Here is a 246069-nt window from a genome sequence, read left to right as displayed (position 1 = left end):
CCGCACTTTCCTCACAGTTTTTGCCGAATATCTTAACCATACCGCATCCGACTCAAAAACGGCGTACCATTTATGAATCAGGGAACTCATTCCCGTAGATCTGCATCAAAGGATCCTTAAAATTCTCAAAATTCAATGTTGGCCCCATTTTTGGCCCAAATCATGATGGTACCCCTTGGAAAACCATTGGAAAAGTGCGATCCGCACTTTCCTCACAGTTTTTGCCGAATATCTTAACCATACCGCATCCGACTCAAAAACGGCGTATCATTTATGAATAAGGGAACTCATCCCCATAGATCTGCATCAAAGGATCCTTAAAATTCTCAAAATTCAATGTTGGCCCCATTTTTGGCCCAAATCATGATGGTGCCCCTTGGAAAACCCTTGGAAAAGTGCGATCCGCACTTTCCTCACAGTTTTTGCCGAATATCTTAACCATTCCGCATCCGATTCAAAAACGGCGTATCATTTATGAATCAGGGACCTCATCCCCGTAGATCTGCATCAAAGGATCCTTAATATTCTCAAAATTCAATGTTGGCCCCATTTTTGGCCCAAATCATGATGATACCCCTTGGAAAACCATTGGAAAAGTGCGATCAGCACTTTCCTCGCATTTTTTGCCGAATATCTTAACCATACCGCATCCGACTCAAAAACGGCGTATCATTTATGAATAAGGGAACTCATCCCCGTAGATCTGCATCAAAGGATCCTTAAAATTCTCAAAATTCAATTATGGCCCCATTTTTGGCCCAAATCATGATGGTGCCCCTTGGAAAACCCTTGGAAAAGTGCGATCCGCACTTTCCTCATAGTTTTTGCCGAATATCTTAACCATTCCGCATCCGATTCAAAAACGGCGTACCATTTATGAATCAGGGAACTCATCCCCGAAGATCTACATCAAATGATCCATAAAAATCTTAAAATTCAATTTGGTCTCATTTTTGGCCCAAATTATGATGGTTCCCCTTGGAAAACTCTTGGAAAAGTGCGATCAGCACTTTCCTCGCAGTTTTTGCCGAATATCTTAACCATATCGCATCCGATTCAAAAACGGCGTACCATTTATGAATCAGGGAACTCATCCCCGAAGATCTACATCAAATGATACTTAAAATTCTCAAAATTCAATTATGGCCCCATTTTTGGCCCAAATCATGATGGTTCCCCTTGGAAAACTCTTGGAAAAGTGCGATCAGCACTTTCCTCGCAGTTTTTGCCGAATATCTTAACCATATCGCATCCGATTCAAAAACGGCGTATCATTTATGAATCAGGGACCTCATCCCCGTAGATCTGCATCAAAGGATCCTTAATATTCTCAAAATTCAATTATGGCCCCATTTTTGGCCCAAATCATGATGGTACCCCTTGGAAAACCCTTGGAAAAGTGAGATCAGCACTTTCCTCGCAGTTCTTGCCGGATATCTTAACCATTTCCCATCCGATTCAAAAACGGCGTACCATTTATGAATCAGGGAACTTATCCCCGAAGATCTACATCAAATGATCCTTAAAATTCTCAAAATTCAATGTTGGCCCCATTTTTGGCCCAAATCATGATGGTTCCCCTTGGAAAACTCTTGGAAAAGTGCGATCAGCACTTTCCTCGCAGTTTTTGCCGAATATCTTAACCATATCGCATCCGATTCAAAAACGGCGTACCATTTATGAATCAGGGAACTCATCCACGAAGATCTACATCAAATGATCCATAAAAATCTTAAAATTCAATTTTGGCCCCATTTTTGGCCCAAATCATGATGGTTCCCCTTGGAAAAGTCTTGGAAAAGTGCGATCAGCACTTTCCTCGCAGTTCTTGCCGGATATCTTAACCATATCGCATCCGATTCAAAAACGGCGTACCATTTATGAATCAGGGAACTCATCCCCGAAGATCTACATCAAATGATCCATAAAAATCTTAAAATTCAATTTTGGCCCCATTTTTGGCCCAAATCATGATGGTTCCCCTTGGAAAACTCTTGGAAAAGTGCGATCAGCACTTTCCTCGCAGTTTTTGCCGAATATCTTAACCATATCGCATCCGATTTAAAAACGGCGTACCATTTATGAATCAGGGAACTCATCCACGAAGATCTACATCAGATGATCCATAAAAATCTTAAAATTCAATTTTGGCCCCATTTTTGGCCCAAATCATGATGGTTCCCCTTGGAAAACTCTTGGAAAAGTGCGATCAGCACTTTCCTCGCAGTTTTTGCCGAATATCTTAACCATATCGCATCCGATTCAAAAACGGCGTACCATTTATGAATCAGGGAACTCATCCCCGAAGATCTACATCAAAGGATCCTTAAAATTCTCAAAATTCAATGTTGGCCCCATATTTGGCCCAAACTATGATTGCACCCCTTGGAAAACCCTTGGAAAAGTACGATCCGCACTTTCCTCACAGTTTTTGCCGAATATCTTAACCATACCGCATCCGATTCAAAAACGGCGTACCATTTATGAATCAGGGAACACATCCCCGTAGATCTGCATCAAAGGATCCTTACTATTCTCAAAATTCAATTATGGCCCCATTTTTGGCCCAAATCATGATTGTACCCCTTGGAAAACCCTTTGAAAAGTGCGATCCGCACTTTCCTCACAGTTTTTGCCGAATATCTTAACCATTCCGCATCCGACTCAAAAACGGCGTACCATTTATGAATTAGGGAACTCATCCCCATAGATCTGCATCAAAGGATCCTTAAAATTCTCAAAATTCAATGTTGGCCCCATTTTTGGCCCAAATCATGATGGTACCCCTTGGAAAACTCTTGGAAAAGTGCGATCAGCACTTTCCTCGCAGTTTTTGCCGAATATCTTAACCATATCGCATCCGATTCAAAAACGGCGTACCATTTATGAATCAGGGAACTCATCCCCGAAGATCTACATCAAATGATCCATAAAAATCTTAAAATTCAATTTTGGCCCCATTTTTGGCCCAAATCATGATGGTTCCCCTTGGAAAACCCTTGGAAAAGTGCGATCAGCACTTTCCTCGCAGTTTTTGCCGAATATCTTAACCATATCGCATCCGATTCAAAAACGGCGTACCATTTATGAATCAGGGAACTCATCCCCGAAGATCTACATCAAATGATCCATAAAAATCTTAAAATTCAATTTGGTCTCATTTTTGGCCCAAATTATGATGGTTCCCCTTGGAAAACTCTTGGAAAAGTGCGATCAGCACTTTCCTCGCAGTTTTTGCCGAATATCTTAACCATTTCGCATCCGATTCAAAAACGGCGTACCATTTATAAATCAGGGAACTCATCCCCGCAGATCTGCGTCAAAGGATCCTTTAAATTCTCAAAATTCAATGTTGGCCCCATTTTTGGCCCAAATCATGATGGTACCCCTTGGAAAACCCTTGGAAAAGTGCGATCAGCACTTTCCTCACAGTTTTTGCCGAATATCTTAACCATATCGCATCCGATTCAAAAACGGCGTACCATTTATGAATCAGGGAACTCATCCCCGAAGATCTACATCAAATGATCCATAAAAATCTTAAAATTCAATTTGGTCTCATTTTTGGCCCAAATTATGATGGTTCCCCTTGGAAAACTCTTGGAAAAGTGCGATCAGCACTTTCCTCGCAGTTTTTGCCGAATATCTTAACCATTTCGCATCCGATTCAAAAACGGCGTACCATTTATGAATCAGGGAACTTATCCCCGAAGATCTACATCAAATGATCCTTAAAATTCTCAAAATTCAATGTTGGCCCCATGTTTGGCCCAAATCATGATGGTTCCCTTTGGAAAACTCTTGGAAAAGTGCCTTAAAATTCTCAAATTTCAATTTTGGCCCCATTTTTGGCCCAAATCATGATGGTACCCCTTGGAAAACCCTTGGAAAAGTGCGATCAGCACTTTCCACACAGTTTTTGACGCATATCGTAACCATTTCGCATCCGACTCAAAAACGGCGTACCATTTATGAATCAGGGAACTCATCCCTGTAGATCTGCATCAATTGATCCTTAAAACTCTCAAAATTCAATGTTGGCCCCATTTTTGGCCCAAATCATGATGGTACCCCTTGGAAAACCCTTGGAAAAGTGCGATCAGCACTTTCCTCACAGTTTTTGACGAATATCTTAAGCATTTCGCATCCGATTCAAAAACGGCGTACCATTTATGAATCAGGGAACTCATCCCCGTAGATATGCATCAAAGGATCCCTAAAATTCTCAAAATTCAATGTTGGCCCCATTTTTGGCCCAAATCATGATGGTACCCCTTGGAAAACCCTTGGAAAAGTGCGATCAGCACTTTCCTCACAGTTTTTGACGAATATCTTAAGCATTTCGCAACCGATTCAAAACCGGCGTACCGTTTATGAATCAGGGAACTCATCCCCGCGGATCTGCATCAAAGGATATTTAAAATTCTCAAAATTCAATGTTGGCCCCATTTTTGGCCCAAATCATGATGGTACACCTTGGAAAACCCTTGGAAAAGTGCGATCAGCACTTTCCTCACAGTTTTTGACGAATATCTTAAGCATTTCGCATCCGATTCAAAAACGGCGTACCATTTATGAATCAGGGAACTCATCCCCGTAGATCTGCATCAAAGGATCCTTAAAATTCTCAAAATTCAATTTTGGCCCCATTTTTGGCCCAAATCATGATGGTACCCCTTGGAAAACCCCTTGGAAAAGTGCGATCAGAACTTTCCTCGCAGTTTTTGCCGAATATCTTACCCTTTTCGCATCCGATTCAAAAACGGCGTACTATTTATGAATCAGGGAACTCATCCCCGTAGATCTGCATCAAAGGATCCTTAAAATTCTCAAAATTCAATGTTGGCCCCATTTTTGGCCCAAATCATGATGGTACCCCTTGGAAAACCCATGGAAAAGTGCGATCAGCACTTTCCTCGCAGTTTTTGCCGAATATCTTACCCATTTCGCATCCGATTCAAAAACGGCGTACCATTTATGAATCAGGGAACTCATCCCCGTAGATCTGCATCAAAGGATCCCTAAAATTCTCAAAATTCAATGTTGGCCCCATTTTTGGCCCAAATCATGATGGTACCCCTTGGAAAACCCTTGGAAAAATGCGATCAGCACTTTCCTCACAGTTTTTGACGAATATCTTAAGCATTTCGCAACCGATTCAAAACCGGCGTACCGTTTATGAATCAGGGAACTCATCCCCGCAGATCTGCATCAAAGGATATTTAAAATTCTCAAAATTCAATGTTGGCCCCATTTTTGGCCCAAATCATGATGGTACCCCTTGGAAAACCCTTGGAAAAGTGCGATCAGCACTTTCCTCACAGTTTTTGACGAATATCTTAAGCATTTCGCATCCGATTCAAAAACGGCGTACCATTTATGAATCAGGGAACTCATCCCTGTAGATCTGCATCAATTGATCCTTAAAATTCTCAAAATTCAATGTTGGCCCCATTTCTGGCCCAAATCATGATGGTACCCCTTGGAAAACCCTTGGAAAAGTGCGATCAGCACTTTCCTCACAGTTTTTAACGAATATTTTAAGCATTTCGCAACCGATTCAAAAACGGCGTACCGTTTATGAATCAGGAAACTCATCCCCGCAGATCTGCATCAAAGGATCCTTAAAATTCTCAAAATTCAATGTTGGCCCCATTTTTGGCCCAAATCATGATGGTACCCCTTCGAAAAACCCTTGGAAAAGTGCGATCAGCACCTTCCTCGCAGTTTTTGCCGAATATCTTACCCATTTTGCATCCGATTCAAAAACGGCGTACCATTTATGAATCAGGGAACTCATCTTCGTAGATCTGCATCAAGGGATCCTTAAAATTCTCAAAATTCTATGTTGGCCCCATTTTTGGCACAAATTATGATGGTACCCCTTGGAAAACCCTTGGAAAAGTGCGATCAGCACTTTCCTCACAGTTTTTGACGAATATCTTAAGCATTTCGCATCCGATTCAAAAACGGCGTACCATTTATGAATCAGGGAACTCATCCCCGTAGATCTGCATCAAAGGATCCTTAAAATTCTCAAAATTCAATGTTGGCCCCATTTTTGGCCCAAATCATGATGGTACCCCTTGGAAAACCCTTGGAAAAGTGCGATCAGCACTTTCCTCACAGTTTTTGACGAATATCTTAAGCATTTCGCAACCGATTCAAAAACGGCGTACCGTTTATGAATCAGGGAACTCATCCCCGCAGATCTGCATCAAAGAATCCTTAAAATTCTCAAAATTCAATGTTGGCCCCATTTTTGGCCCAAATCATGATGGTACCCCTTGGAAAACCCTTGGAAAAGTGCGATCAGCACTTTCCTCACAGTTTTTGACGAATATTTTAAGCATTTCGCAACCGATTCAAAAACGGCGTACCATTTATGAATCAGGAAACTCATCCCCGTAGATCTGCATCAAAGGATCCTTAAAATTCTCAAAATTCAATGTTGGCCCCATTTTTGGCCCAAATCATGATGGTACCCCTTGGAAAACCCTTGGAAAAGTGCGATCAGCACTTTCCTCACAGTTTTTGACGAATATCTTAAGCATTTCGCAACCGATTCAAAAACGGCGTACCGTTTATGAATCAGGGAACTCATCCCCGCAGATCTGCATCAAAGGATCCTTAAAATTCTCAAAATTCAATGTTGGCCCCAATTTTGGCCCAAATCATGATGGTACCCCTTGGAAAACCCTTGGAAAAGTGCGATCAGCACTTTCCTCACAGTTTTTGACGAATATCTTAAGCATTTCGCAACCGATTCAAAAACGGCGTACCGTTTATGAATCAGGGAACTCATCCCCGCAGATCTGCATCAAAGGATCCTTAAAATTCTCAAAATTCAATGTTGGCCCCATTTTTGGCCCAAATCATGATGGTACCCCTTGGAAAACCCTTGGAAAAGTGCGATCAGCACTTTCCTCACAGTTTTTGACGAATATCTTAAGCATTTCGCAACCGATTCAAAAACGGCGTACCGTTTATGAATCAGGGAACTCATCCCCGCAGATCTGCATCAAAGGATCCTTAAAATTCTCAAAATTCAATGTTGGCCCCATTTTTGGCCCAAATCATGATGGTACCCCTTGGAAAACCCTTGGAAAAGTGCGATCAGCACTTTCCTCACAGTTTTTGACGAATATCTTAAGCATTTCGCAACCGATTCAAAAACGGCGTACCGTTTATGAATCAGGGAACTCATCCCCGCAGATCTGCATCAAAGGATCCTTAAAATTCTCAAAATTCAATGTTGGCCCCATTTTTGGCCCAAATCATGATGGTACCCCTTGGAAAACCCTTGGAAAAGTGCGATCAGCACTTTCCTCACAGTTTTTGACGAATATCTTAAGCATTTCGCAACCGATTCAAAAACGGCGTACCGTTTATGAATCAGGGAACTCATCCCCGCAGATCTGCATCAAAGGATCCTTAAAATTCTCAAAATTCAATGTTGGCCCCATTTTTGGCCCAAATCATGATGGTACACCTTGGAAAACCCTTGGAAAAGTGCGATCAGCACTTTCCTCACAGTTTTTGACGAATATCTTAAGCATTTTGCATCCGATTCAAAAACGGCGTACCATTTATGAATCAGGGAACTCATCCCCGCAGATCTGCATCAAAGGATCCTTAAAATTCTCAAAATTCAATGTTGGCCCCATTTTTGGCCCAAATCATGATGGTACACCTTGGAAAACCCTTGGAAAAGTGCGATCAGCACTTTCCTCACAGTTTTTGACGAATATCTTAAGCATTTCGCATCCGATTCAAAAACGGCGTACCATTTATGAATCAGGGAACTCATCCCCGCAGATCTGCATCAAAGGATCCTTAAAATTCTCAAAATTCAATGTTGGCCCCATTTTTGGCCCAAATCATGATGGTACCCCTTGGAAAACCCTTGGAAAAGTGCGATCAGCACTTTCCTCACAGTTTTTGACGAATATTTTAAGCATTTCGCAACCGATTCAAAAACGGCGTACCATTTATGAATCAGGGAACTCATCCCCGTAGATCTGCATCAAAGGATCCTTAAAATTCTCAAAATTCAATGTTGGCCCCATTTTTGGCCCAAATCATGATGGTACCCCTTGGAAAACCCTTGGAAAAGTGCGATCAGCACTTTCCTCACAGTTTTTGACGAATATTTTAAGCATTTCGCAACCGATTCAAAAACGGCGTACCGTTTATGAATCAGGGAACTCATCCCCGCAGATCTGCATCAAAGGATCCTTAAAATTCTCAAAATTCAATGTTGGCCCCATTTTTGGCCCAAATCATGATGGTACCCCTTGGAAAACCCTTGGAAAAGTGCGATCAGCACTTTCCTCACAGTTTTTGACGAATATTTTAAGCATTTCGCAACCGATTCAAAAACGGCGTACCATTTATGAATCAGGGAACTCATCCCCGTAGATCTGCATCAAAGGATCCTTAAAATTCTCAAAATTCAATGTTGGCCCCATTTTTGGCCCAAATCATGATGGTACCCCTTGGAAAACCCTTGGAAAAGTGCGATCAGCACTTTCCTCACAGTTTTTGACGAATATTTTAAGCATTTCGCAACCGATTCAAAAACGGCGTACCGTTTATGAATCAGGGAACTCATCCCCGCAGATCTGCATCAAAGGATCCTTAAAATTCTCAAAATTCAATGTTGGCCCCATTTTTGGCCCAAATCATGATGGTACACCTTGGAAAACCCTTGGAAAAGTGCGATCAGCACTTTCCTCACAGTTTTTGACGAATATTTTAAGCATTTCGCAACCGATTCAAAAACGGCGTACCGTTTATGAATCAGGGAACTCATCCCCGCAGATCTGCATCAAAGGATCCTTAAAATTCTCAAAATTCAATGTTGGCCCCATTTTTGGCCCAAATCATGATGGTACACCTTGGAAAACCCTTGGAAAAGTGCGATCAGCACTTTCCTCACAGTTTTTGACGAATATCTTAAGCATTTTGCATCCGATTCAAAAACGGCGTACCATTTATGAATCAGGGAACTCATCCCCGCAGATCTGCATCAAAGGATCCTTAAAATTCTCAAAATTCAATGTTGGCCCCATTTTTGGCCCAAATCATGATGGTACCCCTTGGAAAACCCTTGGAAAAGTGCGATCAGCACTTTCCTCACAGTTTTTGACGAATATCTTAAGCATTTCGCAACCGATTCAAAAACGGCGTACCGTTTATGAATCAGGGAACTCATCCCCGCAGATCTGCATCAAAGGATCCTTAAAATTCTCAAAATTCAATGTTGGCCCAAATCATGATGGTACCCCTTGGAAAACCCTTGGAAAAGTGCGATCAGCACTTTCCTCACAGCTTTTGACGAATATCTTAAGCATTTCGCAACCGATTCAAAAACGGCGTACCGTTTATGAATCAGGGAACTCATCCCCGCAGATCTGCATCAAAGGATCCTTAAAATTCTCAAAATTCAATGTTGGCCCCATTTTTGGCCCAAATCATGATGGTACCCCTTGGAAAACCCTTGGAAAAGTGCGATCAGCACTTTCCTCACAGTTTTTGACGAATATCTTAAGCATTTCGCAACCGATTCAAAAACGGCGTACCGTTTATGAATCAGGGAACTCATCCCCGCAGATCTGCATCAAAGGATCCTTAAAATTCTCAAAATTCAATGTTGGCCCCATTTTTGGCCCAAATCATGATGGTACCCCTTGGAAAACCCTTGGAAAAGTGCGATCAGCACTTTCCTCACAGTTTTTGACGAATATCTTAAGCATTTCGCAACCGATTCAAAAACGGCGTACCGTTTATGAATCAGGGAACTCATCCCCGCAGATCTGCATCAAAGGATCCTTAAAATTCTCAAAATTCAATGTTGGCCCCATTTTTGGCCCAAATCATGATGGGCCAAACCCTTGGGAAAACCCTTGGAAAAGTGCGATCAGCACTTTCCTCACAGTTTTTGACGAATATCTTAAGCATTTCGCAACCGATTCAAAAACGGCGTACCATTTATGAATCAGGGAACTCATCCCCGCAGATCTGCATCAAAGGATCCTTAAAATTCTCAAAATTCAATGTTGGCCCCATTTTTGGCCCAAATCATGATGGTACCCCTTGGAAAACCCTTGGAAAAGTGCGATCAGCACTTTCCTCACAGTTTTTGACGAATATCTTAAGCATTTCGCAACCGATTCAAAAACGGCGTACCGTTTATGAATCAGGGAACTCATCCCCGCAGATCTGCATCAAAGGATCCTTAAAATTCTCAAAATTCAATGTTGGCCCCATTTTTGGCCCAAATCATGATGGTACACCTTGGAAAACCCTTGGAAAAGTGCGATCAGCACTTTCCTCACAGTTTTTGACGAATATCTTAAGCATTTTGCATCCGATTCAAAAACGGCGTACCATTTATGAATCAGGGAACTCATCCCCGCAGATCTGCATCAAAGGATCCTTAAAATTCTCTAAATTCAAAGTTGGCCCCATTTTTGGCCCAAATCATGATGGTACACCTTGGAAAACCCTTGGAAAAGTGCGATCAGCACTTTCCTCACAGTTTTTGACGAATATCTTAAGCATTTCGCATCCGATTCAAAAACGGCGTACCATTTATGAATCAGGGAACTCATCCCCGCAGATCTGCATCAAAGGATCCTTAAAATTCTCAAAATTCAATGTTGGCCCCATTTTTGGCCCAAATCATGATGGTACCCCTTGGAAAACCCTTGGAAAAGTGCGATCAGCACTTTCCTCACAGTTTTTGACGAATATTTTAAGCATTTCGCAACCGATTCAAAAACGGCGTACCATTTATGAATCAGGGAACTCATCCCCGTAGATCTGCATCAAAGGATCCTTAAAATTCTCAAAATTCAATGTTGGCCCCATTTTTGGCCCAAATCATGATGGTACCCCTTGGAAAACCCTTGGAAAAGTGCGATCAGCACTTTCCTCACAGTTTTTGACGAATATTTTAAGCATTTCGCAACCGATTCAAAAACGGCGTACCGTTTATGAATCAGGGAACTCATCCCCGCAGATCTGCATCAAAGGATCCTTAAAATTCTCAAAATTCAATGTTGGCCCCATTTTTGGCCCAAATCATGATGGTACCCCTTGGAAAACCCTTGGAAAAGTGCGATCAGCACTTTCCTCACAGTTTTTGACGAATATCTTAAGCATTTCGCAACCGATTCAAAAACGGCGTACCGTTTATGAATCAGGGAACTCATCCCCGCAGATCTGCATCAAAGGATCCTTAAAATTCTCAAAATTCAATGTTGGCCCCAATTTTGGCCCAAATCATGATGGTACCCCTTGGAAAACCCTTGGAAAAGTGCGATCAGCACTTTCCTCACAGTTTTTGACGAATATCTTAAGCATTTCGCAACCGATTCAAAAACGGCGTACCGTTTATGAATCAGGGAACTCATCCCCGCAGATCTGCATCAAAGGATCCTTAAAATTCTCAAAATTCAATGTTGGCCCCATTTTTGGCCCAAATCATGATGGTACACCTTGGAAAACCCTTGGAAAAGTGCGATCAGCACTTTCCTCACAGTTTTTGACGAATATCTTAAGCATTTCGCATCCGATTCAAAAACGGCGTACCATTTATGAATCAGGGAACTCATCCCCGCAGATCTGCATCAAAGGATCCTTAAAATTCTCAAAATTCAATGTTGGCCCCATTTTTGGCCCAAATCATGATGGTAGCCACCTTGGAAAACCCTTGGAAAAGTGCGATCAGCACTTTCCTCACAGTTTTTGACGAATATCTTAAGCATTTCGCAACCGATTCAAAAACGGCGTACCGTTTATGAATCAGGGAACTCATCCCCGCAGATCTGCATCAAAGGATCCTTAAAATTCTCAAAATTCAATGTTGGCCCCATTTTTGGCCCAAATCATGATGGTACCCCTTGGAAAACCCTTGGAAAAGTGCGATCAGCACTTTCCTCACAGTTTTTGACGAATATCTTAAGCATTTCGCAACCGATTCAAAAACGGCGTACCGTTTATGAATCAGGGAACTCATCCCCGCAGATCTGCATCAAAGGATCCTTAAAATTCTCAAAATTCAATGTTGGCCCCATTTTTGGCCCAAATCATGATGGTACCCCTTGGAAAACCCTTGGAAAAGTGCGATCAGCACTTTCCTCACAGTTTTTGACGAATATCTTAAGCATTTCGCAACCGATTCAAAAACGGCGTACCGTTTATGAATCAGGGAACTCATCCCCGCAGATCTGCATCAAAGGATCCTTAAAATTCTCAAAATTCAATGTTGGCCCCATTTTTGGCCCAAATCATGATGGTACCCCTTGGAAAACCCTTGGAAAAGTGCGATCAGCACTTTCCTCACAGTTTTTGACGAATATCTTAAGCATTTCGCAACCGATTCAAAAACGGCGTACCGTTTATGAATCAGGGAACTCATCCCCGCAGATCTGCATCAAAGGATCCTTAAAATTCTCAAAATTCAATGTTGGCCCCATTTTTGGCCCAAATCATGATGGTACCCCTTGGAAAACCCTTGGAAAAGTGCGATCAGCACTTTCCTCACAGTTTTTGACGAATATCTTAAGCATTTCGCAACCGATTCAAAAACGGCGTACCGTTTATGAATCAGGGAACTCATCCCCGCAGATCTGCATCAAAGGATCCTTAAAATTCTCAAAATTCAATGTTGGCCCCATTTTTGGCCCAAATCATGATGGTACACCCTTGGAAAACCCTTGGAAAAGTGCGATCAGCACTTTCCTCACAGTTTTTGACGAATATCTTAAGCATTTCGCAACCGATTCAAAAACGGCGTACCGTTTATGAATCAGGGAACTCATCCCCGCAGATCTGCATCAAAGGATCCTTAAAATTCTCAAAATTCAATGTTGGCCCCATTTTTGGCCCAAATCATGATGGTACCCCTTGGAAAACCCTTGGAAAAGTGCGATCAGCACTTTCCTCACAGTTTTTGACGAATATCTTAAGCATTTCGCAACCGATTCAAAAACGGCGTACCGTTTATGAATCAGGGAACTCATCCCCGCAGATCTGCATCAAAGGATCCTTAAAATTCTCAAAATTCAATGTTGGCCCCATTTTTGGCCCAAATCATGATGGTACACCTTGGAAAACCCTTGGAAAAGTGCGATCAGCACTTTCCTCACAGTTTTTGACGAATATCTTAAGCATTTCGCATCCGATTCAAAAACGGCGTACCGTTTATGAATCAGGGAACTCATCCCCGCAGATCTGCATCAAAGGATCCTTAAAATTCTCAAAATTCAATGTTGGCCCCATTTTTGGCCCAAATCATGATGGTACCCCTTGGAAAACCCTTGGAAAAGTGCGATCAGCACTTTCCTCACAGTTTTTGACGAATATCTTAAGCATTTCGCAACCGATTCAAAAACGGCGTACCGTTTATGAATCAGGGAACTCATCCCCGCAGATCTGCATCAAAGGATCCTTAAAATTCTCAAAATTCAATGTTGGCCCCATTTTTGGCCCAAATCATGATGGTACCCCTTGGAAAACCCTTGGAAAAGTGCGATCAGCACTTTCCTCACAGTTTTTGACGAATATCTTAAGCATTTCGCATCCGATTCAAAAACGGCGTACCGTTTATGAATCAGGGAACTCATCCCCGCAGATCTGCATCAAAGGATCCTTAAAATTCTCAAAATTCAATGTTGGCCCCATTTTTGGCCCAAATCATGATGGTACCCCTTGGAAAACCCTTGGAAAAGTGCGATCAGCACTTTCCTCACAGTTTTTGACGAATATCTTAAGCATTTCGCAACCGATTCAAAAACGGCGTACCGTTTATGAATCAGGGAACTCATCCCCGCAGATCTGCATCAAAGGATCCTTAAAATTCTCAAAATTCAATGTTGGCCCCATTTTTGGCCCAAATCATGATGGTACCCCTTGGAAAACCCTTGGAAAAGTGCGATCAGCACTTTCCTCACAGTTTTTGACGAATATCTTAAGCATTTCGCATCCGATTCAAAAACGGCGTACCGTTTATGAATCAGGGAACTCATCCCCGCAGATCTGCATCAAAGGATCCTTAAAATTCTCAAAATTCAATGTTGGCCCCATTTTTGGCCCAAATCATGATGGTACCCCTTGGAAAACCCTTGGAAAAGTGCGATCAGCACTTTCCTCACAGTTTTTGACGAATATCTTAAGCATTTCGCAACCGATTCAAAAACGGCGTACCGTTTATGAATCAGGGAACTCATCCCCGCAGATCTGCATCAAAGGATCCTTAAAATTCTCAAAATTCAATGTTGGCCCCATTTTTGGCCCAAATCATGATGGTACACCTTGGAAAACCCTTGGAAAAGTGCGATCAGCACTTTCCTCACAGTTTTTGACGAATATCTTAAGCATTTCGCATCCGATTCAAAAACGGCGTACCGTTTATGAATCAGGGAACTCATCCCCGCAGATCTGCATCAAAGGATCCTTAAAATTCTCAAAATTCAATGTTGGCCCCATTTTTGGCCCAAATCATGATGGTACACCATGGAAAACCCTTGGAAAAGTGCGATCAGCACTTTCCTCACAGTTTTTGACGAATATCTTAAGCATTTCGCATCCGATTCAAAAACGGCGTACCGTTTATGAATCAGGGAACTCATCCCCGCAGATCTGCATCAAAGGATCCTTAAAATTCTCAAAATTCAATGTTGGCCCCATTTTTGGCCCAAATCATGATGGTACCCCTTGGAAAACCCTTGGAAAAGTGCGATCAGCACTTTCCTCACAGTTTTTGACGAATATCTTAAGCATTTCGCAACCGATTCAAAAACGGCGTACCGTTTATGAATCAGGGAACTCATCCCCGCAGATCTGCATCAAAGGATCCTTAAAATTCTCAAAATTCAATGTTGGCCCCATTTTTGGCCCAAATCATGATGGTACCCCTTGGAAAACCCTTGGAAAAGTGCGATCAGCACTTTCCTCACAGTTTTTGACGAATATCTTAAGCATTTCGCATCCGATTCAAAAACGGCGTACCGTTTATGAATCAGGGAACTCATCCCCGCAGATCTGCATCAAAGGATCCTTAAAATTCTCAAAATTCAATGTTGGCCCCATTTTTGGCCCAAATCATGATGGTACCCCTTGGAAAACCCTTGGAAAAGTGCGATCAGCACTTTCCTCACAGTTTTTGACGAATATCTTAAGCATTTCGCATCCGATTCAAAAACGGCGTACCGTTTATGAATCAGGGAACTCATCCCCGCAGATCTGCATCAAAGGATCCTTAAAATTCTCAAAATTCAATGTTGGCCCCATTTTTGGCCCAAATCATGATGGTACACCATGGAAAACCCTTGGAAAAGTGCGATCAGCACTTTCCTCACAGTTTTTGACGAATATCTTAAGCATTTCGCATCCGATTCAAAAACGGCGTACCGTTTATGAATCAGGGAACTCATCCCCGCAGATCTGCATCAAAGGATCCTTAAAATTCTCAAAATTCAATGTTGGCCCCATTTTTGGCCCAAATCATGATGGTACACCATGGAAAACCCTTGGAAAAGTGCGATCAGCACTTTCCTCACAGTTTTTGACGAATATCTTAAGCATTTCGCATCCGATTCAAAAACGGCGTACCGTTTATGAATCAGGGAACTCATCCCCGCAGATCTGCATCAAAGGATCCTTAAAATTCTCAAAATTCAATGTTGGCCCCATTTTTGGCCCAAATCATGATGGTACACCATGGAAAACCCTTGGAAAAGTGCGATCAGCACTTTCCTCACAGTTTTTGACGAATATCTTAAGCATTTCGCATCCGATTCAAAAACGGCGTACCGTTTATGAATCAGGGAACTCATCCCCGCAGATCTGCATCAAAGGATCCTTAAAATTCTCAAAATTCAATGTTGGCCCCATTTTTGGCCCAAATCATGATGGTACACCATGGAAAACCCTTGGAAAAGTGCGATCAGCACTTTCCTCACAGTTTTTGACGAATATCTTAAGCATTTCGCAACCGATTCAAAAACGGCGTACCGTTTATGAATCAGGGAACTCATCCCCGCAGATCTGCATCAAAGGATCCTTAAAATTCTCAAAATTCAATGTTGGCCCCATTTTTGGCCCAAATCATGATGGTACCCCTTGGAAAACCCTTGGAAAAGTGCGATCAGCACTTTCCTCACAGTTTTTGACGAATATCTTAAGCATTTCGCAACCGATTCAAAAACGGCGTACCGTTTATGAATCAGGGAACTCATCCCCGCAGATCTGCATCAAAGGATCCTTAAAATTCTCAAAATTCAATGTTGGCCCCATTTTTGGCCCAAATCATGATGGTACACCTTGGAAAACCCTTGGAAAAGTGCGATCAGCACTTTCCTCACAGTTTTTGACGAATATCTTAAGCATTTCGCATCCGATTCAAAAACGGCGTACCGTTTATGAATCAGGGAACTCATCCCCGCAGATCTGCATCAAAGGATCCTTAAAATTCTCAAAATTCAATGTTGGCCCCATTTTTGGCCCAAATCATGATGGTACACCTTGGAAAACCCTTGGAAAAGTGCGATCAGCACTTTCCTCACAGTTTTTGACGAATATCTTAAGCATTTCGCATCCGATTCAAAAACGGCGTACCGTTTATGAATCAGGGAACTCATCCCCGCAGATCTGCATCAAAGGATCCTTAAAATTCTCAAAATTCAATGTTGGCCCCATTTTTGGCCCAAATCATGATGGTACCCCTTGGAAAACCCTTGGAAAAGTGCGATCAGCACTTTCCTCACAGTTTTTGACGAATATCTTAAGCATTTCGCAACCGATTCAAAAACGGCGTACCGTTTATGAATCAGGGAACTCATCCCCGCAGATCTGCATCAAAGGATCCTTAAAATTCTCAAAATTCAATGTTGGCCCCATTTTTGGCCCAAATCATGATGGTACCCCTTGGAAAACCCTTGGAAAAGTGCGATCAGCACTTTCCTCACAGTTTTTGACGAATATCTTAAGCATTTCGCATCCGATTCAAAAACGGCGTACCGTTTATGAATCAGGGAACTCATCCCCGCAGATCTGCATCAAAGGATCCTTAAAATTCTCAAAATTCAATGTTGGCCCCATTTTTGGCCCAAATCATGATGGTACCCCTTGGAAAACCCTTGGAAAAGTGCGATCAGCACTTTCCTCACAGTTTTTGACGAATATCTTAAGCATTTCGCATCCGATTCAAAAACGGCGTACCGTTTATGAATCAGGGAACTCATCCCCGCAGATCTGCATCAAAGGATCCTTAAAATTCTCAAAATTCAATGTTGGCCCCATTTTTGGCCCAAATCATGATGGTACACCATGGAAAACCCTTGGAAAAGTGCGATCAGCACTTTCCTCACAGTTTTTGACGAATATCTTAAGCATTTCGCATCCGATTCAAAAACGGCGTACCGTTTATGAATCAGGGAACTCATCCCCGCAGATCTGCATCAAAGGATCCTTAAAATTCTCAAAATTCAATGTTGGCCCCATTTTTGGCCCAAATCATGATGGTACACCATGGAAAACCCTTGGAAAAGTGCGATCAGCACTTTCCTCACAGTTTTTGACGAATATCTTAAGCATTTCGCATCCGATTCAAAAACGGCGTACCGTTTATGAATCAGGGAACTCATCCCCGCAGATCTGCATCAAAGGATCCTTAAAATTCTCAAAATTCAATGTTGGCCCCATTTTTGGCCCAAATCATGATGGTACACCTTGGAAAACCCTTGGAAAAGTGCGATCAGCACTTTCCTCACAGTTTTTGACGAATATCTTAAGCATTTCGCATCCGATTCAAAAACGGCGTACCGTTTATGAATCAGGGAACTCATCCCCGCAGATCTGCATCAAAGGATCCTTAAAATTCTCAAAATTCAATGTTGGCCCCATTTTTGGCCCAAATCATGATGGTACACCTTGGAAAACCCTTGGAAAAGTGCGATCAGCACTTTCCTCACAGTTTTTGACGAATATCTTAAGCATTTCGCAACCGATTCAAAAACGGCGTACCGTTTATGAATCAGGGAACTCATCCCCGCAGATCTGCATCAAAGGATCCTTAAAATTCTCAAAATTCAATGTTGGCCCCATTTTTGGCCCAAATCATGATGGTACCCCTTGGAAAACCCTTGGAAAAGTGCGATCAGCACTTTCCTCACAGTTTTTGACGAATATCTTAAGCATTTCGCAACCGATTCAAAAACGGCGTACCGTTTATGAATCAGGGAACTCATCCCCGCAGATCTGCATCAAAGGATCCTTAAAATTCTCAAAATTCAATGTTGGCCCCATTTTTGGCCCAAATCATGATGGTACCCCTTGGAAAACCCTTGGAAAAGTGCGATCAGCACTTTCCTCACAGTTTTTGACGAATATCTTAAGCATTTCGCATCCGATTCAAAAACGGCGTACCGTTTATGAATCAGGGAACTCATCCCCGCAGATCTGCATCAAAGGATCCTTAAAATTCTCAAAATTCAATGTTGGCCCCATTTTTGGCCCAAATCATGATGGTACACCTTGGAAAACCCTTGGAAAAGTGCGATCAGCACTTTCCTCACAGTTTTTGACGAATATCTTAAGCATTTCGCATCCGATTCAAAAACGGCGTACCGTTTATGAATCAGGGAACTCATCCCCGCAGATCTGCATCAAAGGATCCTTAAAATTCTCAAAATTCAATGTTGGCCCCATTTTTGGCCCAAATCATGATGGTACCCCTTGGAAAACCCTTGGAAAAGTGCGATCAGCACTTTCCTCACAGTTTTTGACGAATATCTTAAGCATTTCGCAACCGATTCAAAAACGGCGTACCGTTTATGAATCAGGGAACTCATCCCCGCAGATCTGCATCAAAGGATCCTTAAAATTCTCAAAATTCAATGTTGGCCCCATTTTTGGCCCAAATCATGATGGTACCCCTTGGAAAACCCTTGGAAAAGTGCGATCAGCACTTTCCTCACAGTTTTTGACGAATATCTTAAGCATTTCGCATCCGATTCAAAAACGGCGTACCGTTTATGAATCAGGGAACTCATCCCCGCAGATCTGCATCAAAGGATCCTTAAAATTCTCAAAATTCAATGTTGGCCCCATTTTTGGCCCAAATCATGATGGTACCCCTTGGAAAACCCTTGGAAAAGTGCGATCAGCACTTTCCTCACAGTTTTTGACGAATATCTTAAGCATTTCGCAACCGATTCAAAAACGGCGTACCGTTTATGAATCAGGGAACTCATCCCCGCAGATCTGCATCAAAGGATCCTTAAAATTCTCAAAATTCAATGTTGGCCCCATTTTTGGCCCAAATCATGATGGTACCCCTTGGAAAACCCTTGGAAAAGTGCGATCAGCACTTTCCTCACAGTTTTTGACGAATATCTTAAGCATTTCGCATCCGATTCAAAAACGGCGTACCGTTTATGAATCAGGGAACTCATCCCCGCAGATCTGCATCAAAGGATCCTTAAAATTCTCAAAATTCAATGTTGGCCCCATTTTTGGCCCAAATCATGATGGTACCCCTTGGAAAACCCTTGGAAAAGTGCGATCAGCACTTTCCTCACAGTTTTTGACGAATATCTTAAGCATTTCGCAACCGATTCAAAAACGGCGTACCGTTTATGAATCAGGGAACTCATCCCCGCAGATCTGCATCAAAGGATCCTTAAAATTCTCAAAATTCAATGTTGGCCCCATTTTTGGCCCAAATCATGATGGTACCCCTTGGAAAACCCTTGGAAAAGTGCGATCAGCACTTTCCTCACAGTTTTTGACGAATATCTTAAGCATTTCGCATCCGATTCAAAAACGGCGTACCGTTTATGAATCAGGGAACTCATCCCCGCAGATCTGCATCAAAGGATCCTTAAAATTCTCAAAATTCAATGTTGGCCCCATTTTTGGCCCAAATCATGATGGTACACCTTGGAAAACCCTTGGAAAAGTGCGATCAGCACTTTCCTCACAGTTTTTGACGAATATCTTAAGCATTTCGCATCCGATTCAAAAACGGCGTACCGTTTATGAATCAGGGAACTCATCCCCGCAGATCTGCATCAAAGGATCCTTAAAATTCTCAAAATTCAATGTTGGCCCCATTTTTGGCCCAAATCATGATGGTACCCCTTGGAAAACCCTTGGAAAAGTGCGATCAGCACTTTCCTCACAGTTTTTGACGAATATCTTAAGCATTTCGCATCCGATTCAAAAACGGCGTACCGTTTATGAATCAGGGAACTCATCCCCGCAGATCTGCATCAAAGGATCCTTAAAATTCTCAAAATTCAATGTTGGCCCCATTTTTGGCCCAAATCATGATGGTACCCCTTGGAAAACCCTTGGAAAAGTGCGATCAGCACTTTCCTCACAGTTTTTGACGAATATCTTAAGCATTTCGCAACCGATTCAAAAACGGCGTACCGTTTATGAATCAGGGAACTCATCCCCGCAGATCTGCATCAAAGGATCCTTAAAATTCTCAAAATTCAATGTTGGCCCCATTTTTGGCCCAAATCATGATGGTACCCCTTGGAAAACCCTTGGAAAAGTGCGATCAGCACTTTCCTCACAGTTTTTGACGAATATCTTAAGCATTTCGCAACCGATTCAAAAACGGCGTACCGTTTATGAATCAGGGAACTCATCCCCGCAGATCTGCATCAAAGGATCCTTAAAATTCTCAAAATTCAATGTTGGCCCCATTTTTGGCCCAAATCATGATGGTACCCCTTGGAAAACCCTTGGAAAAGTGCGATCAGCACTTTCCTCACAGTTTTTGACGAATATCTTAAGCATTTCGCATCCGATTCAAAAACGGCGTACCGTTTATGAATCAGGGAACTCATCCCCGCAGATCTGCATCAAAGGATCCTTAAAATTCTCAAAATTCAATGTTGGCCCCATTTTTGGCCCAAATCATGATGGTACACCTTGGAAAACCCTTGGAAAAGTGCGATCAGCACTTTCCTCACAGTTTTTGACGAATATCTTAAGCATTTCGCATCCGATTCAAAAACGGCGTACCGTTTATGAATCAGGGAACTCATCCCCGCAGATCTGCATCAAAGGATCCTTAAAATTCTCAAAATTCAATGTTGGCCCCATTTTTGGCCCAAATCATGATGGTACACCATGGAAAACCCTTGGAAAAGTGCGATCAGCACTTTCCTCACAGTTTTTGACGAATATCTTAAGCATTTCGCATCCGATTCAAAAACGGCGTACCGTTTATGAATCAGGGAACTCATCCCCGCAGATCTGCATCAAAGGATCCTTAAAATTCTCAAAATTCAATGTTGGCCCCATTTTTGGCCCAAATCATGATGGTACACCATGGAAAACCCTTGGAAAAGTGCGATCAGCACTTTCCTCACAGTTTTTGACGAATATCTTAAGCATTTCGCATCCGATTCAAAAACGGCGTACCGTTTATGAATCAGGGAACTCATCCCCGCAGATCTGCATCAAAGGATCCTTAAAATTCTCAAAATTCAATGTTGGCCCCATTTTTGGCCCAAATCATGATGGTACCCCTTGGAAAACCCTTGGAAAAGTGCGATCAGCACTTTCCTCACAGTTTTTGACGAATATCTTAAGCATTTCGCAACCGATTCAAAAACGGCGTACCGTTTATGAATCAGGGAACTCATCCCCGCAGATCTGCATCAAAGGATCCTTAAAATTCTCAAAATTCAATGTTGGCCCCATTTTTGGCCCAAATCATGATGGTACCCCTTGGAAAACCCTTGGAAAAGTGCGATCAGCACTTTCCTCACAGTTTTTGACGAATATCTTAAGCATTTCGCATCCGATTCAAAAACGGCGTACCATTTATGAATCAGGGAACTCATCCCGGTAGATCTGCATCAAAGGATCCTTAAAATTCTCAAAATTCAATGTTGGCCCCATTTTTGGCCCAAATCATGATGGTACCCCTTGGAAAACCCTTGGAAAAGTGCGATCAGCACTTTCCTCACAGTTTTTGACGAATATCTTAAGCATTTCGCAACCGATTCAAAAACGGCGTACCGTTTATGAATCAGGGAACTCATCCCCGCAGATCTGCATCAAAGGATCCTTAAAATTCTCAAAATTCAATGTTGGCCCCATTTTTGGCCCAAATCATGATGGTACACCTTGGAAAACCCTTGGAAAAGTGCGATCAGCACTTTCCTCACAGTTTTTGACGAATATCTTAAGCATTTCGCAACCGATTCAAAAACGGCGTACCGTTTATGAATCAGGGAACTCATCCCCGCAGATCTGCATCAAAGGATCCTTAAAATTCTCAAAATTCAATGTTGGCCCCATTTTTGGCCCAAATCATGATGGTACCCCTTGGAAAACCCTTGGAAAAGTGCGATCAGCACTTTCCTCACAGTTTTTGACGAATATCTTAAGCATTTCGCAACCGATTCAAAAACGGCGTACCGTTTATGAATCAGGGAACTCATCCCCGCAGATCTGCGTCAAAGGATCCTTAAAATTCTCAAAATTCAATGTTGGCCCCATTTTTGGCCCAAATCATGATGGTACCCCTTGGAAAACCCTTGGAAAAGTGCGATCAGCACTTTCCTCACAGTTTTTGACGAATATCTTAAGCATTTCGCAACCGATTCAAAAACGGCGTACCGTTTATGAATCAGGGAACTCATCCCCGCAGATCTGCATCAAAGGATCCTTAAAATTCTCAAAATTCAATGTTGGCCCCATTTTTGGCCCAAATCATGATGGTACACCTTGGAAAACCCTTGGAAAAGTGCGATCAGCACTTTCCTCACAGTTTTTGACGAATATCTTAAGCATTTCGCATCCGATTCAAAAACGGCGTACCGTTTATGAATCAGGGAACTCATCCCCGCAGATCTGCATCAAAGGATCCTTAAAATTCTCAAAATTCAATGTTGGCCCCATTTTTGGCCCAAATCATGATGGTACCCCTTGGAAAACCCTTGGAAAAGTGCGATCAGCACTTTCCTCACAGTTTTTGACGAATATCTTAAGCATTTCGCAACCGATTCAAAAACGGCGTACCGTTTATGAATCAGGGAACTCATCCCCGCAGATCTGCATCAAAGGATCCTTAAAATTCTCAAAATTCAATGTTGGCCCCATTTTTGGCCCAAATCATGATGGTACCCCTTGGAAAACCCTTGGAAAAGTGCGATCAGCACTTTCCTCACAGTTTTTGACGAATATCTTAAGCATTTCGCATCCGATTCAAAAACGGCGTACCGTTTATGAATCAGGGAACTCATCCCCGCAGATCTGCATCAAAGGATCCTTAAAATTCTCAAAATTCAATGTTGGCCCCATTTTTGGCCCAAATCATGATGGTACACCATGGAAAACCCTTGGAAAAGTGCGATCAGCACTTTCCTCACAGTTTTTGACGAATATCTTAAGCATTTCGCATCCGATTCAAAAACGGCGTACCGTTTATGAATCAGGGAACTCATCCCCGCAGATCTGCATCAAAGGATCCTTAAAATTCTCAAAATTCAATGTTGGCCCCATTTTTGGCCCAAATCATGATGGTACCCCTTGGAAAACCCTTGGAAAAGTGCGATCAGCACTTTCCTCACAGTTTTTGACGAATATCTTAAGCATTTCGCATCCGATTCAAAAACGGCGTACCATTTATGAATCAGGGAACTCATCCCCGTAGATCTGCATCAAAGGATCCTTAAAATTCTCAAAATTCAATGTTGGCCCCATTTTTGGCCCAAATCATGATGGTACCCCTTGGAAAACCCTTGGAAAAGTGCGATCAGCACTTTCCTCACAGTTTTTGACGAATATCTTAAGCATTTCGCAACCGATTCAAAAACGGCGTACCGTTTATGAATCAGGGAACTCATCCCCGCAGATCTGCATCAAAGGATCCTTAAAATTCTCAAAATTCAATGTTGGCCCCATTTTTGGCCCAAATCATGATGGTACCCCTTGGAAAACCCTTGGAAAAGTGCGATCAGCACTTTCCTCACAGTTTTTGACGAATATCTTAAGCATTTCGCATCCGATTCAAAAACGGCGTACCATTTATGAATCAGGGAACTCATCCCCGTAGATCTGCATCAAAGGATCCTTAAAATTCTCAAAATTCAATGTTGGCCCCATTTTTGGCCCAAATCATGATGGTACCCCTTGGAAAACCCTTGGAAAAGTGCGATCAGCACTTTCCTCACAGTTTTTGACGAATATCTTAAGCATTTCGCAACCGATTCAAAAACGGCGTACCGTTTATGAATCAGGGAACTCATCCCCGCAGATCTGCATCAAAGGATCCTTAAAATTCTCAAAATTCAATGTTGGCCCCATTTTTGGCCCAAATCATGATGGTACCCCTTGGAAAACCCTTGGAAAAGTGCGATCAGCACTTTCCTCACAGTTTTTGACGAATATCTTAAGCATTTCGCATCCGATTCAAAAACGGCGTACCGTTTATGAATCAGGGAACTCATCCCCGCAGATCTGCATCAAAGGATCCTTAAAATTCTCAAAATTCAATGTTGGCCCCATTTTTGGCCCAAATCATGATGGTACACCATGGAAAACCCTTGGAAAAGTGCGATCAGCACTTTCCTCACAGTTTTTGACGAATATCTTAAGCATTTCGCATCCGATTCAAAAACGGCGTACCGTTTATGAATCAGGGAACTCATCCCCGCAGATCTGCATCAAAGGATCCTTAAAATTCTCAAAATTCAATGTTGGCCCCATTTTTGGCCCAAATCATGATGGTACCCCTTGGAAAACCCTTGGAAAAGTGCGATCAGCACTTTCCTCACAGTTTTTGACGAATATCTTAAGCATTTCGCATCCGATTCAAAAACGGCGTACCATTTATGAATCAGGGAACTCATCCCCGTAGATCTGCATCAAAGGATCCTTAAAATTCTCAAAATTCAATGTTGGCCCCATTTTTGGCCCAAATCATGATGGTACCCCTTGGAAAACCCTTGGAAAAGTGCGATCAGCACTTTCCTCACAGTTTTTGACGAATATCTTAAGCATTTCGCAACCGATTCAAAAACGGCGTACCGTTTATGAATCAGGGAACTCATCCCCGCAGATCTGCATCAAAGGATCCTTAAAATTCTCAAAATTCAATGTTGGCCCCATTTTTGGCCCAAATCATGATGGTACCCCTTGGAAAACCCTTGGAAAAGTGCGATCAGCACTTTCCTCACAGTTTTTGACGAATATCTTAAGCATTTCGCAACCGATTCAAAAACGGCGTACCGTTTATGAATCTGGGAACTCATCCCCGCAGATCTGCGTCAAAGGATCCTTAAAATTCTCAAAATTCAATGTTGGCCCCATTTTTGGCCCAAATCATGATGGTACCCCTTGGAAAACCCTTGGAAAAGTGCGATCAGCACTTTCCTCACAGTTTTTGACGAATATCTTAAGCATTTCGCAACCGATTCAAAAACGGCGTACCGTTTATGAATCAGGGAACTCATCCCCGCAGATCTGCATCAAAGGATCCTTAAAATTCTCAAAATTCAATGTTGGCCCCATTTTTGGCCCAAATCATGATGGTACCCCTTGGAAAACCCTTGGAAAAGTGCGATCAGCACTTTCCTCACAGTTTTTGACGAATATCTTAAGCATTTCGCATCCGATTCAAAAACGGCGTACCATTTATGAATCAGGGAACTCATCCCCCTAGATCTGCATCAAAGGATCCTTAAAATTCTCAAAATTCAATGTTGGCCCCATTTTTGGCCCAAATCATGATGGTACCCCTTGGAAAACCCTTGGAAAAGTGCGATCAGCACTTTCCTCACAGTTTTTGACGAATATCTTAAGCATTTCGCAACCGATTCAAAAACGGCGTACCGTTTATGAATCAGGGAACTCATCCCCGCAGATCTGCATCAAAGGATCCTTAAAATTCTCAAAATTCAATGTTGGCCCCATTTTTGGCCCAAATCATGATGGTACCCCTTGGAAAACCCTTGGAAAAGTGCGATCAGCACTTTCCTCACAGTTTTTGACGAATATCTTAAGCATTTCGCATCCGATTCAAAAACGGCGTACCGTTTATGAATCAGGGAACTCATCCCCGCAGATCTGCATCAAAGGATCCTTAAAATTCTCAAAATTCAATGTTGGCCCCATTTTTGGCCCAAATCATGATGGTACACCATGGAAAACCCTTGGAAAAGTGCGATCAGCACTTTCCTCACAGTTTTTGACGAATATCTTAAGCATTTCGCATCCGATTCAAAAACGGCGTACCGTTTATGAATCAGGGAACTCATCCCCGCAGATCTGCATCAAAGGATCCTTAAAATTCTCAAAATTCAATGTTGGCCCCATTTTTGGCCCAAATCATGATGGTACCCCTTGGAAAACCCTTGGAAAAGTGCGATCAGCACTTTCCTCACAGTTTTTGACGAATATCTTAAGCATTTCGCATCCGATTCAAAAACGGCGTACCATTTATGAATCAGGGAACTCATCCCCGTAGATCTGCATCAAAGGATCCTTAAAATTCTCAAAATTCAATGTTGGCCCCATTTTTGGCCCAAATCATGATGGTACCCCTTGGAAAACCCTTGGAAAAGTGCGATCAGCACTTTCCTCACAGTTTTTGACGAATATCTTAAGCATTTCGCAACCGATTCAAAAACGGCGTACCGTTTATGAATCAGGGAACTCATCCCCGCAGATCTGCATCAAAGGATCCTTAAAATTCTCAAAATTCAATGTTGGCCCCATTTTTGGCCCAAATCATGATGGTACCCCTTGGAAAACCCTTGGAAAAGTGCGATCAGCACTTTCCTCACAGTTTTTGACGAATATCTTAAGCATTTCGCAACCGATTCAAAAACGGCGTACCGTTTATGAATCAGGGAACTCATCCCCGCAGATCTGCATCAAAGGATCCTTAAAATTCTCAAAATTCAATGTTGGCCCCATTTTTGGCCCAAATCATGATGGTACCCCTTGGAAAACCCTTGGAAAAGTGCGATCAGCACTTTCCTCACAGTTTTTGACGAATATCTTAAGCATTTCGCAACCGATTCAAAAACGGCGTACCGTTTATGAATCAGGGAACTCATCCCCGCAGATCTGCATCAAAGGATCCTTAAAATTCTCAAAATTCAATGTTGGCCCCATTTTTGGCCCAAATCATGATGGTACCCCTTGGAAAACCCTTGGAAAAGTGCGATCAGCACTTTCCTCACAGTTTTTGACGAATATCTTAAGCATTTCGCAACCGATTCAAAAACGGCGTACCGTTTATGAATCAGGGAACTCATCCCCGCAGATCTGCATCAAAGGATCCTTAAAATTCTCAAAATTCAATGTTGGCCCCATTTTTGGCCCAAATCATGATGGTACCCCTTGGAAAACCCTTGGAAAAGTGCGATCAGCACTTTCCTCACAGTTTTTGACGAATATTTTAAGCATTTCGCAACCGATTCAAAAACGGCGTACCGTTTATGAATCAGGGAACTCATCCCCGCAGATCTGCGTCAAAGGATCCTTAAAATTCTCAAAATTCAATGTTGGCCCAAATCATGATGGTACCCCTTGGAAAACCCTTGGAAAAGTGCGATCAGCACTTTCCTCACAGTTTTTGACGAATATCTTAAGCATTTCGCAACCGATTCAAAAACGGCGTACCGTTTATGAATCAGGGAACTCATCCCCGCAGATCTGCATCAAAGGATCCTTAAAATTCTCAAAATTCAATGTTGGCCCAAATCATGATGGTACCCCTTGGAAAACCCTTGGAAAAGTGCGATCAGCACTTTCCTCACAGTTTTTGAAGAATATCTTAAGCATTTCGCATCCGATTCAAAAACGGCGTACCATTTATGAATCAGGGAACTCATCCCCGCAGATCTGCATCAAAGGATTCTTAAAATTCTCAAAATTCAATGTTGGCCCCATTTTTGGCCCAAATCATGATGGTACCCCTTGGAAAACCCTTGGAAAAGTGCGATCAGCACTTTCCACACAGTTTTTGACGAATATCTTACCCATTTCGCATCCGATTCAAAAACGGCGTACCATTTATGAATCAGGGAACTCATCCCCGTAGATCTGCATCAAAGGATCCTTAAAATTCTCAAAATTCAATGTTGGCCCCATTTTTGGCCCAAATCATGATGGTACCCCTTGTAAAACCCTTGGAAAAGTGCGATCAGCACCTTCCTCACAGTTTTTGACGAATATTTTAAGCATTTCGCAACCGATTCAAAAACGGCGTACCATTTATGAATCAGGGAACTCATCCCCGTAGATCTGTATCAAAGGATCCTTAAAATTCTCAAAATTCAATGTTGGCCCCATTTTTGGCCCAAATCATGATGGTACCCCTTGGAAAACCCTTGGAAAAGTGCGATCAGCACTTTCCTCACAGTTTTTGACGAATATCTTAAGCATTTCGCAACCGATTCAAAAACGGCGTACCGTTTATGAATCAGGGAACTCATCCCCGCAGATCTGCATCAAAGGATCCTTAAAATTCTCAAAATTCAATGTTGGCCCCATTTTTGGCCCAAATCATGATGGTACCCCTTGGAAAACCCTTGGAAAAGTGCGATCAGCACTTTCCTCACAGTTTTTGACGAATATTTTAAGCATTTCGCAACCGATTCAAAAACGGCGTACCATTTATGAATCAGGGAACTCATCCCCGTAGATCTGCATCAAAGGATCCTTAAAATTCTCAAAATTCAATGTTGGCCCCATTTTTGGCCCAAATCATGATGGTACCCCTTGGAAAACCCTTGGAAAAGTGCGATCAGCACTTTCCTCACAGTTTTTGACGAATATCTTAAGCATTTCGCAACCGATTCAAAAACGGCGTACCGTTTATGAATCTGGGAACTCATCCCCGCAGATCTGCGTCAAAGGATCCTTAAAATTCTCAAAATTCAATGTTGGTCCAAATCATGATGGTACCCCTTGGAAAACCCTTGGAAAAGTGCGATCAGCACTTTCCTCACAGTTTTTGACGAATATCTTAAGCATTTCGCAACCGATTCAAAAACGGCGTACCGTTTATGAATCAGGGAACTCATCCCCGCAGATCTGCATCAAAGGATCCTTAAAATTCTCAAAATTCAATGTTGGCCCAAATCATGATGGTACCCCTTGGAAAACCCTTGGAAAAGTGCGATCAGCACTTTCCTCACAGTTTTTGACGAATATCTTAAGCATTTCGCAACCGATTCAAAAACAGCGTACCGTTTATGAATCAGGGAACTCATCCCCGCAGATCTGCATCAAAGGATCCTTAAAATTCTCAAAATTCAATGTTGGCCCCATTTTTGGCCCAAATCATGATGGTACCCCTTGGAAAACCCTTGGAAAAGTGCGATCAGCACTTTCCTCACAGTTTTTGACGAATATCTTAAGCATTTCGCATCCGATTCAAAAACGGCGTACCATTTATGAATCAGGGAACTCATCCCCGTAGATCTGCATCAAAGGATCCTTAAAATTCTCAAAATTCAATGTTGGCCCCATTTTTGGCCCAAATCATGATGGTACCCCTTGGAAAACCCTTGGAAAAGTGCGATCAGCACTTTCCTCACAGTTTTTGACGAATATCTTAAGCATTTCGCATCCGATTCAAAAACGGCGTACCGTTTATGAATCAGGGAACTCATCCCCGCAGATCTGCATCAAAGGATCCTTAAAATTCTCAAAATTCAATGTTGGCCCCATTTTTGGCCCAAATCATGATGGTACACCTTGGAAAACCCTTGGAAAAGTGCGATCAGCACTTTCCTCACAGTTTTTGACGAATATCTTAAGCATTTCGCATCCGATTCAAAAACGGCGTACCGTTTATGAATCAGGGAACTCATCCCCGCAGATCTGCATCAAAGGATCCTTAAAATTCTCAAAATTCAATGTTGGCCCCATTTTTGGCCCAAATCATGATGGTACACCATGGAAAACCCTTGGAAAAGTGCGATCAGCACTTTCCTCACAGTTTTTGACGAATATCTTAAGCATTTCGCATCCGATTCAAAAACGGCGTACCGTTTATGAATCAGGGAACTCATCCCCGCAGATCTGCATCAAAGGATCCTTAAAATTCTCAAAATTCAATGTTGGCCCCATTTTTGGCCCAAATCATGATGGTACCCCTTGGAAAACCCTTGGAAAAGTGCGATCAGCACTTTCCTCACAGTTTTTGACGAATATCTTAAGCATTTCGCATCCGATTCAAAAACGGCGTACCATTTATGAATCAGGGAACTCATCCCCGTAGATCTGCATCAAAGGATCCTTAAAATTCTCAAAATTCAATGTTGGCCCCATTTTTGGCCCAAATCATGATGGTACCCCTTGGAAAACCCTTGGAAAAGTGCGATCAGCACTTTCCTCACAGTTTTTGACGAATATCTTAAGCATTTCGCATCCGATTCAAAAACGGCGTACCGTTTATGAATCAGGGAACTCATCCCCGCAGATCTGCATCAAAGGATCCTTAAAATTCTCAAAATTCAATGTTGGCCCCATTTTTGGCCCAAATCATGATGGTACACCATGGAAAACCCTTGGAAAAGTGCGATCAGCACTTTCCTCACAGTTTTTGACGAATATCTTAAGCATTTCGCATCCGATTCAAAAACGGCGTACCGTTTATGAATCAGGGAACTCATCCCCGCAGATCTGCATCAAAGGATCCTTAAAATTCTCAAAATTCAATGTTGGCCCCATTTTTGGCCCAAATCATGATGGTACCCCTTGGAAAACCCTTGGAAAAGTGCGATCAGCACTTTCCTCACAGTTTTTGACGAATATCTTAAGCATTTCGCATCCGATTCAAAAACGGCGTACCATTTATGAATCAGGGAACTCATCCCCGTAGATCTGCATCAAAGGATCCTTAAAATTCTCAAAATTCAATGTTGGCCCCATTTTTGGCCCAAATCATGATGGTACCCCTTGGAAAACCCTTGGAAAAGTGCGATCAGCACTTTCCTCACAGTTTTTGACGAATATCTTAAGCATTTCGCATCCGATTCAAAAACGGCGTACCGTTTATGAATCAGGGAACTCATCCCCGCAGATCTGCATCAAAGGATCCTTAAAATTCTCAAAATTCAATGTTGGCCCCATTTTTGGCCCAAATCATGATGGTACACCTTGGAAAACCCTTGGAAAAGTGCGATCAGCACTTTCCTCACAGTTTTTGACGAATATCTTAAGCATTTCGCATCCGATTCAAAAACGGCGTACCATTTATGAATCAGGGAACTCATCCCCCTAGATCTGCATCAAAGGATCCTTAAAATTCTCAAAATTCAATGTTGGCCCCATTTTTGGCCCAAATCATGATGGTACCCCTTGGAAAACCCTTGGAAAAGTGCGATCAGCACTTTCCTCACAGTTTTTGACGAATATCTTAAGCATTTCGCAACCGATTCAAAAACGGCGTACCGTTTATGAATCAGGGAACTCATCCCCGCAGATCTGCATCAAAGGATCCTTAAAATTCTCAAAATTCAATGTTGGCCCCATTTTTGGCCCAAATCATGATGGTACCCCTTGGAAAACCCTTGGAAAAGTGCGATCAGCACTTTCCTCACAGTTTTTGACGAATATCTTAAGCATTTCGCATCCGATTCAAAAACGGCGTACCATTTATGAATCAGGGAACTCATCCCCGTAGATCTGCATCAAAGGATCCTTAAAATTCTCAAAATTCAATGTTGGCCCCATTTTTGGCCCAAATCATGATGGTACCCCTTGGAAAACCCTTGGAAAAGTGCGATCAGCACTTTCCTCACAGTTTTTGACGAATATCTTAAGCATTTCGCAACCGATTCAAAAACGGCGTACCGTTTATGAATCAGGGAACTCATCCCCGTAGATCTGCATCAAAGGATCCTTAAAATTCTCAAAATTCAATGTTGGCCCCATTTTTGGCCCAAATCATGATGGTACCCCTTGGAAAACCCTTGGAAAAGTGCGATCAGCACTTTCCTCACAGTTTTTGACGAATATTTTAAGCATTTCGCAACCGATTCAAAAACGGCGTACCGTTTATGAATCTGGGAACTCATCCCCGCAGATCTGCGTCAAAGGATCCTTAAAATTCTCAAAATTCAATGTTGGCCCAAATCATGATGGTACCCCTTGGAAAACCCTTGGAAAAGTGCGATCAGCACTTTCCTCACAGTTTTTGACGAATATCTTAAGCATTTCGCAACCGATTCAAAAACGGCGTACCGTTTATGAATCAGGGAACTCATCCCCGCAGATCTGCATCAAAGGATCCTTAAAATTCTCAAAATTCAATGTTGGCCCAAATCATGATGGTACCCCTTGGAAAACCCTTGGAAAAGTGCGATCAGCACTTTCCTCACAGTTTTTGACGAATATCTTAAGCATTTCGCAACCGATTCAAAAACAGCGTACCGTTTATGAATCAGGGAACTCATCCCCGCAGATCTGCATCAAAGGATCCTTAAAATTCTCAAAATTCAATGTTGGCCCCATTTTTGGCCCAAATCATGATGGTACCCCTTGGAAAACCCTTGGAAAAGTGCGATCAGCACTTTCCTCACAGTTTTTGACGAATATCTTAAGCATTTCGCAACCGATTCAAAAACGGCGTACCGTTTATGAATCAGGGAACTCATCCCCGCAGATCTGCATCAAAGGATCCTTAAAATTCTCAAAATTCAATGTTGGCCCAAATCATGATGGTACCCCTTGGAAAACCCTTGGAAAAGTGCGATCAGCACTTTCCTCACAGTTTTTGACGAATATCTTAAGCATTTCGCAACCGATTCAAAAACAGCGTACCGTTTATGAATCAGGGAACTCATCCCCGCAGATCTGCATCAAAGGATCCTTAAAATTCTCAAAATTCAATGTTGGCCCCATTTTTGGCCCAAATCATGATGGTACCCCTTGGAAAACCCTTGGAAAAGTGCGATCAGCACTTTCCTCACAGTTTTTGACGAATATTTTAAGCATTTCGCAACCGATTCAAAAACGGCGTACCGTTTATGAATCAGGGAACTCATCCCCGCAGATCTGCATCAAAGGATCCTTAAAATTCTCAAAATTCAATGTTGGCCCCATTTTTGGCCCAAATCATGATGGTACCCCTTGGAAAACCCTTGGAAAAGTGCGATCAGCACTTTCCTCACAGTTTTTGACGAATATTTTAAGCATTTCGCAACCGATTCAAAAACGGCGTACCGTTTATGAATCTGGGAACTCATCCCCGCAGATCTGCGTCAAAGGCTCCTTAAAATTCTCAAAATTCAATGTTGGCCCCATTTTTGGCCCAAATCATGATGGTACCCCTTGGAAAACCCTTGGAAAAGTGCGATCAGCACTTTCCTCGCAGTTTTTGCCGAATATCTTACCCATTTCGCATCCGATTCAAAAACGGCGTACCATTTATGAATCAGGGAACTCATCCCCGTAGATCTGCATCAAAGGATCCTTAAAATTCTCAAAATTCAATGTTGGCCCCATTTTTGGCCCAAATCATGATGGAAAAGTGCGATCAGCACTTTCCTCACAGTTTTTGACGAATATCTTAAGCATTTCGCATCCGTTTCAAAAACGGCGTACCGTTTATGAATCAGGGAACTCATCCCCGCAGATCTGCATCAAAGGATCCTTAAAATTCTCAAAATTCAATGTTGGCCCAAATCATGATGGTACCCCTTGGAAAACCCTTGGAAAAGTGCGATCAGCACTTTCCTCACAGTTTTTGACGAATATTTTAAGCATTTCGCAACCGATTCAAAAACGGCGTACCGTTTATGAATCAGGGAACTCATCCCCGTAGATCTGCATCAAAGGATCCTTAAAATTCTCAAAATTCAATGTTGGCCACATTTTTGGCCCAAATCATGATGGTACCCCTTGGAAAACCCTTGGAAAAGTGCGATCAGCACTTTCCTCACAGTTTTTGACGAATATTTTAAGCATTTCGCAACCGATTCAAAAACGGCGTACCGTTTATGAATCAGGGAACTCATCCCCGCAGATCTGCGTCAAAGGATCCTTAAAATTCTCAAAATTCAATGTTGGCCCCATTTTTGGCCCAAATCATGATGGTACCCCTTGGAAAACCCTTGGAAAAGTGCGATCAGCACTTTCCTCACAGTTTTTGACACATATTTTAAGCATTTCGCAAACGATTCAAAAACGGCGTACCGTTTATGAATCAGGGAACTCATCCCCGCAGATCTGCGTCAAAGGATCCTTAAAATTCTCAAAATTCAATGTTGGCCCCATTTTTGGCCCAAATCATGATGGTACCCCTTGGAAAGCCCTTGGAAAAGTGCGATCAGCACTTTCCACACAGTTTTTGACGAATATCTTACCCATTTCGCATCCGATTCAAAAACGGCGTACCATTTATGAATCAGGGAACTCATCCCCGTAGATCTGCATCAAAGGATCCTTAAAATTCTCAAAATTCAATGTTGGCCCCATTTTTGGCCCAAATCATGATGGTACACCTTGGAAAACTCTTGGAAAAGTGCGATCAGCACTTTCCTCACAGTTTTTGACGAATATCTTAAGCATTTCGCATCCGATTCAAAAACGGCGTACCGTTTATGAATCAGGGAACTCATCCCCGCAGATCTGCATCAAAGGATCCTTAAAATTCTCAAAATTCAATGTTGGCCCAAATCATGATGGTACCCCTTGGAAAACCCTTGGAAAAGTGCGATCAGCACTTTCCTCACAGTTTTTGACGAATATCTTAAGCATTTCGCAAACGATTCAAAAACGGCGTACCGTTTATGAATCAGGGAACTCATCCCCGCAGATCTGCATCAAAGGATCCTTAAAATTCTCAAAATTCAATGTTGGCCCAAATCATGATGGTACCCCTTGGAAAACCCTTGGAAAAGTGCGATCAGCACTTTCCTCACAGTTTTTGACGAATATCTTAAGCATTTCGCAACCGATTCAAAAACGGCGTACCGTTTATGAATCAGGGAACTCATCCCCGCAGATCTGCGTCAAAGGATCCTTAAAATTCTCAAAATTCAATGTTGGCCACATTTTTGGCCCAAATCATGATGGTACCCCTTGGAAAACCCTTGGAAAAGTGCGATCAGCACTTTCCTCACAGTTTTTGACACATATTTTAAGAATTTCGCAAACGATTCAAAAACGGCGTACCGTTTATGAATCAGGGAACTCATCCCCGCAGATCTGCGTCAAAGGATCCTTAAAATTCTCAAAATTCAATGTTGGCCCCATTTTTGGCCCAAATCATGATGGTACCCCTTGGAAAACCCTTGGAAAAGTGCGATCAGCACTTTCCTCACAGTTTTTGACACATATTTTAAGCATTTCGCAAACGATTCAAAAACGGCGTACCGTTTATGAATCAGGGAACTCATCCCCGCAGATCTGCGTCAAAGGATCCTTAAAATTCTCAAAATTCAATGTTGGCCCCATTTTTGGCCCAAATCATGATGGTACCCCTTGGAAAACCCTTGGAAAAGTGCGATCAGCACTTTCCACACAGTTTCTGACGAATATTTTTAGCATTTCGCAACCGATTCAAAAACGGCGTACCGTTTATGAATCAGGGAACTCATCCCCGCAGATCTGCGTCAAAGGATCCTTAAAATTCTCAAAATTCAATGTTGGCCCCATTTTTGGCCCAAATCATGATGGTACCCCTTGAAAAACCCTTGGAAAAGTGCGATCAGCACTTTTCTCGCAGTTTTTGCCGAAAATCTTAACAATTTCGCATCCGATTCAAAAACGGCGTACCGTTTATAAATCAGGGAACTCATCCCCGCAGATCTGCGTCAAAGGTTCCTTAAAATTCTCAAAATTCAATGTTGGCCCCATTTTTGGCCCAAATCATGATGGTACCCCTTGGAAAACCCTTGGAAAAGTGCGATCAGCACTTTCCTCGCAGTTTTTGCCGAATATATTACCCATTTCGCATCCGATTCAAAAACGGCGTACCATTTATGAATCAGGGAACTCATTCCCGTAGATCTGCATCAAAGGATCCTTAAAATTCTCAAAATTCTATGTTGGCCCCATTTTTGGCCCAAATCATGATGGTACCCCTTGGAAAAGTGCGATCAGCACTTTTCTCGCAGTTTTTGCCGAAAGAGTCTCCACCTGCCTGGCTAAAAAATATTGTTATTGGCCAAGTTAACACCGTGGGAAAAATGTTCTTTGCCAAAAGATTTATGGTTCATTAGCTTCTTAGCATATATCTCGGGCAATCCATAACCGATTTTGGAAAGGAATGCCATTTTGGAGTCAGGACTTTAAGGTCCTTCGAACTGCATCAAAAGATATTGCATCAAAGGACGTTTTATCCTAGAAATCAAACAAAATCAAATGTATTTAGTATTGAATATTGGGATAATTTTTGTTCCAGGATATCAAGGATATTTTGGTGGAGATTGGAGGTTATTAACGTCCTGATCCCAAAATGTTACCCCACTTCCAGATCGGTTGGGAAATAGCCGAGATATACACAATCAAAAAAAGAGGAACTTATAAAAATATTTGTTTTTGGCCAATTTTAACTTCCCCTCGGTGTTAACTTGGCTAATACCAGATTGTGTTTGCCACTCGATGCGCCTTATTTTTGCGCATTTTATGACCTATCACGATCCTGGATTGGAAGCGAAATGGCCGAGATATTCACAAAAAACATTTTCAAAAATCGATATCCACCTACTGGCCATTCCTGTTCGCCTAGTACTTCGGGCCTGGTAGCGCCCGAAAATTGCAAAATTTCCAGCCACTTTAGTCCGTGACGTCACGGATTGAACCTCTACAAGTGACGTCACACTGAGGGGGTGTCTTGGCTGAAGGATCCACATGTGTTCCACACAGGATCCACATTTCGATCTGTTACATTTGAATTCAAATTCAAAAATAGATCCCGCACGCGCCTACCCGGGCTTTTTTAAATTTTCAAATTCAAAAATAGTTGCCCGCACCCGCGAAATTTAAATATCAACCGGTAAACCGGTGACTTTAAGCGGTTAACCGGTTCAGCCAAGACACCACCAAGTGGTGACGTCACGGATCGCAGCCTAATCCGTGACGTCACTGACTCTTTTGGCTGAAAATTTTTCAATTTTGGGCCGCCACCAGGCTCGGAGTACTAGGCGAACAGAAATGGCCTGTAGGTGGATTCTATTTTCTGAAACAGTTTTTTGTGAATATCTCGGCCATTTCGCTTCCAATCCAGGATCGTGATAGGTCATAAAATGCGCAAAAATAAGGCGCATCGAGTGGCAAACACAATCTGGTATTAGCCAAGTTAACACCGAGGGGAAGTTAAAATTGGCCAAAAACAAATATTTTTATAAGTTCCTCTTTTTTTGATTGTGTATATCTCGGCTATTTCCCAACCGATCTGGAAGTGGGGTAACATTTTGGGATCAGGACGTTAATAACCTCCAATCTCCACCAAAATATCCTTGATATCCTGGAACAAAAAATGTCCCAATATTCAATACTAAATAGATTTTTTTTTTTTTATTTCAAGGATAAAACGTCCTTTGATGCAATATCTTTTGATGCAGTTCGAAGGACCTTAAAGTCCTGACTCCAATATGGCATTCCTTTCCAAAATCGGTTATTGATTGCCCGAGATATAAGCTGAGAAGCCAATCAAAAATACATTTTTTGGCCAAAAACATTTTTCCCACGGTGTTAACTTGGCCAATACCAATATTTTTTAGCCAGTCAGGTGGAGACTCTTTTTGCGAATTTTTCGCGCCATCCCAATCCGGGATTGGATGCGAAATGGCCGAGATATTCACAAAAAACATTTTCAAAAATCGATATCCACCTACTGGCCATTCCTGTTCGCCTAGTACTTCGGGCCTGGTAGCGCCCGAAAATTGCAAAATTTCCAGCCACTTTAGTCCGTGACGTCACGGATTGAACCTCTACAAGTGACGTCACACTGAGGGGTGTCTTGGCTGAAGGATCCACATGTGTTCCACACAGGATCCACATTTCGGTCTGTTACATTTGAATTCAAATTCAAAAATAGATCCCGCCCGCGCCTACCCGGGCTTTTTTAAATTTTCAAATTCAAAAATAGTTGCCCGCCCCCGCGAAATTTAAATATCAACCGGTAAACCGGTGACTTTAAGCGGTTAACCGGTTCAGCCAAGACACCACCAAGTGGTGACGTCACGGATCGCAGCCTAATCCGTGACGTCACTGACTCTTTTGGTTGAAAATTTTTCAATTTTGGGCCGCCACCAGGCTCGGAGTACTAGGCGAACAGGAATGGCCAGTAGGTGGATTCTATTTTCTGAAACAGTTTTTTGTGAATATCTCGGCCATTTCGCTTCCAATGCAGGATCGTGATAGGTCATAAAATGCGCAAAAATAAGGCGCATCGAGTGGCAAACACAATCTGGTATTAGCCAAGTTAACACCGAGGGGAAGTTAAAATTGGCCAAAAACAAATATTTTTATAAGTTCCTCTTTTTTTGATTGTGTATATCTCGGCTATTTCCCAACCCATCTGGAAGTGGGGTAACATTTTGGGATCAGGACGTTAATAACCTCCAATCTCCACCAAAATATCCTTGATATCCTGGAACAAAAAATGTCCCAATATTCAATACTAAATAGATTTTTTTTTTTTTATTTCAAGGATAAAACGTCCTTTGATGCAATATCTTTTGATGCAGTTCGAAGGACCTTAAAGTCCTGACTCCAATATGGCATTCCTTTCCAAAATCGGTTATTGATTGCCCGAGATATAAGCTGAGAAGCCAATCAAAAATACATTTTTTGGCCAAAAACATTTTTCCCACGGTGTTAACTTGGCCAATACCAATATTTTTTAGCCAGTCAGGTGGAGACACTTTTTGCGAATTTTTCGCGCCATCCCAATCCGGGATTGGATGCGAAATGGCCGAGATATTCACAAAAAACATTTTCAAAAATCGATATCCACCTACTGGCCATTCCTGTTCGCCTAGTACTTCGGGCCTGGTAGCGCCCGAAAATTGCAAAATTTCCAGCCACTTTAGTCCGTGACGTCACGGATTGAACCTCTACAAGTGACGTCACACTGAGGGGTGTCTTGGCTGAAGGATCCACATGTGTTCCACACAGGATCCACATTTCGGTCTGTTACATTTGAATTCAAATTCAAAAATAGATCCCGCCCGCGCCTACCCGGGCTTTTTTAAATTTTCAAATTCAAAAATAGTTGCCCGCCCCCGCGAAATTTAAATATCAACCGGTAAACCGGTGACTTTAAGCGGTTAACCGGTTCAGCCAAGACACCACCAAGTGGTGACGTCACGGATCGCAGCCTAATCCGTGACGTCACTGACTCTTTTGGTTGAAAATTTTTCAATTTTGGGCCGCCACCAGGCTCGGAGTACTAGGCGAACAGGAATGGCCAGTAGGTGGATTCTATTTTCTGAAACAGTTTTTTGTGAATATCTCGGCCATTTCGCTTCCAATGCAGGATCGTGATAGGTCATAAAATGCGCAAAAATAAGGCGCATCGAGTGGCAAACACAATCTGGTATTAGCCAAGTTAACACCGAGGGGAAGTTAAAATTGGCCAAAAACAAATATTTTTATAAGTTCCTCTTTTTTTGATTGTGTATATCTCGGCTATTTCCCAACCCATCTGGAAGTGGGGTAACATTTTGGGATCAGGACGTTAATAACCTCCAATCTCCACCAAAATATCCTTGATATCCTGGAACAAAAAATGTCCCAATATTCAATACTAAATAGATTTTTTTTTTTTTTATTTCAAGGATAAAACGTCCTTTGATGCAATATCTTTTGATGCAGTTCGAAGGACCTTAAAGTCCTGACTCCAATATGGCATTCCTTTCCAAAATCGGTTATTGATTGCCCGAGATATAAGCTGAGAAGCCAATCAAAAATACATTTTTTGGCCAAAAACATTTTTCCCACGGTGTTAACTTGGCCAATACCAATATTTTTTAGCCAGTCAGGTGGAGACACTTTTTGCGAATTTTTCGCGCCATCCCAATCCGGGATTGGATGCGAAATGGCCGAGATATTCACAAAAACATTTTCAAAAATCGATATCCACCTACTGGCCATTCCTGTTCGCCTAGTACTTCGGGCCTGGTAGCGCCCGAAAATTGCAAAATTTCCAGCCACTTTAGTCCGTGACGTCACGGATTGAACCTCTACAAAGTGACGTCACACTGAGGGGGTGTCTTGGCTGAAGGATCCACATGTGTTCCACACAGGATCCACATTTCGATCTGTTACATTTGAATTCAAATTCAAAAATAGATCCCGCACGCGCCTACCCGGGCTTTTTTAAATTTTCAAATTCAAAAATAGTTGCCCGCACCCGCGAAATTTAAATATCAATCGGTAAACCGGTGACTTTAAGCGGTTAACCGGTTCAGCCAAGACACCACCAAGTGGTGACGTCACGGATCGCAGCCTAATCCGTGACGTCACTGACTCTTTTGGTTGAAAATTTTTCAATTTTGGGCCGCCACCAGGCTCGGAGTACTAGGCGAACAGGAATGGCCAGTAGGTGGATTCTATTTTCTGAAACAGTTTTTTGTGAATATCTCGGCCATTTCGCTTCCAATGCAGGATCGTGATAGGTCATAAAATGCGCAAAAATAAGGCGCATCGAGTGGCAAACACAATCTGGTATTAGCCAAGTTAACACCGAGGGGAAGTTAAAATTGGCCAAAAACAAATATTTTTATAAGTTCCTCTTTTTTTGATTGTGTATATCTCGGCTATTTCCCAACCGATCTGGAAGTGGGGTAACATTTTGGGATCAGGACGTTAATAACCTCCAATCTCCACCAAAATATCCTTGATATCCTGGAACAAAAAATGTCCCAATATTCAATACTAAATAGATTTTTTTTTTTTTATTTCAAGGATAAAACGTCCTTTGATGCAATATCTTTTGATGCAGTTCGAAGGACCTTAAAGTCCTGACTCCAATATGGCATTCCTTTCCAAAATCGGTTATTGATTGCCCGAGATATAAGCTGAGAAGCCAATCAAAAATACATTTTTTGGCCAAAAACATTTTTCCCACGGTGTTAACTTGGCCAATACCAATATTTTTTAGCCAGTCAGGTGGAGACCCTTTTTGCGAATTTTTCGCGCCATCCCAATCCGGGATTGGATGCGAAATGGCCGAGATATTCACAAAAAACATTTTCAAAAATCGATATCCACCTACTGGCCATTGCTGTTCGCCTAGTACTTCGGGCCTGGTAGCGCCCGAAAATTGCAAAATTTCCAGCCACTTTAGTCCGTGACGTCACGGATTGAACCTCTACAAGTGACGTCACACTGAGGGGGTGTCTTGGCTGAAGGATCCACATGTGTTCCACACAGGATCCACATTTCGATCTGTTACATTTGAATTCAAATTCAAAAATAGATCCCGCACGCGCCTACCCGGGCTTTTTTAAATTTTCAAATTCAAAAATAGTTGCCCGCACCCGCGAAATTTAAATATCAACCGGTAAACCGGTGACTTTAAGCGGTTAACCGGTTCAGCCAAGACACCACCAAGTGGTGACGTCACGGATCGCAGCCTAATCCGTGACGTCACTGACTCTTTTGGCTGAAAATTTTTCAATTTTGGGCCGCCACCAGGCTCGGAGTACTAGGCGAACAGAAATGGCCTGTAGGTGGATTCTATTTTCTGAAACAGTTTTTTGTGAATATCTCGGCCATTTCGCTTCCAATCCAGGATCGTGATAGGTCATAAAATGCGCAAAAATAAGGCGCATCGAGTGGCAAACACAATCTGGTATTAGCCAAGTTAACACCGAGGGGAAGTTAAAATTGGCCAAAAACAAATATTTTTATAAGTTCCTCTTTTTTTGATTGTGTATATCTCGGCTATTTCCCAACCGATCTGGAAGTGGGGTAACATTTTGGGATCAGGACGTTAATAACCTCCAATCTCCACCAAAATATCCTTGATATCCTGGAACAAAAAATGTCCCAATATTCAATACTAAATAGATTTTTTTTTTTTTTATTTCAAGGATAAAACGTCCTTTGATGCAATATCTTTTGATGCAGTTCGAAGGACCTTAAAGTCCTGACTCCAATATGGCATTCCTTTCCAAAATCGGTTATTGATTGCCCGAGATATAAGCTGAGAAGCCAATCAAAAATACATTTTTTGGCCAAAAACATTTTTCCCACGGTGTTAACTTGGCCAATACCAATATTTTTTAGCCAGTCAGGTGGAGACTCTTTTTGCGAATTTTTCGCGCCATCCCAATCCGGGATTGGATGCGAAATGGCCGAGATATTCACAAAAAACATTTTCAAAAATCGATATCCACCTACTGGCCATTGCTGTTCGCCTAGTACTTCGGGCCTGGTAGCGCCCGAAAATTGCAAAATTTCCAGCCACTTTAGTCCGTGACGTCACGGATTGAACCTCTACAAGTGACGTCACACTGAGGGGTGTCTTGGCTGAAGGATCCACATGTGTTCCACACAGGATCCACATTTCGGTCTGTTACATTTGAATTCAAATTCAAAAATAGATCCCGCCCGCGCCTACCCGGGCTTTTTTAAATTTTCAAATTCAAAAATAGTTGCCCGCACCCGCGAAATTTAAATATCAACCGGTAAACCGGTGACTTTAAGCGGTTAACCGGTTCAGCCAAGACACCACCAAGTGGTGACGTCACGGATCGCAGCCTAATCCGTGACGTCACTGACTCTTTTGGCTGAAAATTTTTCAATTTTGGGCCGCCACCAGGCTCGGAGTACTAGGCGAACAGGAATGGCCAGTAGGTGGATTCTATTTTCTGAAACAGTTTTTTGTGAATATCTCGGCCATTTCGCTTCCAATCCAGGATCGTGATAGGTCATAAAATGCGCAAAAATAAGGCGCATCGAGTGGCAAACACAATCTGGTATTAGCCAAGTTAACACCGAGGGGAAGTTAAAATTGGCCAAAAACAAATATTTTTATAAGTTCCTCTTTTTTTGATTGTGTATATCTCGGCTATTTCCCAACCGATCTGGAAGTGGGGTAACATTTTGGGATCAGGACGTTAATAACCTCCAATCTCCACCAAAATATCCTTGATATCCTGGAACAAAAAATGTCCCAATATTCAATACTAAATAGATTTTTTTTTTTTTTATTTCAAGGATAAAACGTCCTTTGATGCAATATCTTTTGATGCAGTTCGAAGGACCTTAAAGTCCTGACTCCAATATGGCATTCCTTTCCAAAATCGGTTATTGATTGCCCGAGATATAAGCTGAGAAGCCAATCAAAAATACATTTTTTGGCCAAAAACATTTTTCCCACGGTGTTAACTTGGCCAATACCAATATTTTTTAGCCAGTCAGGTGGAGACTCTTTTTGCGAATTTTTCGCGCCATCCCAATCCGGGATTGGATGCGAAATGGCCGAGATATTCACAAAAAACATTTTCATAAATCGATATCCACCTACTGGCCATTCCTGTTCGCCTAGTACTTCGGGCCTGGTAGCGCCCGAAAATTGCAAAATTTCCAGCCACTTTAGTCCGTGACGTCACGGATTGAACCTCTACAAGTGACGTCACACTGAGGGGTGTCTTGGCTGAAGGATCCACATGTGTTCCACACAGGATCCACATTTCGGTCTGTTACATTTGAATTCAAATTCAAAAATAGATCCCGCCCGCGCCTACCCGGGCTTTTTTAAATTTTCAAATTCAAAAATAGTTGCCCGCACCCGCGAAATTTAAATATCAACCGGTAAACCGGTGACTTTAAGCGGTTAACCGGTTCAGCCAAGACACCACCAAGTGGTGACGTCACGGATCGCAGCCTAATCCGTGACGTCACTGACTCTTTTGGCTGAAAATTTTTCAATTTTGGGCCGCCACCAGGCTCGGAGTACTAGGCGAACAGGAATGGCCAGTAGGTGGATTCTATTTTCTGAAACAGTTTTTTGTGAATATCTCGGCCATTTCGCTTCCAATCCAGGATCGTGATAGGTCATAAAATGCGCAAAAATAAGGCGCATCGAGTGGCAAACACAATCTGGTATTAGCCAAGTTAACACCGAGGGGAAGTTAAAATTGGCCAAAAACAAATATTTTTATAAGTTCCTCTTTTTTTGATTGTGTATATCTCGGCTATTTCCCAACCGATCTGGAAGTGGGGTAACATTTTGGGATCAGGACGTTAATAACCTCCAATCTCCACCAAAATATCCTTGATATCCTGGAACAAAAAATGTCCCAATATTCAATACTAAATAGATTTTTTTTTTTTTTATTTCAAGGATAAAACGTCCTTTGATGCAATATCTTTTGATGCAGTTCGAAGGACCTTAAAGTCCTGACTCCAATATGGCATTCCTTTCCAAAATCGGTTATTGATTGCCCGAGATATAAGCTGAGAAGCCAATCAAAAATACATTTTTTGGCCAAAAACATTTTTCCCACGGTGTTAACTTGGCCAATACCAATATTTTTTAGCCAGTCAGGTGGAGACTCTTTTTGCGAATTTTTCGCGCCATCCCAATCCGGGATTGGATGCGAAATGGCCGAGATATTCACAAAAAACATTTTCATAAATCGATATCCACCTACTGGCCATTCCTGTTCGCCTAGTACTTCGGGCCTGGTAGCGCCCGAAAATTGCAAAATTTCCAGCCACTTTAGTCCGTGACGTCACGGATTGAACCTCTACAAGTGACGTCACACTGAGGGGGTGTCTTGGCTGAAGGATCCACATGTGTTCCACACAGGATCCACATTTCGATCTGTTACATTTGAATTCAAATTCAAAAATAGATCCCGCACGCGCCTACCCGGGCTTTTTTAAATTTTCAAATTCAAAAATAGTTGCCCGCACCCGCGAAATTTAAATATCAACCGGTAAACCGGTGACTTTAAGCGGTTAACCGGTTCAGCCAAGACACCACCAAGTGGTGACGTCACGGATCGCAGCCTAATCCGTGACGTCACTGACTCTTTTGGCTGAAAATTTTTCAATTTTGGGCCGCCACCAGGCTCGGAGTACTAGGCGAACAGAAATGGCCTGTAGGTGGATTCTATTTTCTGAAACAGTTTTTTGTGAATATCTCGGCCATTTCGCTTCCAATCCAGGATCGTGATAGGTCATAAAATGCGCAAAAATAAGGCGCATCGAGTGGCAAACACAATCTGGTATTAGCCAAGTTAACACCGAGGGGAAGTTAAAATTGGCCAAAAACAAATATTTTTATAAGTTCCTCTTTTTTTGATTGTGTATATCTCGGCTATTTCCCAACCGATCTGGAAGTGGGGTAACATTTTGGGATCAGGACGTTAATAACCTCCAATCTCCACCAAAATATCCTTGATATCCTGGAACAAAAAATGTCCCAATATTCAATACTAAATAGATTTTTTTTTTTTTTATTTCAAGGATAAAACGTCCTTTGATGCAATATCTTTTGATGCAGTTCGAAGGACCTTAAAGTCCTGACTCCAATATGGCATTCCTTTCCAAAATCGGTTATTGATTGCCCGAGATATAAGCTGAGAAGCCAATCAAAAATACATTTTTTGGCCAAAAACATTTTTCCCACGGTGTTAACTTGGCCAATACCAATATTTTTTAGCCAGTCAGGTGGAGACTCTTTTTGCGAATTTTTCGCGCCATCCCAATCCGGGATTGGATGCGAAATGGCCGAGATATTCACAAAAAACATTTTCAAAAATCGATATCCACCTACTGGCCATTCCTGTTCGCCTAGTACTTCGGGCCTGGTAGCGCCCGAAAATTGCAAAATTTCCAGCCACTTTAGTCCGTGACGTCACGGATTGAACCTCTACAAGTGACGTCACACTGAGGGGTGTCTTGGCTGAAGGATCCACATGTGTTCCACACAGGATCCACATTTCGGTCTGTTACATTTGAATTCAAATTCAAAAATAGATCCCGCCCGCGCCTACCCGGGCTTTTTTAAATTTTCAAATTCAAAAATAGTTGCCCGCACCCGCGAAATTTAAATATCAACCGGTAAACCGGTGACTTTAAGCGGTTAACCGGTTCAGCCAAGACACCACCAAGTGGTGACGTCACGGATCGCAGCCTAATCCGTGACGTCACTGACTCTTTTGGCTGAAAATTTTTCAATTTTGGACCGCCACCAGGCTCGGAGTACTAGGCGAACAGGAATGGCCAGTAGGTGGATTCTATTTTCTGAAACAGTTTTTTGTGAATATCTCGGCCATTTCGCTTCCAATCCAGGATCGTGATAGGTCATAAAATGCGCAAAAATAAGGCGCATCGAGTGGCAAACACAATCTGGTATTAGCCAAGTTAACACCGAGGGGAAGTTAAAATTGGCCAAAAACAAATATTTTTATAAGTTCCTCTTTTTTTGATTGTGTATATCTCGGCTATTTCCCAACCGATCTGGAAGTGGGGTAACATTTTGGGATCAGGACGTTAATAACCTCCAATCTCCACCAAAATATCCTTGATATCCTGGAACAAAAAATGTCCCAATATTCAATACTAAATAGATTTTTTTTTTTTTTATTTCAAGGATAAAACGTCCTTTGATGCAATATCTTTTGATGCAGTTCGAAGGACCTTAAAGTCCTGACTCCAATATGGCATTCCTTTCCAAAATCGGTTATTGATTGCCCGAGATATAAGCTGAGAAGCCAATCAAAAATACATTTTTTGGCCAAAAACATTTTTCCCACGGTGTTAACTTGGCCAATACCAATATTTTTTAGCCAGTCAGGTGGAGACTCTTTTTGCGAATTTTTCGCGCCATCCCAATCCGGGATTGGATGCGAAATGGCCGAGATATTCACAAAAAACATTTTCAAAAATCGATATCCACCTACTGGCCATTCCTGTTCGCCTAGTACTTCGGGCCTGGTAGCGCCCGAAAATTGCAAAATTTCCAGCCACTTTAGTCCGTGACGTCACGGATTGAACCTCTACAAGTGACGTCACACTGAGGGGGTGTCTTGGCTGAAGGATCCACATGTGTTCCACACAGGATCCACATTTCGATCTGTTACATTTGAATTCAAATTCAAAAATAGATCCCGCACGCGCCTACCCGGGCTTTTTTAAATTTTCAAATTCAAAAATAGTTGCCCGCACCCGCGAAATTTAAATATCAACCGGTAAACCGGTGACTTTAAGCGGTTAACCGGTTCAGCCAAGACACCACCAAGTGGTGACGTCACGGATCGCAGCCTAATCCGTGACGTCACTGACTCTTTTGGCTGAAAATTTTTCAATTTTGGGCCGCCACCAGGCTCGGAGTACTAGGCGAACAGAAATGGCCTGTAGGTGGATTCTATTTTCTGAAACAGTTTTTTGTGAATATCTCGGCCATTTCGCTTCCAATCCAGGATCGTGATAGGTCATAAAATGCGCAAAAATAAGGCGCATCGAGTGGCAAACACAATCTGGTATTAGCCAAGTTAACACCGAGGGGAAGTTAAAATTGGCCAAAAACAAATATTTTTATAAGTTCCTCTTTTTTTGATTGTGTATATCTCGGCTATTTCCCAACCGATCTGGAAGTGGGGTAACATTTTGGGATCAGGACGTTAATAACCTCCAATCTCCACCAAAATATCCTTGATATCCTGGAACAAAAAATGTCCCAATATTCAATACTAAATAGATTTTTTTTTTTTTTATTTCAAGGATAAAACGTCCTTTGATGCAATATCTTTTGATGCAGTTCGAAGGACCTTAAAGTCCTGACTCCAATATGGCATTCCTTTCCAAAATCGGTTATTGATTGCCCGAGATATAAGCTGAGAAGCCAATCAAAAATACATTTTTTGGCCAAAAACATTTTTCCCACGGTGTTAACTTGGCCAATACCAATATTTTTTAGCCAGTCAGGTGGAGACTCTTTTTGCGAATTTTTCGCGCCATCCCAATCCGGGATTGGATGCGAAATGGCCGAGATATTCACAAAAAACATTTTCAAAAATCGATATCCACCTACTGGCCATTCCTGTTCGCCTAGTACTTCGGGCCTGGTAGCGCCCGAAAATTGCAAAATTTCCAGCCACTTTAGTCCGTGACGTCACGGATTGAACCTCTACAAGTGACGTCACACTGAGGGGGTGTCTTGGCTGAAGGATCCACATGTGTTCCACACAGGATCCACATTTCGATCTGTTACATTTGAATTCAAATTCAAAAATAGATCCCGCACGCGCCTACCCGGGCTTTTTTAAATTTTCAAATTCAAAAATAGTTGCCCGCACCCGCGAAATTTAAATATCAACCGGTAAACCGGTGACTTTAAGCGGTTAACCGGTTCAGCCAAGACACCACCAAGTGGTGACGTCACGGATCGCAGCCTAATCCGTGACGTCACTGACTCTTTTGGCTGAAAATTTTTCAATTTTGGGCCGCCACCAGGCTCGGAGTACTAGGCGAACAGAAATGGCCTGTAGGTGGATTCTATTTTCTGAAACAGTTTTTTGTGAATATCTCGGCCATTTCGCTTCCAATCCAGGATCGTGATAGGTCATAAAATGCGCAAAAATAAGGCGCATCGAGTGGCAAACACAATCTGGTATTAGCCAAGTTAACACCGAGGGGAAGTTAAAATTGGCCAAAAACAAATATTTTTATAAGTTCCTCTTTTTTTGATTGTGTATATCTCGGCTATTTCCCAACCGATCTGGAAGTGGGGTAACATTTTGGGATCAGGACGTTAATAACCTCCAATCTCCACCAAAATATCCTTGATATCCTGGAACAAAAAATGTCCCAATATTCAATACTAAATAGATTTTTTTTTTTTTTATTTCAAGGATAAAACGTCCTTTGATGCAATATCTTTTGATGCAGTTCGAAGGACCTTAAAGTCCTGACTCCAATATGGCATTCCTTTCCAAAATCGGTTATTGATTGCCCGAGATATAAGCTGAGAAGCCAATCAAAAATACATTTTTTGGCCAAAAACATTTTTCCCACGGTGTTAACTTGGCCAATACCAATATTTTTTAGCCAGTCAGGTGGAGACTCTTTTTGCGAATTTTTCGCGCCATCCCAATCCGGGATTGGATGCGAAATGGCCGAGATATTCACAAAAAACATTTTCAAAAATCGATATCCACCTACTGGCCATTCCTGTTCGCCTAGTACTTCGGGCCTGGTAGCGCCCGAAAATTGCAAAATTTCCAGCCACTTTAGTCCGTGACGTCACGGATTGAACCTCTACAAGTGACGTCACACTGAGGGGGTGTCTTGGCTGAAGGATCCACATGTGTTCCACACAGGATCCACATTTCGATCTGTTACATTTGAATTCAAATTCAAAAATAGATCCCGCACGCGCCTACCCGGGCTTTTTTAAATTTTCAAATTCAAAAATAGTTGCCCGCACCCGCGAAATTTAAATATCAACCGGTAAACCGGTGACTTTAAGCGGTTAACCGGTTCAGCCAAGACACCACCAAGTGGTGACGTCACGGATCGCAGCCTAATCCGTGACGTCACTGACTCTTTTGGCTGAAAATTTTTCAATTTTGGGCCGCCACCAGGCTCGGAGTACTAGGCGAACAGAAATGGCCTGTAGGTGGATTCTATTTTCTGAAACAGTTTTTTGTGAATATCTCGGCCATTTCGCTTCCAATCCAGGATCGTGATAGGTCATAAAATGCGCAAAAATAAGGCGCATCGAGTGGCAAACACAATCTGGTATTAGCCAAGTTAACACCGAGGGGAAGTTAAAATTGGCCAAAAACAAATATTTTTATAAGTTCCTCTTTTTTTGATTGTGTATATCTCGGCTATTTCCCAACCGATCTGGAAGTGGGGTAACATTTTGGGATCAGGACGTTAATAACCTCCAATCTCCACCAAAATATCCTTGATATCCTGGAACAAAAAATGTCCCAATATTCAATACTAAATAGATTTTTTTTTTTTTTATTTCAAGGATAAAACGTCCTTTGATGCAATATCTTTTGATGCAGTTCGAAGGACCTTAAAGTCCTGACTCCAATATGGCATTCCTTTCCAAAATCGGTTATTGATTGCCCGAGATATAAGCTGAGAAGCCAATCAAAAATACATTTTTTGGCCAAAAACATTTTTCCCACGGTGTTAACTTGGCCAATACCAATATTTTTTAGCCAGTCAGGTGGAGACTCTTTTTGCGAATTTTTCGCGCCATCCCAATCCGGGATTGGATGCGAAATGGCCGAGATATTCACAAAAAACATTTTCAAAAATCGATATCCACCTACTGGCCATTCCTGTTCGCCTAGTACTTCGGGCCTGGTAGCGCCCGAAAATTGCAAAATTTCCAGCCACTTTAGTCCGTGACGTCACGGATTGAACCTCTACAAGTGACGTCACACTGAGGGGTGTCTTGGCTGAAGGATCCACATGTGTTCCACACAGGATCCACATTTCGGTCTGTTACATTTGAATTCAAATTCAAAAATAGATCCCGCCCGCGCCTACCCGGGCTTTTTTAAATTTTCAAATTCAAAAATAGTTGCCCGCACCCGCGAAATTTAAATATCAACCGGTAAACCGGTGACTTTAAGCGGTTAACCGGTTCAGCCAAGACACCACCAAGTGGTGACGTCACGGATCGCAGCCTAATCCGTGACGTCACTGACTCTTTTGGCTGAAAATTTTTCAATTTTGGACCGCCACCAGGCTCGGAGTACTAGGCGAACAGGAATGGCCAGTAGGTGGATTCTATTTTCTGAAACAGTTTTTTGTGAATATCTCGGCCATTTCGCTTCCAATCCAGGATCGTGATAGGTCATAAAATGCGCAAAAATAAGGCGCATCGAGTGGCAAACACAATCTGGTATTAGCCAAGTTAACACCGAGGGGAAGTTAAAATTGGCCAAAAACAAATATTTTTATAAGTTCCTCTTTTTTTGATTGTGTATATCTCGGCTATTTCCCAACCGATCTGGAAGTGGGGTAACATTTTGGGATCAGGACGTTAATAACCTCCAATCTCCACCAAAATATCCTTGATATCCTGGAACAAAAAATGTCCCAATATTCAATACTAAATAGATTTTTTTTTTTTTTATTTCAAGGATAAAACGTCCTTTGATGCAATATCTTTTGATGCAGTTCGAAGGACCTTAAAGTCCTGACTCCAATATGGCATTCCTTTCCAAAATCGGTTATTGATTGCCCGAGATATAAGCTGAGAAGCCAATCAAAAATACATTTTTTGGCCAAAAACATTTTTCCCACGGTGTTAACTTGGCCAATACCAATATTTTTTAGCCAGTCAGGTGGAGACTCTTTTTGCGAATTTTTCGCGCCATCCCAATCCGGGATTGGATGCGAAATGGCCGAGATATTCACAAAAAACATTTTCAAAAATCGATATCCACCTACTGGCCATTCCTGTTCGCCTAGTACTTCGGGCCTGGTAGCGCCCGAAAATTGCAAAATTTCCAGCCACTTTAGTCCGTGACGTCACGGATTGAACCTCTACAAGTGACGTCACACTGAGGGGGTGTCTTGGCTGAAGGATCCACATGTGTTCCACACAGGATCCACATTTCGATCTGTTACATTTGAATTCAAATTCAAAAATAGATCCCGCACGCGCCTACCCGGGCTTTTTTAAATTTTCAAATTCAAAAATAGTTGCCCGCACCCGCGAAATTTAAATATCAACCGGTAAACCGGTGACTTTAAGCGGTTAACCGGTTCAGCCAAGACACCACCAAGTGGTGACGTCACGGATCGCAGCCTAATCCGTGACGTCACTGACTCTTTTGGCTGAAAATTTTTCAATTTTGGGCCGCCACCAGGCTCGGAGTACTAGGCGAACAGAAATGGCCTGTAGGTGGATTCTATTTTCTGAAACAGTTTTTTGTGAATATCTCGGCCATTTCGCTTCCAATCCAGGATCGTGATAGGTCATAAAATGCGCAAAAATAAGGCGCATCGAGTGGCAAACACAATCTGGTATTAGCCAAGTTAACACCGAGGGGAAGTTAAAATTGGCCAAAAACAAATATTTTTATAAGTTCCTCTTTTTTTGATTGTGTATATCTCGGCTATTTCCCAACCGATCTGGAAGTGGGGTAACATTTTGGGATCAGGACGTTAATAACCTCCAATCTCCACCAAAATATCCTTGATATCCTGGAACAAAAAATGTCCCAATATTCAATACTAAATAGATTTTTTTTTTTTTTATTTCAAGGATAAAACGTCCTTTGATGCAATATCTTTTGATGCAGTTCGAAGGACCTTAAAGTCCTGACTCCAATATGGCATTCCTTTCCAAAATCGGTTATTGATTGCCCGAGATATAAGCTGAGAAGCCAATCAAAAATACATTTTTTGGCCAAAAACATTTTTCCCACGGTGTTAACTTGGCCAATACCAATATTTTTTAGCCAGTCAGGTGGAGACTCTTTTTGCGAATTTTTCGCGCCATCCCAATCCGGGATTGGATGCGAAATGGCCGAGATATTCACAAAAAACATTTTCAAAAATCGATATCCACCTACTGGCCATTCCTGTTCGCCTAGTACTTCGGGCCTGGTAGCGCCCGAAAATTGCAAAATTTCCAGCCACTTTAGTCCGTGACGTCACGGATTGAACCTCTACAAGTGACGTCACACTGAGGGGGTGTCTTGGCTGAAGGATCCACATGTGTTCCACACAGGATCCACATTTCGATCTGTTACATTTGAATTCAAATTCAAAAATAGATCCCGCACGCGCCTACCCGGGCTTTTTTAAATTTTCAAATTCAAAAATAGTTGCCCGCACCCGCGAAATTTAAATATCAACCGGTAAACCGGTGACTTTAAGCGGTTAACCGGTTCAGCCAAGACACCACCAAGTGGTGACGTCACGGATCGCAGCCTAATCCGTGACGTCACTGACTCTTTTGGCTGAAAATTTTTCAATTTTGGGCCGCCACCAGGCTCGGAGTACTAGGCGAACAGAAATGGCCTGTAGGTGGATTCTATTTTCTGAAACAGTTTTTTGTGAATATCTCGGCCATTTCGCTTCCAATCCAGGATCGTGATAGGTCATAAAATGCGCAAAAATAAGGCGCATCGAGTGGCAAACACAATCTGGTATTAGCCAAGTTAACACCGAGGGGAAGTTAAAATTGGCCAAAAACAAATATTTTTATAAGTTCCTCTTTTTTTGATTGTGTATATCTCGGCTATTTCCCAACCGATCTGGAAGTGGGGTAACATTTTGGGATCAGGACGTTAATAACCTCCAATCTCCACCAAAATATCCTTGATATCCTGGAACAAAAAATGTCCCAATATTCAATACTAAATAGATTTTTTTTTTTTTATTTCAAGGATAAAACGTCCTTTGATGCAATATCTTTTGATGCAGTTCGAAGGACCTTAAAGTCCTGACTCCAATATGGCATTCCTTTCCAAAATCGGTTATTGATTGCCCGAGATATAAGCTGAGAAGCCAATCAAAAATACATTTTTTGGCCAAAAACATTTTTCCCACGGTGTTAACTTGGCCAATACCAATATTTTTTAGCCAGTCAGGTGGAGACTCTTTTTGCGAATTTTTCGCGCCATCCCAATCCGGGATTGGATGCGAAATGGCCGAGATATTCACAAAAAACATTTTCAAAAATCGATATCCACCTACTGGCCATTCCTGTTCGCCTAGTACTTCGGGCCTGGTAGCGCCCGAAAATTGCAAAATTTCCAGCCACTTTAGTCCGTGACGTCACGGATTGAACCTCTACAAGTGACGTCACACTGAGGGGGTGTCTTGGCTGAAGGATCCACATGTGTTCCACACAGGATCCACATTTCGATCTGTTACATTTGAATTCAAATTCAAAAATAGATCCCGCACGCGCCTACCCGGGCTTTTTTAAATTTTCAAATTCAAAAATAGTTGCCCGCACCCGCGAAATTTAAATATCAACCGGTAAACCGGTGACTTTAAGCGGTTAACCGGTTCAGCCGAGACACCACCAAGTGGTGACGTCACGGATCGCAGCCTAATCCGTGACGTCACTGACTCTTTTGGCTGAAAATTTTTCAATTTTGGGCCGCCACCAGGCTCGGAGTACTAGGCGAACAGAAATGGCCAGTAGGATGATTCTATTTTCTGAAACAGTTTTTTGTGAATATCTCGGCCATTTCGCTTCCAATCCAGGATCGTGATAGGTCATAAAATGCGCAAAAATAAGGCGCATCGAGTGGCAAACCCAATCTGGTATTAGCCAAGTTAAGACCGAGGGGAAGTTAAAATTGGCCAAAAACAAATATTTTTATAAGTTCCTCTTTTTTTGATTGTGTATATCTCGGCTATTTCCCAACCGATCTGGAAGTGGGGTAACATTTTGGGATCAGGACGTTAATAACCTCCAATCTCCACCAAAATATCCTTGATATCCTGGAACAAAAAATGTCCCAATATTCAATACTAAATAGATTTTTTTTTTTTTTATTTCAAGGATAAAACGTCCTTTGATGCAATATCTTTTGATGCAGTTCGAAGGACCTTAAAGTCCTGACTCCAATATGGCATTCCTTTCCAAAATCGGTTATTGATTGCCCGAGATATAAGCTGAGAAGCCAATCAAAAATACATTTTTTGGCCAAAAACAATTTTTCCACGGTGTTAACTTGGCCAATACCAATATTTTTTAGCCAGTCAGGTGGAGACTCTTTTTGCGAATTTTTTTAGCCATCCCAATCCTGGTTAAGATATTCGGCAAAAACTGCGAGGAAAGTGCTGATCGCACTTTTCCAAGGGTTTTCCAAGAGGTACCATCATGATTTGGGCCAAAAATGGGGCCAAAATTGAATTTTGAGAATTTTAAGGATCCTCTGATGCAGATCTGCGGGGATGAGTTCCCTGATTCATAAATGGTACGCCGTTTTTGAATCGGATGCGAAATAGTTAAGATTTTCGGCAAAAACTGTGAGGAAAGTGCTGATCGCACTTTTCCAAGGGGTACCATCATTATTTGGGCCAAAAATGGGGCCAAAATTGAATTTTGAGAATTTTAAGGATCAATTGATGCAGATCTACAGGGATGAGTTCCCTGATTCATAAATGGTACGCCGTTTTTGAATCGGATGCGAAATGGTTACGATATTCGTCAAAAACTGTGTGGAAAGTGCTGATCGCACTTTTCCAAGGGTTTTCCAAGGGGTACCATCATGATTTGGGCCAAAAATGGGGCCAAAATTGAATTTAGAGAATTTTAAGGATCCTTTGACGCAGATCTGCGGGGATGAGTTCCCTGATTCATAAATGGTACGCCGTTTTTGAATCGGATGCGAAATGGGTATAATATTCGGCAAAAACTGCGAGGAAAGTGCTTATCGCACTTTTCCAAGGGTTTTCCAAGGGGTAACATTATCCTGGTTTTTATTGAAATACCTGGGAGTGCTATGACCGGAAATGTATAACTTTTCTGGATCTGACAAATATTGGCCAAGTTATGCATATTTTCCATGATGGAACTCAAAAAGATGGGATCAAAATTTTTTACGTTATTTTATGTGGCAACATATAAACTTTTGATTCACCTTTTAGTGAATATCAAATCTATAATATCTTATATCAAACCCAATTTCCCTCAATTTCTATACCAATACGATATTGGTAGCGGATTTTCGCTACCTACGATATTCGGGCCGTCAAAATGTCATTCCTCGTCGGAAATGGAAATGCTGTATAATTTTTTTTGTATAAAGACTTCAGTATCCCTAGATCTGCATTATTAGCTTATTAAAAATGGTGAATATTAATTTCAAATCAATTTTTTGAATCTATGACAATTTTTAATATCTCCGTTAATACGAAACCGATTTGGAAAAGGGATCGAAGGATAATGATGTCCTGGTTACAAAATGGCATCCCTTTCCAAAATCCCTTTAGAAATAGCCGAGATATGAGCTTGGAAAATCGCGCCTTGGCGGCCAAAAAGCGGCGCAAATTTCTCGAAATTCGTATGGCAGAAAATCTAAAGTACCAGGCGAACAGAAACCAGCAGAAGGTGGACGAAATCAAGCAGTGCAAGCAGTGCAGTGACGTCAGAGCAATAATTATTTTCTGATCATAAGGGGGAGCGGGCCAAACAGATCTGAATATATAACGGCCTAGCCTTGCCTCCCTTTTCACCTAATGCAATGGAGATCCAACTTAGACTTCATGGGGGGGAATGGGACAATGCACTAAGAGGGAGACAGGTAGACAAATGGGGCTCTCTTGGGGATGGCAGTACTGAGTGTCTTGGAGCCACGGTACTCACGACTTCTCGGCACGCAGTAACATCCCCCATACAAAACAATGAATTTTCGCTCACGATGGCCCCAAATCGTGACACGCGCAGAAAAACAACGTGTGTCGTTTTTACTTTGCCATCATTAAGTGAATATTACCGTTCTGGACTGGAAATTGCGATGCAGGGATTGGCGAACTGTCGGCCATCATGGATTTCAGTACCGTTTTTTTCGAATTTATGAGAGAATACTTAGATTAACCCTTCACCTGTCTTTAACATTGTTCAATCTTTATTTTAAGTTATGTATATGTACCTAGAAGAAAAAACAATCCATCAATGAAACAGATCGAGTTAAAAATGCTGAAATTATAAAAAGGAAGCATTAGTGTGCTTTTTGATTGCGGTATTAATAAGGCTTTGCTTGTGAAAATGTTGTAGAATGTTAAACCCATGGGGCCAGTGAAGGGATAATCGAGACAAATTTCTGGCGAAGTGAGGGTGAGGGGATGGTGGAAATCCACCTTCTGCTGATTTCTGTTCGCCTGGTACTGCAGATTTTCTGCCATACGAATTTCGTGCAATTGGCGCAACATTTTGGGCGGCGCAATATCGCCACTTTTTTAACTCATATTTTAGGCATTTCGCAATGGATTTAAATATTTAAAAAACTATAATTAAATAATATACTATTTATATTTTATAAAAACATGCATTCTTAAAATTCATATCCTCCCGATCATCCTTTTTTAGTCGTTTTTTTAATCCCTCCCTATCAAATTTGGGCCAGCGGCGCCAAAATTTTTCCTCGATTTCATTCAATTTTGCCCGTGGCCAGCTTTGAAGTACCAGGCGAACAGAAATCAGCAGAAGGTGTCCGAAACAAAGCAGTGCAAGCAGTTCGAATGACTTTTTCTGACTTGGCCAGGTGTGGGAAAGGGAAGAAGGCTGCTTAGGGTGGCACTCTACCCTCCCATGGTCCCTTATGGAATGGGGATTACTGCATCATACTCCATTGGGGGGAACGAGATGATGCGATCGAGCGGGACAGGTAGATAAATTAAGCTGATGTAGTGATGGGGGATCAGGTGTGATTTGGCACGACATTTGGCACGCCACCTCGGCACGATGCACCTTCCTCCATAGGATCCAATGCATTTTCACTCACGCGAGCCCCAATTCGTGACACGCGCAGAAAAACAACGTGTGCCATTTTGATTTTGCCATCATTAGGAGAAGTTTCCCGTTCAAGACTGGAAATTTGAATTCAGAGATTGGCCAAATGTCGGCCATAATGGATTTTAGTACCGTTTTATTCAATTTTAAGCAACTGTAAGTTGGAACATTTATCGCATTAGGGGAAAAGGGACGCAAAATACCGCCATAAACTAGCTTTATCTCCCTCTCGCAGTGCAGAAAAATCTGTGCACTGCTTGCTTTGACGTCACTCGGCAACCTTCTGCTGGTTTCTGTTGGCCTGGTGCTTCAGATTTTGTCCCATACGAATTCTAAGCATTTTGCGGCGGCTGCCGGACGCCGTTTGGGCATCTTGCCAAGCTCATATCTTGGCCATTTCCCAACCGATCTTGAAAAACAGTCATTTTGGAATCAGGATCTCAATGTCCTTCGTTTTGCATCTAAAGTTTTTCGAAATCGGACAATAAAATTTTTCCCCTTTTTCGCAAAATTTTGTGATGGTTACCCTTGCAAAAATTTCAAAAATCGGGTGAATTTTTTTTGTTTGATTTTCGAAATGTTGGGATGCAGTTGAAAGAATATTGAATCCTGATTCCAAATTGGTACTTGGATTCCCAATCGGCAAGGGAACTGCAGAGATATTTGCTAAAAGCTTCATAAAAAATGTACATTATTGCCAATTGAATTCCTCCGTCTGAGGATCAGTATTTCTGATCCTATTTCTGAGACTGTAATTTGGCAAAGCATCTTTGCCACTTCGAATCCTATTTTGGCTATTGACTGAAGTATTTCCGCAAATAAAACACGCATTATTTATTTGTATATATTTGTTTTCTATTTTACCTTTACCCTGCAGTTACCATTTCATGTTTTGCATTTAAGAACCGATCGTGGATTAATTGGAACTCCAGATACGTTCTTTTCACTCATGCTATTTTCCGCGGTATTCGTCCTTACACCCTAACGTACTGCAGCTATTTGTGGGAGGCCGCCTTTGTGTCCATTTTGTTCATGATACCCTGCAGAAGAATATTTCTCATATCCAGGAGACACCTTCCGTAATCCCGGTTATGTGGGGAAGTCAATATTATATTGGTTAAGTCTATGATTTATGGTTACTTATGATTGTCCTTCGCTAGAGGCGGGGAATTCAAATTCCGGTTCATTCATCGATATTTTTAGTTCGCCAAGATAGTGGTGAGAAATTCAAAATAATTTACTAGAGGTGAGAAATTTAAAAACAGGTTCAATCATCGATATTTTTAGATCGAAACTTAGAGGTGAGAAATTCAAATAAAATACTAGAGGTGAGATATTTAAAATGCGGTTCAATCATCGATAGTTTTAGATCTTGTTAGAGGTGGGAGATTCAAAATAATTTACTAGAGGAGAGAAGCTTCGGAACCATCCAGCTTATCGATATTTTTAGTTCCCTTCGTTAGAGGTGGGAAATTTGAAACCTTTCGCTAGCGGTGGATAATTCAAAATACGTCTATTTAATTGTTATTTAGAATTATCGTTTGCCTGTTGATGCTCAATCCGTTAGCTAGGTTTGCTACAAATATACTGTTTCTACTCTAAGTTCCAAGATCGGGAAGGTACAAAATTCCATGATCTGCCGAGTACTAGCATGATCTGCGAGTTATAGACACTTGCCTTTCAGAAACAAAAATTATTGAGACCCGGTTCTTTAAGTATTTTTATTTGTTCTAATTATGAACTTTTGATGAACGTTTTAGTGAATATTTTAACTGTTTCGCAATGGATTCAAATACTTCCGATTTTTTCCCATACGATTTTTAAGAAATTTGCGCCGCGTTTTGCCCGCTAAGGCTCAATTTTCAAAGTGCATATCTTGGCCATTTCTTGAAGGATTTGGAAAAGGGATATCATTTCGCAATCAGGACTTTGATATCCTTCGAACTGCATCCCAGGATTTTGAAAACCGCGCAAAAAAAATTCGACCCGATTTTCGCGATTTTGGCAAGGGGTACATCATCAGGATTTTTTACAAAAATCGTCGAAAATTTTATTGTTCGATTTTAAAAAACTTTTGATGCAGATCGAAGGATAATGATGTCCTGTTCACAAAATGCCATCCCTTTCCAAAAACCGTTAGGAAATAGCTGAGATATGAGCTTGGAAAATCGCGCCTTGGCGGCCAAAACTCGGCGCAAATTTCTCGAAATTCGTATGGCAGAAAATCTGAAGTACCAGGCGAACAGAAACCAGCAGAAGGTGGACGAAATCAAGCAGTGCAAGCAGTGCAGTGACGTCAGAGCAATTATTATTTTCTGATAATAAGGGGGGAGCGGGACAAACAGATCTGAATATATAACGGCCTAGCCATGCCTCCCTTTTCACCTAATGCAATGGAGATCCAACTTAGACTTCATGGGGGGGAATGGGACAATGCACTAAGAGGGAGACAGGTAGACAAATGGGGCTCTCTTGGGGATGGCAGTACTGAGTGTCTTGGAGCCACGGTACTCACGACTTCTCGGCACGCAGTAACATTCCCCATACTAAACAATGAATTTTCGCTCACGATGGCCCCAAATCGTGACACGCGCAGAAAAACAACGTGTGTCGTTTTTACTTTGCCATCATTAAGTGAATATTACCGTTCTGGACTGGAAATTGCAATGCAGGGATTGGCGAACTGTCGGCCATCATGGATTTCACCGTTTTTTTCGAATTTACGAGAGAATACTTAAATTAACCCTTCACCTGTCTTTAACATTGTTCAATCTTTATTTTAAGTTATGTACATGTACCTAGAGGAAAAAAAAAACCATCAATGAAACAGAACGAGTTAAAAATGCTACATTTATAAAAAGGAAACATTAGTGTGCTTTTTTATTGCCGTATTAAAAGGGCTTTCCTTGCGAAAATGTTGTTAGAATGTTAAACCCATGGGGCCAGTGAAGGGATAATCGAGACAAATTTGCAGATTTTCTGCCATACGAATTTCGTGCAATTGGCGCAACATTTTGGGCGGCGCAATATCGCCACTTTTTTAACTCATATTTTAGGCATTTCGCAATGGATTTAAATATTTAAAAAACTATAATTAAATAATATACTATTTATATTTTATAAAAACATGCATTCTTAAAATTCATATCCTCCCGATCATCCTTTTTTAGTCGTTTTTTTAATCCCTCCCTATCAAATTTGGGCCAGCGGCGCCAAAATTTTTCCTCGATTTCATTCAATTTTGCCCGTGACCAGCTTTGAAGTACCAGGCGAACAGAAATCAGCAGAAGGTGTCCGAAACAAAGCAGTGCAAGCAGTTCGAATGACTTTTTCTGACTTGGCCAGGTGTGGGAAAGGGAAGAAGGCTGCTTAGGGTGGCACTCTACCCTCCCATGGTCCCTTATGGAATGGGGATTACTGCATCATACTCCATTGGGGGGAACGAGATGATGCGATCGAGCGGGACAGGTAGATAAATTAAGCTGATGTAGTGATGGGGGATCAGGTGTGATTTGGCACGACATTTGGCACGCCACCTCGGCACGATGCACCTTCCTCCATAGGATCCAATGCATTTTCACTCACGCGAGTCCCAATTCGTGACACGCGCAGAAAAACAACGTGCGACATTTTGATTTTGCCATCATTAGGAGAAGTTTCCCGTTCTAGACTGGAAATTTGAATTCAGAGATTGGCCAAATGTCGGCCATTATGGATTTTAGTACCGTTTTATTCAATTTTAAGCAACTGTAAGTTGGAACATTTATCGCATTAGGGGAAAAGGGACGCAAAATACCGCCATAAACTAGCTTTATCTCCCTCTCGCAGTGCAGAAAAATCTGTGCACTGCTTGCTTTGACGTCACTCGGCAACCTTCTGCTGGTTTCTGTTGGCCTGGTGCTTCAGATTTTGTCCCATACGAATTCTAAGCATTTTGCGGCGGCTGCCGGACGCCGTTTGGGCATCTTGCCAAGCTCATATCTTGGCCATTTCCCAACCGATCTTGAAAAACAAAGTCATTTTGGAATCAGGATCTCAATGTCCTTCGTTTTGCATCTAAAGTTTTTCGAAATCGGACAATAAAATTTTTCCCCTTTTTCGCAAAATTTTGTGATGGTTACCCTTGCAAAAATTTCAAAAATCGGGTGAATTTTTTTTGTTTGATTTTCGAAATGTTGGGATGCAGTTGAAAGAATATTGAATCCTGATTCCAAATTGGTACTTGGATTCCCAATCGGCAAGGGAACTGCAGAGATATTTGCTAAAAGCTTCATAAAAAATGTACATTATTGCCAATTGAATTCCTCCGTCTGAGGATCAGTATTTCTGATCCTATTTCTGAGACTGTAATTTGGCAAAGCATCTTTGCCACTTCGAATCCTATTTTGGCTATTGACTGAAGTATTTCCGCAAATAAAACACGCATTATTTATTTGTATATATTTGTTTTCTATTTTACCTTTACCCTGCAGTTACCATTTCATGTTTTGTATTTAAGAACCGATCGTGGATTAATTGGAACTCCAGATACGTTCTTTTCACTCATGCTATTTTCCGCGGTATTCGTCCTTACACCCTAACGTACTGCAGCTATTTGTGGGAGGCCGCCTTTGTGTCCATTTTGTTCATGATACCCTGCAGAAGAATATTTCTCATATCCAGGAGACACCTTCCGTAATCCCGGTTATGTGGGGAAGTCAATATTATATTGGTTAAGTCTATGATTTATGGTTACTTATGATTGTCCTTCGCTAGAGGCGGGGAATTCAAATTCCGGTTCATTCATCGATATTTTTAGTTCGCCAAGATAGTGGTGAGAAATTCAAAATAATTTACTAGAGGTGAGAAATTTAAAAACAGGTTCAATCATCGATATTTTTAGATCGAAACTTAGAGGTGAGAAATTCAAATAAAATACTAGAGGTGAGATATTTAAAATGCGGTTCAATCATCGATAGTTTTAGATCTTGTTAGAGGTGGGAGATTCAAAATAATTTACTAGAGGAGAGAAGCTTCGGAACCATCCAGCTTATCGATATTTTTAGTTCCCTTCGTTAGAGGTGGGAAATTTGAAACCTTTCGCTAGCGGTGGATAATTCAAAATACGTCTATTTAATTGTTATTTAGAATTATCGTTTGCCTGTTGATGCTCAATCCGTTAGCTAGGTTTGCTACAAATATACTGTTTCTACTCTAAGTTCCAAGATCGGGAAGGTACAAAATTCCATGATCTGCCGAGTACTAGCATGATCTGCGAGTTATAGACACTTGCCTTTCAGAAACAAAAATTATTGAGACCCGGTTCTTTAAGTATTTTTATTTGTTCTAATTATGAACTTTTGATGAACGTTTTAGTGAATATTTTAACTGTTTCGCAATGGATTCAAATACTTCCGATTTTTTCCCATACGATTTTTAAGAAATTTGCGCCGCGTTTTGCCCGCTAAGGCTCAATTTTCAAAGTGCATATCTTGGCCATTTCTTGAAGGATTTGGAAAAGGGATATCATTTCGCAATCAGGACTTTGATATCCTTCGAACTGCATCCCAGGATTTTGAAAACCGCGCAAAAAAAATTCGACCCGATTTTCGCGATTTTGGCAAGGGGTCATCATCAGGATTTTTTACAAAAATCGTCGAAAATTTTATTGTTCGATTTTAAAAAACTTTTGATGCAGATCGAAGGATAATGATGTCCTGTTCACAAAATGCCATCCCTTTCCAAAAACCGTTAGGAAATAGCTGAGATATGAGCTTGGAAAATCGCGCCTTGGCGGCCAAAACTCGGCGCAAATTTCTCGAAATTCGTATGGCAGAAAATCTGAAGTACCAGGCGAACAGAAACCAGCAGAAGGTGGACGAAATCAAGCAGTGCAAGCAGTGCAGTGACGTCAGAGCAATTATTATTTTCTGATAATAAGGGGGGAGCGGGACAAACAGATCTGAATATATAACGGCCTAGCCATGCCTCCCTTTTCACCTAATGCAATGGAGATCCAACTTAGACTTCATGGGGGGGAATGGGACAATGCACTAAGAGGGAGACAGGTAGACAAATGGGGCTCTCTTGGGGATGGCAGTACTGAGTGTCTTGGAGCCACGGTACTCACGACTTCTCGGCACGCAGTAACATTCCCCATACTAAACAATGAATTTTCGCTCACGATGGCCCCAAATCGTGACACGCGCAGAAAAACAACGTGTGTCGTTTTTACTTTGCCATCATTAAGTGAATATTACCGTTCTGGACTGGAAATTGCAATGCAGGGATTGGCGAACTGTCGGCCATCATGGATTTCACCGTTTTTTTCGAATTTACGAGAGAATACTTAAATTAACCCTTCACCTGTCTTTAACATTGTTCAATCTTTATTTTAAGTTATGTACATGTACCTAGAGGAAAAAAAAAACCATCAATGAAACAGAACGAGTTAAAAATGCTACATTTATAAAAAGGAAACATTAGTGTGCTTTTTTATTGCCGTATTAAAAGGGCTTTCCTTGCGAAAATGTTGTTAGAATGTTAAACCCATGGGGCCAGTGAAGGGATAATCGAGACAAATTTGCAGATTTTCTGCCATACGAATTTCGTGCAATTGGCGCAACATTTTGGGCGGCGCAATATCGCCACTTTTTTAACTCATATTTTAGGCATTTCGCAATGGATTTAAATATTTAAAAAACTATAATTAAATAATATACTATTTATATTTTATAAAAACATGCATTCTTAAAATTCATATCCTCCCGATCATCCTTTTTTAGTCGTTTTTTTAATCCCTCCCTATCAAATTTGGGCCAGCGGCGCCAAAATTTTTCCTCGATTTCATTCAATTTTGCCCGTGGCCAGCTTTGAAGTACCAGGCGAACAGAAATCAGCAGAAGGTGTCCGAAACAAAGCAGTGCAAGCAGTTCGAATGACTTTTTCTGACTTGGCCAGGTGTGGGAAAGGGAAGAAGGCTGCTTAGGGTGGCACTCTACCCTCCCATGGTCCCTTATGGAATGGGGATTACTGCATCATACTCCATTGGGGGGAACGAGATGATGCGATCGAGCGGGACAGGTAGATAAATTAAGCTGATGTAGTGATGGGGGATCAGGTGTGATTTGGCACGACATTTGGCACGCCACCTCGGCACGATGCACCTTCCTCCATAGGATCCAATGCATTTTCACTCACGCGAGTCCCAATTCGTGACACGCGCAGAAAAACAACGTGCGCCATTTTGATTTTGCCATCATTAGGAGAAGTTTCCCGTTCTAGACTGGAAATTTGAATTCAGAGATTGGCCAAATGTCGGCCATTATGGATTTTAGTACCGTTTTATTCAATTTTAAGCAACTGTAAGTTGGAACATTTATCGCATTAGGGGAAAAGGGACGCAAAATACCGCCATAAACTAGCTTTATCTCCCTCTCGCAGTGCAGTAAAATCTGTGCACTGCTTGCTTTGACGTCACTCGGCCACCTTCTGCTGGTTTCTGTTGGCCTGGTGCTTCAGATTTTGTCCCATACGAATTCTAAGCATTTTGCGGCGGCTGCCGGACGCCGTTTGGGCATCTTGCCAAGCTCATATCTTGGCTATTTCCCAACCGATCTTGAAAAACAAAGTCATTTTGGAATCAGGATCTCAATGTCCTTCGTTTTGCATCAAAAGTTTTTCGAAATCGGACAATAAAATTTTTCCCCTTTTTCGCAAAATTTTGTGATGGTTACCCTTGCAAAAATTTCAAAAATCGGGTGAATTTTTTTTGTTTGATTTTCGAAATGTTGGGATGCAGTTGAAAGAATATTGAATCCTGATTCCAAATTGGTACTTGGATTCCCAATCGGCAAGGGAACTGCAGAGATATTTGCTAAAAGCTTCATAAAAAATGTACATTATTGCCAATTGAATTCCTCCGTCTGAGGATCAGTATTTCTGATCCTATTTCTGAGACTGTAATTTGGCAAAGCATCTTTGCCACTTCGAATCCTATTTTGGCTATTGACTGAAGTATTTCCGCAAATAAAACACGCATTATTTATTTGTATATATTTGTTTTCTATTTTACCTTTACCCTGCAGTTACCATTTCATGTTTTGTATTTAAGAACCGATCGTGGATTAATTGGAACTCCAGATACGTTCTTTTCACTCATGCTATTTTCCGCGGTATTCGTCCTTACACCCTAACGTACTGCAGCTATTTGTGGGAGGCCGCCTTTGTGTCCATTTTGTTCATGATACCCTGCAGAAGAATATTTCTCATATCCAGGAGACACCTTCCGTAATCCCGGTTATGTGGGGAAGTCAATATTATATTGGTTAAGTCTATGATTTATGGTTACTTATGATTGTCCTTCGCTAGAGGCGGGGAATTCAAATTCCGGTTCATTCATCGATATTTTTAGTTCGCCAAGATAGTGGTGAGAAATTCAAAATAATTTACTAGAGGTGAGAAATTTAAAAACAGGTTCAATCATCGATATTTTTAGATCGAAACTTAGAGGTGAGAAATTCAAATAAAATACTAGAGGTGAGATATTTAAAATGCGGTTCAATCATCGATAGTTTTAGATCTTGTTAGAGGTGGGAGATTCAAAATAATTTACTAGAGGAGAGAAGCTTCGGAACCATCCAGCTTATCGATATTTTTAGTTCCCTTCGTTAGAGGTGGGAAATTTGAAACCTTTCGCTAGCGGTGGATAATTCAAAATACGTCTATTTAATTGTTATTTAGAATTATCGTTTGCCTGTTGATGCTCAATCCGTTAGCTAGGTTTGCTACAAATATACTGTTTCTACTCTAAGTTCCAAGATCGGGAAGGTACAAAATTCCATGATCTGCCGAGTACTAGCATGATCTGCGAGTTATAGACACTTGCCTTTCAGAAACAAAAATTATTGAGACCCGGTTCTTTAAGTATTTTTATTTGTTCTAATTATGAACTTTTGATGAACGTTTTAGTGAATATTTTAACTGTTTCGCAATGGATTCAAATACTTCCGATTTTTTCCCATACGATTTTTAAGAAATTTGCGCCGCGTTTTGCCCGCTAAGGCTCAATTTTCAAAGTGCATATCTTGGCCATTTCTTGAAGGATTTGGAAAAGGGATATCATTTCGCAATCAGGACTTTGATATCCTTCGAACTGCATCCCAGGATTTTGAAAACCGGGCAAAAAAAATTCGACCCGATTTTCGCGATTTTGGCAAGGGGTACATCATCAGGATTTTTTACAAAAATCGTCGAAAATTTTATTGTTCGATTTTAAAAAACTTTTGATGCAGATCGAAGGATAATGATGTCCTGTTCACAAAATGCCATCCCTTTCCAAAAACCGTTAGGAAATAGCTGAGATATGAGCTTGGAAAATCGCGCCTTGGCGGCCAAAACTCGGCGCAAATTTCTCGAAATTCGTATGGCAGAAAATCTGAAGTACCAGGCGAACAGAAACCAGCAGAAGGTGGACGAAATCAAGCAGTGCAAGCAGTGCAGTGACGTCAGAGCAATTATTATTTTCTGATAATAAGGGGGGAGCGGGACAAACAGATCTGAATATATAACGGCCTAGCCATGCCTCCCTTTTCACCTAATGCAATGGAGATCCAACTTAGACTTCATGGGGGGGAATGGGACATTGCACTAAGAGGGAGACAGGTAGACAAATGGGGCTCTCTTGGGGATGGCAGTACTGAGTGTCTTGGAGCCACGGTACTCACGACTTCTCGGCACGCAGTAACATTCCCCATACAAAACAATGAATTTTCGCTCACGATGGCCCCAAATCGTGACACGCGCAGAAAAACAACGTGTGTCGTTTTAACTTTGCCATCATTAAGTGAATATTACCGTTCTGGACTGGAAATTGCAATGCAGGGATTGGCGAACTGTCGGCCATCATGGATTTCAGTACCGTTTTTTTCGAATTTACGAGAGAATACTTAAATTAACCCTTCACCTGTCTTTAACATTGTTCAATCTTTATTTTAAGTTATGTACATGTACCTAGAGGAAAAAAAAAACCATCAATGAAACAGAACGAGTTAAAAATGCTACATTTATAAAAAGGAAACATTAGTGTGCTTTTTTATTGCCGTATTAAAAGGGCTTTCCTTGCGAAAATGTTGTTAGAATGTTAAACCCATGGGGCCAGTGAAGGGATAATCGAGACAAATTTCTGGCGAAGTGATGGTGAGGGGATGGTGGAAATCCACCTTCTGCTGATTTCTGTTCGCCAGGTACTGCAGATTTTCTGCCATACGAATTTCGAGCAATTGGAGCAACATTTCGGGCGGCGCAATATGGGCCACTTTTCAAGTCCATATTTTGGCCATTTGGAAATCGATTTACAAATTTTTTAAAATATATTTAAATAATATAGTATTTATAATTAACAAAAATATATAATTTCTTAGTTGAAACCTTCCCAATTACCCTTTTTTTTACCCTTTTTCCCCATAGGATCCAATGCATTTTCGCTCACGCAGGCCCCAAATCGTGACACGCGCCGAAAAACAACGTGTGTCGTTTTAGCTTTGCCATCATTAAGTGAATATTACCGTTCTGGACTGGAAATTGCGATGCAGGGATTGGGGAACAGTCGGCCATCATGAATTTTAGTACCGTTCTTTGAATTTTCAGCAAGAATTAGTTGAAGAATATACAACATTAGAGGGAAAGGGAGGCGAAATGACGCCATTAACTAATGCTGTCTCCCTTCCTCAGAACAGAAAAATCTATGCACTGCTTGGACTGCTTGGTTTCGGCCACCTTCTGCTGGTTTCTGTTGCCCTGGTACTTCAGATTTTCTGCTATACGAATTTCGAGAAATTTGAGCCGCGTTTTGGCCGCCAAGGCGTTCCGTTCCAAGCTCATATCTCGGCTATTTCTGAAGGGATTTTGGAAAGGGATGTCATTTTGTAACCAGGCCAGCATTATGTCGATCTATGTCTATCCGAAGGAGGGAATATGCAACCAGCGGGAAATGTCGGTGTCTCGCCATTCTATAGGGGGACCCCTTGCAATGAAAATGACTTTTAGGCAATTATTTGAATGAGGAAAAGTGGCACCCCTTTGACCGTGGAAGTAAAATAATAAAAAAATGACTAATTCTGCGCCTGTTTTCTTGACTTTTCTTTTAAATAAATCAAATCTTTAAAATGCTTCCTTCGTTGCATTGCCAATATCCAATTTTTTAAGACGTGCAAGATATGGCACAGCAGGCGAGCCAAAGTTCAGCCCACAGGAAAAAGTGAAAAGCAATGAAATTCTGCACAGACTGCCAAAAAAGGATGAGAGGAGTCTGGCTGGAAATTCTGGTTATCGGTGGCGGCGGCTCACTTTTGTTTTTAGCCATTTCACTGACCGATTGGCGATCTGCGGCTCACTTTCGTTGGTCTCGCAGCGGCGATGTAAGCAATTAAGCCGCATTCAGCGATAGAAATGCGTACCATAGCTGGATCTTAACACTGTGAGAAAACATAAAAAATATAATAGTTTATTTGTAACTAAAACCTGACCAAACCGCAATAAGTGCTCCTCCAAAAAGTATCAAGGTGCATCGACAAGATAAAGTTTTCCTACTCTACAGATTTAAGATATAATATAATATCCTTGTTTAGTAATCCTCCTGATTTTCATTCTCAGTGTAATTAAGCTCTGTTGGATGGCTCCCTCTTATATTTATGCATCATTAAGTCACGCCAATGGCTCGTTTGGGCCACTTTGGTTTGTTTTGCGTGTGCGTTTGCGCCCGGGCGTGTTTTCGGCTCGATTTCTGTTTCTACGACTGACACTCGACACCCGACACCCGACAGACGACAGCCGGCAGTCTACAGACGCTTTTGGCTGTGGGCCACCCACTTTTCTCCACAGATTTTCCCAAAAAACAAAATTTTTTTATTTATTTATTTATGTGTGTGAGCAGCATCCCCAGATGGGTCTCGAAAAAGCGAGAAAGAGATAAAGATCGAGGAGGCCTTTTGTTGGGCCGCAATGTGGGTCGCCTTCGATTGCGTTCACTTTTTCACTGCCGCTTTACTTTTACTGTCAACCGAACGTGCGGTGTTGCAAGTTGCAAGTTGCACGCTTGCCGGAGCTCAGTTCAGTGACTTTCCTCTGACGAAGACGGAGAGAGAGTGAGAGTCCCGCACCTGATTCTGTAATAAGAATCTTGTTCGATAGTCCGCGGTGTGGCAAAAGTTTTGTGAAAGTTGTTGCCAAACGGCTGGCCAAGACTGAAAACCTGTCAAGGAGCAGCTAGTATATCAGCCACATGACGTGCAGAGCCACCGCATTGGCACAGTGAGAAAAAAAAGGTGCACAATTGTAGTTATTTCAAAGATCTTTTGATAGAAAGAGCGAATCCTTCATTCACATTCCTTTAAATTTAAGCAAATTTTCAAAAGTTTTTAAAGTTACAATAAATCAAACAATCGTTGTCTTAATTTTGTTATGGATAGAAGTCCTGATTTGTAAATCGTAGTAATTTTTAAAATCAGGTGCAATTGGCCTGAGATATAGCCTAAATCTTTACTTAAAAGTTCGCATTTTGGCCAAATTCCATTTACAGAACCTAGAATTAGAAAATGTATTGATTAATTTCAGGAAATTACCCATAACTTGCTTAATACTTCACTGATCAAGAACCCTCCTTATCATTGATCTTAGAATTCTCTCATTGGATCAATTTGGCTAACTGAAATTTGACCCTATTTTGGAACATTTTTAGGGGGCATCATAATTTTTGACAAAAGTTGGGTAAAATGTTTTTTGTCCTTTTTTCCATAATACGTATAACTCTGCTTAAAATTGGCCTATCTAGAAATATTATTTCTCTATAACTAGTTCTCTTCTCTAGTTTCTCTTTTCTAGTTTATTATGTAGGATGATGGCGGCTGAAGCTCTGATTCATAAATGGTTTCTTCCTATTCGGAAGTTAAATAGATAAGTGTCCTCTTTCACTTTAAGTTTTAATCCTTTATAACTTCACATTTTTTTCCAGTGCCTTGGGAACACGAACCGGTATTGCCTTGAAACTCAAATTGCGAGGTTAATTTCTCCCTCAATCAGCCGGCATGGAAGTGATGAGTTGAGGCATTGGTCATTTTAATTGCATGTCGCTATCGCTGCTCAAACACAAATCTGTGCACTTTCCTTCAGACGAAGACTTACATAAGAATACTCGATACATAAAGTATTCAGAGATAATGCGGCATGAAATTGAATTATATTCACGGAAGCTGGACGTGAGAGAGTGCGGAGAGTCGCGGATGCACCACAATGGAGCACTATGGGTTGCCGCAGCAACGGAAATGGGCTTTGTATCTGTATCTTTGTATCTGCACTGATTGCAACGATGCTTATCTGCCAGATTCGTGCACTTGGCGGCATTGGGTGATGAAATTCATGAGGATTACGAGTGCATCGTGGGATGATTCAGTTAGGGCCAAGTTTGTTTGCTGCCTACTACCGATTGGCCAACTTCTCCTGCCGGCTGACAGATATCCATCTTGTCATGGCGAATGACTCGAAATCGGGCCAAGTGATCAATCGGAACGAGCGCTGAAAGTTGCAGTCATCCCGAGTCACTTAGGATCATAAATCGCAACAGCTAGTTGCGGCTCTGATAATTACTCTCCTCAATATTTGTGGCAAAGTTTTACGATTATTGCCACATTTTTCCAGCGAAAGAGAAATCGCCAAACGGCAGGATTGGCAGATGTCTCAGCGGGGCGAAAACATTTCCAGTGGCGGCCGTTGCAGCTGAATTTGAGAAATGTCGTAGTCCAATCCACTAAGTAACGCAGTGAAAAGTGCGCAGGCGCAGCTCTGGAGCACTCGAAATGAAATGGAAAAGCCAACATCAGGAAAAACAAATGGCAAAAACCGAAAAGCAAACCATCAACTCGGAGACATTTCGTGTGGCACATAAACATGAAGTGTGTGGCATCGGAAAACAACCATTAACCATTAACTAACCACCGACATCGGGCGACAATCCGATGCGTTTAGTAAATCAAACCGTTAATTACTTGATTTGGTAAGCGGTTTCTCAATGCGACAAAATGTCTAGCTTGTTTTTTCTGGCCATTTAACAATTTCTCGCAAATATTTGCACACCTGTCTGCTGCTTCTTTGGCTGCGTTGGCGAAAAGTGAAATGCGTTTAGAAAGGAAAATGAAGATTACCAAGATACATTTCCCAAGTTACCGATACAGATACAGATACAGATGAAGATTTAGATTCAGATACAGATGTAGATTAAGATACTCATCTGTAGAGCTCCAGTGCCGGAGACCTTGACTTATTAACACCCAATTTTAGCTTGGATTACGGCAGATGAGTACGCTGCCACTCCGCGGAGATATGTTTTTTATGGCCGTGTCGCAAGCTTAACGCCCTGTTAAGCCGGCTAAATGCAAATGCCGCACACAGCCAAGACCTGCCGCAAATAAATGGGCTCGATGCCCTCTCCTCCTTCTCATCACTCCATTGTGGGAGCTCGTTAATTGCTCCGCTTTGGTTACAGTTTGTGGAGCGTCTTCCAATTGCGCGCAACACGTGAAGGTGTCGCAATTTTGGGGCTTTGAGGCTTCGGACTGCATGCATGTAGAGCAGTTTAGCCCGAGGCCGAATCTTTTGGCCAAGGCGCTGGCAATGGGCCCCAATCAGTGGCTGCCGATCTTAGCTATTCTGGCTCATTTTCCACCCACACGGAGAATAGTTAGTGCCTTTTTCAAGTGACTTTTAAATTAGCTTAACTCTTCTGAACTAAATTAGTGGATATTTTCCTAAAAAAACCTCAAAAGCAAACTACTTCTGTTGCAAGTGGTTATCCAATAATGATAGTTTCTCCTTTAAAATGAAACCTAGTTTTTCACTGTGTATTCCCAGCCATGGGAGGGAGTGGATTCAACACTCGCCTGCTCTTGTTTTAGCCAACATTTTTCACCGTTTGCCACCAGTGAAATTAATTCGCCTCCAGCATTGGGTAATTAAGCTAATTAGCGAAGTCTGGGCTGGAACTGAAACTCAAAGAGTGCAGCCCACCCAGCAGCTGGATATGCAAACTGGGGCCAAAGCGTTTCGAAGGCCTTTCTTACAGGTTGTTGCATCAATCGAATAAACTCTCAATTTTGAATTCTGATACTATACGATATACACCGGTAGAAAGCTGGACTTTGTGCGAAAGTCTTTGCCAACTTGCTGGGGCCAAAAACCGCACACACTAACCCAAATTCCCCAACTTTAAGCCGAGGCCGAATCGGAATCCCATAATGTGGATGGAGCTTGAAATCCCCCGTCGGGTCGTCCATTATTGCAATTAAACTAACAATCGGTAAATGGCAGAGAAGCAGCTGCAGTGGTTGCTTGGCTTGCACTTTCCGCTCAAAGCGGCGGACGCCTTAACTTGGCCAAAAACAAACAAACATCGGCCATTAGTTGGCTCAATTCAAATCTCCCGGCCGCCCGTTGGTGGCAACAGCTGCTACTAAAGTGCAAGCACAGGAAAACTAAGCTGAAAATAGTACAATTTAAATGAGATAGTTTATCGTTAAATATAAATAAAATAACTTAAAATAGTTGGCATCTTTTCATTCATAATTCCTATTATTTTTTTTTATTTTAGCCCACTTTTTTTCACAGTGTATGTATTAACTTTTACAAGGGGCTTCTACAGAAGAGTTAATCTCGGCGGGGCTCTTGGATTTTTTGGATCTTGAGAGGCGCTCGACGTGTGCGGCTGCGCAGCTGAAGGTGCTCGCTGTAGCGCCCATCTCTCCGGCTTCCCCAGTCCCAGCCAGACCCCAGGTGCGCCTCGCTCTCTCTCTCGCTCCCGCTTGGTTGTAGGTAGTACCTGTATCTGGCTCTGTGGTCATGACATTCGTTCAGTCTGGTTTGGACTTCTACCGCGATCGGTCGTGCTCCGCTCAACGCTCCACGATTTTCCGACTTTCCGATTTTCAATTTGGGGATCTTCTCCGGTGACTTGATGTTTTTTTCGGAGGCGCGTGCTCAAACGGTAAACTCCGTGAATCTGTGAATGCCACAAGAGGGGCAGTGAGCGGTGGACAGACGAGAAGTTGAAGAATTTCCCGTGGCATTTGCCGCACAAATGTTAGACGAGTTAATGAAGTGCAAAAATGTTTGTAGTCACTGTTGCCAAATGAAAATTACCAGGCCGAACACGAAGGCGCCGTCAACGCTTTGATTTGCGGTTGCACATTCTACGAGATACCCAGATACCAGATACAAGATACAGGCTGCCAGTACAAGCTACAAGCCCCCAGAGACAGTGCCAAAGTCAGTCACTTGACCCTGTCGCTTTCGGCAGCAAAGTGAAAATTGTGGCCGAAGGGAAACGGTGGAGAATCTGCAACTGCAACAGCGCGACTGTGACTTTTCTGGTGTCAAGTAGAAGAGGAGACCTGGAGAATCTCCTGCGGATTTAAGAGCTCGGATTAGTGGCACACTTACCCACAAGCAGCGCTGGAAAAGCATGTAAGTGGCACGAAAACATCTCCCCTGTTTTCCGTGGGCTTGAATGGTGTGAGCCTACAAGCCAATGGAGTTGAATGCTCCGCGATAGAAACATTACTTGTACCAGAAAAAATTCACATGTTTAGCGTGAAGCCAAGCGCATAACAATTAACTTTCCTCGAGCAGATGAACATCATATTAATTATTATGCACCGTTTAAACCACTATTCAGATAAACAGCTCTTTTTATTCCAAAACCCATGAATAAAACAAATATTTAAATTAGACTATGCATTTTAATTAAAATCCAATCAATGATACCTATATGACGAGCCTCGCCCAACGCTAATAATAAAATTATTTATTTGAAAAATTGAATCTGCCTAATTATAGGTCCAAAGACTTACCCTTCAGGGCATTTCCTGTATCAGTCTATGGATAGACTCTATGCTAAAATTTTCTACCATAAAACTATACGAATGTTCCCAAATAAAAATTTATGTCTTAAATAAAGTGAGAATCCGCGTATAATTAGATGCTTTCCTCAAATCGGATGCTTAGTCTCTCATTAACTCTGCTTAGTCGAGGGCTGGGCCGAGCTGTGCTAAATTATGCAGATTGAGTGGCTCGTTTCTTGGCCAGAAGAAAGAAGATCTTTCCCAGAGTCTGAGATTTGAGCAGGCGACGCCAATTAGCGAGGCAACTTGCAACTTGGCCATAAAACAGAGGAGATCCAACACTCGCGGCTGTTCCTATTCTAATTGAATGAATGGAATTAACCCAGTTTCTTTCGACCCGACTTGTTCCCATCCATAACATAATTGAGGTGGTGCTGTCCAAAAGGGCCAGCCGCAGAAAAAGTTAATACGAATTAGATTGCTGCCGGAGCTGTCAAAGTTTGATGGTCCAAACTGTTGAGCCTACAAGCCATAAGTTTCTGGCCATAAGTAGGTGAACCGAAGTTCGGAGGCATCGCCTGCGGGGTTCTTTTGTCTTAGCCGCGAACTATTTATGCTTTATGATGGAATCAATCAATAGAGGTGAATGGATATGCTAATTTTCACAAGTTATGGGAACTGAAAGAGGGCCGTTCTTCCTATTGTCCAAGGGGAACAGTTACAGTTCTCTCCTCAAACAAGTTTCTATACACTTTTTGTTTATGCCGTGCAGAACTTGTGCGTTTGTTTTACGACAATAAATTCGCGCCGCTTTGTCCCGTCTGGATTTTGAGGTCAACTTGATTGGGTCGCTCTCTTTGATTAACGAGCAACATGGCTAGCTAGCGGAATAGCATGCTTTTTGCCCCTTTTTTGGCAATTCCCGTCTGGCCGCTAATTGCAACAGGTGTCTGCTGGGAGTACGATTACGGGCAGATCTGCTGATGGCTCCCCAGCATGCCACATATAGTGGATCGCAATCAAATCTTAATGGCAGCCGCACGCCAGCTATAGTTCTCCATCTCGGACTTCATCCCGAGCTCGTTATGGATCCCATTATGGCGACGACACAAATCAGGGTGCTGCGAAAAAAGTGGGGGAAACTTGGGCTATCCACAAAATAATAGAAAGATTGTTTACCTAACTGAAGAAATAATTAAAGGTTCTAATAATAAGAGCTCTAATAAATAAGAGCTAAAAGCAAAAAGACTTTATAGATATTACTGCTTCCATTTAAATTAAAAATCTTGTGATATAGCCTCGTAAACCCCAACCACTGGGTATGAAAAAAAAACCTATTTAAAAAATATATAAAAAACCATCTCCCGGTTGCATGCAGAGCACGGGGTCGGGGCAATTAGAAGTTTGTTGGCCTGCGAAACTATCTGAGCCCGCAACTTCATAACGAATTGTTGTAATAACACAATAATGCCAAAAAGGGGGAACGGAAGAGCCATGTTTGTCTTCTGTTCTGTGGCCAGCACAACAAATCATTTCACATCGCCACATTTCTATTTTCGCTGGGTTCATTAAACCAACCGAGACCCGGAGTGTAACTAAAAGCCGCAGCAAAAGATACAGATATAGCAACAGATGGAGATACAAGTGTAGAGATACACATACAGCAACAGATACTGATGCAGATACAGATACACCCGAGTTCTCGAGCTGTGGCTACAAGTTTGGCTTCCGTTCTCAGCCCGCTCATTTGTCACCAGCTTACATAACAGACTATAGCGACCAACTCCCTCCCGCCCGGCTATGATTTTGACCCAGCGAAGCGCATCCCAAGTGTCATGGCCACGTTTGTATGGCTTTCCCAGCCAGCAGATGCCATCTTTCAATTTGTCGCCCGTGTTGCTCATAATTGCCTCGTAATCCCGTTCCCTTTCTACCTCCGGGACGTCATTGTGCCTGCCATGTCTGGGTATTCTGGCCACATGAGTGCTGCAACTTTGGTTTATCTCTGGGATTTCGTACTCTGCATGTGCGGTGGGAAAGATTGCAGATTATCAGCTGATCCTGCACGCTATTTTGGCAACACGTACGCAGATCATTTTCAGTCCGATCCGCTATTCCATCCGATCGGATCTGTTTCCCACAACAACTGTACCACAAGGTGGTTAGTGCAGTTGGGCGTGGAGCACATTCTTTTCCCAGCACCGGCACACCTTCGGTGTACATTTGGTAACGGAAAGTATTGCCAAAGCGCACTTACTGCCTGGCCTTCAATTAAGGCGGCTACCTGTCCGTTAAGCCGGTCCGCTAGTACCCGATGTCTGGCTGACCCCCCAGGGGGTGGGTCACTGTCACCTCCAGTTCCTCCAGTGTTTTTTTAGTTAGAATCACGGTCCAATCCAGAACAGAACATAACTCGCACTCGAGGAAAACGTTATTAATTGAAGTCTTAACCTCAGGAAGTGTTTAAAATGCAGAGAGAGAAATCCGAAGAGGTTTTCATAATTGAAAGGCATTCTCTTTCAGGTATTAGCTGGTTGTTTTCTTTAAAGTGTAACCACCTGCGAGTTACCACCGCTGTGGACGGCTGCTTTTCCGGACTTTTCGGTTTGTTGGTAAACATTTTATGTTCTCTGCCAGTCGATTCTCGGGAAGACAAACATTGTCTACCTCTTTTCGGTTCGGGTTGGCTGCCTTAGTGTCCGATTCCCCGATTCTCCATGGAAATGGCCAGATCCAAGTTGGCTACAGACGAGGCATTAACCCTGCAGGTGCCCTTGGTTCTAACTCACAAATTTTGAACCCAAAACTTTGTTTATTTATCAATTACGCCTGGCAGTGCATTACCCAAGCCATTAATCTTCTTTATTATTTAATGGCGATGCATTCGGGTATTTTTGGGGGGGCTAAACGGCTCTTTCCTGAACAACTGAAAGGCGTCCGACACATGTGGCATGGCCCCAAGGAAAGTGGCGTTGTGAGGAGCACTAAGCATTTTCCTAGTTGTCATATTTTCGAGCTGGAAACTCCCACAGCCGATTGCATTGTACTCGAATACTTTTCATTTGTCTGGCAATGCGTGGCGCCTTAACTTATGATAAATTATGTTGGCTGCGGTGAAAGTGCCAATTGTTTTGAGCGCGAATTCTTGCCAACGCGGTTTCCTACTCGCTATTAATTGCGACATTGTGTGTCTGTCCATTTTCAGACCCACCCGACAGCAGTACTGGATTTCAGCTCTTAACCATGGAACCAACGCCCAATATGCTGTAAGCCGACCCACTGAACTCGCATCTGCATCTCTCCATCTTTATCTCCATCGCATCTGCATCTGTATCTGTACAAAAGCCATTTCATTGCCAATCAACTATCCGACATCTGAGTAATTTGTCACATAACCAGGAAACAGTTGCTGCTGAAGAACCACCAGGACGCAATCCTGCAACTGCAGGGTCACACGCCGTCGCCCTCTCTGTCCCTCTCAGCTGTTTCGATGGCGGACAGCCGGGAAAGGATCCGAGGACCCTCGAGAGATGGCCGAGAGTTTCTCACCAGTCCCAGGCAGGTTCTGCGCCGCCTGATGCTCCTCTCCGAGGGCAGACAGTACAGGGAGGCTGCTGGTGTCGTTGGACGTCTGGGGCCTTCTGTTTTGAGGTCTGTTATAGCCGAACTGCCCATAGACTTGCTGCTGGAGCATCTGCCACACAGTGCCTACCTACTGGAGTCGTTCTTCACCAGGTAAGTAACCATCTATCTCGTAGAAATAGGTCTTCAGTGGATAATATCCTTCCCACAGACTAACCACCTTGAACACCACGCCCAAACCGGAGGTTCCAAGCGAAACAGTTGTCTGGCAATTGGTGCGTCTGTTTGCCAATCCCCACGAGTCCGGTCTCCGCCAGAGATGCACTCGGTTACTCCAGGCTCTGGCCCAATATGAGCCTGCTCTCCGGCAAACTGTAAGGGAAAGGAGACGCAGCTTCGATAATGCAGTTCAAGGACTCGGCGTCCACGGACTCACCACCGACGCCTCCGGGCAGCTCATCTCGCTGCACGTGGCCCTCAAAACTGAGCTGCAGCGCCACGTGGACACCTACAAAATGGCCATTCACAAGCTGGAGGAGCTAAGCATGGTGACTGTCAACCAGGACCCCGCCCACTCCTCCCATCAGCGCCTGCTGGCCATCAACTATGGGGATATCCAGCAACGCCTGATCGACAATAAGACCCTCCTGACCATGCTGGATAAGCCGGCCCTGAAGCAGCTGCAAACTCTAGTGGAGAATCTGAGCACACGAGTCGAGAACGACAAGGAGGTGTTGTCCTGTGTGGGTCAAGTGCGTCGTCTGGACGCACAGGCCCTCGCGGAGCGTCGACCTGCCGCCGGCCTGCTCATGAACTTCTCCCGCGGTTGCGAGGTGGTGCTCCACATGATGGGACCTGAGGGAGGACCTCCTGGTCCTGCGCTTTCCGTGGGAAAGGTCTCGGTTCAGGGAGGCGCAGGAGGCAGCAGCTGCAGCGATGGCTACCACTCGGATGACTCTGGAAGCGATGATGGCAGGTGAGTAGCACTGTTTACCATATTTTCCATAAACTGCTAATCATTTTCGGACTGGTTCTAATACTTGACCCGCTTCGAATTTGAAGTTACACCCACATTAGAGTCTCGGCACCAAATCGAGACCACAAAAAACTCTCACTTACGTCCCACGATCTGTAACGCTTTATCTCTCGTTTCTCCAACAGCGAAATGGTGTCGCTCTATCGGAATCTCTACGTGGAGAACCGAGCGGACGCCTTGGAGGCTTTGGACAGTCTTCCCCAGATAAAACACGCGCACAGCCTCAAGGGAAAGATACTCTTCTCCATGATCGTGGTAAGTCCAAAGTGCCCAAATGTTTTCTTAGATGAGATCTCCGCACATTCAATTACACGCTTTTGAAGCGGCCGGAAAAAATTTTTCGAGATTAACTCGATCGGGTGAAATTATGGCCAATAGCTTGTCAATCTTTTCACTTGTCGGTGGAAGCTACAAAAATTTCTAATTGGGTGCGCCAAACAATGTGCCAAGACAATCACTCATTTTGTCGGGGGTTAAAAGGTTTTGCAGAGCCAAATGTATTATTTTTTAATATCTATTCATTATCTGCCTTGTTTTCACTTGTCAATAGTATGGTTTTTGCCATATTTTGTCATAGAAGAGATGTCTGGTAAATGGGATCAGTGGAATGAATATTGGAATGTCTCGCAGTCTTCGGATTTGAGTGCGAGATGGAGCGTAACTGGGTAACCAAACGTGGGTAACCAAACGTGGGTAACCAAACTGGGTAACCAAACACCATAACGTGGGTGGAGGAAGTCCTTTAACTCGGACAACAGATAGATGCTCTTCCAGATTCGGTGCGCAGACACTCCACGACAGCCAGTATACCGCTCCGGATGAAACAGCAGATCCCGCAAGTCATCCTCGAAATGAATGGAGCCCTATTTTAGGAGGTTAATATGAATTAGATTCCAGGGTCCATAAAGCTGCGAGATGCAGAGCCACGTCTTTAATTCGTCTTGGTCAAATTTTGGTCGTTCACCGCCATTTAAATTATTTTTCAAAGTAACCCAGTGCTGTGGAAAAAGTCTAGTTATTGTAGTATAATTATTTCACACCACACTTAACTGCTTGCTGCACTGCTTGGCTTATCCATTGTCACAATGACCATCAAACTGTAATACCGGCATTTTATTCAAATTACTTTCAATTTTCAAATGCTTGGCCATCAATTACCAACCTTATATCCCCGTGGGTGTTGGAATCCTGTTTTTATAGAAAATTGCAAATTGCTATTGCAAAATATCAATTTTCTTAGATCGAAATCAAGTTAGGATGATTAGGCGTTGAGGAGAAAATGTAAGCGAAAGTGGAGCCCCCAGGGTGCTGGAAATGATGTGGGCTTTGGAGATCTCAGATCAAGTTACTCCAACTTTCGATCAAAGATTAATGACGCCTGCTTTATCTTCGTTCAGCTATCCTTCCGCCTGTGCCATGGAATGCGGGAGCGAAAGGTCCTTGAAGTGCGACGCACCCTGAACTGTGCCCTGGACAGCAGCAGTGAGACCACATTGGCCCTGGACCGCTCCGTCCGCCAGCATCTTCACGAGACCGCCGAGAACTTTCCGCTGGGCGAGATCGAACGGAGTGTCTTCAACCAGGTGCTCTCCACGCTTCACGAATATCCCTGCCTGGAGTCCTGTCCTCCTTTGACCCACTACGTGAGTGCCTGTGTGCGACTGGCCTGGCGGATGATCAACCAGAAGTCACCTTATTACCTGGACATGGACTTTAATCTGGGTAAGATTTGGTTTATCTTTATTGTTTGGTGAAAAAATCTTAATTGATAAATTTTCTTATACCGAATCAGGCTTCCTCCGGCCGGAAAAACATGAACGACATCCGCAGGCGGACCGGCGATCGGACCTGATCAAAGCCTTCCTGTGGCCCGCCCTGATGCAGAACAACCAGTGTGCCTTCAAGGCGGTGGTGGCCACTTGAGGATCGTCTTTAAGCTAATACTATTTGTACATACTCCCCTGACTCCCCTTGTCACTTACCCAATAAATATCTACCCCGTATCTAAGCGTAACTAATAGGCCGTAACTGGACGCACTGGGTCCGTATTTTGTTGGTGCACAAGAGCGGGTGTTCGGAGTAGAATTCAATGATCTCCGACGGGGAACTGAAGTAGCGCTCTCGTGGCTTCTTCTGGCCAATGGCATAGCGTTGTCTTCTATCGAGTTGTCGCACGAAAAGGTGAAAGAACTGATCTGCCGACCAGATGCTGACTATATACCGGATGCACTCGTCGGGGGCCCTGAAGGGGCGGACCAGGCAGGAGCCATCCTCCCGCCCATTGAGCATCCGCTCCGCCGTGTTTCGATCCACAGTGAAATAGTACTGCTCCGTTTCTACATTCCGCTCCTCAATCTCCACATAGTTGGCATCGGCATCGTCTGAATGGAAAAATAATGATTAGGTCTAAGTTGGTAACAGTTCTTAAAGGTCTGCTCTATAGATTTTCTCATAACATTTAAGTTGTTTTGAAACTGATCCACAAAGCGAGTATTACTCTCAGAGAACTCACCCACAATGACGTAATCGTGGTGGGGCTGGTGGGGCTGCGGATCGTCATCGGTGCTGGAAACCCGTTCGGTGGCCGCGACGTCATCGTCTTCGCCGCTAGACTGCCGCTGATAGCCCGCACAGCAGCCGCACAAGAAGGGGGCTTTCAGGCGGCAACGGCATTTGCTCAAATCGATAAGGCCATCTAACAATCGGGCCAGAAGATTGTGGACAACTGTCCAGTAGACACGAGCACACCAACAGCACATGCCAGCGCCTAGCAATCGAAGCGATTTATCTCCAGTGGTATCCCCTTGGATTATACGGATCGGTGGGATCGTCGCTCCCGGCGCACATCTTTCGCATTCGCGTTCCCCAGCAGACTGAAACCGAAACCCCCAACTAGCTGCCACCCAGTCCCCTAGAAGTGGTATAATATAAAATTCAGAACTCGGAACCCGAAACTCGACTGCGAAAATATCAAAAACCGAAGCAAACCCGGCTTGTCTGGCATGGCGCTGCGTCTTAATTAAATAGTGCTTAATGTGCGGTTATGGGGCACAAAAATGCCCATATGTAAATATCATAACGATATAGATATGCCTGGCAAACAGAATTCACGCTTAGCTTAGGGGAAGAGGGAGTGCAACTACTACTACTGCTGCCCCTTGTTTGGGGGATACTTGATACTCGCGATCGCTGGCGAGTGCAGCCAAGTGCAGTTTGTGTCACGCTCATTGCTTAATTCCCATACACTGTAATCGGTTGTTCAACAAACAATTTATTTATTTAATGATTGTCCAATAAATTGTATAACAATTTATTTCGTGGTTCCCCTCTTTTAAAGCAAAAAAATTTATATCGATCGACAACTAAGCAAACTTCCTCCTACAAATATTTATATAAACATTTTTGAGAAATGATGGAGCTATTTTAAATCCAATTATTTTTCTTAGTGTACATTTTGAGATAATTATTAAACGTTTAGCAGTCATTTGTCAGCTCTTCCCCTGTACTTCTCCTGCATCGGAATCCATTGAATGGCGGCTGCACTTTTCCAGAAGGGAGCTGTGGAGGGAAATTCTCGTATAGGGTTTCTGTTGTCTCTCCATAACCGAGACGATCTGGAGCCAAGGGAGCAGCATATGGATATAGATGGTTGAACCTTGTACATCATGAACTGTACAAAATAAATTCACTTTTAAACTCTCAAAAATTATGAAAAGTGCATGGAAGGACAAAATGGAATCGATGGCTATATCCCAATTTCCATGCGATTCTTGAGCGGAATACCTTAAACGATTTGTAGGTCGATTCTCCATCGTTCTGCATCAAAATCCAACAACAAAATATTTTTTAAATTTTTTCTCAAAATTTCCAGGGGGTCCCCTTCAAAAATTTTGAAAAGTGCTTGGAAGGACACAATGGACCCAATCGATGGCTTTATCTCAGACAATTTCCATGCGAATTTTTAGCGGAATACCTTAAACGATTTGTAGGTCGATTCTTCATCGTTCTGCATTAAAATCCTACAACAAAATATTTTTTTAATTTTTTCTCAAAATTTCCAGGGGGTCCCCTTCAAAAATTATGAAAAGTGCTTGGAAGGACACAATGGATTTTAAGATTTTAAGAAACGATTTGCAGAACAATGGAAAACCATAAGAACAATGAAGAAAAGTTGTCAGAGCTTGCATTGGTATTTATAAACTGACAACCAAAAAAAATATCTTTCTTTAAACGCGTAAAGTTATCATTAAATCAGAGAAGAAATAAATATTCATGGTAGGGTGCCTCCAGTGCCCCCAAAAGCTCATTTGACGCCAAGTTGGACACAAACCTTTAAAATAATCGAAAGCTTTACACCACACAACAGAGGGGAAAAGCTGTTTTATTTACCATTTCCTAGTCTTCAAGACCATTTTAGAATCTTTAAGAATACTATGCCTGTAAAATTTGGTTGCTATTGCTAAATGATGGCGAAGCAGTCTCCTTATACATCTCAAAATGGACGTGCAAATGACCAACACGTGGGTGGGCTGAGCTACCAAGAGGCCCACAAATCTGGCAGGTGACTTGTCAGAACGAGCATTTCGCTTTATTACGTATACGCCGCATGGGCTGCAGCGAGCATCGCATGGCTAGACGCCTCCGCCACCGCAATCGCTACAATCGATTTCGTTTTCAACTCTGTTTGTTTGCACATTAAAAGCCAGAGACTATTTGGTTAGCAGTAGACAAACATCTCTGCAGGCTGGTCACGTGCACCAAATGTCAATAAAACGATATTCGCGGAGGGTAGATGGGGGCATTAATAACGATACTCGTACAATTCGATCGTACTCCGCGAAACAGTAGCACTGTGACTGGGAGTCACAGTCCAACACCAATAGCCGACCATTGACAATTAATATGCGGCAAACAATTTTGATGAACTGCTAACAAGCTGATATTACAGCGGGAGGGGCGTTGGGTGAGCAGGGGAGCTCACTGAGATGGCAGCCCATAAAGCAACAAAGTCGCACAAATTGATTTTGGCCAAACGATTATTACGGGGGTTGCGTGCTCTTGGGCACATCCGCCTCGTTACCCTCTAGCCCCCACCCTCTTGCCACCCCACTTCTATGCCCCACCCTCATGTGCCCCCCGGGCTCCCTCTCCGCTCCACATACTCCAATGCCAAGGATCAACCAGCTGGCCATCAATTTCAATGAGTCGATTGATTGAGAGCGCCGTCAATTCTTGCGGCCACTCAAATTCATTATTTAGTCAAAGAACCGCCGGGAAATATTTATCGCACATTTCGGTTTACGTCTCAATTATGGGTCCCGCCGTATGTGTTCCTGGGCATGTAAAAGAGATTTTTATTGGCTGCCAAAAGAAAACATTCAAAGAAATCTCACATTTATTTTACAAAAATATTTTTGTTCGGAATTTTGTCCAAAATCTATTCCAATTCCTAAAAGTAATCTGGAAAATGAATAATGGCAGTGTATGATACGAAATCTGATAAAAGACAAGCCTTTAATTTATCAATTTTACCAATGAGTCTAACACCATTAATTATGAAATATACATTTTTAAAAACATTCCGTACCCATTTTTAATTTTAATCTTTCTCTCTGTAAAATTATATAGAAATCTCGAGAGCAGCCATAAGTCATATAGGCCAATAAAGTAGAAAGGCAAGCCAATTTTATTTTTATTTTTAGGGTTATTTCCGGACGGAGAGCCATTTTCAATGGCAGCCGTAGAACTGCAGCGGTCTGTGTGGCCAACTCACCACGCTTTTCCAGCGAAAAAAATCCAACTCGCTCAACAGGCTTTCGTGGTGGAGGTGGTGGGTGGATAGTGGTTCATGGGCTTGGGCTTGGGCTTGGGGGCCTGGCGACCCGATGACAAGTCCAAATACGAATCCAAAAACCGAAGCCAAAGCCCGATACCCAACCGATTCGCCCCGCAGTTCAAGTCCGTGCGAAGCGTTCGCGCATTTTGCCGTCGAGCGTTGGCCAGCGCGGAAGAATTTCGCATATCCGGAACCGCAATCGCAATCGCAAACGCTGACTCGAAAATCAAAGCGAAATCGAAATCGAAATTTTAATTTGTATTTCGGCTAGCAGAAATAAATTAATAAACAAATCCAGTGTGTGCTTGTGTGGTGTGCCTGTGCTTTGTCTCAATGAAATGCCAAACTAAATAAGCCACGAAAAGTTTTCCATCCAGTTTTATTTTATTATTATTATAACCATCGAAGTCGAAAATAAGTGTCAATTGAATTAGCGTCTCGACGGGCAAAAATAAAATAAAAATATAAAAAAAAGAGAAAGATTATCAAGGCGCTTCAGGTGATTGGCGTTTGTCAGCTCACAGGTACTGGGATCTGGACCAGTGTTGGTGTTCCTTCATCAGAGAGCCACCTGTGGCTCCTCCTTCTCCGCAACGTCAGCCGCCCGACTTTTCCATCGATCCTCGAACAGGTAACTTGAGTGTTTGGACTAACAATTCTCACGACTGGCCTTTATGGCCGCTCTAAATAATTTATTTATGCTCGGGGCATTCGACATATGTTAGTTTGTAGTCCGCTCCACCACTCCCCGCCCGAAAATCAATACAATTCGGACACCAACAAAGCAAATAAAGTTTATGCTGTCCTCACATCCAGCTTATTATATTTGCTACCGAGAAAGGGGAAGTCCCCAACCTGTTGCATGTATCGCATATCCTGTTTATGGGGTTAGGGGTTTGATAACTAATTGATAACTGCCACATCCGGCCAGTGTCCATCCAGGCCATCATATATCCATTCGCATATCCCGTTCAAATAGCTTAGCCACCCTTGACCCTGTCAGCGGGTTGGCCATTAAATCATCCCGAGAGCAAACAAATTAGCGCAATGAGTGCATCAATAAACAAAGTTCACCTGTTGCTACAAAAGGCCCAAAGACAACAGTAGTTTACATTCTGCAGGCAAGACTCTGCCCGCCTTCGGTGAAGATTTATCTTGCAGGCAGAGGCTTCCGAATTACGGCGGATTTGGAATTTTTTTTTTTTTTTGTTGGAAATTCCCTCCAACCGAAACGAAACGAAATTACTGAGCGCATTGCGAACTGCGAAATGAACCGAGCAGAGCAAGTGAACATCAAAGCGCTTTATCTCGACGGGCGGCCGGTGGGAGGGAGAAAGTATCTATCTATCTATCAGATGCACACGGCGCTTGTAACCGCAATTCGCATAGTCCCGCTGCCCCTCGACACTCCGCCCTCCCTGCCGACCCTTCAACCCGTCGTCCAAGTCACCAGTGCTCTTGATTGCGCCTTTGTGTATAAATTAATTAAATTAAAAGTTTCCGGTTAAGCCTCCAAATGCATTCGGACACAATTGCATTCGCCAGCCAAGAAGGCGCATTCCGTATGGCTTTGGGGTCTGGGGATACGTATCTTTTTATCTGGACTCCCAGCCGATAAACGCACCCTTTCGCTGAACTTTCACTTGGATCGAGTGATAATTCGAGAGGGGCCATGAGTCAAGAGTCTCATGCAAATATTCCCTTCCATTACAACATTTGATTGCAAGTGAGCTGTTCTTATCACAAAACTAAGCCAGGTCCAATGAACTGAGCACATCGAGGGCACTCAGAGACTCGTATTTTTCATCATAGAACAATATTTATTTATAATTGTGCCAATGCCTCAATTTATCTTACTTTAATACGGCTGGGACTACGAAAGCTACCATAAATACATAAAATAGTTTTGTTTTATTCGCAAAGTAATCGAGTGAATATTTCTGGCACGTCTTGAAGGTCTAGGTCTCCCGCCGTTCGCTCATTTGGCCCGAACCCTTTGGCCAGCAGGGAGGAGGGACGTGTGCTGGCTGCTCCAAGAGATTCGGGTCCAGAGATAGATTCATTAGCCTGCTCCTGGCACCGCCTGACACTCGCCAATCATGTGTTTTTTTCATCCCAATTTCTTCTATAAATATTCCGGCTGGCGCACAACAACGTCAGCCGACTTGCCAAAACCCAAGCCGCGACGAAAGCGATTGGCCCACCGCAATTGGCCCAAAGTCAATAGCCCAGGCTGGCCAAATCTGATTTCGATTCGATTATCCGAATTTAAAGTAAGTCACGCAGCGGCAAACACTTGACGATTTTAGCAGCTCCCCTCGCCCCCGGGCTGGAGAGGGCTCGAAGGGAAGCTACCTACGTAGTCAGTCCGTCCGGCCATTTACATCCATAAGTGGGTTGCGAGTGGGAATTAGCATCCAATTATAAGATAATCGCCCGCTAATTCCCTCTGCCAACTCGCTCCGAAGAGCTGGACCGAAAGTGTCGCAGATTTACGGCCAAATTCGGCCACGCCCTAAGGCTGTTGCCTCGCCCCGCACTCGCGCCCCAGTGTCCTTGGAAGCCTGCAGTTAATGTGCAGTTGACCTTGACGCCGACTAAAGACCGATTGTCAATATTTTGACAGCAGCCCCTCGTCAAAAGGGGTGGCCCGGGCCAGGGGTGGTGCGATGAATATGCTGGCGACATATTGCAAATCCCAGTGGATGAGTTCGACCCACGTGTGTGTGGCCTGGACAGGGGGATGGGCGGTACTCACCTAATGTTGACATCACTTGGCCATTTAATGGCTGCCTTTATGGCTGCTTTTACAACCCGATGATAAAGCTCAAGAGTTACGTGACCCGGGAAGGAGGTCGGAGCAATTGAGTGGACACCAATTGATGGCCAATTTAGTCCTATTCCTGAAGCAAGGACAAAAATGTATCCCATATTCATATGGGGCCCATTTGACTTATTACATCTCTTGTCTACGTTTCTTAGCTGTATAAGGAATCATATTTTGAGGATTTCTTTATTTAAGTACTGGTTGTACTAGTAACAGGAATTAAACAATGTTTTAAGACATCAAAACACATTTCTCTGCCTTTAAAATTCGATGAAATACACCCCTTCGGTATGGTATTCATTTCTATTCACAATCACCATCCCATTGTCCTTGCATTGTTCCCCAGTTATGTGTCCAAGCTCACACTCCCGTCCAATTACATTTATCCTGCCTTGAATTCATGGCGATTTAGTGCAACAGTTGCAGTTGCAGGGCAGGAATGGCGAGGACGCTGAAGGTGGAACTCCCACGGGGCACGAAACATATTCCAATTGCATTAAATTTGCATTGATCAGTCCGGGTCCTCCGGTTTCCTGCTTTCATTCGCCATTTGCGAATAAACATTCATATTGCAGATGTTGCTTTCAGTAGTGGATTAGTTTACTCAAATGATGGCCCTGCGTGAGGTCATTACCATGGCTGATACATAGCCTTATAGAGTGGATTGCCAGAGACCCAACCACTGCCACTACGAGTTCCACCCACTCGCATTCGTCGCCTGTTTCAGTATGAGAAATTATTATATTTTGAAAAATGTTTTACATAATACCGAAATAGAACAGAGCATCGGGGCATGATTCAGGGCCGGCATGCACGTGAGGGAGGATAGCACCCAATGTACTGTGCAAATGGCAATCCAAAAGTCGCCATGAGAATGCACATTAATTGCGGCTCGGCTTCAGGTTCAGTCAGCTGGTCAGTTATGACATTTGTCTGCCTGCATAATTAACAAGTTCGGCACTGGGCCACGGCTGCTGCTGCTGCTGCTGCTGCTGGTATTTGAATTAATTATGCTTCTCGAATTGAATCGCCATAACAGCCGTGGCAGAGTCATCTCGGCAAACGCTCCAAGTGATAATTCTCCCTTTTGGCACCCGGGAGTCTCTGGAGATCAGAACCGAACACCGATTGTTGGTTCAAGTCATTAGCCGCCCCGCCAGGTGAACTCGTACTAATTGATGATTCAGTTCGTTGAATTGGCAGGTGAATTCGATCATAACAAACCGTATTTTTAATAAATATTATTATTTACCAATTCTAAAAATGTGCAAAAACACTCTTTTTATAGTCTCCCTTTTAAAAGTCTATTTTAAATAATACTAAAGCCGTACTATATAGTCATAGCATTAATGTCACACGACGAGGTAAGCCATTACTTTCCACTTTAGGCAGTTTTTATTTGAATTTGAAATAAACTGTTTCCACCTTCAATATTCTACGATTTTGGCAGGAATAAATAAATCAAAAGTTTACGAAAAACAATCATTATCTGTTGTTTAAAATGTTAAAAATTTTAACTGAAAATTAATTGAAATTTGACTAATAACTTGGAGTGTAAAAAAACAAGCGTATGAAAATAAATAAGCTAAAGACATTTTTATTTCTTGAAGTTCTAAGTTTCAGAACCCTATAGTTTGTATAGTACTTACTGAATACTACAATAATGCTATATTTCTAGAGGCTAATAATCTAACAATTCTAATTCTTCAAAGCATAATGCAAAATATGCTTGGCCGATATTGTACTATTACAATCTACCGATTGTGGAACCCTGGGCCGATGTTAGGCTCCTCTACATCCTCCTTAAATATTAATTTCAATTGTAACTTCAGTACGGACACTATAATGACAGCTTTAAATGAGGTTTAGGAATATTTTCAATGTATTGTTTTGGGCTATTAAAACCGAGTACCGAGTACATTCAAATCCGAGAAGAACTTGGCTTACCTGACCAGATGCACGTCGGCACGCGACAATCCTTTCTGGCGACGTCACAAGCCTCCAAAAATGGACGCGTGTGAGCCGAAAACAAATTGGAATGGGAATCAGAATCGGAATGTAATAGACTCTTATTTTATTTTTATAACTGCGCATCCCCAAACACTAAATTTTTGCCATTACCGATATGGGTCCGGCTCGGTAAGCAGAAGCTGAGATCGTTTAAATGCAAATTCTCGAGGCATTAAAAAGTATTTTTAATGGCTGAGAATTAGCGGGGGGTCCGGCAAGTGGCCACTATTGCTGCTTTGGTGGACCAGGGGGCCAGGGAGCTCTTGGCACGCAACCTGCATTAATTTATGTGCAACTTTGTAGAGACAATGCGAATCACATCCGCCGGAAATGAGCAACTTCGGTCCGAGGCGGCTAAGACGACGCTAAGCCAACTTTGAGTTCATGGCGAATGCCAAGTTATTAAGTTTCAAGAAAGTGCCAGGGAGCCACTTGTTGGCCAAGTTCCTCTTTCAGGCGAAAGGATAATGGATGGGGCCCGATGGTCACGTCGCCGACGGCACTAATAAACATCTCCACACATCATTAGCGAAGGCCTACGGCTCCTCCCACGCCTCCGGTTACAGGCCATTGAGTAGGAGGTCATCTTTTGGGGCAGTGTAATTAAATTTAACTGCCGGCCATGATAGGACAACGGGCTAAACTAGCAAAAGTAGCTCAAAAACTTTCCAGTTCGTCCTGGTGGTGCTGCAAACCTTGGCCGAGGATAATACGCCATTAACACCCATTCGAATACCTTCCTGACTCTCTTATTCCCATTTTTTGCTGACACTTATCCCCAACCATGTATCCTGTGATGACACTCGGAATGCGCAGTTGAAATACACACGGAGATTATGGAATTCTATTGTTGTAAGTCCTAATAGTTTATGCAACACCTGAAATTACTTATTTTCTTTTAGATAACTTTTTACCTTTACGACTAAACAATTTCAAACTTAAACCTACAAATATTAGAGATAGTAACTATGAGCTGTTAGTTAATCCCTCCTAAACACTTAAAAATTAACATAAAAACAAATTTATTGTATTTCCTTGAGTGTAAGCTGTTAGCACGAACCACATAGACATGGGACCCGAACGAATTGCTGCGCAAATCCTCGCCGGGGATCTGGAGACGAGGGTCAACGGGGCGAAAGGACCAAGCGAAAACTGGCTAGGACCAGTGAGCCGGCAACTGTAACGAGCTCCGTGTCATTGCGCCAAAATCAACAGAAATGCAAACGACGAAACGATGTGGATGTGTGTCCTGTCGCCGCCATCCTCGACAAGGATGCGAGTGTGAGCTGGGATGCTGTTCGTCGGAGGCGGGGCATTCCGTGTTGACAATGAAATGCCAATCTGCCAAGCCTGGTCAGAACAAGCAAATATCAATAGAATCTTTATTGGATCCATAAATATTTGTCAGTCTCGTCTAGGCCCATTCCTAGATGTTAACCCCTTTAAAGCAGAATCAAAAACACTGCCACCAAGTGCTTATGCAAAGCCAGGACTCGACTTCTGGCATTTGTCCTTGGCAGCGGACGTCTTAAGCGGCTTTAAAACTTTTGCACTTCCCCCAACGGAAGGGGGAATCTGATGGATTCGGCTGCTGACTCTTTCTGACTCTTCATGCGTAAGCCGAATTCAATCACAGGACCTCTTAATGGGCCAGCAAGGCAAACAGGACGGGTCACAAGAAAGAGAGAAGCCGAGGGGATGGGGTCAAAAATGAGGTCCTTGGGGAGGAGCGGGACGGGCATTTCGGGTGGCTCCTTTATGGTTTCAACTGAAATAGAAAATGAAATTAAGATGGCAGCTGTTGTTGGAGCTGGTCTGCATCTGGGGAATACGGAGTCGTATGAAATATTACGCATACGCAGCGTTGACGGCCATAATGCCATGTATATTGTGAAATATTCCAGTGGGGAAACAATAGAGAGAGAGGTGGGGCTGAGGGTCTCAGCTTGATTGATTTGACTGACCACTGTCTCACCCGCCCCAGAGAGCGGGATCTGTGTGTCCCACATACGACTGGTGCGTCCAGTAATTGGGAGACAGCCTGGGACCTGGCCCGAAAAAAGCATCGAAAACGAAACCGAAAACGAAAACAACAAAGGCAGATAACAAACTCATAACATTTAATTACGTACAATTTACTCACATGTTTACACCAGGCCCAAAAATAGGAAAGAATGGGGCCCCCAGACGATAAGCGGGCCGAAAAGCTGATCTCTGGTTTTTGCCAGCAATTGCTTACCTCAGGCCGAAATCGGTGGGCAAAGGGGGGCGAGGCCAGGCTATATCATTGTCAGTCACAATGACTATATCTATAGTCACTGGGCAATGCGGTAGCAGCCGGACTTTACTCGTGGCTCTGTCATATAGTTGCCGATTTGGAACTCATCCCGCCCAACTCCAACATGGACAGTGGAGTGGAATATAAAAGAAGTTGGAGAGGGGCTAAAAAAATATTTAAAATTCGTTAATGGAATTAAAAGTTATGATAAACTAAAAAACGATTGTTCTCATCCTTAATTTAAACTTCAGGTTATTAAAGTACTGTCACAAATTTGTACCACTGTTTCCGGCAGTAGCAGAGCTATTATTCACCGAGGGACTTTTGCTGGCCTGGCATATTTATCTGCCAGACCATGCCCCTACTACATAGTATAGTTATCTATCAAAATGCCAGTCCTCTGACATGGGAAGCTCGTCACATGTGCTCCGGAGACAATAGAACGGAATCAGTCCTGAAGCAGAAATAGTTATTTCCCAAAAATAATACACAATAATATTTTAAGAACTTAGCGCTAGTATGCGAAATACGACATAGATCATTTAATTCCAGGTGCAATATTTAGACATGTATTTAGACACCCCGCACGTGATGCCAACGTGCAATGATAATGCAATCCAGACTGGAATCGGGCAATCGAGCCGACAGTTAATGCCACGGATTTCGATATTGGCAATGCCGACTGGCCGATAAGCCTCCGGGTGACGTGTGAAGATTTGAGCTATTTATTGTCACACTCCATCAACTACAAAGATATTTCCGGACTCTCACTCACAGCCAGATAGACCAGGAATCTATAGATATATATTGCACTGCCACTGATGAATTTCCCACCATTTGGCAGGACTCTCAATTACAAAAGTACTATGCAAAGTGCAATCAACTCGGCTGGGCAAGAAAAAGTTTCCGCCAATTAATTTGCCAGTTCTTCAAAGCCGGAAAAAATTGCGTATCATTGCCGAAGGATGTGGGAGATTGGGTCCTGCAGTTGCAGCTTCTCGTTTCCGTCGTAATTAAACGTGTGAAGGGGCGCAGGATGACCACGCACAAAAAACGCAACGAAGACAAATGGCCCAGGATAAAATTCTGGTATAAAATAAAAATGAAGTGCTGGCTTAAAGTTCAAGCAGCCGCAGGATGGTATATTAGAATTTGAGCCAAAATAGCGCCAGCAGATGGAGAACGTGTTTACTGCACAAGTTCCCAGCTATCAGCAGTTCAACTCTGGCTGCAGGACGAAGGGTCCTTGGTCCTTGCTTCGTTATCACCGCCGTCATTTTTCAGCGCCTCCTCCTTAGATAGCGTCGTGTAATAGAAACGCACTTTATCAGCTGGCAAGCAGCTCAGTTGGCAAGATTACAGACAAAGAAAGTATAAGACAAATTAAAAAAAAAAAACTTTAGATGTTATATATGGCTTTAAGTTATATCTAGTCAAGTCTACTAATATATACTGTTACCCGTTAAATAATAAACCAATTTTAAAACTCTTCTCTGAGTGCATTTAACGAAAGCGCTGTGTGCAGATGCAGCGAGCTGGAAACACTTTTCTGGCTGTTATTCCGCTGGCAAGGCCAAGAATGTGGCCAATTCGATGGCGACATGGTAATAAACTTAATGCGAACTGATTTTGACAGCCCCTGCACTTACAGCTGGAGCAGGGGAAGGGTGTAGAGTGAAGAGTGGCTAAAAGGCAAACGTATCTGGCCAAAACTCTTATCCTCCCCCCATACATGAGCCTGAAAAATGAGCGAAAAGTTTGAACACTTGTTAGGAAGGCGGCGAACACGGGGCGTATGAGTAATGCGATCTGCGAAAGGAGCTGGTGTGCCTTGAACTGGAGCAATGTAACTACTTTGGGTCACCTAAAACCCCCATATAGATTTAGATTCCTAGTCACGTTTCGCAGCCCACCAGCCGCGCATTCCATAAGCTTGTCCTAGAGAGCAATTCAAATTATGAGTTGGAGCTTCAGTGGCGAATAGTGATTGAGCTCTGGCTTGTCATTCGCAGCGTGTCATAAAATTTGCCAAATGTGTTCAAATATATCATAGATACACTTGAAAAAATAGGAAACAAATACCAATTGAATAGCCTCAACTATTCTTCGTGAATAGATTTGAATAGATTTTAAAAGAAAACTTTATATAATTATAAAGAAAGCATAGCCTTATATTATACAATTAATTATTTATTATTTTCTTGATTTTTTCCAGTGTTTCTCATTGAATGGCTAGGTGTCAGGTGCACTGACCCAGGCCTTTCCTCTCAGGGCGACACTTTGGAATTGGCCTCACGCCCTCCATGGCCACGATCGCTAATTGTGTTTGCCAAATTAATTAAATCGGGCAATTGTTGTGCCATTTGTTGATTGAGTTTTTTGACTCAAATGGCTATGGAAGTGGAAATGGGAATGGGAATGGGCAATGCGATTACCAATGGAAATAGAAATGGAAAATGCAAATGTCCTTGCCTGTTGCTGGCTGTTTTTTGTGTCCGCGAAGGAGTTTCGTCCGCCCCATTTTGCGATTGAATTAATTAGGCAAAAGGCAATTAAGCCAATCGACCTGCTCCAAATGTCGACCCTCGGAACCTGGCACGCAATCGGAGTCCTTCGGGAGCCCCTTCCCGGTCAGCATAAATTCCATTGCCAATAAGTTGCCAATAAGGGCAATAAGTGGGTGTCTCCCATAAGGGCTGGCTAAATAACGGCGTTAATTCGACAAGCCCTTACCACGGTCTTGGTTACTTGGCCTGGCAAGAGCACTTAGGGCTCTTACTTGATGAAGTAGAATAACCAGCTCTGCCTCCTTCCGTGGCTGGCTTTTACCTTTTCACTTCATACTTGATGAATCGCGAGTGGCGCTAGGGTGGGCCAATTAAATGGAAAACGTTTTCATGTTCCGCGAATTGTTGTCATGGCTTGATGGATGCACTCTTGCCGCCAAAACACTCGATTGAGTAGTAATTTCCTTTTTTTCACTCTCCACCCCTTGTGACTTTTACTTGGGGCTTGATGGCTTCCGGTTGGCAACAATGAAAGTACACACACTTTTTGATATCTTGCCGCAACTTCCTGCAGGACAAATCCCAGTCCTTCTGGCAAGCTCACTGTCCGCTCAAGTTGCGTTAAATAAGGAAGAGCCTCGACGGGGAAACATAAAGTTGTCCCGATGCACTAGTCGAAAATAGGTACCTAGAAATGTATTCCTTTAAAATATTTTATTTTCCTCAAGAAAGGAGTTAATCTTTAATCCATTCTATCCTTCTTAGTCTGTAAGCTATATTAAAATACTGTGTACTGTATGTATTTTTCTCCAAGTCCATGATGCTCTTTTATTTATGGGGTGTCTGGCTGTCGTGTGGGTTACAGTCCATCCCCTTTGTTCTTTTTTATATTTTTTCTGCTCCGTTCCGCAGCAACACGTTTGATTGTCTGGCAATTGATTTTGCTGCTCTCCGGTCTTGTTTGCTTTTAGAGCTTTGTATTTGCGGCTGCCGAAGGAGATAACTACTTCGCTCTGATAGATAAATAGATATATACAGTGTATCACCCAATAACCCATCACCATAAAACCCATTCAACTTGGCCTCTGTTTTCCTATGTTATCCTTGAGCATACTTTAAGGACATCCTGGATCTGATGCTAGATTATCAAGGGCGGCTTTTGTGTTTTGTAGCTTGTTGCCACGTTATCGATATCTGCTCCCTGTGTCCCTGTGGACATGGACTTTTTTTCGGCAAATATTTATCAATTTATTACACTAAAAAATTGCTACAATTAAGCTTACCCCTGCTTGTGTGTGTGACAAACGTGCCGAATGATGATTAAGTTTTCCCTTTTTTTCCAGCTAAATACAATTCACAGCTCGTGTGACAACAACAACTGCTAGAGCAACAACGATAGCAGAAAAACAAACATAGAAAGCAAGAACAACAAAAGCGAAAGCGAACAGCCAGAACAAAAGTGGAAAAAAAGGAGCAACCGCAGAACAGGGCGGCGGACATGGCGTATACGCAATGCGCAGCATGTGTTATTACTATCGCTGCTACTGCTGCCACGGCCACCTCGAGTCAATTAAGAAATTCACACGCCAGCGGACAATTTAATTGAAGTTCGTTCACCACTCCTTTACTCTCTCACTCCGCCCATCAATTAAGCTAGGAGGCATCAGCCCCTCAAATACTCGAGATCGGTTCAAGAACACACCAAAAAATATAGATAAACAAATCAATCAAAATGCAAGAAATTCGATATTTATCAATCACCGATTTTACCTACAACGTGCCCCTGGTACCGGTCCATGCCGCTGCCACGAGCAAGGAGCACAAGGATTCGGATAGCCCAAGCTCCGAACTGAATGTCCCCTATACCGTCTTCGAGGTCCTCGTGGCCATCGTCAGCATCATCGGCAATGTCCTGGTGATCATCGTGTTCCGGCGAGAGCGAAAACTGCGGCGTCGCACCAACTACTATATAGTATCCTTGGCCATGGCCGATTTCCTCGTGGGCAGTCTGGGTGTTCCTTTTGCCATATTAGCTTCGATCGGTCTTCCTCGAAATCTTCACGCCTGCCTCTTCACCGTCTCGCTACTGGTGGTCCTGTGCACCATATCCATATTCTGTCTGGTGGCCGTGTCCGTGGATCGCTACTGGGCCATCCTTTATCCGATGGCCTACTCCAGGAATGTGCGCACTCGCACGGCGATTGGTAAGTACTTTTCATAATACTATGGGTTGGGATTCTTTTCTTTAAAGAATATATCTTATAGTTTTTTTCAGCTGCCTTCTGTTGGAATATTTTCAAAGGATTATCCTTTTCTATGAATCCCCCTAGCTTTATTGTGACCATTGTTTCGCCTTGCGCCTTTGTGGCAGTGATGCTAATGACTCTTTCAGGCTAATATGCGGCACATTGTTATCCTCCACGTCCTATCGGCCATGTTTGAGTTGTGGCTTGGTCAAAAACAAAAGGCACAACTCTTCCGGACAGCAATTGAACAGATGGCAGCTTGGCTGAAATGGAAAATATCAAAAGTTGCTAACTAATATTCAAGTGCAGAGGGATAATAGATTCTGGATGGCTATTGTTTTTATAAAACTGTCCATAAAATAATTGAAAGAGCGAAATGCTTTTCTCTTTCCTATGTTGAGAGCTAAGCTTTGGACGAATGTGATAAAAAATAAATAGCTGGAAACTATAAATACTTATGACCTTATTAATTGCCAGCTTTACTTTATTTCTGAACAACGATAAGAGCCTCATACTTCGAGAAGAAATTTCTTTTTTATTGAATTCAAGAAACCCCATAATTCGTAAAAGCAGTTTCCTTTTTATGGAATTCAATTTGTTTCAATGAACAAATATGTACGTTCCAGTTGAGACAAGTGATTAAGAGTCTCGTTATTTGCGTCATTTGCAACATTCTAAGCCACTGACAGCTGGGGTCGTTGCAGTTCGATGGGGTTCAGTGGCCAGTGCCACAATATCCTGGAGGCAGCCTTCCTTCTTGACGGGCTTCGTAGGTTGCTGGCCCCTTACTAATGCCGATTCGTCTTCCATTGCAGTCATCATCTCGATGTGCTGGGTGGCTGGGACTATAGTGGGCTTCCTGCCACTTTTCGGCTGGTACAACAAGGATGTTGGCCAGAACCAGGAGTGTCTCTTTGTGGAGGTGATGGACTACGACTACCTGGTCTTCCTCTACTTTGCCACCATTATTACTCCGGCTCTGTTGATGTTGGCCTTCTACACTCACATCTATCGAGTGATTATAAAACAGGTATGTTAATTAAATCAATTTTTAATACAAACAAATTTTACATTTAAACTACGCTCTTAGGTTCGCCAGATTGTGACCATGAATCCCGCCTCTGATCTAAGTCGTCGTTCCTCCGCAGCTGCCGTGCAAGTTACGGCACCTGGCAGAGGCGGACATGCCGGAACAATGTTGAGGGTTTTGGGAGCCGCCCGGAAACGGGATGTCAAGGCCACGCAGAACCTCTCCATCATAGTGCTCTTCTTCATGATCTGCTGGATTCCACTGTATACGATCAACTGCATCAAGGCCTTCTGTCCGAACTGTTATGTGCACCCCAAGCTGACGCTATTTTGCATAATCCTGTCGCACTTGAACTCGGCTGTTAATCCGGTATTGTATGCCTATCACTTGAAGGACTTCCGAGCGGCGTTGAAGAACCTACTGCTGCGCATGATGGGCGTGGATATCGACCAACAGGCGGAGGCTATACACCGCTTTTCGATGGCCAGTCAGCACAGACTGCAATCGATGGACTCCAACATGCGCTCCACGCAGCCGCGCCTCTATGTGGGTGAGTGTGAGTGCGCGACTAAACCTGTGGTCCCTTCCGAAACAAGCTGACATGGTTACTTCATTCCGTTCTAGATTCCCCCATCTGGTTGAGGCAGCAACAGGAGGCCCTGAAGAACTCGCAACTCCTGCCGAAGTGCGGCGTCGTCTCCCCCTGTTTCAACAACATCAACCAAACGGTGGCCGCTGTGGCTTCTGTCACCACGGACATCGAACGCGAGATGTGGAACATTGTGGAGGCCTCCAGTGGCGCGGAAGTGGGCGAGACCAGCTACGAGTTTCCCTCACCAGCCCCAGCCTCGCAGCACAGTAGCGAGCGGAATAGCAGCTCCACGGTGCCACCAGCACCACCTCCGGCCAAAAACTCCCTTCCGTCCGCCTCGTACGACAACCACAACTACAGCTTCAGTCAGGATGAGGAAGAGTATGAGGACGATGATGATTTGGAATTTGAGGACGTCTTTGTGCCACCGAATTCCACCACACAACATGGCGTGGATCCTGAGGAGCTGCGGCGCTCCCTGGCTTTGGTGATGAGGGAGAAGCTCCGTTCGGACGACACCGATTGCAGGGCAGTGGGAACTCTCGAGGAGTTGATCACAGACTCGGAGCACAAGCCAGACAGACCGCTCTCCATCCAGACCTCGCCCACCAATGGTCCACTTCCAGCCCTGCTGCGAGCCAAACTCTTTGCTGGAAACTCCAACAGCGCACACTGCCTACCAGGATCCAGTCCAGCTCAGCCCCAGGATGGCGGAGGAGGTGGTGGCGGAGTCTTTGTCATCGACAGCGAAGCGAGTCCTGGAGTGGCAGGACACAAGCCCAAGTACCGAAAAGGCACAGCGTTAACCAGGAGCTCCCTAAAAAAGAGCAGATCCTGCAATTGTAATGCCAGCGGCAAAGGACGAACTGGCCACGAGGATTCTAGCGATCCCAAGGAGACCTCCACCCAACAACCCCAACAGCCCCACCATCCCCCAGAGCACTTCTTCAGTCCGCTGCGTTCGGTGGGCAACTTCATGCAGCATTCCAATCTGTTCCACCTCTTCCAGCCGCATGCCCCGAAAGCCACCTCATCCACGGCCTCCTCGGTGGCATCCTCACCCACTCCTACCCCCACGCCGCCCACCGCTCCGCAAGCGACTGTCACCACAGTTCCTGGACTAACCAATTCGTCGCCCTCTCTGCTGGCAACCAGTGCCGAAAGTTGACCTCCAACCGGGGCAGAAATGGAGAAGGATCAGCCGAGGCGGGAGGCGGGTCAGGATTAGGCTTCCACACCCCCACAGCCCTCTTAGGAAATACTCGCAAGTCAAAGCTTTTACGTTAAGTACTTTCAGTTCTCTGTCCCCCTTCTCCAGGAGGAAAAGATGTCAAATTCTATCGGATCTAGATCAATTAGTTGGATAGTGACAGGATATATCTAGAGATTAGGAGTTTTGCGCATTTATTTTACGAATCACTTTCCACTGCGTTTCTATGGAGTAGCTAATTATGTACATAATGTTAAATGTTGTTAGAGTATTTAGCAGTCGATGTGCTCTTACTGTTATGTGTACCGTGCATATATCTCTGTATGTAGTAACTATATGTCTGTTTACGTAATACCTGAACGTCTGTGACAACCAAGTTAGGCCATGCGAAATGAATTTCAAAGTTAAAGTTAAATAAATCGATTATATATGAATATAAATTCATGGAAACACTGGTTTTATTGCACTCTTGGAGGATTTGAAAATATATCTATTGGATATGGATTCAGTGAGGTTTTAAATATGATAATTTCTTAGATAATTCTAAGCTATAAGGACATAGAAAATAGGCTATAAAGACTCTTATCAAAATAGTTCAAAATATTTTTTAGATATCAACTTTTAGAGGATCCTCTATGTTTTTAAGACCCTATGTAAATGACCTATATAAATTTCAAGAAAAAAATTCTGCAGTCGAGATCGGGAATCAGGTAACCCCTTAGTGAGGGTATCAAGCGCTTTCGTTATTTAATACATTTCTGTGGGAGAGCATGCAGGCAATCATTTTTTTTTAAAAGCTCACTTAGCTTTCTGGAAGGGACGCCAAAACAGCTGATCTCCTCTTCGATAAAGCTCAGCTAAAACAGGTTTTAGAACTCACTTAATTTAAAAAATTCGGGTTCAAAAATGGTAGTTGGCTTCTTATATAATGTCACCCAACTGGATTCTAAAACTTGAAAAAATCGTCGAGGATTTGGCTCTCCGTCGGCTAGCCATGAAATCATTGCAAACTACATTGATTCACAAAGTCAACTTCGGGAGAGTCATAAGTATAACATTGCGGCAACCACTAAAGAACCAGTACCACTGGAGCACCACCATGGACATGAACCAGCCCACCGTTGGAGGGTTGACGGTGGATGTGGTGAAGGGGGTGGTGTCGCAAGCTTTTCTCGGCAAGTTCACAGCTGTTTTTCCAAAGCTTTTCAAGTGCCAGTGGAAGACTTATGAAGGTCAGAAGAAGGTTAGTACAGCAGACTTCGAGGTGGGTGTGTGCCGGAATCTCTAACAAAAAATTATTAAAAAGTTGACTAGGATTTATCTATCAAATTATAAAAATTATTTGTTTTACTCACTTGACCTGGCTACCAACTAACTCGTCAACCTCTTCACCTTTATCCGGCAGTTTTACGCCAATTTCAGTACCGACTGCAACGAGAGCAACATGAGCGGCCGCAAATTCTGTGTGGGAGGCAACTGGAAGATGAACGGCGACCAGAAGTCCATCGCCGACATCTGCAAGACCCTGAGCTCCGCTCCCTTGGACCCCAACACCGAGGTGGTCATCGGCTGCCCCGCCATCTACCTGATGTACGCCCGCAATCTGCTGCCCTGCGAGGTGGGTCTGGCCGGCCAGAACGCCTACAAGGTGGAGAAGGGTGCCTTCACCGGTGAGATCTCGCCCGCCATGTTGAAGGACATCGGAGCTGATTGGGTCATCCTGGGTCACTCGGAGCGTCGCGCCATCTTCAAGGAGTCCGATGAGCTGATCGCCGAGAAGGCCCAGCACGCCCTGGACCAGGGACTCAAGGTTATTGCCTGCATTGGCGAGACCCTGGAGGAGCGCGAGGCCGGCAAGACCAACGAGGTGGTGGCCCGCCAGATGTGCGCCTACGCCCAGAAGATCAAGGACTGGCAAAACGTGGTGGTGGCCTACGAGCCCGTCTGGGCCATTGGCACCGGCAAGACTGCCACTCCCGACCAGGTAATAACAAGAAGTCCCATTTTGAAAACTCAATTACAATCTCCACCACTTTCTTTTTCAGGCCCAAGAGGTTCACGCCTTCCTGCGCCAGTGGCTGAGCGACAACATCTCCAAGGACGTCTCCGCCAGCTTGCGCATCCAGTACGGTGGCTCGGTTACCGCCGCCAATGCCAAGGAGCTGGCCAAGAAGCCCGACATTGATGGTTTCCTGGTTGGAGGTGCTTCGCTGAAGCCCGAGTTTGTGGAGATCATCAATGCCAGACAGTAAACAAGAAGGCCAACGAACACCACCTGATGCTAGCGAACTGCCGCACAGCTAGGGAGTAGGACTCCAATCCAGGATTAAAAATGAAAAAAACCAAGGACTCCGACTCCTCGAAAACTGCATTACGCACACCTCGTTGTTGTCACACAAACACACCCTACACCTCTCACTCACCCCATATCGGAGTGTAGTTCTAAATCCCTAGTTACCTTGCGAGTAAAGCAAAATATTAATACCTGTTGTTAAACCTATAGTCTATTGTGTACTACATCTTAAATTATTCTGGCAATAAGTAAATGCTACTCATTACTCATATGAAAACAAAAACTTACAAAAAAAAATACGTGCAAGACTTTTGCTTTCTAGGTGGAATCTTGCCTGTTAGGTAAGGTATTTTTAGAGCAGGTGAAGGTGGTCGCTCGATGTTATATAGTCGTATATATGTCGACTATGTGGACCTTGAGCTTGTAGATTGCACAGTTCTTGATAAGAAATTGGTCAAAATATTTACCAGTTGCGAAACGCAGTGACCTTTTCCTATTTTGGATTAGGTTTACGTAAAGCTTGGATGTTATTGTTATAGAAATTGAATATTAAATAGAATCCCTATTAAATAGAATATCAAATAATGCCTTGTCTAATCTCTATATGGTATCTGAGATAAGGGCAAAGAAAGTCTACTTCGAAGTCTAATTCGCACTCTATCTGGGATCTGCGATAAGGGTAAAGAAAGTCTATTTCTGAGTCTATTTCGCACTATATAAACTTTCTATAGATTTCATCATTATCAGTTTTATGTAATAGCACATATTACTTAAATTGTCCATCCCTTCGCTATCAAGTAGTCTCTGAAATATATCTCAAATCTCCAAATACTTTTCCATCATTATTATTCATCCAACTTTAGTCACATTCGATTCATTATACACATCGGTTTTAGGTAGACCTCGGGTATACTATATTTTTAAAAAATTATTCTTGTTTTAGCCAAATCGTAGAAAGTAAAGTAAATTCCAGAATAGATACTAGACAATAAGAGTTTGTGGGGCAGGAATCAGAATTTGGCGCCATGAAGCAGACATACTTCTTCGACGCCATTCTGGTGACCTCCAGCTTGCCAATGCCCCGCCTCACAGCTACGAGTGTGACTGCGGGCGGAGGCCACATCTACTCCATCCGGGTGTTCGATGACTTCGAGGAGCTGCCCATGGAACGCCTGTTCGTGGAGGAGTTCCCTGCGTATCCTCTGGTCCAGTTCACGGCAAGTCCTTGCGAGCTGATCGGATCCCTGACCACCAAGGGTGTGTGTGTAAGCCTGAAACAGAACGACGAGCTGGTGGGCATGGGCAACTTCCAGGTAGGAGCTGGAATCCTGCGCCAGCTCACGGATCCGTCTTTCCTGGTCACGCAAAGCGTCATGGTGGATCTGATCAAGGACAAGAAGGTGGTGGGCGTGGTGGAGCTAATTATAAAGCTGTCCAGTTCAGATCCCGATATAAAGTAGGTTCTTAGCAGCTGAGAAACAACTAAACAATACTTGAATCCTTCATCCTTTTTAGTCACGGACTACTACCCTTTGGCTGCTATGATGTGTGCCGTCCAGTGGAAAAAACAATAAACAAAAAGGACATCATCTTTACTCTGGGACGATCGGAGAAGTGTGCTACCAATACTTGCATTACGGACGAGCGCCTGATGTCCCATGCAGGGGCACCTTTCCAGTGCCCACATGCCGCTGTCCAGGGCAAGGACACTGAGGGCGGGGGTGGTGGTGCTGGCCAAAGCTGTGGTTGCTTTGTGGCAGCAATGCAATTGCCCAAAGACGTGAAGACCGAGAAGAAGAGGGAGAAGGCCGCCCTGAAGAAACTGATCGACGAACTGAATCTGGAGCAAGTCAAAGTGCCCACTCCGCCATGTAGTCATGGACAGTCCCGCCAGTGGCACTGCAAATGCTCCCAGCCACCGGAGACCACCAGCACCGACACTTCCTCAGACCATGGACCTCTGTCCAAAAGAGCGGCCAGGAAGCGAAAGGCGTTGTCCTTGACGGCATCCCGGGAGTGGCAGAATCGCAAGAAGATTCTGGGAATGTGTCCAGCAACCCAGCCAGATTTGTTGGCCATACCCTACAAGCCGCCGACCCTCTGCCAGCTCTGTCAGTCCGACATTAGCTGGCTCCCCAAGGTCTCCGCCTGTCCCTATTGTGGCTACAAGACCTTTGAAGACATTCCGCCCAGCGAGGAAGAGTACGATCTTACTGCCACGGCCCAGCAGCTGCTGAGGGACTGCCTGCGAAAGGAGCAATGCAAGTACAGTTCCTCCGAGGAGGACGCGGACGAGCTGCCGTCCGTTAGGAAACTGGGCAACCAGGAAGATCCCAATCTGCCGAAATCGTGTGGCTGCATGGGTGGGAAGCCATGCACCCGATGCCGCATCCGTAAGCTCTGCGACAATTTTTTCAAAGACGGCGAGTGCGCCCAAGCCCAGGCTCAGACCCTGGTCTCAGGTGTTCAGGGCGAAGCTTCTCCGGTGACCAAAGTTGAGATGGTACCGAAGAAAACTGCCTCGTCGACCTCACAGCGTCGGAAGCAACTTATTACCATCTTCACGGAAATGCGAAACATGTACAGCAGAAAGAAGGGTGCCTCCGAGGAAGACGCTCTGGCGGAAAAACAGAAAAAGGATTGCGATGCCGCATGCCACAACACCAAGTCAGCCAAGGCTCGCAGGAAAGCCAGGAGGTCCTTGGCAAAGGCCCTCAAGGAAATCGACCAAGCCTATCCCAAGCCACCCAAGACGAATATCAGGAAAAAGAAACCTCGCCCCCGTTCCAAATAGTAGGTTTAAACTGCTAATCACTTCTAAGAATAAGTTTCTTATTATCCTCCCTAGTTACACCTTTCTGAAGCCCAAGCCTCGTGCTCCTAATCCCCGGATAGGTCATGTAGACTGCATCACGGATAGCAAATATACGGGCTACTGCAAAGTCCCCTGCCACATGGGATGGATGTGGACCAAGTGCGAAATGGCTCGCTACAAGTCCTGGCGGCCCGGTGCTATTGCCAAGCCCATCCGCCAGATGATGGCTTACTTCCTCAAGGACTATCCCGTGGACAGCTTGTGCCTATCACGCTATCACTATCATCGCCGCAAGTGCGAGCCCAAGGACCCGGAGGAGGAGCTCATTCAGCATCCCACTCTCCACATTAGCCGCAAAGGCGATGAGTACATCATTACGTTGCGTCCTCTAAAGGATCCCAAGTCGTTGGCCGTTTGTGCTAATCCTTATGCCAATATGAAGCCAGTGGTGTTCCGGATTACCAAGGACCCGATGGCAGCGGCCCTGAGGGAGATGAGAGTGGCGCTGCAGGAGAAGGGATTCGCCCCATGCAGCTGTGGACGACCGGTTGCTTGCTGCTTTTGTCGCTCTCATGTCGACAAGAAGCGGATACAGTACGAAGTGGAGAAGCTGTGCCACCAACGGGGATGGGAGGATAACTCCGATACATTCGTCTACTCCCCCAACAGTGACGACGATGAGAGTGAAAACGAGTACGAGTTTGGGGTTACTCCGCCGGCTGGCGTTATCAAGCCCGAGCGTATTCGCAAGCCAGACATAGCCCACGCCGAAACCCAGTACATGGAGACCGACTGGGCCATGCCCAATATGTTCCCGCATCCGGCCAGCATGCTCGTCCAGTACGGAGCGTGTACCATGGGCGAGCGCAAGAAGTTCTTCCCCTGGCTGTACGGGAAGGGCAACATCCATGCCCCGCCCAAGAAGCCCAAGATGAGAAATAAGCCAAAGAAGAAGGAAAGAATACCTCTGGGAGGTCACAGAGCTAAAGGTGGTTTTGTAGACCCCGAATACTTCAACAACCTCACGCCTCTGAACAGGCCCTGGCACAAATCGAACTATCCAAGTAGTGTAAAAATGTACTGAAGATACTATCTTTGATCCAACTTTTCAATATCTGCACAAACCGCTGGCCTGGCGCTTCGTTTTAAAATATAATTTTAAAAGCGTTTGATTTTTATTTTGGAAAGCGGTTTGGTCTACAATTTTGTGCATAATCCTTTACTTTCACTTTTACTTCCAGGTTAAATAACCTCGTTAAAACCATGAGGCAGTTCCAATGATCCTTTCAGAGTCCTATTTCATCCGATCATGTTTGGCCAAAGTTGGTCCTTGGGTGGCCAAAATGAGTATTTTTGAGACACTGTTTAGTACATATTTGGGCCAATTCGTATCGGATTGCAAAAAGGAATACCATTTACAAATCAGGGTATTAATTACCGTCGTTCTGCATCAAAATATATCTCCAATCGCGAAATAAAATTTTTGCTTGATTTTTGGCCAAAATCATGATGTTACCCCTTTGAAAAATTTCGAAAATGGGGTCTGATTTCAGGTGGTGAGGTTTTGATTGAAAATTATAGTGCTCGAAGGTCCGAGATCGGGAAGGTAAAAAATTCGCCGATAGGACAATTATCAAGAAAGTTATGGCATTTTTCCTGACAGAAATCGATGGTGCGGCCACGTTGGCCAAGTTAAGATGATTGGGTGGCTAAAATGGAAACTTTTGAGACTCTATTTTATTATTTAGGCCAATTCGCAACGGAAGTGAAAAAGGAATACCGTTTACAAATCAGGGAACCAAGTACCGTCGATCTGCATTCAAATATAGTCCCCATCGCGAAATAAAATTTTGACTTGATTTTTTGCCAAAGTCATGATGTTACCCCTTGAAAATTTTAGGTGGTCAGGTTTTGATTGAAAATGATAGTTCACGAAGATCCAAGATCGGTAATGCATAACATTCGCCGATCCGACCAGTATTAGCCAAGATATGGCTAATTCCCTGTAATTATTAGTGGCTAAATGGGATTGACCATGGATTTTTTTTTAAATCTTTTGAAAAATGGGTAAATCTGTATAAACGGTGTAATAATTTGTCATGTTAATAATGCATATTTTTAATGGTGAGAAGTTTTCACGAGAATGTTAATCCTGGGAACCAAGTGTCTGAAATGTTTTTAATAATTATTATAATTAATAGAGCTACGAAAAGGAAAATTCAGAAACCAAGAATGCTATGAGTCTAAATTTCAACTAACTCCAAGAACTTCCTTTCCAGTTTCCCCATTCTCTATTGAAAGTTCAGGTCGATCGCTTCAGGCCCAGGCTCCGTATAAATTAGTTTCCATTTATGTGAATTTTTGTGGCATTGCTCGTGCAAAGATTTTTAAAATTATTTGTGCAAGGAAATTTTTTATACTCGTGGACGATATCGAATAATTGGCAGCAAGGATGGCTAGCAAGACGGCAGGCAAGACAGCCGATAAGACGGCAGAAACCAAGCCTGCGGAGGAGGAGCAGCCACCGGTGGAAAAGAAGCCTCCACCAAAGCCAGTAGATGAGCAGCCAGAGATAAACTGGGACTCCTACTGGAAGAACAATGGCATGATGAGCACCAAAATGACCAAGACTAAGGATGAGTACATGACCTGCTCGGTTAAGAAGAACAAGGCCGAGCAGGAGAAGCTCCCAAAGAAACCCATCTGCTGCTCAGGCTGTCCTGTGAAGGATCGGGACAACGTCTACACCCCAAAGTGTCCATCGAAGGGCCAAAAGGGCAAGGCCAACAAGCCCTATATGAACTGCTTTGCCTGCAATATGATCTGCCAAAAATTGGACATGCCCGGCTGGGAGTTCGAGTGCCGCGATCAACTACAGATCCGAGTGACTGTCTGCAAGGGATGCAAAATCGTTTTGGACGCGAGTCGCATCAACGTGAACTGCCTGCCCCAGGAGAAGTCGGCAACATTCAGCAAGGAGCCAGAGTGCCTGCTAAGGCAACTTAGGGAGGGCATAAGCTTGGGACTTGTCTACATGAGGAAGGAAATAGGTAAGACTTTACTCTCCTAGACAAGCCCTCGGATTCACCCAGATAACCTCCCTTTTAGGTCGAGGCTGTTACTTCGTACCCGATGCTGTGATATACCGCATGACCCACAACCTTTCGGAAACTGTCCACGACGGGGAGGTGGAACTCACCTGCAAGGGTTGCACCGTCGGCATCTGCCGTGTCCGCTTCTCCTTAACGATGAAGTGCCAGTCCTTAGAGTAAGTACGCTCCATGTGGGCCTGAACCTCCAGCTGCCTGAATGCGATCGCTCCTGAACTTACAATAGAGTTGCGGAACATGGATGGCCGGAACGGTTGGCGGGCGGCCAAGACCGGGGCAATACCTCCCCCCAGATGACAAGCAGGAGCAGTGGCTGGCCTCGGCGCACGGAGAGAAGTCGCTCGTGGACCTCCTCGGAAGTCATCGATCTGCGGGATTGTGGTAGCACTTGCAAGGGTAGGCCACCGAGAAATACCTATTCCTGGCCATCCTCTGATATCGCGGATATCCGGCAATGCGGTGGCGCGATGTTGCAGACGCAGGAAAGGGCGTGCAGTCCCTCCTTCAGCTCCTCCAGCCTCAACGAAGAAACACTTTGCGGATCATGCCCCAAAAATATTGATACCAACGTGGACCCGGAGGATTTGGACTTTATGGAGCAGAAAACATCTGCACAGTCGTGTAATCCCGACTTCTGCGCTGCCCAGGTATCTTATATATACACACTACTGAAGATCGAAGATTTTTTTCAGCATATGAACCATTAACTTTTTAGGCTGAAGATGGAAGGCTCGTCGACATGGCAGGTCCCTTTCCCGTCCGCAAGTGCCCGAAGGACGACGGTTTCTGCTTAACTATTGACTCTCCGCTAGGGCCATCGGCCCAGTTCTCCGCCCAATTGCAATCTCCGATGGGAGAAGGAACCACCAACCGGATGGCACCGAAGATGTCGTCGCCAATCCTCAAGCAAATGCACATAAGCGACATCAGAGCCTGTATTCTCTGCGGCGAGGATGTCTCTTGGATGCCTAAGATAGCCGCGTGTCCCTACTGCGGGTACAAGCCGGTGCCAGACTTCAAAGAGAAACCCTACGACGAGGAGGCCACGGCTGAGAAAATTCTTTTCGACCATTTGGACAATCAGGAGGATTTCGATATGGGCTCTGTGGAAGGATGTCCCGCGGGGAAAGTTAATGTGGAGAACGATCGTACCTCGGAAGCTTTTGAGGCGGTGGTGCGGGACTATCAGTTACTTAAAAGAAGCATTCGGGAATCCTCCAGGATGAAAACATGTCAGCCTGCAGTTGAAAAACCAACGAGGCCAGATCCAGTTGAAGAACATAAACCGCAGAACCTGGCCAAAGTCTTCGCCGAGCTCAAGGACCTATTTAAAGCGAAGACAGCTGAAGAGGCAAAGAACCAGAAGATCCAGGACATATGCAATGATGCCTGCCACTTGGCCAGGTTGCGCGTCAAAAAGTCAAGGAGTCAACGCAACGCGGATCGGAAAAAAGCTGGAGAGGTGGCTGGGGCGGAAGAGGACCCCTGCACTGACCCCAAACCTCTAAAGAAGCGAAAGTATAAGACCAAGCGACCCTACAAATCCCGCTACTACTCCATGTACAAGCCCAGGGAGCGACCCCCGAGACCCACCAGCGTCCCCGAAGACATACAGGTGCCGGGCCACATGGGCTGGCTGTGGACTGCCCATCCGCTGGCCTCCCAGCCAGGCTGGCGACCAGGAGCCATTAGGCGCTCTATACGCGATCTGATGAGCTACTTCCTGGCCGACTACCCGATAGACAGCATTCCCGTGTCCAAGTACATGTCGTATTACAAGAACAAAAAGCCCCCAAAGACTTCGTCGGCAAAGAAGGAAGAAGATATGACGCAAGTGCCCACGTTGCATATCGAGAAAAAGAACGACATCTTCACCATCACCCTGAGACCCTTGAAGGATGCTGCGACCTTGGCGAAGTCGGCCAATCCGTATGTCAACATGAAACCCGTCCAGTTCCGGATCGTGAAGAATCCTTTTATAAAGGAGCTGCGTGATCTGAAGCGCTGCCTCAAGGGCATTGGCTTCAGCAGTTGCACCTGCCACAAGCCGGTGATGCAGTGCTACTGCCGGAGTTTCGTGGACAAGAAACGTCTGATCTACTGTTTGCGGAAGGAGTGCGAGCAGCGTAAGATGGACTCCTGCGAGGATGAACTGGTGCTGTCGGAGACCTCGGACAGCGAGGCGGAGTTCGAGTTCGGGGTCACTCCTCCCGCTGGGCTGATGCATCCGGAGCGGTTGAAGAGCTCCCACGTTAAAAGCGTGGAGACCCAGTACGACGAAGCCGACTGGGCCCAGCCGAGCAGCTTCCCCCACCCGGCGACTCCTCTGGCCCAGTACTGCGCCTGCGTGATGGGCGACCGACAAAAGACCTTCAATTGGATCTACGGCAAAGGAGTCATAGACCCTCCACAAAAGCCTCCCAAGATGAGGAACCCTCCCAAGGACAAGAAGAAGAAGCCTCGTCAGGCTGGTGGCTTCGATCCGCAGATAGAAGAATTTTTACCTCATGAACTCTCACGTTACGACGGAAGCCAATCGGTGCCAGTGAAAAGAAACTATTTAGCTCCATTGCCGAGTTACAAGCCACCGGATTATTCTTCCGACTCGGAGCTTCCGCTGAGCGGCAGCCACATGAAGCTACTGGATCGAGCTGCCTATCCGCCGTCAGCTCCCCAGCGCCGGGAGCCCTGGGCTAGGGAGTTGGAGAAGATGCTCGAGCGGAAGAAGATCAAGCGCAGGACCAGGAGGCTGGTCCGCTTCGACAACACCCTGGTGCCACACTCCTCAGACGTTCAGTTGTAGTCTATCATTACACTGGATTAAAGCCAAGTCCATCCGTCAGCCATCCATGTCCCGAAAAATAGGTATTTGTGTAAAATTTCTAGTTTTAATAAAACGAGAAATTTGTATGTTTGGTTTTTGATTTTTTGAAGGTAAGAAGGTGACATTTCATGGTCAATAGATAGCTTTAAGAAATTACACCACCCAACTCTGATTTGTTTATCTAACCTTAACACTTTAGCGCACTTACAACTTCCAAGACATTATTGCTCAATCCAATTTTTGTTTATCTAACCTTTGGTACATTATCAACGGCATATGATTATATAAGGAGAGACAATATGCAAATTTTCCAGTCCACAGTCGTCCACAAATGTCTTTCTAATAAGTTGAGTTTGCATTGCATTCCCAGCACCTCAGTTTTTTTTTAGTTTTTCGTTCCGAACTGTTGGGTATGCTCTCCCAGAAGCTCCATCAATGTTGATTTAAACTTGTTGAATCACTTCTTTCAGTTGGCATGTTTTGCTTTCCTTGTCCTTTCCTTGCAAAATCTCTTATCGTTATCGTTATTCAATCAATCGTTGCCCATTTCCCTAAGCAAATCCCAGAAAATCGCACCATACGAAGCGTTAAAGTCGAGCCTCCGTCTTACGCTTTTAGTTTCTGGGTTTTCTGGCTAAATGAATATCATGGGTTGGTTGCCGGAGCGTGGGCCATGTAGTTCCCTGACTTTTTCGGGCCGAGCTCAGTCGCCTCCTAGCCGGCAACGAGGCCACAACATGTGGTTGGTGCGGATCTTACACTTTGCCCTATTTCTGCTAATGGGTTACCATGGAGAAAGTGTTGATGGGCGATCAGATATTATAATCTCGAGTTATGGAGACTTTTATGGAAATGCAACTGGAACGCGATGGTTTAGATTTCGCGACTTTGAGCCCCGACATCTGGAGATGGAGATTCCGGAAATCGAGAATCCCGAAGGTGATCGTGAAGGAAGGGGCTTCCACTTCCATGCCAGTGGCGAGGATGTCAGCGTGGAAATGGAGTTTATTGTACCGTTTGCCAAAATTCCGGTCAAGAGGAGCATGAAATTGGCCAGGGATGCAGTGCAGAGTATTTTAAACCTGAGAACTGGAGCAATCCTCAATACAGCAGTTGTGGTGGCAGCTGGAGCAGTAATAGCCGCGGTGGTGCGCCTAGTTTTGGCGCCTCTGGTGATTACCAGTATAGGTAATGGATATGCCTACAAATCGGACTCGGAAAGGGGTAGTAAGTAACCAGGCACAGGGCTAATATAAAGCAAAAGTATATATGACCTCTTCCTCAGTGCGTCGTCTCACCGATGTAGTGGAATCCCAGCTGGAGGAACACAACATCGATATGTCCGTGTGCATCCAGCGATGGCTCTGCAACTATCTCCACAAGAACCTATCTGTCGGATATACCAGGGTTCTTAACGTGCTAACTAAGTAAATAAGTATATTTACTTATTTATAAGTACTAAGAAAATTTAAATATTACTTCCAGTGCCCCTTGGCTGCATCCATATGTGAATGGAACCGCCGTTTTCCATGCCATTGAAAGTTCCCAAAGCAGTCGAAGTTGCAGTCAGACATATCATCAATGTCGTTGGGAGAATCGCTGGACATCGATCGGTGGCATATCCCCAGTAATGAAATTCTTCAATGGATAAAGACTAAATCTTATAAAATATAATGTTATTGTTACTATTTAATTTATTTATCATTAGCTGTAAAGAATTTATAAATCAATAAAATCATAAAGAAAACAACCTTGTCAAGATTCTTTATTTTCAAGAGCAACTGTGAAGTTTTCCCTGCAAACTTTTGTTTTCTTATGCAATGGAAATGCCGGTAAATTGGTTTAATTTTCTCCAAATTAGTAAAGGTAGTCATAATACCTATCTTCCGCTTTCATCTGGCCCGATACTTCCCTCAGCTAATCGTTTTCGCACCTTCGAGCTGCTTATGTCACACTTCCCCTACTTTGTTGCATTTTGTAGCAAGAGACAAGAGTGGGAACTAGAGTCAAATATTAAAATTATTGCAGCCAAAAGGCAACCAAGCGGCAATACACTAGAAAAAATATTATAAAATGTATTTATTTCATTTAATAACAATTTTAAATATTCTCAAAGAGGTTCCTAAAACATTTAGATAAACAATGTTATGACTGTTTGGAATAATTAATTTATTAATCATATACTATCCTTAAAAATTGTTATAAATGTGATTCATTTTTCCCAGTGCACAGAAAACTACTCACCGAAGTGGAAAACATTTTTGGTAAAAGAGAAAGAAGAGTTTTGTTGGTGACACCGTCTGGGAAATTGATTCAAATGCTTGGCAGCCATCTACCCGCACGGAACTCTTGGCTGAAAAATGAAACTTTGGTATCTCACCTGCGTCCTCCTGGCCAGCTTTGCAGTTATTTGGGCCGCCAGCGGAGAGGAGGAGTCCGAGGAGCAGGAAGAAAGTGAAGCTACGAAGCTGCCAAGGCAACAGCATGACCAGGGATTCAAGATCGTATCCTTCGATGCCGTGGGTAAGAATATTGCTCTGGGCCTGGACTATCTGGTGCCTTTTCTGGAGGTTCCTGTCAAACGAAAGCGAAATGCACCACCAAAGGTGAGAGAAATTATTGTTATTTTTTATGGATTCAAGAGTTTGATACTTTTTTTTAGCCACTTGTGATTATAAATTCCGCTGCCTTGCTTAGCTGTGGCCTTGTGGCCGCCGGGGGCATATTTGTGGGTCATCTGATACGCAGCTTGGGTCTGGAGGCCATCACAGGAGATGCTTATCGTCCCATTTTCGGAAATTCCAGTAATCACAAGCCAAAATCCTCCGAGGAAATGACGACTAACACGATGGCCCCACAAGCTTCTAATAATGCCACTTCTCGTGGGTTCTTCGAAGACGAATATAGTCTTCCAAAAATATTTGAAAACTTCAAGTTGGTTTACAAAAATGAAACTGGTGATCGTGTGGGTGAGTCTAAAATTCAACTATTTTCTTATAATTTTTATTTAAATTATAATATATTTATAGCCACTAGCCTTCCAAATATTTTGAACACCATTGAGAGAACATTTCTCAAAAACGATGTGGATCTCTCCACCTGCCTTCTCAAATCCATTTGCACTTTGACCCGCAAGGCAGGCGACAAAGTTCGCCAGGGCCAGGCTACGGATATGGAGCACTTGCTGGATAATGCCACCAGTTGGTCCTGGCTGTTGTCCTGGCTGGAACAGTCTGCCTTTCGAGAGGCCATCGATGCAGGAAAGGTTTCTGGGCCCCATCACTGCTCTGTCAAATATCCTGAATGCAAATGGGCAGTCCCCGAGGACAAAATTGAGGAGCTAGTGCGCAATAATGTTCAATTTAAATAGGAACCTTGGCTGAAAACATTTACCTTTTATACTTACTTCTTCCTAAATACCATAGCTTCAAAATTATATTTATTTCGATCGAGTTTTAACTGATTTTATGCCCTAAACAACAATTTTATTAATAAAATTGAATAAAACCGTAGATATTCTCTACATGTACATTACATGATACATATGTAGCTTGCTTATGTCAAACAGCGGTAGATGGCGCCAAAAAACATCAAGCCGATTGTAGAAAATATTTTAGCTCCTTGGCTTTGCTTTCCAAATGTCCTTAAATAATCCTTATATCCTGTAAAAGAAATCCACTACCCACCCAAAATTAACAAAACTGTAATTTTTTCTGCATGCAACTTTCATTGAATAGATTTTTATATTTATTTGCCAATTAAAATTAAAAACAAACTGAATTAAAACACTGAACATTGATTGAATTTGGATTTAAGAAAGCAAACATTTTGTTTTGTATGATGCGCCTTAAACAGAATTATAACTAGTTTACATCAAAGAATCGGTAATCGAAATAGTCAAGAGAAATCGATAAGTGATTGAAAATGATCGACACAAAGTTAATTAATAGAAATGCACAAAGTATATCAAAGTATATGTGTATCCTGTAGTTAAGATCAAGGGAAACGGATAGATATTTTCACTTAGCTTTTACTTAATAGAATTAAAATATTATAATTACTACATTTGTGTTGTAGTACTTTGAAAACATTGAAACTGATTACTTAAAAAACTAAGTTTTACATTTTTTTTATTTTTTTTTTAGGTTTTTTCTTTTTTTTATATTTGTAAAACATGATCAAAAACTTTTTTTTTTTTTGTCGTCACAGCTTTTGCGCTTGAAAGTTATAAAAAAGAATACAACCATCACCAAAAACTTGTTTGAGCCTTCCAGCAAAAACTATGAACATTTTTTTTCATTGTTTGTAAAAGATATTTTTTCCAGTGTTTTTCCGCTTTCCACTTTATTTTTACATTTTTTTTTGCATATTTTTTTTTGGGAAAACGGTCTGAGAGAAAAAACTTTAAGACTAAATTACATACATGTATATTCTTCTGTTCTAGGCAGTTAACGTGGCTACAAAACTATTCCAATGTGTTTAACCCTTCCTGTTTATTTTTTTTTATTCTTTTTTCTATTACGGGTCATTGTGTAGGTTAGCTTGGGTGTCCTTTGTGGGTGTTGGGTTGGGGGTCTTGTCAGGTTTTGTCGTGCGGAGGATAGTCCTACTTTCTTGCAAGGCTCAAAGTCAATCTTTTGGTTAGCTTTATCTTCGATTCACCGTCTAATTTCAATGTTTTCCTTCTCTCTCAAACTAAACTCAAAAAACAAAACGTCCTCTGTGAAAATGCAGTGCATGCTAAGCTGTAACGATTCTCTAGGCCATCCCTGGCCAGCCCAGGACTTGCTCCAACTGGTTGTCGGTGAACTCGAAGCCGCCCTCCCCCATGATGTAGTCGTCGTTGCACAGGTCCATCATCGCCGGTGTATGGAGCAGGGGATTGCTGCTGTCCAGGAAGGATATCGATGTCTTCCGGCTGGGGGCGTTGCTGCTGCCGGCTCCCTCCAACTCCTCCTCCTGCTGGGCCTTCTGCTGCTGTTTGAGGGGTGGCGGTGCGGTGGGTTCGCCCAGCTCACTGGCACTGGTATTTCCCGGAATCCTCTTGCGCGGCGATGACCCCGATGCCCCATCCACCAGGCTGTTCTCATCGATGCCGCTGTCGCTGGAGGCATCTGTGTCGCAGGCCGTTAAGCCCGGCGGCACCGAATCGTCCAAGGACACCACAGATCCTGCATCGCCATCGCCGCCGTCGCCACCGGCATCGGAGCCTCCAAAAACTGGTGACAGTTGGAAGTTTGTTCCGCTGATTAGTGGATTATTATTGTAATTCCTGAGCACCGCAGATGTGGAAGTGTGGCAGTGCAGAGGAATGCCATATTTGCCCAAGTTGGGAGACTGGTCCAGGGAGTTGTCATCTATCATCATTGGTTCGGTTTCGCAGTCCTGTTTTTTGGGGATGGATAGAAAAGAGAAGACAAAAAATATTAAATTAGTATATTTAATATAAGTAGTAATGGATAATGAAAGCACCACACAGCTCTGAAAAGTTTATATATTTTTTTTGAGGAAAATCATTATTACAATTTGTCTTAAATGGATCGATTTTCATAATTGTCTGACTTAAAATCTAAACCTATTGGTATTCATAACGTAAATCGCTTACAATTAAAATTACAATTAAATCTTAAGTAGCGTAATCTTTGCGTAAATTAAATTAACCAATTTGCAGCTTAATTACTCCCAAAATCCCCATTGAACTGACACTCCCGGGGGTATGAAACTTTGGACTGTTCCGCCTTCGCTACTATTTCTATTTCTATGCAAATGGCATGGCCTCCCCCATCCCCAGCTATTAACTCAATGAAACCTGGCGAAAATCGAGCAGAAAAACTGGGCTAATTCCGGAGTCATGAAGATGTTTAAAGTCACTCGAACAGGCTCAGGACCTAGTCCCAGTGGAAAAGCCCCGGGAACGCAAAGAAAAAGCGACACGCCAGCAGTGAAAAGCCAAGCGGGGAAGATGTCCAACCAAAAGCATTCAAAGGGAGAGGGCTGGATGGCGAAGCCTGTAATAAATCATATTTTAATGATGCTTGGGAATGGGTCCTGCTGCTCGAGCAGTATGACTCCTCCCAGTGAAACAGAATCCAGCGGCGGGACATTATTATGATGTGGATTTCGGATTGACACAAAGAACGCCCCAGCTTTCGATTCAACCACGAAGACCAGTCCCAGTTACCAGTATAGCCTCTGTCCCAGTCCATTTTCATTCCCGCCAGACATAAAAAGTGACAGGAAGTGGGGAATATATCAGTTTCGAAGGCTGTCAAGCTGCGTCTGTAATCCCAATACACTGAAAATAAGGATAACTATTTTGGATTTAACTCCAACACACTAAAACAAAAACAACAGTCTTTTTTCTTCCTGTGCTCTTCCTGACAGCGGCCCATGACGAAGATACTCGCAAATATGCCAAAAATAACCCCTCCTCTAGTCTTGTGTTGATGACCAATGGACAAGGGTTCAAGTGCAGTCTATTGAACTTGACACAGCCCTCCCAGGCTGGTCTCCCATTGCAGCAAACACTAATTGCAGAAATTATAGACTAAAAGCGAAAGTGCTGAAAGTTGAGCGATGAACAAACAAGACATTGGACAAAGAAAAAGTGAAAGGAAAAAGATCTGTCTTGGAAACAGAACGAAAATAATAAATACTCCCACCTCGGGGTGTAGTGGAATCTTTGAGGAAAGAGGCGAAAACATGTTTATTGTAAGCGAGCCCGACAACAGGGCGTATGCGTAACGAAAACGGTGAAAAATTCTGATGGCACGCGCTCAGTCCCCCGAGGACATCGATTCCTCCTACTTTCTTAGGAGACTACAGAAATGCCAAGTGTAGGAGTCGTGTAATAGGTTTATTGTTTGATATATTGTATGGCAGGCCGTCGGAGAGACCTGCCAAAGGTCTCTGGCTCAATTTGGGCATCGCCTTCATGCCTAATATTCTCTAATAAATTATTAAAAGGCAATTGCTTGGCAAGTAAAACGCAACTATTAGATAGGAGACACCGCCGGACACAAAGGTTTCCGGGAAAGCATTATAATAATTGGACAGAACTGCGTCTCTGCCGTTTCGTTCCGAATCGTTTCGTTTTCTTCCCGCATTGTTCCGCCGTCCTTTGATATCCTTGCAGCTTTTCCTTCGACTTTATGGAGGATTTCCTTGGCATTCTGCTGAGCTGTGCAGGCCCGTCGTTTAAAGCCGACTAATTGGATTTTTGCTTTTTATGGCATCGCATTTCATCGACGCCTCAACGTGCTACACGTGCCACGCCCACCCGAGTCCTGTCCGCAGGCGGGGGAAGGAAACACAACAAAAGCAATTAAAGCGAAACTTTCTGCCTTTACTTTTGCACCAAAAAGTTTCTGCAGAAAAATCTGCTGTCACCGCATAATAATTGGGGCTAAAGTAGGCAACAAATGTGGCGAACAGTTTCGTGGGGCAGGCAGGCAGTTTAAATTCGACTCTGTTGCGCAACGACTCCTGGGAGTTCAAAAAAAAACACTTGAAACGCAATTGCTGCAGGCACGAAAGGATTCGTAACGAGGTGAAATTGAAATTGGAAACTGAAGCGGGTCCCTGGAAATCAATAAGCAATAAACATGAACAACTCGTACATAGAGCCAAGCAGCCAAGCAGTCGGACGACAACGTGGCGTATACGTAATGCAATTTTCGTCAGGCATATTTTGTGGGGGGCCGACGCTTGTGCGGAATTTAATTTCGTCTCAGCGCTCGTGTGTGACGAAAATTTGTCATTTATTTACAGGCTCAGGTTCAGGTTCAGGTTCAGGCAGAAGCACAAGCAGAGGCGGCCAAACGAAGTGAAAGATTTAAATTTGGGCAGACAAGTGAAAATCTTAGGCACACCCAAAAGATAAGAGGAAAAGTTATATACAAACAAATATATATATATATATTTATGTGCACGGCATACTTAAGTGCTGTATGCTACTAAAGGGAATAAAACAGGACAAGAAAACAATAATGAAGTCGGATACTCAAGTTCCAGGCAACTTGATTAGCTGGCAGCATCATTTATTCCAATCAAAAGATTTTAATAAATTGCCAGTCAGTCAGTTGGTCGGTGGGACCAAGGCAAATACAATATATACAATGGAGATTAATCAATTCCCAGGCTGGATGGCCTGTCAATACAAATATGCTCGAGGGTCAGGCCAATGTATGCACATAAATCGAAAACTCTGCGAAGACAGCCAAAAAGATGGGAAACAGAAAAGTTCTAAACACCCGCCATCCCGACTCCTCCTTGAGATAAAAACACAATTTCCCCATAACTGCTGGCATCCTTATCGCCATCATAGACATCATAGTATATATCCTTGTGTCAGTTTTGGGGTTCGACTTTATTCTTTTATTGGATTTACTAAAATATTTATTAAAAGTTTATTAAAATACTTTATAATCCAGATATCAGATGACATATCGTATCGTACTACATTCGCATGTATATGTATAAGTTGCTTGACATCTTGTATCTTGTATATATATATTTATTAATGTATATAGGTGTATATATGTATAATATTGCATACTTTGCGGCGTTTAAACACTAGTTTTGTGGCCTTACATAGCGGATCGATTCGATTCGAGTCTAATTCAAGGCTAGTTTCGCTCTATACTTTTTTTGTTCTGTTCGAATTACACTAAATATTTTTTGTGTGTGGGACTGGAGGTATTCTCGGTGTTTTGTTGTGTTTCGTGTCTCTAGATTGTTTAAAGGATTCAACCTTTTAGAAGGTGGTTGGGCACATCATCATCGTATAAGCAGCTTTGTCTGCTGACAAGCACAAATAATTGCGGCAAATTAACCGGCCTGCCAAAGGCGAAAGGTTCAAGAGATTTGTTGGCATGGCAAATAAAAGTAAATGCCCCATGAAAATGACTCTCCACTTGGTGTTTGCCACTTTGACAAATGAGTCGCAGGTCGAAAGGTTACATTCTCAGAGACATACATACTTCCAGTGCAACCTGTTGCTACTGCTGCCAGCAATCATAATATAATTTTACATAATGTCTAGACAATTAATCAAGGCGCAACGAGAGCGAGAGTAGAACTCCGAATGAACTTCATACTGTCGGGAGGGAATGACTCTGCAGCTGAAGTGGATGAGGGACATTAATCAAAATCAGCCAGCCGCCAAATCAATTGCAATTCGGGGCACAAAGTGCTCGTCACCTTCGCCTTGACTTTGCCACATCCTTGCCATATCCTTTCGCGTTATGATGAGTTGACTAAATCAAGAGCTATAGTAAACGGATATGTCGTGTGTCTTCGGGGGTGTGTGTGTGTTCAGTATTATGTTCACAAATGTATTATATATTCTCTCGCATGTCTGTCTTCATTTTCTGGCCAGAACACAGCGGCTAATAAATCTGTATCGGGGATTTCGGGGAGTGACTCACAAAATTTTGACTAAATTTACTTTATTTTTTTTTCGTTACTTTACTGAAGCATTTTCCGAGGTATGTATGTATTTGTTTTGTTTTGTATTGCTGCGGACGCACATAAGTAGACTATAAAAATTACACAACATTTAGTTTTTAGTTATTAGTTTAATTTAATTGCTCTAGACTTGTGCTAGCTTTTAATTTAGTTTAGTTTAGTCTAGTTTAGGGTTTTAGGAATTAGCTTTAGATTAGTTGCTCTAGCTGGGTTCTTCTAGTTTAGTTTTAATCCCTTTTTTTTTCTATAAATGCGAGACACACACAACTAGAATTGGAGGTAGAAAAACACGCTCGTTATCAAAGGAAGGTCGCACACAACATTCACTAAGGTGTATTGAACTATCAAAAGTCGGAATATGCATTAGGTTAGGTTTATGCTTTAGGCTTAGGTATGTATGTATGTATATTTTAGTTAATGTTATATGTATACACGAGGTATGTATGTATGTGAGTAAGCGCCGTCAAGGATGTGTGATATCCTCGACGGTCTACACGATCGTACTTATGCATGTACTGAGGTATATGTGGTATATTTGTGGTATTGTATGTACTTTCTGTTCGATACTCGATCTCGGTTTAGTTCCGTTTCCCGATTTTGCACTCCATGTCGATAAAGCTACCCAACTTCCCAACTTCCCATCTGATTTCCTATTTCCGATATCCATCTTTGATCCTTGTACATAACGCGAATAATGCAATTGAACTAAATGTGATTTGGGATCTGTGCGAGATCATCTAATACAAAGTCGTTATTGTTATTGTTATCGTTAGTCGATTTGAATTTGACTTTCTTTGGGGGATTTCCTATTAATCCTATATATTCTCGATATCATAGCTAAATATTAGGCATCTGCCCAGTTACTGACTACTCCTCCTGACTACTGTTTAGTTTAGTTAAAGCCACATCGATTAATTTTTACTTTTTTCTTAGAGTTCTGGTGTCTGGTGTTTTAGCCTTCCGTCTGCACCCTATTTACAATCATGCTTAGATCTATGTATATAAGTTCCGCGCTATGTGTATATAATTTTTCAGAGTTTTCGGCTCGCAGTCTTTTCGGGCTATTCATAATTATTCAAATACATTCTCAAGTCAGCCCCATTGCTGGAGCTCTGACTGTAAGTGATTATCGAGAGGAATATACTATATAATATAGATATATGCTAAGTTGTCATCTATTTGTCTAGTTTTACATTCTCTACAGATTGCTTCTCATTTTTTTCTCTAACAATAAAATTTCCTAAATGGGCGCCTTGGTTTATTTTCTTTTATGTTTTTGGCATTTGTTTCGTTGAGGTTTATCTATATATATTTTGTTAAATATTGCTGGCTGATCCGGAGGTAGTTTCGGTTTCAGTTTCAGTTGTTCGTTCGATTACTTGCCACACGAGGTAGATGCGGTTACGATCGGTTCTATCTGGCAAATTTCAGCTATCTGATGAATTGTTCTATTTGTTTTCCTGTTCCCCTGAAGCTTTTCCTCTTCGCCTGGCAAACAGAAACGCAGAACACAAAAGTAAATAAAGTAAATGATGCATAGAAGCCCCTCTAAGTAGGCAGCAAATATTTAACCACGTAGGCACACACACACACGGTCTACACTCTCTCTCCCACACACACACACACACACACATGTGTCGCCTGAGAATAATGCAAATTGGGATTCCGGCGGGTAGATGCTGCAGCCAATTACGCCGGACGGAGGACGCAGGACGCAGGACGTCGGACGGCGATTCATTAATGCAGGAACCTTCGCATTACGGACAAGAGCCGCACCAGCCGTGACGCAGAAAAGTCCGCCCCCAGAGTGGGTGGCTCGTGTAGGCCATAAAAAAGCAGTAGGCCCAGAGACCCACCCGGAACCCGGGAACTTTGTATATAAGAGACACGTGCCGCCCCAACAAAAGAGAAAACGGGAGGAAGAGAAATGTCCCTGCTCTTCGGCAGGGAAAGTGAGAGTGAAAGCTGGAGAGGCTCCAAGGAGGCACCAGGAAGAGCGTCAGCTGTGCGCACTGCGAGGGCAAAGGATAGACCAGGATCTAAAGGAGAGCCGGAGGTGCAAAATCAATACGAATGGGAAGCTTGAATGCGGCACGCGTTGGAGTCCTGGGGACTTATCGGAATGTAAAGGATCAGGAGGAGGGGCAGTGGCAGGGATTAGTGGGCGGTGGGCCGGGAAACAGACCGGAATAACAACTCAATGGCCTGCCAAAGTAGTGTCAATAGCGGGTGTCCCGTCATTTTAAATTCACCCAGAAAGTTGCGTGTAAATTTGTGGGCCTTAGGTATATTTCTATATAGTATTTGCCAGCAGGATATTTATGATAAGGACTCTCTATATACATGTGTGTGTGTGTGTTTGTATATCGATGTGCGCCAGACACGCCATAGTACGCCAAAGTTAATTAAGCTGCCAAGCCAGCCTGGCGACACAATGAGAAATTTGTTGGGATATAAAAAAAAAAAAAAAAAGCGAAGCCACCCCACATACACATTCATAAATACTCACACACACTCCTTCACACACACACACACACACTGTATGTAGGTCAGTAAAGGATAACAAAATCAATAAATCCATTTAAATATTTAAACACCAAAACCAAGCCAACCAAATCAAATAAGGAAAAATCAAAACAAAAACATCAGTTTGGTAATATTTTGTGGTTTTTTTCATTCGGTTTTGTTGGAAAAGTGTCCTTTTCCGTCGTTTATGGTTCGTATCGCTAATAAAAACAAAACAAAGGCACTACAAACTAAATTAAATCAACTAATAAGAATCGAAAGCTCCTGCCAGGCTAAAGCTTCTGTGGCGACCCGAGGTTTGTTCTATATACGCTCTATACTTCTATAATCTATAGCTAAATATATAATATATATATATTATATATATTCTTATGCATGTGTGTGTGTTATGCAACACGAGGATTGTTCTTTAATTGCTAATAGTTTTTCTATGTATATGTGTTGTGTTTATTTTTTTAGTTCTTGACTTTCCATTAGAACTATATAGTGTGCATATTCTTCTATCTTATAGTTGCTTCATCTTTGTATTTAAATCTTCTCTATAGGGATTTGTAATTTCCATCTTGCATTTTTCTTATTTTTTTTTTGTACCTTCAGCGCTCGAATTTCGGTTTTCAATTTTGTTACTTTTCATTCACAAACTTTGACAATTTACACTTATCTTCGATTATCCGATTAACAAAAGGTAAAAAAAAAACAAAACTGAATTCCAAAACAAACTCTGAATTCTCAAATCCTGCTCCCTACTGCACTTCCTATATATCCTTTCCTCCTCCAATATCCTTTCGTCGTCAGTCAAAGCTTACACATCTAACAAATTGCTCGATTTTGGTAACAGAAAGCCAAAAGGGTTAAGAAAAATAAACCTGATAAACCGGTGTGCGGGAAACTCAAACAACAAAAGCAAATGCTATCACAGTAAAAAACTTAAAGTTGCCGTATTTGAATTTATATATTGTAGTTTACAATTTTATTGCAATCGTTCTTTTATCCTTATTTTTTTTTACTCTAAACTCTGCGTCTTGCGTCTTGCGTGTTGCGATTGCGATTTCGATTTCGATTTCTATCCAATGTGATGTGATTTTCTATTATCCTTGGATCGAAATCGAGGCTATAACTATTATCCTAGCGCTCCTCGTTTATCGTTTATGTACAATAGAACTTTTCGCTCAACAGAATAGGTTAGAGAATAGAAGATTTAACAACATGCTTAGCTTACTGGCTTAGGGTCAAAACTTAAAAAGAAATCAACAAATCGCGCCAAGCTAAAACTTAAGATTAGGATTTAACGCCTCGCGAATTCGGTCGATCAAGTCGATTATCGATTCGGTTCGCCACTATTTTAAATAGTCTAAAAAAAATTTATAATTTTTAAAGTCCACACGCTGCTGCAGCCGCAACTGCAGCTAACTTACACATCTAGACTAGATCTATCCGCCATATAACTAAGATTAGACTAGCAACTAACGTAATCTAGGGACTACAAAAATGGACTAAACTTAGCCCTCTCGCAGCGGGAGGAGGGAGGTTGCTCTGTTGGTTACAGTTTACGGTCTACACTCTACGGTTAATAGTTTACAATTGTAGCTGACGTTCTGCAATATAGTTCTCTATATAAAATCGATCCATTTACAAAGACAAATTGTTTTAATGGGCTTGTCCATGCTCTTAGGCCTAACAATCCTTTTGCTTTTTTGGGTTTTTGGGGATCATAGCCGGCTGTGGGTGCTTCCATCTTGGCTAATTGAGAGGCGGGTGGTGGTGGTTGTGGTGGCTGGCTGGCCAAGTCAAGGTCTAGCTCTTGGTCTAGACCTTGGCCAGCTGCTTCTTGGGCCGCATCGGCACAATACAGTAGCCGGCACTTACGTCGCGTCCGCTGACCAGCAGGTTCTTCAGCACCGAGTTCGATTGCTGTTGTTGCTGCTGCTGCTGTTGCTGCTTCTGCTGCTTGTTCTCCGCCGCCTGCTGCCAGCGATCGGTGGCCTGGCGCTTTCCCGCCTGCGCCTGCAGCTGGGCGGGATCCTTGCCGATCAGCTGCTGCAGGAGCTGGGGCGATTGCACATCCAGGCAGATGGTACCGCTCTTCAATCTCTTCGACTCTACGGGATTACCACCAGCTGTCGCGCTATTCAGATGTCGCTTGTTTCCATGCTGCTGCTGCTGCTGCTGCTGCTGGGGAATCACATTAACCTTCGCCAATCGAGGCTGCGTCGTGGGTTTAGTCTCCACCAGCCGAATGGTGGCCTTGGTGGTCACTGGCGCAATGCTGGCTCCGTTCAAGATCTTTAGAGCCGGCTGCTGCAGCTGCTCCTGCTGCTGTTGCTGCTGCTGCTGCTGCTGCTGCAGTATTCCCTTGTTGTTTTGAATTGTAATCAATGGCACGGCGTTCAGAATGATGTTCTGCTGCTGGTGTTGCTGTTGCAACTGCTGCTGCTGGTGTTGCAGCAACTGAATCGTGGTCACCTTGCAGGGGGCAGGTGAGGTGGCAGGACTCACGGGAGCCTCCGCCACGTTCATCTGCAACAGATCCCAGCAGTCCAGGTTCGTAGCTAAAATAGAGAAACATAATCATTTCTAGTTAAAATTTCAGGTAAGAGAGAAAAACGCTCCTATATCCTATAGCCGGCTAATCCCCAGAATTTATTGAATCAAACGGTGGCCAAATTTATTCCTTTGCCCATGACATTGGTGCTAATTTAAAACAATAATATTTTGCCTGCCGCCTGCCAGCATATATAATTGGCCATCGCACGGGTATATATTCGAAAGTATCTGTATCTATACAAAAGTATCTATACAAGTAGCTATTTCTTGTTTCACATCCCGCTCCCCTCGGACATAAATCAGCGGGGATTTGGTGCCAGAACTAGTGGAGCACCTCATAGAGGCCTAAAGACATCTGTCACTGGGCACCCCCCGTCTCTTATTTTCTATTTTATTTTTTCGGCTGTCATATCGGAGCACTTGCAGTCAATACAATTGACAGGGCCAGAGACTTTTGTCACCGTTCCATACATCTGCATATTATGTATCTAAATATCTAAGTATCTGTGGACTTCCTCCTGTGGCAGTGGCAGACATCAATCACTGCTGCCGCTCTCGTGCCTCATGACATGTGTCAAAGGTAAGAGGGCGGTGTCTGGGAATATTACGCAAAATCGCTTACAAGCCAGCCACTGGAGTGGGTCGTTTGGAACTTGGAACCACATCAATTAGCTCTCCCGCTGCTCTCGTTCTGTGCTTCCAAAACCCCAAGCCCCAACCCAAAGTGTCATCCACTGCGACACGCAACAAACAAAAATTTAGAATTCGGAAAATTTCTTCATTCTTCGCCGCTATTTTTACATGTAGGCGTTGTGGTGGAGTGGCTGGTGGTGTGGGTGCGTGTGCGTTGGCACAGCACACATCATAAAAAATAATATAAAGCAAGTTCCACGGATATTTTTAGTCACGAACTGCCATAAAATTAGGCCTCTCAAGATGCAGGAGACGGAAATGTGCGTGGAAGATTCCCAAGGCAGTAGTATAGCTTCTAAACCATCTATTCTTTCTCCATAAACTAGTCTCTCTATCTAATCCCTCAGATATTCATTCCCTATCCCCTTGTATCCCTCAGATACTTACAATCCTTGCTGTAGTCATTCTCAAATGCATCCTCCATGGAATGACACAAGCTGGGTGCCATTGGAACCTCGTACTTCTCCTTTTTACACTCGATGCTGAGGCTCAGCAACTGCTGCTGCTGCTGCTGCTGCTGCTGTTGACGTTGCTGCTGCTGGTGGTCCTCCTGCAACTGCAACTCCTGTTGCAACTGCTGGAAGCTGCGGAAATCCCCACCACTCTGTTGCTGCTGCTGGAGACGCTCATTGCACTCCTCCGCCACCGACACTCCACTACCGCCCAGTATCGAAAGGGTTCCATTTCCGGATCCGCAGAGCAGGGCTGCCAGTTCGCTCGAATCGCTGGCGAAGACAGTGGTCTGTTGCTGGTGCTGCTGCACCGGCGACGGCGACAGCGACGAGACAGTCGACGCTGGCGACGAACACAGGGAGTTGGAGAAATGCTGCTGCTGGTGGACGCCCGACTGCTGCGATTGCTGCTGATATCCGGCGTATTGCTGATTATGCTGCTGCTGCTGCTGCTGTTGTTGCTGCAACTGTTGCAACTGCTGCTGCATGGCATCGATCTCCTTGGGCACCATGGTCTGCAGGTCCTCCGGCGGACACCACATCAGATCCGTTTCCGTGAGCAGAGGCATGTCATCGCCCAAGGGGATGTAAGGAGCACGCATCTCGAAGTCGGCGAACGAGAACTCGTCCTCCTGAGTCAGCGAGTTCGGGCTGCACAGTGATGGCAGGCTGCTGCCTTCGGGACTCTGCAATGGAAGAGAATATTATTTTGATTAATTGCCTTCTAAGTTAGTCCTGAAAGGGAGGTAGTTATCGAAGGAGGAGTACACACCTTGGAGGTGATGCTGGGCGAGTGCAGGTGCTGGGAGCAGCTGGTGTCGTTCGACTCCTCCCTGTAGTTGAACAACGGATCGATGTTGCTACTGCTGTTGCTGTTGTCGTGATGCTGGGGGTGATGTTGCTGATGGCTATGCTGTTGCTGCTGCTGTTGCTGTTGCTGTTGCTGTTGCTGGTGATGGCTGGTGTTGTTGCCACTGACCACGGGTGTGGGCGTGAGCGGATTGGGAGTGAGCGGGCTGAGCGGACTGTTCGCGTAGCTGTTGCTGGTGGAGTGGCTGGTGACCGAGTTGCTGCTGTTGGGGCTCTGGTAGTGCTGGGCACTCGTTGCCGTCGAGCAGGTGGTCGAGTCCAGGGAGTTCATGTCGTCGGGCATCAGGCAGTTGCCGATCAGGCCCATGAACATTTCACTGAACTGGGGCATGTCGTCCATGTGGATGCCCGCGGTGGAGCCCAAATGATGGCTCAGATCGTCGGGTTCCTCCTTGAGAGCTGCAAATAAAGAAATATTTTTGTTTAGAAGCTATTTCACCTTGTTGCTGTGTGGGGTGATGGTTGGTAATGGATCTCGACTCGAATACCCACTGTTAATTAAACTCTGAATGAAAATATATGTATAGAAGGGCACACTGTGGTGCCGAAATTTCAATTATCGCCATCTAGTCCCTAATTGACAGCTCCCAATTGAGACTAATTGAACGCAACGTGCTATACAATTATTAGTCGCTCCAATTGCGAGGCATAGCCATGATTTTTATGGCCGGTTGGCTGGCCGAACTCATTAATCAGCGTTTCAGAGCCCCCATCTCCTCTATTGACGTACGCGGAATAAGTACAAGCCCAGCAGTACTGGCAGTAGCATCCATCATCAGGCAAACAAATAAATAATATAATATTCTACCTATTCCGGCTATTTATACTTGAGGAATTGAATAACTAGAGGGTGCATCGGATCGGCCTATAGCAGTCACCCCAGATCAGGTGCAAGGCATCTTATCAGTCAGGGCCGCGATCCCGGGGCGATCTTACTGATTTGTAAGCAAACGAGAACCCGCGTCATCTAAGCCCATATATTCAGGCATTCCTGATCCCTGATTTCATTCCATATCAAGCCATTCCCCATTCCCCATTCCCATTAGACTATAGTATATGATATGCTAATAAAACTGGTCCCAGCCGCCTCTGTGCGCCGACTATTAAGTTGCAAAATGGAAATGAAAAACTAACTAAAGCGACGGAGGGCCGACCCGACCGCAGGCCAAATAGAATTTCAAATGCAAGTCGAAAAGTTGGTGAATGTGAGTGCATTGTTTGCCTTTGGGCTTGCTGCTATATCTTTTATATATTAGAGGGTCGTATATAATCGGATAATTCCCAACTGCAGTGGCAACTGGCCATAATCCCAGGGAGTACTCTCTGGCCCTGCCAGAACTCATTAAAACTGGAATTTCTGGCCTAATTGCTATAATTGCTAATTATTTATTAAATTTAGTATTTTATTTAGTAGGAGTATTTAGTATTTTTGATAGGAAGATCTATCTAGAAACAAATTTTAGTGGGCAGTGTTTTGAGGAACATATGGCGGCCGCAATAAAGATCAGATTAGTGGGTTTGTTAGGGATTTGCACAGCTTGTAGCTGCAGCTTTGAGTTCCCCCCACTAGCACCACCCCCCCATACCCCTCCTTAGCCACTGCATTTGAAACAAACAAATTAATTAACAATACACGCCCAAAGGTCTCTCCCTCCTGGGTGCACGCCCTTGGATCCTCCACCCGGCAGTGTGACTTGTAATTATGGCACTCGAGTGCTACTCAACAAAGCTTTTCTTTCTTTTTTTTTCTGTTTTGCGGAAAAAACAACAGAAATTATGGCGCATGATAATGCCTCATCCACATAGCTAGGTATATGAGTGTGTATAACCCCCATTTACCGGCCCATTGGGGGTCTATCCGTATCTATATCTATCGGATTCGAGTGCACTTTTATGAGAGGCTTGCAAAGTGTTGTTTTTCGCCAATAATCGCAAGGCCGGGACTCTCGCATTTAGCGGCTAACTGCCTAACTGGCTAACTGGGCAGCTGCACTATGACTTGACTTGGCCATCACCCACTGATCCAGTCTCCAGTCACTAGCTATCGTATTTTTTGTGAAAAATATATAAGATACACTTGGAGGAGGTCGTGAGTCGCTTGTGAAAGGCATCTCTGCACTTGAGCCACATACGGTGCACTTGAGGGAACACCAACGAGAAACAGGTTGCCACATTAGCAGCAGCATCAGCATCAGCATCAGCACTACAAAAATTCGTGCTAGACGCGTGACTTGCGTGAAGAATCTTTGAGATACGCGGGCCCAGCCGGCGGGCCCTGGCGAAAACTGCTTCAATTTAAATAAATTTATGTCATCATCTGCAATTGAAAGCGTTTGTTCTCGTGATTGCTTCTCGTTCTGTTGATGTGATGTGACGTCGTTCCAAATCAAAATCGGAGGAATAGAACCAAAAAACGGGGACACATCGTAGAGCTTTTTATGTAAGAGCCGAAAACCGAAAACATAAAATAATACAACAGCTTACACAGATGCCAGACTCCCAGTATCAGTTCTGAACTTGAACTCGAGCGATTAGAGGCGAGAATCCATCTAGTCCATCCAGTATTATTTGTTAAAATAATTTTTTGTGCTGTCATTTGCGTGTTAATCACGATAGGAGTGCGTTGGCACGTCATCCGATCAACTCGGCATAATTGTTAGCCGTAATAGTGGTCGGTTTTAGCCATAAATCGGACCAAGTATCGGACCAAGTACCCAATTGATATTTATGGCTTTGAGAGTTCCTGCTCCCTAGTCGGGTTGGGTCGGGTAGCAGGGCTCTGCTATCATTACAAATATTTGCTTTTATAGATTGTGAGCGGATAAGAGCCTAAGGTAATTACACCAAGGCATTTGTTATTGTTTGTTTGGCCATCAAAAAAAAAAAATAGATATATAAAAAAAACAAAAAGAAGGAACACCCACTGCCCAAAGCTACTATAATTATCTGTATCTGTATTTGTATCTGTGTGCTGTAACGCCTTGAGAATCGAACTGGCAAGTATCTGACAGGCGGCAATCGAGGAGGCGATCAATTGTTACGACTGATTAACTTTACGAATGGAATATTTGAGGTTTGTTAGGAAAAGTACCGAACACCGAACACCGAGGTTGACAAATAACAATTACATAAAAAATACCAAATAATTGCTAATCACTTGGTGGGGGTGGGGGGGAAAGGTGCATCCATCCCTTCTTCCCAAAAAAAATAACATAAAATAAAAATGCCAAAGCCATGGCGTTTCCCTGTTTATTTACGTTCCACGCAACGAAAATAAATATAGACTGAAAGTACCTAGATACAGTTGTATCTGTAAGTGTATCTGTAAGTGTATCTGTAAGTGTATCTGTATCTGTATCTAGCGGGCAGCGCCAAATGTCAACAGAAAGAGGCCGAGACCAAAAGGAAACTAAACGAAAGCGAAAGCGATTAGAGGCTGCAGGTCCACTTGAAATGGGATGGGAGTGGGGAGTGGGGATTGGGGGTTGGGGGTTGGAGGCGAAAAGTGTCATTAGTGGGCGGTGCTGGAGGAGGGACGGCGACACATGCGAGACAGCACCGCTTGATCCATGGCCGGACCTTGGCACACGCGCCAAAAATTCTCCCCAAACATCGCCGCTCATCTCTCTTTCTCTTTCTCTTTCGCCTTTTTTGTTATTTTTTTATTTTTTAACCAAGCTGCTACCACCTCCCCCACCGCCTCCCGATGACAGCCAACATCACTTAGCATATTAATTGGCTCAAGTTAATATTCATATTTCTGTTTTTTTGTCGCCAGGCAGTGCCGGCCGAGCCGAGCCGAAGCCAAAAAAACAAAAAACAACGGAAAAGTTTTCTGGGAAAATAAATATTTGAAATGTCCAAAAAATACTAGAGATGAGAAAGAGCGTGGGGAGGAAAATAACAATCGATGACGATCATCAAAAAACATATACAAACATGTCAATAACGGTGATCCAGGGAGAAGTTTTCTGTAAAGTCTACAGAAACAAAATGTCCATCTCTAATTCAAAAATACTAGAGATGAGAAGGAGCTTCGATTAACAATCGATGACGATCCTTAAAACCAACTACAAACAGGGTGGTCCCTGCAACTGAAAAACACTCATCCCGTACCACCCGGCGTATACGCAACACAGGAATGACTTCCTATTTACCCAGCAGTTTATAGCCCCGATCTTATAATGCAATCTTTAGTTAAAAACAAATAGAGAACACCTTGAAACTCTAATCTTTTTGCAAAACAATTCGCAGGGGTGCCGCATGTAATACACTGCGTATGCGTAATGCCGGCAAATGTGACATAAGAAGAGCCGCAAACGGCGAACGGCAACCGGCTTGCGGTTAAGTACGAGATGGATTCTACACTTCTATAGGTATGGGTATGGGAGGTATATATTTATTCTAGGGGAGTATGCACGTTTCTATATTATGCACTTATCAGGCGAGCACTCGGAACATTGTTTACTAATGCAGTTTTTTTTTTTATTTTTTTACTTTACTTGCCAGTGAACTGTGAGCTGCGAGCTACGAGCTGTTGTTGTCTTTACAAATAAATAGTTTTATTTGCGCAAATTGCGGCCACAGATAAGCGAGCCAAAGACTGACTGATGGACTGACTCAATGACTGACTAACTGACGGAATGACTGACTGACTGACCAATCAATACGTCAAATCACATCAAATAGCGCGCGTCACTAGAGGTTCTCTGTAGGCTTCTCCCTCCCAAGTTGTTGTTTATTTTTTTTTTTGCATAGAATTTACAAACAAGCAGGAAAGCAGAATGCATATGTATGATATTCGTTTAGTTGACTTTAGCCTTGAAACCCGCACCCGATGCACTTCACTCCCAGAAACTACTATTTTTTTCCGATTTCTTATCAAGTGATTTAACAAAAAAAAAAGAACTATCTTCAAGTCGAGTGGTCTAAAATGGTATATTAATGGGTAGAATGGGGTATATTACTTACTTGCCAGACCTCGGACATCCTCGGTCAGGAAGGAGCAGAATCCTTTACTCATCTCTTGAGTGCCGGGCTGCTGGGGCGCAGGACTCTGCAATTGGTTGGAGGTCTGCTGCTGCGGCAGCAACTGCTGCTGGAGGTTGCTGGAGGACAGTATCGCCGCCGTGGCTGTGGTGGTGGGCGGAAGCGTTGGCTCCACGACGAGGGGCGGCTTCTGGGCTGGACTGGGCCGGAACACCGAAGCGGTCACCGACTTGGGACGCTTCTCCTCCCTGGTGTTGTTGTTGGTGTGATTGTTGTGGTTATTGCCGCTGAGCAGCTGGGCGGTAATGGTACGAGGTCCTGGGGAATAGTTCTGCTGCAGTAGGTGAGTGGTGAGTTGTCGCAGCTGGGCAGCAGACAGAGCAGTTGTTGTCTCCTCAGGAGTTGGTACTACTACTGGTGGTGGTGGTGGTGGGCTTGTTGCAGTTTCAACTTTGCTCTCAACGAGCTCTATTTTTGGTTCCTCGTTGGTGGTTTCTATTTCCTTGCTCTCGATGATCTCTGGCTTCTCCTCGATCTCTAGTGGAGCAGGTGAGTCCTTGACTGTGAGCTCGGTAACTGGTTCTGGCTCTGGTACTGGGTTAGGGATCTCCTCGATTGGTGTTTCTGATCCTGGTTGGTGTTCCTTTTGCTCACTTGCCGCCGTTTGTTGAGCGAGTGAGTAAATCTCATGTTTATTCTCAAGATTACTGCAAATGGAAGTCACAGTAAGGAAGGATGTTGTGGAGGATTTTTTGATTTCTTATTCGCGTAGCACTCGTTTGTTACACCACGACGGTAGAAGCGATTCGCGGGAAAGTATCTGCCTTGGCAGACAATGTATCTCAAGAATGCAAACTTGAAGCTTGTCACTTGTTACGGGTTAGTAGTTACTTAATTAGTTACTTTATTTATCCTCCTAATGAGCCGAATTGAACCGGAATTCCCTAAATGCCTTGGAACAGAGACTAAACATTATCGCTAAATTTCAAACACCTTTTTTCTGATAAAAAATTGAAAAAATCATAAACTACTTCTAGTTGAAAGTCCAGACACCTTTCGGGTCAAAACGTGATCATCAAAAATTCCTATTACTTCGTAAATTATCGACATCTGGGGCGGTTTCCTACATTTCACAAACTGGCATCGGAAAATTTTCGACCCGCCGATAAGTCACGTTTCCCCAATGCCATTCCGAGTGTTATAGCAGGGCCAGTCGAGCAGTCGAACAGTCGAGCCAATGACTTATCAATTATCCGTACGGAATCATACAACGACTCTATGGGCCTTCCTTCCTTCGGTCGTGATAGATAGCGCGGGCACGGGAGCTACTAGGTGGGTGTGTCCGACACTGGCAATAACAAGAACCACACACCAAACAGGCCCACGGACCAGACCCAGATTGATAAGCCCTGTAATCAGTAATCCCGTGAAACCCAGACCGCAAATCCGGAGAGACAAGCCGGAGGAGAGCAAGCCCCGGCAACTACGTTGGAACAAAAAAATTGGAATTGCTTTTTCGATAAGATTCGGTTCGGCGATCGGCCGACTCAGCCTGAGGATGTCTCTGACGACTCCGTACGGGCTGCGACGCTTTTGTTTTTTTTTTTACGGCCGTAGTGTAGCGGGCACTCTGTGCATGCGTGAAGCGGATGAAAATCAAACCCGGAGCGCGTGAAGCGCCCGTGGGTCCCCCGTGAAGCCCCCGTGGAATTTCGGACGATGTGCGACTGATCGCGATAAAGGCGCCATCGTGCTTGGCTATATTTGTTCCTATGGTGGAGTGGAGTGGTGTGGGCATGATATGGCTGGAATATCATCATCAACCGCCAAAACAAACAGTCAAGTATTATTTATAATTTCCAGAGTCCAAGAAAGTACGCAATAACAACTACAAACACAATAATTTTTTGGGGGCTCGTCCCTCTGGTGAAATAGCGCCCAGAAGTACTTCTTGGGCGAGTTCTGCTGGAAGTTAAAGGGGCGGGCTTTTGGGGCGACTGGTCATGTGCGACATTGGAGTGAAGGGTGGCCTCTTCGCCGACAATCTATAGATGAAGATCTACGTTGGACACCCCATTTTCGGCCCAATGTCATTCTTAAGTCATTGTGTAATTGGGAATTTAAAATGGGGCTCGATTTGGAGAGAGCTACCTGGGCAGTGGTGGGCAGTGGGTGTGTCAGGTGGGCTACCGGAAGATACAGATACAAATACAGATACAGATACAAATACAAATACAGATACAAATAGAGCGGCCATCTCCATTGTTCCACTCGCCAATTGTGGGGCTAGTTGCAACTGGTTAGAACCGAATCGGATCAATCGAGCCCCCAAAAAAGAAGGGGGGACTTCAATCGAATTACATAAGAGTGTTAATTAAGAAACCCCCAGAAAGAAGGGGACAAGCTAAGTACGAGTTATCTGACAGAATGTCACTTAAAGAATATTGTTTCCTACAACTATTTCGCCATAAACTTCAAGTAGGTGCCTTGTTTGCTTGAAAAGCGTTAATAGAGACACACCCCCATATTTTCTTTTCTTTCCACTTTCCTCATTATTTTCTTTATTGAATAATTGTCACCCCCATAGTATCTTGTTTTTTTTTTGTATCTCAATCCTAGTTTTAAAAGCGTGGCAGCTTGAACTTGGAACTCTACTATTTCGACTGAAGCGAGATAGAGAGACTGCACTCACGATCTTTCTCTTCAACTCTTGAACTGTTCTGAGGGGGGGAGGAGTATAAGAGTAAGTGGGGAACTTGAAGAGTAAGTGGGGGAGCTTGAAGAGTGTGTGCGAGTAGAAGTACTGGCTCGAGATTGAGTTGCGATTTCAGCCGAGTCAGCAGCAGTGCAGCGGCGATCGCCTGATTTGGTGGAGGCCGCGCCCCTCAGAGGGCCCGATCGTTAAACTGATCTTAAGATATGGCCACTACTGGAAGCTATATAGCTTCTAGAACATTGTCTATTGGTTGGCCTGAAAATCTGTAAATAAATACAATTTCTTATTGTGTAACAAATTGCGTCGAAGAACGGCAGCAAACAGAGAAGAGTCGCCAAAAGAGAGAGAGGAGCCAAACAAGCAGACGACAACAAACACAAAAAGCCTAAAAGCGACAGAGAGAGAGGGAGGAGAGAGGAGAGGCTGTGTGCTCCCCTATTCTTCTTCTGCCTTTTCAATTGCAGAGCAATAACGGGTATGGCCCCCTGCACCCCTTTTCACAGCGCAGCCCCTAAAATGGCAGTAATTGCTTTCAACTGCGCCTGTGTGTGTGTGTGTGAGCAGTAAATTGAATGAACGAGAGGAAAAAAAATGGCAGTATAAAAAAAAAAGAAAAGAAAACAATTTTGGGGAAAAGGAAGTGGGGAAGAGGGGGATAGGAAGTGGTGGGGGGTTTGGAGACAATTGGGCAGAAGATCAAAAGAGCGAGGAAAATTGAGAATCCCGTGTTTAATGTTTACTGAGAGTTGTGTAATCGAATGCACTCAAAAAAAAAAAACAGTTGGACAAAAATAAATAAATAAAACCTGCAATTACACGCACTCTTTAATATTAATTAATTTCTTTTTTTAAATTAATTTTAGGGATAAACAAATGCTATGCATTTTATGTAATGCAAATTAGCAATTGCAATGTTGTGCGAAATACAGAGAGAGCCAGAGAGAGTGGGTGGCCGAGAATGAGAGGATGTTTGGATAAAACGCACATGCCCCCCTATCCCCCATCTCCCCCACATGCAAATTGCCTCCGTTGCAGTTGCAGTTGACGTCGCTGCAGCAGTGCAGTTGCGGCGCAGCAGCTGCAGTTTGCAGGTTAGGACCGAGTGTTGTGTAAAACTTTGTCTCTTCTTTCGATTATCATTTCTTTTCTTCAATTCTCTCCTTGCACCAGCAGCTTGCATTTCTTTCTCCGATCATTTATTATTTTCCCATTAATAAGTTACCATAATTATTATTTATTATTTATTATTTATTATTTATTATTATTATTATTATTTCGATTAGCGCTTCGCTGGCCGCGTGTAACAAACTTTTGCACACTTTTCTAATGGTTTTTGATTTCAGATTTCAGATTTGTTTTTGGAAATTTTATTATTCTTTTTTTTTTGTATTTTTAATTTTTGTGTTTTTTTTTTTTTTTTTTGACAAATCAGAACCATTCTGATAATCGCTCGCATAAACACACACACTTGCAGCTGATTAAAATAGCAATTATATGTTCTTTTTTAAAATTATATATTCCACTGCATGTGTGTGTGTGTGTGTGAAACACGCATAATAAAGTTTATTTTTGTCAATTTTTTTTGTTTTATTTTTTTGTATTATATTTTATTTATTATTATTTTTTTCACGACACTCGAAAATACAAAAAACTGAACGCATTTTGCGCCTCTTGACATTTTATGTAATTTATTAACTTTTTTTGGTGGCGTTACTTTTGAAATCAATTCTATTTTTGTTTTTTTGATTTTACTTTTTTTTTTAAATAAAATTTGGACTTTTTCTCGCTTTTGTGTTTTTAAGTTGATCTTTTACCTTTTGAACGTTGCTTTTTCGCGTATTTACAGTTTAAAGCTTGTTGTTAAGTCAGTTAAGGTTTAATTGTTTTTAATTCGCATCGTATTTTATTTTTGAATTTTTTTGTAAATTAAAATTTGTATTTATTTTTACGGCCACGACTTCGACTCGACTCGACGGCAGCTGGCGAAGTAAAACAGAACGCCAATCGACGATTGTTTTTAAGCGACGACGCGACGATCGGAGAAGGCAGAACGAGATAGCAGCAGCGGCGACAGAGTTTTTAGTTAATAGTTTTTACTTTTTTTTTTCCTTTTTTTTGTCATTTAATTTGCACAGAAAACAAGCACTTCCAGTGCTACTCTCGGCGTTCTTTTCGGGTTTCTGCCTCAGTTAGTATTTCAGTTTCAGTTTTTTTTATTTTTTATTTTATATAGCTCTGGGATGTTGTTTGCTGTTTTTTACTTTTTTTTCTGCTTTTTTTGTCAGGGAGCAAGTGCACGGAAAAGTGAAGTGAGCGCTGCGTTGACTGAGAGACGAATGAGTGGAACGCCAGCCAGGAAAGATAGAAAACCTATTCGAACGTGGCAGCGGGCAGCGACGCCAGCCCCAAACAAAAAAAGCTCAAGAGCGATTCGAACAAGAGAGAGTGGCGCCGGCGCGCTCTGTCCGAGTGAGTGAGTGAGTGGCTTTCTCAGTTTGACTCATCTTTTTGGGGTGGATGGGGGGGGGCCTGGTGGGGAGCAGAATATACTATGGGGATTTATTATTGTTTTTATGCCAAACAAATCAGCTGAGCAGCAGTAGCGTTTTGGCATCCACCTCCGCTCCTGCCCCGCCACCTGCTCTCCTCTCTTTGCCGGAATATGCCACTACAAATTGAGTGGAATACCTTAGAAGGCCTAATCTGACGCCATCAGCTGATAGCCGAGATAAGGGTTATTATAATTCCCCAATAAGCAAATGTCCAGGTAATTCAAACGGTTAATATTGCGTCACAGGCGCCTGAGAGTATGCAAGGAAATGAAAGTCGTAAACAGGAACGAGGGAAATCGATGTGGGGAACGAGGGAAATCGACCTTCCACCCCCACTCCCGGAAAAGATATAAAAAAAAATATTCATGTTTATTGGAAAAAACAAGAATATATTGCTTTTTTCCCATTTCCTTCTGAAGGATTTTATTTATTTAATTTTTCTTCTCCAAAGGATTAAGACGAAAGTTTTGCTAAAAATCTTCTTATTCTTCGTTAGTCGAGTTATTTCACAAATATGAGCTGGCATTGCCATTGGCATCGACTTTTGCTAATTTCGACATAAAACTAAAGCCATTGCGTGCTGGGCATAAAAAAAGGACACACGAACACACTCAGACACGGGCAAGGAGAGAAGGATAAATAATAGGCCTGCCTGAGGTCCTGCCTCCCGGCCTGCCTGCCTTCCAGGACTTGACACGAACAGAAAGAGAATTTTACGATTCGCCTTGAAAGCGAAATAAACCGTTTAAGTGTGTAGGTGTGTATGAGTGTATCTGTGTAGGTGTGTGCTTACAGGATACATATATCCTGTATGTCCCCCCCTGATGTCGAGTGCATCAAATTTTCACAACTCACTGATGAAATCTCGTGAGCCGCTTCGTTAAAAGCTCACTTAAAATAAGGAGGCTGGAGGATAAGAAGTTGGAGTCACCACCTCCCACTCGTCACTAAAATAAAATAAAGAAAAGTGTGAGAATCTTGGGGAGAAATGCTACCCAAACCAGAGCAGACTGACACGAAACACGGCAAACACAATATTAAAGTCGGAATGAGGGAAAATAAATTCCAAATGTTTATGAAGATTCTGCTGCTACTGCTGCTGTTGCTGGCTGGCTGGCGACGACAAGAAAATAAATTCAAAAATATAAACATTTCGGGCCAAACATTTTGAACAATAAATATTAAAAAATAAAAATAAATAAAAGAAACAAAAATCAAAGCATCTGGGATGAGGGAAGAATATCTTTTAATTAAATAGTTCACCCGGAATGCCTTAAATAAAAAAGAAACTTAAAAGAGTCCTATTACTTTCAGTTCAAGAAACTCTCATAATTATAAACAAATCTCGAATTCCATTGCTTATTCGATCCATTAGCAAGTCTTTTGATGAATCGAATATTATTTATATTGACGACTTTCTGGACAAGATGGGCCAGTTATCACCTTGTCAGCGCCGTCATTTTCCGCCTCTTTTTTATGGAAATGGAAATGAAATTATTCGCAAACCAAAAACGGGAGGAGTAAACAGTAGCTGGCACTGTTTGGGGGGGAAAATTGTTTTAAAAATAAACTCAAAGTGTGCCGAAATCAAACACACAGCCATCTTGAAGGAAAAAAAAAAAACGCGAAAAGAAAGACATCATCTTCTCCCTCCAGCTGGTAAGGAATTTTCACCCCTTTTGAGTTTATTTTTGGATGCATCTGAAGGATTTTGGAATGGGGAGGAGTGCATGGTTGGATGGGTGAGTCTGGAATGGCCACCGCAGACAAAACAGACCAGACCAGACCAGTAGCTATATGGCCACAATTTAAATCAACTGTCGGACTTCAATCACATTAAAAGCATGCCTTGGAGAGGAGCAAGGAACTCCACAATATATGACCCAAATAAATCAGGGCAGGGCGTCCAGATAAACCGGTCTATATATATTATATATGGAAGTATTATATGGAAGTACTATATGTCGATTGTCAGATCGCAAAGTGCTACATCATGCTCGGCTAGCTCGTCAGACTCAGACTGAGAGTGACAAGCCCCCAAAAAGTATCTTTTGGTTGTCAACCCAGCCCATTATTGTGACTCAGGACTTAGTGGCATACAGAGAGGGCTTATCTTTCGAGGGAATTCTCCAATGGACTTGAATCAGGGGGTAAGACTAATCTAATGATTATTTTTATATTTTTTTATGGGCTTTAAATTGTCACGTAAGTTAAGTTGTAGGTTTAAAAAATAGCTTTTTGTAGAAACTATTTATTAATATAAATTTACTATAATGAATTAGGGGAATTTATAGAATTTATACCAACTTCTTAAGCTTCTAAAAAAAATGGGAATTAAAAAAAAACCATGAAAAGAAGATTCATTTAAAAAATATTTGTTTTTTTTTTTATCAAATACATTTTTTACTCACAATAGAATATAAAAAAACCTCCCTTTATTTTTTTGAAATAGTCTTTTAATTGTCAAATTTCGTGACTCAGAACCCCTCCGATTATGTAACTTTATAGCCCATGATGCCATTAAAACGTAGTATTTATTAGTTTGCTTGCAATTGCCTATAAAATGTATCTGAAACTGAATCATGCGAGCACAGATACTAGCTCAGATCGGCCCACAGCTATTGCATTATGACCAGAGCCCCCAGAAATCCAAAATCCATGTCCATATCGAGAACATCGGGTCTAGACACGAGTGAGTAAATCATTTTTGCGCAGTTTGAAATCGGTCCGGATGGCCAACACTCCCCCCCCCCTTTGTAATGCCCCCCCTCGGATTGAAAGGCATCTGGAGAATTATTTCATAAGATCCGCCGACAGTTACAGCGCATTGTTGCTGTTGTTGCTGTTGTTGCTGCTACTGCCACTGCTTGCCACGTAATTCTGACAACAATTTGCGAAACAAACTCAATAGGCGGCAAGCTTCGTGAAATCGAAAGGGGCGATGCCGTGCCACTCACGTCGCATTCAGCAGATACTTAGATACAAAACAGCAGAGGTGGAAATGGAAGTACTTTCCCTTAAAAATAAGACTATATATTTTCTATAAAAATCTGTTTAAAATATCTTATTATTCTAAGATTCAGATACTCTTTTTTAGACTTTAAAAATACGTATCTTTTAGTATGTCCTATTCAGCTACCCCCCACTGTAGCTAGATACTTTGGGTCAGCAGGTGTAGACGGCTTTGGAATTCCGCAGAAAAAGCCCCCCGATCTCGGTCTGGGGCTAGTCTACTCCGTTCCACTCGGCATACGTGCCAAGCTCAGCATAATATGCTCAAAAAGCGCTCAAGAGAGCCACTGACTCCCTTGGCGATCTCTTTGCGATCTCTATCTTCGATCGCCTGAAACAGTTTGGAGTGAAATTAGTTTTTTTTATTTTTTGCAAATAAGTGAAACAAGAATTGAATGTGTGTCGCTGCCGTCTGTTTTTTGATTGTATCTGTGTGAGTCTCCAGATGTATCTGTGTTTGTGTGCCGGCCGGCATCTGGTGGAACTGGTTTCTACCTCGGGCGTCTCCAAGCACTTTTGCACAAAAAAACCAAAAAATTAAATCGCAAAAAAAAGATTTGGCAATGCACAGACATGGAACATGAAACATATGATAAGACAGACACGAAAAAGGGGGAAAGCCAAAGAAGACAATATATTCAGGCCAAATACACAAAAAACAACAAATTTAAATCAAGTTTTTTATGCAAGCCATGAAAAAAAAAGAATTAAAAGGGCTCTGGAGTTGGAGTTCTCTTCCCGGTTTTCTTCTTTCTTTCCATTTATTAGCGACTACCTTTTGGTCTTGTTATTCGCATTGATTGGAGACTGTTTTGGGGACCTTAGATAATCGCTTTGATAAATTATTGTGGCCAGAACAGGTGTTTAAAAGTCTAAACAGTAGTACAGACCATAATAAATCAAGCCACAGAACTTGCTATTTAATTTTTGAGATTAAAATTAAATTAAATAAAATATTATGGAAAATATTAAACAAAAATCAATCATGACAATCGTAAACCTGTTTTTGTGTCAGTAGAGAGTGAACAGCCATTAATGGGTTAGTAAATAGGCCATAAATGGCCATAAGTTGCCCATCAGCTAATTGCGGATTCCGAGCTCCGAGATAAGATTATCGCAAAGCTGCCGCAAATCGATCGGAAATATTAATAGTGGGTGGTGGGTGGTGGCTAGTAGGCAGTGGGTGGTGTGGGCCTTCGATTATCCACGATTTACGAGCCATCGAATCAACAGAAAATCAAAAGGCCAAATCTTTGCTTCAACCAATATTGATTTATCCTTTGCGATAAGCCATCGTTCTTATATTATTTTTCTCTTTTTTTTGATATTTTTTTCAGTTGTATCTGAAGGACGAAGGACAACAACATGCCACTCAAGTGGTGACAACAAAATTGTTTGTGGAATGGGAGAAGGACAGCTGGCTATTATATATCACACTTTTTGTGTGCTCTCAGTCAACAGAGGCCAGAAAATCATACGCATCCTGCTGCTGCCCTGTATCCGTGTATCTGTATCTCAGCCGAAGCTATCTGTATCTGTATCTGTATCTATATCTATAGCTGTATCTGTTCGTGTTTGTGTGTTTATCTAAGCGCCGAGCAATAAGGCCAACAAAAGGTACAAAAGCCAAAAGCAAGTCACCCAAAAAAAAAAAAAAAAATGGCCAGGCATCTGGGCGGGCGGCAGATCGCCAAGTGGAAAATGAATGAGTTGTATCCGAGATTCAGAAGATACACACACGCCGATAATAATGATGAATGTTGTGTACAAAAAAGTGAGAAAACAAATAAACAATTATCATCTGTTTGCCAAAGTTTTAGCCGAAGCTAGAGCACTTCAAGTCTTCTATTGATTTAAAATTTAAAGTATCTCAGATTTGAAAAGTTCAATTTTTTAGATGATGGTTTAATAATTTTTTGTCACAAGTTTGATTGTCATGTGCTTGGTTTAATTTCAACAAATTAGCGACATAATGAAACGCTTAATTAAAATAACAAGCCACCATCCCCAGCTAACACGCCACCGCCACATAACAACAATAATAATAAGTTAAAACAACATTCGTTCTAAACAATTCGGCGTGGCATGATTGATGGCCGGATTCGGCATTCGGATGGATGATGACGATGAAAATAATGATGACTAGAGCCAAGTACTGCCACCAGACTGCCAGAATCGTTAATAAAAAGGCCAAAAACGCGGCACAATTGAATGGCCAAGCGGTGGAAATTGGCTCCATCAGTGCTGGGACGAAGTCATCAAAAGGAAAGCCATTTCCATTCACTCCCTCACTCGTTTATTCATTTGGCTAGTTAGTCAGTCAGTCAGGGGGCTGTGAGTGGGTGGATTTATTTATTTATTTATTTTTTGTTTCTTCGGCGGGGTCAGTCACGAATTAATATTAAGCTCGGTGGTCTCCTGTCCAAACAATGTCTGGAAAAAATTCAGAAAGAGTCCACCAATAATGACCCAAACTCACGCAATGGTCAAAAGTGCACATAATCGGAAGTGGGCGTGGGCCTGGGTCGGGGATTGGTCTGGATCAGCTGGCATAAGTTAATCTACCACAAATGGCAATTAAGAAATACCATTTACTTCAAAACAAAAAATTAAAGCATTTTTAGAACCATTTTTTCAACATTTTTCTGGTGGAGGTTCTTAGTGGAGGAAAATTAGGAATAAAAAGTCTATATCTTTGCCAGTTTTCACCCGATTCTTAACCGGAATACCTTAAAAGATTTGTATTTCAATTCTCCATCACTCAGTATCGAAACATAGAAATGAAATTTTGGCTCGATTTTTTTTCAAAAATTTTGTGATGGTAGTCCTTCAAAAATAAGGGCTTCCATGTATGGCTCCCTGTCATGTCTATATCTTTGTCAATTTTGACCCGATCTTTGAGCTGAATATCTTAAAAGATTTCTAATTCGATTCCCCATCAATCTGCATTAAAACTTTTGGGTGAATTTTTTTATCGATTTTTTTAAAAATTTTCCTGATGGAGGCCCTTCCTCAACTCATGATTTCCATATATAGCCCCAACTCATGTCTATATCTATGTCAATTTTCACCCGATTTTTAAGCGGAATACCTCAAAAGATTTGTAGTTCGATTCCCCACCAATCTGCATTAAAACATTTGAATGGAAATTTTTATAGATTTTTTTCAAAAAATTTCTGATGGAGGCCCTTCCTCAAATCATGATTTCCATATGTATATAGCCCCAACTCATGTCTATATCTATGTCAATTTTCACCCGATTTTTAAGCGGAATACCTCAACAGATTTGTAGTTCGATTTCCCACCAATCTGCATCAAAACATTCGAATGACATTTTTTTTATAGATTTTTTCTATATTTTTCTGATGGAGGTTCTAAATATCATGATTTACATACGTTGTCACCCTTCCATGTCTATATCTTAGCGTAATTCTACCCTATTCTTTAGTGGAATACCTCGAAAGAGTTTCATTTAGATAGAAACTGCATTTTTGACATAAAAGTTTAAATAAAACAGAAATTGGACAACAAATATTCAAAATAATCAAGAAACTCCATAAAAACTCCCCATAACCCACATGCCGCATCTGCCACTGTGATTTATGCCCCAACATTATGAGGGACAAATATTATATAAATCTGGGTTGGGGCACCCGGAAAATTAATAAACTTGCTCGCAAATTGATAAGAAGAGAAAACGGCCTTAAAAAAGGGACAATGACTCGGACATCGGTAGGGAGGGAAACAGGAAGGCAAAGAAAAGCAAACAGAAATAAAAAGAAAAAAAGGGAATCAAATATAAGGGTCCTGCAGGATGTAACTGAGGCGTGGCATCCATCAAAAGTCACTCAAGAACATGTGTATCATCGGGATTCGAGTGGACTGAGAGATGCCACCTCGCCATCTCACTCGCTTTCTCTATTTTTCTCAGGGGTGTGGCATCAACCCACGTGCCTCGTCATCCCCCATCCCCACCCATCCCCAGGCCCCATCATTTCCATCGTTCTGCATGTGACCAGAATTCTATTCTTCTTTTTTTATATCGGCTATTTTGGAAATTCTCATGCCACGCGCAGTTTTCAAAGCCTCCCACTTTCAGTTCCATACCAATTGCTCTCAGTGCACAGAGAATTATAAATAATACTAGTACTAACTACTAGTATAATTAGAATACAATGATTAAAAATAAATTGTAATTAAGAAAAAAGGAAAATAAATAAAATTATAAATTATAATAAATTATTTCTATGTTTTTCTATTTTTAAGATATTTGATAATTAATTTTTGTTCCTATTTCATTATCTTAATTTTTAGTTCTAACAAATTTTTTTCTGTGTATGAGCACACGCTGGCCGCATGAAACCGAAAGTGAAAATGAAAATGAAAACGAAAATGGCTTTCGGAATCGACAAGACCGCGAAGCATTTGAATCAATCTAGACACGGTGACAAAATTCATGTGACTAGCGATCAAAAGATATAAGATACGACCTATAGATACCTCTTAGAAATGAAATAGTTGAAGTTTAAAACATAAAATTCAAGAGAAAATTAATCTTAATATTTATAAATATTAAAAAAAATTTTATAAAAAAAAAATATGTTATTTTCAAATGTTTCTAATTATTAATTCTCTCCCCCTAATATCCCCCCTAGAACATATTCCACTTTTTTTTTTGTAAACAATTTTTTTTATTGAATTAGACGAAATAGAACGAAATTGGATGGGAAAAAAACAGAATGGGTTGGTGACAAAAAAAAAACGAAAAAAAGTATCTGAAAGATACTGAATATTTAAATAATATTAGATTTAAGGCAAATTGCGTGGGCCATAGTCTGATAGATGGACTATATCTCCACTGTACCCCTCTCGCATCCACATCTGGTCACATGTTGCAAGTGGAGAGTGAAGAAGAGGAGAGATCGGCGAAATAAATAAAAGAATTAATGGAAAGAACATTGAGAAAAGACTAAAGATTTATGCATCCCCCTGATCCGATTATAGTTAAGCGGTTTGTCGCCCGATGTCGAGCACGGCAAATTATCATTAATATAATATAAATAGCTATATTGTCCGGAATTTGTTTATATTCTCGGGCCCCGAAACTCTGTAAGATCTTTTCTCATTAATTTTTCAGGCCTTGGCATTGCTCCAGCTCACGTAGGCCAAAACGAGAGAGAGATAGAGTGGGTGGGTGAAGGGAAAGAGGTGATAGAGGGAGAAAGATAACAAGGGTTGTCCTAAAAGTCTACAAAAAAAAAGTCTTGTAATTTTGGCAGAATGATTAAGACCTTGTTAGTTATAGTTGGAATATAAACTTATATCACTTTCATGTATTTTTGGAAAATCAATTCCTTGCCCTTTCTAGCACTTCCAAGGACCTATAGATGTTTTTTGTCATTCTCGTACCCCTTTCTCCCCAAAAATTTCCCCCCAAAAACTCTCCATCTCCCAATCTCTCCAGTCGCTGTTTGTCTTGTTTATTGTCTTCGACAGCGGCTTGTGTCAACTTTGGGAGCCAAGTTCTTTAGTTTTATGCGTAGTTGGCGTGTTTTCGTCTAACTTCCCTTGGTCCTGGGTCCTATCACCCCTATAGTTTGCCTTCTTTCAGGGCCGACGCTTTGACGCCCTCAAAACACCAAAAAGAAGAAAAAAACAAAAATTTTATTTGATAACTCGGTTCTGTCGCTCCTTACCCTCCATTTGCGTAATTTGCAATTACGATGGTAAAGTTTTTCCCACTCCTTTAGGAAATTCTCTCCACAGCCCCCAACTGCGTGTGTATTTGTCGGCCGTTTGCGCCCAAAATTATGCAATGGAAAATGTTTGCGAGTGATAAGATGTCCTCAGACTTCCTCCATCCAATATTTAAATTTTAAAACTTATTTACTTTATTTAAAAAAATAAGACAACATTTATTCCAAATATTTAAATATTTCTTAAAAGAAATCCTCTCGATATAGAACCTCCCTAATCGTAAAAATAAATGAAAATGGCTGCCAGGCTGTCTACCTTTTACTCTTCCTCCTCACCTTTTTTTATGTTTTTCTTTTATTGTTTAGAACAAAAAAAAAAGTTAAAAATTCTAACAAAGAACATGGCTTAAAGGAAGTGGCCGCCATCTGGAGACAATTTAGCGAAAGATAGCAGTTACCTGCAATCGTTCTCCACTTCGAATAACGGTACACGTGCCGCCCCAACTCTCCATACCAATTCTCACACCTTTGCCGCTCAGCTGATTTCTGGCTTTTCTGGTGCAAGCAGAAACTTGTTACCCACGCCCCGGGAAAATGGTAGCAGCGTGTAAAATATCCTTTTATTTGGCTCAATTACGGCCTACTTTTAGGCTCATGAGGCTCAAAGAGAACCGAGGCCGCTCTCGCATCCTATTCACTCGCTCTTTGGTCGTTACAAAATTCTCTTGAGCATGCGGCCTACGAGGGACCTTGAACTCGAATTTTTTTTTTCCTGCCGCTCCGCTCGGCTTTCACTTTCACTTTCGCCTACGTTATGTAATCCTCCGGGGAGAGAACAAGTCGGAGACGGATAGCCAGAGAGAGTAAGTGCTCATTTAGGCTCGTGCAATGGCATGGAAAATGAGCAAACTTTCACTTTCATCAGTCAACGAACCAGAGAGAGCCAGCGGCAGAGAGAGGCAAGAACTATGGAGAAGCGAGAGCCTTTGGGCTTCTGTAATACAGAAGAAACAAAAAATAAAATAAAGGAAAAAAGAAAAAGGCAAACAAAAATGCGACGCAAAATATTTGCAAGAACAACACAAACATATGATGATGTTGGTCCTGCTCTCCTTCTTGTTTATCCTGTGTACTTGCCTCGTTTCCCGTTGTTTTTCCCGTTAAATCGAAGCGCCATAAAAAGCTCAGCGAACAAACAAATAAATTTTGTAATGGGCGGGACGAAGGAGAGGTGAAATTGATTTGCCTTTTTGCTTCGATTTTATTGTCCGACAAATGTCAGGACCAGCCCCAAAAAAGTATGCTAGGTAATTGTCACATCATAAGCGTGTAAGAGGGGGGGGACCGAGCTGAGCCGAGGAGGCAGGTGGCCTTGTGCGGCACGTGTATTTATAGCTGCGGTTGAGGTTGGAAGCCTCTTACTCCTCCGGAATAGGCCTAAAAATATTTCACGGAAATAAGAGTTACACAAACAAAAACAGGATATTCTATTTAAACATTTTTTAAATAAAATATTTATCCTGAAATCCTGTAACTTTATAAATAAAGTAATTTTATAGAAATTATTAGCCATTATATGCAAATTTTATTTATGGAAAGCCAATATTTCTTCCCCTGTGGGTTGGAATGTGAGAAGCCTACCAGGATTGAGCAGTTAGGGGCGGAAAAGGACCCTCCAAAGGACGCATGAATAATGTTGATGGTTATGGGCCGAGTTGGCTGGCTTGGCCAACTTTAAAATTATGGAAAAAGAAAATACATTTCGTGAGCTAAATTACGCAATTTGCTGGCCAAAGGACGTATACGTATCCTTCGTTTCGTCCTGCCGGCAGAGCAGGTGGAGAGCAGGTGAAAGCGGAAATAAACACGCACAAGCACAACACAAACACAAACACACAAGGAAGCGAAGGAGACACGCGTACGGAGTACGTTGACTTCCGGCCGGGAGGAAAAATTGGAACCCCCCACTAGTAGGGGGGCTCATCTTTCTTCTCTCCACCTTCTCATCCCCCACTTCTCTTTAGCGCCCCATTCGCATTTCACCGTTAAGTGTCAATTACATTGACGTTTATTCAAATATGCAACGCACGACATTAAAGCGGAAGGAAGCAGGAGCAGGCTCCTCTAATGCCAATACAAAGGACGAAAAGAGAAAGTGAGAGAGAAAGCAGTGCCAAGTGGCATAGAGGCCTCCCACGTGTGTGCGTGTGTACCCCCCTTCCCCCTCTCTCTTAAACTCTCACAAAAGTCACCTACCTCCTTGCGTGTGAAAAAGTCTTCAAAGTTGGTAACATTTTGTGATTTCGGGTCGGATTTATCGGGTTTTATTGTGCGTATCACACAGGGTCCTGGCATTTTGCCGCAGATATATGTTAATATGGTAATCTACCAGTTTCTCCCATGCCCTGCCACTCGTGTCCTTACACGGAGCACTCCATCAACTTTTAAAGCCTGGGCTCTTAAAGCGGCTTCCAATCAAATTATGAACTGCTCGTGGCGATGAAACTGTCGGCCCATCAAAAAAGGCTTACAATTTAGATGAAAGCGAGTCCTTTTGAGTAGACTCTAGAGGAAAAGCCTAGTAATAAATTATGCCAAAAGCTATCAAGGATGATGATAACAAAAATCAATTATTTCTTCTCTAGATGAGATTGGAATTTTTCCAATCCTTTCACTGTTAAGAACAAATTTCTTCACCAAATCCTTCCCTTTTTTCTCTCAGTGTCCTTTGCAATTCGATAACATTGAAGATCCTTTCTTGATGCTGGCAAATTTACAAAATTTACGTTCCGTTTGTCCGAAAAGCCAACGCGAATTTTATACCACGCATAAAAGCGTTTTCATGTGCAATCAAATATCCAAACTCTTCGTTCGTGGAAAACGATGAAAAAATACATGTAAGAGGAACTTAAGATGCTGTCCTATCAGCGACAGCAACAAGCCAATCAAAATGCAATTTCCTCTCCTCAGGAGCACAGGACATCATTTAACGACCCACACATGTGCGGTGGAAGGGAAAGTATATTTTTTTTTCCATTTCCATGCTTTCTTCCATCAAGGTAGAAATAATAAATATGCAAACAAGTTGATTCGGCGGGCTCAGCTGTGACTATGAATTTGTCATTTTCCCCAGAATAGCTAAGGGGGGCGAAATGATGAAAATATTTTTCTACAAATAATAAGCGCGAGGAGGCACACGTTGCGTATACGCAATGTTGACGTTGATGGGGTCACAGAAGATAAAGATAAAGAGCGAGCAGCGACTTCATCAAAACAGAATCAGCTGCCAGGCTCTGTGATAAGCAAACAATTGCCCCAAGGATCTGACAAACTCATCCTTCAACTCTGTCCTGTCTTCTACCTCTCCAAAATTAAATTCCTTGAGACTCGAGAAAATCCTTCCTATTCCCCCCCGTCCTCCCTGAGATTTTCTCTCAAATTTGATGGGTTAACACGTGTGTAAAATGATTTTCCTTCCGTCCAGGATCCCCAGGAGTGTTGCCATTTGAAGTGCCTGCCTCGTTCGCAGTTAATTATCCTGACGTCAGAGCGTCCAGTCCAGTTCTGCGCCCGGAAGTCGGCAAACATTTCCGCTCAGCAAGTTTTGGGATTGCAGGCCTAAAGAGGAAACATTAGCATAATAAATTGGGGGCCCAGCTTGGTTTATCGAAGGCGAGTGAATAACTTCATCGCTTAGCCACATTAATAACGCGGCTTTAATAAGGACTCGGGGAATAGGGCTAGGATTCCCAGAGAACTGGTGCTGACTACGTGACCAGATAACATGGCCTTATCAATGGGTGGGGGAAGGATAAAGGAGCCACGTTATTCTTCATTGGGATTACACAGAAAACAAAATAGAGGAAAATATTAACAATCTTTATACAATTTTTTTATAGATTTTGCCCCAAGATATCCCATCTAGAATCTTTATTTTTTCTCCCTGTGTAGTGATAGTCCTTTTCTTTGCTTTGCCAAATAGTTGGCCATTCTATCCCCCAGTCCACATATCCCAATCCCAATCCCATTGTAACAGCCTTTAGGTAATTGTGGGGCCATAAATCTCATGTTAGGCCACGGGGCAATTTAACGCCTGTCGAGCCTTGGGCTGTTGCTGCCAAATACCATTCCTGCCACTAAAAAGACACCGAATGGATGTCCAGGTGCGGATTCAGGTGGGAAATCGATCCAAGGCAATTAAGGTCAAAGCCAAATACTCGAAAAAAAAAGGAGAAAGTGAAACTGCCTCAACTTTTTCAATTAGCAAGGTGACCAAAGTTATCGCTCGGAAGGAATCAAAATCAAAATTACGCCCACGCAAACATCAAACCCTCAGAAAAATAGGCAACCAAAAATGGAGGAAAAAAACTTGGTTAAAAAAAAGGACAAACTTTTGGAGAAGGAAACCCTTTCGAGAAGACGTCAATAATCCCGATTAGAGCATGTGTATTTGAAATATTTATGCTGTGGTCGGAAAATGGAATTCTTTTGGGAAAGGGTCACATGATGAATAATGGAGTTAAAGGGTGTGGGGGGAATATAATTCTGTTTAAAGTCATCTAACGACGATTTCCAGTTCATTTTATGGCAGGTCGGGCAATCATAATGAAAGCAGTTTTATTGCCCCAAAGTATGCAACACATTTCGGCCAGGAATTATTTTTATCCATCCACATCCACCCTCCCTCCATGCGGGCCTTAATTTATTGTTTTAATTTTTAGTCGCCCTGGCCTGGCCTGGCCACAAAATGGCGTCCTAAGCCCAAAACACAAAAATCGTGGAGGGAAACTTTCGGGGAAAGTGTTAAGAACTCGTGTAAATTCCATTAGGACTAAAAAGTTTGAGTTACCAGGCCAGAAGGATGGGAGAAAGCGCCTAAAGCTGGGGGGAAAAAAGCAGCCGAAGGCTCTGTCAAGTGCGATAAATCAGGGAGAAGAGAACACCAGCAGCAGGATGGCACAACAAGGACCAAACCCAACGACTAGAACACAAAGGCCGAGAGCTTCCGAGCTAGAGCTAAAAATTTGATAATTAAAAGCAACGCGTGGCTGGAATTATGCAAGCCAGGCTATAAAAATGCAAATTTTTCTCCAAAAGCCCAGCCCAACTAATCAATGTTAATTGGATTGGCGTGGGAATTGGCTCAGTTCTTCTGGTTGTGGCTCTTCTTTTGGGGGAAAATTAGAAATCTATAAATATGCAGCGGCAATTACGCATCTGAAACAGATTGCAGTTTTCCCCAGATAGGCGACCTTGAGCCATTTGCCAACTGAGTGACAAGCTCATTAGGAGAGAGAAGACTAAAGACTCTAGAAGACTGTCTAGGAGACTAGGAGACTCTCTAGAAGACTATCCTAGAGAGTGGAACAAATAAGAATAACAACAATAGAATACTTAACTCCTTCTGTGTAACTAGTTTATTACAACTTATTTTTTTGTATAATCATAATCACTTTTATCAAAATATTTACTTTCCACTAAAATATATAGAAGTTTTGATTACAAAACTGTGTTATCAGGGCAATTGTGATATCAGGAAGAGATGTTTTGGGTGGAAAATAAGAGAAAAACAATACCGTTGATGGGAAAAATCAACAAAGTTCAAAGAGACTCTCTATTTGGCAGTGTGACAGGGCTGTCTCTGGCTCTCTTCTGATGGCCTGGCGGGCTTGTGTAATATTGTTTTTATTCAATTAGGCCAACACAGCAATTACAAAAGCAGCAACTACAAAAGGCGGCTACCACAATACATTTGTTGTCATTTAAAGGCACACGAGTGGAAAAACGAGAGCACATTGAATAATACACCTAATAAACACCCTAATAGAAGTTTCAAAAACTAACTGAGAAAGTTCTTCCCAAACACGCATTATTTTTTTCATTTTATAATCGATTATTTGAAGCTCCAATCAAAAATGTAACAATTGAATTAATTTGATTAAAGAAGAAGTAAAAGAATAAAATAAAATGGAATAAAAAGAGCAACCTAATCACATGTTGTGTGAAATAAAAGCAAATTGTCAGCATTTGAACCGCACCACTGCACTCATCATATGCACTTGAAAAAATACAACAGCTTCTAACCAGAATCTCTCCAAGAATATATTTATAAAACAGACTACCTTTTTTCTCAGTGTAATGTACATGTTTCTAAGTAAAAGTGTGCCGGATGCTAATTCCCTTGAGCTACCGAATTAACGTATTTATACGAAAGCCCCCACGAGGCACTAACCACCACACAAAAAAGTGTACAATTAAAAACGAATTTACATTTATGATACAAAAAAAGAGGAGCTAACCACGCCCCTTAAAAAGCAATATATATAAAACCAGTCTAATTTCCTCTTTTTTTTTTGTATTTTTTGTTCCAAAGGCAGGCAAGTGTGAAATTCGATGAAAAAAAACATTCAAGAACAATGCACAAATATTTGCTCATACACGCTTAAATAAAGTAAATAAAAGTGAGGGGTACTTACCCGTCGAGCTGAAAAAAAAATAGAATGAGGGTGGAGCTCTGAAGTCGGAAGGGTGGTGGATGGGTGGCAGGTGCTTCTTCATTAGAGAGCGAATGGGACAGACGGGCGGCGGCGGCGTCTCCATTGTTAATTTATTATTCATTGTTGACCCGCACGTGGACTCACGCAACATTCATAAAAATAAAATATATTATATAGAAGGGGAAAATAAAAACGTAAATGGAAAATCCACAGCCATTTACGACACGAGGCTGCTGGCTCCGAAATATCCGAAAATGGATTATGGAAAATATGGAAATTGAGGAAAGAAATCGATTTGAAAATTGTCGCCACGAGGAGAAGGATGCGGGATGCTAATTTGTGGCGTTCTGTTATCAAATGGAGAAATCTGGGCCAACTCTGTGACAATTCAATAAATGACGGATTAGAAAACCAAATCGATGCGCCGCGGAGAGTTCTTTCAGAATGGAAAATCTTACATAAAGCGCCAAAGCCAACCAACTGAGGCGAAAAGCGAATTCTTTATGCAAATGTCGAGCACACGCAGCACCACCACCACCACAACCCAGTCTTCCAGATATTCTCAGGGAGATGGGGATGGGGTTTTGAGGGAAATTAAATTCGGTCGATTAATAATGGCAGGAAAAGAGAATTTCACTTCCCCACGTTGATGGCTTAATTAAAAGATAAAAAAGAAGGCAATACCCTCCCAGTCAGTGTAATTAGCAAATATCCGGCATTGTTCCGGCTCAATTCGGACTTATCGAGACTCCTCGGAGGGAGTGAGTTAGTTACTAGTACTAGGAATTAAATCTGACTGACTCACCTTATGACGTAGTTGACACAAACAACGCTCTGTGGCTTCAACTTATCGTAGACGATCGTGGCCTGGCTAACGATCCAGCAATAGCCGCCATACTTTCCCAAGAATCGGTAACGACAGGTCTCGCCCTGTCCCTTGCTCAGCACTGAAAAAATACAAATTAATAAAATATTAGTTTTAAAAAGCCTTCAGCCTTCAAGCAAATGTGGTTCAAGTTCTAGTTGTTTTCGGTTCATGGCAGACAAATCAAATTACAAACGGGCAGAAACCACAGCCACCGCCGCATCAGAATCACAAAAACAGACAACAGAAGTTTATGCGGTTTACCGCTCCGCCCAGAAAACGTGTCATAATCGTCTATACTTGACTGCTGAGGGTCTTGGAACTAACTAGATACTAGATACTAGCTGATTTCCACAAAAAGACATCTTGATACAAAAATAGAAAGTCAAGAAGCTGGTTACTAAGACGACTTTAACAGAAAACCTAGTCCCTGGTCCTAGTCCTAGTCCCTAACTACATTAATCGAAATAAATTTATTTAAATCTCTATATATCTTGCTGAAAGTTTATCTCCCAGTGTATTTGGTTGGCAAATTGTCAAGTCTCAAATTACGGCGCCAAAAGCTCTCGGGCATAAAAATTAAATAATAGCAACTGAGGCAGAGGCAGAGGCTGAGGCTGAGGCCTTAGGCTGGGTCTTAGGCATTTGATTGAGCCTTTCGGACTGCGTGGCAGAGAGAAAACGTTGCCAAGTAATTTGGCTCAACGAGGACGTCACATAAACTCGATTTTAATTAAAAGCGCCTTCCAAAAAAGGCAAAGAAAAAAAATAAAATAAAATAAATATAAAGAGCTCCCACACACACAACCGAAAAGGCCACAAGGTAAGAGCTTTTATCTGTATTTTCTGTGACATGGCGACGACTTGGCCCGAAATCATTTCAATCAAATTTTTATGGACCGCCCTGCCAGCGACAGGCGACATTAAATGAATGATGAAAATTCATAGGAATTTCGGGGAAAGCAATTCAGATTCATGGAGGCCCTAAGTTTTGGTCCAGCAATCGGGATTAGCTCAGGTCGCAGGTGCTTCCAACAGGGCCATATTACGAATGGCCCTGGTTCCTAATAAAAATAAATTTGAATAAAAAACATTATAAATTAATTGAAGCCTCCGCGTAAACTTTTTAAGAGCCGAGAGTGACCGGCTTTCCATTAAAACCACAAATGGCATAATTATATGTTCCCAAATGCATCGAGATTTAAGCCAAAAATTTAAGTGAGATGTCCCTTAAGGATGGGCTGAATTAAAGCCTCGGTAGCTCTCACTCTGATTCCTTCATTTATTCATTGAGTTAATTCGAAATCAGCAGCAGAAAATTAGTTTTTCCTTTTCTTTGGACGGCTCGTTTAGGGGTCACCAAAAAGAGAACTAACTTGGAGGGGGGGTTGGGGTAATTATGCGGGGTCATTAATAAGACAACATCTAAGGAGGCCGCAGAGCCACTGCCGGCTTGAAGCTACGTTGACAGCTCAACGAGATTGATGCGAAAAGGACATATGTGTTGGCTTCAAGGCTGAGGAAAAACTAGTCCCCAGAAAGTATGCTATAATTCAGAAGAGAAGATTACAGGCCCAGGGAAGGAGCCATTTAATTTTATAAATATTATAAAATAAATAGTTTTCTAAAATAAAGTCAAATGTATAGAAGCCAAGTTGGCAACTCTACTATGAAGAGACTGCCCCGAAGACCAGACGTTTGCCATTTGGCTGTGTTTATGTGGAATTAGCAAAGCGAGCAGACAGGAGCAGGAGCAGGAGCACCAGTAGAAGGAGCGGCATCAGGAAGAGAAAATGCAGCTGCAGATGTAGCAGTGAACTTGATTTGCCCTTAGCCCAAGGACCAAGGACTTTTCCTGGCTGATACTTTGAGCTTTGAGACGGAGGACGAAGGACGAGGGACGGAAAATATGAAAATATCTACGCGCGGTAGCAAAGATCATTTATCAGCAATTTTTTAGCAACATTCCTTGGCTGCCATTGCAGCCATTGCTGCTTCCACAATTTATGAACACGAATGCAATCCTCTTTTCGCATGGCAATGGCAATGGCAATGGCAGTGGCAGTGGCAAAGGACTAAGGACGAAGGATGCCGGCCATTTGTACAAATAATCAAACGGAAAAGTCGAGTTGGTTAAGGAACGAGCCAGACTCGAATGCAAGACAAACATCAAAACCGCATTCAAGGTTATGTATCAAGCTGGATGAGCAGGATTCAGGATTCAGGACTCAGGACTCAGGATGCAGGATGCGCACACACAATGTTTGTTGAGACACGCTCGAGTACACGGGTAAATCCTTTCAGCAACACAACAGTAAATCATCATCAACGCAGCGCACGAACCGAGAGTTGCCAAAGGAACAGGTGCAGCAGGTCCTTAGTAAGTTGAATCCTTTCTTTGTACAGAGATTAAAGGACTTGGAAATGTGTGATAAACTATTAAGAGATGGTATTTATAATTTATTAAAATTATGCAAGAGAAAAAAGGAACTATGAATGAGAAACAAAAAGATACTCATCCTAAAGTTAAGATATTTTTGTGAAAAGATTTGAAAATTATTTGAAACCCTTATAACCCCCTCGACTGGAGTTCACTGTACCTTATTCTATTGCCCGTCTTGATTGCTGACCAGAGTCCAAAGTTGAAAGCAGCCCTCGGGAAGGATGCCCGAGGATGGGGTCGAAATCACATTGGCACAAGTGGATAAGGAAATAAATGTTTGGCTTTGGCTGCCCAAGGATGTGCGCATAAATCAAGGATTTGTTTGCGGATTGCTTCGGTTTTTGGATTCAAAGGTAGTTGACTTGGGGAGTCTTAAATTTAGACGTAGCATTGACCTTTTGGCCTTCACTTAGGGCCACGGCCACGTGGCGTATACGTAATCTGTCCTAATTGAATTAAGCCGTGACATAATCCCTGCGATCCACAAGCCAGCTTAAAGTCAATATGTGCTAGGAGTTTATGCAAATTCGACATTGTTCTTTTCTTTTTTCTTCTCCCTAACTCAATTGCAGCTTATTGAAAAGGACTCTGAGTCTGAGGAAGGATGAATTTTTACTTTTTGGCATCTTCATAACCCGCCAGTCGTGTGGAAAATTGCATTTCCCTACCTTTCCAAACGAAAAATAAAGGATATTAGGGAAGGAATAGCGGCGGAGGGTGAAGGAATTGCAAATCCCAGTTAGTGGCCAATGACTTGAAAGGGTTTCCCAGGCATAATGCAAAGTTGGAGCCATTATAATCCGGGGAGTTGCCTGCAGTGCCCATAAATGGGTTAATGAATGTTCCAGGACGTGTTCTTCCCCAGAAACAGTTCGGCCATTGACCGAAGGCCACAGAAATTGTACAGAGAATAGGCCAAAGTTTGTTGCGGTTAAAGCTGGAATATTTTATGAGCTGTTGCAAAAGAAAACCGAACCAAAAAGGACGAAAAGCCCAAACCCACACACATGTGTGGGCACCAGCTGGCCAAAAGAAAGGACATTGCCGGAACGCCCCGCGGCGAGGAAAGTCGACAAGTTTGTCGGGTTCGATGGAGCCCATTAAAAACTACTCAAAATGTCAGCGGGAGCATAAACCACACAGGGAGATGGAGCTGGAATTGGAAGGGCAGGAGTCGAGGCGAACCACAAAATGTAACAAATTTGCTTAATTTGGAGACCCAAAGTTTCCATACCCCTTGGCCTTTTAAAGGAGGATTGTTCAAAAATTAGATTCTTTTGCTTTAAAATGAAATAACTATTTCAAATATTTCAAAATACAAATACCAAAACCGTAGAAAAAATCTTAAGAAATCTAATTTTTCACTCCGCCAGAGTTACGCCAAGAAAATGTTAAATTTTCAACAAAAAAAAGGGCCGTAAAAAAAGAGAGAAATGAAAAAACAGAGCTGAGTAGAACAGGAAACAACGGAAGCTGTTAAAAAAAAGTTAATTGAAAACAAAAGTCGAAAGAATTTGCATATTTATTTGCTTCAGCTTCAGATACAGCCTCTGTCTGGGACTTGAGAGTTCGAATTTGCTTTCTCCGGCCACAAGTCAATATTTATTTATGCGTGCGTAAAATTTAAATTATTTAAAAGCTGACGAAGCAGAAGGAAACTAAGGTGCAGTTGAAGTATACCAGTCCTACCATGTCCTGCCATCCAAGGAGCCGCCCTTCTTTGTTTTGCATTAATTAGAATTTAACAAAAATAAATGTTGGGTAATTGAAAACTTTCTCCCCCAACAACACCCGCTGAAGATTCTGGTGTTTCCTATTTAAGTTTGCTTCTGAGATTCCCGCCATCATACTCATTAATTCTATTCGCCAGGTGAAAATATAGTCCCCCCCCCTTTTAATTAACTCAATTTGAGCGAAAGGAAAGACATCATCAAGACATCAAGTTGGAAGGTAGAACTTCTAGAGAGATTCGGCAACTGCCTCCAGGTGTTGGTTAGTCGGGAAGTTCATCTTAATGGGTATATGTATGTATGAAAAAAAGGATATAAGAAGGAAACCCCCTAATTTACTCTCCACCTCTTTTTCCAGACTTTTCCAACAATTAAGTGCTGATGCTTGGCAATTTTTTCTCCGTTTGCCGTTCGAGCAGCAGCTGCAACTTTATTAAGCAAAATTTAATGGCAGTTACGAAGGGGCGGTATCCTTCTCTTTATTTTTTTCCCCATCTTTGCCACGCCAGCCCTCCCCCTTAGATCCTGTCGTTTTTCATTAGCGCCACCAACTGACTTGCAACAATTGTTGCAGAAACCAGCAACACACAGGAGCGGAACAAACAACAAACTCTCTAACTTTGGTTGCAATTCTTTTTTTTCTGCCGCTTCATGTTGAACAATTAGTTTGCCAGGACTTGCCAGGACTTGCCAGGACTTGGCAGGACTTTTGTTGTGCTGCGATCTGCTGTGTCCATTTGCCAAACGTCTAATTGGACTTGCTAAAGATTTCTACAGAGATTTGGGGCAAGTTTTTTTCCTGAGATTTTCCTGACACCACACCTCATCCTCATCCTCAGGGGACATGCTGGCTAATAATTCAGGGGAGAGTCCTGAAAGGAGCAGGACTCTGGCCAAATCCGCTTGTCCACTTTATTAATATTTTTGCGGAAGAAAGGGCTTTCATTTCATGTCATCATTCATAATGGAATTACGTTTCTCCATGAAGAGGAACTAATCAATAGGGACAGGATAGAAAGAGGTCCTTTCAGAGAACAGACAGTACCAAGGATAAGGATTAAGTTTAAAAATCAATAACTATTAGCTTTGATTTTCTATTATTCAATAGATAGGAAAATAAAAGTCAGAAAGCCAAAAACTATTCAACACTTTTGTGGCAAATAAAAGAAACTCTTCGCGGGAAGAACACAAAATTTTATGATGCCGCAGCGAAAGAGACGGAAAGATCAAACCAGAAAGAGATGGAGAGTCCTAGGGTGTTGCTTAAATGTCAATCTATCTGTCTGACTGTCAATTCCAGCAATTGCAGTAGAAGGCAGCAAGGCAGTAGAGGAGCAGCGGCTAAATGCGTTGAAGGAAAATTTCATTTGCAGATATCGTGCTGTCATTTAATAAACGAAATGTGAGACGCACACAGATACACAAATACACAGATACACAGATACAGATACACAGTCACAGTCAGTGGCAGTCAGACAAATGCAGCGATGCAGTAACAGATATTGGCAACACTTTTTCGCTCAGACAGCGCTCACAACTTGCAACCCACACATGTAAGGGAAGTGCGGCAGACTGGAGAAAAAACCTAAAATGGTGAGCGACAGCCCCAAGCCGAGGGGAGGTGGATAAAAGAGTAGTCCACCTCCCCGGGAGAAAGCAGGGGAGACTACGCCGTGGTCGCATTCGCAGCGGGACATCGGGACTTAGGTGAATGCACCCATTGTATAACTAAACCATCGCAAGACAGACAAGCACCGCAGATATGCAAGGATGTACTGAGAAATATATTTAATAATTTCATTATTTTATATCATAAGTATTTTTAGTAAAGATTGCTACGAAGGAAGGAAACTTTTAAGTTTCCAGACATTATCTTTGTGGATGAGTAGTTTTTAAGTCGAAATAATCGATATCACTCTCTTTTTTCCTTGTCCGCTAATGTGTCCGCCTGTCCGCTTGATTTTAAGCCAATAACTGTTTCAAAATTAAAGCCATAGACCATAAACTTCATATATTTTTATAAAATATTCCATATAAGTTTATATAAATTCATATTATACATATCTTTACTTCTTTTATGTTTGAGATAATATAGCCTTATCTACCATTTCTCTCAGTGCACTAAAAATGTGTGTGAAATTCTGAGCGTTCATCTGTATGTGTGTGTGTGCGGGTGAGTTTTGTGTAAATCCCGTTCGTCGCCAACTAAATGCCAATTTCAGAAAATGACGCGGAAAAAAGGAAGGCATACACGCCGTATAGCTGACACGCAATGGGGAGCGGGCGCCGGAGCAGGAGCTGGAGCTGGAGGGGATGTGGACTGGGACAGAGAAGTACTAAGGCAGACCAAAGCCCGAGGCGCCCAACAATCTACCTTATCCTCCAAAAATAATTGACAATGACAGAGCGCCAAAAGACCAGCGCCAAAAACAACAAATTTAAAATCATTTTCGTGTCGAGCGGCGGGCCAGAAATCAAAAAAAAAAAAAAAAAGGGCGGAGACAGGGGGCGTGGCGGCATCAATCTGTCAATCTGAAAAGTCAAAACTCCTCACGCTTAAAATATTGAGGTGTGAAAATATTGACAAAAAGTGAATGAAGCCAAATTGGAAAGCAAACAAATGTCAAAAGAGATGTTAGAGACTATTAGAGGTAGTCTTTCTATTTTTGAGACAAGAAACCTCACAAAAATCTATAAACAATTTTCTTTTTCACACAAATCTGAAACAAAAATTGTAATAACCTTTTCGAGGGCAAATTAAGCCCCAAACCGAAATTGATATTGATGGAAGCGGAATGGGACTTGGCATAATTTCGACTTGCTGACCTGTCAACGCCGCATTTTCTGCCATTGGCTTTTGGCCAAAAAGGGCCCAAAGGCTGTATTCAACACTTCATTAGAGCCATCATGAAGGTCGTCCTTCCTCTACCTCCTCCATCCTTCGTCGTGGAGGAACCGTAAATATTTTGCCAGTTTACACGACTTATTTAGCGCCAGAGGATCAAAACGAGGACCAAAGTCACAAGCGTCCTTTGATTGATTGAGCCGAGCCTCCGGGGACTCGGCGGGATGGCCCAAAAGCGCCCAAAAAGCTCAAGTCAAAAGGTTTTTTGTTAAGCAAATTGTGTCTGGCATTGTGAAAGGTTTCCTTGGCCGTAAAATTCTTGTTGGGGGGAGGGGGCTGGTTGACATTTTGTATTCGATTGTGAAGGGATTTGTAAGGGGATTTATATTCGAGGACGAAAAATTTAGGAATATATAAACAGGTTAGTGGACAGTGGGATACAATTTTCTTTTTACTACAAACAATAAAAGTTTATAGAGTATCTGACTAAGAAATATAAGAAAGAAAGGACTCTTTTTAGCTTTCACTGTAGCATCACCAAAAACTGTTGCATATTTTCAGGCTCATCACTTCTTCATCGATAAGAATTTTGCATTTCTTCGCTTTCCTCCTTCCATTCCTTCCTTTTTTTCTCGCTTGCCTAAGCACATTTATTCGTTTTGTCTGAAAATCGGGAATGACTATCATCAACACCCACACAAAGACACACACACAGATACAGATACATAGATACTTGGAAAGAAAACCTCAATGCAACTAAAAAACTAAGAAAAGAAAAAAGGAAAATCTCCGCCCGGCAGCCAAAAACATAAAACTTTGCACATTCATTGGGTTTTGCTTTTGCTGTTTTCTCTTTCTGCCACAATTTTCGGTGTGTGTGTGTGTATCTGTGTGTGATAGTTGTGGAAGTGGCAAGAAAATTGTGCGCTTTTTTAATTTAATGAAAATTTTCCACTTGGTCGATTGACATTTTCTGTTCTTTTGTCGTATCTTTTGGGTGTTGCAAGCAAACTTTCTGCTTGCCACTGAGGTTTCGGCAAATAAACACACAAATTTACTTAGCCGAGAGGGAGGGGTAGTGGGCTGGTGGTAGTGCGCAACACGAAAAGTCGTTGCATACTCTGCGGCGGCTGGTGTGCAACTTTTATCATTTTGCCTTTGTTTGGAGCGCGTAATCAAATGCATATTTGCATGCCACCGCTCCATGCCACCCACGCTTCGGCGGAAACCCTTAAGCTTTTCGCCTTTTGTATAATTTTCTGCAAGACTTGCAGAAAAAAAAACTTGCCAAGGCGGCAAAACTTTTCTGCCATCCCGAAGCACAAAAGTATGCAAGGCCCCCGATAAAGCGAACACTACACAGTGGGTTGAGGTGTCACAGAAATCTTAAATATTTATGTCATAATATTTTTATAAAAAATATATATTATATTTAGACATTCTTAGAAAGTTTAAACTAATATCTAGTTAATAATCTTCTCAAAATAATTAAGTTTAAGGACCAATGTTCTTCTAAGAATGTCTTAGAGATCAAAAGTCAGTTGAATGGAAATGCCAAGCGATAGAAGCGACTATAAACTCAATTAGCCAGCCCCCCGGACTCTAAACGACTAACGCCATAAAAGTGTTGAAGGAATCGAAATGAACTTGGCCAAATGTCATTAGAGGGGCGAAGGCGGTGCGGTGCATTCCCATTAAATGTTATTAACGCATTCGCTTTTGTTGCACCACCAGCTAGCTCCCGGCAGTTCGATGGAATAGTTATCTAATTTGATATGCCGGAGGAGGAGAGTAGAGTCGCCAAATAGTTGCCACATTTGTTAGCAGGAGCAGCTACCATTGTGACGTGACAATTGACTCAAACACGTAGCTGGAAATTCCTCAAACAGCAAATACGACTTTAAATCGTGAAATCCCGTGCTGCCAAACTGCCTGAAGGTGCAGGGAAAAGTGCAGCATTTACATTCATCATCATAAGTCACTGCCCGGACACAAATGAAATGAAATATCTGGCAGCAGAGGTGCCAGCCAGCAGGATAGTCCAGAATATATATATTTTGAAGCGGATGCCGGGGTGGCTTACCAAATAGAGCCATTGAGCTAAGCCGGCGGAGAAACAAAACCCGGGCAACAAGCAACTGAAATGCATCCGCCGGGAAATGTGATCAAGTGGAGGTGGAATTTCGCGTTACCCCCAGCTAATGGCATCCTTGCAGGATGCAGCAGAAGGCAGGCAGCACTCACGTAGAACAGCTCCGGCATATTTAATAAACTCCGGCAAATTAAGCGGACGGGGGCTGGAGAGTGCTGGAGTGGGCGCCATAAATCAACAGGTAAGAGGAGCGTGCGTCCACCTGGGAGAAGGTCCTACCTGCCAGCAGTTCATTAACATTAGCCAGCGAGGATTTTTAGAGGCATAAGAGGGCAAGGACCTCTACGAGTATTTTGGGAAAATATATGCAATTCTTTAAACTTCAGGAATGATAATCTACTCCTTAAGCCTATGTAACAAAGTGGATGATGGATGACTGAGCTTTGAACTTTGAGCCACCACCTGTTGAAAGGTATAAAGTGCAATTCATTTGGCCAGCTTCCACAGGAAGTATCAGGAAGTTGGCAACTCACAGACTCAGACTCAGCCACATCCGGCGCAACTTTAAGCCGCACTTCCGTTCATGCAATTTTAATTTGTCAAATGCAAGTGAGGACGCGACGAGAACGCCAAAGCGGACGCTTCTAAAATTAACTGGAAAATTTTACAATCCTGGCGAGGCAGGATTACAGAACAGGCAGCTGGCAGCAGGAGTCAGAGTCAGAGTCAGGACGCTACTGCCGAAATGAGGATGCCGTCGAGCCACTAGAATTGGACCATTAGTTTCGACGGCATTAGTTTGGCGCTTTCATGGCCCAGACGATGCAGACGAATAAATAAGAGACGAGTAGCGGGGCGCCCAGATGGAAATGGACAGACAGGATGGGGGCTGCCGCCGTGGATGCATCCACCATCCTTCGAGGGGCAAGTGGACCTGGTCGGTCCCCTGCCGGAATTATGCATGTAATAAAATGCGGCGGCATCGGCAGCAGGAACTGCAACAACCCGTGCAATGCCACGCCCACTCGCCTCCAACTAAATTTAAGTGCATTAACATAAACTGGAGTTACAGTGGGCCTAAGAATATATTAAAATATATAACTTAAAATTAAAATGAAATTGTTTAAAAGAAAAGAATTAGAATTCTAAAGAATATAAATTACTTAAACCAAAAGTTAAGTTATTAAATTAGTTTTGAAAGCATTTTGTTCCATTGTACCTTCTAGCCAAAAAGGATAAATAAAGTTTCGAGTTAACTCCCCGCCAAAAAAAAAAAGGAGGATGGAAGGAAGGATGCTGAACTGATGCTCTGATGAGTGCAACGACTTGCCAGGAGCACCGCTAAGCGTCAGCATCATCGACACTTTTGGCAGGAAGCGTTCGGTTGGCGGCCAGGCTCAGACATATACTTGTACAGGACATGGCCCAGGAAGCTCGTCTCGCCGCGTGTGGGTGTGTGGGTGTGTGAGACATTAACAGACTCGTAAACTGGCAGTTGCTTGTTATGTTGATTACACAACCGCGTGAGCGTGGGACGAAATGAAAATAAAGTTGGCCCAGCCAGCTTGCACTTGAATTCCCAAAATGCGAAGCAGCCATAAAGTATTATTACTCTTTCAACTAAAATAAGTGTTAAACAAGCTAATAGTTGGAATATTTCATTGCTAAAATATCTCAAAATATGCTACAATTCTACTTTAAAGTATAGCCTACTAGTAGCCCCGGAAAATGTGCAACACTTGGCGCCTTGCCCCCTGGTTGTACGTGCCTGTCAAGGATCACACGCTCCTGCCCAGAACTGTCAGCTGCCCTTTTTTTGGCAGCTGGGAGGGGAGAAGCTGGAAAGGAAAATCCAACCAGAAACTATAATAGAAATAGAAACAGTGGCAGCAGCAACACCAGCAGCAGCAGCGGGGAGAAAAGTTCTGGCTTGTGGCAAGAGTTGAAAGTTGAATGTCTGGCAAATGCCGCGGCAATGCCCCCGAATGCAGTCAGTGAAAATGCAGTTTCCATCCCCCTAACTCCAGCCACCACCCACACAATTGCCCCTCGGATCTTGTGGGAACTTTTCACACGCAGCACCAAATCTGCCAAAGCCACTTTTCGGTATTGTTTTTTGTAGCTTTTCGAAATTTATTGCAACACTCCTTGGGTCCTATCTTTCCTCTGGCTCCTCCGGCTTTATCTCTCCTCTGTGTGTCTGTCTGTCTGTCTGTCTGTCTGTCAGAAGATATTTATCTGGCACGTTAAGTTTACTTTTGCCCCCGCCTTGAATCTACTGCTCCTCACATCACAGACCCCCCCACCATCTAAACACCCATTTCATAATTTTTCGCCTTGCGGCCAAATTGTCGTCTTTATTTGCAGCATGGAAATGCTCAAACACAATTTTCCATTTCCATTCGACTACACACTCACTCACACACACTACACCCCCCGAAGCTCAAGGAAAATGGTAAACGCTGCCCGTTGCGAGATTTTCCCGCATGACATTTGCGATTTTCCGCACATTTTGTACTTTATTGAACTGTTTGTCACATGACGTTTAGTATTTTGCGAGTTGCGAGCTGCGAGCTGCGCCAGCTGCAGGCAAGAGTCCCTCCACAAAGACACATTCTGGGATATATAGATGTATTCATATTCAGAAAGGAATGTTATCTTGAAAGCTACAGACTTTCGTCTATACTATAGTCCCTCAACAGTCTACTATATATGGTCTTCTATATGGTCATCTTTCAAAAAATACTTTACGAGATATAGAGATATATGGATGTTCAGACAGATATGTTATCTTAAAAGGTATGGAGTTACTTCTTTATAGTCCCTAAATGTAGTCTTAGTCTATAGATATGTAGACTGTATATATTGAGATGTATGAATACATGGATATTTAGAGAGAAATATTATCTCAAAATGGACAAACATTCTTCTGTAGTATTCCCTCTATAGTAGTCTTTAATTAATTTTTTTTCTAAGGCCCTCTTCCATGTAGACCTATGAATATTCAGAGAGATGTAACATCTTAATAAGTAAGGAAATACTTCTATAAAGTCCCTAAATATAGTCTTTATAGTTTATTCCAAAGATAGATTTGTGAGAGGTATAGATCTCCGAATATTCAGAGAGAAATATTATCTCAAAAAGTAAATACTTTCTTCTAAATAATTCATTTCTTCTCGAGCAGTCTTCTATGCTCCCCTCCAAAGACACATCCTGAGATATATTTGCAAATTTTAACAGAAAAATTATCTCAAAAGGTACAAAGTTCAATACCTATTTATACCTATAAGAATTGTTCATGAAATAATACTCAACTAAGAACATAAACCTATAAACTACAATCACACCTCTTTCCCCTCAACTAACCTAATGAAACCCTTGGATAAATAATTGAAATATATTCCAACTATAATAGTCCCCACTGTCGCCCCAAAAAATCATCGCTTTTTGATACATATAAGGACGAAAAAGGGGTCAAAGCTGACCCCCTTATTGCTAAACCATGTAAACTTGATGAAAATCAAATGGAAATAAAAACGGACGGCGCTCATAAACAATAATATGGGTAGCAGCTAGCTAGCAAGCTTTGAAGGGAAACTTTTTGCTTACCAAAAAAAATAAAAGGAAAAGCCAACAAATAAAGGAAAAGAAAACTCCCACACCAAGAGCAGAACAGAGCAGAGCAACTTAATAAAAACAAAAATGTATGAAATACTTTTACGACTTTCGAAGACATTTTTACAACTTGCTGGCAAGTTTTGCTAACGATATGCGAGATGCAGCCGGTCGGTTAGGAGGAGAAGAGGAGTTGCAGATGCTACTGGACCTGGTGCTGGTCCTGGAGCTCGTCCTGGTCAAATGGATACGTCGCATCATAAAACCGAAAGTCATTTCGCACAGAACGTGTCTACAGAAGCTGAATCGCGCGCCTGAGTCCTAGGAGTCCTAGGAGTCCTGGAGAGTATTCGGGGAGTGTCCGGCCAAGAAGCCAAAGTCATCGCAGCCAATAATAATTCCAATTGCAAGTGCAGTGACAATTTTCCGTCCTCTGGGCGTCCGTGTCCAGGACGTTCTATTCCTAGCAACTAGGATGTGCTCTTCTTTTTTTTTTTTTTTTTTGGGCACTTTTGGGTACAATGTACCCCGAACAATGGTCAGCAGAAGAGCAGCAAAAGCGCAGTTTTTATTGCCCAGCGTTGGCATTTTAAGTGCAACAAGCCAGCAGAATGGTAGCTGCCACAGCGGCAGTGCCACTAGCATTATTTGGTCAATGTAGACGACATGACGCGGCCATTAAGAGCAACAAATAAGCAAACAATAACAAGAAGCCGCCACCAGATGAGCTCGGGGAGAAATTAAGAAAAATGCTTAAGCTTCTGAACTATAATCCATACTTTCTCTTAAAAGAAATGTCATTAAAGTCCCTAAAATAATTACATTCTTTGGTGATTTAAAATTAATCTGAGTCACTAAATTCTGATATCAAATAACAATATATAACTGATAGTGTCAAAAGTTATATCTTTGCAAACAAGAATATTTATCTATTTATCTATTGATCATGGTGGCATTCCCTGGCGATAATGATACGTTTTTCTATGAAAATTGATTGCAAATAAGCTGGCGCCTTTATTTCGGCTTTTTTGCTAAGCAAGATGGCTGGAAGTGGTCGCCAGAATAAGGTATCTATGGATTTCGAACGTCGCCACTCGAAAAGTCATGTTCAATGGACAAATATCAAGGAACTAGCAATGACTAGCGGGAAAACATAATTGAATTACTTAATAATATTCGACGTCAGGACTGGTTTGCTGATAAAATCCCAGAGATTTCATGGACTTGTCATTTAACTTTGCAGAAGCTAATTAGCAACTAAAGCGAAATTAAAGCGGAGTCCAAGTCCAGCCAACGACAAATGGCCTTTGTGTTGGGGCTCCAGGGAGGAAGGTGCTACAACTAATTAAATGCAATAAGCTATGGCAACTGCTGGACGTGGACAGGAACCGTGGAACCGTGGAACCATCCAAGCAGAGACAGGACGACAGGTAATGCTGGCGGACGAGAGTGACAACTTTGTTTTGATGCGACGGACTCTTCCGGCATCCTGTCCTCCACCACCATCCGACCCGCTCCTAGTTTTTGTTTGCAAACTAACGACGAACGCGTTTTAATTTGCACATTAAAGTAATTAGTTTAGCATTAGTTGGCTGCCGTTTGTTTTAATGAGTCGCGGGATTTAAGAAAGAGTTTTGGGACGCCACTCACCGCTCTTGAAGGTGGCCATCAGTCGCTCGGAATCGGCTCCATGCTGGCAGACAAATAAAGACGTATCTAGCAAATCACTAGGCGAATATCCTAACAAGCCATGCATCCTGAAAGCGAAAAAAGATATGCTATTAACTCAAAGGATAAACTATTCAGATTACTCACTTGTCGTCCACATAGGTGAATCGCATGTCCAAGGAGTGCTTGGTAAGGAAAGTGCTCGTACCCAGAGGAATCTCGATGTTCGACGGATGTGGAATGGGTCTGCCAATGGCAATCAGCACCCGCTCGTCCTTGGCATTGACCACCAAGTGCCCAGTGATGTGAATAACCTGTCCAGTGATTCATGATTAGCTTTGATCCGGTTAGACTGGTAATCTCACCTTGTAGGAGGCACTCTTGATGTTGATGCTCCGACCGCGACTCGTCAGGGTGCACTTTAGCCGCACAAACAGATCCCGGTGATGGGTGCTGACCCCGGATTCCAGCCGCTGCTCATCCTTCACCTTGTCGGCGATGTCGCGCTTCAGACTGAGGGCCTCCTTGATCTCGGCGTGGTCGCACTGGTGCGAGTACTCCCAGATCTGCTGACCCAGAGCGTCAATCTGCCAGATAAGAATAGAAACGTTAGGGGATAAGATGGCGTTTCTGAGAAAACACCTACCTTGGAAATGCCAAGATACTCGACAACGTTCTCGGAGACATAGGTGATGTCACCCTCGCTGGACAGCACCAGGAGAAATCCATCCATGGTCTGCTTCAGCAACTGGCTGGCTTCGGCTCCATTGAGCCAATCCTCGTTGCCGACCTCCAGCTTGGGCTTGACCTCCTTCTGCTCCTCCGGGGCGTCTATATCCTGCTTGATGGTCTCATTGCAATCCCGCAAGCTGGGCACTAAAATGGGGAATCATTACTTATTAAGAATTCTTGCTAGTAGTCTTATAGGAAGAATAACTCACCAAACTGCAACATCTCGCGAATCTTGAGCACCGCAATGGTGATCCTCATCACGGAGGCCTTGTCCAGTTGATTGACATCGTCGGTTTTCAGGGGCAGTGCCTGGGAGAGTTCCATAAAGATCTCCGTCTCCTTGGATCGCCGGCATCTAGCTGCATCCCGTGACTTTTCCTTGCGCTTCTCATTGTTCCTGAAAAAGAATAAAATGCAATATTAGCAAGAGCTCAGTGAGATCACGTAGGCCACACACCATACTGGATAGGGGATAGGGGATAGGAGGATGGGTTGGAAGGGAAGCTGGCTGGACTGGGTTAAAATATGCGTGCATTTCAATTGCTGCACTCCCATACCCGTTTGATTGCTCGTGATTCAATTGGCGCGGGCAGCGTTCGCAATTTTCCAATTAAGCGAACCGTTTGCAATTTTCGCATTTGCTGCCAGGCCAAGCGAATAAAAAGCGAAGGCGATCGACACGGCGCCAAAGTTCACGGCCCTAATTGGGAATTTATAAAAATCTTAGAAACATAGAAACTACTTCAGGATCCTGACCTATAGCGAAACTATACCAATGCCACTATCTATAGCCCGCAATGGTTTATGAAATATGTATATAAGTTTATAATTCCTCAGTGATTCCCAGAATAGCCAGCAGTCACACGTTCCACTGATAAAACTTTCCACCTTTTGGCTGCCTTGGCACCGATCCCCGAACTCGATGGTGGTCGACTTTTTGGAATATTTCCGAATATTTTGCCTCGGATGAGTTGGCAATTAGCAGCTCCATAGGGTCAAGTGAGTAAGCTCCATTTAGTTTGACAAACTTTTAATCAACAAGCAAATGATTTCCGTCAGATCACTGACCTCACACACACACATCTATTAGATATTCAAAGAAAAATAATATATGAAAATTATAAAGAGTTGTCTGCCAAGAAAATCTCGTGAGCTGACCACATGCTAAGAAACTAATTCGGGAATTTATCCAAAGCATAAGAGAACTCGTGCCTTGCGAATATTATTTCAAAAAATTATACAATCCACGGGACACGCCAATTTCCGCACGTACCTCTAGGTCTGGGAGGGCTGACACGCTCACCTTTTGTCGAAAATTGCCAAAAGTGCAAAAATTGAATAGCCCCTAAAAAGGGATAACTCGGCAAAACAGGTGTTCTATTACTCGAAATCAGCTTGGCAACAATGCCATATTATTGAAATGTGGAATAGGGATCGAACCTGTCCGACAAGAACTTGACATATCAGCCGACAAAGGCTGTCTAGCCGCTAGTCTAATAAAATATGATACTTTTTAGTTTATCCAGCCTCGTATCTCACAATAAATAAAACAATAAAATATAAAAAGAATAAAATAAAAATAAAATCAGAGTAGAAGTGTAGATTAGAGGGCTTTCGATTGTCAATCAGCCTCAATTGGGCGATTGATGGAAACCCGGGCACTTAGTGACGGAATGCAGTGGCTTTAGATAGCAAAGTTCTTATATTATATTGTATTATTTCACCCACTGAATGTATATAGTATATATAATGTATATAAGTCGATACCCAGCCATTCGATAGCCGCAGAGCCATAGAAAGCTAGCAACTTTGAATGAATGCTAATGGCCTGCTTAGTGAAGTGTTTTATGACACCAGAGGGGCATGGAAGGCAGAGAGGTATGTAGTTGCGATCGGGCCATTGTCTGTCCATTAGAACAGAAGTAACTATATCCACTATAAATATTCAGGCAGTGCCATCAAAATTGCCTTCTTATGGTTTGTTATTTAGGGGCTATTGTTGTTGCTTAATATTTCCGCTCAAAAGCGCAGCTCAGACACCGAAAAAAATAAAAAGAATTTCTAAAACACCTTCTTAGAATTATAAAGTATAACAATTAAATAAAATTAATAAACATAATTCTTAGAACTAAGAAATATTTATGAAAAAATCGTCATTGCCTTGGGGCATAGTACTGATAAGTGGAACTCTTGAGGGAATTATCGTTAGATCTTTGGGGTTTTCAACATAAATACTAAAAAAACTTAATATAAAATTATAAAATTATGAATTAAAAGCACGTTAAAGATACGCGGATGTCCTAAGCCTTTTATCCTATAACACTTTTGGCCACTGACCTGCCGCTGTTTAATTTCTGAGAGCAAGACTTGCGAAATTCCTAACCAAATAGGCCATAATCTCTTGACAGATTTTGTAGACATATCCCCAAGATACCACCTTCTAAAATACAGCCAAAAGGTCAGGGATGTTTAGCAGAGACACCTTCTTCTGCGTCGTCAGCCGGAGCTCCAACTCATTAGCATGGCGATGGGGGAGCACAGATTTGGCATAAACGCGTGCAAAACGTAAATAAACCGAAATAAACAGACCCGGAGACCATTTGATTTCCGTGCACGTTGCAAGCCAAGATTACAGAGACCAGGGAAGTGGCAAGGGGACTAGCATCTGCGTCAGACATTCGCAAATCTCAGATCCATAAAATCGATTGAGATCCAGACCTCCCAAGACCCTTGGAAGACTAGTTATGACCAGACCCGTGACGATCTCTTTGGGAAATACCCAGCATTAAGTCATAGGTGTCAGATAAGAGCAATACACTAACAAACTACAGCCAAACAATCCTACAAATGTTATTCCCTAGAGATTGCTATTAAAAAAAAATCGAAAAGAGAACGAAAGCAATGAGTTTCCCATAAAGAGAATACACTGAGATAAAGAACATAGTACTACTGTACTACTGTTGGGCGAAAACCCAGAGAACCTTGACTCATTCTCGCCATTCTCCGTCCCGGTGGTTATCTTTTTCCCCGTATCTAAATATTATTATAAAAGGCGATCCACAAATAAGCATAGATAAGAACCCACGACGTTTACTTTTGGACTACGACGGATTTTACAGTACAGACACAGCCAATTTCAGCTACTAAGTGTGGTTTTCATAAAAATTTTACTACCTATACTTCTAGTTCCAAAAAAAAAGCATAAATATCTTAAAAATACATCCCCATTTTGAGGCAAAAATCACTCACATAAAATCCTCAATATCGACAAACTGAGAAAACTGGCAGGCTTCCGTATTATTGGGCGTATACCCGTAGCAGTAGGCGTAACTCCAGGGACGACTTTCGCGACAGGGCGTGGCCACCGAGAGCATGCTGCCCCTTTGGCGGTAAAAGTCAGGGTGTTGCTGGGCGGGATGCTGCTGGTACGGATGATACCGATTCATCCCAACTTGGGCTTGGGGTCCCAACATGGCCCCCACGAAAGACGGCTGCCTGGAATTCATAAACGATCCGTTGCCAAAGTTCACTGAGGGTTCATTAATCGGAGTTCGACCGAAAACCGAGCCATGATTCAGCGGCTGTTGAGGCTGTGGCTGTGGCTTGAAGTCGCACTCGAAGAAGTTACACGAGGCGGAGGTTGGATCCTCTCCGTAGAAGGACCCAGAGACATCACCACTGCAGGAGACATCACAACCCTCCCAGGAATTATACATATTTTGCGCCGTTTCTTTCGCTGGAATCCGGCTAATCCCATCGAGGGACACACGCTCGGCACACGCGGTATCTCAGCTGTTATCGTCCAGAAATTAAGACTCTATTTTGATTTGGACACAAGCTGCGGCAAACACTATGTACGGCGGGAGTTCGGCGGTAATTGAGCGAAAGGTTCTATGCCTTCGAAGCGATCATATTTATACCCAGCAGGCAGGGTACAGAGCCCAAAAAAAAATGGCAATAAAAGTTAGTAGAGAGCGCTAGCTAGGGAGAGTCAGACATTAACGTCAGATTCCGTGTGTGCTATCAGACAAGTTTGCCTATCCGGAGTCCGGACAAGTGCGCTCCGTGGCGGACTGGGGACTGCGGACTGGGGACTGGGGACTGGGGTGCTGTGATAAGATAAAGTTCCGACTCGAAAAACATTCAAACCGGGAGCAGGGAGCTAGCGGTTCGGTGCTAGCCAATTGAACGATATCAGCAGGGGCTGCCATGAGTGGCAGATTCAAATTAGTGGCTTATAAATTATGTCAGTGTGCTCCACTTCACGAGGCAATTACGGCCAAATCGCATAGTATACTTTTCAGCGCACACGACTAATTCTGCACGTCCTGGATTTTAATTTTTCCCAATTTTATTTTTCCACTCCCATCCAACATGACTCATTCCTCTGCAGTACTGACTAGACTCTCTGTTGACTGGCATAAATAAAATAAATCTTGGAAGAGCACTCCTCCTTGAAGACTAAATATTTTGCCACTGTTCTCTAACGAGGGAGATTTTCCCCGGTCCCGGTCGGCCGAGTTCTTATCGGGGCAACTATAGGCATAACAACCAAATATTTAGATTAGTTTGGCAAACATGCGAGGAAAGTGAATCCAGATAGCAATGGCTAGGTAGTCTACCCATCCCGGGGTAATCAAAATAATAATGTAATCGGAGGAGGACAGCCGACGAGGTCAAGTTAAAATCTCTGATAACCTTACTGTTTACCTCTTTATGCTACAAATGTCCGTCGCAATCTTATAATTCAACTCAACAAGAGTGGATAATATTTTAAAGATTACAGAAGTAATATTTGCTATATAAGGCGGTATATTTATTTATATTAAGTAGGGATTTAAGTAGGGACTTCCAAATTTCCAACTTTAAAAGTTATACTAGTACTAAAATATTATTTTTTTTAATTGAAAAACTTATACTTTATATAGTAATATTTATCTGTAAAGATTACAAAAGTAATACTTGCTATATATATACTTGCAGTATATTTAAGTATAGAATTTTTAATCTTAAGAGTTTCAAATTTAAAAAAATAATTGTAATAATATAAATCTTTTAATTATAGCTTATTGTTCCTAACAATCAAATATTTTAAAGATTACAATAATAATATGAATATCTTGTAAAGATATAGAAATACTATTATCTTATTTTATTCTTATTTTCTCTTTTAAAGAGAAGAAAAATACTAGTATCTATAAATACTAGTATACACTGTGAAAAATTAATGTTTATAATAACTAATAATTTATAAATGTTAATTATAAATAATTACTAATAATATATATAAACTATATGTTTAGTAATAAACATATTAGTTTTTATAAAAAGAGTCTCTTAGTTTTCTTTCAGTGTAGGGCAGCCAAACAAAAACAAGACTTTCGAACAGCAGGCCGAAAATGAAAATCAACAATAACTCCACACCATCTCCGCATCTCTCTCTGACTCGGTCAGAGAGACTGACCCCCATCTCATGCTCTCTCTCTCTCTCTCTTTCTCCCTTGATAGTGGGTTTGCTCCCCAATCCTCCCCCCATGTCCCCCATTCGCAAAAAGTAGGTCGTCGTGGCCAGACAGAAGGCAACAATAACAACAAACAAGCAACAACAACAATACGGTATATCATTTAAATATTTTACAATACACACACACACACTAATGCATTATGCCTTGAATAAATGTGTGTGTGTGTGTTTGTTTGCATTGGTATTGAAATTTATTTATTGTTCGAGTTGTTTTTGAGTTTTTATTCAACTTTTGTGTTATTTTCCTTCTTGGCACACAGGTCCGCAGCAGTTTATGAAACTAATTTAAAAGAAGACATTATTTCGATTAAGATTCTTGTCCCCAAAAAGTGTAATAATTCACGTTTATTGAGGTTAGCTGGCAAGATGGAATCATAATCCATAAGTATTTAAAGTTTCAGCTTAATCGGTAGCGGCTTTTAAGGCAAACTTTCACCTGCTTTGGCTTATTTTCGAAGCAAAAGTCAATTGCTTGTCATTGTTCCACAAACATACTCGAAACTCAAAGTAGTTGGAGCCAAATGGAGGAAAAAATGCCGCCAAGAGTCGGTTAGTCGGTTAGTCTCTCTGATCGAACGAGACACTTTGAATATATGGCTTTAGAACCGCTTTTCCAGTCAGTTTTCCAATAACAAGTCAGTAACAGCTTCTTTGTAACCGTCACGTAGGCCAGTGGAAATTCGTTTCAATTTAATGTAAATGTTTTAAAAATAAAACATAAACTGAGTAGTTTATGAGTTTATGATAAATAAATTTTGGTTTTTAAGGGGCGTGGGGCCCAAAGCCAAAAAAACTGGTTACTGTTTTGGAGCAAGGGGGACGGCAACATAATCAAACATAACAGGTTTATTGTTTTTTTTCCTTATATTTTTTTTAAAAATAACTCCACATGCGTAAAAAAGTAAAAAAAAACTCAGCAGAACAGTGCACTTGTTTAAAAATAACTTGAGATAGGGAGGCTTGTCCTTACAGAAGGAGGACCAAGGCCTTTAAGCCTCAAAGGAGCAAGCAACAAGTGGTTTTCTTCTTAGTATCTTTGTATCTGTATCTTAGTATCTGTATCTTAGTATCTTAGTGTGTATATTTTTCTACTTTTTACTCCACTATATTTTTATATTCCATTACGGAAACCAATCATGCATTTGCAAACCGAGTTCGTCGCGACTTTTGTCTTTGACTTTTCCAAGGTCGTGGGTCTCGGGAGTCGCTCTTTCCCTCCCACGGCTCTAACCCCCCCCCATTCGGCGGCAGCGGCGGCGACTGCCAAGTTCGAATAATAATTACCGTGAATGCAAAAATTAGTCGAACGCGTGATTAATGATTGGCTTTTCAATACATTTCATTCCCTCTGGCCACCCTCCTAATTTTTCGATTTTGTTTTACAAAATAATAACGTACAAAAGGGGAAAATTACGAAAACTAGGGAGTCTACAATGGGATGTGATTATATTGTTAGAGGAAAGGGTAGTTTGCCTGAAACCTTTTGTCCTGAAAAGGATCTAAATCAATCAGGGTCAGGACTAGCATCAGGACTAGGTTTATATCAGTTCAGTATATCAGTTTATAATCTTTATTCTTCTTTTGGGACAAACATTATACATTTTTCCAATAAAAACCTTAAAATATCTACAACATATATCAGTCTCAGAATTCAATCTTATCTTAACTTAACAACTAATAAAAAAAAAAGAAAACAAAATCATATAATATAGTAATTTAAGACTATCTGTCCATGATGTTTTTTTTTCATATTAAATAAAAATTATTGAATTTTATAATCTTTCATTGCTTATAAATAATAATTATCTTAAAAACTAAATATAATACAAAGTAAAATTCATTCCTGAGAGAGTTACATAAAAAAGAGACTAATAATTTCATTTTTTGTATGTACTCAAGGATCTGCCGTAGGATCTCTAGAAGATATATATCCCTTTAAAGAGATCTCCATTATCATAATAGCTCCTCAAGGACCACCTTAATCGCTACCCGATATACATTGCCGCTACGCCCGCTCCAAAGTCGCAGCAGCAGCAGCAGTAGCCGCAGCAGCAGCAGCAGCAGCGTTGGGTTAGCGAAGAGGAAGCAGAAAAAGAAAGCAAACTCGCTTATGCAATAAGCGAACCGCTGATCTAAAAACATCCAATTGAGCATATCGGGGGGGCGGGTATGGGGTGGACTCCAGCCTATAGGAATATAAAGTTAACCCTAACCGATCTATGACTCACCTGCGTTTCTCCTTGGGTTTTCCGCTGGCCGTGAGGTTCGATTTTCCCAGGACGGGTGAGGATCCAGAGGAAGATGGTGGAGTAAGGGTGGTCGACGAAGAGGAGGATTGAGCGATCGCCGACTGCTTTTGTTTTTGGGCCTCGGCTGCTGCGTCTATTGTTTCAATTAGGGATACCATTTTCTCGCCAGAGATCCAAAATCAGCATAGAAACATTCAAGATCTGTCGATGTGGAGGTTCCTGTTGTTGTTTTTGTTTTTCTTATCCGGGAGTTTTCCAGCACTTTTTGAGACTCTTCGTTGCTGTTGTTGTTTGGTTTTTTTTATTGTATATTATTTATCGCTTTTCGTTGTTTTTTTTTTTTTATGAAAACTAGTTATGCGCGTGTATGGGTCGTTGCGTTTGTATTGGTGGAACACACTTTCGGACACACGCACACACACACACAGTCACACACTTTCTGTTTTCCTTGAAAAATTTTGTTATTATTGAACTTTAAACACTTATTGAGGATAACTTGCACTATCCACGTTTATCAATATTCCTTTAATTTCGAATCACAAACAACTGCCACAGCACAAGGTTATTCGTTTATTCGTATTTTGTTGTTGTTTTTCTAGTCTCAACTGGCCAATTGCACTTTGGTATTTATTCGATTCGTCGAGTATTGTTATTGCACCTTAAAGTTCTGCACTAGTTTTCGGTTATATTTGCGTTGTAGCACCTCACATACGCGATTTATGTGCACTTTATGCATTTTACAATGCGCCTACAGCATTTTTTCGTCCGAAATATTAATACGCTTTTATTTTTTACTTCCTTTAGTTCGCTTTTCGTAAACAGTGTGACTGTGGGTGGGAGAAAATACCAAAGTCAGCTGTTAACGCATCGCTTAATATACCAAATCAAACTGACTTGTTTCACTGTACAGTAAAATATAACTTTAATGACTTTTTTCTAAATAAAAACAATTATTATATGATAGCCAGGTCCTTTACTATTTTAATTAAAATTTTCATTATAAATTTGAAAAATTCAAGACTAATGTATGGTAACTATGACAAGGTTTATTTATTTTTTACGAAGTCACACCTAGCCCTTATCGTTTAAATAACTTTAACGCGAAACTATTCCCACCTAATTCTTAGCCACTACAGAGCTACTATTGGGTCCTGCCATCACCTCTGTGGGCTCAGGAGGAGCATCGGCCAGTGGGTCTGCGTTCTTGTCACCATCCCCACCGTCGCCCAGTGCACCTCCCATTCCGTCTTCGTCGTCATCCTCGCCACCAGACTTGTTGTACACGGTGGGATACTTCTGGAAACAGTCACGCATCTTGGTAAATGCATCGTAGCAATCAGAGCCCTTAGGATCGGCCTTGCTATACTGGAAACAGGAGAAGGCTTCGCGGAAGTCGACGCCACAGGGACCGGTGGCCATGCCGCCCAAACAGGGGCAACTCCAGTTGATGTTGCCGTCCTTGGTTATCACACCTTCTGGCTGTTCCGGTGGCGGTAGCTCGATGGTGCTGGGCGTTGAATGGTCCTCCTTGGTGACGAAGCACACCTTATCCTTGCCATATTGCTTGCAGTAAGACATCTTAAATGCTATGTAAGAGGTTACTCCAGGTCCAAAGGTGTCGCGGAAGTTTCGAGAACTTGAAAATGACAGGGCACCCCCTGGTATTGACCAATCAGAGCAATAGCGATACGAACTCGCTCCAGAAAATCTGCGGGAATCCGGACAAGGAAACGTCGATGGTCAGCACTGAGTTTCAGAAGTTCCAAATCCGTCTGGCCACCAATTTCGCCAAAGATACTCTCCAGAGATTTGTAGATACAGCCGTATAAAAATACCTGATTTAAAGTGCCTGATTCAGGATCACGGAGTTTACTGTGGAAATAAATAAAAAACATGAGTTAACATTCTGATGCACGTGCGAATGGGGGAGAGCTATGGGTGGTGATGAAATTTCTTCACCTACAGCTTGACGTCCAGATATTGGTAATCACTCATACTTTCATTGATGAGTTCCCCAATCCCGATGGCTCTCCGCGGGATCAATTTTCTACCGTAGCTTCGGGAAGTCGTCTAAAAAGCCGGCCAGTGTGTTTTTTTTATGTAATTATTCCCTTTCTGCTTTTTTTCAACAGCTGCTTCAAATTAGAGTTGCCAACTTGGCGGCTTATTACGTCAGGGTATGGTATTTTTCCGGTATTTTTTAAAAATTTTGCTATCCAATTGATATTTAAAACTTATTTAAAAATTTATGGATTTAACGTTATTGTTAATTCTATAAAATATAACGAACCTTATTTATCTATCCATATTTTGTATCTAAATTGTAACAAAATGGGCGAAAAACTTCCAAAATAAAAACAAATATTTTCAAATTTTAAAGAATCAAAATAAATTTGTTTTCAATAGTCTTCACTCTTTTTTTCATTTGCATATAGTTTTTCACTTGACTTTTCGAAATCCAATGCCGTTTTAGAGGTTTCCAGTACCTGAAAGTGACAAGGAACTTCCTGGTAATGTCCTATAAGTTGCAAGCAACTACGGGTCACATCGTGTAATTCCTGGGGCACACGGAAGATGACCCGCTGTTGCTGGGCACAGAACTTCACAATTTCCAGGGTGAACTTTTCCTCGCAAAAAAAACTATCCAGAGTATCAAGAACGCAGTTTCGAAAGAGAGACGGTGTCAGTATAACCGCATCTGGATCTCGTAGTTTTCTAAGATTTTTAATCTTTTAAAGTCATTTAAAAACTAAAGAATATTTGACTTCTGTCACTTACATTTTTATATCAAAGTAGGAATAATCGACCATGATGGTGGTGCTTGGTCTAATTTCCTTCAAAGCCAGTGATCACTGTCCGCTGGTGTAATTCCGTTCGGGGCGAATGGCAAATGGTAGTCGAATGGCAGCGATTCTCCGCGCCAATCTTTTGACTAATTTACTTTGACAAAACGTATAATTTTAGTCTCACATACGAAATAAATAAAGAAACTTCAATCTAAGACACTTTGAACTGTCAATGGAAAACCTAACGAATGTCCAGGAGGAGGAAGAGGAGGGGCCCTTGAACGTGACAAAGTTGATCGTGAGTTTTCGATGAGTATTCTTTTCTTAATTTTATTTTTGAAATGTGCCTTCTTAGGGCGGTCCCATAACTGCTAAGGATGTTAAGCTTCTCCAGCAAGCAAGCTTGCACACGGTGGAGGCGGTTGCGAACTCCACCAGGAAGCAATTAATGGCCATCCCCGGACTGGGTGGAGGGAAAGTGGAGCACATCATCGCGATGGCCACTCGGCTAGTTCCTCTGGGATTCCTTAGTGCCAAGACGTACTATGAAATGCGAGCCGACGTTGTGCAGCTCACCACAGGATCCAAGGAGCTGGACAAACTGCTGGGTGGTGGCATCGAAACGGGATCCATTACGGAGATCTTCGGGGAGTTCCGATGCGGTAAGACGCAGATCTGTCACACATTGGCGGTAACATGCCAGCTCCCCATCAGTCAAAAGGGCGGCGAAGGCAAGTGTCTCTACATCGACACGGAGAACACGTTCCGACCAGAGAGACTGTCCGCTATAGCTCAGAGATATAAGCTGAACGAAGCGGAGGTACTGGACAACGTGGCCTGCTCCAGGGCCTACAACTCCGACCAGCAGACCAAGCTCATCCAGATGGCAGCGGGCATGCTCTTTGAATCGAGGTAAACTACCACCTAACTGTTCCCTGTACCCTTACGACTTCTCCGTACTCTTTCAGGTATGCCGTGGTCATTGTGGACAGTGCCATGGCTCTCTATAGATCCGATTACATAGGTAGGGGCGAACTGGCTGCCCGCCAGAATCATCTCGGTCTCTTCCTGCGGATGCTTCAACGTCTGGCGGACGAGTTTGGAGTGGCGGTGGTTATTACGAATCAGGTCACAGCCTCAGTGGATGCTGGACCCGGAATGTTCGCTGGTGATAGTAAAAAACCCATTGGAGGGCACATAATGGCCCATGCATCGACAACGCGCCTATATCTACGAAAGGGCAAGGGAGAGACCCGAATATGCAAGATCTATGATTCGCCCTGTCTACCGGAATCTGAAGCGATGTTCGCAATTCTACCGGATGGAATTGGGGACGCTAAGGAGAACTGATCCGTGAATATATCAGAGTGAGGAAATAAGTAATAAGTTTATGTTTGCAGTGTTTACTAGTTTAAAAGTCATCTTTTGTCCGAAACATTAAATATTTCAAAATGTATGCCATGAGAATGGTTCTCGGAGCTAATTGAATTTAATGACATGATATCCAATATTTTAGTAGTATGTACCATCTATTTTTTAATTCATTATTAATCAAAACATCTACACACATAGTAAATATATATATGTTTGGGGTCAAAAGCTTGGGTAGCTAATTAGGTTGTGCTGAAAAAAAAATGCACAGTACACGGGAGGGGGCGGGTCGGTCCAAACGCTTGGGGCTTGGAGTCAAATTATCAATTACTAAATAGCATGAACTTTAATCCTAGAAATTAAGCAATAGCACTAGGCATGTCGAACTTCATCGTCCAGAGCTGGGAATCCAAATAGCCCGGGTTTTAACGCTTAAAAGTAACTGGAAAACAGAGAAACAGAACTTGTGAGAAGTGCCAGGTTGGATTTTAAAGCTATTTCTTACCTTAGAATATAGAGGGACTTGCGGAACTCATCCATAAACACTGATCGTTTACTGCTGGGCGGCAGCTGTAGAAGCCGAATTGTCTTTGGCTACCACCAAGTTGTTGTAACCACTTTCGTTCATCGTTACCCGTAGGTTCTCGTTCATGTTTTTCGTATATGTCTTATATATACGAACCTTCTCGCAAAAGTCTACCCAGAAATTGTCTTCTTGCTCCACGATCGGAGCGAACAGAGCCTTGAAACTGTCATAGATATTGGTGGAGACCTTGCGAATAATCTGTGCCTTCTCCTTAAACTCCATTTCGTCTGTCGAGTTCATCTTCCAGAGCTCCAGGTTGCCGACATATCGCCGCAGTCTCCGCATAATATCCACACATTCGGGGTTCCGCAGCAGCATAAGTTTAGTTAGTTCCACTTCCTTGAATTGTTCCAGGATCTCTAGGCATTTGCCAACATTGGCTCTCCGCAGACCCAGGCATTCCCGAAGCTGTTGGGAGAGTGTGATAAAATCGCGTTCCATAAACAGGGCATCCTCGTGCTCGATTAGCTCCTCGATGAAGCGCATGGCCTCCTGTTTGGGTATTTCGTTCCGTGTCGGTTCCACAACTATCCTTTCGGGCATAGATTCCGGCTCCAGCTGGCCACTTTCCAGCTTTAACTTCAGCTCGTGGGCTTCCTCCCGGGACTTTTCCATCCAGGCCTTCTCGGCAGCCGGACTCTCAAAGCGCTCCGGTTTCTTGTAGTTTATGTTGATGCCCAAACACTTTGCCGTGGGTAAGTACACCATAAGTAAGTCGTTCTGAATGTTTTGCTGCAACAGATGATACAAATATAACCAAATATATGATATTACTTTCCATATATACTTACGGTTATCGGCTTAGACCGTTTTTGAATGGGGGTAACTGCCGCCGTGGGCTTGGATTTCTTTGCAGATTTTTTGGCGCTACTTGAAGCGGCCGGGGCAGCTGATGCGGGGGTGGTGGGAGCAGCGTTCAATCCCTCGGCCGGAACTCTTCGCTTAGCTGGAGGTGGTGCATCAGCAGCTGGTTCGGGTGCGTCCTCCCCATCACCATCCACATGGCGTGCTTTTGGAGCCTTCGATTTCCGTGCTCCGCCGGCTTTCTTTTGGGTTTCCACCGGAGCTGCCGCTGGCGCAGGAACTGGTGCAGACGAAGGAGCAGGGGTAGTAGCTGGATTTGAATCAGATGATTCTGTAGGTTCCGCTTTGATAGGTTCTTCCGCCTGTTCGGCTTTCTTGTCGGTTGTTGGCGGTTCATCGGCGGCAGCTGCTTCCTCCCCGCCGGACAAATCGATTGGCGCGGAATCTTCGCCACGCAGAGCGCTCTCTATTTGGTCGATGGCTTCACTGAACTTGGCGCGCTTCATGTTCCGGTCCGTCGCGAACTTCTCCTTGTTCCCTGTGTAGGCGAATAAGTCCTCCAATTTGATGTTTGCCGTCTCCCCCGTGCCATAGAAGTAAACATTGTACTTTTTGTTGTTGCACTTGGTGATCTTCGCTGGCCACGCCGGATAACCCTTAACCTTGGCAAACACAAGGTCTCCAATGTTGAAAGTCTTGCCAGCCTTTTCTTTGCCCATTGCCGTTGCGAAGTTGGTTGTCGTGGATGGCGTGGAATTTCAAATTATTTGTTTTTAACCAATTGGTGGCGTCTGTTCCGTCTCGCGCTTTTTGGTAAATCGATAAGTCCTATTCGATATATTCGATAACTATCCAAAATAAACATGTGGCAAGGCCAGGAAAGAAAACATTGCCAGAAATCTGAAAAAAAAAAATGTTTACGAAACATTTGAATCAAAAATTTCCGTTACAAAATGTTTTTCAAATAAAATAGTTTAAATACCCAATCATCCGCTCAAATCATTATTTTCCGTTATTAATGCTAATTAAAATTTATAATAGGACTAGAAAATTGTAATAGGGAGTCAAGTTTCAGTCAAATTACAAGTCTTTCCTTCCGGATTTCAATTACCGATTAAAAAATAGATCTTTGTCAATGTGAGATAAGTAAAAATAGTGCTGTCCCCAGCTGTCTCCTCTACATGTAATTTTGAACATTTTTCAAGTTAAACACGATTGAACCGAGTGGCCTAGCTGTCGAATTCGACAGGCGAAAACCCGCTGGCACAGTCCACAGGTGGAAGTTCGTTGGCAGGCGAATCCCATTTCCACCTCAGCTCACCCACACACAACACCTTTACGCACCTCTGGGCCGCACCACAACTCACCACATCAACGGAATATATATTTTCGAAGGCATTTCACTCTATGTCGCTCAGTCGCCGCTTGTTTGCCAAAAAGAATAGAATCGTTCCCCCTCTCGAAAATCCACAAAAAAAACTTCAGTTTGTTTACCCGCCGAATCGCCGGAGATCAAGCGAAAAATAGTCTTCGTATTCTGGACTGGAATCTGAGGAATTTCTTTATTGCCGAGCGTAAATTCTTGAATAAGTGGCGCGAATTTGTTGGAAACATAAACAAAATGCAGGAGTTAATAGTTGGAGGCGGCGGAATCGTTTCCTATGCTAATGAGAATGTCGAGAACGAGAATTGCCAAAAGTGAGTCATTTGCACGCATATATATTTAAAAAAGTACTCTCTCCCCCGCCTCCTAATATGTTTGCGGTTGCCACCTGAGCTGATTTAGTTAATTACAAGCATATAGTCAAGGTCGTTTGGTGATGTCACCCAAGCCGGACCTTTGTTGGTGCCAGCCAGCTTGACGTAAACTGGGAATTAATTAGTTTAATGGTATCTATTACACTTTCGTAAACTGTTTATAAAACTCAAATATATTACATATTAGTTTTGGATATTCTACCCTTCAAATGCGCATAAAGTTTCTTCTTAACAGATTTTAAATAAAGAAAAAATAAAGAAGATATCGTTTCATCTCAAAAATATCTGAATTCGTTCGCAACATATGCACCCTAAATTGGCCATATGCGTTTTTCAAAACTGATTCGTTTTTTGAACTAAATTCCATTGCAAATTCCAACACATTTACAAAAATATGTACACTTTTAGAAACATGCAAATTTCTATCATGGTCAGATGTTCTCTATTGTCTCTATCTATAAAATGCGGAAATCAAATTTGGGAGGAAAATTCTGTAAAATAAAATTCAAAATATATATTTCTCTTGATAATAATGATGTCTGTGTTTTTTTGGCGCATTCTTGGCATTCTTTATCGGAGACCCTGACTCTGACAATTGAATTCAAGGACAGCATAATTGCGAAAATGAAATTAGTCATTTATCTTGGGGGAGACGAAAGTCTGTCTACGAATCTGTCAAAATTTTTGGCACCCAAAAGAAACAAATGGTGGCCCCTGAGGTAAATTTGAAAACTAAATTTGAGTTTAAAAATGGTTGAGCTTTTGAAATTATTGAAAATTACAATAAAATATCCCTTGGTAATCTTTATAGACACCTTAATAAATCCCATTCCATTAACCTAGTTTTCGAAAACATTCCTTTCTGATTGACAAAACGAAAGTAGCCCAAGCAACAAGGATCTTTCACTTTAGTGGGATACATAAATAAAAATGGTATTCAAAAAAAACCTCACAGCATTTGTTTTTGCATTTAGTGATAATTTAAAAAAAAACGAGGCGAAAACATATTGTCGTCCATAGATGAGCGGGCGGTGCGAAATATTTTAATTTCGCCTGTTTTCAAATCAAAAACATTTCTGGCGCTGCCGATGCCATTCCGGGCTTGGTCTAGTGAAAGTGACCGATGATTAATTTTGGCGCCTTGCCAGCGGAATTTGTGATTATTATTTAATGACGACGAAAAGTCGCCGTAAACATATAATAAAACCAAAAGAAATATTCATCGTTGACACTCAGAAGACGCCTATACACTTATGTGCGATGAAGTTATATAAATCGTAGGTTAATTTATTTAAATTGCCAATATATATTTTTGGTAAATTAAAATTTGAGGAGCTAGCTTTTTTTATTTCTCCAATACATTTTTTTTCAAACTTAAAAAATACTTTTAATAAAATGTTCTTTATTATAAAAGATAAGAGTACTCAATCGTTCTATGTAAAAATATCCTGAGTGTTTTATTTTAAATTTACATTCCTCAGTGGCTGCTGTATTTAGACGCTAAGGTGCTGACAGATGCATGAAAGTGCCAGGGGGGTTCCCATTTGATCTCTGATGACATGGAAAATGACAGGAAGGTGGCCAAGGGGCTGAAGTACTCTTCCTTCCACTTTGCGCCTAATGACACGGTTGTCTGGCAGCCGTTCAAGTTGATCGACATGTCTTTAGTTGCCATAAATAACTACTATATTTCTTTGATCGATTGGAAATAGTTCTATAGGTTTATGGAATTTTAAACCTACAAAAAATAAGATCTAGATTACCTTTTAAGACATCTCCAATAACACATAATTATGCCATTGTAATTTGATTTTTGAATTGATCCTCAGTACTGATCTGTTTGTTTATTCTTTCCGCAAATACCATTATAGATCAATTCTATTTTCATTTCGTGTCCATTTAATATACACTCTGAGAAACTAATTATAAACAAATTTCGAGGTGTGCAAATGTGTATTCGTGGCATACGTCTATTGTTTGTAGAATCCTACGCAGCGCAGAAACCATGACGTCGTCCAATAAATACGTAGATGATGGTGATGGTATGGGATCTGCTGGGATCAGATGGATGGGGATGGATTGGGGTTGGGCTGGGTGATGTGTTTTTTTAGTTGTTTTTTAGTTTCCATTCACAAAATTACCCAGGCTGGCGGCGGGGGCTGTTTCATGTCGACAGCTTTATCCGTACAACGCAAAAAAAAACATTCAAAATACCTGCCCTGCCATTTGTTTGTGCGATTTTATGTTTGGCTTAACACCAAAAATATTCTCCTTTGTTCGCATAAGAACATTTCTTATTTTATCGGTTTCTTCAACCCCAATATCCATTAATATATATTTGTTATTTGGGCATCCAAAACGAACCCGAAAACAATATATTTTGGTCAGATAGCCAGAGAGAACCAGGTGGCGTTCTAATATTGAAAATAAAGAGCTCTTAAAATAAACTTATTTGTTTTTGAATATAAACCATATACTAATGATATTTTTATTTATTTTCCAGAAATTTGAACCTCTTCAAGGTTGAGGAACACACCCCCTATCCGGGTTTGTCACGCCTGACACCTTCGCTGATCCTTTGCGGGGCAGCCGCCGTAGTTCCCGCCTACATGGACAAGCTGGGCGTCAGCTGTGTCATCAACGTGGCTCCCGAACTACCAGACACCCCCCTATCCAGCGACAAGAATATCGTGTACCTGCGCATCAATGCCCAGGATCGATCACAGGTGGATCTGTCGCAGCACTTTGACGAAGCCGCCGATCTGGTCGAAGAAGTCCGACTCAGTGGCGGGTGCACCTTGATCCACTGCGTGGCTGGAGTGAGCCGATCCGCCAGTTTATGCCTAGCATACCTGATGAAGCACTCCGGGATGAGTTTGCGGGAGGCCTACAAACACGTCCAATCCATCCGGCCACAGGTGCGCCCAAACTCCGGATTCTTCCAGCAGCTGCGAAAGTACGAGCTGGAATTGCGGGGAACCAACTCCGTGGAAATGGTGTACTTTGCATCGCTGGACAAGGAGATCCCGGACATCCTTGAGCCCGAGTACCGGGCCATGGAGGACTTTTATCAGCGCTATCGCAGCGCACTGAAGAGGCGATAGATTAAGACTTAATTTGCAGACACCATGTTGATTGTGATACTTGTCCCCTACCTTAGATTAGAATTTAGAATGCTAAGAGCTTAAAGATAACAATGAAATGCTGAAACTTATATAAGCCAGTCCGTATCATTTTAAGGTTATTTTTTAATTTATAATCTGAACAATGACAACTGTAGTTAAAATAAACTAAACATAACAAAAAGTAAATCCTCGTTTAAATGTCAACTCCACAACTTTAATAATTACAATTGAATTTTCATCGTAGTATTTCAGTTTAATATTTTCAATGAATCACAAAGTCACTAGCAAACGAACAACACACTTTTGTTATATTGTACTCCAGCTATTATTATTTACACACGTATTCGTATAGAAACTATCTAACCCGTAACTCGTAGAATGGGCTTCATTAAATGCTCGCGTTGCCTTCCGACTTGCCATGTCGTACATAACTTTGGCATTCGTTGGGGGCGGTTGGATCGATATACAGATATGAGGAGGAGGAACAGAGCAGGCCTCGCGTAGGATCTATATGTACATTAAACCCAAAATCTCAGCATCTTATACCAGACTTAAAGAAAAAGAAAATTGGCTAGCTAAAGGGCGGCACTTGCCGCTTGTGTACATTCAGCTTAGATTACTTAGCACGCATTACACAGTAACCCAGTATCGTCCCTATTCATTCTGAAAATGACTGATTATGAGTCAACCTTCTACTTAGATTAGTTTAGTATGCATGCGGCTTAATACATAGTTGCTTTTGGTGGTTACGAGCCCTATTTATTTACTACTAACCACAGCAAGCTGTGGTTGCTGATGTATTAGCTTCTTCATGTTTTCGTAGGCGCTGTTCATGATGCCCCAGCTGATGAAGGATCTTCCTGTGTTGAAGGCGCATCCACGATAGAAATTAGCTATGCGGCAGTCACGTTCTCGGTAAATTCGCTTGCAGGCTGCCCAGCTGCCCTCCGATACCTGTCCCATTGAACTTTGCAACGACACCTTGATTACGTTTAGCGGGTAGAATATTGTACTGATGCTGGCTCCAATCACCGCTCCCGCCACAAACTCCTGGGCCGTTCGACTGGACACGGATTTCTGAAAGGGCAAAGTAGTAATTTCAACTCAGACTGCATTCATCCAGATACTCACTCTTTTTGGCAGTCTTGAACTGGCTTCCTCCCGCAGCACAAAGAATAACGCATTTGACAATCCGTTTCGCCAGAATACTGGTTCTAATCCCCTGTAGAGCTCTCGGTATCCATGGTTTGCCACTACATACCTGGAAAAATAAAGAACTTGATAAAGCGCTTTCTAATTGAACGAATAAATTGCTATTTGGTCATTGTTAGCTTTAGTCGTTAGCCATTATTATGACACCACTACTTCAAATCACCTGAATGCGTTGGGTGTGTTGGAGAAGTATTTATGGAACTTGGAGTCCGCCAGAAGGGTTTGTACGCGTTCGAAGGGCAGAAGAATTGATTCGGCACTGCCCGCTACCACTCCGGCAATCACTTTGGCCCCATAGTCGTTCATGCCATAGTCCTCCACCAGGTACCTTCTGGTGCCATCGAACACGCCGAACATGATGGACAGGGAAATGGTCTTCTGGGCCAGAGGCGGGAGCATACCGCGATACAGGAAACCCAATCCCTCGTGCCGGAGCTGAGCAAAGGCGGAGGTGATGGGCACGCCGTGCAGCATTTGCCGGAAAATCATTTTGTAGATTGGGTAGGTGGCTGTTATGTTGACAAAGGCTGCTCCGCATCCGCAGGCGAACTCCTCCCACTGGAAGGCTCCGAAGAAACGCTCCGTAAAGACGCTAGCTGATCGGGGCACTCCCACACTCTTTCCAGCAGGAACCATGATGTTTACGGAATGGACATGACTTGAAGCTAGTGAATCAGCTGTTTGCACGTCATTTGGCACCACGGATTCCGGGTCGCAGTCTCCATCGTCTTTCATATTGCTAACCTAAAGGGTTTCCTGGTGCGGTTGAAGAGGGCGCATTCGTCACCTCATTACCATTGTTCACCGTACAGGTGTAACCATGCACTCACACACTCTGATTTGTGCCCAAGTTTGTTTTGATCACATTGAACGCTTAGAATTATATAATTAAGAACCACGGTATGACGGCGAGTGGCGATAGCAGCTGCCTATCGATATCTGTATTTGGCAGGGATGGTCGCGTGATCTGTTATTGGTGGCTTAATATTTTCAAATATTTTATAGAAGACATTTTTTAAATTTTGATTATTATTATGGTTATTAATAATTTAAAAAATTATCCTAATTGTAAAATAAGTTTTTGAATTGTAATTGAAGTAATAGGGCAGTATTTAAAACATATCTGTAAAAACAGTTCCCGAATTTGAAATACATCAACAAACAAATGCGTTTCGAATATGAATTTGGATTTTAAATCATACAAAATCAATTGAATTAAGCTTTTAATAACTTTTAATTTAAAAAAACTTTATTATCGAATAATTTACTTTATTTTTTGTCATAGGACGGCCACACTAACGCGCACATGTTTTGTTTGTTGACAAATATCCACCAGCATGTCTCGTAAAAAGTGGACTTCTCTGGACAAACCGCCGCTCTCCGAGCCTGTGCTACAGGTGGTCCAGAGCTTCGGCTTTCAGCAGATGACACCGGTGCAGACGGCGGCTATCCCCCTGTTATTGGCCCGGAAAGACGTTTCGGCAGAAGCTGTAACTGGCAGTGGGAAAACTTTGGCTTTCCTCGTGCCTCTGCTGGAAATTCTCCAAAGACGCCATAAGGAGACTCCATGGGGACCCAAGGAAATCGGAGCACTTATCATCTCACCGACAAGGGAGCTGGCTCGACAGATATCCGAGGTGCTCGCCCAATTCCTGGAGCACGAGGATCTGGACTATCTGAACCAGCAGCTCATTGTGGGCGGGAATAGCATCGAGGAGGACATAGCCACATTGCGAAAGGAAACCCCCTGCATTCTTGTGTGCACCCCGGGCAGGCTGGAGGATTTGTTCCAGAGGAAGGGCAGTGACCTAAACCTGGCAGCGCGAGTCAAGAGTCTGGAGTTTCTGGTTCTCGACGAGGCCGACCGCTTGCTGGACTTGGGGTTCAAGACCAGCGTAAACAATATTCTTGGCTACCTTCCACGACAGCGACGGACAGGTCTCTTCTCAGCCACTCAAACCACCGAAGTGACGGATCTGATACGCGCTGGTCTCCGAAACCCCGTCCTGGTTTCTGTTAAAGAAAAGGCCTCCGTCAACACACCCGCCCGGTTGCAGAACTTTTACAAAATCGTGGAGCCAGAACGAAAGTTCCTGTCCCTGCTGGAGTTTCTATCCTGCCCAGCTACGCGCACCGGCAAGGTGATGGTGTTCTTCCCCACCTGCGCCTGCGTGGAGTACTGGGCGGAAGCTCTACCTCCATTACTGCCCAAGCGCACGGTGCTGGGCATCCACGGAAAGATGAAGAACAAGCGGGCCAATGTGGTTGAAAAGTTTCGCAACGAACCAAATGCCGTGCTGCTCAGCACAGATGTTCTGGCACGCGGGCTGGATGTGCCCGAGATCGAATGGGTTGTTCAGTGGGATCCACCTTCAACCGCCTCCAGTTTTGTGCATCGCGTGGGAAGAACGGCCCGGCAAGGAAACGAGGGAAACGCTTTAGTGTTCCTCCTACCCAGTGAGGATGCGTACATTCATTTTCTGAAAATCAACCAGAAGGTGGAGCTGAATGAGCTCCCCGAGGAGGATGAACCAGCGGCATATGAACTGCCATCCGTGCTAAAGAAGTTGCACCAACTGCAGGCCGCGGATAAGGGAGTCTATGACAAGGGAATGCGCGCTTTTGTGTCGCATGTGCGAGCTTACACAAAACACGAGTGCAGTGCCATTCTTCGCCTTAAAGATCTGGATCTGGGCAAGATGGCCACCGCTTACGGACTCATCCAGCTGCCCCGCATGCCGGAATTGAAGAATTACAGTGGCGACGGCTATATAGCGCCCACATTCGAGGTGGATCTCACCAAAATGACCTACAAGAACGCCCAGAAGGAGCAAATCCGGCAACAGAAACTGCAAACCTACGAGGAAACAGGCAGCTGGCCTGGCCAGAAGCTGCACAAGAAACGCACCGAATCCTGGGACCAAACGAAGAAGGCCAAAATGGATGCCAAGTCGAAGAAGGAGCTTCGAAAGGCAAAGAAGCAACGAAAAAAGGCGGCCGAAGGAGAGTCGGGACCCTTGAAGCGAAAAAAGAAACAGCAGTTCTCGCAAGAGGATCTGGACGAGCTGGCCAGCGACATCAGGCTCTTCAAGCGGCTCAAAAAGAACAAGATCACCGAGGAGGACTTTGACAAGGCCATGGGTATCGAGGGAGATGATTAATCCAATCGGGGCGACTCTAATTTGTACAATAAAATGTTAAAATATCTCAAATTAATTTTTTTTAAAGAGCATAAATACAAAACTTTATTAGAAAATGGGTGGTAACAAAACACGGATGATGTTTCTAAAACTAAATGAGATTGGAATACGAAACGTGATGCAGTACATCCATAACCTAAGCAGTGTTGCCGTCAACAACAATCTGGAGGATGATGCGCCGCTTGGGATCGTACGAGAAGCCGTTGGTGCGGAACAGATCCGACTCGTAGAAGGGCTTTAGGTTACTAATGTCTAGCTGTTTGGCCCGCTCGATCAGGTCCCGCTCCATGATCTCAACGTGCGTGGCTCCCGGGCCGTCCTTGCAACGAATATAGGCCAGCTGGTCGAGGGTCAGTTGGCGAAGAATGAAGAAGAGGAGCTCGGAGTGATCCTTTTGGAAGGCCAGGTACTTCTGGAATGTGTTTCGCATCTTCTTCATCACGCTGAACTTCTGGGCCTCGATGAAGCTCTCCAGCATCATGCGGATAGCCATGCTGACGTCCGCCTCCAGGACGTTTTCGCGCAGATGGATGCGGGCATGGGCCTCGGACATACGGATCACACTCTCAATGTGTCGCACCGTAATGGGCAGCGAGCCTGTGGCGAAGGACTCCTGGCGCAGCTGGGCGTACATCTTGGCGATCTTGTCCTCATCTATGTTCTGAAAGGGAAAATAATAGTAAATAGTCTGCGATTTCCGTTTTTTAAGGATATACTTACTGTCAGCTTGGGGCGGATGTTCTCCTTGGCATAAACAATGTACTGGCGCAAGAGATCTTGCGGGATCTCATCGACCGTCTTCAGCTGTGGTTCCTCCATCTCCGGCTGCTCTTCCTCGCTGGGATGGTGCTTCATGTGCGAGTGCACCACGAACTTGGCCAACTGCTGATCCTGCATGGGATCGAACTCGTCCTTGACCACGCACAGGATATCGAAACGAGAGAGGATGGGCTCCGACAAGTTCACGTTCTCGGAGAATGTCATGGAAGGATCGTAGCGACCGCCAATGGGATTGGCGGCGGCAATCACCGTGCAACGCGCCTGAAGGGAAGTGACTATGCCCGCCTTGGAAATGGAAATCGATTGCTGCTCCATAGCTTCATGAATGGAGGTACGATCCTGGTCGTTCATCTTGTCGAACTCGTCGATGAGGCAAACTCCTTGATCGGCCAAGACCAAGGCACCCGCTTCCAGAGTCCACTCCCTGGAGACGGGATTACGACGCACGTAGGCCGTCAGACCCACGGCACTGGCTCCCTGTCCGGTTGTGAAAACAGCTCGCGGCGCCACCTTCTCCGTGTACTTGAGAAACTGGGATTTGGCCGTGCCGGGATCTCCACAGATCAACAGATTAATGTCGCCTCTCACCTTGTGCTTCTCGCCAGGATTCTTCGATTCTCCGCCAAACAGAGCCAGCGCCAAGGCTCGCTTGATGTAATCATGTCCGTAAATGGATGGCGCCATGGAGGCCACAACACGATCGACTATGCGCGGATCTTTGCTCAACTTCTGGATGGTGGCTATGTCCTCGTCCGTCAGCGACTGCACCACCTGCTTGGAGTCCTTCACGACCACATGATTGGCAATGATCACAGTGGCGAAAACGGGGAATCCCTGATCCGTGTTCAGGGAGCCGTCATAGTTGTTGGTGTAAATGCCAGTGACCTCCAGCTCATCACCGGGCTTGCACTGATCACATAAATCGGCCAGCAAGATGACGTCTTTGCTTCGGGGGATACGACCGGCGGGAATCCTTCCCGGCGACTCCTGCAGCGTGATCTTCTGGTAGTTCCGATACAACGTCTGTTCCATGTTGATGGAAAAGGGCCCGGTGCTCTGGCACTCTGGGCATGAGCCCGGCTTGATTTCTGTATTCTGCGATTGGACGAAGGGCCCCAGGACGTAGCCGCATTTGACGCAGTCGTACTTGATCACCGACAGTTGGGGCAGGACTCCCGTGGTGGCTGTGACCACGCCCAGGGTGCGCACCAACTGGTTTAAGTGCAGCTTCCGGAACGTGCGCAGCTCCTCAATTAGCGGAAGTTCCGATATGCGCACATGGATCTCGGTGGTGACGCGCTCGTAGGTGGGAAAAATGGAGAGAACCATGTCCTTGGCCACTTTGTCGAAGATCTCGAGCATCTGGAAAGGTGCCTCAGGCAGGAAGTAAGCCAGAACGTGCTCCTTGTTGGCCAGATCCGTGTAGGAGACTACGAATGATGACTTGTTCTGCTCGCACATCCGGCGGATCCGATCACGGTAGGTGTACGCCCCGCGATCATCGACAAAGGTACGCAGGAAGGACTGGAATCGATTGGCGATCTCGGTGCGCGGTCCCAGCATACTCACCCACTCCTTGGTGGAGTGTCCCTTGGTGTCCTCCAAGTTCTCGATGGATTCGACCATCTCGGCGTCCTCCACCTCGCCCACGGCGGCCTTCTCTCCGGCGCGTCTCTTAGCCCGTGGGCCCACATCATCCTCGTCGTCGGATTGACCAAAGCCCAGCTCACGATCGTCGCGGTGAATGCCGGCAGCTCGATCCCGCCGCCGCATCTCAGATTCAGCGGCAAAGCGATCACCCTGCGACATCTCCGAGAAGTCCTCCTCATCGTCCAGCATCGCCGGATCGTAGTGGTCCAGTTCGGGCATGGGACGGTAGTCGTTCTCCATGTTATCCCCAAACAGCTCCTCTCCATCCTCCTCCTCCTCTTCATTACGCACGGTCTGATCCCCAAGGATCTCATCCTCGTTCTCGAATGGCTCGAAGTCGCCCACCGGCGAGGTCATCGCTGCCCGCAGTTCGCGGCGATCGGCGGCGTCGCTGGGCGTATTTGGCGGCGGAGAGCTAGGATTGTCCATGTCGCGCGTCTATTTTGCTCGGAATGAATCTGGAATCTGCGTTCTTTACCTCCGAGATCTTTTGTTGTGACAACGCGTGTGAAATGCGCGGGAAAAAGTAATAGTGTTGGTGATGGGTAATTCTTAGTGTTAACAACAGCACAACTTATCGATGTTATCGAGCTTAAATGTTAACAGAAGGTTAACAGAATGAACCGATACATTTTACCGCCCACTCTGTTATCTCTGCTGGACCAGCTGTTTATGTTTCGTTTTGGCTTCTCACTCAAGGCGCGTACTGTGAGATACTCTTTCGCAGCGCAAGGCAGCGGGTCGACGAGCTTGAGATACACTCGATCGGGCGTATTGTTGTTGGCCAAACGAAAGCGAAAATCGAATACACAAATTTACATAAACCACACGTAACCGGGTACTATTATTAAGTGAGCGAGGAGTGAAAAATGTGGCCAATACGAAAAGCGAAAACAACAAAAACTAGTCGAGAGTGAAAGATGCCCATTTGTTTTCTCTGTGTGGCTGTGGCCGCAGCAGCCGCGGTAGCAGCTGCCAGTATGTATGTGTACCGAAAGTGCATTAAATCCCCCAAAGAATCCGAAGATATCAAGAAACAGGGATAGAATTGTGAAAAAAATGGCATCCTCTTAGATATGCCTAAAATCCATTAATAAAATTTAAAAAAAAAAAAACAGCCCCAAGGCGAAAGTTCGAGTGGCATTCCGGGATACGGACTTGAATTCTCGAGGCATCTGAAAAATCGATTCGGGCCGTAGTACTAAGTCGCTACCAAAACACAATATAATCATGGTGCTGAAACTGAAACAAAAGTGTGCTGCGGAAGTTCGGTTCTTGGCCGAAATTCTAGGTAACCCCATAACCAAAGGTGCGTCCAGGTGCTACCCTCATTTTTCATGCAAAAATCCAAAACAAATAGTCACCGATGTCAACCACCAACCACCCCAAACAGAGCAAAAAAAAAAAAGTCTACAAAAAAGTCATAAAAGTGGTCACAAACCAATGCAAAGTAAATGGCGCATTTGCCTGTGCTTTTCTTTTTTCTTTTTATTTTTCGCTTTTTTGCTTTTTGTTTTGGTTTCGGTTTAGCATCACAATTTTTGCCATTTATTTCGTAACAACTAAACCGAAAATACCTGTTCGACCTACCACACCCCACCCGGTCGACCCACAAGATGCAATTGTGCTCATGCACTGAAAGAAATTGTAGTTATTTTTTACTAAAATATATGTAAATCAATAAATAAAAAGAAATGCTAGCTTTTTAGTCAATAAACTGTTTATGAAAAAGTATTCTTATTATACTATTTATTTTTTTTACTGTATCTTTTTAATTTGTTCAATTAATTAATTAAATTTATATACACTTTTTTTTGCCAATAAAATTTTTTTCAATATTTTAGATTAATTATTTTTTCCTGTCTAGTTTTCATGGCCATTTCAATACTCCTTTCTCGACAGAAACTCAACTCAAATGCCTTTATTGATGTTCCAATTACTGCTTATTAATATAGATGAGGTAGTAAGTTAGAAACTTACTTGAGCAGGAGGTTCATTGATTTTGTTTAGCATTTGAGGGGGATAGACTCATGTTTTCAGGAAGTATTATAATTTGTTGCCTGGCACTGGGGAACGAAATCGGATATCCTTTAGGGAGGAGTGGGAGTGGGAGTGAGAGTTAATTGTAATCAAGCAGGCCATAGTTAGTTGGACTTAAATGCTACTTGTAAGTCATTCGATAGCAGCTGGTAAGAGCACTACACTACTACTCGTATGTTCCTAAATTAAATTTGCATGTGACTTGGTTGCTAGATGTCTACTTGAGAAAACAGAACTGCTTTCAACCGGCGACAGGTTGACGGTTGAGAACAAAGTGCCCTAAAGCCCAACTAAACTATAATAATCTGTTGAGAATAAATCTGATATAGGTGGCTTTGAGCTATCAAGAACTATAAGTAATTAAAGATTTGTGATACGAGAATATTTTATTAAAGTTATGAGGGGTTTTTCCGTGATTACCTCTAACCCACATTCTATTAGTTAGATACTATTTTGTAGATACAAGATACAATCGCGTTCAAGATCAATTCTGCTTGTCACTATTCAGTTCTTTCCCGTTTCCGCCTTATAAATAGAGAGCTCCCTCTCTAAGCAAAACAGTTTCAGTTTATTGAAATTTTTTCGCTGAGCCGCCCGCCGGCGGATTCTATTTTTGTGCCAATTGACACGAGGCCACAGCGGTGGACAGCAAACCAACCGCCCACTTGAAAGGCTCTGCGGCTCTCCGACATCGTTCGTCTTGCTCCATGCCGCGGATACGTGCTCCCATAAACCTCCTCCCTCCGGTTGCCAGCCTTCCAATCCAGCCTAAATGGTTAGTGAGCCTCCATTGCTAATTAAACTCAAGTGCCAAGTGCCTAAGCGTCGTATACGGAATATATGAATAGCCGAGATCGGAGGCCGTCGCCGTGCAATTCAGTTTGCTCAGCTCACTATTTGCTCAGCTGATTAGCATTCCCATCCAATCCACTCTGTATCCCGTTGTGTGGACCTAGCCTGAATCTTACTGATTACAGATTCCAATTGAATCCGAGGAATAAAAAATTATATTTGGTTTTGATTGGAATTTTTTATGTAGTGCGGTAAAGGGAATAGATATTACAAGTCAAAATAGTTAGGCATTCAAGTTTAGAATCCATTACTACAATAGAAAGAGTTCTAGTTCTAGAACGCAGGAAGTTTCTGGAAGGACACCCTTCGACACAAATCACACACATCCCCATTACTTTAAGTGTTGTAAAAATCTAATCCTAACCAGACTTCTAACTTCTTGTCATTATTGTACGATACAGAACTGATTCCTAATGTCATTCGGCAAGAAATTAATTCTTAATTCTTAATTTTTATAGCCCTAATTATCTTATTTTATTTCAGATGGCGAGAAAAAGTCGCTGTACCTCTAAACACTAGCCAGTTATTGGATCCGGAACCCACAACCCGACGCCGAAATGTCGAAAATGAGGGGTAATTGAATCAAGATACTCATCACACTTTGCTTTGCTAAATCCGTATGCTGCTCCAGGTCGCATTCTGATTCCACTGCCCAATACCGGAGCGATGGGCCGAAAGCGGAACAACTTCTATATGCGGAGCATATTCCTGCTGGCCCTTTGTATTTTTGGGCTGCTCCAGTACCACAACTTCAACTACTGCAAGTATTCCAAAGTGAACTCTGTTTCAAATACTAAATGTCCTTTTTTTCTTCCATAGTGGACTCTCGGGACAATGCGCTGGGGGAGGCGGTCACCAACGACTCTGATGATGCCATCCTGGCCATGGTGCCAGCGCCGCTTCACAAATATCTGACGCCCCATACCCGGAATCACACCACTTCGGGTGCCGGAGTCGTATCCGGAGCGGGTAAGTCCCAGAGGTGTTTGGGCTTTCTTTTGCAACTCAGTATATATATTTTTAAATCCTCTAGCCTTGCTCCTGAATTCAAGTAGTTCCGGAGCAGCAACTGCCACCACAATCAGCTTCGATGTCTACCATCCGCCGAACATCACGGAAATCAAACGCCAGATTCTGCGGTACAATGACATGCAGACGGTGCTCAACGAGGACACCTTTGGTCCTCTACAGAACGACTCTGTGATAATTGTAGTCCAGGTAAAGGGCCCAGGTTTCATCAAATTTTAAGATATCAAAGATAAACATATCCTTTTAGGTTCATACAAGGATTACGTATCTGCGTCACTTGATCGTCAGCTTGGCCCAGGCCAAGGACATCTCCAAGGCCTTGTTAGTCTTCTCGCATGACTACTATGACGATGACATCAACGACCTGGTGCAGCAGATCGACTTCTGCAAGGTGCTCCAGATTTTTTATCCATACTCCATTCAGACGCATCCGAATGAGTATCCTGGCGTCGATCCCAACGATTGTCCCAGAAATATAAAAAAGGAACAGTAAGTTGGCTTAAGATTTGTTTTAGAATTCAAACTAATACTCTAATTATATAGAGCTCTAATGGCCAATTGTAATAATGCCATGTTCCCCGATCTTTATGGACATTATCGGGAGGCGAAATTTACGCAAACGAAGCATCACTGGATTTGGAAGGCCAACAGGGTATTCAACGAACTAGAAGTAACTCGATACCATACAGGTTAGATTTTGAAGATCTTAAAGGATGTATAGGATTATAATAACACTGATTCATTTATCCTTCTTAATAGGCTTGGTCTTGTTCCTAGAAGAGGATCACTATGTGGCCGAAGACTTCCTCTACCTGCTGGCCATGATGCAGCAACGAACCAAAGACTTGTGCCCCCAGTGCAACGTCCTGTCCCTGGGGACCTATCTCAAAACATTCAACTACTACACCTACCACAGCAAGGTGAGATCCGGATTGAGATCCGGTCTATAACCCACACTCATTGCTAGATCATTGGCTGCGAAATTCAGAAAACGCTTGCGGTCTAAACTTGTTTTTTTTTTGTCGTGTCCTTCAAGCTTTCGTTGCTAAAAAAAACAGATTCACACTAACATATCTTCACACTCCGACACATTCTCACGACCATAATTGAGATTTATTGAATGGGTTGTTAAAAAAATGATGCTAAAAACCATATTATCTTAGACATATATCATTGTAATATTGTAATTTATCATATCTGTATCTGTTCTATTCCGATTCTGATTCTGATTCTGATTGTGATTGTGACTCTGATTCTGGTTATGATTCTGGCACGAAGACTAACAAGAAATCCTATGCTTCCTCGCTGATATCGACAAACAGTTTATTAGGATACAATAGGAATAACAATAGAAACTCTGTGCAATTAGCCGTGTCGTCCTCCTATTCTTCCTACTCATCATCTGCGCAATCATCAACGTCATCCCTCAGAAATGCCAAAGTCTATGTGGGCGACACCGGTGACTCCAACAAGAATGCCGCTATCAGTAGCAAGCGGGGCAATCTCATCAACACTGTCACCGCCACCGCCACCGCCACTGCCACTGCCACTGCCACCGCCCACGCCACAGCCACAGCCACAGCCGCCACATCCTCCGACACCACCAACAATGAGCAAAATAGCCATAGCAGCAACAAAAATAATGGTGCACAAACATGGAACTATCATGTCCTGCCGTCATTGTATTCCGTCTATCAGAAGGTAGCCAACACCACCACCGCCACAGCACCGCTAGTGTGGGATGATCTAGATCTAGATCTGATCCCGATCCCCAGCCAATTCAGTTCCAGATCATCCCTAGACCGAGCACTCTTTGCTTCTCCCTTCCAGTTGGCACCCCCAGTTTTCAGTAGACTGTTATCGTTTGCCCATTGTTTGTTGCATATTTCATTCATTTATGCTTTCGCAATTTTGCATGTTTCGCAATCTATTCTGACTAATTTTAAAGGCAGTGATGGGGAAATATGATATTACATAATAATACTACTTATTTCTATGAATATTTGTTAAGAAATCTATTCCTAAATATGATTTCTTACAATTTAAAGAATGATATCCCCCATCACTGCCCTAATTTTTGTAAGATTTAAGTATCGTTGTGTTTAATTTGTTCTTGTCTATATATGTGTCTGTAATGGCATGCCACTTCTCCACCCAACCCGACCAACTTCGCCTCCAATTTCGCTCCAAATCCGATCCACTCGAATGCTATCTGTTAGGTGCACGCCCGTGCCCGTGCTCGCACCCTGAAGATCGACCGGCAGAGCATCATCGGTGACTATCGCAAGGTATTTTTGGTATGGTGCCTCTCGAAACCCCAATGTTTATTCGGACTTGCACCGCACAACAAACCCAATTAGTGGTTAGTCAAAAAAACAGCAGACCACTCGGATTACAGGCTATCCTCGAACTGTTCAAATTCACTTTATATGCGAATCGAATGAATCAAATTTGCATGCTCTCCTTATGTTGTCCTCCTTCAACCTCCTTCTAATCCAGTTGTGCAATTTAGTGATTTAAAATCCATCTTAGTTAAAGTTATTTAATCGCTTTGCTTTTGTTTCCAACAGGTGGAGGTCATGCCGTGGGTCAGTAGCAAGCACAACATGGGCTTCGCCTTCAACCGCACCACCTGGACGAATATCCGGAAGTGCGCCCGGCACTTCTGCACGTACGATGACTACAACTGGGATTGGTCCTTGCAGCACGTGTCCCAACAGTGCTTGCAGAGGAAGCTCCATGCAATGATAGTCAAGGGACCGCGAGTTTTCCACATAGGAGAATGGTAAGAATACTTATCCCAAGAATATAAACCCTAGATCTAAAGTTATATTCCCTTCCAGTGGCGTTCATCACAAGAACAAGAACTGCGAGTCCAACCTGGTGATCTCGAAGGTGCAGCATGTCCTGCGGATAGCACGAAACTCACACCAGCTCTTCCCGCGATCACTTACTCTGACGGTGCCTAGTTTAATCAAAAAGTCGAAGCTACGGAAGGGAAACGGCGGATGGGGAGATCTGCGGGATCACGAGCTGTGCCTAAACATGACCCTGCCCACTAGGTAAAGGTCCTGAGTACCAGGAGCCGACACCAGTTAGTGGATGAAGCGGAAACGAACCATAGTCAGTAGCCAGGAAGTCTAGATCCTAACGTTATTTAAGTAGGATTATTATATAATAAGCAAGTACTCCGTATCAGCTAACTAACCGAAACGAAATTAATCAAAGCCAGAAGCCCAAAGATCCTTCGCCTATTTGGGCGCTGCACAACTCCTACGATAAGTGAGATAATCCTCTAGTCACCGGCCATATGCCCATCTATATACATACATTTAACGAAACTGCAGTGTTGTAATCCTACCTTAAACCGTTTGCTCTTCAGTTCAAATGATAATCACAGTGTATGGTTTAGGCTCCGTCCAGGATTTAAAAACGGAAAAACGGAATTTTGAGTTGAGAGCGTCCTAATCCTTCTAACTGAATAGTAGAGAAAATATTTAAACTCGTATCCCCAGATTGTGCCGAAACATTTGTAATTGCAGTCAAAATATAGGGCAGCAAATCGCATAAACTAGTCATAGCAATGTACCATGCACATGCGCATCAACATGTAGATCAAACTTTTTATATATTCTACGGATCCTACGTTTTAAGCCTGTAAATAGACGATTGCGTTGTATACATTACATAAGGTATTTTTTAATATAAGCACACAACTAATGTAGTTTGTTATTATTTAAACGTTAGTCCAAAGCGCTTTTATGTATTAGGAATTTTTGATTAATTGAATGAATAATCTTAGCAAATAAATGCCAAGTAAATGCTCTAAAAAGTGTTCTCAATTGTTCTGTTAAACCTCGTTTGAATAATTTAAATTTTTGAAGGGCGGGAAACGTGTCACGCTGTGGGATGTGCCATCTCTAATATCGAAAACAAGCAGGCTTGGTGTTATCGATAGCTAACTAGGAAATTTTTGTTTTCATTTTAACTTTATTTTTGTTTGTCAATGTTTTTGGTATAAAATGAACTGAGCCTAAAAATTTAAATAAAAAATTTTTAGGGGAAAATATGCAGTCTGGCGCCAAATAACCTGATCAAGACAGGACCGCAAACACCCAGTTCGCTGGCAAGCAGCTTTTTTTGCGCCGATAAAAGCTTTTGCCGGGCGTCTTGGTTCTAACTTCGAGAGCAGCAATCACTTGCGATTGCGGTGCTGGTGCGGACATTACTTCCTCTTCGAACAATCAGGATTTTGGCTACTCACTGTCGATTGACCCTTGAAATTCGCGTAATTGTTTGGTGTTTCCTTCGGCGTGTTTGCGGTGTGCGTGTAATCCTCTGAAGCAATCATGAGCAAGCAACTGACTCGACTGACTCGTGTGGGCCAGCTTAACAAGCTCCTAAAACACGCCACAGCGGCGGCCACGACTGCATCTTCCCACAACAACTACTTCACCTATGTCCGGGAGCTGTCGCATCCCATTGACCGGGATCCACCGATTGTCCAGCCGGAGGAGGCTGTGTCCATCATTAAATCTGGTGAGTTCATATCAATCTCATTTATCCTCTGGTTTCCAGGCCACCCCACCCCCTGACCTAAGGCTTTCATTAAAATAAGTTTAGAAGCGGGGAGCGGCATTGGCAATCTTTTGTGGGTTATGTAACCTATTCTAGTGGGCCTGCTTAGGAAAACAGAGAATGGGGGCAGAAAGCAAGGCATGCAAATATAAACCAAAGAGCGCCGTGTGTGTGTAATTGGGCGTTTGTAATTCAAACTACTTTCAAACACACAGAGAAGGGCAATTACAGGGTGCTCAATAGCATGGGGTTTAATGGCCATCCATCAAGTCTGAATTCTAGAAAAGATTGGATCAATAGCTTCACTTTTGATGGCTTAACAAATATTCTTTGGAAAGTATTACATTTTCTTGTTAATCTTTCAACTTCTGGGCTTATCTTTGCACACTTCCAGAGAAAGAGTGTGCTGGCACCCCTATATCTTTATTGTCTACAGTATCTATCAATAAAAACATCTAATATATCCAGATAGCTATTTCCAGATTAATTAATATGTATACTCTTAATACCATTTCAAGCAAAACAGCTGGGCCTGCTGCTGCTGCTGCTAATAATACATATTTTTCTTTAGATGAGTTTGCGTGTGAAAGTTGTACTTTGTACCCAAGCGACAGCAGGAAACAACAGCAACAACGCCTACTGAACGCCTGATGCAAAGCTCAGCTTGGAGGCAAGAACCACCACAAGTCATAAACAAGTCTAGCGATACAACCGGCCTTTGATTTTCAAAGCTACATAATTTTTTTTTGGTTTGTTTGCTGTGTGTTTAATGGAACTGATAACACCCGGCGACTATAAAATTTAGATTTCATTCGGGGGCAGTGTCGTTATGCAACTAATATCAGCAGGTGAACCAGAGAGTGTGCGTGTGTTGTCCATGTCATTGAGCGAATTATGGGTATTTTTTAGTGGAAGAATACACAACATAATCAGCACAATCAGCAAAGGCACAGAGAAAAATAATATAGTCTATTTTATTAACATAATATAACACACAAGTTAGTATCATCATTAAAAATAAACTATATAGATTTTAGGATAATATTTCTCAAGAATATATGACAGAAGTCCAAGTCTTCCAAACCCTCTTACTTTATTGAATTAAATTGCCACAATTAGGTACTTCTGCTCAGATTTGATCACTTTTTGTTTGGAACACGCCCACAAAGCGCCGAAATATCATCATTTCTTAGCACTCCTATGGCCTCTCATCAGCAGCTCCATGCAAATTGATAAACTTGACATGACGGCCCACAATCGGAAGGTGGGCGGCAGGGCCCATAGATGAAGCCCCCCCCTCATAGAAAACGTCACAGAGCGGCAGTGGATCCACTAATTTTAGCCCAAAAAATCGCAAACACGAGCCAGGCCAAAATCTGCGACGTAATTTGATTTGGAAAAGTTTTTCGTGTGGCACGTTTTTGGCAGATAATAACTAGTACAGTACGCACTAGCTAAACACTGTCCAGATATGACCTTTTTGGTCAACTATTTCTTCCACTTTATTATTTTTTATGAAAAGCTCGTGGAAAACTTGACATTGCCGACGTGTCTCAGGCGTCTGAAGATAAGAATCCTACTTATCGTACGATTTCCTGGCCTTAAGGGGCTCGTTTTCTATTCGCTAAACTCTTGGGGTAGAACTGGTCTTTTAAATACATTGGCATTCCGGGCCCCTAAAATAGAAAATGGCAAAAATAATGTGCATCTAATAGGTCATGCCTAGGGTGGACCAGTAACTAAAATGATAATTTTATTCCCTATCATAATACTAAGCTCTAAAAATATGTGAGATTTAGAAAAACTTATTACCTGGCACAACTTTTATTTCTAATAAGTGCCACCCTAATTTATATATTTTTATTATTTTTTTTTTATTTATTTCTTGATTTTCTTGTTTTGATAATCTCGTTTCAATGTGGGAAATATTTTTCATGTAAATCACACAGAGAAACCGGTGTTATTTATTTACAAACATTTATTATCACGAGTTGTTTGCCAATAAGCTCTCTCCCTCTCTTATTTCTATTATAATTTATATACTATCTCTAGTATATACCTTTTAAGCTTAAAGCTTTCTCGGGAATCTAGTAATAAAAGCTTTGATCGTTCGGAGAGCCAAAAGATTCTATAGATATACACTTATGATCCGAAACAAAAATACTAAATGTTCAAAGGAGGTTAAGAACTTGCCTATTCTTTTTAAATAATTAATTAATAGATATACAACTATATCATTTAAAAAATATGTATATATTAGAAAAGCATATTTTTAAAGAAAAGATAATAATCATTTATCATAATTATCATTTATTTTTTAAGAATTAGACCAACAGGCTCTTAGTTAATATTAATAATTGATCAATATTATAGATATAATTCTATAATATTAAAAAAAAAACAATAACAAAATTTATTTTCGAAGAAAAACAATAAATGGTATTTTGTTAAAAGTATAAGTATTAAAGAATAAAAAGATCTACCTGTTTGGCTGTAGAAAGAATATCTTAAATTCTAAATTAAAACCAAAATTACCGGACGAATAACTAAATTAGCTAAAAAATAAACTTGCCATATTTAGTAAACTAGAAGCCACTTAATTGGGCAGTCAGGACAAACTCATTTCCCCCAAGCCACGTTCTATTAATTAACATTTCATAAAACTGAATGAAAACTTGGCCGATTAGCACAATTTTATAAACTGACTAAAAAATAATAAATCTTGCGGTTTCTTTCTCTATTGTAATCCCCAGGTGACACGGTGTTTGCTCAGGGTGCTGCTGCCACCCCAGTGACCCTCCTGAATGCCATGACCATGCACGGCAAGTGCAACAAGCTGGAGTGCGTAACCGTGTGCCACATGCACACTGAGGGTCCGGGCGAGTATGCCAAGCCGGAATACAAGGACCATTTCCGTTCCAACTCCTTCTTCATGGGCGGCAATGTGCGCAAGGCGGTGGCCGAGGGACGGGGCGACAATGTTCCTATATTCTTGCACGAGATTCCGATGCTGTTCTACAAGAAGATCGTTCAACCCGATGTAGCCTTCATCCATGTGTCGCCCCCGGATCGTCATGGTTTCTGCTCCCTGGGCACCAGCGTCGATTGTGTTCGGGCTGCCCTGCTCCACTCAAAAAAAATTGTTGGTAAGTTACTTCTCCTATCTATATATATCTGAGGATATAGTTTAATTATTTATTTCCTTGCCAGCTCAAATCAACCCGAAAATGCCTCGCACCTTTGGTGACGCCATCATCCATAAATCCCACTTCGATTTGGCCATCGAGGTGAACGACGATCTGCCGCAACACGGTACTGGAAAGATTTCTGCAGTGGAACAGAAGATTGGCAAGCTGATCGCCGAGAATCTGGTGAAGGATGGTGCCACTCTGCAGATGGGTATTGGCAGTATTCCCGACGCCGTTCTTGCCGCCCTGCACAACCACAAGGATCTGGGCATCCACTCCGAGATGTTTGCCAACGGAGTCGTTGATCTGGTGAAGAAGGGTTGCGTCACCAACAGCAAGAAGAAGATGCACCAGGGTCGCATCGTTGGCTCCTTCCTAATTGGTGACCAACCGCTCTACGACTTTGTCAACGATAACCCCTTCATTGGTAGGCACTGGAACTGATTCTATATATTCGGAGGATATAATGATTCTTCCTTCCAGAAATGTACGCCATCGATTATGTGAACAACACCAGCATCGTGAAACAGCAGCCCCGGATGACGGCCATCAACAGTTGCATTGAGGTTGATCTGACCGGACAGGTGTGCTCCGATTCGATTGGAACGCGCTTCTACTCAGGTTTCGGTGGTCAGGTGGACTTCATTCGTGGCGCTGCCGAGGGCCTGGACGGACTCGGCGTACCCATCATTGCCATGCCCTCTACCACCAACAAGGGCGGTTCCAAGATTGTGCCTACGCTCCAGCCTGGTAAGATACTATAATACTATAATTATGACCCGGATCATCTCATTCTGATTCTTACAGGTGCTGGCGTTGTTACATCTCGGGCTCATGTCCACTATGTCGTTACGGAGCACGGCATCGCCTCGCTGTTCGGAAAGAATGTCCGTCAACGCATGTACGAGCTGATCCAAATCGCCGATCCCAAGCACCGCGAGGCCCTGGAAAAGGCAGCATTCGAACGCATCAAGGTGATGCCTTCCCCCACATAGAGATCGATCAAACCACCAACAGCCATTTCCCGGGGGAATAGTAGTGGCCAGCAATTCTTGAAGGCATTCCCGTAACTGACAAGCTTCATAGGACTGCAAATCATGAAATCCTCCAGTAGTAGCATTACCAAAAGTCAAAATTAAATAGACGACTAACTTGAAAGAACTGCAATCATGATATATATCCTTTAGATTTTACACACCCGTAAAATTCATGTGAAAAATAAAGTTTTCAAATAAAATAATATCATTTGTTTTTTATATTCCTTTAAAAAATAAGAATCTATTTGAAATTTTATTCCGACGACAGTTTATTTTCATACTGCAAAAATATGAAGGAGGCGCGTACAGGAAGTCCGGCTTAGCTTTAGTTAATTATATATACAAATCTGTGAGTTCAGAGGTTGCGTATTCGCCGCAGCAGTCAGCAGAAACTCAACCTTGAGTTCAAAGACTTTTCGCTTGCGGAAAGGGAATAGAATACGAACTGAGCACACAACGTTGTCTTTGAATTGAAGGGTAAAAGGAGTGCTGTTCTTCGAAAGGAACTAGTAGCAGCATCGTACTGTAATATAGGGCCTAAAACTGTTGTTTTCCTTTAAAATCTACAGGTGCATAGCTTAAACATCGATGGATGATTGGCGGCATCATGCTGTTTACTTCTTCTTGTTGTTTTTGTTATTTTTAGCATCGGCGGCATTCTCGATCTTGGCACGCTTCTTCGGATGCTCATCCTCCTCATCCTCGGCGACATCGTCCTCGTCCTCCTCCTCCTCCATGTCGACCACCTCCACATCGTCCTTGATGTTGTGGCCGTGGATGTAGACGGGTCCGCTGCCCTTGATTAGCTTGAATACCACCTTCGACTCGTAGAACTCGACATCGGGATTGACGGCGCGCGTCTCTCCGGCCTTCAGCACGGCGATTGGGATCTGCACGGAATCCTTCACTGTGTTCACCTGCGTAGAAGAAAGTGGGTCGAAAGAAAGACGATTAGCACGGAAGATTCGGACAGATAGATAGATGACTCCGTCAATGCGGCATAGATAGTTGTTCACTTCAATCGCTACACGCATTTCAGATCCCAGTAGGAAGATACAGCGCGGTTGGCCCACTTTATCGCGTTGTGTCTCTCGGAATGGAAATTCTAATCTGCGTCAGCCGACTGCCTCCCCCAAACTGAAGCGCTTCTCTGATAACCGACCACCGACTCTGCTGCCACCGACGCACTCGCCTATAGTTTATTAAATATTAACTTGGCGGATGGACGGCCGCTTGACCATTCGTCTGCCCACTCTGGAGCGGTTAAGATCGCCCACCAAGCTGAGGAACTGGCAGGCTCTTCCGAGTGCGAATCTAACAAGTGCCCGCTAATTAATAATCATCCAGAGTAAGGCCTCCTCAACTATTGGTTTGGAACTAAAGTGCCCTGGCGATCTTATCGGCATGTGCGATAATGAAGGTAAGTGGGGGAGCGCGTCCCCTCAAGAGGATAAGTGAAAGGTGTCTAAACTCGATTGGGTTTCTGTGGAATTTACTTAAAAATCCAACAAGCTTGTAATTATAAATAGTCAGCAGTTATCAAAGCTGAGAAATTAGAACACTCGTGATGTGAAAAGTGGAACAAAGATCTCTCCTCCCACTACTTGTTCAGATCAAGATCAAAGAGAGTGATGATTTACCGCAAATACTCTGTAATTAGACACCAAAAGTCAGCGACTTGGGGTGTTATCTTTGAAATGTGACTGAAATATCAGAGACAGTCTAACTTCCTCCGTATAAACCTGTCCATCAGTCTGCCGCCTTAAGTTCCTCCCGTTTCAAAGTACAAATAAGACATAAGACTCTGGCTGTCTGAAAACTAGGTAATGAGACATGATTAAAGTCTTCCTTATCGGGCTCTCCTGGCGTGGCAAATATTTGAATCAAGCCTGTTTCCTCCCCCATGTCATTTTTCAAGAAGTCACAAGACCACCTGAGAATCAATACACTTCAGGTTCAGATCTGGAGATGTGATTATTCGCTTGTACATATGTGCTGTTGACAAAAATTTCCAATCAAGTAACCCACTTAACCGGCGCCCAAATCAAGATCAAGGGGCCCCATTTCCAGCTAATCAATTGCTCCATGGCCGATCTTTTCCAGATGATCTCTACCGGGAGCGCCTGCCAAACGTGTGCGGGTCGGTGGGCTCCAAGGCGCGATCCTGCTGCAGCATTCGAACCGTTCACAAGTACTTGCCCGTCACCGACTGGCTGCCCAAATACCAGTGGAGCTTCCTGCCCATGGACCTGGTCGCGGGTCTCACCGTCGGCCTCACAGCCGTACCCCAGGCCATTGCCTACGGAGCGGTGGCCAACCTCCCCACCGCCTATGGCCTCTACTCCGCGTTTATGGGAGGATTCGTGTACATCTTTCTAGGAACGTGCAAGGACATCACAGTGGGTGAGTCACCAATGCCATTAGATTGTAGGATTTCCTATTAACTTCACCCCTTTTCAAGGCCCAACGGCCATCATGGCTACTATGGTGCGTCCGTATGTGGACGGTGATCCGGCCTATGCGGTGCTACTCTGCTTTCTCTCCGGCTGCATAATATTCGTCATGGGCCTCCTGAATCTGGGAGTGCTCATGCGATTCATCTCTGTCCCGGTCACAACGGGCTTCACCATGGCGGCTGCCATCAGCATTGCCACGGGCCAGATGTGCAGCCTCTTTGGCGTCAGTTCCAGTGCAAGTGGATTCCTCAACAGCTGGATATACTTCTTCGGCCACCTATCGCAGATACGAAGGAATGATGCCATTCTTGGCTGCTGCACCCTGGCGCTTCTACTCCTAATGAGGGTGAGTAATGATTCCTAACTTATTTATCCTAATTTTAGTTAAATTTCATATCCTGCAGCAAGTCAAGGACCTCCCTCTGCCTTTTAAAAGTGTTCTCAAGTACATTTCACTTTCCCGCAACGCTGTGGCCGTTGTCATCGGAATCCTGCTGTGCTATCTGCTGAAGAAGGACGGTGTCCTGCCGTTCTTGGTCAGCGGCACCATCCAACCTGGTCTGCCGCCGTTCAAGCCACCGCCATTCCACACGGAAGACCCAACCACCGGAGCAGAAATCAGCTTTGGTGGCATGATATCGGCTGTGGGCTCTGGACTGGCGTCCATTCCACTGCTCTCCATTTTGGAGAGCATTGCGGTGGCCAAGGCCTTCTGTAAGTTCCAGTTAATAAAATTAATAAAATAATACTACCTTCTACCTCCAGCAAAGGGAAAGGTTCTGGATGCTTCTCAGGAGATGATAGCTCTGGGAGTCAGCAATATACTTAGCAGCTTCTTTTCGTCCATGCCGATCACTGGCTCATTCACGAGGACAGCTATTAACAATGCCAGTGGCGTGAAAACTCCTCTGGGTGGTGCGGTTACCGGAGCTATTGTCCTCATGACCCTGGCCTTCCTCACCTCCACCTTCGCCTACATCCCCAAAGCCACCTTGGCGGCCATCATCATAGCAGCCATGTTTTTCATGGTGGAATACGAGACCATTGGGGAGATATGGCGGGCAAAGAGTGAGTATACCGAAGCCTATGCCCCTCTTATGATTTTAAAACCGAATTCCTGGCAGAACGCGACATGCTGCCGTTTCTGGTAACAGTGTTCGCCTGTTTGTTTTGGACTCTGGAGTACGGAATGGTGGTGGGCATTGTCTTCAACGCCCTCTTCCTGCTCTACAAGAGCATGAAGCCGCAGTTCCACATGGAAAACGAAAAGGTAGTCACACTTTCTGAGTTAATCAAAGTCATGGGCTGATGTTTTTGCTAATCCCAACAGTATAATGGCATCGAGCTGACTGTGGCCGACATCAAGGGCAGCGTAGACTATGCGGCAGCCGAATATTTGAAACTGAGAATTGTCTCGCACGTGACGAATCAGAAAGACACTGCCGCTGCCCCAACGCTGGTGGTGATTAAGGGTCATGAGATAGCCTCAATTGATACCACCGTAGCACTGGTAAGTCCAACTATATTCTTCCCGAAATGTGACATTTATCTCTGCTTTTCTCCTCCCCTCCTTTCGTATAGAACCTCAAATCGCTTCGGGAAGATCTGGCCTTGCTGCAATGCGACCTGGTCTGCTGGAATTGGAGCATTCCGGCGGCGGGAGTAATTTGCCGCATGGACAGAAAGCTGCGCAGCATGTTCAAGTTCTCGAAAAGCTTCGACGATCTAATGCAAATAGTAGCAGACGAAGCACAAGAGTCGTGTGCCAGCATTGCCGTCGAGTTGAGTCAATAAAGTCTATTCTTTTGTCTTGTCATTATGCTAGAGCCACGTATGTACTGTACACTTACCACCTAATCAAGAAAGAGATGAGAATAAAATATTTAACAATTTTACTAAAAATTTATAAAAAAAAGAAAAAGTTAAATAGGTAGATAATTATAATGAGAGCACCCTAGTACCCCGCCTATTCGGTTAAGGGGATTGCGTCAAAGTCAATGATATATAGCAGATGTACAGACAAAATTACCCTAACCTAAGTGAGTGGAGTAAAATGAAAAATGCCACTCGTGGAGAGTGGACCGGGGGAAGGTAGAAATGGAAACCGGTCCTTGCCCTGCCGGGAAAAAAAAAAAAAATAAAAAAAAGACCGGCGCGCGCATACACAATTTGCAATTGTGTGCAATTTATGTGCATATTGTTTCGGGATGGGGGGATGGGACTCACCTCGACCACGTTGAACTCATTCTCCTTGGCCTCGGCGCCCAGCAGAATTTGTTTGATCACCAGCTTCTGGCCCCGGGCGTAATCCTCATCGTAGTCCCACGTCACACTGTTGCTATCGGCGGTCAGAGTAACTCCTGAAAATCGAAAACATTCATTTTATTATACACATATAATTTACGGACGGAAGTACGAGAGTCTGGGACAGACACACTAATTAGCCAGCGGCAACCTTGACGATAAAAACACCGGCAAGCGTTGCAGACATTTCCATTTTACAGCTACAAATACGATTTCCGCTGTTGTTTTTTTACTTCATTTAGGTGCAGAAGTCTCCAATCTTGCAATGTGTAATTACCGTAGAAAGATTCCTCAGCCATTTCTGCTAATTTATTAATATAAAGCCAATGAAACTCGCGGGGAACACGTGTTGAGCAAAATCTTTTGCAAAATGGTAGCTAGTCCAGGGTTGCCAGGCTCTAACATGGCACAGCGATAGGTTAATGGTGCGATAGATTTCGAATAAATTAGTGTTTTAAGTCGGCTAAACGGTATTTTATAAATCTGTAGAAGGAAAAACTTTCTAAGCTTTATACTATACATAATTATATATTTATTTAACACTCTCTTATTTTTCATTAATTTTCCCAAGAGAGTTTGTATATAAAACATGAACTAAATTTTTTAAAAATTAGCCCAAAACTATCGAGTAGATGAGCTATCGATAAACAGCCCTGGCTTGAACACCAGCACTACCTAACGCTTCATATATCTGCAGCCATCGCCGTTTTACGGGCACGTGTAGAAGTACAAAATTTCCACTCTTAATTGACTGTACATCTGTGTCCGAAGGCAAATACAAATGGAATCCGAATCGTTCTACGGTGAGAATTAACAAAATTGCATTTTTAATAGGGTACTATGGTTCCCAAAGCGGGGATTCGTATGTGCCGCCGTACTTCCAGCCGGCAAATAGTTCTAATAATGTTTTTTTTTCCTTTTTGCCGACCTCATCTACCTCCGACCAGGTTTTACGCTCAGCGAGAAAGAGCCCATTGCACAGTTCGACGTTCCTGATATTCCGGAGGAGTATGTGGTCCACTCACACAAGCTCATCATCAAACAGATTTCCCTCGGGCCCGAGGCAAAGTCCGGCGAATTCAACGTGGTGCAGGTGAGAATCGCCATTAGCTATTATCAGTCACCATATAGTAATAGTAGTCAGCCACAAATCCGTAATCTGGGCCGCTTTTCTTTTACCTGCCTTCGTGCCGGGGAAAATGGTGGCCTCTTGAGGATACTCTTCAGATTTTAAGGCCCACTCTTCAAGGCGGAGACTATCCCTCTCTACATAGATTTGTTAGATTTCACACATTTGGCCCAAACAAATAACAACCATTTTTGTTTTCCAGAAATAGCATTCAAGTTCTATTCTTTTCCTTGTTTTTACCGCATTTTTGTTTATGATAATAGCAGTTAACTCTTCTGATATTGTTCCATATTTCAGTCTAAGTTTATTTGCACTCTTCTAATATGTGTCCATTCCCTCCTCCTCAACCTTTTGCTAAAAAAAGATTCTAAATGCATTTAATTAAAATCATATACTCTTTTTCTTCAGGCCGAGACAAACATAAACGACGATGGGGAGACGGTGAAGATTCCCATTGCCGTCCTGAAAGTGGGCGAAACCCGTAGCTTAAGGCCAAATGTTGAATTCCCCAACGGATCCGTGACATTCAAGCTGGTGCAGGGCACTGGACCCGTCTATGTCTGTGGCAAGGTAACATGAACTAACACAACTTTCAAAATGTATACTACTATAAAAATAAATCATTACAGACGGAGATGAATTTCGGAGAGTTCAACGATGGTGAAATTTACGAAGAGTATTCTGATGAGGAGGATGACAGCGAATTGGAATTTGACGAGGATGCAGCTCCACAGACGAATGGAAAGAGCAATAAAAAGAAGTAAAATACAATGAAACCATTAAGCTAACGATATGATAACAAAAAAATAAAAATCCTGAACGAAAAAACAAAATGAATGTACAACAAGATTCTTAATCATTTCTAATTTGGTCTATAGTATATGGAATTTTATTCATTATGTGTAATTTTTGTTAAATTAGGATTTTTTAATACAAAAGAATTGTGGCTGTTCGAGAAAAATGCTCACGGAAGATAAAAAAAATCGCGCCACCGTACTTTGTGCTAGTTACAGGCTCGTGCCACTGAGATCTTTTGGCGGGGAACGCTGAAAGAAATAAACCATGACATATATTAGTTCAAAATCAGGACATTCATTTCAAGATCGACTTACCGTATGTGAATGACGCGACGTCTTTCGTCGCTTGGATGTATGAGGTCCAGTTTCTGACTCCACTCAATCAACTTCATTTCATGGCGCAGCTTCTTGCGATCGAAGTACGAAATGACACAGCTGATTGGAATCCAAAACACAGCGGTGACAAGGACAACGGCCACTAGAAGCGACATCAAATTAGTACAACTTGTTTACTTATTTATACAAAAAATACGAAAATATATTAAAGGGTTTTATTAGAGCACACTCTAGAAGGGCATCCCCTTCCAAAAGTTGAAAAATGCATGGGGACCAATATATGGCCCACTGCGAAGGCTATATCTTTCCTAATAACCATCCGATTCTTGAGCGGAATACCTTAAACGAATTGTGGATCAATTCTCCACCAATCTGCATCAAAATCTAGGAACGAAATATTTTTTAGATTTTTTGGCCCATTTTCTGGGGCATCCCCTTCCAAATGTTGAAAAATGCATCGGGACCAATATATGGCCCACTGAGAAGGCTATATCTTTCCTAATAACCATCCGATTCTTGAGCGGAATACCTTAAACGAATTGTGGATCGATTCCCCATCAATCTGCATCAAAATCTAGGAATAAAATATTTTTTAGATTTTTTGTCCCATTTTCTGGGGCATCCCCTTCCAAAAGTTGAAAAATGCATGGGGACCAATATATGGCCCACTGCGAAGGCTATATCTTTCCTAATAACCATCCGATTCTTGAGCGGAATACCTTAAACGAATTGTGGATCAATTCCCCATCAATCTGCATCAAAATCTAGGAACAAAATATTTTTTAGATTTTTTGGCCCATTTTCTGGGGCATCCCCTTCCAAATGTTGAAAAATGCATCGGGACCAATATATGGCCCACTGAGAAGGCTATATCTTTCCTAATAACCATCCGATTCTTGAGCGGAATACCTTAAACGAATTGTGGATCGATTCCCCATCAATCTGCATCAAAATCTAGGAATAAAATATTTTTTAGATTTTTTGTCCCATTTTCTGGGGCATCCCCTTCCAAAAGTTGAAAAATGCATGGGGACCAATATATGGCCCACTGCGAAGGCTATATCTTTCCTAATAACCATCCGATTCTTGAGCGGAATACCTTAAACGAATTGTGGATCGATTCCCCATCAATCTGCATCAAAATCTAGGAATAAAATATTTTTTAGATTTTTTGTCCCATTTTCTGGGGCATCCCCTTCCAAAAGTTGAAAAATGCATGGGGACCAATATATGGCCCACTGCGAAGGCTATATCTTTCCTAATAACCATCCGATTCTTGAGCGGAATACCTTAAACGAATTGTGGATCGATTCCCCATCAATCTGCATCAAAATCTAGGAATAAAATATTTTTTAGATTTTTTGTCCCATTTTCTGGGGCATCCCCTTCCAAAAGTTGAAAAATGCATGGGGACCAATATATGGCCCACTGCGAAGGCTATATCTTTCCTAATAACCATCCGATTCTTGAGCGGAATACCTTAAACGAATTGTGGATCGATTCCCCATCAATCTGCATCAAAATCTAGGAATAAAATATTTTTTAGATTTTTTGTCCCATTTTCTGGGGCATCCCCTTCCAAAAGTTGAAAAATGCATGGGGACCAATATATGGCCCACTGCGAAGGCTATATCTTTCCTAATAACCATCCGATTCTTGAGCGGAATACCTTAAACGAATTGTGGATCGATTCCCCATCAATCTGCATCAAAATCTAGGAATAAAATATTTTTTAGATTTTTTGTCCCATTTTCTGGGGCATCCCCTTCCAAAAGTTGAAAAATGCATGGGGACCAATATATGGCCCACTGCGAAGGCTATATCTTTCCTAATAACCATCCGATTCTTGAGCGGAATACCTTAAACGAATTGTGGATCAATTCACCATCAATCTGCATCAAAATCTAGGAACAAAATATTTTTTAGATTTTTTGTCCCATTTTCTGGGGCATCCCCTTCTAAATGTTGAAAAATGCATGGGGACCAATATATGGCCCACTGCGAAGGCTATATCTTCCCCAATAACTATCCGATTCTTGAGCGGAATACCTTAAACGAATTGTGGATCGATTCCCCATCAATCTGCATTGAAATCTAGGAATAAAATATTTTTTAGATTTTTTGTCTCATTTTCTGGGGCATCCCCTTCTAAATGTTGAAAAATGCATGGGGACCAATATATGGCCCACTGCGAAGGCTATATCTTCCCCAATAACTATCCGATTCTTGAGCGGAATACCTTAAACGAATTGTGGATCAATTCCCCATCAATCTGCATCAAAATCTAGGAACAAAATATTTTTTAGATTTTTTGTCCCATTTTCTGGGGCATCCCCTTCTAAATGTTGAAAAATGCATGGGGACCAATATATGGCCCACTGCGAAGGCTATATCTTCCCCAATAACTATCCGATTCTTGAGCGGAATACCTTAAACGAATTGTGGATCGATTCCCCATCAATCTGCATCAAAATCTAGGAACAAAATATTTTTTAGATTTTTTGTCCCATTTTCTGGGGCATCCCCTTCTAAATGTTGAAAAATGCTTGGGGACCAATATATGGCCCACTGCGAAGGCTATATCTTCCCCAATAACTATCCGATTCTTGAGCGGAATACCTTAAACGAATTGTGGATCGATCCTCCACCAATCTGCATCAAAATCTAGGAACAACAATTTTTTTAGATTTTTTTTAAACTTTTATAGGAGGTCTACTTCAAAATGAGGAAAATGCATGGGGAGTTCTATATGACCACAGAAAAGGCTATATCCTTACCCTTATTTATCTGATTTTTTCTTTAGGTTTTTTTGTACTTACTGACAATGTTGTCCTTGAGAAATCTGAGTGTCTTCGCCACATTTATTTCCTCTATAATATCCCAGAAGCGCTCAACCACATCCTGTATGGTCTTCTCGCAAACGCCCTGTTGGGAAATGAAAATAATATAAATTATGTATTTTGCCTATAACCCCAATAAACTCACCTTATTGCAGAATCCAGTTATGCAAGGCGTGCCATCCGGCAGGACATCAGGTGGCTCCACCGGAAAGCAGGTTTCGTTGATGCTCATGCGGCAGCAACGCTTGCAGGCATCCGCTATGATGTCGCACATGCAGCTCTGCAAGCCCTGGGTCTCGCAATACGGCACACACTTTCCATTCCGGCATTGCCCACGCTCCTGGCATATCGTCCCATCCGCCATAGCTGGGGATTTGGGGCACTCCGCATGGGCACCTGTGCAACGGGCCTCCTGCTCACAAGTGGCGTATTGAGCTTCACGGCACTTCATCCCCGACGCCATGAACTGGCAGTTCTGGCAACAGGGCGAGTTTTTGTCGCTGCACATGGCTCCCTGATTCCGACGCAGTTTGCAGTTTTTGTCGCAGCATGAATCGTTGTCCTCAGTTCCCAGTAAACCGGCATCGCACTGCTCGTCACCTTCAACGCGAAGATTGCCACAGAAGGACTCCTCCGGTTCAGAGAAGCATCTACCCGACTTGGCCTGCAGAACCTTTCGAATGGATCGAAGGGAGCATGGAGAGAATTTCTGAAAAAGATAATTTTTTTAATGAAGTTCTTTATAAAATAGTGCTCCAAGAACTTACCTTATTGTTGACATCATAACCACTGACGGAGTAGGTGTACATGAGGAAGCTGCCACCCTGGGAAGCGCTCGGCGAGCACTCCGGAATATCTGGGTCGTGTTCAGATCCCCAATTGTGTCCAAACTCATGGGCCGTTACCAAGTCAGCCTCGCGTGTGATGACTCTTTGTCCATAATGATTCCGGGAGCTGCTCAATCCGGAGTTCAAGTACAGAGTGTAGCCATTTTTGAAATATTCTTTGAACGGGAAATAAAATTTTCAAATATTATCTTACTGAAATGTATCTTAAAAGTGCTGAAAACGGAAGAAAAACCAGAATAAAAGAAGATAAACGCAAAGTTCAAAGCCAAAATGAAAATGAGAAATGTGAAGTGATGTTTAGGGATTAGCAACCTGGAGTGCAAATGCCGCCAACGGAATTGCGACGCGGGGAGCCAACGTAAGCCAAGCCCAGAATGCCGCCTTCGAACTTGAGATCGGTAAAGAGATGGGCTAGGCAGAAGTCTTTGTGGCTGTACTCCCGGGAGAAGACCTACACATGGCGATAAATCGACGGAGACGGAGGCGGAGCACAGGATTGAAGTAAGAAAGAGCACAAGACAAGAATTAAATGGCCATGAGCAACGGCAGCTAAACTAGAAAAATGAATCATAAAATATGAATTGAACGCACCTCGAGAAGATTGCGGACATCCCACTTCTCACGGATCATGTTGTAATGCGCTTCACCACCTCGCAACCTGGTTGGCTCCGAGTGCACCACTATCTTCTTGATGACGAAGCCCATGCCCTTGAATCCTTCCTGGTCGGAGCGATCCTGCCATACGGTGTCGTTGTAGATCTTGTGCACCCGATCGATGAGGCTTATCTAGAGGTAAAACAGAGGCTATAGAAACATAGTCATAAGATTGTAACAGATCCTTACCAAGTAGTTGATGGTCGTCTTGGTGTTGCCTCCTCCCATTTCCTGGAAAAATCTATAATCCGCCACCAGAAGGAGGGGACATCGAGTTTTGGTTGGGGTGTACTCGTACTGATCCGACTGACGCTTCTCGCGCGAGTGTATTTCATTGTCTATGGTATCCTCGCTTTCCTTGTCTTCCAGCTCCAGACCCTCCTTGATGTAGCCACAGGTCTTGGGAGTGCCACCCGCCTCGTTCTTGTGCACCTTTACATCGGAGGACTTGTAGGCCACCATTGTGTCCTTTTTGGCCTCTGGCAGGTGTCTCCACGAAGGCTCTATATGGTAGGTTTCATCCGGAAGGTGGATAGACATGGTCATTGTCCCATCCTCAATATAAGCCCTCACTGAAGACTCCAGTTCGCCGAAGACGCGGCCAGAATAGAAGCTATCATGATCTGAGAGGGAAATACATCCAGTCAAATCCAGTCCAGGATAACAATGACGGGAGTATACATACCCATATGCACCACCGTTTCATTGCCATCCGCATCCACAGCATAGGCCCGAAATTTGCTATGAAGGACATCTCGATGGGGGTGCAAAATCAACCGGAAGTTTTTTCCCAGAGTGGTGAACTCCACTTCCTTGATGACATTAAACGGATTTGTACTGTGCTTGGCTCCTCTTTTAACGACTCTATGCACGACATCGTCCTTGTGGAATATCTCATAGTGGCGAAGAGTTTTTTGTAACGCAACTGAAAATGAATGAAAAATAATCCATTTTTTGAAAATAGAGGGAATTTTCCAAGTTTCCAATGCTTACCGCAATTTTCGACTAAAAGGCAGGCGAAGAAAACAGAGATTAAGGCGAGACCACAGCAGCTAATGCATTTTGTAAACATTTTTCCCCCGCAAAAAACTTTTCTGCATTATTGATTTTTCGGATTCAAGCAGCTGAGCTGCGAGTCCTGTTGAGGGTTAACAGAATACCGTTCTTATTGTTTAACAGACTGTTATCTTTCTAGTTCTAGTTCCATATCCGGTTCCGGTTCACTAATGTTATTATAGCGGGCTAATTTGAAACCATTTAAAGGATAGGTGAAAACGCAGCGGCAATTTATATTTAATAACTTTTCAAATTTAACAATTTGCCAAAAATATTATTAATTGTAATTTTTATAGTCTGTATTTTATGTATTTTTCCAAATTCAAAGTAAGGCATCTGTTTACCGAGGATCTGCCACCACCGGAATAGGCGCCAGCTTATAATCAACACCATAGAATTGACCGTTGAGGGATTTCCGCCTTGGCTTGGGCATGCTATGGACAGGATAACATTAGTGTTGGAGATCAACTTTTCAGATCAAATATAACATACTTTGTTGCATCAGAGCCGTATATAGAAATAGTCACATATTTGCTGGGAACATTGTTCAGGAAATTGATATAGCGGCACCGTAGATAGGGATTTTGGCGAGTAGATAAAACTGCCCTCAGGTGCTCCAGCTTGTGCTTGAAGATGGGCAGGACTACCCAGTTATCGTCGGGCAGGTGAAGGAAATCCTTTGCGGTCTTCTGCTCGGCCTCCTTGTGTTTCTTTTCCTCCGGTTTGAACTCTTGTGCCAGCTTTTCGATGTCGAATTTCATGGGCCATGCTGTAAACGGTTCGCAAATTGTGGTCTGCATTCTGTCCGATTTGAAAAACTAAACACTAATGATCCGAACACAATTGAAAGGCCTGCTTATCATTTATAAACTGAGGCCTTCTCAGAACACACATTTTTTTAATTTTTAAAATTTTGCTATACTTTATATTTGGCTTAAGTATTTAAATCGTTAAATATCCGTAAAATGTACAAATTCAAATGAGAATAAAGGTAAAAGCACAAAGACAAGGGGACACATCGCATTTTAAACTTAATATTAAAGTTGAAAACTAGCTAATTACTAGCTAAGATTTGCTTTTTACTTCTGCAACTCGGCCATGTTGGCCTCGAAGATGGCCGTGTTGATCTTGTGCTTCAGGGAGATAAGGACCTCTCTGTTGCTGATCGCCCTCATCTCGTTGGCCACGTACTCGCCGTAGGTGGCAAACTCATCGCGATGCGTCGGCAGGCTGACAATTGTCGGCGATGGTGGGCTGGGAACTGAAGCGCCGCCGGCTGGCTTCGAAGAAGGCAGAGGGGTATTTACCTTCGGCAGTCGCAGGTTACTCATAGAAATGCCAGGAGAAGCTGTCAGCACACTGCTGGTTGTTCCATTCGCAGTGGATTCCAGGGAGGGAGAAATAATAGTGGTAGTATTATGCGGCGCACTTGTTTCATAATACAGCCTCTTCGGCGCATTCGGATGAAGCTGGTGGGGCGTGTGCGTCTCATCAAAGTAGGAATCCTCATGCGCACTGTTATCCCTTCTTTGGATTTTGATTATTCTAGTGGGCACCACATGCACAGAATTGCTCCCAGGGTTCTGGGTAGGATTGGACTGGTAGTGCAGCTCTCCACTCTCATTCGCCTGGAAGCTAACAGTTTCCATTTCCATCAAAGATGGCTGGTGCTGATGCTGGTGATGCTCGATAGATTCTGGTTCCTCCGGTTCCTGGAGGTTAATATACCGGACATTAAGCTCTTTGCTAATTTTCGGCTTTGCGTCCGCGTCCTCCATCTCTGGTTCGTCGATGTCATCCACATCTTTGGTTGTCTCTTCGATAAGCTTCTCCAGCTCCTGAGCCCTGCTGCTTGCATGGCTCTTGCGCATATAATCCTCATTCATGGTCGCTGCACTATTTTGGGCAGGAGTGCTGCTATTGCTGTTGTTATCTGGAGCGACCTCGCCTAAGCCAAACTTCCGGTCGTCACCTTGCAGGTCTGTTTTCAAGCGTCCTTTGGTCGAACGACACGCGTAGGGAGAGCTGAGGAACACCAGGTTCTTGAAGCCAAACCACTTGGAGTTGTAGGGCTCCTTCCGTTTCATGCGACTGATCTCGCGATGGTATTGGGTTCGCAGCGTGTGGAACTTCTTCTCCAGCTCGTTGACGGGGATATTGCCGCCCAGAACCTGACTCACTTCGCTCAGAAGCCGCTGCTTGACGTCCTTTTTTCGGTACTCATCACAAGTCATATCCCACAGACCGCGGCGACATCGGTACTCACTGATCAGCAGCAGTGTCTTCTCTCGCGTCCACTCCATTTTTAGATCAGCTACTTTATCCGGGGCAAGAACGGTGTCGTCACCAAGGCAGAACAGAACAATGCTGGGACCGGCCGGCTCCCTTTGATCGAAAATAAAGATACGGAACGAAATTAGTGTGCAGTGGTTTTTTAATAGCCCAAAGAGTTACCTCGGATCGCAAGGGAATTAGCTGGCTGGGTTTATTTTGGTTACTCCAAAGCAGGACGTGCGTCTAATCGGATGGGCTACGGGGTATGAATTCGTTAATATAATAGTTTAATGAAAGTTATTTACATCTTCAATCAGTTTTAATAAAGTTACCTCTAATTGGAGAAGTCGATGCTGGCTTTGTTTTGATTAAATTATTAGGTATTGCCTTCTTCTAATAGTTTCCGATCAATCGGACATTCTATTGTCCTTGAAAAGATGCATGCAAATGTAGGGGAATCCAGATAATACATCTAAATATTAAATTAAATTAATAGTTTGTTTAAAATCGCACAAAAAGGTACAGCTGCTCCCCCCCTCGCGTAAAAACAAACGCTGTGTATCTGTATGGCTAGGGTTGCCAGCCCACGCCAAAATGCTCAATACTGCCAGATCAAGTGAAATTTTAGCTTTTTCCCGCCGATTTTAGCGGGAAAGTGTCTATTAAATGCTTGGTAACTCTGCACTTTAATGACAACAAACAATAACCAAATAAACGCGGAAACTTATATTTTACAATAATAATGGACGGCAATGTAGGTAAACTGACTGAAGAATCTCGGAAACGCAAAGAAAGGCTTCAAAAATTGCGGGATCAAGTTCAAAACAAAACCGGAGAATCCTCGGAACAGAATGAAAAATTACCAAAGTGTGTGAAATATATTACAATTTTGTATATTTTATTAAAATTTCAATTTAACTGTCAGGCCTGTCTTCCGGAGCTATAAACCTCAGAATGAGAACACTGACGGTGAGGTGTTGGCGCAGGAACCCACAGGAAACATTGAATCCGCCGTTGAGGGTCAGCTGAATCTTCTCCAGCAGCCCATGGTAATCGAAGAGATAGATATAACCAACCTGGCGCCCCGCAAACCAGATTGGGATCTCAAGCGCGATGCCAGCAAAAAGTTGGAACGTTTGGAGCGTCGTACTCAAAAGGCTATTGCCGAGCTCATCCGGGAAAGGCTGAAACTAAACCAAATTGAGGACATCAGCCAGGCGGTTAATGTAGGGACTGCCCATGCGGGCGAAAACACTGGTGAGGATTATGACTAGAGCCGAACAATACAATTACTTTTACTAAACTTGTACAAAACGAGAATAAATTAACAATAAGTAAAACTATCGGCGATTTTCCTTGCCGGTGGGTATGTTTAATCGTTCTTTTAGTGTGAGTATCTCTGAAATTACACAAAGTTATGAAATAAAAATACTTTTTATTGAAATTATAGACTCACGTTTGGAATATTTTTGCTCCAGGCCTTGGGCAAATTGGCGCATAGTTTGTAGTTGCTGTGGAATTTCTTCCCGAAGCTTTTCGATTGTTATTCTAGCCTGCCGAAGCTCATCTTCCCTTAATGCCAACAGCTTTTCTTTCTCCTGGACTGCTTTCTCTTGCTGCAGTGCCACTTCAGTACGCCAGGCTATGGTCTTCTTGTGGTTGAGTAGTTCCTGGGTCTGCTTCAGTATAATCTGATTCGCTTTGGAAATTTCTTCGGAAGCCATTTCCAGAGCTTGCCGCTTGGTGTGAAGGATTTTTTTCTCAGCCTCAAGCTCTGCGGCAATATTAGCCTAGAAATAAAGGTAAAAGCAACTGATATGTAGATTTCTCAAATGTTAAATACCTTCTCTTTATTTCCCTTCTGTATGTTTTCCTGCAGTTCCGAGGTGTGCTGTTTGAGGTCCTCGATTTTGTACTCCAGTTTTCGCTCCTGTTTCCTTGCGTTAAGAATATCAACTTGCAGTTTGTCATTCTGATCTTTTAAAGTTCCAACTCTGGACTGAAATGAGGACAACTCATCACTTAGAGCTTGACAACGCTTTTCAGTCTGTTCTTGAAGATTTTTAAGATCGTTTTTGTCGAGGGTGGCCTTTTCAAGCTGGGACTGCAGACCGGAGATAGCTCGGCGGTTTCTTTCAAGTTCATTACTGCGCTGTTCGTTTACTTTGGATAGTTTTTCTTGCCACTGTTGAACCTCGGTGGCATGCTTTTCCTCAAGCATTCGAGTGTTTTCCGACAATGCTTCTCTTAGTTTGCTGTTTTCGGTGCTCAACCGGTCCATATGGGATCGTTGGGAGTTGATTTCCACCTGTAGTTGCTGCACATTCTGCTCTAACATAAATTGCTTTTTATGAGACGCATCCAGCATAATATTTATGTAGAATAACACAGTATTTAAAGGAGCCGATCGGCAGGGTAGACACAGGTGGACAAGGTTTTTAAAGGATCTTATTTCCACAAACTGTAGGTGATAGTCATGGGATTGGCCACCACTTCCAGATGATGCGTTTTGATCCCTGGCGGATAAGTGGAGCTCAAGTTTCCCGGATTGGCAATCCTTTAACATGCGCACCACATTCTCCATGAAGCCAGCGAAAGTCACATTCAGCGATTGATCCTGTTTGAGTTCATTGAAGGAGGCGCTATCCACAGTGGTGATATACATTCGCCGCTGGTCAGTTTTCTCAGCTAGGCGAAGTTGCTGTACATAAAATAGGTTTATTATAGCCAGTAGACTTCTTATAAGAATAACTCACAATAAGCTCTTTGAAATCCATTCTCTCCGCGTACAGTAAACAAGCCCGCTTGTTAGGTCGCATCATTTCGCCCCTGAAAGAAACCAAAATCTCGGCACTGGGCAGAATATTCACCACGTTCTTGCTGTATTCCATATTAGCAAAATAGCTGTCTTCGGAGGCTGGTGCCCACATTTTGGATGAACCGGGCGATTTTTGTCAATATTTTTAAAATTTCAAAAGTAAACAAAGCCAATTCGATGGATTGGTAAGATCGATAACAATTACAGCGCGATAAGGTTCTTTATGTGTTATCGGGATTCTGGGACTTGGAAGCTATGGCCACATTAAATACAAATGTCAGGTGCCCATCTCTATGTTAATAAAACAGAAAGAAAAAAAATACAGCAAAACATATAGAGAAAAATAAATACATGTCTACTGTACGTAAGAGTTTAAAATGTGGCTTAGCTAGAAGTTCAAGAACCCGTATCCTGCTCCACCCCTATAAATTCAAGCATAAATCCAAGCTGACTGTGAAGAAGGCGTTCGTGTGCAGCCGGCTGAGAACAGGACAAAAATTAAAAGAATTTTTTAATATATTATGTTTCATTTGCATATTCGCAGACCGCGAAGGTGTTCGTGGGCAGCCTGCCTCCCGGCTGTAAGCCGGAGGAGCTACGTCGCCTTTTCGCCAACTATGGATCCGTCGTAGAATGCGACGTGATGAACCGCTGTGCCTTTGTCCACTTGGCCAACGTGGATATGGCGGACGCGGCCATCTCGGCGCTAAATGGTACCAATTTTAAAGGTCAGAATATAGTCGTAGAGGCAGGCAGACCGAAATATGGTAATGGTCCCCGGAATGGCGGTGGTGGTAGACCCTCAGACGGTAAGTATTTTTAGCATTCCTATTCCAATTACCATAACGAATCATTTGCAGGTCCCACCGGCAGCCCAAATAAAAGATCCAACGACTCTGGAAACAACTTCAAGCGTAACAATTATCGCGAGGAAGGTAGTAGTCGGTTTTCTGGGGGAAACAACTTCAACAAGCCGAATGAGTTTGGACCAATGCGTAAGGAAGCTAACTATAGGCAGGAGCGGAGTGCACCCTATAGCAAAGGACCATCACAACAGAGCCAAAGTAAGGATGGATTTAGGAACAACAAATTCGCCTCTGGAGGCAATGCCACAAAATTCGGGGAGGGAAACCGCTTTAGCAACAACCGCTTCCAGCAGCAGAGGGACCAAAACGGTAGCAGGGGATTCAGCAATACCAGCAAGGGTCCGCCAACTGGCAGGAGACCTAATTTTAAAAATAGTCCAACAAGTGCTTACGGAGGTGGTGGGAGCCAAAGTGACTTTTCTACTGGTAGTAATGCCGGTGGAAGCAACGGTGGCAGTCGGGGACCAGACAATAATGTTCGCCAGGATCGCCGTGGCTTTGCGCTGCCTGTGGAACATCAGCATCAAGGTTTCAATCGCTTCGCTAATGGACCAATCAATTCGGGAAATCGTGGCGATGCTGGGGCTAATGGGTATGTATATTGACTGTTAAACTTGGTTTATATATAAACATAAATTTTTTATTTCACTTTCAAGGCTTTCAAGTCCACATGGTGGACGGGGATTTTTTAATGGGGGCGCGGGAATGAATGGCAGACGCGGTAGCAATGGACCACCTGGCAATGAATACAACAACCAGGAAGGAGGCAGGGGATCGAGTAATCGCGGTGGTGTAGCAGCCGGAGGTGGTGGAGGAAAGGGTCACCTGAATGGCCTACAAGCATATCACACGGAGTTTCCTCCTTTGGGTAGCGGTGGTGGGTCTAATGGCCCTACTCAGCGGAATCGGTAAGTTTAGAATACAAATAACTAAAATCTGTGGATATTTATGAACATCTTCTCTTTTCAGTTTCAACGGACCGCGACCTGGGCCTAATATGGGTGGTAATAGAAGATTTTGAAGCAAGTGCTGCTGGACGCATTGCCTTCTTGCTGTTGGCCACTCCTTGTGAACACCAATTAATATTGTAATAGCCGAATTTTGTTTTCCATTGTTTCGAGCCCCGAATCTTTTAGTAAAACCGACCGGTTCATTTTTATTTGTCCTATAGCTGTACTTTTAAGACCAAGATCAACAGTATATTTGTTATTTGTAGTTAAGATTGTTTCAATATTTAATGCAATACTTAAATAATCATATTACGTGTGTGCAACTAGAAACGAAGTCAATCAATACAAATCTTAAATACCAAAAAATAACTGTTGTTTTTTTTGAAATTTTTTACCGTTATGCGCTCGGTTGTGGTTACCAGGGTTGCGTTCAAAAGTATCGAAAGCAAAGGTGTAGTAAGGTGGAAATATAGGGGTTAAAAGTTAAAAATTGCCTTAGGTAATAAAGGGGAGGGTAAAACTATGGCTTAATAACGGCAACGTTTCCTAACATATTAGACATTAAAAAAAAAATACTTTTAAAATGTTTTGAAGGAATAATTTTGAAGGTTTTGGATTGGTCTATGAAAATATCTGAAATTACCTTTTAAAACTAAAATTAAGGGTTTTAAGTTTCTTTTAAAATGATAAATAAAGAAATACTTTATTCCAATGCAATTTATTTAAACTTTCGGGTAACCCTCTGACACAATCTTGCTTACGCCACTGCTCAAATCTATCGGTATCGGAAAAACAAAGAGAGCAATATTGCCAAAATTATAAACAAGGAAGTATGACAATTGTTTAAACTTCAATTTGGCTCAGGTGTATATATGAAAACCATAGACGACTAGATCGCCAGTTGTACGGTTGAGGTAAGCCCAACCAGCCTCGGAGTTACTTCCTCCCACTTCCACTCCACATAACGCGAAACCATCGCAACTGCTAACATATGTTTTCCCGCTGGTTGATTTCAAGTTTGGCTCAGAAAATGTGGCACTACATCCACCAGCGTTTGTTGATTTCCCTCACCGTGATTTGCCTGCTGTTGGTCGGACTGGGAAATGCCCTGCACACATACGCCAATCCTGAAGGTCAGGTGCCAGATATGTTGGCCACATTGCCAGGCCAGCTTAAGTTCGTGCATGTGGTAAGAGCCCAGTGGTTACTGTTGTTGTTTCGAGCATACCATTTTATCAAGGTTTAAACGTGTTTCTCTTCCAGATATATCGCCACGGCGACAGAACGCCCGTTGATCCATATCCCACGGATCCGTGGAACAATCGAAAGTATTGGCCAACTGGCTGGGGGCAATTGACTAATGTAAGTAGTTTTTTTAATATACACCTTTGCAGACATTTCTAGATAGTAGGTATCTTAATAAACTTTTTGAACTTTAATCAGTGTAGCTAGTTTATCAGTATAGCGGTGCTATACAGCTTTTAGACAATGACTGTTTCATTAATGATAAAAACATCATTAAATACGACCAATTCATGGAATTCGACAAACTTAAACAGCTACTTATACATGTGCATAATTTTTAATCAGTTTCTTTATTCAATATATTGATGCTTTGTTATGATGTTTATTTAATGCATATATGTATATATACGCCTTATCACTCCTTTTGGTAGCAAATACTAATTAATTACCAATCAATAACTTTTAGCTGGGAAAGCAAGAGCACTACGAACTGGGAAAATGGCTGCGCAATCGGTACTCCTCCATCCTCAATACGAGATATTCCAACGAAAATATCTTTGTCCAATCCACTGATGTTGATCGCACTCTAATGAGCGCCCAGTCGAACCTGGCGGGCTTGTTCGAGCCTGTGGGCGACGACGTTTGGAATCCCGAGATCAACTGGCAACCCATTCCCGTTCACACAATACCCGAAAAGGATGATGCCATTTTGGCTGCCAAGGCTCCCTGCCCAGCCTATGACTACGAGTTGGACAAGCTTGAATCGTCGCCAGAGTTTAAGGAATTGACCAAACACTATCAAGATCTCTTTGCCTACTTGGGCGAAAAAAGTGGTCGCCCCGTGAAGACCTTCACAGATGCTCAGTATTTGAATAACACCCTTTTCATTGAGAATCTCTACAACCTAACATTGCCAGGTTGGACCGACAAGGTTTTCGGGCATGAAGAGCTGACTTATGCGGCGAATTTTGCATTTAGTATTGGTACCTATACACGAAAGCTGGCCAGGCTAAAGGCGGGACCTCTGCTGAAGGATATTTTCCAGCGTTTCGACGATAAAGCTTCCGGGCGTCTGGATCCAGATCGCTCTATGTGGGTGTACAGCGCTCACGATACAACTGTTGCCAATGTCTTAAATGCCCTAAAGCTATTTGAAGTGAGTTCATAAATATATTTAATGATTTTTAGCTTCTAACTTGAGTATTTGTTCAACAGCTTCATAGTCCGCCTTATGTGGCTTGCATAATGCTGGAGTTACGAGTAGACAATAGCAATACTCCCTTGGTTTCGGTTTTCTATAAGAACACCACCGCCGAACCTCAACCCCTGGATATTCCCGGATGCGGAGTGTCCTGCCCACTGAAAAAACTAGTCAAAATCTATAAGGATGTATTGCCCATGGACTGGGAACGTGAATGCAAACGCTCCACCATGATGATGACCTACGAGGAGGCTAATTTGGGAGCGGCGACAGGTTAATTTGAGTTTAATATAAAAGTGAATCTGATTATAATTGACTTTTTACTTCACTAGGTATCCTAATTTTAATTATCTTAATTTTGATGTGTGCCAGTTACGCATTGATGATTTACTACCGTCGTCGCAACTACAAGATATATACTCCGTACTCGCAAATGGCTTAACCGGTGACCAGACGATGGATGATCCAAAAGACTACTTATCTCAGAATTTAGAGCCTCGCATCGGCCAGGCCTGTACTTGCCAACGTGAATTGTTTTCCCTACGCATTTTCTCCTTTTTTTGAGTGACGATGTTGTTTGTTGTTGTTACGGCTCCGTTAAGTTGTGCTTTTAGTTCACAAAAATCATTTTGGTTGTATTATGATTAGTATAATAGTTAAAACCCAAGTTTGTTGGCATTTAAATGGAATAACTCATTCGTTGTTATTCAGTGAATGAAATGGAATATAAAGACTGTGACAGGCGATCTTGAAGTTGCATATATATATATACATATATTCATATATATACATACATATATATTTACACGCATTTATACATACACATTTTTATGAATCCACCTTGAATGAAAAAATTTACTGTATTAAAAAAAGCTCAAATCATATTGAACCAGTTGTTTAAATATTTGTTCATAAAGCGGGATTTCCAACATTGAAATAACATTTTTCCTTTTGTTTAGATTATACTAGATTTGTTTATTCCGCATAAGCGACTTTGCTTGCACTTAATTATGTTAGATATAGTAGATATAGTAAGGGTTACAGTTAGCGTGATTTTAAATCTCTATATACAACGTTGGCTGAGAGTGGCGATAATGTAGAACCTGTTTGGTGGCATGAAGCCTGACTGACTGAGACTGAGACTGGAAATGCAGAGATGTGGTGGAGGGAGAGTGGGAAAGATGAAGCTGCCACTGGAGGACGCTATGGCTTATCTATAGGCCTTGTCGTCCGAGTATATGATATAGGGCTGGTGCTGATGCTGATGTTGTTGATGGTGGGATAGGCTGTCGGCCCCGTCAGCACCATTTCCTCCCGCTCCGCCGCCCGCTCCGCTAAAATAAGACATCCGCGACATGGTTGAATACGCCGCTGCCGCTGCAGCCGCTTGCTGCTGTTGTTGCTGGTGTTGCTGCTGCTGCTGGCGCTGGGAGAGATTCTGGCTGGACTGATGGATGGAGGCTGCTTTGTGCGGGAGCGTTGCATAACTGGCCTGGTAAGGTGGCACTGCATAGAGAGCTGCTCCGCCTCCATTCTTGTAATTATAAGCGGCATTGTGGGCTCCAAGTTGCATACCCGCCGGTATGCCAATCATGGCAGCATTCTGCTGGTACTCCGCATTGCTCATCCTTAACCGAATGATGCAAATGATAATTATCAATATGGCTATGAAGGCCACCACTCCACCCACAATGCCTATGATCAGTGTATCGTCGTTGCTCATTATCGGAGATTGGGCCTTCATTAGAGGCGCTTTGGTCTTGATCTTCTTAAGACTTGGTGGCTGGGTGGGCTCTAAGCTCCAAATGATCAGGGGCTCCTCAGTGGTCGAACTGCTCCGGGTCACCAACTGGCTGGAGGTCTTTAGTAGATGCGGCATGGTGGCTGAAGTGGGTCGGGATGTCGACGAAGTCATCCGTCTAGCATCGCAGGTGAGTTCATCATCGCCGACTTCAATGAGTTTCCGGTTGGCGAGGTATGGTGGGGACTGGCAGGTGACATCCGGCATCCCCGAGTTGGGCAACCAACGGCGCAGAGCTCTGGCATTGCAGTCACACACAATAGGATTACTGGCCAGTCCGCGAAGCTGTAAGCTGGCTCTTCGATCTTCGAGAGCGTTTAGGAATTGAGGCACTAAAACTGTGATCTTGGAACCCTCCACATCCAGGTTGAGATGAGAGGATCGAGGCACAGGGAACAGCAGCGCTGGGGGAAGGGCACTGAGAGAAGTATTCCTTAGTTGGACACTCAAGTCGCTGCTTTTCAAACCGGCTAATGTTCCTGAGGATATCGACTTTAATCTCTCCCCGCGGATGCCCAAACTCTTCAAGCGCGGATGCTTAAGTGGTTGGATCTGCTCACTGCCAATGCTAGAGTCCTTAACCTCTATGTCCAACGTCTCCAGACCTGGAAGGAGTTCCAGAATACCCTGCAGGTCCAGATAACCCAGTAGAGGAAGGTCAAACGCCTCCAAGTTAACCAGATTCGAAAGGGGTTTGAAGGAGTTCTTCTCTATCCTGCTGCACTGCGGAAGATGACTCAATCGCAAGGATCGCAGCTGCTGCAATTGTGCAAAGTTCGACTGGGAAATGATATTGAAGCTGTTGTTGGAAACGTCCAGGGATTGCAATACTTGAAGTTGAGGCCATGCGCCGGAAATGTCGTCCAAAGACACTAACTCGTTGCTGGACAAGTCCAGAGTTTCCAGGAGCGTTACTCTTTGGAATACTTCCGGTTTCACATTTTTCAGCTTGTTATGTGAGAGATTGAGGAATTGCAGGAAAGGTGTCTCTAGGAGCTCAAGTTCTTCAATTCCCGTACCTGCCAGGCTGAGTTCTCTTACGGTTTTGGGTTCATTCAAGACATTATGTACCGCTTGCTTTGTCAAAGGATTAAACGATAGATCTATTCTCTTGATGTTAACCATGATACTGTCGTCCCCGGGTAACTCCTTGATCCGATTGTGACTCAAGTCCACGGAGGACACAAAGAAGAACTGCCGCTGGAGGGCATTCAGAGGAGCGTATTCAAATCGGTTATTAGCCAGGTTTATGTTCTCCAGCATCTGGAGCTTGGAACGCTCGAAAACACCATCTGAGAGCTCCGCCAAGCGATTCCCTTCCAGATTCAGCTGCTCCAGTCGGATTAATCCTTCAAAGGTGCGCTCCCCAACCCTATCCAGGTTGTTATATGCCAAGTCAAGGACTTGCAGTTGCGTGGAGTTGTGGAACGCCATCTCACTGACCATATCCAGTTGGTTGTTGGCAACCAACAATACCCGCAGACGCGGCAGTCGGGCAAAGTCTAGCTCCTCAATGGTCTTAAGCTGATTGTGGGATAGATCGACGTACTCCAGATACTGCAGCGTAGTAATTAGCTCCGCCGGGAAAAATGAGAATTTGTTATTGGCCGCTCGGATCTCTCGCAGCCTTGGATGAATTCGGAAAGATGATGGAAACAGGTAGCTCAGTTGGTTATCCGAAATATCCAGCTCTTCAATTCCGGTTCCTGTATTGAAGTACTCTCCCTTGAAGGCCGATAACTGATTTCCACGCAGATTTAACTTTTGCAGCTTCATCACATTAACGAAGGCTCCAGTTCGGATTGATGCAATCCGATTGTTGGACAAATCAATGGAGCTTATGTTCCACAGGTTGACAAAGCTGCCATCCTGCAACTCTTGCAGTTGATTATCGTTCAAGTGAATGTGCTTCAGATCCTGGAGGCCAGCGAAAAGGTCTCCACTTAGCTGGCGAACATTGCAGCGACTTAAATCAATGACTTGCAGTCGATCCAATGGCTTTAGTAACGCCCCAGTAAGGGGATTCAGGTGATTTCCACTCAAGTTTAGGGACTGCAAAGATTCCAAGTCCTCAAAGATGTTGGTGGGCAGCTCCGTCAGACTATTGCCACTCAGGTCCAGACTTCTCAGCTCCGGCAGGACCCACGGAGTAGCTCCCAGCCCAGTCAGTCTGTTTTGTGACAGCTTTAATGCCATCAGAGTGCTCTCCAGTCCGGCAAAGGTATCCGCATTGATCACAGCCAAGGAATTACCCGAAAGATCCAGGGTATGCAGGCTGCTGAACATCTGGAAGCTGCCTGGCGGAAGTTCCCGGATGACATTCCGGGACAACGACAAAGTTGTTATATCGCCAGCCTGCAGGGATCCAAGAATTTCGGCGGATAGAGCAGCCACACGATTGAAGTCAAGATGAAGGGAAGTCAGTTGGGGTAAACGACCGAGGGCGCTTCCAGGCACCAGCAGTATATTATTATCTCTGATAATGAGGGTTTGCAAGCTGTCCAATCCCTCCAGGGCATCGTCTTCGATCTATTTGAATAAAAATTTAATTATCAAGACAATAACTAATGCAGTAATCACCTACAGTTCTCAAAGAGTTAAGACTGATATCCAAATACTTCAGAGAACTCATTTCGCGGAAGGTGCCAGGTGTAATACTGGTTATAGTGTTGCGACTTATATCCAAAGTCTCCAATGCTCTGACCACCTGCATGTTGGAGTAGTCCAATTGCTGCGGAAGAAGATTGTTAATAAATCGAAAGGGTAAATCGATTTGTAAGTCTCAAACCTGTAGCATATTCGAGGACAAATTAAGATGCCTGAGAGAAGGAACCGCCGCCAGGGCCACCATGGGGAATTGGTTAAAGAAGTTCTCGGACAAATCCAGTTTCTGCAGGGATTGGAGTTGCTCAAAAACATCGCTGTTCAGGTGGCTGATGCGATTTCCCGCCAATTTGATTTCCCTAATCCTTTGAAGACCCTTGAAAGCCTGACTGTCAATACTGCGGATAATATTATGACGCAGATCAATAATCTCCAATTGACGCTGAGCACTGAAGGAGTCCCGAAGAAGCGCTCCTATAAAGATGAACATGTATTATACTTTTTCAGGACATTCACATTTAGTTCTTTAGTTTACCGATTTGATTTTGGCGCAAAGACAAATGCCTCAGGGCACTGGGTCCATTCAAAGAGTTCGTTGGAACTTCCGTCAAGCTATTCCGATCTATGTAGAACTCCCTTAAATCCATGCAGCCCTTGAGAACGCCTTCTTCGATCTGCTTTATCTTATTTCCGGATAAATCTAGGATGCGCAGATTTTTCAGCACATGCAGCTCGGCAGTGGAGAAGATCGGATTAAGATTATCTCCGAGTAAATTATTGGCCAATCTCAGTTCGTTTAGCGAATCCTTGAGGCCGTCAAAGGCTTTATCCGGAATTCTTCGGATTAGGTTGTTGGATAGATCCAGTTCCTCAATGGTTAGCTTAAGTTGGCCAAAGGTCTGGTGATAATGAAGAAAATATTGAACAATTTAATAAAGTTTAAACTTTTATTTAAATCTTAGAGAAAGATATGCTATAAATATTGTTTAAATACTTTCTGTTTATACATCAGCACTTGTTACTTTTGTATTATGAATATAAATTTCTCTACTTTCTAATTTTCTAGAGAAAATAAGTTATAAGAAGTCCCACGAAATTTATTTGCTATCTCCCATTTTTTTTTTGGAAACTCACCTGAGAGGGCAGCACCTGTTGTCCGGCGTGGCGTTGCGTATACGCCACGATGGGCGCTCCGTACGGAAGCTGGGGGGCATCACCGTGAAAGACGACGCGATCGCAGTCCATGGCCACGGCTCCGAGCTGGCCAGTCGCCGCGAAAGGCACCACATTGCACCTGTAATTGTCGCCAGTCGGTCATTTGGTTGCGGTGATTAACAACAAACAATGCCAAATTGCAATTTGCTGCAATTTTCTGATATTAAAATAATACCCGACAGGCGGAAACCCGCTGTCGTTGTGGCTGTCGCTGTATCTGGCCTAGCGGCCTCCACCTATTGGTTGATTATTGACCGAATGGTTACTCACCTGCATGGCAGACGCAGGGCGGGGCTGAGCTCCGGACACGGGCGCCAGGCCAGGCTCTGTTGGGTTAAATTGAAGACCAAACCGAGCAGCAGAAGGAGTATCCGCATCCGCCCCCCATTTGGCAGCTGTTTCCACGCTTCCATTTCGCTGCAATTGAAGAATGGCATTTCTATAGAGTGCTATGTTTCTGGCCCGATCGGTTTTGGTATTGGCGGTGGTTGGATATATTGGTGAAACTTGTTTTCGAGAAGAGATCTGTGTTTTTTGCTGTCCACGCAGCTGCCACGCTCGAAGGTATCTCGTATATCGTATTTGGACATTTCCTCTTTCTCGCTTTGTTTCGCTCAGAACATTTGATTTGCATACCAATGTTTCTAACCCAGCCGCATATTTGTGTCCAACAGTAATGGCACCAAAAACAACACTAACATCGGCCAAGGTCCGATCGAAAGAATGAAGGCTATAATAAAGTCGGCGGACTAACAAAGAGCACCGACTGCGACTGCCTACTAGTGGTATGAGTAATTTTTTTTGGTCACGCTGACATACTGGAGGCATTTATGACAGACTAATTTAATAATAACACCGAACGGTGTCAAAGAAATCTTCTCTAAACGATTTCGAATCAAATATCAAGTCCCGGGGTCTCAGCAATATTATGCAGTTGATGTGAAGAGGCCGTCAAATTCTAATATATTCAATATTTAGATCTTGATAGCTCAGAGATGGAGTCTATACTATAGATACAATAGTCTTTCTAAAATTTCATTAAAAATGGGGTAAGTCCATTGACAAGAATTGAATTGTGGTTCAAAAAATTATCAAGCCTCTACCCATTGATGTTCGGAAAGATGTGTTAATTACAAAATACACAAGTGTTTCTTTTATTGATTTACATTTTTTTGTCAAGAATTTTTAGCTAACACTTGGATAGTTTAAACGAAAAATAGTTATTTAAAAATAATCCTAATCGGACTCATATGATCCATTACTTAAATTATATGATCCATTAGTTCTGAGCGTAATACTAAAAACTTTTTAAGCAAAAATGAGTTATAACCTTTATTCCCCTTTCACATGTCTATGAAAGAAATGAATCAAGTTCTACTGTTCTTGTTATTATAAAGTTTATATAACGATATTTCCTGAACATTTTTTTACTCATATATTACTCATTAACTTCCACCTTTTATTTCCTTCCAACTCTAAGATCTATTTCTAATGCAATACTTCTTTATCATTACATATTGGACTTGTGCATTAATCAACCTATTTTTTGTGTGAGCAATTCTCCTATAGAATTCTTCTGCAGCGCCTGAGTGATTCGTGGAGCCGCGTCGCGGTCTCTTTTTTCCCCCAGTTTCCCCCTATATTGGACCTGGATTCTTGATTCTCACTCTCGAGGCATTAGCAGTACCGTTGCTAGAGTTTTTGTTGTTTGTGGACGGGTTGTTGTTAGCTGTTGGCCATGTTCATTGGTTACTGTTTGCTTTTTAATGCGCACTGACACCAAAACCAAAAAAAATAAAACCCAAGAGATACTTTTACGTCTGGCTGTATTTTTATTTGCATTATTATCGCTGCGAGTTTGGCGTTATTTGTGCTATTTACTCTGCGGTCCATGGGCATTCGAGAAAGGTATTTGGCCAGTTTATTTTCGAAATAGCGAACCGACTGCGCCCAAAACCGAGTGTTTGCCCAAAGATCTGAGATATCCACGAAAACAGACAAACAACTAAGTTAACGTATGTAAATTTATAATGTCCATAAAACGACTCCGGGAGTACGGACGGGCGGGAAGGCTGGGTTTCAACTGGGTTTCAAAATCTCGCCGAAATGGCTTTTACACTTGGCTCTTCTGCTCATTGAAATGCATACGCGATATGCGATTCGATATTGTGGACGGACGACCACGACAACGGCTTCAAGGTTGCCTGCCCGGCCACATGAAATGGGATGGCATGGGATGGGATTCAATTCGATCCGATTCGATCGGATCCACTTCTTGTTTCACACACCAAGATACACAGCTTCAGATACAGATGCACAGATACGGATACAGCTACAGATACAGATACAGTGTCACAGTTGCGTGTAAACGTTTTTTTGATGGGAAATATGTTAATCACACAGCTCGGTTTTTCTCTTCTGGTAACCTGTTTCATTATATTTTTGATTTATACTTTTGGCTTACATTTCTTGTTTAGCTATTGTTGTTATTTTTTTTTTTGATAGTTTGTAAAATTGCACTTCAGATTGTGGTGTGGTGGCTTGGGAAACTCTTTTGTTTGTTAGCCAGATTATTGCACAAGCGCGTTGGCTTTGGCTTTGGCTTGTTTACGTTTGTTTTTGCCCAGTTCTCTTTTGTTATACACAAAAAGAAAGCTCCGCTCCAAGAATGTTTTCCCAGGGAGATGGTGATGGAAAGAGCGTTTCTTTCGCACACACACACTACACGGCACACAATATACACACAAACAGGTAGGCCCCGGGAAAAATGCAGACAAACAACTAAACTTTACGATCCAGGTGGTAGGGGCGCCGCGGAACGGTAGTAATTAAGCCGAGCTACCACAACAAGTACAAGCTGTCTGCGCATGCGCAGCGGTAACAATTTCGCAGCTTTTCGTTTTCGAACTGCGTTCTCCACCGCCGGTTGCGGTTGAAACGGTTAATATCGGAATCGTATCGGTTAGATTCGCGCCTCTGCGTCACTTTCTACAGGTCCGCTCCAGCCGAGCGCCGCAACTCAACTGAAGCTGGCCAAAAGTCAGGCAGCCTAGGCTTCGGTTTAGGCCAGCTTCAGCTCTCGGCTGGAGCTGCTCTGCAGGTGAAACTGGTTTACTTGGATGCACGCGTAAAAAATTGGTGTAGTTTCTTAAAAACATATTATTTTTTATAATCTGTTGTAATTTAAATTTTAAACCTTATATATTAATCAGAATAAAGTTAAATTAGCTTTGGGAGATGCATGAAACAGGATGTCTTAGCCCTGAAACTTATTATGTAGGAGATCGCCTTCCTATTTCTTTCTCTGCATAGATCTAAAAAGATCCATGGTTGTACTAAAAATCCCAGACCTGCCTCCAAGATGCAGATGCTCTCTTTTGGCCAAGAGACAGCGGACCAGCTTCGTGAATGAGTTTACATTGTCGGACTTTGTTTTCTTTTGTGGCTTGGAAGATGGCTATTGTTGTTGTTGCTGCTATGCGGGGTAAAAGTTGTAGCTCGCGCTGTTCTTCGCAGAAAGTTGGGGCTTCTTTTGGCTTCTACTTTTGCTGGCCCTTGTTTTCTTCTCTACCTGTTTTCTTCGATCTTCGCAGCCGATTGGCAAGTGCGCCAATTCAGCTAATGGGGTTAAGCCTTCAATAGAGCCCGCCGAACCGCACAAAGTGACAAAGTAACGCCAACAAGAGGCGACAAGAGTTACTTTCCTTGTCGCAAATTGTTTGGCGTGGCAACTAATTACCCGCAGTCGGAGAAATGCGCGAGATGAATGGTGTTTAATGATGATCAACCAGGCACGCACACACATCATTGTCGAGGTTGTTCACATCACCAGGCCCCAAACAGGTACAAGTGAGTACATTGTACACTGTTCAGTGTTTACTGTACTCCTAGTGCAAGTTTAAGACCGAATATTAAGACAGGTAACTGAGCGGGCAGGTATCTAAGTATGTGGTTATAATTTTTATGTTTAGGCATGCATGTTAATATTAACATCTCAGTGGGCCGCAATTTCTTTTCTTTCTTTCGCGCGAGCCATATACTTTCCATTTTCATGAGCAAGTGCTCCACAAATGGCAGCAAGATAAAACACACATAACATAATAATGAAAATCGAGCCAGAAATAAAGAGTGAAACACTTGGAAAAACACCTTTGCCAAGAATACATAATAATGTGGATACAAGAAGGTTTCAAAAATGGGTCATACTTTCATTTTTAGATGGTATAGGTGCTCATAAACTACGAGGTACATTCCAAACTATGTCTTTCAATCATATGTCCAATACTTTGGCTTAAAACTTTCGCTTTAAAGTTTATAAATTTTTAATTTTGATTTTCATCCAAAAGTAGAATCTGTATATCTTTTCGTTGAGTGCATCAGCAGCCCTGACGTGATGCATGCCATGTCTAACCATATAAATCAAATCGTTCAGCTGATAAATTGTGTCTAAGCTCAACACTTGACTGGCTCCAGCTCCGTCTGCAATCTTATGGTTTATGTTTTGTGAAAACGCCGCTCCACCCAGTCCACCCATCTACGCATCCATAAAAGGCCCAGGTTGCCCCCAAAAAAATATATACATATATATTTTAAACAGCCTTTGGCCCAGTTTTGAGCCACACTCGCGATTGTTGCTTCCATCTGCATAAATGCAAATTATGAAAAATGAGTTATGTCAAATGGTCTCAGCTGTGGTACACTTGCAAAATGTTTATCCTCTGACAGTGCTTGGAAAATATTAGAAAGTAAAATATTACACGTTTCAAGAAATTTGATTCTTTAAGACCTTAGGCTATGTTTTAATTTTCTGTCGCATATGATAAATTTCGGACATTTTTTTTGTCATTTCTGATTATTTATAATTTCCATAAGCGATCCGACAAATGCAGTTTCCTATTCAGTACAGTAACTGCTAATAGTATTCATGATGTTTAATTAACTCTGCATAATTGCTTTCCGCTTTGTATTCCCTTTGGCTGAAGTCATTCATATGCAAATTTTAATTCAAACATACATTTTGGCACTCATTAACTATTATGGTTTTGGCAAGCCGATGAAAAGTTAACTGGCGGAGAAATAGCTTGTCAGCTCAATGCATACGAAATGTATGTACTTTTCAATTCCAATAAAGATTAATGTCTTCGTATACAGGCCATAAATTATTGTTTAGACCCCGACACACACTCACGTGTATTGAATGACCCACTGGGGAGGGCCATGTTAAGTGGGTGGTGGGCTATATTGGCGGAGCCGAAGCTAATCAATTATAGAAACGCCTCTTCCCATGCAGGGCACATCCAAACAGAGCGGAATAGTATGTCAACATAATAAGGACAGTGTCCTGGCATCCCCCATGTCCTGTTCCCATTTTATTTTCCCTTTCCTGTTGCGGTTGCCAGTGCGGAATTGTGGTATTATATTGGGAAGGGAAGGCGTTGGGAAAAAGGGAGATGATAATAAAATAAATAATAGAAAATAGAAAGGGGAAGTATATTACATTTATTTAATGCAATTATTTCCAAGGCAATACGGGTCATGAACTTTAGAAAATTATGGTTCTGAAAAGTTTGTAATTCTTTAAGATATATAATAAGATTATTTTATCCCTATTCACTTAGGAAAACCCACTTCCATGGCCAAAATTTAGCATAGCTCGTTCATCACAATGGCCGATGGGCCGACTGGGATTAGAATGCCCCTTTTCCGGATTTTTATTTTGATAAATTATTTAAACGCACAACTTGTGGAATTCAGCAGCCTTCATTGTTGCTGCTCGACTCATATTTAATGTCAGACTGTGTTGGTTCAGGATGGCCGAACTGGACGGGACAGGAAAGGACAGTCGATGGTGCTGGTGCTGGCCAGGATTGCAGACGATAGGCCGGACAGGATATTCAATCAAATTAGACGCCGAGTGACAGTAAACACAATCATGAGCCCGGTCCGGCCCTGGAGTTCTCGGTTATTGATCGAGTTCCTCGACGGAAAACAGTCCTGAAAGGCAGAGCTTACATTTATCGTCATTCACTTTAATTCGAGTGTTTATCTAAGACGCTTAAATTTATTTTCAGAATGTGTATCATCGGGCTCGTGGCTCACGCCATTAGGCACTCGACATTTCGTGTTGGAATAATTCTATGCAAACAATGAAGGCAATGAAATGTCTATTCGAGGAACGCCTTTTTATTATACGCCGTTCTCCTCCAGGTGAATGCCCATTTATGAAATTACATTTATTTCAATTGCATTTCGGTTTGAATTTGATCCCGTATTCAAATTGGATATATATACGTTTATATAGCTGTTAACCCATTGCCGCTCCCGCCGCTGCCACTGACACTTTGGCATAAAAATTCACAAAGCGTATAGCTGAGCTATTTTGGGCTATCTGCCCGACGGCAATCGACTTTACGGCCGAGTTGTTTTAGCCAGAAAGTTTGCAGTAACGAGCTTTGGCCGGCCTTCAGCAACCACCTTACTCTCAGCACAACAACCTTACACCGAGGCACATCAAGTATACGCAGCGGTGGCCCGAACAGGTTGCGAACAGGCCTTTGTGATGTTAAACAAAAAAAGTCAAAGCCCATGGAAGCATGCAGGTGTAAGACAGGTGCCTGGCAGCAGTAGGAGATGCAGTTAACGGCAAACGAGTCAGAGATTCCGAGCAATCAAGTGTGTTAATTGCACCATAATTGGTCAGACAGGCAGTCAATAACAGCCATAGCTATGCCGTTGCCGGAAACTGCAACTACGCTCAGAAAAAATTAATTTAAAAATATACTTATTACAGTTTATTTGATAATATACTATATGACAGGTCATCAAAGGATGCAACAAAATTAGATTATTTTTAAGCATAACTTCTACTATTATTTTAGGTGATATTTTAATGGAAGTCATTTTGTTTGCAGTGTCTCACACCGTCAGGTAGATGTGCAGAGTTGCGTGATTAATTCTGTTGCCTTATTGACGGATGCATGCACAAACGGAAACTCAAACTCAAAGTCGCAGTCAACAGGCACCACCTGAGTACCAACCCACCGCCCATTATGCCTATCCTTCCGACCTGCCCATAAGGACATGGCACCTGCCACGGCAATTGTGGAGAATGGAAAGGTACTCAGATGATATTGAGCCTAATGCACAAACCAATCGCTCACAAGCAATCCTTTTGATGCGTTTTCACTCCATTTAAAGGACCTTAAACACAACATTAGGGTCGAAGCAATCTCTGCTAAACCGATACCCAGCTTAAGTGCGAAAATGTGGCTTGCAAATATTTAAACCAATTTCGCGTCAAGTTTGCTTAAACTCATTTATCTTTTTGGCGGCACTTGCGCTTTTTGGGTACACCTTCTGACGGTTGCCTTAAAAATAAATAAATTAAAAAGCGAAAATCCTCGAAAATATAAAAGCAAACAACTTGAACGGGACAGATAGGTAGGTATCCTGGTATCCAGGCGAAAAGGGTTCCTCCAGTGCCTGATTAGAAGTGGTACCGGAGGTGAAGCTAGGGGAACGGTTCTGGAGCCAAGTTGGAAATTTCCGAGGCGGTTCCGCGATCTTCAGTATTCGCAACAGTCAATTAAAACTTTTTGTGATGTTCAACAAACGAAAACGCAAACCACAAACAAAAGGCGAAATTAGTGAAAAGTGGGTAGAGGTGCTCTCGAAGTTCCCTCCACTTGGCGTGTTCCATCCCTTTTCACAAGGATGTACTGGGAGAAAAGTATAAGCTGATAAGACTATTTTTTTAGGAATCTTCAAAAATAATACGACACATATTTGAAAAATATATTTGTCTTAAGATTTTAATGCAGATTGTTGGGGAATGGATTTGATTCTTTTTAAGTATTCCGCATAAGAATCGGATGATTATTCGCAAAAATATAACAAAATAGAGAAAAACCATTACAACAAAAACAATTTCTGAATGTTTTTTTAATTACTATTTTTTTTTACCTTTTCCAGCTTAAGTGCTGTCTGTGAGAATCGAGGAAGAGGGCGCTATTATTAAAATTAATTTAAAAATTTTTTTTATTTTATTAAAAAAAACCGAAGCAAAAAAACAAACAACACCAAACAACATGACAAAAACAACAAAAACCATAAAAACAAAACAATGAAAACTACATATAGTACAAACAAAAAAATTTGAAATTGTTTTAAAATTATTATTTAATTTTTTTTTAATTTGTTCAGCTTCTTAAGTGCTATCTATGAGAATCGAGGAGGAGGGCGTTATTTTTTAAATTAATTTAAAAACATTTTTTTTTTATTACAGAAAAAAACAGCTTATTTTGCTAAAAAAAAACAACAAAAAAATATTACAAAAACAATAACAACAAAAACCATTCTAAGATTGTTTGAAAAGGGATCTAGAATTCTTTTAAGGGGGTATTCCGCTTTAGAATCAAACGTATTTTGTCAAAGATATGGCCACCACAGGGGGTTATAGAATCGTCCCTATGCATTTTTCAAGATTTGGAAGGGGATGCCCCACTAAATGGGACAAAAAATTTAAAAAATATTTTGTTCTTAGATTTTTCTACAGATTGATGGAGAATCGATCCACAAATCGTTTAAGGTATTCCGCTCAAGAATCCGAAGGTTATTGGCGAAGATATAGCCTTCGCAGTGGGCCATATATTGGTCCCCATGCATTTTTCAACATTTAGAAGGGGATGCCCCAGAAAATTGGACAAAAAATCTAAAAAATATGTTGTTCCTATGTTTTGATGCAGATTGATGGAGAATCGATCCACAATTCGTTTAAGATATTCCGCTCAGGAATCGGATAGTTATTGGGGAAAATATAGCCTTCTCAGTGGGCCATATATAGGTCCCCATGCATTTTTCATCATTTAGAAGGGGATGCCCCAGAAAATGGGACAAAAAATGTAAAAAATATTTTGTTCCTAGGTTTTGATGCAGATTGATGGAGAATCGATCCACAATTCGTTTAAGATATTCCGCTCAAGAATCGGATAGTTATTGGGGAAGATATAGCCTTCGCAGGGGGTTATATTAAGGTCCCCATGCATTTTTCAACATTTGGAAATGGGCCAAAAATGGGCCAAAAATCGAATAAATATTTTGTTTCCAGATTTTGACGCAGATTGTTGGAGAATCTGGTGATTTAGAAATCGTTTTTTGTTATTTTTCTTAGAAATGGGATGTTTATTGAAACAGATATGGGTTCTCTCATTCAATGTTTTGAACAAAATAAAATATGTACTCTCTGTGAGGATAAAGAATAAAATCTTAAAAGTTTTTCTCAAAGTGCTTTCCTGCAGGGAGTGGGGAATGGAAGTGTTCTCCCCGCTGGCTGCCATGCTTGAGTTGAGTGATTTGATTTAGGAGCCTGTAGGTCTGTGTGCGCCAATGAATGCGTAAAATGTAAAACTTTTCGCACGCGTATTTTATTTAATTTAAATGCAATTAAATCGTTTAATTTCAAAGCAAAGCACAGCCATCTAGCAGAGTTCTGCAAAGAATTTGGCTCGGGCCCGAAAAACACAGACCTGGCTCGGCTACGGGGGAGTTTACAAAGCGTGTGATGTTGGTTTTTAGATTGAGGTTGGAGTTTCGGGTGTTTGGGCGTTTGGTACGTATTTCCCAAGGACACAGACGGGCGCGGTGGCCTGTCAAACTAGCACACCCATGTCATACATCAAGAAGGTTGTAACTCCACACGCTTACGTATTACATATTAGAAATAGGTTCGAGTCGGATTTCAGTGCAATTTAATGGCAAATGTGATATCCATTCCATCAACCGCACACACAAATAATTGAAATATTATATGCCAGCGAAGTGTTTCACCTTTGGCAGGTGAATGGATAGGCGGGCAAGGTCGATAATGGAAGTCTACTTATATAAAATATTGACTTTAAGCCCCTAAAATCTCTGTGACAAGCACCTGTGAAGGACCTGTTTGGCATTTGCATATTTAATGCCCGGAGAACATTTTTCATATTCATTTTTTATTCGTATCCAAAATCAAGCAATGCAAACACAAACTTTTTTCCCCGGAAAAGGCAACAAGCCGTGGCTGAAGTGTATGGCTGAAGTGTAGTAGAAGCACCCACATAAACACCAACAAAGAACACCTAAAAACACCTTCTCAACACCCACGGATATACACCCACAGTTTGACATATTGGATGAGGTCTTCTTTTACATCGAGAGTGTGCCAAAAAATTTTAGTCAAGTCAATTTTTCGTGTGGCCTTCCAACGAGGTGTGAAATTGAATTTGTATCCTTGTTGCATACTAAAGGTCGGACCAACATTTATTATAATTATAAAGGATATTTTGGGCGCTTGTAGTAGAGAGGTTAACCAAATCGCATGGCCTACATACCAATAAAGAAAAAAAATTTAAATAATTCTGAAGCAATATAGGAAACAAAGGTGTCTCGAAAGAATCAAAGTCTCCATTAAATTCGCGCAGTAAACATTCGTTTGTAATTTGCATTTTAAGTACTTTGCGATGTGAAATCAATTAAAATTTATTGACTAATGGCCATAAATACCCGCCATAAAACACACAAATACTCCTTCCAAAAGGTGTGCCATATAATGAATACACAATATTGGCAACAGTACCATACATATTCATGGGATTTGTGTATCCCCATATACGTGGCCAGGAGTAACGATGTCTGTGTGTTATTCAAATTACACAGATTTGATGGAGAATAAATTATCGAATATTCTGCGGCTTCCAACCGCATAATTGAATTCAAAATGGAGTCACTTGCAATACAAATTAGTTGGTCAAAAAGCCAGAGGACGGAAGTAATAACACTAGTTTACAAATTTAAATGTAATCGAGTGAACCTTAAAATTGATGATTGTTTTATAGTAATTTGGGGTCGGAGAACACGAAAATGACATCCGTTTATTTTTCTTAAGAACCGTTTTTGAGATATTTTTGAAAATCGTGTTTTTGAGGTCCTTTTTCAGTTTTTTGGTAATATCTCATGAAAAAAACTGTTTACAAACAAAAAAAGGATATTGATTGACAGGTATTGAAGTAACGTTTACGTGGACATATTGATCGGGTATTTTCGAGATATCGGATATTTTGAAAATTTCAATTTTTCAATTGGTCGAAAATGACACTATTTTTGTACTTTGTTCGCTTGTGCATTACAGAGATTTGATTCAATCTGCACATATTATATATCCACGTAAACGTTACTTCAATACCTGTCAATCAATATCCTTTTTTTGTTTGTAAACAGTTTTTTTCATGAGATATTACCAAAAAACTGAAAAAGGACCTCAAAAACACGATTTTCAAAAATATCTCAAAAACGGTTCTTAAGAAAAATAAACGGATGTCATTTTCGTGTTCTCCGACCCCAAATTACTATAAAAAACACTTTTTTATGGAGGTTCATTTTTGGTGTAAACTAGTGTAATAGTTGGTTTAAGCGGAAGTTTATAGTGGCGCGTTACAGTCCACCTAGCCTTTTGAAATTAATACTAATTTCGAAAAGTCGAGCAATCGACTGGAAGCTTTTCAAATAAATATGCAAATGAACTAGAAAGTGCGCCAGACCACTTCATGAATATGCAGTAAACGTTTTCAATAAAGTCTAAAGATACACCCACGGACTCTGCCTGAGAAATCCCATTATAGCCAATTTAAAACGCGAATTACTTTGAGTTAAAGCCATCTTCCTTTAAAGACAAATGGTACCAATTTTTACCAACAAAGGAAATCTTTGCACTTTAGAAAATTTGTGGTTATTTATAATTTATTATATTTCGAGAAAGAAAGTCTAAGACCAAATGATAACAATTTAAAGTACTAAAAAATAATTTGAACAAGAAATAGCTACGAAAAAGTTTAAAGAAATGAACCAGAAACAATTTCCTCTTAACTTCCGTAAGTTTTTGTGATGTTTCATATTTTTCCTATTTTATTCATGATATGTGTGTATTTAATACCCGGTGTGCCACCGAGAGCCACATGGAGGTCGAAATTAACTTGTGAGTGACTTCTGACATGACTGCCGACCCTGATAAGTAGGCAAGACTTGTCGGCACTTCAGCTGGCAGGGAACCGAGGGTACCGATCCGATCCGGCAGCCCAAAAAACACACGCGGATGAGAAACACTTACATTACTTTCGCTTAAAGGTAGACATCGTCACATGTCGATGGCGTGACATGTGCAAATCTGTAAGCACTGTTTGACAACTTGAGGAAACAAATACAATTTTCTGGAATGAAGCCGGAGGAGTAAACAATTTTTATGCTCGACTCTTTAAGGCGGCACGAAGCCCGTAAAAGTTCATAACCATGGTCTGTGATAAACGAGTTTGCTACCAAAGGACGAGGAAAAGAAAAAAGGATGTTGGGTGGTGGAGTTACAAGCGAGTGATGAAACAAAAAGT

The 246069-nt window shown here is 42.7% G+C and overlaps 31 protein-coding genes and 1 long non-coding RNA gene across 43 annotated transcripts; 17 read left to right on the top strand and 15 right to left on the bottom strand.

Moving 5' to 3' along the window:
- Positions 1 to 73278: 73278 nt before the first annotated feature.
- LOC6498996 lies at positions 73279 to 80927 on the top strand. 2 transcript variants are annotated; one of them, XM_032456323.1, is made up of 7 exons: positions 73279 to 73439; positions 77501 to 77561; positions 77695 to 78030; positions 78089 to 78853; positions 79039 to 79168; positions 80311 to 80635; positions 80706 to 80927. In XM_032456323.1, the coding sequence occupies exons 2-7, from the start codon at positions 77539 to 77541 to the stop codon at positions 80834 to 80836; spliced, it is 1710 nt and encodes a 569-aa protein (XP_032312214.1). In that variant the 5' UTR covers positions 73279 to 73439; positions 77501 to 77538; the 3' UTR covers positions 80837 to 80927. The 2 variants fall into 2 exon arrangements, with proteins under 2 accessions (XP_032312214.1, XP_001955543.3); XM_001955507.3 differs by having other exon boundaries at positions 73279 to 73918.
- LOC26513884 lies at positions 79388 to 80316 on the bottom strand. The gene is made up of 3 exons (XR_001409091.2): positions 80076 to 80316; positions 79964 to 80010; positions 79388 to 79911 (listed from the first exon to the last, which is right to left on the bottom strand). It is a non-coding gene; the product is annotated as an uncharacterized LOC26513884 (long non-coding RNA).
- On the bottom strand, positions 80626 to 81825 carry LOC6501593 (B-cell linker protein). The gene is made up of 2 exons (XM_032456324.2): positions 81426 to 81825; positions 80626 to 81294 (listed from the first exon to the last, which is right to left on the bottom strand). The coding sequence occupies exons 1-2, from the start codon at positions 81670 to 81672 to the stop codon at positions 80918 to 80920; spliced, it is 624 nt and encodes a 207-aa protein (XP_032312215.1). The 5' UTR covers positions 81673 to 81825; the 3' UTR covers positions 80626 to 80917.
- A 3009-nt stretch (positions 81826 to 84834) lies between these two features.
- LOC6498997 (G-protein coupled receptor 176) lies at positions 84835 to 99889 on the top strand. 2 transcript variants are annotated; one of them, XM_001955505.4, is made up of 5 exons: positions 84835 to 85380; positions 95715 to 96575; positions 97433 to 97647; positions 97708 to 98197; positions 98272 to 99889. In XM_001955505.4, exons 2-5 carry the CDS (start codon positions 96104 to 96106, stop codon positions 99405 to 99407), a joined length of 2313 nt encoding a protein of 770 aa, XP_001955541.1. In that variant the 5' UTR covers positions 84835 to 85380; positions 95715 to 96103; the 3' UTR covers positions 99408 to 99889. The 2 variants fall into 2 exon arrangements, with proteins under 2 accessions (XP_001955541.1, XP_014765869.1); XM_014910383.3 differs by having other exon boundaries at positions 97708 to 98203.
- Positions 99890 to 100378: 489 nt separating this feature from the next.
- Positions 100379 to 101945, top strand: LOC6498998 (triosephosphate isomerase). Of its 3 annotated transcripts, none has more exons than XM_001955504.4 (3): positions 100379 to 100692; positions 100855 to 101433; positions 101495 to 101945. In XM_001955504.4, exons 1-3 carry the CDS (start codon positions 100444 to 100446, stop codon positions 101699 to 101701), a joined length of 1035 nt encoding a protein of 344 aa, XP_001955540.3. In that variant the 5' UTR covers positions 100379 to 100443; the 3' UTR covers positions 101702 to 101945. The 3 variants fall into 3 exon arrangements, with proteins under 3 accessions (XP_001955540.3, XP_014765870.2, XP_032311809.1); XM_014910384.3 differs by having other exon boundaries at positions 100407 to 100713; XM_032455918.2 differs by having other exon boundaries at positions 100411 to 100717.
- Positions 101946 to 102581: 636 nt separating this feature from the next.
- On the top strand, positions 102582 to 105726 carry LOC6498999. The gene is made up of 3 exons (XM_001955503.4): positions 102582 to 103198; positions 103258 to 104535; positions 104591 to 105726. The coding sequence occupies exons 1-3, from the start codon at positions 102768 to 102770 to the stop codon at positions 105639 to 105641; spliced, it is 2760 nt and encodes a 919-aa protein (XP_001955539.1). The 5' UTR covers positions 102582 to 102767; the 3' UTR covers positions 105642 to 105726.
- A 1104-nt stretch (positions 105727 to 106830) lies between these two features.
- On the top strand, positions 106831 to 110577 carry LOC6499000. Its single transcript, XM_001955502.4, has 4 exons — positions 106831 to 107607; positions 107666 to 107825; positions 107894 to 108314; positions 108383 to 110577. The coding sequence occupies exons 1-4, from the start codon at positions 107010 to 107012 to the stop codon at positions 110468 to 110470; spliced, it is 3267 nt and encodes a 1088-aa protein (XP_001955538.1). The 5' UTR covers positions 106831 to 107009; the 3' UTR covers positions 110471 to 110577.
- A 578-nt stretch (positions 110578 to 111155) lies between these two features.
- LOC116656385 lies at positions 111156 to 112142 on the top strand. Its single transcript, XM_032455879.1, has 3 exons — positions 111156 to 111718; positions 111777 to 111918; positions 111977 to 112142. Exons 1-3 carry the CDS (start codon positions 111229 to 111231, stop codon positions 112140 to 112142), a joined length of 798 nt encoding a protein of 265 aa, XP_032311770.1. The 5' UTR covers positions 111156 to 111228.
- Positions 112143 to 112836: 694 nt separating this feature from the next.
- Positions 112837 to 113943, top strand: LOC6499001. The gene is made up of 3 exons (XM_032455854.1): positions 112837 to 113097; positions 113154 to 113460; positions 113521 to 113943. The coding sequence occupies exons 1-3, from the start codon at positions 112852 to 112854 to the stop codon at positions 113859 to 113861; spliced, it is 894 nt and encodes a 297-aa protein (XP_032311745.1). The 5' UTR covers positions 112837 to 112851; the 3' UTR covers positions 113862 to 113943.
- Positions 113944 to 114225: 282 nt separating this feature from the next.
- On the bottom strand, positions 114226 to 177119 carry LOC6501592 (protein similar). 2 transcript variants are annotated; one of them, XM_001955500.4, is made up of 12 exons: positions 176249 to 177119; positions 168706 to 168893; positions 168411 to 168640; positions 168130 to 168351; positions 167912 to 168078; positions 167747 to 167853; positions 153312 to 153453; positions 132016 to 132740; positions 126947 to 127443; positions 126110 to 126860; positions 124352 to 125034; positions 114226 to 115876 (listed from the first exon to the last, which is right to left on the bottom strand). In XM_001955500.4, exons 1-12 carry the CDS (start codon positions 176425 to 176427, stop codon positions 115250 to 115252), a joined length of 4518 nt encoding a protein of 1505 aa, XP_001955536.1. In that variant the 5' UTR covers positions 176428 to 177119; the 3' UTR covers positions 114226 to 115249. The 2 variants fall into 2 exon arrangements, with proteins under 2 accessions (XP_001955536.1, XP_014767115.1); XM_014911629.3 differs by lacking the exon at positions 176249 to 177119 and adding an exon at positions 171746 to 172374.
- A 176-nt stretch (positions 177120 to 177295) lies between these two features.
- On the bottom strand, positions 177296 to 177847 carry LOC6501591 (mitochondrial intermembrane space import and assembly protein 40). Its single transcript, XM_001955499.4, has one exon. The coding sequence runs from the start codon at positions 177845 to 177847 to the stop codon at positions 177386 to 177388; it is 462 nt and encodes a 153-aa protein (XP_001955535.1). The 3' UTR covers positions 177296 to 177385.
- LOC6501590 lies at positions 177296 to 178430 on the bottom strand. The gene is made up of 2 exons (XM_001955498.4): positions 178233 to 178430; positions 177296 to 178141 (listed from the first exon to the last, which is right to left on the bottom strand). Exons 1-2 carry the CDS (start codon positions 178262 to 178264, stop codon positions 177868 to 177870), a joined length of 306 nt encoding a protein of 101 aa, XP_001955534.1. The 5' UTR covers positions 178265 to 178430; the 3' UTR covers positions 177296 to 177867.
- Positions 178431 to 178556: 126 nt separating this feature from the next.
- Positions 178557 to 179186, bottom strand: LOC6501589. The gene is made up of 2 exons (XM_001955497.4): positions 179048 to 179186; positions 178557 to 178984 (listed from the first exon to the last, which is right to left on the bottom strand). Exons 1-2 carry the CDS (start codon positions 179077 to 179079, stop codon positions 178669 to 178671), a joined length of 348 nt encoding a protein of 115 aa, XP_001955533.2. The 5' UTR covers positions 179080 to 179186; the 3' UTR covers positions 178557 to 178668.
- Positions 179187 to 179192: 6 nt separating this feature from the next.
- LOC6499002 (DNA repair protein Rad51 homolog) lies at positions 179193 to 180533 on the top strand. The gene is made up of 3 exons (XM_001955496.4): positions 179193 to 179353; positions 179411 to 179967; positions 180024 to 180533. Exons 1-3 carry the CDS (start codon positions 179288 to 179290, stop codon positions 180403 to 180405), a joined length of 1005 nt encoding a protein of 334 aa, XP_001955532.1. The 5' UTR covers positions 179193 to 179287; the 3' UTR covers positions 180406 to 180533.
- Positions 180534 to 180558: 25 nt separating this feature from the next.
- LOC6501588 (PC4 and SFRS1-interacting protein) lies at positions 180559 to 182675 on the bottom strand. Its single transcript, XM_001955495.4, has 3 exons — positions 181804 to 182675; positions 180932 to 181744; positions 180559 to 180868 (listed from the first exon to the last, which is right to left on the bottom strand). Exons 1-2 carry the CDS (start codon positions 182533 to 182535, stop codon positions 180980 to 180982), a joined length of 1497 nt encoding a protein of 498 aa, XP_001955531.1. The 5' UTR covers positions 182536 to 182675; the 3' UTR covers positions 180559 to 180868; positions 180932 to 180979.
- A 525-nt stretch (positions 182676 to 183200) lies between these two features.
- Positions 183201 to 186885, top strand: LOC6499003 (dual specificity protein phosphatase 18). The gene is made up of 2 exons (XM_001955494.4): positions 183201 to 183514; positions 186078 to 186885. The coding sequence occupies exons 1-2, from the start codon at positions 183438 to 183440 to the stop codon at positions 186676 to 186678; spliced, it is 678 nt and encodes a 225-aa protein (XP_001955530.1). The 5' UTR covers positions 183201 to 183437; the 3' UTR covers positions 186679 to 186885.
- On the bottom strand, positions 186805 to 188863 carry LOC6501587 (mitochondrial nicotinamide adenine dinucleotide transporter SLC25A51). Its single transcript, XM_001955493.4, has 3 exons — positions 188075 to 188863; positions 187831 to 187960; positions 186805 to 187776 (listed from the first exon to the last, which is right to left on the bottom strand). Exons 1-3 carry the CDS (start codon positions 188644 to 188646, stop codon positions 187459 to 187461), a joined length of 1020 nt encoding a protein of 339 aa, XP_001955529.1. The 5' UTR covers positions 188647 to 188863; the 3' UTR covers positions 186805 to 187458.
- A 316-nt stretch (positions 188864 to 189179) lies between these two features.
- Positions 189180 to 191123, top strand: LOC6499004 (probable ATP-dependent RNA helicase DDX55 homolog). Its single transcript, XM_001955492.3, has one exon. It carries the CDS (start codon positions 189249 to 189251, stop codon positions 191070 to 191072), a length of 1824 nt encoding a protein of 607 aa, XP_001955528.1. The 5' UTR covers positions 189180 to 189248; the 3' UTR covers positions 191073 to 191123.
- LOC6501586 (DNA replication licensing factor Mcm2) lies at positions 191124 to 194094 on the bottom strand. The gene is made up of 2 exons (XM_001955491.4): positions 191832 to 194094; positions 191124 to 191772 (listed from the first exon to the last, which is right to left on the bottom strand). The coding sequence occupies exons 1-2, from the start codon at positions 193968 to 193970 to the stop codon at positions 191248 to 191250; spliced, it is 2664 nt and encodes an 887-aa protein (XP_001955527.1). The 5' UTR covers positions 193971 to 194094; the 3' UTR covers positions 191124 to 191247.
- A 105-nt stretch (positions 194095 to 194199) lies between these two features.
- On the top strand, positions 194200 to 201887 carry LOC6499005 (alpha-1,6-mannosyl-glycoprotein 2-beta-N-acetylglucosaminyltransferase). 3 transcript variants are annotated; one of them, XM_001955490.4, is made up of 11 exons: positions 194200 to 194850; positions 196917 to 197006; positions 197065 to 197193; positions 197253 to 197402; positions 197467 to 197651; positions 197710 to 197951; positions 198006 to 198151; positions 198222 to 198382; positions 198741 to 199163; positions 200033 to 200247; positions 200306 to 201887. In XM_001955490.4, the coding sequence occupies exons 2-11, from the start codon at positions 196991 to 196993 to the stop codon at positions 200526 to 200528; spliced, it is 1890 nt and encodes a 629-aa protein (XP_001955526.2). In that variant the 5' UTR covers positions 194200 to 194850; positions 196917 to 196990; the 3' UTR covers positions 200529 to 201887. The 3 variants fall into 3 exon arrangements, with proteins under 3 accessions (XP_001955526.2, XP_014765872.1, XP_032311648.1); XM_032455757.2 differs by lacking the exon at positions 194200 to 194850 and adding an exon at positions 196338 to 196356; XM_014910386.3 differs by lacking the exon at positions 198741 to 199163 and having other exon boundaries at positions 194203 to 194850.
- On the top strand, positions 201803 to 206468 carry LOC6499007 (4-hydroxybutyrate coenzyme A transferase). The gene is made up of 5 exons (XM_001955489.3): positions 201803 to 202001; positions 204794 to 205186; positions 205251 to 205655; positions 205712 to 205978; positions 206036 to 206468. Exons 1-5 carry the CDS (start codon positions 201812 to 201814, stop codon positions 206221 to 206223), a joined length of 1443 nt encoding a protein of 480 aa, XP_001955525.1. The 5' UTR covers positions 201803 to 201811; the 3' UTR covers positions 206224 to 206468.
- Positions 206469 to 206509: 41 nt separating this feature from the next.
- On the bottom strand, positions 206510 to 211442 carry LOC6501585 (nucleoplasmin-like protein). The gene is made up of 3 exons (XM_001955487.4): positions 211303 to 211442; positions 210948 to 211081; positions 206510 to 207182 (listed from the first exon to the last, which is right to left on the bottom strand). The coding sequence occupies exons 1-3, from the start codon at positions 211322 to 211324 to the stop codon at positions 206880 to 206882; spliced, it is 459 nt and encodes a 152-aa protein (XP_001955523.1). The 5' UTR covers positions 211325 to 211442; the 3' UTR covers positions 206510 to 206879.
- Positions 207376 to 210646, top strand: LOC6499008 (sodium-independent sulfate anion transporter). Of its 2 annotated transcripts, none has more exons than XM_001955488.4 (8): positions 207376 to 207685; positions 208369 to 208668; positions 208727 to 209067; positions 209126 to 209435; positions 209487 to 209789; positions 209846 to 209991; positions 210052 to 210231; positions 210303 to 210646. In XM_001955488.4, exons 1-8 carry the CDS (start codon positions 207670 to 207672, stop codon positions 210513 to 210515), a joined length of 1809 nt encoding a protein of 602 aa, XP_001955524.1. In that variant the 5' UTR covers positions 207376 to 207669; the 3' UTR covers positions 210516 to 210646. The 2 variants fall into 2 exon arrangements, with proteins under 2 accessions (XP_001955524.1, XP_032311649.1); XM_032455758.2 differs by lacking the exon at positions 207376 to 207685 and adding an exon at positions 207951 to 208088.
- Positions 211443 to 211671: 229 nt separating the features above from the next.
- LOC6499009 (nucleoplasmin-like protein) lies at positions 211672 to 212987 on the top strand. The gene is made up of 4 exons (XM_001955486.4): positions 211672 to 211828; positions 211973 to 212118; positions 212563 to 212724; positions 212784 to 212987. The coding sequence occupies exons 1-4, from the start codon at positions 211807 to 211809 to the stop codon at positions 212916 to 212918; spliced, it is 465 nt and encodes a 154-aa protein (XP_001955522.1). The 5' UTR covers positions 211672 to 211806; the 3' UTR covers positions 212919 to 212987.
- A 29-nt stretch (positions 212988 to 213016) lies between these two features.
- Positions 213017 to 218757, bottom strand: LOC6501584 (ADAM 17-like protease). Of its 2 annotated transcripts, XM_001955485.4 has the most exons (10): positions 218623 to 218757; positions 218315 to 218554; positions 217819 to 218252; positions 217567 to 217761; positions 217288 to 217426; positions 216895 to 217130; positions 216273 to 216836; positions 216107 to 216212; positions 213267 to 213429; positions 213017 to 213200 (listed from the first exon to the last, which is right to left on the bottom strand). In XM_001955485.4, exons 1-10 carry the CDS (start codon positions 218699 to 218701, stop codon positions 213158 to 213160), a joined length of 2199 nt encoding a protein of 732 aa, XP_001955521.1. In that variant the 5' UTR covers positions 218702 to 218757; the 3' UTR covers positions 213017 to 213157. The 2 variants fall into 2 exon arrangements, with proteins under 2 accessions (XP_001955521.1, XP_014767114.1); XM_014911628.3 differs by lacking the exons at positions 213017 to 213200; positions 213267 to 213429; positions 216107 to 216212; positions 216273 to 216836; positions 217288 to 217426 and having other exon boundaries at positions 216960 to 217130.
- A 135-nt stretch (positions 218758 to 218892) lies between these two features.
- LOC6501583 lies at positions 218893 to 219512 on the bottom strand. Its single transcript, XM_001955484.4, has 2 exons — positions 219178 to 219512; positions 218893 to 219119 (listed from the first exon to the last, which is right to left on the bottom strand). The coding sequence occupies exons 1-2, from the start codon at positions 219483 to 219485 to the stop codon at positions 219026 to 219028; spliced, it is 402 nt and encodes a 133-aa protein (XP_001955520.1). The 5' UTR covers positions 219486 to 219512; the 3' UTR covers positions 218893 to 219025.
- Positions 219513 to 219541: 29 nt separating this feature from the next.
- Positions 219542 to 221545, bottom strand: LOC6501582. Of its 2 annotated transcripts, XM_001955483.3 has the most exons (3): positions 221292 to 221545; positions 221140 to 221215; positions 219542 to 221070 (listed from the first exon to the last, which is right to left on the bottom strand). In XM_001955483.3, exon 3 carries the CDS (start codon positions 220986 to 220988, stop codon positions 219765 to 219767), a length of 1224 nt encoding a protein of 407 aa, XP_001955519.1. In that variant the 5' UTR covers positions 220989 to 221070; positions 221140 to 221215; positions 221292 to 221545; the 3' UTR covers positions 219542 to 219764. The 2 variants fall into 2 exon arrangements, with proteins under 2 accessions (XP_001955519.1, XP_044571768.1); XM_044715833.1 differs by lacking the exon at positions 221292 to 221545 and having other exon boundaries at positions 221140 to 221256.
- A 69-nt stretch (positions 221546 to 221614) lies between these two features.
- Positions 221615 to 222299, top strand: LOC6499010 (coiled-coil domain-containing protein 12). Its single transcript, XM_001955482.4, has 2 exons — positions 221615 to 221826; positions 221885 to 222299. The coding sequence occupies exons 1-2, from the start codon at positions 221702 to 221704 to the stop codon at positions 222231 to 222233; spliced, it is 474 nt and encodes a 157-aa protein (XP_001955518.1). The 5' UTR covers positions 221615 to 221701; the 3' UTR covers positions 222234 to 222299.
- On the bottom strand, positions 222224 to 225961 carry LOC6501581 (spindle assembly abnormal protein 6 homolog). The gene is made up of 5 exons (XM_001955481.4): positions 225907 to 225961; positions 223716 to 224068; positions 222803 to 223660; positions 222416 to 222749; positions 222224 to 222358 (listed from the first exon to the last, which is right to left on the bottom strand). The coding sequence occupies exons 2-5, from the start codon at positions 223887 to 223889 to the stop codon at positions 222300 to 222302; spliced, it is 1425 nt and encodes a 474-aa protein (XP_001955517.1). The 5' UTR covers positions 223890 to 224068; positions 225907 to 225961; the 3' UTR covers positions 222224 to 222299.
- LOC6499011 (hyphally regulated cell wall protein 1) lies at positions 224036 to 225923 on the top strand. Its single transcript, XM_001955480.4, has 5 exons — positions 224036 to 224137; positions 224322 to 224586; positions 224638 to 225235; positions 225300 to 225551; positions 225613 to 225923. Exons 1-5 carry the CDS (start codon positions 224129 to 224131, stop codon positions 225662 to 225664), a joined length of 1176 nt encoding a protein of 391 aa, XP_001955516.1. The 5' UTR covers positions 224036 to 224128; the 3' UTR covers positions 225665 to 225923.
- Positions 225962 to 226352: 391 nt separating the features above from the next.
- LOC6499012 (prostatic acid phosphatase) lies at positions 226353 to 228923 on the top strand. Of its 2 annotated transcripts, XM_014910387.3 has the most exons (6): positions 226353 to 226507; positions 226611 to 226782; positions 226857 to 226955; positions 227305 to 227994; positions 228054 to 228312; positions 228372 to 228923. In XM_014910387.3, the coding sequence occupies exons 2-6, from the start codon at positions 226624 to 226626 to the stop codon at positions 228479 to 228481; spliced, it is 1317 nt and encodes a 438-aa protein (XP_014765873.1). In that variant the 5' UTR covers positions 226353 to 226507; positions 226611 to 226623; the 3' UTR covers positions 228482 to 228923. The 2 variants fall into 2 exon arrangements, with proteins under 2 accessions (XP_014765873.1, XP_001955515.2); XM_001955479.4 differs by lacking the exon at positions 226353 to 226507 and having other exon boundaries at positions 226570 to 226782.
- Positions 228924 to 228930: 7 nt separating this feature from the next.
- On the bottom strand, positions 228931 to 236720 carry LOC6501580 (protein artichoke). Its single transcript, XM_014911627.3, has 7 exons — positions 236124 to 236720; positions 233930 to 234076; positions 233579 to 233738; positions 232980 to 233343; positions 232629 to 232918; positions 232425 to 232571; positions 228931 to 232369 (listed from the first exon to the last, which is right to left on the bottom strand). The coding sequence occupies exons 2-7, from the start codon at positions 234070 to 234072 to the stop codon at positions 229250 to 229252; spliced, it is 4224 nt and encodes a 1407-aa protein (XP_014767113.1). The 5' UTR covers positions 234073 to 234076; positions 236124 to 236720; the 3' UTR covers positions 228931 to 229249.
- Positions 236721 to 246069: the final 9349 nt, after the last annotated feature.

This window comes from Drosophila ananassae, chromosome 2L (genome assembly GCF_017639315.1).
Source record: "Drosophila ananassae strain 14024-0371.13 chromosome 2L, ASM1763931v2, whole genome shotgun sequence".
Taxonomy (NCBI): Eukaryota; Metazoa; Arthropoda; class Insecta; order Diptera; family Drosophilidae; genus Drosophila; species Drosophila ananassae.
This window is presented reverse-complemented; position numbering and strand designations above follow the sequence as displayed.

What these genes read in the sequence shown, in the direction of transcription:
- LOC6498996 (XM_032456323.1), top strand. Translation starts at nt 77,539, where the DNA reads ATGGAACCAACGCCCAATATGCT. An exon ending in TACTCTTCTCCATGATCGTG is followed by an intron (nt 79,169 to 80,310) that starts GTAAGTCCAAAG and finishes ATCTTCGTTCAG; the next exon opens with CTATCCTTCCGCCTGTGCCA. An exon ending in GGACATGGACTTTAATCTGG is followed by an intron (nt 80,636 to 80,705) that starts GTAAGATTTGGT and finishes ATACCGAATCAG; the next exon opens with GCTTCCTCCGGCCGGAAAAA.
- LOC6501593 (XM_032456324.2), bottom strand. Translation starts at nt 81,672, where the DNA reads ATGTGCTGTTGGTGTGCTCGTGTCTACTGGACAGTTGTCCACAATCTT. An exon ending in CCACGATTACGTCATTGTGG is followed by an intron (nt 81,295 to 81,425) that starts GTGAGTTCTCTG and finishes TTTTCCATTCAG; the next exon opens with ACGATGCCGATGCCAACTAT.
- LOC6498997 (XM_014910383.3), top strand. Translation starts at nt 96,104, where the DNA reads ATGCAAGAAATTCGATATTTATCAATCACCGATTTTACCTACAACGTG. An exon ending in ATCGAGTGATTATAAAACAG is followed by an intron (nt 97,648 to 97,707) that starts GTATGTTAATTA and finishes CTACGCTCTTAG; the next exon opens with GTTCGCCAGATTGTGACCAT. An exon ending in GCGCCTCTATGTGGGTGAGT is followed by an intron (nt 98,204 to 98,271) that starts GTGAGTGCGCGA and finishes ATTCCGTTCTAG; the next exon opens with ATTCCCCCATCTGGTTGAGG.
- LOC6498998 (XM_014910384.3), top strand. Translation starts at nt 100,444, where the DNA reads ATGAAATCATTGCAAACTACATTGATTCACAAAGTCAACTTCGGGAGA. An exon ending in TTAGTACAGCAGACTTCGAG is followed by an intron (nt 100,714 to 100,854) that starts GTGGGTGTGTGC and finishes TTTATCCGGCAG; the next exon opens with TTTTACGCCAATTTCAGTAC. An exon ending in AGACTGCCACTCCCGACCAG is followed by an intron (nt 101,434 to 101,494) that starts GTAATAACAAGA and finishes TTTCTTTTTCAG; the next exon opens with GCCCAAGAGGTTCACGCCTT.
- LOC6498999 (XM_001955503.4), top strand. Translation starts at nt 102,768, where the DNA reads ATGAAGCAGACATACTTCTTCGACGCCATTCTGGTGACCTCCAGCTTG. An exon ending in AGTTCAGATCCCGATATAAA is followed by an intron (nt 103,199 to 103,257) that starts GTAGGTTCTTAG and finishes CATCCTTTTTAG; the next exon opens with TCACGGACTACTACCCTTTG. An exon ending in CCTCGCCCCCGTTCCAAATA is followed by an intron (nt 104,536 to 104,590) that starts GTAGGTTTAAAC and finishes TATCCTCCCTAG; the next exon opens with TTACACCTTTCTGAAGCCCA.
- LOC6499000 (XM_001955502.4), top strand. Translation starts at nt 107,010, where the DNA reads ATGGCTAGCAAGACGGCAGGCAAGACAGCCGATAAGACGGCAGAAACC. An exon ending in CTACATGAGGAAGGAAATAG is followed by an intron (nt 107,608 to 107,665) that starts GTAAGACTTTAC and finishes CCTCCCTTTTAG; the next exon opens with GTCGAGGCTGTTACTTCGTA. An exon ending in CCGACTTCTGCGCTGCCCAG is followed by an intron (nt 108,315 to 108,382) that starts GTATCTTATATA and finishes TTAACTTTTTAG; the next exon opens with GCTGAAGATGGAAGGCTCGT.
- LOC116656385 (XM_032455879.1), top strand. Translation starts at nt 111,229, where the DNA reads ATGTGGTTGGTGCGGATCTTACACTTTGCCCTATTTCTGCTAATGGGT. An exon ending in ATCGGACTCGGAAAGGGGTA is followed by an intron (nt 111,719 to 111,776) that starts GTAAGTAACCAG and finishes CCTCTTCCTCAG; the next exon opens with TGCGTCGTCTCACCGATGTA. An exon ending in GTTCTTAACGTGCTAACTAA is followed by an intron (nt 111,919 to 111,976) that starts GTAAATAAGTAT and finishes TATTACTTCCAG; the next exon opens with TGCCCCTTGGCTGCATCCAT.
- LOC6499001 (XM_032455854.1), top strand. Translation starts at nt 112,852, where the DNA reads ATGAAACTTTGGTATCTCACCTGCGTCCTCCTGGCCAGCTTTGCAGTT. An exon ending in AGCGAAATGCACCACCAAAG is followed by an intron (nt 113,098 to 113,153) that starts GTGAGAGAAATT and finishes ACTTTTTTTTAG; the next exon opens with CCACTTGTGATTATAAATTC. An exon ending in TGAAACTGGTGATCGTGTGG is followed by an intron (nt 113,461 to 113,520) that starts GTGAGTCTAAAA and finishes ATATATTTATAG; the next exon opens with CCACTAGCCTTCCAAATATT.
- LOC6501592 (XM_014911629.3), bottom strand. Translation starts at nt 172,212, where the DNA reads ATGTATAATTCCTGGGAGGGTTGTGATGTCTCCTGCAGTGGTGATGTC. An exon ending in TCAAGAGTGCCTCCTACAAG is followed by an intron (nt 168,079 to 168,129) that starts GTGAGATTACCA and finishes ATCACTGGACAG; the next exon opens with GTTATTCACATCACTGGGCA. An exon ending in TTCACCTATGTGGACGACAA is followed by an intron (nt 167,854 to 167,911) that starts GTGAGTAATCTG and finishes TTTCGCTTTCAG; the next exon opens with GATGCATGGCTTGTTAGGAT.
- LOC6501591 (XM_001955499.4), bottom strand. Translation starts at nt 177,847, where the DNA reads ATGTCTTACTGCAAGCAATATGGCAAGGATAAGGTGTGCTTCGTCACC.
- LOC6501590 (XM_001955498.4), bottom strand. Translation starts at nt 178,264, where the DNA reads ATGAGTGATTACCAATATCTGGACGTCAAGCT. An exon ending in CAATATCTGGACGTCAAGCT is followed by an intron (nt 178,142 to 178,232) that starts GTAGGTGAAGAA and finishes TTATTTCCACAG; the next exon opens with TAAACTCCGTGATCCTGAAT.
- LOC6501589 (XM_001955497.4), bottom strand. Translation starts at nt 179,079, where the DNA reads ATGGTCGATTATTCCTACTTTGATATAAAAAT. An exon ending in TCCTACTTTGATATAAAAAT is followed by an intron (nt 178,985 to 179,047) that starts GTAAGTGACAGA and finishes TAAAAATCTTAG; the next exon opens with AAAACTACGAGATCCAGATG.
- LOC6499002 (XM_001955496.4), top strand. Translation starts at nt 179,288, where the DNA reads ATGGAAAACCTAACGAATGTCCAGGAGGAGGAAGAGGAGGGGCCCTTG. An exon ending in TGAACGTGACAAAGTTGATC is followed by an intron (nt 179,354 to 179,410) that starts GTGAGTTTTCGA and finishes GTGCCTTCTTAG; the next exon opens with GGCGGTCCCATAACTGCTAA. An exon ending in GGCATGCTCTTTGAATCGAG is followed by an intron (nt 179,968 to 180,023) that starts GTAAACTACCAC and finishes GTACTCTTTCAG; the next exon opens with GTATGCCGTGGTCATTGTGG.
- LOC6501588 (XM_001955495.4), bottom strand. Translation starts at nt 182,535, where the DNA reads ATGGGCAAAGAAAAGGCTGGCAAGACTTTCAACATTGGAGACCTTGTG. An exon ending in AACGGTCTAAGCCGATAACC is followed by an intron (nt 181,745 to 181,803) that starts GTAAGTATATAT and finishes CATCTGTTGCAG; the next exon opens with CAAAACATTCAGAACGACTT.
- LOC6499003 (XM_001955494.4), top strand. Translation starts at nt 183,438, where the DNA reads ATGCAGGAGTTAATAGTTGGAGGCGGCGGAATCGTTTCCTATGCTAAT. An exon ending in GAGAACGAGAATTGCCAAAA is followed by an intron (nt 183,515 to 186,077) that starts GTGAGTCATTTG and finishes TTTATTTTCCAG; the next exon opens with AAATTTGAACCTCTTCAAGG.
- LOC6501587 (XM_001955493.4), bottom strand. Translation starts at nt 188,646, where the DNA reads ATGAAAGACGATGGAGACTGCGACCCGGAATCCGTGGTGCCAAATGAC. An exon ending in AACACACCCAACGCATTCAG is followed by an intron (nt 187,961 to 188,074) that starts GTGATTTGAAGT and finishes TTATTTTTCCAG; the next exon opens with GTATGTAGTGGCAAACCATG. An exon ending in GTTCAAGACTGCCAAAAAGA is followed by an intron (nt 187,777 to 187,830) that starts GTGAGTATCTGG and finishes TTGCCCTTTCAG; the next exon opens with AAATCCGTGTCCAGTCGAAC.
- LOC6499004 (XM_001955492.3), top strand. Translation starts at nt 189,249, where the DNA reads ATGTCTCGTAAAAAGTGGACTTCTCTGGACAAACCGCCGCTCTCCGAG.
- LOC6501586 (XM_001955491.4), bottom strand. Translation starts at nt 193,970, where the DNA reads ATGGACAATCCTAGCTCTCCGCCGCCAAATACGCCCAGCGACGCCGCC. An exon ending in ACATCCGCCCCAAGCTGACA is followed by an intron (nt 191,773 to 191,831) that starts GTAAGTATATCC and finishes TTTCCCTTTCAG; the next exon opens with AACATAGATGAGGACAAGAT.
- LOC6499005 (XM_001955490.4), top strand. An exon ending in GTACCACAACTTCAACTACT is followed by an intron (nt 197,194 to 197,252) that starts GCAAGTATTCCA and finishes TTTCTTCCATAG; the next exon opens with TGGACTCTCGGGACAATGCG. An exon ending in AGTAACTCGATACCATACAG is followed by an intron (nt 198,152 to 198,221) that starts GTTAGATTTTGA and finishes CCTTCTTAATAG; the next exon opens with GCTTGGTCTTGTTCCTAGAA.
- LOC6499007 (XM_001955489.3), top strand. Translation starts at nt 201,812, where the DNA reads ATGAGCAAGCAACTGACTCGACTGACTCGTGTGGGCCAGCTTAACAAG. An exon ending in CCACTCAAAAAAAATTGTTG is followed by an intron (nt 205,187 to 205,250) that starts GTAAGTTACTTC and finishes TTTCCTTGCCAG; the next exon opens with CTCAAATCAACCCGAAAATG. An exon ending in CAACGATAACCCCTTCATTG is followed by an intron (nt 205,656 to 205,711) that starts GTAGGCACTGGA and finishes TCTTCCTTCCAG; the next exon opens with AAATGTACGCCATCGATTAT.
- LOC6499008 (XM_001955488.4), top strand. An exon ending in GTGCAAGGACATCACAGTGG is followed by an intron (nt 208,669 to 208,726) that starts GTGAGTCACCAA and finishes CCCCTTTTCAAG; the next exon opens with GCCCAACGGCCATCATGGCT. An exon ending in TCCACATGGAAAACGAAAAG is followed by an intron (nt 209,992 to 210,051) that starts GTAGTCACACTT and finishes TAATCCCAACAG; the next exon opens with TATAATGGCATCGAGCTGAC.
- LOC6501585 (XM_001955487.4), bottom strand. Translation starts at nt 211,324, where the DNA reads ATGGCTGAGGAATCTTTCTACG. An exon ending in GGCTGAGGAATCTTTCTACG is followed by an intron (nt 211,082 to 211,302) that starts GTAATTACACAT and finishes TTCGATTTTCAG; the next exon opens with GAGTTACTCTGACCGCCGAT. An exon ending in ATGAGTTCAACGTGGTCGAG is followed by an intron (nt 207,183 to 210,947) that starts GTGAGTCCCATC and finishes TCTTCTACGCAG; the next exon opens with GTGAACACAGTGAAGGATTC.
- LOC6499009 (XM_001955486.4), top strand. Translation starts at nt 211,807, where the DNA reads ATGGAATCCGAATCGTTCTACG. An exon ending in GGAATCCGAATCGTTCTACG is followed by an intron (nt 211,829 to 211,972) that starts GTGAGAATTAAC and finishes ACCTCCGACCAG; the next exon opens with GTTTTACGCTCAGCGAGAAA. An exon ending in CCGTCTATGTCTGTGGCAAG is followed by an intron (nt 212,725 to 212,783) that starts GTAACATGAACT and finishes AAATCATTACAG; the next exon opens with ACGGAGATGAATTTCGGAGA.
- LOC6501584 (XM_001955485.4), bottom strand. Translation starts at nt 218,701, where the DNA reads ATGTTTACAAAATGCATTAGCTGCTGTGGTCTCGCCTTAATCTCTGTT. An exon ending in TGGCGGCATTTGCACTCCAG is followed by an intron (nt 217,131 to 217,287) that starts GTTGCTAATCCC and finishes TCCCGTTCAAAG; the next exon opens with AATATTTCAAAAATGGCTAC. An exon ending in TAACTGGATTCTGCAATAAG is followed by an intron (nt 216,213 to 216,272) that starts GTGAGTTTATTG and finishes ATTTCCCAACAG; the next exon opens with GGCGTTTGCGAGAAGACCAT.
- LOC6501583 (XM_001955484.4), bottom strand. Translation starts at nt 219,485, where the DNA reads ATGCAGACCACAATTTGCGAACCGTTTACAGCATGGCCCATGAAATTC. An exon ending in TACGGCTCTGATGCAACAAA is followed by an intron (nt 219,120 to 219,177) that starts GTATGTTATATT and finishes TCCTGTCCATAG; the next exon opens with CATGCCCAAGCCAAGGCGGA.
- LOC6501582 (XM_001955483.3), bottom strand. Translation starts at nt 220,988, where the DNA reads ATGGAGTGGACGCGAGAGAAGACACTGCTGCTGATCAGTGAGTACCGA.
- LOC6499010 (XM_001955482.4), top strand. Translation starts at nt 221,702, where the DNA reads ATGGACGGCAATGTAGGTAAACTGACTGAAGAATCTCGGAAACGCAAA. An exon ending in CAGAATGAAAAATTACCAAA is followed by an intron (nt 221,827 to 221,884) that starts GTGTGTGAAATA and finishes TTTAACTGTCAG; the next exon opens with GCCTGTCTTCCGGAGCTATA.
- LOC6501581 (XM_001955481.4), bottom strand. Translation starts at nt 223,889, where the DNA reads ATGTGGGCACCAGCCTCCGAAGACAGCTATTTTGCTAATATGGAATAC. An exon ending in TGGATTTCAAAGAGCTTATT is followed by an intron (nt 223,661 to 223,715) that starts GTGAGTTATTCT and finishes TTTTATGTACAG; the next exon opens with CAACTTCGCCTAGCTGAGAA. An exon ending in AGAAGGGAAATAAAGAGAAG is followed by an intron (nt 222,750 to 222,802) that starts GTATTTAACATT and finishes CTTTATTTCTAG; the next exon opens with GCTAATATTGCCGCAGAGCT.
- LOC6499011 (XM_001955480.4), top strand. An exon ending in TGGTGGTAGACCCTCAGACG is followed by an intron (nt 224,587 to 224,637) that starts GTAAGTATTTTT and finishes AATCATTTGCAG; the next exon opens with GTCCCACCGGCAGCCCAAAT. An exon ending in GGCCCTACTCAGCGGAATCG is followed by an intron (nt 225,552 to 225,612) that starts GTAAGTTTAGAA and finishes TTCTCTTTTCAG; the next exon opens with TTTCAACGGACCGCGACCTG.
- LOC6499012 (XM_001955479.4), top strand. Translation starts at nt 226,585, where the DNA reads ATGTTTTCCCGCTGGTTGATTTCAAGTTTGGCTCAGAAAATGTGGCAC. An exon ending in ATGCCCTAAAGCTATTTGAA is followed by an intron (nt 227,995 to 228,053) that starts GTGAGTTCATAA and finishes TTTGTTCAACAG; the next exon opens with CTTCATAGTCCGCCTTATGT. An exon ending in TAATTTGGGAGCGGCGACAG is followed by an intron (nt 228,313 to 228,371) that starts GTTAATTTGAGT and finishes TTACTTCACTAG; the next exon opens with GTATCCTAATTTTAATTATC.
- LOC6501580 (XM_014911627.3), bottom strand. Translation starts at nt 234,072, where the DNA reads ATGGAAGCGTGGAAACAGCTGCCAAATGGGGGGCGGATGCGGATACTC. An exon ending in AACAGGTGCTGCCCTCTCAG is followed by an intron (nt 233,344 to 233,578) that starts GTGAGTTTCCAA and finishes CATTATCACCAG; the next exon opens with ACCTTTGGCCAACTTAAGCT. An exon ending in TGTCCTCGAATATGCTACAG is followed by an intron (nt 232,572 to 232,628) that starts GTTTGAGACTTA and finishes CTTCTTCCGCAG; the next exon opens with CAATTGGACTACTCCAACAT.